The 243,793-nt window shown below is 45.4% G+C and overlaps 3 protein-coding genes, 1 non-coding gene and 2 pseudogenes across 7 annotated transcripts; 4 read left to right on the top strand and 2 right to left on the bottom strand.

Annotated features, from left to right (window-relative positions):
• Positions 1–15,963: 15,963 nt before the first annotated feature.
• On the bottom strand, positions 15,964–22,259 carry RPS24 (ribosomal protein S24). Of its 4 annotated transcripts, XM_054572493.1 has the most exons (7): positions 22,127–22,259; positions 20,575–20,640; positions 20,060–20,269; positions 18,916–19,026; positions 18,269–18,286; positions 16,443–16,463; positions 15,964–16,066 (listed from the first exon to the last, which is right to left on the bottom strand). In XM_054572493.1, the coding sequence occupies exons 1-5, from the start codon at positions 22,127–22,129 to the stop codon at positions 18,281–18,283; spliced, it is 396 nt and encodes a 131-aa protein (XP_054428468.1). In that variant the 5' UTR covers positions 22,130–22,259; the 3' UTR covers positions 15,964–16,066; positions 16,443–16,463; positions 18,269–18,280. The 4 variants fall into 4 exon arrangements, with proteins under 4 accessions (XP_054428468.1, XP_054428469.1, XP_054428467.1 ...); XM_054572494.1 differs by lacking the exon at positions 18,269–18,286; XM_054572492.1 differs by lacking the exons at positions 16,443–16,463; positions 18,269–18,286.
• Positions 22,260–24,484: 2,225 nt separating this feature from the next.
• On the top strand, positions 24,485–76,464 carry POLR3A (RNA polymerase III subunit A). Its single transcript, XM_054572495.1, has 31 exons — positions 24,485–24,664; positions 27,190–27,325; positions 27,601–27,738; positions 28,207–28,378; positions 28,645–28,799; positions 35,841–36,080; positions 36,198–36,360; positions 36,533–36,669; positions 41,020–41,123; positions 41,540–41,681; positions 44,319–44,459; positions 47,831–47,900; positions 48,318–48,445; positions 48,626–48,764; positions 50,159–50,323; positions 52,634–52,806; positions 54,154–54,265; positions 55,308–55,426; positions 57,083–57,220; positions 59,039–59,209; positions 60,441–60,554; positions 66,063–66,149; positions 66,240–66,322; positions 66,902–67,072; positions 68,126–68,219; positions 68,412–68,504; positions 69,589–69,753; positions 70,286–70,450; positions 70,696–70,827; positions 72,870–73,002; positions 75,003–76,464. Exons 1-31 carry the CDS (start codon positions 24,621–24,623, stop codon positions 75,149–75,151), a joined length of 4,173 nt encoding a protein of 1,390 aa, XP_054428470.1. The 5' UTR covers positions 24,485–24,620; the 3' UTR covers positions 75,152–76,464.
• On the top strand, positions 39,840–40,345 carry LOC129069846 (40S ribosomal protein S15a-like; annotated as a pseudogene).
• A 10,185-nt stretch (positions 76,465–86,649) lies between the features above and the next one.
• Positions 86,650–87,844, bottom strand: LOC129069763 (delta(3,5)-Delta(2,4)-dienoyl-CoA isomerase, mitochondrial-like; annotated as a pseudogene).
• A 25,094-nt stretch (positions 87,845–112,938) lies between these two features.
• On the top strand, positions 112,939–238,788 carry DLG5 (discs large MAGUK scaffold protein 5). The gene is made up of 32 exons (XM_054572497.1): positions 112,939–113,468; positions 165,597–165,665; positions 173,526–173,688; positions 175,565–175,708; positions 176,488–176,671; positions 190,816–191,075; positions 192,244–192,556; positions 196,684–196,868; positions 198,475–198,600; positions 201,029–201,161; positions 201,620–201,747; positions 202,403–202,578; positions 202,959–203,062; positions 205,811–205,903; positions 207,345–208,364; positions 209,134–209,257; positions 209,589–209,733; positions 211,143–211,255; positions 211,909–211,998; positions 212,300–212,450; positions 214,230–214,392; positions 214,524–214,657; positions 215,373–215,519; positions 216,653–216,836; positions 217,484–217,632; positions 218,502–218,672; positions 219,551–219,747; positions 232,898–233,041; positions 233,278–233,405; positions 234,656–234,765; positions 235,506–235,615; positions 237,087–238,788. Exons 1-32 carry the CDS (start codon positions 113,165–113,167, stop codon positions 237,188–237,190), a joined length of 5,766 nt encoding a protein of 1,921 aa, XP_054428472.1. The 5' UTR covers positions 112,939–113,164; the 3' UTR covers positions 237,191–238,788.
• LOC129070068 (small nucleolar RNA SNORA29) lies at positions 139,301–139,440 on the top strand. Its single transcript, XR_008529083.1, has one exon. It is a non-coding gene; the product is annotated as a small nucleolar RNA SNORA29 (small nucleolar RNA).
• Positions 238,789–243,793: the final 5,005 nt, after the last annotated feature.

The raw sequence follows: 243,793 nt of genomic DNA on the forward strand, positions 1-243,793 counted from the left end.
AAATGTGGGGATTGAACCAGAGAAGCTGAGGAGGTGGTAAGAAGTGGTCGTATTCTTGATATATGAGGATATTTTGAAGTACCAAAAGATCTGTAGATGGATTGGATATGGTAGTGAGAGACAGAATTGAGGCCATTTACAGGGCCTTCAGTGCCAGCAAATGGAGTTCAAAGTTGCCATCCATGGCTGGGGAAGGCCAGCAAGGGAAAAGAAAAAGCAGGGAAGGAATGCTCAGTTCCTGGCCAATGCCCTTTGTAAAAGGTGAATCTGATAGCATCATTCCTCTGCTTAAAATCTTCCAGTGGCTTCCCCACTGCCCCCCAGGTAAAGTCTGACCTCGAAATACCTGCTACGGTCCCTACAAGATCTGGCCCCCCCACCCTTCCAGCCACAGTTCTATACACTCCCAGATCCTGGTTCTTCTACCATCCAGGAACCCACCTGCTTTCTCTTGTTTCCCGGTCTTGGCACTGCTCTTCTCTCTTCCTAGAAAATTTCTCCCTGTGCTTGCTATTCTGAGCCCAATTCCCTCATCTGCAAAAGAGAGGAGAGTATAGTACCAGATGATTTTCAAGGGACCTTCCATCTACAACAGACTGAAGTCTGTGCCCTGCCACCTTGCCTGGTGTTGGGGAAGACCAGCAACTGTCCGAGTCCAGCCAAGAGTGCCCCACTACAGGCTGGAGCATTCTCCAAGGGCTAGCCTGAAAAACAAATGCCAAGGCCTGAAGGCAAAGAGCTTGGGAGGGATAAAGAAGCTAGGTGCCCATGAGAATCTGAGTAGAGGCAGGAGTGACAAACATGGCTGAAGGAGACAAATACCCCAAAGCCAGTCTGCCTTTGCCCAAGCAGAGTCCTCCATCTGGGCTACCTTCCATTCCATTTGGGCTCACCCTTCACAGAGATTCCAGCAGCCTCTTCCCCGAGCTAGTTCACAGTCCTGCCTCTGCATGCCCTGGCTCTCGGGCCATCTGTGCAACAACACTTAGCTCATAAGCTTAGAATCTTAAAGAACCCTCTCCTGGGGATAGTGAGCCAGGGGGACAACAATCTTGCCCACATTACATGCCTAGGAGGCAGGAAAGCCAGACCCAATCTCTGAGCTCCAGGTTGCAGTGCCAAGCCCAGGGTTCTCTCCAGGACTCTCCAAACTTAACTCAAACTCCCTCTCCCTGAGGAAGCCCTCCTGCTGTCTCTGGACCTTCACATCTGCAAATCCCCCTCTGCAAGCCAGTTAGTGGTAGACACGTTGGTCTTTCCCTTCACCTTGAGGCTCAGACTTTTCCTCACCTCCATGCCCACCTACTCTCACTCCTGACAGAGTCAACCAGGAGCCTTATGCACAGATGTGTCTGAAACTTTTTATGGAATCAAATGACCAGTACACAGTATTGTGCCCAAGACGTGAGCTTCCAGCTGAGATATGCATGCCCTACCAAATGGACAACCTGTATTTTGGTGGGGGAGGTGGACGGGGGTGGAGCAGCAAGTCCAAGGGGCTGTGATCTAGGCCACTCCCCTAGCTTGCTCCTAATCCAGCCATCTCCTCTCACCTTCAGGATGTGAAGAACCCAGAGAGAGATTCCTTCTCCTCTCTCTTCCTCCCTCACCTTCCATCCAGGGATGTGTTATGAGAATTAATAGGATAACAGATGAAGTGCCTCCAAGGAAACAGGCTACATAAATCCAAAGTGTTGTTATTAAATTCCAAATTTAGCCCTCAGGATCAGTGAGGCCTGACAGATCTGTGCTGGGAGCAATCCCAGCTGCATGCACAGGATGTCCCTGTAAAACCAGAAGCATGACGTTCAGACTTTGGGGGTCAAAGGAAACCATAAAAAATCCTCCAGGCCTACATTTCACAGAAGGCCCAAGATCTTCTCCAGCAATCTCACAAGGTAAGCAGCTAGACTCTGCTTGTACACCACCAGTGACAGGATGCTCAATACTCCCCAAAGCAGCCCCCGCCTTCTTCCATTAGCTCTGATTTTTAAAAACTTACTCCTGTCCAACCAATCCATTTCACCATACTTTCTACACTCAGAGACAAACCTTACCCTTTTCCTGTATAACCCTTAACCAACAGCCCCTATGTTCACTGCCAGCTAAATATATCCAGTCCTTTCAAACAGGCCTCACAAGACATCATCTGAAGGTAGATCACCATCTTGATCCTCTTTTCTGAATGGGCTCCAAAAATAACATAACCTTCAGCAGCGGTCCAACAGGACAGTGCAGAACAAGACCCACCATTCCTTTATTCCTGGTGCCCACTTCCTACGAAGGCAACTGGAGGCAACAATTTGCTTTTTTTTAACATTCAAATCACACTATGAAATCATATAATTTACATTTACACTTCAGACCATAACCCCTGCCACACATGTATCTGGCTAGTCATGACTCCAAAGAACTCTAGAAATCATGCCCAAGGTCCCCTGGGAGCAGAGGACCACAACAAAGGAACAAGCCCAGACCTTGGAACCACACTGATTGAAGTTCAAGGCCCAGCCATGACACCTACTGAACAACCCTCAGCAAATGGCTAAAATCCTGACTTTGAATTTGCTTATCTCTGCACTGAGGACAAAAATACTTGTTGCCAGCCCTGACCACTGTGGCTTAGTTGGCTGGGCATCGTTCTGCAAAGCAAAAGGTTGACAGTTCAATTCCTAGTCAGGGCACATGCCTAAGTTGCAGGTGTGGTCCCAGTAGGGGCACATATGAGAGGCAACCCATCAGTGTTTCTCTCCCATATGGATGTTTCTTTCCCTTTCTCCCCTCCGCCCCCTCTCTCTAAAAACTAAATAAAGTTTTAAAAATATACCTGTTGACCCTTGCATAAATTCTGAGGACAAAAGAGAATACAAGGTCTATCCAGAAAGTATCCAGCCACATACTATGAAAAATAGAAACATTTATTGAAGATACAAGATACGAGAAAAATTGTACATAAGACAATAATGCCTCAGTCCCCTTCAAGGTAGGCACCTTGGGACCTCACACAGGTCTCCCAATTGCTATCGGCTGCCCTATCATATTTTCCTGAATCTTATGGATGGTCTAAAACCTCTTCCCTCTCAAAGGTGATTTTAGTCTTAGGAAAAGTAAGTTGCAGGGCGCCAAATCTGGGCTATAGGGGGTGTTGAGTCCCCTGGGTGATCTGATGTTTTGCCAAAAAATTCTGCATGAGACATGATGCATGAGTGGGCATCTTGTCATGATAAAGCTGCCAATCACCAGTTGCCCATAGTTGTGGTCTTCTGAATCATCCGAAAAGTTTCCATGGAGGAATGTTCAAGCTTAACACTTGATGCAGATTCATTGCTTTACTCATTCAGTCACTGTGAATGTGACAGCCACACAGTACACATGCTCACTCAACAGCATCTACCACCCCCACTGACTAGTACAGTGAAGTTGTAATTGTTCACACATACACATTCCACTCCACTCTCCTTGGCTGCTAGGTTACATCAGTCATGCAAACTGTTCTCATTACATTAACAATGGCTGGATTTTTCCGGACAGAACTGATATATATAGTGTGTCTAGCATAAGTTTAGTAGGTGCTTAATAAAAGGAAATAATTATTGGTATAGTCAAAGTCTCATGGGAGCCCTGACAGCAATTTCAAGGACAGAAAACCCAAGGAGTGGCAACACAGTCCACCAATTTTCCACAAGGGTGCCTATACAATTCAGTGGGGAAGAACAGTCTTTTCAACAAATATTGTTACGACAAGTGAGTAGCCAGATGCAAAAGAATGAAGTCAGATGTCTTTCTCCCACCATACAAAAATTAACTCAAAATGAATCATAGCCTGAAATATAAGAGTTAAAACTATAAAACTCATAAAATAAAACATAGGTATCTTTGTGACTTTGAGTTAGGCAATAGTTTCTTACATAAAACATCAAAACCATAGCTCTGGCTGGTATGGCTCATTCGACTGAGTGCCAGCCTGTGAACCAAAGGGTCACCAGTTTGATTCCCAGTCAGGGCACATGTCTGGATTATGGGCCAGGTCCCCGATAGGGGACATATGAGAGGCACTCACACACTGATGTTTCTCTCCCTCTCTCCATCCCTTCCCCTCTCTCTAAAAGTAAATAAAGTCTTTTTAAAAAATCAAAAGCATAAGTGACAAAAGGAAGATAATGTGGAATTCATCAAAATTTTAAACTTCTGCTTTTTAAAGAACACCATCAAGAAAGTGAAAAGATAGAATGGGACAAAACATCTGCAAACCAGATATCTGCCAAGAGATTAATCTCTAAAAAATATGAAGAACACTTACAACTCAATAAAAAGACAAATAACCCAACTTTAAAAGAACGAAAGTCTTAAGTAGACATTTTTCTAAAGACATAACAGCCAATATGCATATGAAAAGATGTTCAATACCATTAGTTACTATGAAAAACAAATCAAAAACCGCAATGAGATACCACTTTACGCCCACTTGGATGGCTAAAATCGAAGTAGAGATAATAACAAGTGTTGACAAAGACGTGGAGAAATTGAAACCCTCATCCATTGCTGATGGAAACATAAAATGGTGCTACCTCTGTATAAAACAGTTTGGCAATACTTCAAAATGTTAAACAAAGTTATCATTATGATCTAGTAATTCCTTTCCTAGGTGTATATCCAAGAGAAATGAAAACATATGTCTACACAAAAACTTGCCCACACATTTTAATAGCAGAATTACTTTTTTGTTCTCTATATGGTTTTTGTTTTTTCTTTTTATATTCAATATTATTTTGTATTAGTTTCAGGTGTACAGTATAGCGGTTAGACAGTCATACTTTACAAAGTGTTCCCCTAATATTCCCAGTACCCACCTGGCATCATGCATAGTTATTACAATATTATTCACTGTATTCTCTGTGCTGTACTTTAATCCCTATGACTATTCTGTAACTACCAATCTGTACTTCTCAATCCCTTCACCTTTTTCACCCAGTCCGGCAACTTCCCTCTCCTCTGGCAACCATCAGTCTATTCTATCTATGAGTCTGCTTGTGTTTTGTTTGTTTATTTATATTATTCTTAGGTTCCACACGTAAGTGAAATCACGTTTTTCTTTCTGTGACTGGTTTCACCTAGCATAATACCTACTCTCTAGTTCCACCCAGGCTGTCACAAATGGTTAAGATTTCATTCTTCTTTATGGCTGAGTAATAGTCTATTTTATATATGTGCCCCAGCTTTTTTATCCCCTTGTCTATATTGATGGGCACTTGGGTTGCTTCCATATCTTGGCTGTTACAAATAACGCATAGTATCAGAATTTTTTTACAAGTTTCGTAAGAGTTTATTTGAGCCAAACTGATAACATATGCTGGGGAGCAAGATTTCAAATGTACCCCAGAATTATTTTTAATAGCCAAAAAGTCCAACAATTGATGAATGGATAAATATGGTATAACCATATAATGGAACAATATTTGACAATCAAGAAAATGAGGTATTATAGTTTACCACAAAATGGATGAACCTGGAAAACATTACTATGCTAAGTGAAAGAAGCCAGGCACAAAATCATACACATACTGTTCCATTTATATAAAATGTCTGGAAAAGGCTAATCCATATAGACTTTAAAGCAGATTAATGGTTGTCAGGGGCTGAGAAGAGAGAGAATAAGGAGAAACTGCTAATAATTAAGAGGTTACTTTTTTGGAGTGATGAAAATGTTCTTAGATACTGGCAACTGTTGCACAACTCTGTGAATATACTAGAAACAACTGAGTTGTATACATTATAGGGTGAATATTATGGTATGTGAATTATATCTCGATATAGCTGCATTTTTAAAAATAAAGTACTGATACATTCTATACTATGAATGAAACTTGAAAATAGCATGTTAAGTGAAAGAATCCAGTCACAATTATATAAAATGGATTTGTCTAGAATAGGCAAATGTATAGGGACAGAAAGTAGATGAGTGGCTGCCCAGTTTAGGGGATAGAGGTTGGAAGAAATGTGGAGTGACTGCTTAAAAGGGTTTCTTTTGGTGTGAAAAAAATGTTCAAAACTAGGTGGTGGTGATGGTTGCACAACCCTACAAATACAATAAAGCCCACTGAATTGTGTACTTTGAAAGGATGAATATTTGTGAATCATATTTTAATAAAGCTTTTTTTTTAATGAAGTTTTTAAAATATGGTTGTTTTTTCTTAAGTGGCAACTTGGTATGGTCTGGGAGTCAGAGGGGAGAAGCAGAAGTCAACAACATGAGGGATGGCTGCCATGGCCACATTAGCAATCTCCTCTGTCCTTTCTTCTCAACAAGTGCTCCCTCAGCTATAGATAACTGGAAAGTGGTATTCATGAGGTGGCAGGACCAGGAAGGGACCCCTCTTCTGGGCCAGGCCAGTAGACATTTCATTCCTGTGAAATGACAAGTAGGATTCAGGATCTAATTATGTTGTTGGATGCTTGCAACAGGAAGTAATGGGAAACCTGGTGTAATGGCCGTGGATAGAAAAGCAAAAAAGAGCTGGTCTGAAAACAGAATGTGGAGTAGCCTCAAAGATGGGGAAGGAGGAAGAAGAAAATGCCGATTTACCCTGGTATACTTTCCACTCCCGACCTCAAGGAACCACCAGCATTGCCTGTATGTATTTTGGTTGGTTGACATCTCCCAGCTTTCCAATAAATTCCCCATTTTGCTTGAGACTTTTGTTCAAAGGGTCCCTGTGAAGTATCCATTAACTTCTTCCTACCATGGCAAAGATTTGTAGTTGTCCCTCAGTACCATGCTCCTCACCTTTGTCTGGGCTAGAGCTAGCCTACATTTTCCAGGCCCTCTCCCGACCCCCTGCAGGTAGGTGTGCAAAGAGACTAAGCTGCAGCCAATGCAATAGGAACAGAAGTGGTAAGGGTGCACTTATGGTCAGGCCTTTGTGAAGAACTGGGAAGAAAGCTTCCTACTGACTATGACTACCTTGCCTTGGACTATTAGAAGAGTTAAAAATAAATTTGTATTGTGTTTATGCACATCCCATTGTGGGACCTATTTGTTACAGGTTAGCCTGCTGTAAGTAAAACAAGGCAGGAAGGCAGTCTCTCTCACCAACAAGAAGGAGGGCACAGTTAGCCCCAGGGCCAGGACTAAGTAGAGGAAATCTTGAGGTCATGAAAATGCTAACCTTCACTTGTACCACCAAATGAACACCTCCTTAGATTTCATGTTCCAGGCACCTCATTGTTTCATCCAAGCCCAGTTAGCCGCCACTGTAAATGGGGCCAACACTGTTAGTTGCAAAGCAGAGAGAAAATGTCTAGGTTCTGATGACATTAAACTGCTGCATTAATCAACCCTGAAGTCCTCTCTGCATCTAGACAGTTTCTTACATAAGGAAACAAATGTCCTCATTGCTGAGTTCTCAGTGACTTGCAGCTGAAGGTCTCCTACTTAACACACAATACAGGGTATCCAACCCAACCTGCAGCCCAGGATGGCTATGAATGCAGCCCAACAAAGAATCATAAATTACTTAAAACCTTTTTTTTGCTATCAGTTTTCATTAGTGTTTGTGTATTTAATGTGTAGCCCAGAGACACCAAAAGGTTGGATATCCATAGACAAAGCCAGATCAGAGAACACCAACTGTAGACATTTCAGCACTCAGCCTCCAAGGGAACAGTTCTGTACCGACGACACTTTGTGAGACAGCACAGAGCAATGAGCTGAACAACATGGAAAAGTACCCTAGACAACACTGCAGGGCTTTGTAACCTTACAAATAGAAAGAAAATGGCATTGGGAAAGCTGGACGGCCACATGCAAAAGAATAAAACTGGGCCACTATTTTATACCATACTCAAAAGTCAACTAGATAAATTAAAGACTTGAATGTAAGATCTGAAACCAGAAAGCTCCTAGAAGACGACATAGGCAGTAAGCTCCCCGACATCAGTTTTGGCAGGGTTTTTTGGATCTGACACCAAAAGTGAAGGCAACAAAAGCAAAAATAAATATGTGGGACCCCATGAAACTAAAAAGCTTTGCACAGCAAAGGAAACCATCAACAAAATGAAAAGGCAACCTACTAAACAGGAGAAAATATTTGCAAACAATATATTAGGTAAGCGGTTAATGTCTAAAATATATAAAGAACTCATACAACTCAATGGCAAAATAACAAAAATCTGATTTTAAAAATAGCAGAAAAGTTGGGGGACTGGGTGACAAAGATGAAAGGATTAAAAAATACAAATTGGTAGTTAAAATATAGTCACAGGGATGTAAAGTATAGCATAGGAAATGGTCAATATTATTATGATAACTATGTATGGGACCAGGTGGGTACTGGAAACATTGGGGGGTTAACTTTGTAAAGTATATGATTATCTAACCACTATGCTGTACACCTGAAACTAATGCAAAATAATATTAAATATAAACTGTAATTGAAAAATAAAAGTTTAAAAAATGTTTTAAAACAGGGAGAGGAACTGAACAGTTTTTCAAAGAACATACAGATGGCCAACAGGTACATGAAAAGGTGCTCAACATTACTAATCATCATGGAGACCCAAATCAAAACCACAATAAGCTATCACCTTATATCTGTTATTATGGCCATTATCAAAAACACAAGAGGTAACAAGTGTCGGCAAGGATATGAAGAAAAGGGAACCCTTATGCACTCTTGGTTGGAAAGTACTAGTGCAACCACTATGAAATACAGTATGAAGTTTCTTCCAAAAATTAAAACTACCACATAAACCAGTAATTCCACTCCTGGGTATATATGTGAGGGAAATGAAATTACTAAAAGATATCCACACTCGCATGTTTGTTACAGCATTATATACAATAATCAATCTAGGTGCCCACGAAAGGAGAAATGGATAAAGAAAACATATGCACACGCACACACACACACACACACACACATTATTCAACCATAAAAATGAAGAAAATCCTGCCACTTATGACATGGATGGACCTTGAAGGCATTATGCTAAGTAAAATAAGTCAGAGAGAAAAAGACAAATATTGCATGACCTCACTTACATGGGAAATCTTAAAAAAAAAAAACCCAAAAAACCTCAAACAGAAGACAGATTGTGGTTGCCAAATGCAGTGCTGGGGGGACAAGAAGGGTGGAAGGTGGGTAAATGAATGGAAGGGGTCAAAAGGAACAAACAGTTATTAAGGAAGTTCTGGGAATGTAATGTACAGAGTGATGACGATAGTTAGCAATACTGTATTGTACATTTGAAAGCTGCTAAGAAAATAGACCTTAAAAGTTATCACAAAAAAAAAGAAAATTTGTTTCTATGAGAGGTGGTGGATATTAACTAAACTTATTATGGTAATCATTTCACAATATATGCATATATCAAATCATTTATGCTACTAAACACCTTAAACTAATCCTGTATCAATTGTATCTCAATGAAATGAAAAAAAAACAAAACACCTAAGGGTAGAACTTTAAAAAAAAAAAAAGTAAATGGCACCGAATAGCAAATGGCTCACCCACTGTGAGGAGGGAAGCCAGTTCAAAGTGAAATGGTTTAATGCTCAGTCCTCTCCCTACTGATAAGCTGAGAGAATTGGGGAAAGTCGCCTGACCTGTGCCTCAGTGGTCTCATTCACAAGCAGAAAAAAATGCCGTGTTACCTGCACACAAAACGAAGATACCAGATCAACTGAGAGCTTCCTTTCCTTCTGTGAGGCCTGAAGGAAAGAGGCATCCTGTTTCATGTTTTCTCCACCAAGGAGGTTTGTAACTTAGTGTTTGCCTACAGGTTGGGCAATTCTCACCAAACTCCCTGAATATCATCGTTGACAGTAGGAGCCAGCAGAGGGCTGGCCCAGGCCTTCTCTTAAATCCCCTCTGGCTCTGTGATGCGCATTATCTACAGCTTTCTGAAAACGTAATTCCACAGACTGCCTGTCCAGGCAGAGCAGCTCAGCTGGGTGAGCGGTCACTGTGAGGTGCGGGGAGCCAATCCCTGGATTAATGAGGTGAATGCTTAAGCCCCCACACTGTCACAGCCCCTCCGAAGCAATGTATTTTCGAAAGAAATATACACTGCAGCTAAGCAGAGAACAGGGTGTAAATCTTTCCCTCCTCCAAGCAATGCAGAATAGAAATCTATAGAGGCAAATGCTTGATGTCCAAAGATGTGGACTTTTTTAAGAATCCAATTTGATAGGTTCCACCTTACTGCCTTGCACCAAGTCCCTGCCAAGGCTTATTTAAAGGGATATAGGAGATGGATTTGGTGCATCAAGGCTTACAGCTGCCTTGCAATCCAAGTTTCTTGAGTAGGACAAGACTGTCTCCTCCTCAGCTCACAAGGGCAGGTTTTTCTATGTGCAGAGAAAGTGCTGAAAGCCACGTTCTCAGTTCCATTCCTTTATCTTAGAGTAGGAAACAGAGGCCCAGAGAAGAAAGTGGACTTGCCTGAGATCACTAAGTATGGTTGGGCACCGGTAAGGCTTGAAGACAGCCCTTGTACCCAGCACTCTGGCCCTCTACCCAAAATGTCAAAAGAATGTGACAGAGACATCATAATGTGGGAACACTGAACCAGAATTGAGCCTCTGGGGTTCTAGCATTCTTCCTCCCAAAGAAACTGCAGGCCCCTTGGCTGGGGAGCTACAAGAGGAAAGCGGGCTACACAGGATCTGCAATAGACATTGCATGCAGCACGGATGGATAGACATTGCCATGCACACGTGAACAGCAGAAAGCCCTGCAGGTTCAGCTTCCCTGCAAGGGCCGAATCCCGTAAACAAGATTACCACCCCCATCAGACCTTCTCTGAGAAGAAAGAGTGACCTCTCCAGTTGATGTGGCATCAGGTTTTCTTTTGACGCTTGCACAAGGATAGCAGCCGCGACAACAAAGCAGGCAGCATCCAAGCCTGTGCCCACAGTGCCCCCTCGTGGGAATCTGTGGCTCATCAGACCTCTTTATTCCACCAAAGAGAGTCAGTGATGGAGCAGTCTGTAGTACTGCCCTTCCTAGTCTCCACAACTGTCCCCTCTGGAATGTCTTTCCCTCCATGCCCTTAGCTCAGTGTTGCTCAAACTTCAACCAGCATCAGAATGGCCGGGAGGACTTAAAACACAGGCTGCTGGGCCCTATCCTCAGTTTGTTTGACTAGTTCTGGGGTTGGGCCTGAAAATTTGCATTTCTATCCAACAAGTTCCCAGTTGCTGATGCTGCCTGTTCAGAATCACTTTGGGAGAGCCACTGCTTTAGCTACTCTCTCTGCATCCATCATCTAGCTCCTTAGTGAGAAACTCCACAAGTGTCCCCAAACATGTCACAGAATGTCAAGGCTGCGTAATTCTGACCCAGTTCCTTAACGTCTTTGAGCCTCAGTCTCTTCATCTGTAAAATGGAGACAATAGTACCTCCCTCATAGAATAGTTATAAAAAATGAGATAATTCATCCAACAGGCTTACTACGTACCTTACAAGTGGGAAACTGTTCTGCTGTCATTAACTATTTTATTAGCAGAATAGTAGTATCACTTTTCATATGCCAGCTTCTTGAGGGCAGAGACCATGTCCTACACAAACACACAGTTCTCAGAGACAGAAAGAGCTTCAGAGACTCTAGTGTTTTCCTAACCTAGCTGATCAGGAGCATCACCTGGAAATTGTTCAAAATTCAAATGCATGGGTGCCAGGAAGAACTACTAAGTCTGGAAACTTGGACCAGAAGCCTTGGGCATTTGTATTTTGAGCAATTCCCCACATACCAGGCTTGGGAACCACTTATTTAGCCTTATTCCTCACCTGGACAGAGGACTGAAGGCCCAGAAAAGGGAAGTCCCTTGTCATTCCATGGCCCCAGCTGCCTGGAGGATGGGTGAAGATCAGAAAGGTCTCCAGATTCGTCTAGTCCTTCCCCAAGCGAAACTGTTTGAATGCTTTCTCATCAATCTCGAACCATCCCGTACAAATCCTCTCTCCTACAGACATGATGAACAGTCCAACAGCTTAAGTATTTCCCATGCAGATAAATTCGGCATGTGTCAAGGACCCTCAATCCACTGCTGAACATCTAATTTTCCACCATATTCATTCAACCAAAATGTCAGAGAAATCCTTAGCCTGGCATACAAAGTCCTCCTTGACCTGTTCCTTAAGTCTCATTTCCCACCAGAACCTCACTCATATTGTAACTCCTAACCAGACCACACAGTTTGTTACTGGCGGGGGGGGGGGGGGGTGCCGGGGGGGGGGGGCGGTGAGGGAGGGTGCCTCACTTCCACAACTCTAGCATACGTTAAGTTTAAGGGTGACAGGATGTGGAAGGACATATGAGAAGTGCTGAGGTTGTTCACTCAGACCCGTACTACAGAGCTCTAGGACTCAGAAAAGCTCCTCTGCTGTCAGCATATGAATCATCCATGATACCTCTGTATTCTTGCAACCACCCTGAAGTTTTTGAAATGGAATTTCTATCAAATGCATAGTGCAAAATTGCTGGAAGCCACCAGTCACCCTTTGGTCTTCCAGCTCACTGATAAGACAATGCTTACCTGCCCACTCTGCTCCCACCCTCCCCACCCTGATTCCCTCTTCCCCCAACAGAGTGACTGGTACTACACCATACCACAGCTGCCTGCTCTTCCCACCTGTGTTCCTCTCCCTTTCATGGCCCCATGAAAGGCCCCTTGAGCCCAGTTCCTGTGTGTCTAGATCGGATTGTCTTGCCTCTGTTGGTGTTCTCTCAAGAATCAGCCAATACCCGGCTCCCCTACACAAATCCTCTTGCCTCTAGGTCCCTATAACATAATTTAACACAATTACATACTGTGTTGCTTCATGGTAGACAGAAGGTAGGTCATGACACTGGTTAAGTTGCTAAACCCACTCTGAGCTTTGAGCGAAAGGACTGCTTCTTGATCCAGCTCCCAGAACACATAGCTAGGTAAACGGGGTATTCATCTGACCATCTAATAACTTGTTCAGTAATTCCCTGGCAAGACATCTTGCTGAGAACATAGTAGGTATATGAATCATGAGTTTTATACATTATTTTGTCCTGCAGAAAACAGCTACTCAATATTTGAGTGAATGAATAAATGCACAATTAAGACTCAAGTCATACAACTGCAGTCCAATCTCAGCCCTATCACTTGGTTGGGTTATTTAACTGCTCTAAACCCTCTCCAACATGGATCGTTAAGATCTCTTAGGATTGTTGCGCAGATTAGAGTATGATGTAGAGTATTTAACATGTTGCTTTTAAGGAGCACCTGAAATAAATTGCCAGGGAAGAGAGCAGACGATTATTAAAAGCTGCCTGGGCATTCAGCTGCAAAAATTCAGGAGGGTAGTTCTACAGCAGGCTGTAAAACACTCCAGTATTCAGTGGGCTCTTTAAAACTGCCCGTTTCAGAACTACCTCTAGCTTCTCTTCTTGCCACTCACCAAAGATCCTTGCTACCTCTCCCTGAGACTCAGCCCCCAATACCAAGTTCTGGGAATGGATGTGCTCTCCCTGTTGACTCCCATTAGTAAAGTCAACCTTGCATTTTTTAAGGAGGCTCTTTCAAAGTCCGTTGACAGCAGCGGTGTGGTATGATTACTGTCAGGACCAACAGTGCTGAATCTCTAAGAACCCAGAAGTTCTATAGCACAATTGTCCACCACTTAGATAATTCCTTCAGGTCCCTACTTTCTGTCAGGTGCTTAGCATTTGTTTTCAAACTGTTCTCAAAGACATATCATCATGAGCTTCAAGAGCAAGTAACCTTGGGAGCCCCAATTTTAAGAGAAGTTAGCTTGAGCTGGGACCAAGTGACTTACCTACACTCAGCTGGGCTGGATGGAAGGAACATGCAGAAGTGACACATGACCAACAAGCAGGTAGATGAGGGTGCAAGGAAGCTGTAAACACCTATCCTGAGGCTCACAGCCAGACCTCTAAACCTTACCAACTGTCATTGTGCAGGAAGGCAGGCCAGATGTTCCTTCCTCGGATATTGAAGACACTAAAAATCTGGACCTCTATGTAAAATTTGTCATTTCAAAATACTCTGCCTAACAAAGCCTACAGATGAAGACCGCCAGTTTGTGATTTCCATAACACCCCAGCCCAAGCAGCTCCCCTGGAAAAACAGGCTCACCAGAGTTAATCATGATTCCTTTCTCTAGAAACTAAGGCTACAAACTGTCCTCCCTGGACACATCCCAATTTAAAAATAAAAGACTTTACATCTTAAGACTAAGATTTACTTTCAGAGAGGGGAAAGGAGGGAGAAACATCTATCCATTTCATCTCACATGACCCCAGCAGACCTGGCCCACAAGCCAGGCATGTGCTCTGACCTGGAATTGAAGCAGCGACTTTAGTTTTGTAGGACAATTCCCAACCCACTGAGCCAAGCCAGTCTGGGTTCCATCTTGACTCTGATGCCAACCTTCACCTCCATTCAGTCTCCATGCAGCTGTGCCCTCTTATCTTCGTTATCAGTCCTTGATCTATCACTCCCATGAGACCTGCTCCTTTTTGACCAACAACTCCTGGGACCAGACCTCTCCCACCCTTGCTTCCCGCTTCACCTCCTGCCCTATACCTGGCCAGCCCAAATATAACCTCCCAACCTCTTCCAGTTTTGCCCCTGCATTCTTCTCACAGTAAACTGCATCCCCTACTGCAACATTTGCTATCACGGATGATCTGTATGTACTCCATGCACTGCTCCTTTAAAAATGCCACTCACTTCAAATCCCCTACTCCTTGCCCATTAGGTCATGTGGATGAATACTGAAGCTTACAGGCTTAAAGTCTCAACTCCTCCACTCTCCCTACTAACCATTTGCTATCTCCTGGTCCTAGCAGGGGAGCAAAAAGCAGGCTTCTTAGCAAGGGAACCCAACAGGCCACAGGTCCCACAAACCCAAGTATGCAATCTAGCATAACCACAAATGGAGCAACTATATCCACCCCATCCCCCAGTCTAGCTATCTTCAGTCAAGATTTCTCCCCATTCCCTCCTGTAAACGTGATATGCCTTCTGTCATGATTCTTCCTTTCTTCCTGGATCCCCACTGTACCCAACCAACCAGGTCTTTCAAGTCCTCTACTACTTCCTAAGGTTTCTCTGGAGATTTTGATCCACTGTCATCATTCCTAACAGCACCTAATGACTTCCAAATGGACCCACCCAAAGTGCAAGCCTATCATATGGAAAAAATAAAATGGCAACCCAAACCCCTGAACCGTTAACACCTCTTCTCCCCTCACACCCTCTCATTTTCTATCCTCTCGAAAGGCATCTCAACCCACACAGTAACCCTAAAACAACCCCTCCTCAAATCTCCCAACCCCACACAACTAACCAATAACCCAAAGTTCAGGACCACAACCCTGGTGTCTGAAAAAGCCATGAGAATTAGCAGCATCTGGCAAAAAAAGTAGCACTAGATAACCTCAATGTTTCATAAAAATCATGTGCCATCAGACTGAACGAGCAGTCACACACTACACCCAAATTTTCATTACACAAGAGCATCTTTCAAATTCCCCACTTATAATAAACTACTCATTTATCCCAAACATAAACCTACAACACACAAAAACCAGTACTAATAGGTCCTATTCAGGATAAATGAAAAAGTGACCTACTGGTTTGATTTTTTTTGAGGCCAGCAAATAATCTTTCAGTAACAAGAACTAAGTGGGGTTCTAGGACAACCAAAATGGAATTTTAAGTGTCTCTTTCAGAGACAAAGTACACTGATGGCAAATATTAACATGAGCACTCCAGACTGGCTCTATATGCTCCCATGTTACCCATATTCTACACTTGACATCTTTGTGTTATTAAAAGGAAGGATAAACACCACTCCATCATATCAAGTTTTCAGTAAATGCTTAATGGAACATGTGAACTTGGACAGCAATCTAAGTCTGCCAAAACAGCAGACTAATTACACTCCCAGTAAACTTCAAATATATTTCAAAGAACCAGACACATAAAAATTCTTAGTTTATTAATCCTCTCATGAAAAATCTGCATTATCACCACAGATAAGTCACTGAAGAATCCTTACTCCTTCTGTGAATCAAAGAAAAAAAAAATTAGTTAGCAATTTAGGAACTAAACTTTAAAAATTAAAGTTCAAAGTCTTAAACTCCAAAATTAATGGCACCCATGCAGAACAAATATTAGTAACCTACAATTATGTTAGGTTTATATGATCATAACACAATGTAAGCATCAACAAATAAAGCATTCAAGTTATGAATAAAACAAAAGAGTTAAATATTACTAAATGTTAAAAACAAAACTATGTCACTATTAGTATTTAATAGGCTACAACTCTTGAGAGCATTTGTAAATCTACTTCCTAATCTATTTCACGTGCTCTACTTTTAAATTACTGTGTCAGTAAACCAAGTCTAGTGATCTAAATGAAAAGCTTCAATTATACCTGTTGTCAATCTCCAGCTCACTGAATCAGTGGCAGGGAAAGGAGAAGGGGAAAGGGAAAAAAACATTCATTATCAGTCCCTTTTTAAACTCCAAAATAATCTGCATTTAAGTGCATGCAATCAGGTACCTTAAAGATGATCATTCTGTTCTTTGCAACTGTATAAAGAACACTCCTTAGACATACTCATTGATTTTATTACTCCCAACTTTGAGAGTATCTTGCCTGATTACTACGGTTCTTATGCAAACAAGGTGGCTGGCCTGATGCGTCTGAAATGAAGGCAGGTCAGTATAATGGTAATGGCAATCCAAGCTGCCACTGTCTACTTCTAGATGAGGCAGGCATACCTAAGCCTTGGGCCCCCTGACTCTGCCCGGCAACACTGTGCTGGGCACATTGGCACCATCGACAGACTTGGTAGTCATTCCAGACTAAAGTCAAATTTAACCACAATGAGAGAGCTCTAATGATCAAACAAACCTTTTAAAACTTGTCTTGGTTCAGTACTTTAAAAGCCACCATTCACAGCCAACAAAGTAGTGCAAATTAGTATTCAAAGAGAATTTAGCTAAATTAAAAATGCTTCAAATGTTCTTTCAATGTCAGATTATTTATTCCTTAATTTTAAATAACTCCTATTGCACCCAAAAGGTAAAAGCAAATACCAATTCCAACATCTGAACAAAACTGAAAATGAACACTAATATGCCTGACTTTTTCTTAGCCATAAAATACATGAGCTCATCTATGCATTCATTTTGCAATTGACTTTTCAGAGCAGTGCTAGTGAAATCCACCAGTGCAACTTTAAGTAGGAACAGTGATGGCTCAGGTACCCTCAGGTCCCCTCTCTGTACCTGTCACCACTGAACAGTTAACACATGAGACTCAGGCTGAATGAAAAAAAAGAATGTGTTAAGTATCCTTCAGCTACAGATCAGAAGACAAATATTGACTGATTCTTTTCTGCAACCTCCACAACTTCTGTAAATAAGTATAAAGCCTCACAAATAGGGAGTGGCTCTAAGCAGCAAGCAGTTCCTCTGGCAGTTTGTTACTATTAACTTCATGACAATGAGAACTCAATGGGATCTGAATTCTGAGCAGGCAGAATAGGTTTACTGCCTGGCCTGGCAGGGAGTCATTAAGCAAGCACACAGGGTCAGTGACCACTACCGCTTCAAAACCCTACTATCCCCAAGCCAGGCTCAGTCCACATTATACACTTACAGAAAACACGTTTATCGACAGCTTTAATGTGAATATACAATTATACTGGAAATTTTTCAATTAAAAAAACACATCAGATGAAAAACTGGGTATCAGTAAAAACCAATGGAATGGTAAAGAAGGTAAAAGCCAGCTCTGAGTGGATGATTCCAGGACAGAGGCTTTGTTGTATTTCCTGGACTAGTTTATTACCAGAGCTGGCAGAGCGTGGAGCAATCTCCAGGCCCCACAGAAAAGACTTCTCATAACTGGATGAGAGGACCCTTCCCAAGCCCTGTGTTAACTAAAGCCATTTCCTGAGTATGTAACCTTCTGGAACACAGCTTCCCAAGTATAAGTTAAAAGGCCTACTTAGCAGGATATCCACCTTCGTCCACTGGGTCACTTCACAATCTAACATGCATTTTTGAGTTTCCAAAGTAAGTGTGATTAAAAGTTTTTGTCTTTTGTTCACAAAATGCTATTTTAAAACATAGCAGTAGTGTTGTAATAAACCATACTATAAAACTGTCGTTCAAAAGCCAACATGCAAAGCATCAAAGCAAACTCAGTGAAGATGATGCATCCCCACACCGTGCTCACAATCTCAGTACCTGCCAGACACTTCATTTCTGATGAACAAGAAATCCAAGAAAGGAGAGGGAAAAGGCAAAAAAAAAGTTCACAGAACACTTGATTATTTGTTAATTTAACAACCCAACACTTAATTCAACTGTTTACAGTTAGCTAGGCAAAGCTGGTAAAAAGCTGCGTATCATTAAAATCATTTACGTGTTGGCTAACTGGAGAGGTAAGCAACTGAGATTTCAATTGCCTCCCCAGCACGCCAGGGAAACACGGGCCACATTGATTCGACTCCTCCTTCAACCCGTTCGTCCATTTTAAAATTAGTCTCAGAAAACTACATCTGCTCCCGCAGTAAGTCTATGCCAATTAGCAGTAAAACGAAAAATTTCTGATTGGGCTTGCAAGTCACCCACCAACATGGTCACTGAACCAATGTGGCCCTCGTATTGTGCTAATCTGTGAGCTGTAGCGAAGCTACTGTGGGAGAAGCTACTCTACTGAGGTGGTGTTAAGATACTACATTATGTAGCTTCTCAAAATACATTACCTTCTGTAATCCAGAAGAAGTGGAAGGGAAGAAACATTAAGAAAGATTATTAAAACAATAAAATCCCTTTTCTATAAAATAAAGACCTAGAGTTGACACTTCTGCAATTTTGCTGAGGAACTATACCTTTTTGCCAGCACCAACATTGGCCTTTGCAGTCCCCCTGACTTTCTTCATTCTGTTCTTGCGTTCCTTTCTCTGTTTTCTTGAGGTCTTCTTCTTCTCATATAGGCCATGCTAAAGGAAAAAGGAATATATATATACAGGATACTTGCAAAACATTACCTACTAATCTGGTAGGGAAACAGACCAGCCTGGAGTTCTATAAATGCAGCTCCCCAAATTGAAAGTTTTCAAGTACATGTAGTACTTGAACAGAAAGGGTCATTAAATTAAGGAACAGTGTACAAAGAACAAATGCCCACTCAACACTCCCTGCATTAAGTTTGAGGAACTTAGCTATTGTTGGCCAGACTTGAACCTACAGCTTCCAGGGTCACCGCGGTTTGACCTCTCTTCAAGGGTCTCCTGCATTTCATCTCCAGATTTATTCCTCTCAGCTAACAGAGGAGCCTATACCAAGAGCTCTATCCACTCTGCACAGACTGCTATCATCTAGTTACCCATGTTCACTCTGCCCACTTTTATACTTGCTGGTCCTGCTGCCTGTAAAACTGCTTCATCATCTCTAGAAGGATCTCCACTTTAATGCCAACTCCTCAATGCACCCCAGACCACCCAATTAGAGTGCAGCACCTATCCATCACACCCCAGTGATTTCCCTCCCAGCTCTTCTACAGAAAAATTTAACAGCAGGGAGGAACACGGCTAAAGAGATAAGTAACAATCCATTTGCTAGTTTAGTTTACTATCTAGAATGTAAACTTGGAAGCTTGCCCAGCCTACTACTGCAGTTTACTATAGTTCAGTGCCTGGCACTCAGGAAATTATCAAAAAACCTTTGTGGTTCCTGGCTACCTGTGGGAGTTAAGTCCAAAAGACCTTTGGTAACAAGGATCTCACTTTATTTGGTGCAACCTACGTTTCCAAACTTGTCCCTATTTCCAGTTCTAATCTCCTGGAATACTACTTTACCTGCTCTTCTAGACTCAGCTCAAATGCTGCTGGCCCCACCTCTTGGGGTTCCTATATCAAAGAACGTTTTCTCTTAATCCCTTAAGAGTTCTTTAGGTCTTTATGTTGTCACTTCCCGATGCAATGCCATTGAAAAATGTCTTCAATAGCTCTTGAACAAAACGAGGATACCTACCCTTGCGAGTCTGTGCTTGGGTTCATTTTTCTTTGCATAATCCAAGGAATCATAAATCATGCCAAAGCCAGTTGTCTTGCCACCACCAAAATGGGTTCTGAATCCAAATACAAAGATGACATCTGGTGTGGTCTTATACATTTTGGCTAGTTTTTCCCGAATTTCTGTCTTGGGTACTGTTGCCTTGCCAGGGTGAAGAACATCAATGACCTAAAAGGAAATATGAAGTTTGTTACTTATTACAATGAAACACATCTTTAAAAGTAAAGAACGATTGCCTGGGCCAGTGTGCCTCCATTGGCTGGAGCCTTGTGTAGTGGGTTCAATTCTAGGTCACGGCACATAGCCAGGTTGTGGTCCGAACCACATTGGGGTGCATGTGAGAAAGAAGCCAATCCCAATCAATGTTTCCTTTTCTCCCTCCCTCGCTCTTTAAAAAAAGGCGGGGGGGGGAATGAAAACACACACGCAAAGTGATGAACAAGTAAGCAAACTCTGATGTGCCCCTTCTTTACCATTTGTTTCCGCTGAAGCAGTCTGTTGGTCATGAACTTCCTGGTCCGGATAGTCACTGTGTCATTCTGCAAACATAACATACCAGTTAATAAAACTACTCAACCTTTTCTTGGCCTTGCTATGATTTTCCAAGTCCTAGAACTGCACTGTCCAAATCAGTAACCACTAACCACATGTGGATAATAAAAATTAAATGTTTAAAATGGAATTCCTCAGCCACAGGAACCACATTTCAAATGTTGAAGAGCTACATGGACTAGTAGCAGGGAAAGTGCAATACACAGAAAAGCACAAATTCCCATCTCCCCCTAACCCACTTACAGCGCCTAACTCAGAGGGCACACCTCACACACACAAGCTAAGTATCAAGAAAATGCAGTCAACAACTTTGTATGACTCTCTCTTACTTCACTTTATAAAGGGACTCACCCTGGAGTACATTATGTCAACCTCAACACTATTGGTATTTTCATCGAGACTTGCCCTAAGTGTTTTAAGATGTTTAGTTGCCTCTAATCACTAGATGCCAGCAGCAAACCCACTTTCCAGTTGTACCCAAGTGTTTCCAGACTTTGTCCCCGTTGGGGCAAAGTCACCCCCAGTTAGGAACAGCCTTTCTGGAGTAATACGAGTGTTAAAGAGTCACAGTCCGGTGTTTATTAGCATCCTGCACTAATCTGACAAAAACGCTGCCCTGACCTGCATGTAAACTACCCTTCCTGAATGACCAACTCTACAGCCCATAAAGCCAGACTCCCTTCTGAATGGCCCAACAGCTCTTTTCCACAATAACTACCAAGGCAGGTTGATATTTAGCATGTTTACACTAAAAGAATGTTTACAATAGAAGAAAATTTTACCAAAAAGATGGAGAGGCTTCCCATGCCAAGGTCTGATCGCTAGCTTTGTTTAAAAAAGCACACCAAAATAGTTTGTTCACTTCAATAGTACTTAATTACGAATGTAAAGGGTCTGGGGAAAAGTGGCAGGTAAAGTGGACCTAAAAACTGGTGATGAACCTTTCGAATGACGGGCCTCGGTGGTCACAACTTAAGGATGATGGATTCTTTTTCCAGAGCATCCGTTTCCCCAAGGGATAAGAAAAGGACCCAATCAGTTGACAGTATTCTGGCTTACACATGACAACGGCTGCACCCGCTGGAACTCGCCGGGGGTCTGCCGGCACCCTCTTCATTTCTGCCCTGCCATCCCCAGCAAACGGCTTATCCATCCCAAATTGCGACTGCATGAGCAATGCCTTTCACCGCCCCCCGCCCCCCCGTCCCGCCACCAAGCTCTACGAAGCCGACAAACTCAGCAGCCGTTTCCACGTTCCCCAGGCCTTCAGTTCTGACGGCCGGCACGTTGGGTCGGCAGCGCAGCCTGGAAACCCAAGCCGGCGGCGCCAGAGCCCTCGGCAACCGGCCTCCGTCAGAAGAGGCCAGGGAAAAGCTACCAGGTTTCGGGGGACAGTAGCGCAGACGGGGAAAGCGAGGGACCAAAGATGGCTCAGATACACAACGGATGACGGCACAGGTACGGGAGACTCACCATGATGGCTACCGATCTTTAAGCAGCAAGGGAAGAAAAGAGAACTACTTGACACCGGCCAATCGTATCGACGCATACGGAAGGACCCCAAGCGCTGCCGGCGTGGGGCGTAGCCAGACAGCGCGGTGGACCAAGGCAGTGCCGGATTGAAAATTCCTAAAGCCCCGCCTCACCCATTTTTGGCCACGCCCCAGGATCCTGGACTGGCCAATCCGGAGACGGAAGAGTTAGGGTCTGACTAGGTTACGTAAGCACTTGTATTTGAGTTCAGTTCAGTGCGTTATCTAATTTGTCACTCCTTAAAGTTTCTGTAAACCGAGTTATAATTTAACTCCAGCCAAAGACAAACACTGTATGATTTCACTTATATGTGGAATTTAAAGAACAAAATAAACCAGCAATATCGATTTGAAAGAGACTCACAGACACAGAGAACAGACTGGTCCAGGTTGCCAGAAGGGAGCACATTGGCAGGATAGGTTAAAAAGGTGAAGGGATTAAGAAGTACATTTTGGTTACAAAAAAATCACAGGGATGTAAAGTTCAGCATAGGGAATAGAGTCAATAACACTGTAATAACTTATGTATGGTGCTAGGTACGTAATTTAATTATCAGGGGGATCACTTTACAGTTGCATCATTGTTAACCACTATGCTGTACACCTGAAATAAAAGATTGAATGTCAACTGTAATTGAAAAATGAAGTTAAAAAAATTAAAAAGAAAAAGTTACCTCCAACTTAGAAATTGGTAAAGCTGGAACACCTGGTAGGAGTCCCTATTGATCAGCCTTCTCATTTGACAACTAAAGAAACTGCAAACTGTACTTGAACAACAATAAAAAAAAAAGAAAGAAAAGAAAGTGCAGGAACCCTGACTCAAAACCTTTGTTATTTCAAGTGCACAAACTGTTTTTGATTTATTGCTAATGAGTATTTTTCTGAGATTCTCTGGTGATTTTTCTGACTAGAAATGAGTATTTTTTATCTTTTTGTGCAAATCTTAGTTCTTACAAAAATTGAGCTTTTAATAAGCCCTTGTTTGATCCAAAAATTTAGTTGTTCACAGTGAAAGAAACATGTCAAGATAAAGAATAAGAGTGTTCATGTTCAAAGAGAACATTAGGAAAGAACTTCCCAAAGGTTAGTGTGGACCAGGACACCAGGGTGCAGGCTTTGAGGGTAGCTTTTCAATATGGTTCAGAATAATAAGAAGAGTTAATACTCACTGAGTGATTGCTATGTACCTGTTACGTTATAATTACTTTCACCTTCATTATCTTCATTATGCCGTTTGACCTTCCAAACTCTGAGAAATAGCGTACCTATTATTTAACCCTTTTATAGATGGGAAAGGAGCTAAGATACGATAAGGTCAAAAAACTTCACCAAAATCACAGAACTTGGAGTCACTGTAGTTAAAGAACCTTTGCTCTTAACCTGTAGTCATTCATCAAGTCTTGTTGTTATACAATTGTCAGCATTACCGCCAAGGTACAATAGTGATTAACTGCTGAAATAGGTTAGGGAAATCCGTTTTGCTTTGCTTTTTGTCTGTGACATTATTGTTTTTACTAGTGAGAATTCATGGAGTCTGAAAATTAAATAGCATGCCTTTATAAAATTCAAAGGTTGTTGATCCACATTGTTGTGTTCTGTTTAGAGTTTCTCACAAACAGTAAAGAAATTTCAGGTTCTGTAGTGCTGAGTCCTATGTGGTGTGGTTTACTTGCTAGTCTCATTAGAATCACCTTCCACAGGTTGTCACAGAGTCTAAGCAAGCAATTTATTTCAATACATAAATTATCTCCCCTTCCTGTTCTCCCCTCATCTTGTTTCCAGAGCTAATCGTCATTCACTTTTCATTCTGAACTGACATTTTCAGCTTCCGTTTTTGTAATCAAGAATATGGGTTTACTTTTTTTTTCCAAAATAACTCTGTGAACTGGAAGAGCATGTATGGCCGTGTTTTCTGCCCTGTTTACTTCTTTTGTTGGTGGTCCAGATGGTGCCCTCTGTTCCTTGGAAGGATTCATTTTAGCCTCCAACTGTCCTTAGACAATTAGAGACCTTTATTAAGTTGGGATTAATGTTGATAATGACTATTTTTCATTCTTAGCAATTTTTGACTTTCTGGTTGTCTAAAAAAACCTGAGGCAATGGGTTGTAGTTACTCTGCAGGTGTCAGATGACCTGGAGAAGTGGAGCCAAAATGGGACTTTGAAAATACAAAATCTTCTGTAGTTTCAAGGAGGTACCGCAAGATGGCAGCGTAGATAGAACTAGAAAAATCGGCGTGCCCGAAGCCTCTCTTGACAGAGGCGCCGGGGAAGTAGCAGAAGCGGAAATGACCACGTGAGGGGCTTTACGGCGGCCGAGAGGATGCCGTGTTTGTGTCAGTAACGAGTCAAGAAGCACTCCCTGGAGGTGTAGGGACCTTCGTTTTTCTAAACCAAATCCCCGGGTCTCGAGGAGGTGCCCAGGCAGACGTCATCATGGTGAAGGAGCAGTTCCGGGAGACGGATGTGGCCAAGAAAATGTAAGATGGAGCAACACTGGCCAAAGGGCGGAGTAGTGAGGGGAGAGGGGTCCGAGGTCCGAGGTCCCGGTTTTCTAAGGGTTTGAGGTGAAGGCCAATTGGAAAGGGCGGGCCGGGAATAAGCCAAACGTGTGAGTATAGATCAGAACTACCAGAGAAGGTCAAAGAATATTGGTCAGGCAGAGAGCATTTCAGCATCTAGGGGACTGCAGGCTGGGGTGGTCCTGGGGTTGAGCAGGATGTGGCGTGAGCCTAGATAGTGGGTTCACCATGGGCCGAAGCTCGAGTTCTCACGAGGTTAAACGATAATCCCTTTCTTTATAGAAATCTTTCGCCGCTGCAGCGTGCGGAGCATTCTAGGGCAGGGACTACCTAATCCTGGTTTTGCTATAGAGCACATGATTGGGAGGCAGTATTGCTGATCGAAAGGATAGACTTGTCAAGTAGAGAACTGTACCACCGGCGATGGATAGCAGTCTCAGAAGTGACTTTACTATTCTGGGCCTTCTCCCTCAAAGCTTATTTATTAGGCCACCGCTCTCCTTAGAGTCTTGTAGAAAAATGAAAATCACTCGTTCTGGCAGTACCTATTTTACTGAGGAAGGTACTGTATGCTACACCCAGTGGTAGACCTTAGGCACAGGACACGAGTGAGGACCTTACTGCCTAGTCTAGTTGGAGAAGAGAAAGTAGACAAGCCACCTTGGTTATGACAAGTGCAAGGACAGGAATAGGCATAGAGGGTTCTGAGAGCACCGAGTGGGAAAGGGGTTCAGGCCGAAGAAAACAGACTATACAGCCTTCTTCACTAAGTGTACTGGGGGGAGAAAGCGTGGGTGATGATAAGGAAGCAGGAGATTTTAAGATGCGTTCAGGAGTCATCTTGCAAACAGTAGGGGACCTTTCAAGAGTTTTAATTAGGCAGGGGAGTGGCTTGATAAGTTATTTCCTTTTTTTTTAAGATGTCTTCATTAAAGAGGGACAGAATAAAAGGGAGACCTCGGAAGCCACTGCAGGGATCCAGGCAGCAGGTGATGATGGCCTGCCCTGGAGTAGGAGAGTCATTGGAGAGAAGTGGATTCAAAAGAGATTTAGGGTATAAAATTGGTAGTGAGGTAAGGGAGAAATGAGATTGACACACAGAGTTTCTTGCTTGGGCAGCTGTGTGAATGGTTGCCATTAACTAGAATGGGGAACGTGTGCCTTACCAGGCTGTCTCTCCAAAGCTACTCTGGCCTCTCACACCCTCCCCAACCCTTTCTATATATAATCTGTTCTCACAAAGCAACGCAAGAGACTGTTATGGTGCAAATTACATCCCTGACACTGCGGTTTAGAATCTTCCACCGGTTTCCGTTACACTAACATTTAAATTCTCTACCATTGCTTGCAAGCCCTACAGGACCTGGCCCCTACTCACCTCACTGACTTAATCTTGTACAGTTCGCTTTTGTGTGCTGTAGTATACAGCTTTCATTTGGTTCCTTGAAAATACCAAGCTCGCTCCAGTCCTAGGGCCCTTGCCATATTTACACTCTTATTTCAAAGTCTCAACCAGTGTATCATCTTATTGCTGGTTCCTTCTTATTCAAAATTCAGCTTAAAAGTCAATTTTATAGAGAGGCTTCCTGACCACACAACATAACGTAGACTCCTCACACTCTCTTTAACCGTTCCCATCATTTTAATTCTCTGTATTTATTCACTTTTGTGTATCAGTTTATGATGTATCTTGCCCACCCTGAACTGCGAGCTCCAAGGTTGTCAGGAACCTTCTCTTATCTGTATTTTCAGTCCCTGAGGATGGTGCCTGGCACATTGTAAATCCACAGTTTGGGGGGGAAATGAATGAAGCAACAGATTTGGGAGAGAAAGTATTGGGTCCTGTTTTAGATGTTCAAGTTTAAGGCGCCTATAGTATATGCAAATGTAGCTGCCCAGAAGAGGTGTCTATATGGTCTCCAGCTGCGTAAAAGTAGTAGCTGGCCTACAGATAATTAGACATCAACATGTGATCAAGTGACATGATTACTCAGGAGAAATACGTAGAATGAAAAGAGAATGAGGATTATAACCCTAGGTAGGGAGAGATGCCAGCATTTAAGGAATGGCAGTAGAAGGAGATATCACAAAAGCAACAGCCAGAGAAGGGAGGAAAACTCAGATTACATGGTGTCACCAAAGCCTTAAGAAGCCAGTATTTTCAAGATGAGGGGAGAGGAAGGCATTGACTGCTAATGCTACAGCTAAGTAAAGTGAAAATGTTCTTATTAGATTTAGCAACAAGCAGGTGGACGCGGTGACCTTGGTGAGCGTCATCTCATTTAATAGAGTGGGAACGATTCCAGCAGGATGAAGGGGTGCTTCCCAAGGAAAAATGGGAGAGGTTTGAATATACAACAATGGGGGAGCAGAGCCCGTAAAGAGTTGGAAGGATATGGTTGGTTATGGTGGGTCACATATGTAATGGCCATTTTGGGTAAGTGGTCTCGATGTAATTGGTCCTCTGTTTCTTTTCATTCCAGAAGCCACATCTGTTTTGGAATGAAGTCACCTGAGGAGATGCGCCAGCAGGCGCACATCCAGGTTGTGAGTAAGAACCTGTACAGCCAGGACAACAACCATGCCCCCTTGCTGTATGGGGTGCTTGACCACAGGATGGTAAGACCCGTGCCACTTCCCAGTTCCATGTGTTGTTTTGACTTGCTGATAAAACTGGTCACTTACCAGACTGGTAGAAACAAGGACTTCTTTCCATCCACCTTATTCCCCTGCACATCTGAGACTCCAACTGCAGCATTCAGTCAGTTGTATGGGAGTACACTTTAACTTCCCAGGTGATTCTGATGCTGAGTCACCTTGCCACCTGTTCGTACTGGTTCCCACTTTGCTGTCCAGTAGTCTTCATTGATTATTGGGTGTGCTTTTATCCAAAGGGTACGAGTGAGAAGGACCGCCCATGTGAAACGTGTGGTAAAAACTTGGCTGACTGTCTGGGCCACTACGGATACATTGACTTGGAACTGCCATGTTTTCATGTGGGGTACTTCAGAGCAGTTATAGGCATCTTACAGGTAAGCGTTTATGTGTTCATATCCCCGGCATGAACTTGGGAATTATCAATTAGGGACATTGCAGTGAGCTTAGGAATTGTGAGTGGTGGGAGACACATTTGGGAAAGTTTTTATACTAAACACATAATATTTTATCTCCAGTCCATTAAATTTCTTAAGAATTCTTTATTCCTTGAATTTCCTTTAGTAGGTGGTAGATATATATTGTAAAAAATGATAGTAAAATAATAATTTAAGTAATACAGAATAGCACAGAGTACAAAAAGAAGTTAAAAATCCTACCAACCAGCTACAACTATGACTAGCATTCTCACAAAAATGGGCTGCCTCTCTGTGCCTATTTTCATGTAGATCCAAGCATGTGGTCACTCAGTTAAATGTCTTGGGCAAGGGGTGGGGGTGCCATTTTTAAAAGATAAAGACTTTTCATCCTCTTATCCTTTATCTGTTTTGTTTAATTTTCAAAAGATGATCTGCAAAACCTGCTGCCATATCATGCTGTCCCAGGAGGAGAAGAAGCAGTTTCTAGATTATCTAAAGAGGCCTGGCCTGACCTACCTCCAAAAGCGAGGGCTGAAGAAGAAAATCTCTGATAAATGCCGAAAGAAAAACATCTGTCATCACTGTGGCGCTTTTAATGGTGAGCAGAATGCAGGAAAGGCTTAGCAATAACCCTTTCCATTAATTCTCTTCTGTTTAGCTTATTAGCTTTAGTCAGTGTGTCCCAGTCAACTTTTTACTTACAAATTTGGTTTTAGAGCCTAGTAACTGATGCACTGTTAAGAAATGCACCTCTCATCATTCATTGCTGTAGCAATTTCAATAACTTCATTAACTAGGCTGCAAACTCAGGCCAACCTAATCAAGAACCTGATTTATTTAACCTTGGTAAATAAATTCTTATAGGTACTGTAAAGAAATGTGGATTACTGAAGATAATTCATGAGAAATACAAGACTAACAAAAAAGTGGTAGATCCTATCGTATCAAATTTCCTTCAGTCTTTTGAAACCGCCATCGAACATAACAAAGAAGTGGAGCCCCTCCTGGGGAGGGCACAGGTGAGCCTGATATGCATGCCTGCCCTCTTCCTGCCTCCCCTCCTGCCCCTAGGTCTTAACACACACATTCCATCCCTCCACCATATTCCAAAATAAAACATTCAAATTAAGTTAGATGTCCAAGAATACTTCATGAGACAGTTGTTTAGCATTGAGTTTAATGTGGCCTGGCCACATAACCAAAATTTTCCATTGTCCAGGTAACATGTTACATTTTTATTGTGAAAGATTGTAGAACTATAGCCATATAGAGCATAAACTGAAAGATCCTGTTACTCACTTGGATAATGAAGCATAAGTAATTGCCGGTAATTTTCATTACTTTAGTTAGCACAAACTTAACCAGTAGAATTTTATGAAGTGTCTTGTTTTGACCTCGCTCTGAGTTTGATTAGTTCTTAATTCACATAGGACTGTCTAGAATACTGTGTGAAACTAACAAATTAGTTGAGTGGCTACTGAGTACCAGACTCTGTCCGACCTGAGAGGGAGCATCAGGCACTGGGTCTGCTCTTAAAGGTCCCACAGTTTAGGTGTGTCAGTAGCCATTAACCTGTGAGAAGATAACTAATATGATAACTAATAGGCTTCAGTGCTGACTGTCACAAGAATGGCAATGGCAGTAAGTTCAGTGGGAAATCAGGAGGAAAACTTCACTTTGGACTTGGTTAGGGAGGGTTCTGTGGAAAGATGTTGTTTGAGTTGCTTCTTAAATGTCAATAGGGTTTAAAGAATCTAGGGCAGTCAGCTCAGAGTGTCCAGGTGACAGGGTCTAGGCTCATTCTGAAGCTGAGGTCCTGTTTGAAAAACTGAAGAGTTATATAACTAAAAGCATCCCACATTTAGTGACTGCTGTTACTCTCAGTCATTGTTCCAAGTTTTTTAGCTGGATTACCTCATACAGGGTGGGGCAAAAGGAGGTTTATAGTTGTGAATACACAAACAAAGTTTATTCTTGTATTATTATTTATTAACTGTCATATTATTAATCATACGAACAACTGTAAACCTCCTTTTGCCTCACCTTGTATTTAATCCTCACAACTACCTTATAAAACAGCATTGCCCAAGATGACAGTGAGTGATAGAGCAAGAATTCTTGCCAAGGCAGTTGGCATGCAGGCCCCAAACAATGAGACCACTTTGTAGAGGGCAACCTGCTCTGGGGAGTGTGGAGCCATCAAAAGTTTTGGACAGGGAAGGGACCTGATGAATAAATGGTGGAATTTAAGAGCCTGACTGCTCTTCAGAAGACCACTGTGAAACATCACTGGGAGAAACCAGTCACAATTCATAAATCTGACAGGGGACTCTCATAGCCAGAACATAGGAAACAGTTTTTACAAATCATTAAGGAAAAAAAATCTGATTTTAAAAGATGGGAGACTTCCAGCCAAGGTGGAGGCTTAGGTAGATATACTTTGCCTCCTCACACAACCAAAAGAAGGACAACAAATTTAAAAACAAAAAATATCCAGGACTGCCAGAAAGTCGAACTGCATGGAAGTCCGACAACCAAGGAGTTAAAGAAGAAACATTCATCCAGACCAGTAGGAGGAGCAGAGACGGGCAGCCGGGGCAGAGAAGACGCGTGGCAAGGCGCTGGCTGGCAAACTGGGAGGTCCCACACTTGTGTGCAGATAAACCAAAGGAACAGCTGGGGAGTGAGACAGACCACGCAGTCCAGGGTTCCAGTGTGGGAAGAGAAAGCCTCTAAACCTCTGGAGGTAAAAACCTGTGAGGGTTATGGTGGCAGGAGAAACTCCCAGCCTCACAGGAGAGTCCGTTGGAGAGACCCACAGGGTCCTAGCACATACACAAACCCACCCACCTGAGAATCAGGCCTAGAAGGACCCAATTTGCTTGTGGGTAGCATGGGAAGTGACTGAAAGCCAGCTGAGAGCCAAGCAAGAGACATTGTTCCCTCTCGGACCCCTCCCACACACACAGCATCACTACTCAGTGACCTGGGTTTCCCCATCCTGGTGAATACCTAAGGCTCCACCCCTTCCAACTTAACAGGCAAGCTCAGACAAAGAAATATGTGCCAATGAAAGAAGATCAAAGCTCCAAAAATAGAACTAAGCAATGAACAGGTAGCCAACCTATCAAATGCACAGTTCAAAATACTGGGGATCTGGATGCTCACTGAATTGGTTGAGTATGGTTGCACAAGGGAGGAAAAAGTGAAGGCTACACAAAATGAAACAAAGAAAAATATACAGAGAACCAACAGGAAAGGGAAGGACACCATGACTCAAATCAACAATTGGGAGCAGAAGGAAGAGACAAACATTCAACCAGAACAGAATGAAGAAATAAGAATTCAAAAACATGAGGAGAGGCTTAGGAACCTCTGGGACACCTTTAAACGCTCCAACATCAGAATCATAGGGGTGCCAGAAGGAGAAGAGAAAGAGCAAGAAATTGAAAACTTATCTGAAAAAATAATGAAGGAGAATTTCCCCAATCTGGTGAAGGAAATAGACTTCCAGGAGATCAAGGAAGCTCACAGAGTCCCAAAGAAGTTGGACCCAAGGAAGCACACACCAAGGCACATCATAATTAAGTTAGCCACAATTAAGGATAAGGCGAGAATCTTAAAAGCAGCAAGAGAAAAGGACACAGTTACCTACAAAGCAGTTCCCATAAGACTATCAGCTGATTTCTCAAAAGAAACCTTGCAGACAAAAAGGGGCTGGCAAGAAGTTTCCAAAGTCATGAAAAGCAAGGACCTATATTCAAGGTTACTCTATCCAGCAATGCTATCATTTAGAATGGAAGGGCAGATAAAGTGCTTCCCAGATAAGCTCAAGTTAAAGGAGTTCATCATCACCAAGCCCTTATTACATGAAATGTTAAAGGGACTTATCTAATGAACAGAAGATCAAAAACTATGAACAGTAAAACAGAGGGGAGGGGAAGGAATGGGGGGAAAGGTACAGGGAATAAGCAGCATAAATAATAGGTACAAAATAGGCAGGGGAAGGTTAAGAATAGTATAAGAAATGAAGAAGCCAAAGAACTTACGTATACAACCCAGGGACATGAACTAAGGGAGAAGGGGTGCTGGGGGGAGGGGCAGTGCAGAGAGGAGGGGAATAAAAGGGAAAAAAAAATGGGACACTTGTAATAGCATAATCAATAAAATATATATTATTTTTAAAAGTGGGAGCAAGACTTGAATTGACCCTTCATAAAAGCATATGTTCAAATGGCCAATAAATAAATGGAACATTGCTAAATGTTATTGGTCATCAAGAAAAGCTAATTAAAACTATACACACCCCTTCCCAGAAAAATTAAAATGTAAAAAAAAAAAAAAAAAAAAAAAAAACAAGCATAGGGAAGGATCTCTAGCAACTGGCTACAGATCCTATGGTTCCACCATCAACACTCACTCGTGTTTGGCAATTTCTTTAAACTCACACATACCATATGATCTAGCAGTTTCACCTTTTGGTATATACTAAAAAGAAATGAGTGGATATGTCCACAAAAACATTCATACAAAAATATTTATTGCAGCTCTATTAGTAAAAGCCAAAATTGGAAACATCCCACATGCCTGTCAACAGGAGGATAAATATATTGTTATAGATCCACACAATGGAATATCCTGCAGTGAAAGAAATGAAGTCCTGACATACAACCTGGCTGAATCTCAGAATCCTGCTGAGAGAAAGAAGCTATATACAAGAGTACATAATGTGGAATTCCATTTAGATCAATTCCAAGAACAGGTTGGACTGATCTGTGGTAATAGATGTCAGGAGAGCCATTGCCCCTGGGATAAGAGCTTGGTACTGACTTGAAAAGGAACGTCACAGTACTTTTTGGAAAGGTGGAAATACTCTATCTTGAATTGAATGGTGATATACATATGTATACAAGGGTATACATGTAAAGGTTTAAAAATCTCTTTAAAATTAGGACAACTTACTATGATAAATTATGCTTCGAACCGATAAAGAAAAATAGAAAACCAACCCTGAGCCTGGGTAGTGATAGTGGAGTCAGAAGCTAGAGTCATTGTGCACAGTAAGAATGGATAGGAATTGGTGACCAACCACGGTGGAGAAGGGTGTGAGAGGGAGTGATGAGAGGTGAGGCAGTACCGGAGTGTGGGCATCAGGGAAATAATTCTGGAAACAGGGAGGTGGGCAGCAATGATTCATTCATTCAAGTAGAGATGTCTTCATGGTAGTTAAAATGAAGCTACTGCAGAGGAAGTTGAGGTGAAGGCCGAGGAAGTTGATCATGTCTTTCTACAGCATGAAAGGCCGGTGCTCTCCAGGCTGTGGCCTTGTAGAAAGCTGTCAGAAGCCTGACAAGCATACTCGGTCAGTGTGCATGAGAGCACCTGGGCTTTCTTGGGTGAATCCTTACTTGGAGTTCCCCCGTAGTCACTCTGTTGTTTTCAGATTAGCCTCCCTGACATCCTACCAGCATTTTCCCCTGCTGGCTCCCTGAACCTGCAGTCACTGTCCTTGCTTGTCAAGGCACTCTCCCCAGTAGTGATATCCCTCCAGGACCAAGAGGCCTTTTGTTTGGACAAGTCTCCCACATGACTTAGCCTGGGAGGTAACCCCCTCCCATTTAAGAATCACTTATGTAGAGCATTAAGCTGGGCTCTTGGGACATTCCCCCACTGCCACCACTTCCCTGGGCCCCTTCCACCCGTCTTTACCCATGGTGACACCTTAGAGGTGGTTGAGGGTAATAGTTAAGAGCTTTGGCTTTGGGGTCAAGATAGACCTGAGATTAGAGACCAGTTTTGCCGCTTTCCTGTGGTATGACCTTGGACACATGACCAATCTGGACCTCAGTTTCCTCAACTATAAAACAGGGATTACAAGATTGTCTGCTTTAGGGCTTTTGTGAGGATTAGGAGATGAATTCCAGATCAAGTACTGAGCACAGTGCCTGGCACATAGCAAGTGCTTAGAGCATGTTACCCAGTTGCAGTAGTAGTTATCACTGCTACTAACATTCCTATATATAACAATCATGATAAGACAGATAAGGTTTCCTCCCACCTGTGCTCTGTGCTCAGACTCTTAGTGTCCATTCAACTTAATGAAGCCTTTCTTCCCTCCTCCCCTCCATCCGCAGAATCCCCATACCTTGGTTGCTTCCATGCAGCCTCCTCTGCTGTCTGGACCCGCTTTGAGACCTGTCTTCTCTCAACCATGTGTACATTTTCTGTGCCTTGTATAACACTTGTACTCTGTCTTGTATTTTTGGTGGTTTCTTCCTTGGTCGGTAACAAGATCCATTTTTCTGATGTCTTGTTTGATTCTTCAAGCATGGCAGGACCTTGGAGTTCATCAGCTTGTCCTCCATTCCTGTTCATTTAATTTTCAGGAATGTGGAACCCCATGCCTTTATGGGCAGCACAGCGTGACTGAGTTGGAAGAGACCCTAGTGCAGTGGTACTTGACTTTCCCTGGGTTACACACTCATTTAGAAATTCAACAGAACCTCTGGAGTCCATTCCTGGAAGACTAATGTATATCCACTCCCAATTTTAATACAAATCCAGGGGTTGGTGGACCTGCAGACAAAAGTCACTCCATCGATATTACCAGTTTTGTCTTTCCACCAGGTAAAAATGTCACAATGTGCCTAGCAGACTGAGTGATGGGCTGCCCTGGCTGACAACCTTTCAGCCATATTCCCTCACTACCAGCCAAAACAGTGTACACTTCATCTCTGAAGAGGTATAGGTGTTAGGATGTTCTGCCCTATACAAAATGTAGTCCTTGTCTACTATCTTTGCATGGGTCCCAGATTTCTGCTTCCTAGTGCGTAACAGAGTAAGTCACCAGCCTCTTCCACCTACCTTTTAGATGGAAGTTGTTATATCACTCTTGGAGTAGCTGTTCTTGCAAAGAAATGGTTTCCAGACTCTTGCCAGTCCTTCTGCCCTCCTGGACAGCCTTCAGTCCCTTGGCATTCTCATCTAGTATCGACTGGTACTGCAGGTGATATCTGGCCTTCATCTTTTTCCTAGAATTCTGTCAACAGTTTAGATACCCTCCCTAACTGCTTCAGGTGGTAATGAGGTGCCCATTGCTAGGAGACAGGAAAACCGAGGAAGGGAATTCTCTGGGCAAGGATGTGGATTGGAAAAGCCTCTCTCTCCCCCAACTTCACTGCCATTTTTCAGGATAGGACCACAATTACTTTCTTTTACAGAGCTGTTCTAAGGGCAGTAGCTGTTCAGTCATTTCTTTAGTTTTAACTTTGTTCCCTTTTTTCATTAAGTTATACATAACAAGTTCTGCTTGTAGCATGTATTCTCAGTCGCACAATCTTTGATCCTAAGAAAAATTAATCAGCAGCAGTAAAACACAAGCTGATCATCCTTACCTTTGATCTTTGAATATCTCTGACAGTTTTCTTAGTTCTTATGAGTAAGTTCTTACAGGATGACAATTCTATTTAGTGAAGTTCATGCAGACCAATATAAGTTTACTACAGAAAATTTAAATGTAAAAATAAAAGCAAAATGATTATAATTCTACTCACTGAAAGACAGCACTGTTAAACCTTGGCACTCCTCCATTTCCTCTTTTCTGTATAGATGTAAATGCTAAATGAGATCATGTTGTACCCATGATTATTTCATTTACCAATATTTTGTGAACACCTTTGGTGGCAATAGCTACATTTCTGTAGTGTCTTTTTCTTTTTAATGGCTTCATAGCTTTCAATGTATGAGTATCTCATGATTGTATCTAGTAACCTATCAGACTATTTCCAACTTCACTGTTAAGAACAGCTTTGGTGAACAGCCTTGTAGCTTTGTGTTAATTTTTTAAATCATACCTTTTGGAATCATTATGAGATATGGAATTATTGGTTTAAATAATTGGAATAAAAGGCATGCATATTTTAAGACCTCTCACAAAATAGCATATTAACAGAAATCTCTGTCATCATTTACACTTCTAAGTGGTGAGTAGGCTAGAGAACATGGAGAAATAAGCCTTGCCCAAGCTATGGGAAATTAACATCTCCCTTTCCTTCCCACAGGAAAACTTGAATCCCTTAGTAGTTCTGAATTTGTTTAAGCAAATCCCAGCTGAAGATGTCCCTCTTCTTCTGATGAACCCAGAAGCTGGAAAGCCTTCTGATCTGATTCTCACGCGACTTTTAGTGCCCCCCTTGTGTATCAGACCCTCTGTTGTGAGCGATTTGAAGTCTGGCACCAATGAAGATGATCTGACAATGAAATTGACAGAAATCATTTTCCTAAATGATGTCATTAAAAAGGTCAGTGCTTGCCATTAGCATTTGCCCTAAATTTTAGAATATATCTATGTAAACATTTCTGATGAAGAAAGTCAAATTGACAAAGCTGGTTTCGGTTCATACTCTGCTCATTTTTAGCATCGGATATCAGGAGCTAAGACCCAGATGATCATGGAAGACTGGGACTTCTTGCAGCTACAGTGTGCCCTCTACATCAATAGTGAGCTCTCAGGCATTCCCCTTAACATGGCGCCCAAGAAATGGACCAGGGGCTTTGTCCAGCGCCTGAAGGGAAAACAGGGTATGTTGCTAACAAAATGTGCAGGACACAGACTACTGCATTTGCTTTTTGTTTGCTTGCATGTCCAGTTTATCTAAGTGGAGATCACAACTTTTCTTTTTTTCTGCTCATATTAACCTCAAATGGCACACTTTATACTGTGGAGACCCATGACACATTTTTATTTATCTAGGTCGATTTAGAGGCAATCTCTCAGGAAAGAGGGTGGATTTTTCTGGCAGAACAGTCATCTCACCTGACCCCAACCTCCGAATTGATGAGGTAGCTGTGCCAGTTCATGTGGCCAAAATTCTAACTTTTCCTGAAAAAGTAAGTTCCATTCAGCTACTTGATTCTTTGTTTTGAATCCAGTCTTTTACATTGTATTTTAAGATTCCAAACAACAGACAGTAGAAAATCCACAGTAACCCACGCAGCCCACAGTTTGGTGTGCATTAGCAAGCATATCTTTCCAGTTTGTTTCATGTTTTATATGTGTATCACCATGTGTATTATCTACAGCATATACACCCACAACTGTATGCACCTTTTTTCCCCAAATAATATCATCTTTGACATCTTTCTATGTTGCTTCATACCTTATTTTATAACATTTTATTGATCGTGCTATTATAGTCCCATTTTTTCCCCTTATGTCGCCCCCTCGCAGCACCCCCCACTCCCCTAAGGCAATACCCCCACCTTTGTTCATGCCTATGGGTCATGCATATAAGTTCTTTGGCTACTCCATTTCCTATGTTATACTTTACATCCACATGGCTATTCTGCGACTGCCAATTTGTATTTCTTAATCCCCTCACCTTTTCACCCATTTCCCCCAAACACGCCTCCCATCTGGTTATCATCAAAACGTTTTCCATAATCGAGATTCTGACTCTGTTCTTCTTTATTTAGTTTGTTAAGATTCAATTTTTGATATATATGTACTTATTGCTATTTTATTGTTCATAGTTTTGATCTTTTTTTTTTCCATTAAGATTTTATTTATTTATTTTTACAGAGGGGAAGGGAAGGGGAAAGAGAGGGAGAGAAACATCAATGTGTGGTTGCCTCTCGCGCGCCCCCTACTGGGGACCTGACCCACATCCCAGGCATGTGCCCTGACTGGGGCTCGAACCAGTGACCCTTTGGTTCGGAGGCTGGCACTCAGTCCACCAAGCCACACCGGCTGGAATTGATCTTTTTCTTAAATAAGTTCCTTTAACATTTCTTAGAAAAATGGTTTGGTGATAAATTCCGTTAGTTCTTTCCTGTTTGGGAAGCTCTTTGTCTGCCCTTCAATTCTAAATGATAGCTTTGCTGGGTAGAGCAATCTTGGCTATAGGTCCCTGCTTTTCATGACTTTGAATATGTCTTGCTAATCCCTTCTAGCCTGCAAAGTGTCTTTTGAGAAATCAGCTGACAGTCTTACGGTGACTCCCCTGTGGGTAACTAACTGTTTCTTTTGCTGCTTTTAGGATTCTCTATCTTTAACCTTTGGCATTTTAATTATGATGTATCTTAGAGTGGACCTCTTTGCCTCTTCTTGTTTGGGACTCTGTGTGCTTCCTGGATTTGCATGTCTGTCTTCCTTCGCCAAAGTAGAGAAGTTTTCTTTCATTATTTTTTCAAACAGATTTCCAGTATCTTGCTCTTTTTCTTCTTTTTCTGGCACCCCATGATACCCATGTTGGTTCACTTGAAGTTGTCCCAGAGGCTGTTTGTACTCTCCTAAATTCTTTTTTTTTTTTATTCTTTTTTCTTTGTGTTCTGCTTAGTTGTTTTTTGTTTCCTTATGTTCCATATCATTAATTTGATTCTCAGCTTCATCCGCTCTACTGTTGATTCTCTGTAAATTGTTCATTTCCATTAGTATATCTTTCACTTCTGCCTGGCTCTTTTTTATGCTGTTGAGGTCCTCACTAAATTCCTTGAGAATCCTTATAGCCAGTGTTTTTAAGTTCTGTATCTGATAGGTTGCTTGTCTCCATGTTGTTTAGTTCTTTTTCTGGAGTTTTGATCTGTTCTTTCATTTGGGCCTTGTTTCTTTGTCTCCTCATTTTGGCAGCCTCCCTGTGTTTCTTTCTGTGTATTGGGTAGAGCCGCTGTGACTCCCTTTCTTGGTAGCATGGCCTGTAGAGTCCAGTGGCACTGCCTTCCCTGTCACCCAAACTGGGTACTCAAGGTGCACCTCAGCATGGGCTGAGTACTCCCTCCTCTTGTAGTTTGACGATTGGTTGTTGTTGGCAGGTCTATGGGAGGAATTATTCAGGCCGGTCTGCTGCAAGGACTGGCTGTGACCAGTGACCATCAATCTCCACCCTCCGTGGGAGATCAGCTATGCCAGAGCAGAGTGGTGGTGCTCTGATGTGGTCTGTAGCTGTCTACTAGGTTCACAGGCTCTGGCGTTTCCCTGGTAGTGCAGATCAGGGTCAGCCACAACCTATTTTCTGCCCCAGGGCCACCCTGCATGAGCTACAAAGTAATGTGCAGCTGGCTGCTACTTGTGCTGGGCTTGGAGGTTCCAGATGGAGCCAAATTGTGATCCAAAGCTGGCTGCTGCCGTTGCTGGGCCTGGAGCAATTTAGCGAGAGGTGTGGAGCTGGGGTTGCCCTTAAGTTGGGTGGTGTAGAGCCTCAGCTAAATACCAAGGTAGGACAAGCAGTGTAAGCCAGATTGAAGAGGTCTCAGACATGGCTCCGACCTGCCTGTTCTGTGGCTCTGTGAGGGGAGAGCTCAGAAAAGTCACAATGGCCTCTGCTCAACTTTCTGCCTAGGAGAGAGCTGTCCCCCAGCTCTTGCCCTGATGCCAGACACTTCAGTTCCTCTCCATGTGCCACTGGTGCCTCTCAGGCTGCTACCCCAGTGGTGCTAGAGATCAGAGGGAACGCATCTGCGTAAGTTCAGCACAGGCCCTTTAAAAGGAACTGCAGTGGGTCCAGGAGTTTTTTTCATGCACTCCAATCCCACTGGTTTTTACAGCCAGGAATTATGGGGGCTTCTCTTCCTGACACTGGTACCCTGGGCTGAGGGTTCTCATGTGGGGCTGGGACTCCTCACTTCCAAGATACCCCTCCCAAATTTTTATCCACCACAAGTGGGTATGGGGCCCACCCATTCTGTGCCCCCATGTCTCCCACCCTTCTGTATTGATGTGGTTTCTTTGGTTCCACAGTTGTCAGATTTCCATTCAGCTAGATTTCTGAGAGTTCTGAGTGATCTTTGGTCTGTAGTTTAGTTGTGATTTTGATGTGGGTGTGTGAGGAGGTGAGCCATGTTTACGTATGCCTCCGTCTTGACCGGGTTTCATACCTCATGTTTTAAAGTAACTAAATGATAAACATGACACAGTTATTTTCTTGGGATGGAGTTTTATTTTTAAAACCTTAGAATTAAATGCTATGGGGAGCAGACTTACAGGGCACGGTGCTGGCAGGAACTGGAGCTTTCAAGTACCCAGAAAGACGGTAGTCCTGGCTCTGTCGGCAGCACTAAGATCTCCTCATAGTGACCGTAATGGTGTGCATTAACATCCTGACTGATGCTCTCAAAAATACCAACAATGTTGAAAAGAGAAACAAATACCAGATTCTTATCAGATGGTGCTTCTAAGTCATCATCTGGTTCCTAACTGTGATGATGAAGCATGGTTACTTTGGTGAATTTGAAATTATTGATGACCACAGAGCTGGAAAATTGTTGTGAATCTCAAGGGCAGGTTGAACAAGTGTGGAGTAATCAGCCTCAGATTTGATGTGCAACTCAAAGATCTAGAAAAATGGCAGAACAACCTGCTTCTGTCCTGTCAGTTTGGTTTCATTGTGCTAACAACCTCAGCGGGCATCACAGACCATGAAGAAGCAAGGCAAAAACACACAAGAGGGAAAATCCTGGGATTCTTTTTCTAGGGATATAATACATATGTGTAAATGTGACCAAAAAGAAAACAAAAACCTTAGAATCACTGAGTCAAGGCTTTGAATGTCTTAAGGCTATTGATGCATAACCAGAAAGGCTGCACCACTTTACACTTCACACTCATCATGAGTGCAAAATATGCAGCACTTTTTTTTTAATTGATGTATAGAAGGTCTAATAACAGGAGGATATTAATAGGCTTTGCCATTGAGATTTATAATTAGCCCAGATCATAGATGGCTCTGGTAAAGCTTGAGTGAAGTGTCCTCAGCTGAGTTACTAATGATCTAGAGTTGCTTGCTCTGAGATAGTGTCCCAGGAGACTGGTGTCCAAGAGGTTGTAGGACACAACGACACAGACCAGGGCTTGGTGCCTGTATCACAGCTTTGAAACCTTAGAAGCCCATGGTGAATTATTGCAGATGAAGTTACCAGCAGTTTTCAGGATCACATGTGTGCTGGAACATCCATACAGATCAGTTCAGCCCACTTATTTTACTGATGGGATACCAAAGGCCAGCGAAGGACTTGGCCGTGTCATCCAGTGAGTGAGTCACCAAGGGCAGACTGGAAGCTGAGCTCCGCGTGCCAGCCCACCGTCACTACACTCAAGACCGGTGGCAGCAGGATGCCCAGGGAGCTGCTGCCCTTTCTTCTAGAACCACAAAAAGAAAGTAAAGATTGAGACGCAATTCAGTATAGCGTACAACTGGTAGAAGTGTAAGAAGTGTAATCTAATAGTATCTCATTGTGGTCTTACAGGTAAACAAAGCAAACATTAATTTTTTGAGGAAGCTGGTTCAAAATGGACCTGAAGTTCACCCAGGAGCCAATTTCATTCAGCAGAGACACACACAGATGAAAAGGTAATGTTTTCCCAATCTAGTTGGATGTAACTACCTCCCATGACCAACTTCACTGTTGTCATACTCGGCCACAGAATGCAGTTCAGAGTACAGTTTTGGGGACATTTTAGCTTATAGAAAATATGTATTTAAGTTGCAGTGAGCCCAGATATGTCATTTGCCCCGTTTGATGAGTGAATATACATGAAGTGTTCATTTGTTCCCTAGCATTTAGTGTTATTGGATCTAATGGACAAAACACATTGGGATAAATTAAGCTATATCTTACAATCAATTTGTCATAGTTTAATTCATGGCCTCTGGAGGCACCTTAGATTCAACGAAATATCGTTAGAAATTGAATCTTGATGTGAAGAGGGAGAAACTTGGTGAGGGAACCTTGTTCTCACAAGTCATGTTTATTATTGTATGTAAAGGTTTTTGAAATATGGAAATAGGGAAAAGATGGCTCAGGAGCTCAAGTATGGGGACATCGTAGAGAGACACCTCATAGATGGGGATGTGGTGCTTTTCAATCGGCAGCCCTCACTGCACAAATTGAGCATTATGGCGCATTTGGTGAGTATGAGCTTTCTCGTTTTACTTTTCTGTGGGCTAGAAATAATGCTGTGTATGCAATGCTAAATTCCAGACTTCTGAAATTAAAATTGCCAGTAATCTCAGATTTTTGTAACTTTTGGTTTAATTGAGTGAAACTTTTAAATTTCAAGCTCCTTGTCAATGTTTTTAATATTTATAATGTAATATTCATACATAGTAAAATAGAGGAACTAATTGAAAATTAGCGTGAAAGTGACTAGCATGATTTCACTTGCAAACGAAAGTGTATACATATATGTGTGCACAAACTTATGTAAAATAGATATGGCAGAGAACTGACTTGATTTAACTTAGCATATTAACTAAGGAACTAAAATGCTTAAAAGATTTTCCTTTGCAGTAGTCCTCCAACTAAGGCCCTAAACCATATTTTTTTGGTGATTTAGTTTCGCAACAGCAGCAGTTTCTTTTTTGGGGAAATTTAAAATGGAAATGAGATGCAACTTTAATTTGTTAAATATTCATCGATTCTTCTATCTTCAAAGCCATTAAATCCATGAGTATTTGTAAACAGTATTTAAACAGGCTTCTAAAGTAGTGTTTTTATAGATTCAGTTTTTCAATAGTTTGTGAACACATTACATCAGTCTTTTTACCTAACAGTGGAAATACCAAAGCAGTAGTTTATGAGGTTATGACTATGGAATCGAGAGAGGAATAAAAGCCTTCCTTTTCTAGAAACTTCTGCTTGGCTCTGGAGCAGTTTTTTAAATAGAAATTTTTTTTGTTTGAGTATTTTCAAATATACACAAAAGCAGAAAGAATACTATAATGAACTCACATATTCCCATCCTCTTTATTCAATAGTTTTTTTGATTTTGCCTCACTTGTTTTATGTCTTCCTTTTTTCTTTGATAAACTGAGATACCACGTCCTTTTTACCATGCTTAATTCAGTTTACTTCTGTAAGACACGTAATAACCACAGTGCCATTATCACACCTCCCAAAATGAACAGTCATTCTTGGGTAGTGTCTAGTACTCGGTCCACAGTCATATTTCCCCAAGAGTCTCAAAAATGTTTTTGCAGCTAGTTTGTTTGAATCAGGATGCAAAGTGTACACATAATATTTAGTCGGTACATGTCTTAGGTCTCTATTGATCTAGAAGAGTCCTCTCTCCTTTTTTAAATTTTAATTTCATTGCTGGAAAAAACAGGTTATCTGTCTTCAAGAACATCCCATGTTCTTAGTTTGTATTTATATAGCATTAACTGTTTCTTCATTTTTCCTTTTATTCCTGTAAACTGGAAATGAGTTCTCAAGACATGTCAGATTCAGGTTCAACTTTTTGACGAGAATAACTGTGGGTGGTGCTGGATACTCCCAGGAGGGCTTGTTTGAAGAGTCAGGAGTTACCCGTATACTTCCTTCTTACTTAGGCTAAAAACATTAGGGATTCACCTGATGTCTTTCTTTTTGAAAGCTCCCTTACTCATCAACCTTTTTTCTAATATTTCATCCATTTATGATCATTGCTTACATTATTTCATTAGGGCTACAAATGGTGAATCTCTAATTTATCATTTCTTCCACATTTAATACATAAGATTCTTGTACTGAAAAACTAAGGCTATTTGCTTACCTAGAAATACAATTCGTAAAGGAAAAGCAGACCAAATACCTAATTCTTTTTCCTTTATTTCATCAATTTCAGAAGTAAGAAGTTAGTGTTCAGTTACTTCTAACTCTGTTTTTTTAGTTTGTTTGTTTGTTTTGCCTTTCCCTTTCTTTAATGTCATTATAAATTCATGGATTTTTATGTATTGAGTTGGCCAAAAAGTCCATTTAGTTTTTTTCTGTAAAATAAAAACATTTTTCATTTTCACCAATACATTATTTGTATATTTTGAGTATGTTGGCTATCCCTCTCATAGTATAACATTAATTGTTCTCAATTAATGTATCGATTTGATCACTGTCAACTTCAATTGGTCTACCTGACCATGGAGCATTGTCCAGCAAGAAATTTCCAGTACAGAAATTCACAAACCACTTGATACGTTCGATCAGTCATAGCACCTTCTCCATCCACTGCACAAATCTTTTTTTGAGTTTCAGTTGCATTTTTACCTTTCTTGAAATAATAAAGCCTTAATATGCAGAAAATGTTGCATATTTTCTTCCATCTTCAGTATTAAAATGGCTACACAAAAATTCATCAGTTTGTTAGGTCTTTTTTTGAATGCATACAATACAATGTAACAAAATTGTTTCCAATGAAGTTAAAGACAACTAAGCACTACTAGAGCCATAGTTCAGAAAAAACCAAACATTCTTTTGCCAACCGGATAGTCGATGTGTTTTAATCAGCTTCTACCATAAATCTTTTTTAATGTCAAACTGTGATGTCATTGGCCAGTGGGAGCCCCTTCACGTGGCTCTAATGTTAGTGTTTGCCTCACAGTATTAAAACAAGTTCACTGCATTGGCGTTGATGAGTCTACAAATAACATACCTCACTTGACAGAACATACTAGAAATTTATTTCCTTATTCTAAATTTCCTGGTTTTCCAGAAAGCCATTTTTTAATGTTTTGAAATTAAGAAGCTTTTGGATAAATGACTAAGCCCTCCTCTTGTTTTGTGTTCCACAGGCCAGAGTCAAGCCCCACCGAACCTTCAGATTTAACGAGTGTGTGTGTACTCCCTACAATGCAGATTTTGATGGTGATGAAATGAATCTTCATCTTCCTCAAACAGAAGAAGCTAAAGCAGAAGCCCTTGTTTTAATGGGCGTAAGTAGGGTGGTGCAGCAAACTTTGTAGCTCTGTAAAAGGAGGGAAAGGGAATCGTGCTCTGTTGGAAAACACACTATAGCATATATAAGTGCGTTAGTGTCTGTAATAGGTGCTTACTTGGGGGGAGTTGATATTTTCTGACCTGTAACGTGGGCTCCTGAGAAAAAAATGTATACATGAGTACCAGTTATTAAAAAATGAGACAAGAGTGTAGCAATATATTAACCCTTGGGTATGATGGGAAAAAGTATTTCACATAAGTAGACTTTCCAGTAGCTAAAGATTCTTAGCACCAGTATGTCTTACTGAACATTCTGACTGAAAGCTTTCCTAAAGTATATTATATGCTTCTTTGTCTTCTCAAGGGCGCACTAAACACAGTCATTTTTGTAATGGCTTTTATCACCATTTTATTTTATTAACAGGTAAGGAGTGCCATTAGATATTAGAGTTGTTGCGTGATGAGTGAGGCAGATGCCTGTCCTTGAGTTTACAACTAGGCTCTAACTGTTCTAACTAGTCACTTCGGAACACAGCCATAGCACAGCAGCATGTGGTACCTGCTGTGTAGGGCTCTTCCCTCCTAAACTTAATGGCTCCAACCTACTGAGATTTTAGAACTTAGAGGTCTTTCTTTTTCCAGTATTCTAGTTTTTTATATTATGAACTGATGTTTCTTCTGGTTGTAAGAGCTGCTTCCTCCAAAAACATTAGCATTTCTGATATGATACTTCTAAACTATTTTGATTTAGGGCGTTAGTATCAATTCTAGAGTAAAGGTAATTAAAGTCCATGAGGATTTGGTGGGAATGCGGGGGAGGAGGCTGCATTTGTGGCCCTTCCCAGGATTCTTCGTGGCAGGAGTTGACATATCTTTTCTGATAAATGAAGTATTTCATGTAGCATGTATTGTATATGCATGTTTAAGTTATCCTTTAAAGAATTTAATAATTCTAAGAAATGTGCTAAAATAGACTGAGATCTTCAACATTTTAAAACATTGATTCTTATTTACTCAAACGTTCTAGCATAATAATGAAGTTATTTAAATAAGGTAAAGTTTCTACACATTACAGCTTTCTTTATTGCCACGTCTTTAAGTAGTTTGTTCCTTATCCATGAATTTAGATGGCCGTAGTCATGGTTTGAATAGCCTCTTTTTCTTTTTTTCTGCTTAACATGTTATACTCAATTTGCTGTAGAATCTTCATGACTGATTTTAATAGCTTTGCAGTATTTCACCAAGTTAACACACCATGATTCATCTACCCTCTGTTGTTGAAAATTTAAGGTGTTTTTCTTGTTTTGCTTTGAAAATTAATCCCTCAAGGGCCATCTTTGTGCATTTAGAATCTTCTTTTGAATTACTCCTTTATACTCTTTGGCATTTTGAAATGAGTTGATGCTTATTGAGCACTACTGTGTGCCACGTACTCTTCTCGGAACGTAGCAGTGAATAAGAAAGTCAAACTCTAGATTTTATTCCTATTCAAGTGGGGAGAGATGGAGAATAAACAAATATAAAATATATGTCAGGTGGTTATAAGTGCTAGGGGGAAAAGAACCAAGCAGGAAAAGGAAGCCAGAGAATGAAAAAGATTCTGTTTTACATTAAGATAGTCCGGGAGGGCCACTAGAAAGGTAACACATGAGCCAAGTTCTGAAAGCAGTGGGAGAATATTCAATGGGACTGTCAACAAAAGAATAATTCAGGCAGAGGATCAGCAGGTGCAAACGCCCTGTGGTACAATCACACTTGGGGAAACAAGAACTAGCCTGTTTCCTTGAAAGCCTCCATGTCTGTAGCAGTGATGATGAGTGCCGTATTGGGAACTGGTGGAAGATAGAGAGGACAAGGTGGTTGATGGAGGATGGATAACCATGACTGAGTCCTTGTTCTGCACTCCTGTAGTCAAAGAGTGACTATATATCAATACGGTCATTCTTCCTGACTTGCACACTCATTTCTAGTTAAGCTCTCCAGAGGAAATAATAAGAGTTGGAAAATTACTTGCAATAATAGAACACAGGCAGTGTCCACCAGTAAGAAACTGGTTAAATGAATTATGTCACAGCCATACAATGAAACCCTTTGAGACTTTAAAATGATGACATAGGTGTATACACAGTTGATTGATAAATAGATGCTTATATGTTTGTAAAAATGTTCATAGCAAAAAATTGACGTGGTTATATACCAAAACCTTAAAACAGTAGTTCTTTTTATTTGGCAGTTTAACACAGCATTTTGGTATTTTTATGGTCTCTGTTTTTAGATTTTTTTTTTTCTGTAATGGATATATATTATTTTTGTAGTTAAAAAGTAATGTTTAGAATGTTACTAGTGATAACAGCTGTGAGCCTACAGCCAGTTAGACTTTGCCATTGAATTTGCTATCATAGATCCATTTTGTTAGACATTTCGTTATAGCAACATACTTCATTTATTAAAAGTGAAAACAATAAAACTTGAAGGATGTCGGGTTGGAAGACTCCATAGTTACTATCTAGACAAATCCCCTCAATTTTATGTGAGATCATCTACTGTACCAACGCAGCAGTCCTGTCTCAGTGGACCAGGGTAGACTCTTGCTTGAATGTAGCCCGCATTGCCCAGGAAAGTTTTCCAAAATGTGCACATCTCAGTCTCACACACTTTGTTCCCATCCCAGACTACTTGTTACCCCACCCCAGAGAAATTCTCTGAATCACAAGTGAACATCTGTCTGCTGCCCAGCTGAGTAGTGGGTCAGAAGGCAGGAGCAGGTCTCTCCTTGGAAGGCCCTTCACTCTGGGTGAGGAGGCCCAGAATACCCACAAGTGCACGTGAGCATCAAGAGCTGAGCAGATGCACTCCTACATGCAGAACCTCCTTTAAATTTTCATATGCATTGAACAACTAGCATCCTTTCCTACCCAGTGTGACACTCATTAAATTTTAGTTAAATACTATTGTTGAATTATTCGTTGTTAGAACTTAATGTCTGTCTTACAAAAAATGTAACAGTTCTGACATCATTGTGGAGAACTGTGGAATTGATTCGCTTAAAAGATAACAGTACTGTTCATTCATAGAAGTAAATTGTTTTAGGAGAAATGCATTTATTAATAACAGTAAAGTCTCAGATGGTTGAGCTCTTTACACGAATCCAAAAGAGCTTCAGTCAGTATTTTTAGTGCTAGTAGGAACCTCTCAAGTCTGTCTTGCTGGTATTTCTTCCCTCCCCTCAACAGATAAAGGAACTGGAAATTAGTCACAAAGCTGGGATTAGGCCTTTGGCTTCCATTTCCCAGTCTTGGTGTGCAGATCTTTGGAGTGCATCATGCCTCCAAGAATGGTTAACTTACTGTATTCATTTTTCCTTTAGACTAAAGCAAATCTTGTAACTCCAAGGAATGGAGAACCACTGATTGCTGCTATTCAGGATTTTCTAACAGGTGGGTTTGTGAAATTCACTTGAAAGGAGACTGTGGAACACTGAGTCTCATTCACAGTGGTTTTATGTGAAAACTTGAAAAGCTATTTAATTACCTGTGTTTAATTCTGTTGTTTGTTTACTAAGTTTAACTGTGAACTTACTGGAGATCTTTTGTATTGGATGACTCATAGATTCAACAAGTGTTTATGGAGCTTCTACCATAGACCAGACCTTTTTTTAAGCACTAGGGATACAGCAAGTGAGTAAATCAAAGCCCTTTTTCTTGTGGAGCTTAGATTCTAGTTGGAGGAGAGAGCCAATAAGAAGCTGTATGTTTTGTCACTTTTTTAGTAATCTTGCATATTTATTTTAAAATTAAAATGTGATTTTCTCACAGTTTCATTCTTTTTATGTATGTGTTTCTTAACATTTTTAGGTGCCTATCTCCTCACTCTTAAGGACACTTTCTTTGACCGAGCCAAGGCTTGCCAAATCATTGCTTCAATATTGGTTGGCAAGGATGAGAAAATTAAAGTTCGCCTCCCACATCCTACAATATTAAAGGTTTGTGCAGGAACTGCATGTGCATGTATGTGTGCATGTCCATGTGTCCATCCCTGTATGCCCTTATGGATGTACCCATAGAGTGCTGGGCTTGCATGTGATTGCTGTAGTCTTGCCTTATTTGTGTGAAAGGTGGTTGGTCTTAGCCAGTTGATGCTCTGGCTTCCTGTCCTTTTTCAGCCTGTCACCCTGTGGACAGGAAAGCAGATCTTCAGTGTCATCCTCAGACCTAGTGATAACAGTCCAGTGAGGGCCAACCTTCGAACCAAGGGCAAGCAGTACTGTGGCAAAGGAGAGGATCTCTGTGTCAATGATTCCTGTAAGTTAAAGCAATGGGAGAGGGGAAGGGGGTCAGAAAAGCAAGTGAACAATAACTTACATTTGCTAACAAGCAAATTCAACTTACATTCGCCTAATAAGCAAATTCAATGTTTCTCTAAGGTCTCCGCCTTAGGCAGGAAGTTTGTTCTTCAGGGAGATGTAGCTGGTATTTCTCCTCTCAGATGTGATTTTCCATTTCTCTAAAAGGTAGAGATCCTGTAGACATATGATCTAGTGATTAGAATGTTCTTCACGTGTGGTGTATTAAGCGATTAGATTCTGCCTTTTTTTTTATTTTGTTTTTTAATTAAATGTATTGGGGTGACATTGGTTTTGTTTCTGTTATTTAATGCAATTTCTTTTATTCTATCTTTTGTGTTTTGGGGGGAATTTTTTTTTCCAATCAACATGGGTCTCATTATTTAAAGCATATAATTTATTATTTTATGTCCAAAAATGCATTCATTGACTAAAAGTATAACTAAAAATTATAACAAAAAAGACTGATTGTTCTTATCTGCCTCACCTGGTCAGTGAATTTTCTGACAACATGAAGATCAGGTGTAACAGAATATTTAAGTGCAAGCCAACTGAGTCATCTCAGCTAATTCAACCCAAAGTGTGGTCCACAGAATGAGGCAGGCTCTTTTTTTTGGAATGAGAGCAATGCCATTGAGCCGCATTGACTTTCTGGCACGAGCTCCTTAGTTCATTTCAGATTGCTAACAAGAATGGTCTTTGCTGGCAAGGCCTTATGACAAGAAATAGATCTCTAGGACTTTACACTGAAGAACTAAACCATAGTCTCCCTGAAGGCTAAGATTTCTGCTATCTTGTAATGAAGATGAAGTATTTGAAGAACACTGATTTTCTCATTTGTAACCATTCATTTGAAAATATACCCCCTGGATTTTTAGATACTTTGATTTGTTGTTTTAAATTGTGTTTTGTTTCTTTGAAAAATATTTCATTTTTTTTGTTGTTGAATAGACTCTTTATGATGGTGCCACTGTTAGTTTTCTATATCATAGTGCTTTACACTTTGGTTACAAAGCACTTTGCTGTGCATGATTTCATTGATGCCCAAAATATCCCCATGACATAAAGATGGCAAGTGCTTGATATTGTCATTCACAGTTCACAAATGAAGAGAAAGAGGGTCAAATAGTATATTTCAGAGTTAGGACTGTTAGGTAACTAACTGGGCTTTTCGTGCTTTTCTAAAGTCACTAGATCCCTGCTACTACCACCAGCAAAGGAAAATTTAAGGAGAATATCTGTTTGTTTTAACTTTCAATGTGGGAACAAACTTTCTCAACTACGTCCAATTCTTTTTGGAATAAGGCAAAGCATATTGTTTGTTTAAATGCATAACCATTATTATCCTTCCAGACGTTACTATCCAAAACAGTGAGTTGATGAGTGGAAGCATGGACAAAGGAACCCTGGGATCAGGATCTAAGAACAATATTTTCTACATTTTGCTGCGAGACTGGGGGCAGAACGAAGCTGCTGATGCCATGTCACGGCTTGCCAGACTGGCTCCTGTCTACCTCTGTGAGTAGCTCAGCATCCTTGTGTTACTGCTGTATTTATTGTGGTTTTAGGGATTTCTTCTGCTGTTGTTTCATCCCCTTCTTCTCATCCCACACACATACACACACAGAGAAAAGGATACTTATTCCAAACTAAACATTTATGCTTTTCTTAATGAAATTAATGTGATACTGACTGATTTGGCTGCAGATTTGAATTTGCTTTTCAGTCTTCTCAAAATCTATAGTGGCTCCCTGTTGCCTACCTGATAGGGTTGTATTACATGAAGGGCCTTTCATGGGCTGCTTCCAAGGTTCCACTCACAGTAGCCCTCTGGACCTTCCATGATTCAGCCATACCAGACACAATACCTTCCTACTATTCTGCATTATTATATTTCCTTTGTTTTCTGATATTTTGAGCGTACCATGGGTCAAGCAATTTTTGCAGCTCAAAAAACATCTTTAGTCTACTCTTACACTTGATTATTTGGCTGGATATAGAATTTTCAGTTAAAATTAGTTTCCCTCATATTTCTGAAGTTATTGCTCTACTCTAGCTTTCAGGGTTGTTATTAAAGTGTATTTCCATTCGTATCCAAATTTTGATACTCCATTTGTTAAGAATCCTCTGTTTTTGACATTCTGAAAGTTCACAGTGGTACATCTGGCATGAGTGTTTTATCATTCATTGTGCTGAGCACTTTGTAAACTCTCTTAATCTGTAACTATGTGTCCTTCACTTCTGGGAATTTTCTTGTATTATTTTTCTGATAATTTTCTCTCCTTTATTTCCTTTGTTCTGTCTTTTTGGCATTTCTGTTAGTTGCCTACCAGAGCTCCTAGATTGATTCTGATTTTATCTTCTGTTCCTATTCCTTTTTTTTTTTTTTTTTTTGATTATATATTTAGTTTCCACCTACTATTCTTATCAACAGCTAGTGCATTTCTTCATTTTCCTTTTTTTTTTTTTTTTAAGACTTCCTATTCTTGCTCCCCAGGCATATCTTCTCTATCATTCTGAGAGGATATTATTCAGTTTTGTTTTATTTGCTTCTTTAATAGTCTCTCAGGTTTTTTTTTCTGTGTGTCTTTGTCTTCTGTCTTTCATGGTAAAAACTTTCCTCAAATAATCTGGTTCCCTGGTTGTCATTCATATTTTATGAGTAAGGCACTAAAACACTGATTGGAAATGGAGCTGATTAGCTGATGGGCCTCTTGGTTTCTTAATTGAGCTGGAAACCATATTTTTGATTGAGGACCTACCTAACATCCCTATTAGTAATGTTTGTCTCCAGAGACATCTTTCAATCTCAACCTCCTTCCCAAGGATAGAGACCTGGCTGCTGGGGTTCTGGGAGCTGGACAGGGAAAGGGCGAAGGAATCTCAGCCATGGACTGTGAAGACTTGCCCTCAGTGCCTGAATTTCAGTCATCCCCGTCTGTCTGCACCTACTACCCCCAATCCAGAGTCTCTTCTTCCATCTTTGGGGTAGTAAGCTCTCATCTCCTACAGGGGTAAGGGCCGGAGGCCTGTATTTTATGCAGACTTTACACTGGGTTTTTCTGTGTCCAGCACATACACTATCTCTAGCATCTGCAGAGACTGGTGATCTAGTTTCTAAGCCTTTCTCTTGGTCCTCAGTTCCATAGCTACTTTAGGCATGTTATTCCCCACCTCTCATCTATTCACTTTTACATACATTAGGGTTCAGGTTATTGATGATGCATACTTCTGTCGAAGTGGAGTTTGCATTTGTTTCTTATTGTTTGTGTTTTGGAATGAGTTCTGAAAAGAGAAACCAGGATTTGGGGGTGTAGGGCAGAATCTTGGCCCCTATGCTGCTGTCTTAGAACCAGATGTCAGGTGGTTAATTTTCCATAGCTAGCTTTCTCAGGTTGCTCTCCAGTATTTAAGGGAAGTCTGCTTTTATATTATAGTTAGTTAGGACATCACCGTGCTTCCCACTAAGTTATACGGTCTCTAAGAGGAGTTAGTGCATGTTAGTCATGGTTGTGTAACTCCCTAGGGACTGATATAATAAGTTTTTTGGTTCTTTTTTTTAATTGAGAGAGGAAGAAACATCGATTTGTTGTTCTACCCATCCATGGAAACATTTGTCAGTTCTTGTATGTGCCCAGACCAGGGATTGAATCTGCAACCTTGGTGCAATGAGATGACACTCCAACCAACTGAGCTACCAGGCCAGGGCTAAGTTTTAATTTAATTGAATTAGGACAGATTCTCTGAAGTTACAAACTTATTCCCCATAGTAGGTTGACTGACATCCATGACTCTCTCTTCCTGCTTTACCTGCCAACTCTTCTATAGCAAACCGTGGATTCTCAATTGGGATTGGTGACGTCACACCTGGTCAAGGGCTGCTAAAGGCCAAGTATGAGTTGCTGAATGCTGGCTACAAAAAATGTGATGAGTACATTGAAGCCCTAAACACAGGCAAGCTGCAGCAGCAGCCTGGTTGCACTGCTGAGGAGACTTTGGAGGTGAGTTGAGCTCTTTGGGTCGGTCACTTCAACCACATCATGCTCACAGGGTGAAGAGAAGATAGCAGAGGGGAGTGAGAAGTAAAGGCAGTGGCTTTGGCCTCATCTTGTCCTGGTACTGCTTGTACGTGTTATCATTTGCTTAATGAGGAGGTGACCTTCAATCAGGTCCCTTAAATCCCTTTCACCACATTTTAGATGGTGAAAACCCAGCCCTATCTGTTCATTTGGCCACATGGGGTTGCTCTTGTTCCAGCATCATGCTTGGGTCCCTTCTGGAGCTGAAACCTAGCCCTTCTGCCCTTTTTATTTCCAACATCCTTCAACTAGAGGCTAGCTCTGCAGCTGTTAAATGGACGGTCTTTGAAAGAGACTTGGATACAGAAGATGGAAAATTCATGTCGAGACTCATATACCACCAAGCTACTGTCATCCCCCTGCCCCCCACCTTGTGAAATCAGGTTAGCTGACAACTGGACCAGCACATGTCAGAATCAGAATCGCCACCATCCTCTGAGAGCCTTGCATTTTCTCTGAAGCAGCTGGTGTCAGCAGTCTGACTACACCAGGTTTGCCTGGCTCCCTTTGCCTCCCCTGTAGCCTGGGCTCAGGGCTTTAACTTGCTGCAGAATGGAAAAAAGGATGTTTAAGCTGTAAGAAATTTTCTGATGAACTCAAGTTTTTAAAAAGAGTTGTGTGAGGTATTCACCCTTATTAGCTCAGTCTTCATCTCATTTAGGTGTTAGAGAGAGAGAGGGAAAGAAATGAATGTTTCTCACCTAGACAATTACTTGAGGCTCAGCAGCACTCATTTTTAATGGAGCCATGACTCCTAAGTGATTCAGCATCCTAAGTTGTGAGTTGAGGGATAACAATCTGGATGAGCTCATGGACTAGAGTATTCCTATAGCATCGCACAGTTAACTCATGGGACTTCAGATGTGTTCTTTACAAGAAAAAGTAGACAAATTTTATAAATAGTACAGGTATTATCTTATACTTTATACACTTATTTAGGCATGTGTGTTTATACACAGTAATATAGATGCAGATATTTTAATGTATAGGTAGGGTTCCTGTACACAAAGCCATGTACATTCTATTTTATTGCTATTTAAAGGCTTGTTCAAGGTTTTGTAACTAACCAGTTTGACCTTACACACTGATTTTGGAACCTTGTCTGTATATATCGAGCTTCCTGATCTTCCAAGGCTCTGAAACCTCTCTCTTTTAGAAATCTCACATCCTTCTTAAATTTTTCAAATTTCCTTAAATGTCAGATCATGCATTGGTGATCGGCAGAGCCAGTGAGGGCGGCTCACCACACATCTCCCTTTCTCCCACCAGGCTCTGATCCTGAAGGAGCTGTCAGTGATCCGTGATCATGCTGGCAGCGCCTGCCTCCGGGAGCTGGACAAGAGCAACAGCCCCCTGACCATGGCTCTGTGCGGTTCCAAAGGTGAGTGTGCTCTCTGACCACGGCCCTCATTGTATTCTCCGTGTGGGCTGGCTGGTTTTGTTCTGGGAAATGTAAGAATCCTAACTTCAAACAGAACTTCTGTTTATAAATGCATATCTTTTTAAGTCATTTACAGATAACCCTTGACCACCACAGGTTTAAATTGCATGGGTTCACTCATATAATGATTTTTTTTAATGAACTGTATTTTTGATCCATAGTTGGGAATCCACATCTGTGGAGGGCTGACTTAAGTTACACGTGGATTTTTGTGCAGGTGGCCAGTGCCCCTCACCCTCACGTTGTTCAAGGGTCAGCTGTGCATAAAAAACAGAATTATTTGCATTTTGAGGAGTTTAACTCTTCTAGAGGAACTTGCTGGTAACGTGCGTGGGTTCTGAGTTTCAAGATGTTTTGACCACTTTAAGTCAACTTTTTTTTCTATTTATAATAACACATTTATTGTCTCTACCACATCATTGCAGATATAAAACTTTTTTTTAAAAGCTAGAGAATTTTAAATATACAGTATTTAGTGATGAGGCAAAATGCTTTAATTTCATATTCACCTTAAAGCATTAGGTTTCATGATACTGTGCTTAAATTCAAAACCGTATCCTTCTCTTATTTCTTTACATGTTTTACAGATGAAGTCTAGCCCCTTACTTTTTCTGCCTTTCAGCCCAGTATTCTACTTTTGCTCCTGATACATACCCCACACTCACTCATTCCTGTCTTTGCTTCCCACGCTCCCACACACTCTGGAATACCCCCGCCACCCCTTTTTGTGTCTCAGTCACAGTGTCCTCCAAAAGTCTAATGGTTGCTTCTTGAAGATGCACCCGGAAGTCTTTCCTCTAGCCCTGAATTGCTGGCCTGCTCTGCCTTTCTTGTGTTACTGATAGCTCTACCCTAGATTATGAAATTATCGAGGATAAGGACTGTGCTGCGTTGTGATCCTGTTTTATCCCACAGATCTGCTTGCACTTCAGTTAATGTTATTTGAGTGAATGAATGTTACATTCCTGACCTCCTTCCCTAGGTTCCTTTATTAACATATCACAAATGATTGCCTGTGTGGGACAGCAAGCCATCAGTGGCTCCCGAGTGCCAGATGGCTTTGAAAACAGGTCCTTGCCTCATTTTGAAAAACACTCAAAGGTAAGCAGTAGTGGACCAGGCAGAACTTTGAAGGACAACCATCAGCAATGCAGAAGAGCGTAATTGGAGCTCTGTGGCTGCCAACCAAGCGACTCCTCCAGGAGGTGTTGTGCAAGGGTAGACGCAGCTCAGGATTATTCCCTCTTCATTCCAAACTGAGTCGTGTACAAGGAGCCTTGCTAAACCCAGCTATAAAACTTGGACAATGCCCCCTTGTATATTTCCTCTCTGAGGGGGAAGATTTCAGTTTCCCATCCAACTTAAGTAATCAAGCAAGTACTTACCTTATATATACATTCAATCAGTTATGCTTGCTTTGGGGGCACTTATATAAAAGTATAAGGATTTTAAAATAGTGATAGTATAAACCACTCTAACCCAACCAGGAAATTTCAGTTCTCCTCTCTGGAATTTTCAAACTCAGCTTGAAAATGACTTCTGAATTCTATTAACCTTTGTGGTTTGGGCACTAGTGTAAGCAGGAGACAAAGCTGTGCCAAGGTTGTTCTGGGATTCAGGAACAGATGAGTATTAAATCTGTAGGTAAGGAACTTAAAGTAGATTTGGTCACTCAATAATTCTGGCTTTGGAGTCAGCTGTTGTTCCCGTTAAGGCGTAAGTGTTCCAGCTGCTCCTGCTCCATGGAACTGCAGTATTTCTGTTCATCCCCTCCCAGATATATCGATAGTCTCTGTATCAGGTAGCGCCGAGAACAATTCAGATCCTCTGCCCAAGATGAGATTTCCCTAGAAGTCAGGCAGATTAAGTGATCACTGGAATGGTACCTGCCTGTGCTTGTCAGGCTCACAGTTGTAAGTCAGCTTGACTCCCCTAGAGGAGAGGCCAGGGGCATCCAGACTTCTTAGTTCCTAGACCAGTGCTAGATTAGACTTCAGGAAATCTGTGCTTGCCTAGAAATATCTGAGTATAGCAGCTGCCTCTTAAAATAAGGAAACAGGTTATTCTGTTCATCCAGATTGTTCTCTAAGGGAAAAAGACCTATCCAGATCGAAGGCCGATTGGCCATTTTACATGGTGTTTTATATATGTATGTATTTTTTACAGTGTTATTAAAATACATTTTATATGTCATAGTCACCCATTCAAAGTGTATCCATTCAGTGACTTAGTATATTCACACAGTTGTACGATCATTGCCATAATCTAATTTTAGAACATTTGCAGCACCCCACAATGAAACCCCATGATAATTAGCAACATGGGATTGTGTTTTGGAGGTACACAACACAGGCCTGGCCCACAGGAAGGCTGTCTGTAGAAGAGTCATTATTTCCCAGGGAATGGGCCAGCTGCTGCAGTCAGGCAATGCCCTTTGGAGGCCTTGACCGCCTGCCTGCTCTATCAGTCACAACCCAGGCTTTGGTTGCTCTCCCCTGAGCCACTTGTCTGCCACTGGCACCAGCACCAGCACCGGCCCTGGCTGGACCTCACCTTCCTTGTCTGTGGTAAGGCTGGGTTGTGCCAAATTATTTTTCCTTTAGGGAGAGCATATCTAAAGCCTGCCACTTCATGAAAGTGCATTGCTGAGGTATTTATAGCTTAAAGGTGTGGCATTTTGTGATTTAAATGAGTTTTGGAATGGTGGACCTTGAACTTTTTGTTGTTTGATTTTTCTTTTTTTCTACCTCTCTTTAGCTTCCAGCTGCCAAAGGCTTTGTAGCTAATAGCTTTTATTCTGGTTTGACACCAACCGAGTTTTTCTTCCACACAATGGCTGGCCGGGAAGGTCTAGTCGACACAGCCGTAAAGACAGCTGAAACAGGATACATGCAGGTAATTTAAAGGAATGTAGGCCATTAGCAACAGAGTAGGACAGGTCGTGTGTGGATTTTGACTGCTGAGTGTTTATATATTTCGTGCATGAGCTAAAATTGATCCTGACTTGGTATTTAAAAGTAAAACTTAAAAAACATAGGTGCCCTAGAAATAAATAACAAAAAAGGGTAGTGTTAACATTCCGGATCTTATGTACCTTGAATGATCAAGACCACACCAGAACCACACATACAAAGGCTCTGTTAGAGGAGCACATGACTGGAGGTACATCCTGGGACACACCATTGAACCTCACTGAGCCTCCGTTTCCTAATGCAGGAGGCGTGACAGTGCATGCCTCCTGTTTATTGAGAGGACTCTGCTTCTCACTTCGCAACTGTTTATGTAACTCATTATTAGTGTCATTCTAGTTGACTCCAAGAACCTATTCTGGTGCCTGCCTACATGAGGAAGGCTCTCCACTGTACATACAGTGCTAGAATAATAGGCTCAGGAGGACAGGGCTAAACTAGAGGGTTTCCTGTTACTGTGCTACTCGGGCTTCCACAAAGGTACCCCTAATGGCAGAGCAGTGGAAACACATTCCTACTTTGTTCTTCCATAAGATCACAAGCAGAGGATTTCTTTTCAGCCTAATTTTTAGTTCTACTCTGTGTACTCCATAATATGGGTGTTTTTTTATAAATTACATTAATATTTTTTAATAACATTAATATTTTTGCCTACTTACAGTACTGAATAAAGTTAACACTTCAACTTGCTGGGCCATGAACTTGTTGTAGCTTTGTATCCCCTCTCTCCCCACTGGGGATCCCAGTTTGAGAAGCACAGCCCTTTGCAAAATGGGAAACCAGGTTTGGTAGTTGAGAGGTGTAATCGAGTGGGCCAGAACAAACAAGGCTGATGAGGGTGAAAATGGACACAGATCAGTAGACACCGGTTTCTGTAACCTCTTCTGTTCCTCGTGTGTCATTACTGATACTTACTTTTAATCATCATCTGATGGGAAATTCCCCTTCAGTTTTGGAGTGTACTGCCTTTGTCAAAAACCCAACAGACTGAAATCCTTTTCCCACTGTTGCCAGACTATCTTTTGACTTAATTTTTTGTCTTTATCTTTTAGAGTAGAGTATGACTTTCCCAGAGCAGTGTGTTAACCTAGAACAAATTAGTTCTGGCATAAGGGATTTTTGTTTTGAAGTTGCCTGGAAGAAGCTTTCTTTCTCTTTAATTCACTGAGCCACTGTCACATTGCCCTGCTGGAGTGTGTTCTGCTGGTGGAAGGTTTTCCCTAAGCAGATTTGAGAAATGGCTGCTGCCTGCTGGTTCAAGCACAATGCCTTCCCTGTTCTCTCTTCTTTCCCCTGTGTCCCAGAAGAGGGTCTGCACCTGATCCTCTGTAATTCATATTGAAGTCCACAGGGGTCCTAGATTAAGTTGTGTTTAGAAATGCAAAACTATTGCATTAATTTGTACCTTAGGGAAAAAGAGAGGGAAGGCAGAGCAGGCTAGGAAAACAGTGTGTTTGCATGTGCCATTGGGGTTGATGGGGTTTAAATTGCATGAATTCTAAAACACACTAAAGCGCTGGAGGTGGGGCATATTTTAAATCCCTCTGGACCAGCTAGTGAGGCACTCTTGGCCTTGTTCTTAAGGTCAAGGGAATCTTTTTTAAGGAATTCCTTATAAATGTTTTTATCTGATTAACAGGCTAGTAACTTTAAAACTTAAAGAGTTGCAAATCTCATTCTCTGCACATGTGACTAGTCTTCTCAAAGCAGGTGACTTTTGTTTCCTCTGTTTCTTTCCCTTTAGAGAAGGCTTGTAAAGTCCCTTGAAGATCTTTGTTCACAGTATGATTTGACGGTCCGAAGCTCTACAGGTGACATTATACAGTTCATTTACGGGGGAGATGGCTTAGATCCTGCAGCTATGGAAGGAAAAGATGAGCCCTTGGAGTTTAAAAGGGTTCTGGACAACATCAAAGTAAGACTTAGTAGTATATCTGGGGTTAGAGTGTTTTTGAGGACATTTCTTTAGAATAGAGGTATCCTTTAGAAAATCACACAGTTAATGTTCAATCGTATCTACCCAACTACTGGCTTAGTATTTTTCTTTTTGTGTTACTCTGCATAATATTCTCAAGTATTTAAGGAAAGATATTTTCTCAGAATCAAAACCTAGTATCCAGATGCCAGTAGGAGAGACCTTTGGTTCTTGTGTAATAGTGGCCACTGTTATAAGTCATGGGTGTTGGAAAGCAGGCATGTATCACATGTTTTAACTGGGGGTATAACTGAGAACAACCATTTTGGAAGGTAATTTGACATTACTGATCTGAATTTAAATGTGGGTGCGTTTTGACCCCATAGTTCCACTTACAGGAATCTGCCCTACAAAAATGATCTAAGTATGCCAAGAGTGTTTTCCCAGCATTGTTTAGAGTAGAGAGGCAAACCATCAGTGTAGGAGAGCTCAAATACATAGTGGTCTGCCTGTGCATTAGGATGCCATGTAGCCGTTAAAACTTCGGGGAAATTCCATGAGAGAATATTTTCACTCTTAAAATATTTGGGTTTTTTTTTTTTTTTTTGAACAACAATTTGTATTTTTTTAAATTTAATCTTTATTGTATTTTTTTCCATTACCATTTAGTCCCCTTATACCCTCTTCCCCCCAACAATTTGATTGTTTGTTTTTAAGGTTTATTTATTTATTTATTTTTAGAGAGATGGAAGGGAGGGGGAGAGAGATGGAGAGAAACATCAATGTGCAAAGAGTTACATCAACTGGTTGCCTCTCACGGCCCCCAACTGGGGATCTGGCCCACAACCCAGGCTTGTGCCCTGACTGGGAATTCAACCAGCAGCCCTTTGGTTCACAGACCAGCACTCAGTCCACTGAGCCACACCAGCCAGGGCAACGATTTGTATTTTTAATGCAAATCTGGGTTGGGGATGAAGTTTAGGGAATAATGGAACAATATCCACTGACTAGCCCAGAAGTCTTTGTGTAAGGTGGAATATCAGTTTACCCTGTTTTTCACCTTTATATTAAAGATAAAGTCTAAAATATATTTTGAAGAGTGAAAAACATCATAGGTTGCTAAAAGATCCCTCTGAGTAAGGTTGTTCTGTCTCATGTAAATTCTTACATTTAATGCTGTTGCTTTCTCAATTGCCCTCACACACCACACTGTTTCCTTTTAATACTTGAGGCAGTCTTCCCGTGTCAGAGCGAGCCTGCTCTCAGTAAAAACGAGCTGATCCTGACCACTGAGTCAATCATGAAGAAGAACGAGTTCCTCTGTTGCCAGGACAGCTTCCTGCAGGTAAGCTTCCCGGTGCTGATCACACTGACGTGGCCATCACGAGATTGTTTGCCAAGAAGCAGCAGGTGGACTTAATAAATTAGGTGTTTTACGTAAGAGTGTTCCTTTGTTAAAAAATTCAAGAATGGCCTCAGCAAAATCTAAGCAGCCAACATGAAGAATTTATCTTATGTCTTTCTTAGTGTATGGGTTTTATACAAGTGTTTTTGTATTAGAATAAAAAAATGCTTTAGCTAGAGAACTTTGTTTTTTTTAACCCTACCCTTATCAACACCCTACAATCATTTTCTTATCCTGTAGACTAGCTCTTCCCTCCGTCATTCTGAATCCCAATAATTTTTTTTTAGTAGTAGTGTTGTTTCAGTACCTTTTATTTTAAGTTGTTCTTTCTCCTACTGCGGTGTGGATTAGAAATCCCTGGAGTCTACCTTCCTTTTCCTTCTGGGGAGCTGTTACCTTGATATCCCCTTAAGGTTTTATTTGTTTTTGTTTGTAACGCCATTGGCCCACTCAAGCAGCTCCTTTCTATTTTTATTTGTGGTTATAATCAAAAGCAAAGGAATACAGAAATAAGTGTGGTTTCTTTCGTGTACTGATTGGTGATTCAAATGCAGCAAAAAATCAGCAAGAATGAATCCCTTTCAGTATATCAAAAATAAAAACCACAAAGTGAAACTTTAAGAATGCTCTTAGTTAAGGAAACTCTGAAGCTCTTCACTACCTTTCATATGTTGAGGACGTGAAAGATCAAAAAGAGAATCTTGCAGATTTTAACATGTTTAAAATCAAGAGTATGTCTAGGCTGGGTGCCTTTGATTTCTTTCCACAGGTTTTTTTTTTTTTTAACAAATTAGAATTGTAATTTTGTTTTTCTACATAATTATATTTACTTACTTATTTCTCTGTTTATCCTTGAAGACCTTAACTGAGACAGGCTATGAGAAATATAACGAGGTAATGCACTTAGCATGCTGACTGCTGAGCATAAAGGAGTGAACTCTAGCAGCGCCCCAGCTGTTTGCCAGCACCAGAGACAACAGATTTCCATCCCAGTGCTGGCAAACACGGCTTCCCTGTTCATCACTTTGGACTGGTGCCTTTCTTGCCTTTGACAAGGTTTAACGGGTGACCTTCTGACCTGCAATGTTTATTTAGTCAGCAGGCACTCGTTCAGCCATCACTATGTCACACACTGTGCAGATCCTGGGGACACAAAAGATAACTAAACATGTCCTTGCCCTTCGGTAAGCTCACAATCTGATAAACTCAGTTTTGCCAAGAGGGTTCAAAATCCACTGGCCAGACTGATTTGTCTGAGCCTTGGAAGTGTTCTCTGGCTCTACTCCGTGCCAGCGCTGAGGCAGCGGAGGCAGCTCCTAAGTGGCGTTGAGCCCTGGCCCTGCCAGAGGTTGTGCCTGTGCTCACAGACTGCTACGGCCTGGGTGTGAGAATTTAACTGCTGGTTAATCGTGTGATTAATTGCCTGCCATTTGCCATGTTATTAGTTCCCTGTAGTATGCATGGGTTTATGCAGCTGAATTCTTAGTGGTTTATTTCAGTTTTCATTTCTGCAAAATGAGCTTTGTTGTTACTTATTTAACCTCCAGAATATCTAACTTTTGTGTAAGGACAGTCATTTCTTTCAGCAAAACCACTGGAAGCGGGTCCCTGTGGGTGGCAGGTGAAAGATCTCATGTCTAGCGCCTGAGCTGGGGGATGGTTTTAGGTGTGTCCTCTCTACTCCTATGTGTGCAAAGCTCCTCGCAGATGAAAATCCCCTGGGTCTGCTCAGCCGTAGGCTCTCATTCCGGTTTCCCTGCGCCAACAGGTGGGGCAGCCTTTAACACCTGGAGATCAAATGGCAGCATCTGAGCCAAGAGGGCTTTCAGGAGCTTGCCCAGAAGGATACGACAACATCTAGACAAGCAGGCCAGGGGAGGAAATGAGCAATATGAAAGAGTCTCTTTACACTGAGTAACATATAGAAAAAAATGAAGCAGCAAAGGGTATTCCTGCCTTTGAATATTCCCACTGAGGCACAGTCACTCCTCCAAGAGAGATTGCTCCACTGACCTTTTCAGCTCTAATTTCCTTCTCTGGTTTTCAATAACTGACTGTATCTGAAATGCAGTCTCAAACGTGTAATTAATAAGTAAGCCTAGAGAATTTCTCTTTAAAAAGAGTCCCTTGAGAATTTTCAAGTTCTTGCAAATTAATAAAAGTCCTTTATATGTACAATGATGGCTGAGTATCTCCACACTTTCTCAATGAGAGGAAGGCAACTTGGCCATGAAAAGGCTGTGTCGTTGAACAAGGGATGGCCAAGAATTGAACTCCACAGGTAGCCCCTTGGTCACCTGGGCTCCCAGGATACAGACTGAAATTCAGGTGGGCAAAGATGACATTGCAGAAACCCCTGCCCTAAGAGCAGACTTTGGAGAAAGCATTTGACTTCGTGGAGTGGCCTGTTGCCTTGGCCAAGCACCTGGCTGCCTTCAGCCCCTCAGTGCCCTCTGCTCTGGAGTGCTGGGGCCAATGCCACGTCCCCTCAGACAGAGGGCTCACTGAGCTGTGCAGTAGCTGCCTGAGAAGGGCCGTGAGCCATGGACTAGTTTACTTTCAGAAAAGGCAGTAACAAATTGCTAGGTAGTCGAGTGGAGACTAAAGAGATTTATTTTTGCAGTGTTAAGATGGAACTGGGTTAGTCAGTGTTAAGCTCTCTTACAGGGTTTATTTTTGTGAAAGTGAACTTCTGGTTCAGTGTTTTCTGCTAAGCTTCTTTTAATCAAGGGAGCAAGACAGTAGCAAAGTTCAACCTCTCTGTCAACTGCCCCCTCCCAGCCATCTTACCATCACTGAGAAAAGCCTGGTTCAATCAAAACATCAAATACTATTTTCTGTTATATACCCATTTCTCCTTACCTGCTTTCAAGGGAAAACAAGCATCAATACCAATACCCAGAGTAAAATCAAACAGCCTGGATAGGATAGATATAAATTCCAGCTCCCAGTAAAGCATGATTTTCTTTTTTCTTTTTGGAAAAATATCTTTTATTAAGAACACCTGAAGTTGCTCCACTAACTACAGTAAAATTCCTAATGCATTGCCTTGGACTGAGCAGTCCCTTTTACATGAAGAATGCTGCTGTCAAAAAGTACTTGATATAAGCAGGGAAAAAAGGAAACGATGTAGTGCAAGGTTTTCCTATTGGACACCCAGCAACTTAATTTTAATGGGATTGGGAACAGAATAGTCATCTAATGCCCTTTGGTATCATTTAGCCAGGCTGTTCAAGGGTGCTGCAAAGTAGCTTTTAGGAAACCTGTTTACCTCCTCATGCGGGTACCTTCAAGTCACAGTTAGAGGGGCAACTACTTCCTGACCTGGGGCATGTAACTCCAAAGGGCTATTGCATTTCCAGATTGAGACTGGCCACCAGCCAACATGGCTCTTCAGAAAGTGTCCTGAGCCCTAAGGATACCCCCCAACAATCCCACCCCCGAGTACCATTCCACAAAGATTAAACAAACGCACAGATTCCGATCTCAAGGACCATCTCGGCGCCCTGGTAGTATGAGCAGTTCAGGGACAGCCAACTGGGGATGCCAAGGAAGGTGTGATAGCAGCTGCCACCAAGCTTCAGCAGCATCTCCGTTCACCAAAGGCATCTACACCATCCTGCTTACCTGGATACCCCAGCACTGCCCAAAGAGGCAAAGCCAAGGCCCCATCTCACCCTAGGCTCAAATTAGTGAGGGAGGCAAACCAGCGCTGTAGGACTCCAAAGACACCTGGCTGTACTCCTTTCTCCTCAAGTCTGCTTTTTAAAACTTTTGTTTCAGACAAAACTAGGCATTTTCAGCTCTGTGATATTAACTAAGGAGACTTGGGGAAAGACATGCCAGTCTTCGTGAGGGCCCCTCATCCAACCTCAAAATCCAGAAACAAGACTTCAAAGCTTGTAGCCGGAATTTGCAGTCCGTCCTTGGGCCAGCTCACTCACTGGTCTGTTCATGCAGCTGGGTGCCTACAGTTGGCCAGAGTGCCATCCATGCTCATCTCACCATGATTTATCCAAAGTCATTGAGGGAAATCGTATTTCCCAGAGGGCTGCTGAGGGGAAATTCAATCTGTCCACTCTCTCCATATCCTCAAAAGTGCCCCTGGATCACAACAGCAGCTAATTCCTGGTCCCCGGGACTGCATTACAATGACTTCTAAAGGACTGCTGCTACTGCATGGTGTGTGCCATCAGCTCATCTGAGAAGCACTCTTAAGAGTCATTCGTTCCCTGGCCAGGTAGCTTGGTTGAAGCATCAGCCAATGCGCCCACGTTACAGGTTCAGTCCCTGGTCAGGGCACATACAAGAAGCAACCAATAAATGCATGAATAAGTGGAACAACAAATCAGTGTTTCTCTTCTCTCTCAAATCAATACTTTAAAATTAAAATTTAAAAAAAAAAAAAGAGTCCTATTGTGCCTAAAGTGTGACCCCTTCTGTATGCACTCCCTGAGAGGAGGTATTGGCTGATTTCTGCTTCTAGGAGTGACCATGAGGCTGGGTTTATTTCACAGACACACTATCATTTGTAAACAGATGGGCTTTTTCCTCTTTGAGCAGTTGCCAGAGAACATTGAGCCAGGTCCTTAGTCTCTAGCTCTGCCCTATGTAACCCCCATAGGATGTACTTCTTGCCTTCCTTGCTCCATTTAGTCACTATCCTGGGGCTTAGAGAACTGTTCTTTCCATCCTTTTTCTTTTTTTTTCCTGAACTTTTTTTTTATCTTTTAGAGTACTGTTCTTAAATGTAGCAGGAATAGCAAATATACTGAAGTTTCTTTTCTTGCTTTGAGAGTGGTTTCCAGGAATCCTTCCAAAGTTCTGTGTGTGGGAAGGGAGCATGAGACTGAGGGAGTGATGCAGAGGTGACAGTCAGAAGGAGAAGCTGGATTTGGGAGTGTTGCCTTTGCAGTGAAGGCAAGCTCAAAGCATGTGTTGGAGATGTATATAATGTCTGTGAAGCTATGCTTTAGCTTGTAAGTATTTAAACTGATCATAAGAAGTTCAAAAATTAATCTAGAGACTAAAAGTATAAATAGTACACTTCTACCTCTCTGAACTATGTGAACATAATAAGCACTGTGGTATGCCAAGTTGCAGAAGAGAAAGTGGCAGGTACAGAAGCCGATCCTGGTGCTATGGAAGGGTGGCATAGCAGAGCCAGGAGAGCAGCTGGAGCATGCCATTGCTGAAGCCTCAGTGGAGTAAAAAGGCCTTAGAAACACCTAAACCAATGAGTGATATGTCTAGGCTGTGGATGATTTTGTATATTCTTTAGAAAACATTTTGTAATAGAAATGTGATCCATAGTGTATCCTTACAATATATATTTAGCGATCACTAAAATATGATGGGCTCATCATATTCCTGAAGTTTATAAAACACATCATAACCATCTGAATTACTGAGAAATACACAGTTGATGTTTGCTATGTAATCTTTCAGGAAATAAAAAAATTCATTAAGGGGGTTTCTGAGAAGATCAAGAAAACCAGAGATAAATATGGCATCAATGATAACGGCACAACCGAGGTAAACAGCCTTCCCTGATATGTGGGAGGGACACTAAGGTATTTCCAGGTGCTTCCAGCGCTAACTCCGCACTTGATTTTGTTCCTCCAGCCCCGTGTGCTATACCAGTTGGACCGGATCACCCCGACCCAAATAGAAAAGTTTCTGGAGACCTGTAGGGACAAGTACATGAGGTACGGATGCTAATTGTCTTAGACTGTCAGGCAGTCACATGGCTCTCTCATATCCTTCCTGTTTCCCCAGGGAAATAAAATTCTGCACCAGCACCACTTTTTGACTGCTAGTATTGAGCAGGTTCTCTTACCTCTTACCTAGAGATTCCAGTGGGTAGATAGACTAGACCAAGTTGTGGAAATGACACAAAGAAATTTCCAAGTGTTTTCTCCCCACAGAGAAACTACCGACATATTTGGCAGGTGCTACCTGCTGTCTCCACCTTCAGTAGCACTTGTTACCAGGCTCTTATATGTTCTTCAGGCAACAGACATTTGGGCCCATGCATTGCACGTTGACCACAAGTAGCCACACATTATTCACTTTCATTATCGGACCCCTCTGCGCATCGTGTCTCCCTTTCTGCACCTGTTAAGTGTGCTGTGCCAGATTCTTCCTCTCTCACAAGCACAGCCTGGCTCATTGTGAGTTCCTTTCTGACCCTAAAGGCACCTGCGTTTTTTCTGTGGAAGGGACATAACCAAAAGCCTCTCCCCAGAAGTTTTACTGGACTTTTCATTCATATCTTTTCCTTCTAGGGCACAGATGGAACCAGGTTCTGCAGTAGGTGCACTCTGTGCCCAGAGCATTGGAGAACCAGGCACCCAGATGACCCTGAAGACTTTCCACTTTGCAGGCGTGGCCTCCATGAATATCACCCTGGGTGTGCCCCGGATCAAAGAGATTATCAACGCTTCCAAGGCCATCAGGTGCCCGCCTTCATTTCCCTTCTGTTCCCATACTGCCTGTCATGTTTTCTGAGAAACAGTGATACTCTTGTCAGATACGCTATTTAAATGAGCAGTATCTCAAACTTCAGTGGCATGTTTGTGTTAATCATATTGTAGTTTTTTAAAAAACCCACTCGAGAAAAAGTAAGTTGAAACTAGATAAAGTCAGAATTGGAAAAGTGGTTCTTAATGGCCACGGGTCACATGAGAGAAACATTAAAAAAAAAAATACTACTGGAGAAATGATAGCAACATGTCACAGTAGATTTCAAACTTTTGATGTCATATTCCCAGCCTAACCAGACCGTGACTGCTGTGTCTACCACTTGGGCTGTGGCCATATTCTGTGACTCCTGCACGATTTCAGGATAGGATTTGTAGGTGATCTGAGACTAGAAAAGATAGAAGTGTATTGCAACGCATTTGATGACAAAATTATGAATCACTTATGATCTGAATCTAAAAAAATGACAAACAGCATTAAATCAAAGAATTGCATTTGGCGCTAGAACAGCAACTATAGACAACCAAGGTGTCAGGAACTCTGCCTGCCTCCTCTGGGCTGGTGACGCCTCCCCAGGAGTGTATGTTCAGGGGACGCCATCCAGGACATTGAGGATGGAAGCTGATAAGTAGTGGTTGGAGGAGCTGGAGGTGGCCCAGAGAGCAGGTAATGGGGTTGGGAGAAAGGGATGGAGGAAGCTGTAATACACAAAGGGCCAATTTACTCAGGGAACAGAACTAAATTAACTACTTACGAGGACCAAAGAGGAAGAGGTAGGTTCCCCTGGTCAGAGGAATTTTCTGAAAGTCATTTCATTCACTGGTAGAGTGGTTTGCCTCATGAACTCCAAAAATAGTAAATCTAAATGAGAATGTCTGAAGGAGCATGCTTGACACACAGTGAATGCTCAATAAATTGCAGTTGCTCTTAACGTCATGATTCTCAGTAGTACTCGGATTTAGCAAAGCAGCAGTCTTCAAGCAGGCTTACTCCTTGTGCTGCAATTGTTTATCCATTGCTTCTCACAGCACTCCAATCATCACGGCACAGCTGGACAAGGATGACGATGCGGATTACGCTCGCCTTGTGAAAGGGAGGATTGAGAAAACCCTCTTGGGAGAGGTAAGGAGAAATCCCTCTTAATAATAAGAAAACTAAATCAGCAGTGTTGCAAGGAAGTAAAAAACCAGTTGCAGTGGATATACCAGTTAGTGTGTTCACACTATTCCGTGTCCTTAAAAAAAGAGCAAGCAGTGAATCTTCTTGAGAAAGGGGAAGGTGACTGATTAACATTCTGATCTTCTGACACTACAGATTTCAGAATATATTGAAGAAGTGTTTCTTCCTGATGATTGCTTTATTCTCGTCAAGCTCTCCCTGGAACGGATTAGACTTCTGAGACTGGAAGTGAGTCACATAGTTAAATGTGTAGAGGAAACCATCCTTTCTTAGTCCCAAGCTAGGCACCGATAAACTAGGGCAGGGGTGAAGCGAGACATATGAAGCATTACAGAGGCTTTCCTTTGGTTCTGTGTGAGTCTGTTGTATCTTCACATTCTGTCTTTCTAAACCTAACTCTGACAGACGTTACCTTCTAAAGACATAAGGGAGATTAGGTGAAATTTTATGCAAGCCACAATACCCATTCACTGTGACAAAGTATTACAGTAATTGGTTTCCTTATCCATATTCCCATTGTTTGGAAGGACCATAGGCTTTCTCTGTCTTACACATCTATGGCCCCCAGCACCAGCACAGTGCCTGCCTAGCTTGGTACATGTTTTTAGATGGGTGGGTTAACCTTGCTTATTAACTGGCAATTACATAGAGGTAACAGTTGCAAGATTATCAGCCTTTCTCAGGGTGCAAACTGAGTAACTTCCTGCACTTTCCTCTTTCTCTAATGTAGTTAAAATCTGTACTAGTCTTCGTACATCCTGTATTCCATTTTCTCAAGTGCCAAGTTCATGTGTTGTCCATATGAAAGATGGCCCAAATGGAGTAGCCAGTTCTCCAGGTTGGGGTCTGTAGCCTGGCTCCGGCCGCCTGCCTTGTGGCCCTTTTACCAGAAGGGTGGGACAGCATTAAGGAACGTAGCAGTTATGGCAAGGCCACTAGAGGGGAGGCTTCATGAGTGCTTTTAGATTGTCCTGGCCACCAACCTCCAGCCTCCCTGGACCTCCCCGGGATCCCATGCATGCTGCCATGACTGATGTTAGGGTGCATTTTCAGTGGGTTGGGGGCTATAAAAAAACTTTGTGCTCTTTTTATGAATAAAGCACAAATATTCATACAGTATACAAACAAATACATAGTATATCTCTGGTATAAAAATTTCATGGTGGGGAGAGAGATTAGAGGGAAAAAAATGCCTGGAAAGGCTTCTTAAAGGCACAGTGATGAAAATAGGCTGAGAAGCACTGGAAACAAAGGCTCCAAACCCCTGTCAGTAATGTCCTGGGCATCTGCACCATGCCTGGCCACCTTGCAGGTGAATGCTGAGACGGTGCGGTATTCCATCTGCATGTCCAAGCTTCGCGTGAAGCCGGGCGACGTGGCTGTTCACGGTGAGGCTGTGGTGTGTGTCACTCCCCGAGAGAACAGCAAGAGCTCCATGTACTACGTGCTGCAGTTCCTGAAAGAGGATCTCCCCAAGGTGAGACAACAGTCACCCTTCAGGGCCCTACCCAGCTGAGTGCCAGGAGATTTGCAAAGGGAGAGACCACATGTACCTCTAACAAGAATATTGAGGTGCCAGTGAAGGATGCTGCCACTACTGAGACTGAAGGTGGCACCCTATTGCTTCCTATCTTCTTTGCCACATTCCTAAGGAATCAGGCCGGTTGTTTTTCCTTCTTAGTACTGTCACGCCAACTGTGTCTGTTAGATTTCTTTCTGTTTTCTCATAAAGCTGATGGTCCAAAAGGACATGGTTCCCTGAATTTCTGCTTTTCTTCCTAATCCACGAAACACTGGACAGTCACGTTTAGGTTTGGTGTGTTACTGATACTCACCACTGAGAAACGGGGATGATCCAGGGAGCAACCCCAGGGCTTGGCGTTCCCCAGTGAGTTCCCCTAGTGAGTTCTCAGTCCTTTGGGTCTCACTGCCGCTGTGGTTTCTGAAGCTACTTGCTTGGGGGCCATGGGCACTGCAGTGTCCCAAACTTTCCATGTCTCTGAGTCCAGGTGGTGGTACAGGGCATCCCAGAGGTGTCCAGAGCTGTCATCCACATCGACGAGCAGAGTGGAAAGGAGAAGTATAAGCTCCTGGTCGAGGGTGATAACCTGCGAGCAGTCATGGCCACCCATGGTGTGAAGGGCACCCGAACCACCTCCAATAATACGTATGAGGTACTACTCACACCCAGGGTCCCCTTACAATCGTCCTGTCTCCCTTGGTGCCCCCCTCCAGGCCCTCAGCTGACTCCTGGCACACTCCTCAGACCTTTGCTATTTGCTCTGGGTCTACAGTGAAACATCTATTTCTGGGAAAGGGCGTGGTGCTTGCGGTGAACCTGCAGGGCAGAGGAGTACTTAGAGAGAAGTCGGGTGGCACCCCGGAAGTGGCCGCTTCCACTGATCCTGGCTCTCTGTAGGTGGAGAAGACTCTGGGCATTGAAGCTGCCCGGACCACTATCATCAACGAGATCCAGTACACAATGGTCAACCACGGCATGAGCATCGACAGGAGGCACGTGATGCTGCTCTCCGACCTGATGACCTACAAGGTGTGTGGGAGGGACCAGTCTCAGGAGAAGGAGGCTGTTGTGCTTCTAAGACATGGAGAATACATGGTTCTGTGACCATTGAGAGAAAATAAGATGGCGCCATCCCCCAAAAAGCAAAGCATGGTGGTCAGGCTGGCTGTTCTGGTAAAATTCCAGAACAAAAGTTGCAACCTCATGGTTTGAGGTAGAGCATGGTTTTTTGTTCTTACTAGAAATTTTGTCCTAAAGCAAAGCTAGCCATTGACAAAAAGGCAGAGATTTCCTGGCAATCTGAGGTGTTTATTCCCTATTAAACCCATCCATCACACTTCTCCTGTAGCCATTTCCAGAAAAAGAATAAGTTTAACATGATCTTCGGGCATGGGGGGGTGAGGTTGGTTGGTTATATTTTCTTTCTTTCCCCAAAAATGTCTTCCCTCTAGCAGTGCTGTACGACAACAGGTTTCCATGACCCTTCCCAATCAAACCTGTACTGCACTGCAAAATGTTCAGAAACTAGTGGGAGAAATGGCCCATTCCTACCACCTAAGTAAGGCTGTCTACATGCATATATTATGTTACTGTGGTTTCAGTAAATAGTGGGTGCCAGTTTTTATCCTGATGCTTTTATTTAACATTGTATTTCCCATGTTGTTTCATAGTTTTTTTTATTTTTTTATTGTTCAGATACATTTGTCTCCATTTTTCCCCCACCACTTTCCCCTGCCCCACCCTCAATCATTCCCTGTTTTGGCTTTGTCTGTGGGTCCTTTATACATGTTCTTTGACTTAACCCTTCCCCTTTTTTCCCCATTATCCTCCTTCCCCCTCCTCTCTGGTCACTGTCAGTTTGTTCTTTGCTTCCTATCTCTGGTTCTGTTTTGCTTGCTTGTTTGTTTTGTTGAGTAGGTTCCACTTATAGGTGAGATCATGTGGTATTTGCCTTTCGCTGCCTGGCTTATTTCACTTAGCATAACGCTCTCCAGTGCCATCCATGCTGTCAAGAAGGGTAGTAGCTCTATCTTTCTTTCTGCTGCATCGTATTCCATTGTGGAAATGTACCATGATTTTTTGATCCACTCATTTGCTGATGGGCACTTAGGCTGTTTCCAGCACTTGGATATTGTAAATTGTGCTGCTATGAACATTGGGGTGCATAGGTTCTTTTGAATTGGTGTTTTGGGATTCTTAGGGTATAATCCCAGCTGTGGAATTGCCAGGTCAAAATGCAGTTCCATTTTTAGCTTTTCGAGGAAATTCCAAACTGTTTTCCACAGTGGCTGCACCAGTCTGCATTCCCACCAACAGTGTACGAGGGTTCCCTTTTCTCCACAACCTCACCAGCACTTGTTTGTTGATTTGTTTGTGATGGCCATTCTGACAAGTGTGAAGTGGTATCTCATTGTGGTTTTAATTTGCATCTCTCTGATGGCTAGTGATGCTGAGCATCCTTTCCTATGTCTCCGGGCCTTCTGAATGTCCTCCTTGGAGAAGTGTCTGTTCAGGTCCTTTGCGCATTTTTTAATTGGATTGTTTATCTTCCTGGTGTGGAGTTGTGTGAGTTCTTTATATATTCTGGAGATCAAACCCTTGTCCAGGGTATCATTTTGGCAAATGTGTTTTCCCATGTGTTTTTTAAATACACTTTTTTAATGATGTCCCTATAGTCCTTGGAGTGAAAACACCTAAATGTACTTAACTCTGTCCCACCTTTGAGGTTTTTAAGTTGAGTTTTGAGCTCTTTAAGCCATAAGAAGCATCTTCAGAAGTACTCTTTTTTCCTAAAGTTAGAGTCTTAACTCTAGTTCTCAGTCCTTCATTCTTTGTTCCAATGGCCTGTGCTTAATAAGGATCCATGTTGTCCGTGATTGATAGCCTCAGTGAGACACAGGTGGGCCATTAGCTGTTAGGATCCTGTTCCAGCCTGAGGTTGTGACCTGAACAACTACTGTATTTGGCTGATTTTTGCTTACTCTGTAGAGGGGATGCTATGGATGTGGTTTGGTTTTGAGCTTTTATAAGTGGCATCAGTACCACTCTGACACGTTTGTCCCTTGATGCAGGGTGAAGTCCTGGGCATTACTAGGTTTGGCCTGGCCAAGATGAAGGAGAGTGTGCTGATGCTGGCCTCCTTTGAGAAGACAGCCGACCACCTCTTTGACGCTGCCTACTTTGGGCAGAAGGACTCCGTGTGTGGTAGGTTTGGTGTTTCTAAAAGCGTAACCAGGGGCTTTGGTTGTTTGCCACTTGTACCCTGGCTGGGGCTTCTTGGGAAGTAAAGAAAATGAATAGGCAGAACTTTTATTTTTTATGAATGAAGTTACAGGTCATAGAAATGGAACCAAGGAATCTTTTATTTCTAAAGCTTGACCAGAGCATCCTGCATCCTCCCATCTATTAAAAGGCTTCTCTGTCAGTACAGCCAATTTTTGGCCCAAGAAGAGAAAGATCGACCTTGGGTGTGTAGGAACTTTTCCAGCCCATGTCATGCCAAGGCTGGCAGGAGAGAGGCAGTGCCATGTGTCTCTGTTGTCCTTTTTGCCTGGGAAGGGCAGCCAGCTGGTTGCCTGGTGCCAGACACCTTAAATGCCCATATCTCAGCACCTCCCAGAGGTATTAAACCCTTTCACAAGTGAGAAGAACGAAGAAACTCAACTTGCTATCAAGCCTGACTGCAGAATCTCACCCTGCCCTGGCCTTGTCCCCTGACTGCGCTGTGCATCTCTGATGGGGGCCTGGGAGAGAGGGAGTGTAAGCGTGAACTGTCACAATGGTGCCTGCTGCCCACCTGGCTCTTCCCCGAGTCCGTTACAGGAGCCCGCTTTACTGCAGCCTTTCTCATGCCAGGACCCTGCGGGCCCGAGTGGGAGCTCATGAGGGGTTGGTGGTTGGAGGATCAGTAGCCTCCCAAAGTCACAAACTCATCAGCCCATGTAGGAGCCCAAGCCTGGCTGCTGTCCCTGCCTCCAGATCTCTGTGTCCTAGTGGCCATTTCCCATCTCACCGACTCTTGTGTGGATTTGCCAAACAGGTGATGGTCTGGTGGGGCCCCAATCAGTATATGCCTAAGATAAAGGCCTTTCAAAAGGGGCATAAGTTGCAGATGAAAGGAAAGAGAAATTGCATAATTCTTTAAGATAATAAAGGGTGGAAAGAAGGAAAGGGAAACAGAGATTGGGGCAGGAGAAGGCCAAAGCCGAGGTAAAACTAAGAGCAAGTCTGCTTGATAAGGGTACTAAGACCCAGCACGCCAGCCTTGCCCCCAGGGCATAGAGCCCCGAGCCTGTGCTGCAGCCCTGCTGCCCTCCTGTGGCCCTGCCCACTGTCCCCTCTCTCCCCTTCCAACCCTTGTGGGCACCTGGCACAGCCACCTCACCCCCACTTTGAAATCATCCCTTTCCTCCTGGTCATTTACACATTGTAACATAGTGTCAGTCCTCACTATTTTGGTTTTTAGTTTGGTTGGTTGCCTCTGGTTTCCCAGTAGCACAAAGCCCAGAATGTAGCAGGCACACACTTGCTTGTAGAGCCAGAAACCTGATGCAGAGCCAAGCATTTCAATCTTAGAAAGCTGAAATGGAGCTTTGGAAAGAATCTGCACCACCTCCTTATTTCTGTCTCTCTACAGGGAGGCCTGCCTGCCTTCTAAGTGTTTCCTGTTAGAGCTCTGGATCTCCCAAGGCCCAGGGTGCCATTAAGCCTGGCCTGGCCCTGACCCCTGAGTACAGGGAACACCTTGCTGTTGCTCTTTCCGAGGGGATTGTCGCCTGATCATATCATCCTGTTTGCTTTTCTTCTAGGCCCTAAGATAGGAAACACTGGGTGGCAAACTTGGGATTCCCTGAGCATCATTAACTAGCCTTGCTGGCTAAGTTTGGTGCTACAGAGTCTTTGGCTCAGATGGAGAGGGCTGCTGAGCCGTCAATCTCTGGCCAGCAGCCGGGCCGTGAGAGGGCACTGCCCTTCCCCCAAGTATAAGAACTCTCTCCACCATCTAGAAGCACAGTGTCCGGCCTGTGCTTCACAGCCATCTCCCTGTCACAGATGAGTACAATGACCAGCCCTAGTTCAACCAGTTGATGTGCAGTGGAGCTGGGACTCAAATCCCAGTTTCTGGCTCCTCAGCAGTAGTCTTTCTGTCTCAACAACCCACCCTTGTGTTGAGAAGCTCTCATCTTCTTTCTGGTTGGTTTCAGGGGTGTCTGAATGCATCATCATGGGGATCCCCATGAACATTGGAACCGGGCTCTTCAAGCTGCTCCACAAGGCTGACAAGGACCCGAGCCCTCCCAGAAGGCCCCTGATCTTCGACACAAACGAATTCCACATCCCCCTGGTCACATAGTCCAGGGAAGAGGGGATCATGCTTGACCTTGGCTCCTTGTCCTATCGAGGAGGGGGCTCCAGACCAACAGCTGCCTCGGCTCTGTGCTCCCTGGGACAGAGGCCCTGGTTCCCACACCGTGTCAGCAGCCGGAGAAGGCCCCCTGCACCCCTGGAAGCAGCTCACCCGCTAACTGACCGCACCGCCTGGTCAGGGCCAGGCGTTTTCTGAGTTGTCTGTCTTTCATTTGAAACCTAATCTATGAATGGCTCCACGCCTCCCACCCACCCATCTCTCTGATTTACCATGAGGCCCCACCAGGCATCCTCATTCGTTCCCACCTCACTCGTGTACCCTTCGGCGCCCAGGGCTCTCACACCTGCCCAGGGGCGAGGGCGCTGAGCCCCAGGGCCAGGGCACGGTCCCAGCTTTCCTGTTCCTCAGTCATGGTGGAATCTCAGTGCTATGTACCCATGTGTATGTTGTTGCCATTATTTATTCAGTTTGAAAATGTTGGGATTTTTGTTATTTGGTTTTACTTTTGAAACCAAGAAAGCCAACATTGAAGTGTCACTGGAAAAACTGGTTAAGCAAATGAGACAGTCTAGGATTTGTAATTGAGCCGAGACTGTCATGAGGCCCAAGCTGCTCTGAAATGCCTTTCACAGGTGTCCTGGCCACCCTGTTGTTTTCGTCTACCTCCAATCCCACAGGTTGTGGCACTGCCCTGTCACTACCTTGTGACAGAGTCAAGCCCCTTCTTCATGGCCTTTGGGCCCTGCTGAGGTGGGGGCCATCAGGATACATGGAGATGATGAGGCCGGTCCAGGCTGCCCGCGCTACCTGGGTGCTGTCCACACTCCTCCTGAAGTAACTGCCAGTGTGCGTACCAGGCAGGTGCACACCGGTGGCCTAAAAAGTGCCCCAGGGGGAAGTGGCAGCAGGTGCCAGCTATAAGAGGTGAAAGGGTCACCCAGACAGGAATGGAGGAGGCCCACACAGGTGTGCATAAGCTGGAGCTGGGGACTTGCCCCACTTGGCAACAGCAGTCTCCTCAAAGGAAAGCTATGGTGACAATAGAAAGCATGTGTCCAACAGTGAGGAGAGAATCAACAGAGTATCCCAGAAAGACCTGCATTTATCCCTGCCTGGTGTGGCTCAGTGGGATGGGCATCATCCTGCAAACCAAAAGGTCACCAGTTTGATTCTCCATCAAGGTACATGCCTGGGTTGCGGGCCAGGTACCCCCTTGGGGGCGAGCAAGAGGCAACTGGTCATGTTTTCTCTCTTCCTCTCCTCCCCTCTCTGAAAATAAATAAAGTATTTTGAAAAAAGAAAAAGAGACCTGCATTTTAGTCTGCTCAAGCTTCTGCCAGTGAGTGTGCCCTTGCTGGTGGGTTCTTCAAGGCCCCCGAGGGGGATTTCTGCAACATAGGAAAGAAACTATGTGCTAGAGAGCAGAAAGGGCTCGCTCCTGGAGACTGCTTTCTCTGTGTTGAACATGCGTGCCCCTTAGGACTGGCCCAGGGCCATGGGGGGGAAATGGTGATGGCTGCAGCCCCTCCCCCTCTGGGGAACGCGCTGTGAAACCTGGCCCCACTGTCCTGACTCTTGTTCCTCCTCAGTGGGGCCTTGCAAGATCAAGGCAGCTCTGTTGGGAGGGAGGTGATAGCGCAAAAATAAATAAATAAATAAATAAGGTTTTGACACTAACTCTGGCTTCATACACTTAAAGTCTACTTATAAAACAACTCAGCCAATTTAACTCATTCTGTAAAGCCACTGAAAAAAGCCCAAACCAAAGAGGTGGGAGTTCATTGTTGAGTGGGAAGATGGTTTGAATGATTAAAGAGATGGATGTAGTGAAAGAAAAAGTAGGGGAGGCTCAAAGAATTTAAGTGGTATTTTATAGACTTGCTTTTCCCATGTACTGAATTAATGCTCCTGAGGTACTTAGTACAACCACTGGTCCTTGGGTCTGTGTTAGAATGGGTGCTTTTCTCTCCCCCATACTGATGTGGTTCTGAACTAGGAATTCTTGACCTGAGCTATTTTTGGCCAAGACTCAGATTTAGAATTCAGATAGAATTTGTAGCTTGGCCCTGTGGTCCCCCTACACCCCAGAGACTCACCTATGAACTTTCCATAGGGTGTGAGTGATGTGAAAAAGCCGCCATTTTTCTTCATGTTCAGCACCCCCTGGATCTTGGAACTGAGCTAGCCTGGTTCAGGATAAAGGAATAGGTCTGTGAACACACCCAGCGTTGCCACTGGGGGCCTCACCACCAGCCGTGCTGCTCACAACCTGCCAGGAACCCCAAAGCTGCAAAGCTGCTTGCTTTGCCTGGGAAGGAAGCCTCAGGCCTGATTGGATCCAGGACTGCTGGGAATGTGTGCTAGGGCCAGGGAGGGTGGACTCGGATAGCAGGAGGGAACACAGAGCCCACTTTCCCCTGGGCGACACATACTTGAGGTAGGGAAGGAAGATTGTGCCAGTCGTGTGCTTCTGTGAGTAGTAAAGACGCATCACCAGGAGCCCTGTCCTGCCTGAGTGAGTGCCCTCTGGGTGCTGATGAGTTCGTGTGAGATGGGATTGCGATGGGTGCAGATGAGGGCTTGGGTTTCGATCAGCATATGTATCAGAACAGAAGGGTTATGCGAGGGCACTCACCACACAGTGAGAAGTGACGGGGTACTGCCAGCCCCGCTGGGGCCACTGGATCAGCAGCGTTGACTCTGCACGGTGTGCGCCATGGGTGGGTAGTAAACTTTTCCCTAATGTGATCATTTTCTCTGACTTTGGCATTTGGCGCTATAGCAAGCACACAGCTTGAAGGCCAGATAGCAGTATAGCCTCAGGAGTGAGCTCGATAGGTTAGTATTGTACTCTGGGCCCGTTTGGAAGAAAAGAGAAAAACATTTAAATTCCATCTCATCCATTAACAGATACATATTTCTAACAAGTAATCTGTCTAGTCCCTTTCCCTTTTTGTATCTTTTGTACAAAGGGATTAAAATGGCTATTGACTCAGTTACAACCCCCTGCTTTGTTCAGCACTTTCAAAGTAGGAGAAACATTCAGTAGTCTCAGTGTTTGTCAGTTAAATTATGGTGTGTTTCTATTTAAGAGTTCATCCATGTGTATTCACATTGATTCTTGTCTGATGGAACCTGACACTGTATAATGACTTTTCTTAAATTTTTGCTCTCTTGGCAAAGTTCTGTATTTCTACCAAAATTCGAAAGAGGGAAAACCTGCTATACATAACACTGCAGTAATTCATCCTTGTAGGCCAGCGATTTTCAACATGTGTGCTGCAAGAATTTTTAAAACTTAATTCCTATTTAGTCAGGCTACTGACTTCTTTTCCCTTAGATTGTCCAACACAGCAACAGCCATCTGGTGTGAATGAATCAAAATTACACCTATTTTTTTGGGTCGGATGGGCCAAAAATATATTTTTTGGTGTGACACAGAATTTTAGTAATTAGTTTGTGTGTGCCATGAGATGAAAAAGGTTGAAAACCTCTGCCGTAGGTTGTGAAACAGGATGATTGGGATCCATGTGGGTTCTGACTCATAAAATAATGTTCCCTGCAGCAAATCCACTCTCAGGTGCTGGAGGTCAACATTAAATGCCTGACCTCACCACTCTGATGTAGCTCATTCAAACCCAGTGGGAGACATGGCAATGTCCCCTAAGTCTGGGTACTAGAGGTGCCACCTGGGCAGGATCAGGTGTCTAGTTTAAATGTTCATTCAACAAATAAAGTCCTCCTGCCCTGACTGGTGTGGCTCAGTGGGTCGAGTGTCATCCCAAAAACCGAAACATTTCAGTTTCAATTCCAGTCATGACTCGGGCCTGGGTTGTGGGCCAGCACCGAGTTGGGGGTGTGCGAGAGGCAACCGAACAATGTTTCTGTTGAACGCTGATGTTTCTCTCTCCCTCTTCCTCCCTCCCTTCCCCGCTCTCTATAAATAAATAAATAAAATCTTTTAAAAAATGGCTAAAATGGTATTTTTTAAAGTGGCCTATTATGCCCATGGCGCTGTTCTAGGTATTAGAAGTACCGAAATATAACAGGTAAATTAGATACTAACATTTTAAAATAATTCAGCAAGAGGGGGTGAAGAAAAAAGATTCTGCATGAAACTTGGTAAAAAATGTCCAGCACAATCTAGGGCCTGTTCCTGCAGGCAGGCTCAGCACGTCAGGCCTCACCAGGGCAAAGAGAAAGGTCCCTCTTAGCCAAAGCCTCCCCCTGCCCACCAGGTTCCAAATTTCAGGTCCCCAGTTTGGCATCCTCCCTTTGGGCCTGTGCGCTAGATGGTGGGTCCTGAGCAGGGGACAGCCTGCAGTCACTGGGAAAACATGCTCCCATCCTCTTCCCCAACCCCGACATATTGCAGCGTTGCCAGGTGGATATTCAAACCCATGAATATTTGTTAATCTGCTCTGTACCCATCAGTGTGCTGGGCCCTTAGGGAAGGTCCTGCATATATGGGACTTATTCCTCTGCATGCAGTCATCTTGTGGTTAAAACCTGGGTTCTGCCCTGGCAGGGTAGCCCCGCTGATTAGAGTATCCTCCCAATACACCAAGGTTGCAGGTTCCATCCCCTCAGGGCACGTGCAAGAATCAACCAATGAATGTGTCAATGACTGCAACAACAAATCTCTCTCCCTACCCCTCAAATTAATGAATAAAGTAATTTTTTTTAATTCCTGGGTTTTATGAAGGTTCTATGATCGAACTATTGGAACTTAAATCCCAATCCACTTTCTATCTGGTGATCTTGAACTTAACCTAGCTTTGCCTCACTCATTTATAAGATAAGAATGCTTTTTAGCGGGACCTCACTCAGGGTCATAGTGAAGTTTCAATATGATTGTGCTTTAAGGTCTTAGTGCCTGGCACAGAGTAGCCACTCTAAGTATGTTTGCAATTACATGACTATCATGATTTTTTACTGAAAAACATGGTCTGATAATTCACAACTAAAACCCAATCCTCTAATCCTTTTTAATTCACACAGATGGAGCTGTCCTTTGTGGTCAGCCTAGACCTAACTCCTGTTCCGCTTCTGCTCAGTCAGTAGATTGAGTCCATGTTTCATACCCCATAGGAAGAAAGCTAGGGAAGTGGGCTGACATTTCGCAGTCATGTAACTAAGGGCTTGAACATTTAAATCTGAGCCATAAAGTAAATGTGATCTCAAATTAAGAATTATTGACAGTAAGACCAAAATGACTCAGATTTTTTTGTAACTATTGAGAGTTACAAAATTGGTATATTTATTTATGTAGGTTTATTACATAGTAGGCTGTCCCATGATGTGGAACTTTTTTTCTCTCCCTCTTTAAAGGAAAGGTTGCTGCTCTGGTGGGTCAATTGGTTAGGCATTGTCCTACAAACCGGAAGGTCACCAGTTCAATTCCTGGTGGAGGTACATACCTGGGTTGAAAGTTTGGAAGGCAACCAGTTGATGTTTACCACTCACATCAATGTTTCTCTTCCTCTCTTTGTCCCTTCTTTCCCCTCTCTCTAAAATAAAAAAATAAAATATATTTTAAAACAAGGAAAGGTTCCCATTTAAAAGTCATCAGCAAAGAATATATTAAGAAATTGCTAATAATGGTTGCCTCTGGGGACAGAAACCAGATAACTAAAGTATAGGGGTGGAGGTAACTTTTTTTTTACTCTGTGTTCTATTTTACCTTTAATTCTGTATCTTGTGAGGGTAATGCCATTTTTTTAATTTTTTAAAAATATGTTTATTGATTTTAGAGAGGAAGAGAGAGAGAAACATCAACGTGAGAGTGAAACATCGATTCTCGCATTGCTTCCCATACATGCCCCAACCAGAGATTGGACCTGCAACCTCGGCATGGGCCCTGACCTGGAATCGAACCCACAACCTTTCAGTTATGGGACAATGCTACACCAACTGAACCACACAGGCCAGAGCACCATTTTTTTTAAAATCCACATATGATGATAAAGAAATCAAGTCATGGCCCTGGCTGGTGTTGCTCAGTGGGTTGAGTGCCGGCTTGTGAACTGAAAGGTCACCAGTTTGATTCCCAATCAGGGCACATGCCTGGGTTGCAGGCCAGGCTCCCAGTTGGAGCATGCAAGAGGCAGCCAATTGATGTTTCTCTCACACATTGATGTTTCTTTCCCTCTCTTTCTCTCTCCATTCCCCTCCCTCTAAAAATAAATAGTTAAAATCTAAAAAAAAAAAAAAAAGCCATCAAGTCACCTCGGAACTGGCTTTGTTCTGGCAAGTACTTCAGTGTTCTGTTCTGAAAGTAGTTGAGTGGTACCTTCCAGTTATAGAAATATAAAGCAAGTAGACACCAGTTATTCAGGGGGAACAATATTGTTATCAGAATAAGGTGACAAAAAAATCATAACACAGTCTTAAATACCTAAGATTTTCTTTCTGACATAAAGCCAATAGGGAGCATTCGGGGATGATATGGCAGTTTTACAAAGCTGTCAGGGACCAGGTCCCTCTCAGCCTCACCTTGGCACCATCCCAAAGGTGTGGCCCAGTCCTCATTCCTCATGGTCCAAGGACGCTGATGGAGCCCCAGGCACTCCAGCCAAAAGAAGGAGGGAAAGAAAGCCATAACTTTTGAAAACTTACCCAAAAGTTACTTGACATTCTTATTTACATCCTCTCAGCCAGAACTAACCACAAACTCCAAGGGAGGCTGAAAAATGTCATTTGATCCCTGGCTGGTGTGGCTCAGTGGATTGAGCAGCAGCCTGTGTACCAAAGAGTCACTGGTTCGATTTCTGGTCAGGACAGATGCCTGGGTTGCAGGCCAGGTCCCTAGTAGGGGGCGCTTGAGAAACAACCACACATTGATGTTTCTCTCCCTTTCTTTCTCTCTCCCTTCCCCTCTAAAAATAAATAAATAAAATCTTTAAAAAAAATTTTTTTTTAATGTCATTTGGGTTCTAGGCAGCCATGTGCTTAGCTAAAAGTAGAGGCTTCTGTTATCAAAGAAAAATAGAGGAACAGGCAGTGGGAAACAATTGTGTCTCAGCCTCTGGTGTATCAGGATTTTTTAATTTTTTTTTTTTTAAAAAGCTCAGAATATCTTCCTACACCTCTTGGAACCAGAATGTTGCTGGGGTGGGCAGGACCAAGAAATCTTCCTCTTCAGAAGAAAGAGACTGAGACCTTGACACCTTCGCTCTCTCTTTGTTTCTGTTTCTTCCAAATTTTATGCCTGAGTTGGGTTTTCAGTAAACTGCTTTTAAATTAGGTCACATTCCCTTAGAAGACTATCATGAATATATTTGGGCTGATGAAAAATGTAACTGTCAAGTTTATTCAATAAATTACACTATTTATTGCTCACCTACTCTGTCCTGGCCCCATACTAGGTGCCAGGTATAGAGTGATTAACAGTTTCTATGACTCTTTCTTTACAGAATTAATCTAGTCACAGCACTGTCCAACAAATACAATACAAGCCACATGTGTAATTTTACATTTTCTAGTACCCTCATTAAAAATGAACTGGTGAGCCCTGGCCAGTGTGGCTCGGTTGGATGGAGCATCGTCCCATAGACCAATGCGTGTGGGTTCGATTCCCCATCAGGGCATGTGTGAGAAAGCAGCCAATCAATGCTTCTCTCTCACATCGATGTCTCTCTCTCTCTCTCCCTCTCCCCGCCTTCCTCTGTTTCTACAAGTAATGAAAAAAGATGCCCTCGGTTGAGGACCAAGAAAAAAAAAACAACAAAACTGGTGAACTTAATTTGAACATGTTTTATTTAACTCAACATATCCAAAATATTTCAACGTATAATATAAAAATTATGAATGAGCTATTTTACACTCTACATATTAAGTGTTCAAAATCCAGAGTATATGGTACATTTAACAGCACATCTCAAGTTTCAAGTACTCTATAGCCACATGTGACTAGTTGTATTGTATTCAGATTGGAAAGCACAGGATAGTGCAAGAGAAAGCAAACAAATATGTAGTTACAGACTACTCAGAGCTAAAGAAGAAACAGCTACAGTGAAAGAGAAGAAATGCGGAGACCTACTTCGATTGGATGGTCTGAGAAGGCCTGTGTGAGGAGGTGACGTTGAAGCTGATACCTGAAGGAAGAGAAGGGCAAGGGGAAGGGTGTGCTCAAGGCAGAGGGGTTAGTGCGCAGGAAGCTCCTGTGGACCCTCCAAGGGCCAAGAGCCACCAGCAGGAGACCAATCACATCCCCTCCAGAAACTAAACTGGTATCTGAGCTGAGCCCAGGCCCCCGAGTATCATGGCCTCCTGCGCTCCCTGAAGCTGGATGCTCAGCTCATCCACTCACTGTCCGAGGACCTTTCCAGTGTACACCTCTTGGGCTTAAACTGTCCAGAAATCATTTTTTGTTGCCTGCTAACCTGGCCCCAAACCCAAGGCCTATTTGAAGGTAGGTGATCCACTCTCAGAAAAGGCAGAGCGAACCTAGTGTAGAAAGATCTGAGTCTCACCGCCCTGTTAGGAAGCTTTGGCCAGAGTCCACGCTGAGTCCATTGTGTGCCTTCGACCATGTTTCCAACCTTCTCCCTTTCCTGGGGGAGGTATCGTCTCCCAGGGAAGCCAAGGGTTAGACGAATCATGCGCTTTGGTCTGTTCCAACACCAAAGACTGAGCATGACCAATTCATCACGTACAAGTCAGGGCAGCATATCATAACCATTTGAAGTTGACATTAGGAATAAAATAAACCAGACTCCTCCCCAGCGCGCGCGCGCACACACACACACACACACCACACCAGTCTTCCAGTTATACAACACAAGTGATTTATTCAGCCTTCTATAACAATGCTTGGGGTAGATATGAATTTTCAGACTTGGTGATAAGTCCATTGGTCTGGCAGAAATGGTCCTGGACTAAGATATTCAAGATGCAAGTCTGGTCGTTATTCTCAAGTTCTGCCATTAGCCGCATTGCCACCAGCATGCTGCCTCCCTTCCTCTGCTCTCAGTTTCCCAGTCTGTAAAAGAGAGATTAAATTCAGCCGTGCCTGTCTACTTCAATGTGTCTTGTGAGGAGTCCAAGAAGCTGGAAGCCTGAAAATTGCCTGGCCGTTGCCAGAACTCATGAAGGAGCAGGGTGCTGCAGACGGAGTCCTCTCCCTCACACCTCCCCTGCCTCCCTTCCAGGGAGCCCCTCTGACAGCGTGTGCTGCAGCTCATCCTGGCAGTCCCTTGCTCCTTTCTTAACACTGAAACCACCATCCGGCCTATGCATTTTATTGTTTATTGTGCTAATTGTATCTCCCCCAGAAGAATGTAAGCTCCATGAGGACCGTATTTTTGTTTCATTCACTGCTGTATCCTCATTGCTCAGTTCAATACCTGACATGTAGTAGTGCTTTAAAAATGTTGGTGGAGCCCTGGCCAGTGTGGCTCAGTTGGTTGGAACAACATCCCGTAACATTTTGGTTACAAGTTTGATTCCCAGTCAAGGCACATACCTGGGTTGCAGGTTCAACCCCTGGTCCGGGCTTATATAGGCAGCAACTAATCAATGCTTCTCTCTCACATTGATGTTCCACTCTCTCCTTTTCTCTTTCCTTTCTTCTCTCTCTAAAGCAATGAAAAAATGTCCTTGGGTGAGGATAAATATCTATCTTTCTATAAGTATGTATATACATAGATAGATACAAATATAGATATAGATAGATATCTAGATAGATATAGACATCTATATCTATAGATATAGAAATGAAGGAGTGGATTAAATCTTAAATTTCCTCTCAGCTTTTGGCATCCAGCAGTGAGGGCCTTGGAGCCCAGCAATCCTGGTTTGAATACCTGCTCAGTCACTTTGCAACTTCCTCGTTGTTGACCTTCGTCCTGAGCCCGCAGTCCTATTAAGGGTGTCCTCCTTGCTGCAGGATCTATTCAAAGACTGCACAAGCCTGACTGCTTGTCCTGGCACCACTTCCCAAAAGGTTCAATTCCGCCTTTGCCCAGAGAGGGTCCCTCTCAGCACTAGAACCAAGGGCAACAGGCCCTGACAACCGCCTCCCCTCCTCCTCCCATTTCTGCCTGGGGCCTGGGCCCCAACCCTGGCCCTGAACATAAGAGTCAGAGCCAAATGCTTCTAGCATATACCACCATGGGTGATTTATTTAAGGGTCTCCAAATAATCACTTAAGTGTCACCATGGCAACCCAAAGAGTTACCATGGAGATTGGAGCAGGAAACGTCCCCATGGAGACCCCTGGGAGACTCTCTAGGAAATCATTACCAGGTGGAGGGGACTTAGGAAGGGGGAGCTGGACAAATAAGGGAGCCCCATGGTTCTGTGTACTGGTGGGAGGAGGTAGGTAAAGGGGCAGAGTGGGGAAGACCAGCTTAGAAAGGCAGGCAAGTTTAATGATCTCCACCAACTGTAAGGTCCAACGTGATAAATAACTTCTATTGTGTGCACAGAATATATCTGAAGGGAAACTAGACAGGAAACTAGTAATAGTGGTGGCCCCCAAGAAGGGGGAGGAGGAACTTATTTTTCATTGCATGCTTCTTTGTATACTGTATGAATTTCTTTTATTATAGGTATGTAAATAGTAATTATTCCAAAATTAAAATTAAATAAGTTATTTACACAGTACTTACTGTGTTGTTTATATCCTCACAACAACCCCATAAGGTAGGTAGATAATATCCCCATCACACAGGTGGGGGAGCTGCACTTCAGAAAGTGGCCCACTGTCATAGGCGGGGCGCCTTTAGGTAGCTGTCTCCCCTCTGAACCTCAACTGCCTCACCGGTAAAGTAGTTGGGCCATTAGGACTGGCTGAATGCAAACGTCCCACTAGCTCTGAGAGCCTGTGACTGAGGCTCTTCAGAAGGATTTCTGAGGGCTGGTATCCAACTCCTCCTCCTCCTTTCCTCTCCCTCACACACTCCCTAATCCCCATCCACAGGAGGGGGTCTTCAGGGTTCTAAAGGCAACACTTATAGGGACCCTTAAAGAACCTCTAGATTCTGTATTAGCAGAGGAGGAGGATGTGGCCTAAGAGGGGGAAGGTGAGCCACCAGGGAAATGCAAACCAAAACCATGAGGTCCCTTTGCACATGCATTAGGATGGCTAAAATCAAAAAGTTGAGCCATGACAAGAGTTTGAGAAGATGCTGAGAAACGGGAACCTTCATACACTGCTGATGGGGATGCAAAAGGGAGCAGTCATGTCATAGCTAAGACAAAATTCCATAGATTGGGTGGCTTAAATAACAGACATTTTTTCCTCACAGTTTTGGACGCCAGGAAGTCCAAGATCAAGGTGCTGGCAGATTTAGTTCTTTGCAGAGGGCCCTCCTCCTGGCCTGCAGATGGCTGGCTGCCTTCTTACTATATCTTTATAGGCTGGAGAGAGGAAGTTCTGGCATCTTTTTCCCTTCTTATAAGGGAACTGATCCCATCACGGGCACACTCCACCCACATGTTCTGATATAAATCTAATTACTTATCAAAGGCCCTACCTCTTTTTTTTTTTTCTCTTGACTTTGTTTTATTGTTCATGGGGTAAGGATATAGCCCTAGATGAAGAAATCAGGGTGATAAGGTTAATAAACTGGATGAGAAGGCAGCAAGGAGAACATCTTCACTAATCCTCCCTCTCTGTACATGAGGGAACATAGGCACGAGGGGGAACAAGGCCAGATCCTGGGCCAGGGCCTCAGACGTGGGGCCTCTCAGAGCTTGGAGAAAGTGATGCTCTTCAGTTCCTTCTTCTCCACCGCTGCCTGAACAGACTGAACAATGTCCTGGGTTTGAAGCATGCTCATGTTCCAGGATGCCATATAGTTGAGGCCCTCGGCCACCAAATGGTCATGGGAGTAGAGCAGGTTGACTTTTGTGCCCTAAACTGCCACAGGGCTCTTGGTGGAAATCTCAGCTGCCAGGCGAAGGCCACGTTGAGCATGGCCTCCTTGTCTGGGAATACTCGGCTGACCAGCCCACTGCCTAGGGCCTCGTCAGCCATCATCTTGCGGGTGGTGAAGGCCAGCTCATTGACCAGGCTCTGGTTCCCAATGACTCTGGGCAGATGCTGCAGCGTTCCCATATCAGCTGCCAAACTCACATCTACCTCCTTCACCTGAAAGAAAGCATCCTGGGCACAGTACCGGATGTCACAGGCGGTGATGAGGTCCACACCTCCACCAATGCAGCCCCCGTGGATGGCAGCAATCACAGGTTTAGGGCACTTCTCGATGACGTTGATGGTCTCTTGGTATCTGGTGATGAGGCTACGGAGGTATCAGCTTATGAGGGCCACATCATCTCCTTGAGGCTGAAGGAGGTCTGAGGCCACATCCATGAGCTCAATACCTGCAGTGAACATTTTTCCTGCACCAGAGATCACCACAGCCCGAGAGTCAGTGTCTTGCGCTATCTTGTTGAAGCACTCCACCATCTCGCTCCAGAAAACCTTGTTCATGGCATTCCTCTTCTCTGGCCGGTTTAGCTGTACGTGCAGAATGTGTCTCTGGGCAGCTGTCACCTGAAGGGACTCGTAGTTGTAGTGTCGGGTTTCACTGGGGGCTGCTCTGGAGGCCTCATCTTGTGCAGAGGAGCCCGTGGGGTGAAGGGTAAGGTTGAGACCCCGATGGGTGGGGGCTGTCAGTCGCCACATAGGAGGTCACGGAGTCTGCGAGAAGCCGCCATTGCCACCGCCATTGCTACTGAATTGCTGGAGTCTCAAAGGCCCTACCTCTTAATACCATCACATGGGGGGAGCGGTTAGGGCTTCAACATATGAATTGGGCTGGGAGAACACAAACATTCAATTCATGACAAGCCACTTTGGAAAACAATCTGGCTGTTGTCAAAAGGTTGAAGGTATTTACCACACGACCCAGTAATTCCATGCCTAGGCATATCCCCCAAAGAATTCAAAACATCTGTTAACACAAAAACTTGTACATGAATGTTTAGAGCAGCATTATCCATAATAGTAAGTCATAAACAATCAAAATGTCCATCAATGGACAGATGGATAAACAAAATATGGTACATCTACACAATGGAATATTATTAAGCCATAAGAAGGAATGAAGTACTAGACACATGATACAATGTGGATGATCCTCAAAAACATTCTGCTATGCCTTGGCCAATGGGGCTAATTTGATTGGGCATCATCCCACAAGCAAAAGATCGCTGGTTTGATTCGAGGTCAGTGCACATGCCTAGGCTGCAGGTTCAGTCCTTGGTTGGGGTGTGTATGAGGAGCAAGCCAATCCACGTTTGTCTCTCACATCGATGTTTCTCTCCCTCTCTTTTCCCCTCCCTTCCCCTAACCCTCAAAAAAGAAAAAAAACACCACATTATGCTAAGTGAAAGAAGCCACTCACAAAGGGCCATATATAAAGTAATTCTATTTACATGAAATGTCCAGACTAGGTAAATCTATAAAGACAGAAAGTAGATGAATGGTCACCTATGGCTGGGGTATGGGAAGATTGGGTATGAGGTTTCTTTTCTGGGATGACAAAAATGTTCTAAAGTTGATTTTGGTGATAGATGCATTCTGAATATTCTAAAAAGCCACTGAATCGCATCCTTTAAATAGATAAACTGTATGGTATGCGAATGACATCCCAAAAAAGCTGTTTCAAAAAGAGAGTGAGAGGGAACGCACTAACCCAAGATCACCCCAGCACCGAGTGGCTGCTCTGGGGCTTGCCCCCTGACTGGCCTCCTCTCACAGCTTCGCTCTCTCCAAGGGGGCCAGCAGGGCCTCTAAGCCTGCTTCTGTAATGAGCAGGTGCCCAGAAGCAGGGCTTCACACCGTGCCCTCCTCCCATGCCCCTCTGCCAGAGCAGCATTCCTTAACAAATGGGCCTGCGTCAAGAGCTCATTAGGAGAAAGGGGTCCACTTTCAAAAATTTGAAAGCCACTGAGAAAATAGGAAGGAAGGACGAGAAAAAGATTAAGAACCTGGGCATTGGCCTTGTAGGAAGCATGCCTTTTTATTCTGATACTTTGACAACTGGGGCCTTGCTGGCTCTGGAGAGACTGCCCCCCACCCCCACAACTAGGCAATTTCTAGAGACAGTAAAGGACTCTCCTGTGAGGGCACCTTTCGTATGTAAACCAACCAATTGGAACCCGCACCCCAAACACCTTTTTATCTGGCTCTCACACTTTGGGTCACTATGCTTCTGCCCTAGGCACTGCAGCAAGTCTAAGTACCAGACAGCTAGGGACAGCTCTTGCACCCTAGAGCCCACTGAAATTATTCAGACTAGCCCATCCTACACCTACTTACAAGGGGGAACCCCCAAAACCCGGAATTTATTTATAAAAGGCTGTACTTATTCTTACATGTTTAAACTTCAATCACCTTCAAAGTACTCTCCATTTTATACAATACACCTATCGACACGTTTTTTCCCACTGCTCAAAACAGTTTTGAAACTCGTCAATTCTGATGCCTTTTAGTGCTTCTGCTGTATTTTGTTTCACCTCTTCCCCATAGACAAAATGTTTCCCTTTGAGGACACTTTTCATACATGGAAACAAACAAACAAAGTGGTTCGGGGCAAGATCGGGTGAATAGGGAGGGTGGGACATGGGGGCCATGCCGTTCTTGGTCAAAAACTGATGGACACTCAGCACGGTGTGGGCAGGTGCACTCGTGAGTCACCCCTCATGAAATGGGCAAGTGCGTTGAAAGAGTCCTCAAAAAAAAAATTCACTGAAGCCAAATGCAGCCTCTCACAACAATGCCCGTTGATACACTGATACAGATGGGTTCCTAGAACACTCACCTTGAGGGGGAAGCCTGTACTACAAGGACCTGCCCTTCAGAAGATAATTTCAGGTTTGGGAGGGGTTCCCTCCTCATATACTGCCTGGCTCGTCCTTCCTGCAAAACCCACAATAAAGGCTCTTACCCACATTTTCCCTCTTTCTTTCAGCTTCCTGACTGCTTACCAGTGTGGCACTATACCTAAATAAAAATCAGGTCTACATATTAAAAACAACCCTCATTCTGCCTGGGCTCCAAACTTGCCTTGGCCCTGTGTAACCTCAGGCAAACTCCTTCATCGAGGTGCCTCTACTAGCTGCCCTCATCCATAAACCTGGGTTACTAGCTGTGCCTCAGGGCCCTCATATACAATTATTGTATTGTGTAAACAATTAGTGTGGCTTGCACAGGGGGGCTGTGCCAAGGACCCGAGCAGGGACTCTGGTCTGGACCCCACTGTGCTTTCCAAACTGTGGATCTGTTAGAAGGAACAAGCATCTTTGTCTAATTTATGAAAAGACCTAAACGGGACAGGAGTGGTCCTCACCCTGCTCCTGGGATGGTCAACAGGGCTAAAAGAGGTAAGGTTTATGGAGCACATCGTGTAGCACCTAGCACTCCAGAGACAGTGTCATCGTGATCTCCAAAGGACAGGAGGGAGCTCTTCGATGCTGTGATCATGTCAAGGAAGGCTTCCATTCTCGTTGTGCACAGGGATGGGGGGCAGTAGGTGTACTTCAAGCTGATTTTATTTAAGTCTCAAAGGAAGATGATCTAGGCAGACACCCAGGCTGCAAACAAACAGGTCGTTACACACCCACATTCATAACGGCACTATTCACAATAGCCAACAGGTAAAGGCAACCCAAATTCAACCTGTGGATAAGTGAGTAAACAAATATGGTATAGATATACATGCAATGGAATAGTATTCAGCCTGAAAAAGGAAGGAAATTCTGACACATGCTACAATGTGGATGAACCTTGAGTACATTTTATTAGACACAATAAGACCAATTCTGTATGATTCCACTTATAAGAGATATCTGAATAGTCAGAAAGACAAAGAAAGTAGAAGGGTGGTTGCCATGGGTTGCGGGTAGGGGGAAATACTGAGTTATTGTTTAATGGTTATAGAGTCATGAAGTGGTTTTGCAAGATGAAAAAGTTTTGGATATTGGTTGCACAACAATATAAAATGTACTGAATACCACTGAACTGTACACTTAAAAAAGGTTAAAGTGATAAATTTTATACTATGCATATTTTACCACATTTTTTTAAAAAGGCACAGCCAATTTGCTTTTTTCCGTTCAATTCCCATGCCCCCACACCCTCCTCTTTGGCAACCATCAGCTTGTTCTCCGTATCTATGGGTCTGTTTCTGTTTTGTTTATTTTTTAAGATGTAAGTGAGGTCATATGGTACTTGTCTTTCTCTGTCTGACTTATTTCACTTAGCATAATAGCCTCTGGGTCCATGCATGTTGTCACAAATGGCAATATTTCATCTTTTTTTGTTGAGTAATATTCTATTGTGTGTATGTACATGATATGTATCACATCTTTTTTATCCACTCATCTACTGATGGACATCTAGGTTGCATCCATGTATTGGCTATGTAAATAATGCTGCAGTGAACAAACAGGCACAGCCAAGTCGTGCTTCTCAGCAAATCCATGCACCTGGGAGTAATTACTGTCGCCCCTCTTGTCCTGTAAAAACAATAAAAACTGTTCAAGGTGGTGGGAAGCAGTCTTTAAAGTGCTTCTCCACTAGTGAGGTTGAGACCCTTGTTTAGACTACACTGGGACTGGCTGAGGCTGACACTCTGTGACATGGGTGGGACACTTGGCTCCCCTGCCCGCACCAGCTAGTCTAATGTAATTAAGCACACACACACACACACACACACATATGTACATGTGACATTTGCTAATGTGATAGGGGAAAATGCTGTCTACGCAGGTTCAATTTTTTTGTTGACTGTGTGTTTTCACTTTTCACAAGCAGCCTGTTTTTAACCGAGCAACCAGGACAGCAATGTGTTCCCTTTGTTTCCTGGTCCCACTGCTTTTTCAAAAGTCATCCCTCTGTTTTGATAACTTGCTTTGCCTGGAATCAGGTGTATTAATCAGAGTTCCTGGTAACAAGAAATAGAAACTAAATCTGGCTAATGACGAGGAAAACTTTTGTTGCTTTGTTTTTGGAAACAGGCAGCTCACAGACTCATCATGAAGGCTGGAAACCCATGATGAGAAAATGGGCAAAATCCAAGGGCAAGCTGCAGCAGACAACCAGTTCGGTCACACCCCAGCAGCGGTCTGGTTAGGACCCAGGGCACCGTGTCAGTAGTCCTGGTGCTGCCTTAGCCCCACTGCCAAAATTAGGCTCTCTATTCTTACTTTGTGGGGGCATCCAATTGACCATGCTGGCCACCAGGGGCCAGGGAACAGGGAGGCAAAGGAAGGCCTTCACGCAGTGGAAGAAGAGGGGATTCAAACGCTGGACTGTCCAAAAGATAATGTCTACCAAATTTTTGAAGTACTTAATAGGGTACACAGCATCCTCTCTGTCATTGACTCTTAAAATGGTCTTCTGAGCTTGGCATTGCTTTCCCTGTTTTATAAATGGGAAAACCAAGCACCAGAGTGATTCTAGCACTTTCCCCCAGCACACAGTAAATGTCAGAATCAAAATGCAAACCCAGCTCCACCGAACACTGAAGTAACCAGCCTCCCCAAGTGACATTGTGATGTCATTGACTGTGTTCCTCTTCATCTTTTTCTCTCATCCCCCTGTCCCTTCCCTTCTGGTAGCCACCCCTTTGGTCTCTGTTTCTATAAGTCTGTGTTTGTTTTATTTTGTTTGTTTGTTTGTTTGTTTTATTTCAAAAAGATATTTTTAAATTTCTGGCTCCAGGTATGATGGAGTAGCTGGTATCACATTTATGCTTCCCTGATCCCTGTGTCAACTGCAGCAGCTGGACAAAACATATTAAACAACACTTCGCACACATGCGACACCAGCTAGTGCAGGGCTATGATCATTAAAGTTTACCACAGCATTCACCTTGAGGACATGTTTCTAAACTATGGAAAATACTGTCTAAGGCAGCCATTAATTGGGGGTGTGGGAGAGAGATGCCAGGGAGCCAAAAATCTACATAAAAATCCCCCATGAGGGCACAAGGATGGTTTCTGAGGTGATGAAAATGTTCCATATTTTGCTTGTAGTAATGATTACATGCCTGTTTACATTTGTCAAAAGCCATTGTTCCCTCTCTTTCTCCCTCCCTCCTCTCTAAAAATAAATAAAAATAAAATCTTTTTTAAAAAGTCATTGAATTGTACTCTTAAAATGATTCAATGTTCCTATAAGTAAATCAATGTATTGTATTTAAAATCTATAGTCAATCACTTAAAAATTCCCCCTGAGGCCTGGCCGACTCCTAAACCACCCATGGAGAGGGCAAGACTCAGGAACAGAGCAGAGAACAGGCTCTGCAATAGGACAGCTGAGGCCAGGTTTCCAAGGCTGTCCACTGAGTGAAAGCTGGAGTTTGGCCCCAGCCAGAGTGGGCAGACTGAGGTGAAGAGGCTTTCGGCTGAGGCTCCTGAAAGGTCCTATGCATGCAAAAGGGGCCATGCCTTGGGTATGGGAATGGAGTCAACAATACAACAGGAACCACACAACTTTGGAGGCTAGAAAATAAATCAGTGGCAGCTAATTTAGTGGATTCAAGACAGCTGAATCCTAAATTGGCAGGAAAGGAAGAGAAAAGCAAGTAGATTTACTACATGGAATCTCCAAAAAGCTCACAAATTGGCAGCATTAGAATTAGGGCTGAAGGTGGGGCGTAAGAACAAGAGAAGTGTTGAAAAATTTAGGAAGAAATTAGACGCCTTTCATATTCTACCATCTAGATGATCAGTGGAAGACTGAAAGTTTTTTCTCAGGGGAAAATAAACCAGAGGCTCTCTGGATTTGGGGATACTGGCTAAGCTGTAATGGGGCTTGTAATTAGAGCATGGGATTAGGCAAACATTTACAGGTGTAGTATGGAGCCCTAGTCTTTTTCATGCATTCAGCACCCAGGACACTGTAACTCCAGGCAATGGGTGGAAGTGTGCCTTGGGGGATCTGACTAGCTGCCTCCCCCACAACAAAGACGTAAGGATGCTAGTAGCAGATTCACAAATGAAAGGGTGAACCTGGACCTTTTTGACCCAGCCAGTCAAAAAGGTCTAGCTTTGTGCTCGGAGTTTCCAATCAGCTTTTCAGTGCTCTCATTTATAAAAACCACATCATTAGACACCTTACAAAAATACCTATCATGAAAGTCAGACATTAAAAAAAAAATTGGAGGAAATGGCTTAGTCAAGGGAAAAGAAAAATATTTTAAAACAAAACAGAAATGTATCATTTATATCCTTAGGGCAATTTTACAAATATAATGCATCACTAAAATAGAAACACAACACTATTAAATAATATATAATTCATATATGGGTATATTTTTATATGGACATTATGTACATGTCATGCAAACCTGAAATAAGAACACAATATTATGTTCAAGAACACACTGACCATTGTGGCTCAGTTGGTTGGGTGTCATCCTGCAAAGCGAAAGGTCATCAGTTTGATTCCCAGTCAGGGTTCATGTCTAGGTGGTGGGTTCAGTCCCCAGATGGAGTGTGTACAAGAGGTGACCGATTGATGTTTCCCTCTTGCATTGCTGTTTCTCTCCCTCTCTTTTTCCCTCCCTTTCCCTCTCTCTCTCAAACACATACACACAAAACTCCCACAATATTATTGTTTTTTAACAAGGGAACATTCAAAAGGCAAAGGGACAGCATGGATGGAAATGGAGAGTATTATGCTAAGTGAAATAAGCCAGGCAATGAAAGGCAAATATGATATGATCTCACCTGTAAGTGGAACCTAATCAACAAAACAAACAAGAACAAACAAGAGCAAAATAGAACCAGAGACATGGAAATAAAGAACAAACTGACAGTGACCAGAGTGGGAGGAGGGCGATAATGGGGGAAAGAAGGGAAAGGGTCAAGGAACTTGTATAAAGGACCCATGGACAAAGACAATGGGGTAGGGGGGAGGATTGAGTGTGGAAGGTGGGGGGTGGGTAGGGCAGGGGAGAGTAGTGGAGGAAAAATGGGGACAACTGGAATTGAACAACGATAAAAAAATATAAATCATCTTTGTATAGTGAAATATAAATGCAAATATAGTCTTTATTCAAAAAAAGAAAAAACTAATACTATTATAGAAAATAATACAGATATAATGTAGTTAAAATCAATAAAGCAAAAAAAAGGAGCTCAAAAATTAAAAACATCAAAAAATATCTCAATAGAAGTATTAGAAGAGAAAATTAAGGAAATGTGCCAGAAAGTAGTGCAAAAACACAGGCACGGAAAATTGAATAGAATAAGTAAGAAAATTAGAGGACTAATCCAGGAGGCCCGCCTTCTAGATAATAGAAGTTCCAGGAAAAAAACAAAACAAAACAGAGAAAATGGAGTGGAGGAAATGATCAAAGAAGTATATGAAGAAAATTTTCCAAAACTGAAAGACAGATTAAAAGGGTCCATTGAGTGTCTGACAGTATTGATGAAAATAGACACATATCGAGACAAAGTATTGTAATTCAGAACACTGCAAACAAAGAGAAGGTTCTATATGTTTCCAAAGGGATTGGGGATCAGGTCAGAAATTAGAATGGCTGGAATGCTGCAACAGAAGCACTGGAAGTTAGAAGACCCTTAGCAATGTTTTCAAAATTCTGAAGGATAATTATCCCCAACTTCAAAATTTATACCCAACCAAACTATCAATCAAGCTTGCAAGTGGAAAAAGATATTTTCAGTCATTTAAGATGAAATTTTTTTTTTACGTACTGAGGAGGATGTATTTCACCAAAATAAGGTAGTAAACCAAGAAAACAACAGACAACAGACATAGGAATCTGACACAGGAGAGAGGTGCAGAGAATCCCCCAGGATGTCAGTAAAGAGATATTGCAGGTTGAACACACAATGCAACAAGTCTGGAGGGCAGCCAGCCTAAATCAAGTGAGGTCAGGAAGCTCCAGGAGACATGTCTTCAAGAAAATAAAATTGGTAGAATATCATCTGAATATATTGAGGGGAGATTTCAATAACTGGAAGAGTTTGGCATTGAGTACAAAGAAAACAAAGTGAATGGGGTAGGGAGGATAATTATTAACTCCAGGGGAAATAAAAAGTCGTGCATGAAAAGAGAAGTAATCACAGTCTATCCTAGGGCTTATTGAGTAAACACACATAAAAATAGTGTTCACCTAGCGGTAATAATGTAAACACTGACTGTTGCTCTAACCAAATTATGGTATAGCTATATTGGGAGGATGGGGGTCAGGAACGGTGAGTGGGTTATTGGGGTGGGAAAGACAATAACTAGAGCCTAACACTGAAAAATCATAAACAAATAATAAAACTCCATTATTTAGGAGATTGTGGTAAATACCGAGAGTCATAAAAATCGAAGGGCTATATCTCTGATGAGGAAGAGGGCTCTTTTTCTCAAGTCTTTTTTTAAAAAAGATTTTATTTATTTACTCTTGGAGAGAAGGGAAAGCAGGGAGAAAGAGAAGGAGAGAAATTGGCTGCCTCTCACGTGCCCCTGAATGGGGACCCAGCCTGCAACCCAGGCATGTACCCTGACTAGAAATCAACCGGAGGAGACCCTTCAGTTCTCAGGCCGGTGCTCAATGTACTGAGCCACACCAGCCAAGGCTCTTTTTCCTAAGTCTTATTCCACTATTTGACTCTCAGCTATATGAATGAATACCTTTTATTAAAAATTTAAACTTTGTCTTGATTTCTATCTTAGCATGTAGAAGCTGAGGCAGGCAGATACAGAATGCGATCCTAAGGAGAGAGATGAAGCATACAGGATCCTAAAAGAAAGGTTTAGCTATAGACAGGGAAGGAAAGAGCAGACGAGAGGAATAGTGGTACTTCCACAAATAGGCAGGCCCAGGCTAGTAGAAAAATGGGCACACATAACATAACCTTTAAATTTGACCTTCAGGATGCAGTCCTGTTCCCCCCAGGGGTGGCTGGGGAGAGCTTCCACAGGGAAGGTGGCATGGGATGGAAGTGCCTGGAATCCGAAGCAGCCACCGTCCTGCCACCCCCCCACGCTTGTCCTCTGCTCCATCGTCCACCAGCCTCAGGACTTCTGCCCAGAGGTGATGACTTGTGCGCAGGCTTGCAGAGATCAAGCTGGCCGAGAGGATTAGGTTGCAGTACAGACTTAGCAGACAAACCTGGCTTTAATTTTGCCCTCACTTTCACCCCCCACATCCTCTACCCCAGTCATAGTCAGGTCTGTAATATCTGGGCAGACAGCTCAGCCAACCCACCTGCTCAGCTTCACCAGACATTCCGCACCCAGACAGTGGTGCCAGACAGTAAAGCTGCAGAGAAAGGGAAGGTATTAGGGGAGAATTAAGGTGAGGAAGTGAGTCAGCCCAGCACAAGCCTGCAGGCATCTGGAGGAGTTCTCAGGCAGCAGTGGCAGTCACTTGTTTCATCTTTCAAGTCAGCCTGAGAGTGTTGTTGCTGAATCGCCTCGCTCTGCCCCACTGAGCACCGGGGTGGGATGGGGAGCTGGCTGGGCTCCTTTCTCCTCCTCAGCCCCCCAGAGCATCCCTGGTGGGCTGGGGAGGCTGAGGGTCCTTGAATTTTGCAAGCCAGTGGGTTTCTTTTTCCTGGATTTGTTTGCCTTGCCCCAGATGGAACCAGACTGGAGAGATGACTAGAGAAGAGCTGCCTACCATTCCCTGCCCCCAACCCCAAGGATCTGTTTACCAAGAGGACTGAAGATGGGCCTTGGGGGCCTGGCAGGCAGGAACAAATCCCTTGGGGCTCAGAGGAAAGCTTCCGTCATGTACAGAGTTTGTGGTTTTGCAGTTCAAATTCAGGCTGTTGACCTTGGACAAGACACTGGCCTGTTGGAGACCATTTCTTCATAGGTCATATCCTTTAAACCAAAACTATGTCATCCATTTGTGGTCAAATTCATTCATTCATTCATTCATTCATTCATTCCATAAACACTCTGATATGACAGAGTCTGGGCTTACTTAGCAAGAATTTTAAAAAAGTAAAATACCACATACTCATTAGAATGGCTACTATAAAAACAAAAACAAAAAAATACAAAAAAACAAAAACAAAACTTGTTAACCAGAAAATAACAAATGTTGGTGAGGATATGGAGACATGGGAACCCTCATGCACTGTTTGTGGGGACATAAAATGGTTCAGACACTGTGGAAAACAGTATGAGGTTTCTTACAGCTAGAATGACCATAGATCAGCTTATACTCTTATGTTTCTGGTCATATACCCAAAAGAAGTGAAAGTAGGGTCTTGAAGAGATATTTGTACACCCATGTTCATAGTATTATTATTACATGTTCATAGCAGCATTATTACAATAGCCAAGAGGCAGAAACAACTCAATGTGTCCACCGATAGATGAATAGATAAATAAAATGTGGTCTGTACATACAATGAACTATTATTCAGCCTGAAAAATGAAGGGAATCCCGTTACATGCTATAACAACACGTAAACCTTGAGAAATTTATGAAATAACTCAGTCACAAGAAAGACAAATATGATATGATTCCACTTACATGATGTACTTAGAGCAGTCAAATTCATAGAGACAGAAAGTAGAAGAGTAGTTGCCAGGAGCTGGGGGAAGGGGGAATGAGGATTTGTTCTTTAATGGGTATAGTTTCAGTTTTACAAAATGAAAGAGTTCTGGAGACTGGCTGAACAACAATGTGAATATACTTAACACTACTGAACTATACACAAAAATGGTTATAATGGTTAAAATTTTATGTTATGAATATTTTAGAACAATTGAAATAATATACATGTATATTTTAAAGAGAGACTCAAAGCCTTCCACCAACATACCCAGGTCTAGCTGGGCAGAAAGACAGGAACATAGCCACATACTCTAACACATGGTACATAATAAGCATCCAGTGATACACTGTTGAGTACTTGCTGGAGAGTGCTATAAACAGAATGAACATGGTACAGGAGACCACAGAGGAGGAAGCATTTCATTTTGCTTAGGAGCCAGGGAGTAGGTTGTGGAGGAGAGGACATTTGAACTGCACTCTTGAAGGAGAGAAGGGTTTAACCATATCAGAGAATTCTAATATCACACCAGTTTTAGGACTTTGGGAAAATTCCATGATATCTTTGAGCCTCAGTTTCCTCAACTGTAAAATGGCAGAAATGCCAATATTGTAAGGGTCAAGTGAGGATTAAATGAAAGAAATGTATGCCAATAGCTTAACACAGGAGATGGAACATACTATAGACTAATTTAATGGTAACTTCCAGTATTGTTGTTATCATCATCATCATCATCATCATCATCATCATCATTTTGTAAAAGATTTTACTTCTTTACTTTTAGAGAGAGGGAAAGGATGGGAGAGAAACATTGATGTGAGAAACACCAGTTGCCTTTCATACATGCCCCAACAAGGGGTTGAACCCACAACCCGGGCGTGTGCCCTGACCAGAAATCAAAGCAGCTCTGCAGGATCACACCCAGCTGACCGAGCCACACCGGCTAGGGCACCATCATCATCATTATCATTATTATTTTATTTTGGTCTGAGTTGGACAGCAGTTATAGCTAAAAAGGTGCGTTGAGTCAGATTACAAAGGGCCTTGAAACAACCCTGGTCATGTTTTTCTAGCAGTTAGGGAGCTTTTGAGGTAGAGAATTATTGGAATGTTAGAAATAGACTTGTTTGCAGTTAAGTTTATATATTTACTGTATATTTACCTGTGCTGGATGTGTGAGCTTCTAAGATACCCCCTGTGGTTTCAGTGCTGTGTTTATGTACCAAAGGGACTTTAATTACCAGTTCCTTAGGAGAGGCTCCGGGGGAAAAGCCCCAGACTTAAAAAAATCAGGAGTAGAGAACTCAGAGAGAAGGATGCCAAGACTATAACTGGGGAGAAAACATCCTTTCTTATTTAACATTGGCCATGTGGGCACCACAGTTTCCTAGGTGAACAGACAGTGTAGCTTGCAACGTTTAAGGATGTGGTTTGTTAATTATGTATTTTACTCCCCAACATTTTGTGTCATGAGATGTGTACGTGTGTGTGTTTGTGTGGTGAGAGTATTAGGCAGAACTGCTTGGAAATTCTCTTTTGAGCAAGGACATCTATGGCAGACAGTGCTCATTATCCTGCAAACCCATTTTCTCTTATTTAAATGATAGAACTCCCAGCTTTTAGGTGATCATAAGGGCACCAAGAATGAAGACTATATTTCCAGGATCGCATGCAGTTAGTTGTGTCCATAAGATTAAGTCTGGCCACTGGGATATAGAAGGAAGTGCCTTGCGTAATTTTCTCACAGTGTATTAAAAAAAAGTGATGAAACTTTCTTTTCCTTTTCCCTTTTTTGTTAGCTGAAATAGAGATGTGATGGCTGGAGCTCAAGCAACCTTATGGGAGTTTAAGCAGCTCAAGCATGTGCAGAGGAGAGTGGAACAAGATGGAAGGAACCTGTACCACGGAGAACTGTAACCACCTGGGTAGCAGACCTGTGCCATGTATTAGGAGTCACATAGAGTGGCACTGTTAGTGATCACCAAAGATTGGACACAATTCCAATAACCATCAACAGGAAAACTGCTACATAAATCGGGGGGTGTTTTCAAAATAGAATCAAATGAGCAGCATTGAGCATCTACATGGGCAACACTCCAAAAAAAATCACGTTGCACAAAAGAAACACGTCACAGAAGGTAATGTGCAGTCATAGAAAATTCAAAACCGGGCAACTCTGGACCGTGTGTTATCTACTGATACATACATTCATGGCCAATCTATTAAAAAAAGCAAGACAATGTTCACACCAGATTCAGGACAGAGGTTGGAGGAGGGGAAGCGAGGGGCGATAGGCTGTCGCCGAAGAGAATGCAGGAGGCTTCTGGGGTTGTAGGAAGATTCTGTTGCCTACCCTCGGCGTCAAAGAGGGGGTGACTATATGGGTGTTTGTCTGGAACTATTCTTTAAACTCCATACATGCACATTCTGCTTTCTTCTGAATGTGCGGGGGACAGGAAGGGAGGAAGAGTTAAGAGTCTGTTTTGACAGTGCAGGGGAGAGAGGATGAATGCCTTTTCCTTCTTCCTTCCCTGTCAGCAATAATGACTCATTCTGCCACCATTTAGCACTTACTCCATTCTGCTTGAATTACTGTTAGCTGTTAACACGTCTGTCTCCCTCTGCCATTACTTTATTCATTCAGCTGACAGTTACTGAAAGTCCCAAAGTGTCAGAAGGAGGGAGGGGGTGGCAGGAGGGAGTTAACCAACAAAAATGAACAAACCTGGCCTTTTTCCTCCTGCAGCTCAAAGTCTAGAGGGGGACAGACCAGTCCCCAACAACTGGCCTCATTTGGCCCTGTGCCATCAGGGCCTGGATTCTAATAGAGGTGGCAGCACCAGAGGTTAAAGAGTGATCTACCTGCGGGCCCAGGGGGACCTTCCTGAAGCTCTGCTCCCTTCCCACCTAGTATTGCAGTGGGGATTGTTGGTTCAGGCCCCTGTGCAAGTCGGAGTGAAGTTCTCCAAGTTTAAAATACAGGCTGCACAGACTGTCCCTAGAAAGGGATTTTGTAGAGTTCCAGTTTGGAGTTCGCTGTTTCCCAGACTATTGATTAGATTCATCTGGGGTACAGGTTCTCCAGCCTCGGCCTTGGAGGATGTGCCCTTGTAGGTCTGGGCTGGGGCCAAGAATCTGGATGTCAAATTCACCCCTCTGGTGTCACATGTATTATCTTGTGGTATGTACATTCTGCTTTTTTCTGAACGTAAGACACATTTCACCATTTGGGAGGCCCCGAAGTCATTGTGGGAAGATTAGCAGGGTGGCCTCCTCATTCCCAGAAAAGTGCTTGATCTGAGGTGGAGAAGGCCTTCTTCATTTCTCTCCTCACGGCTTCTCTCCGTGCTTAGTGAATATTTGTGGAAACAAAATGAACTAAGAATGAATCCGGTAGAAACCAGCATTTTTCTGAGATGTCAATAAATCTTGCTCCCAACTTTGAAACACCCCCCGAAGATACTTCTGTTAGTTTTTGTGTTAATTTGAAAACATTGGAGGCGGTACGGTGAGGCAGTCAAGAGTTCATCTCTGGATGCAGTTTTTCATCACTGTTCTTCTTGTTCATTGTGTGACCTTGGGCATATTATTTGACTTCTGTGTGACTTCTTCATTTTTGAAGTGGATATGCTAATAATGGTACATACTTTGGAGGGTTGTTCTGAGGATTAAGAGTTGATACATGTGAAGCTATTAAAATAGTGTATGGCATGGTGCTTAAAAGAATGGTGACTACTACTCTATGCTCTTGCTTTTTTGCCTTTCAATGAAAAGGTGGGGCCAGCCTTGGGTGAGGCTGACCTCAGGAAAGGAGAAGGGACTTCTCTGGAGCCAGGCAGCCCTCCTGAATAAAAGAAGGTTAGAGAGGCTGGGTGAGCTGCCCTGACACCAAGGAGGGAGAGTCCCTGCAGAGGGCAGAGCTCTGTGTGCGGGCCACAGCTGGCCTCCCCTGGGGGTGGGGGGTGGGGGTGGGAGGATGGGAGATGCTTCTGTGGCTCCGGGTAATTCACTCCTGGGTACATCGTTGCTCTCTTTAGCCTGCTTTGGTTTCACCATAAGCATATGGTGGTGACATCTGTGAAGTTCCTGAAAAGGCTCATGTACTTGCTTTTGGAGTTTGGGAGCAAGTTGGGGAGAGACTGGAGAATCAGGCTAGTTTCTTGGAGGCCTCCATAGGCACTTTTCCTTCCTGGGCTTCAGGTTCCTTGTCTTGAGCACAATCAAGGAACTGGACTTGTGGATATATCCAGGTGTGCTAAGAACAAAAGGAAGTAGGTTATGTGGCAGCTGAATTGAGATCAGAGGTGACCTAGGGACAGGGGTAGTATCAGGAGGTTCCTCTAAAATCCAAGGCAGTTTCCTCCCCAAAGATTTTTGCCCAGAATTATTATCCCATTTCACAGGTAAGAAAAACTGAGTCACAAAGCAATTAGACAATTAGGAAGTGAAGAAATAAATGAAGATCACCCAAATGAGAATAAGCAAAGGCTCTCTGTTCTGAGTTTGTTCTAGCAAAGGCACCAGCCACTATCACTTGCATTTGGTGGGTAGCTGAGTGGTGGAAAAAGGGAGGACTTTTGCGCTCTGATTGGAGGCTGTTGGCATGGGGAAGCTGGAGGCGGATTAACTACTGGGCATTCTATTCTAGGGGAGCATATGTGGCTTTCTCCAGTTGGTCCTAAGCTGCAAGTGGATGTAGAAATTAGGGAAGCTGTCAGTTATCAAGTCCTCGCTGTTTGGGCTAATTGCTACTGGAGTTGATTTTTGGTTTCCTGGACTGGTTGCTGTAGACAGTGGACTGGTTTTCTGAACTGGTTGCTTCAGACTGTGGGTCAGAGTTCTAATTTTTATATATGGTCTCGCCATTGTCCATTTGTATATTCAGTCTTTCAGCTTGCACTCAAGCAGCGACCTCTGCTGTAGCCTGATACAGGAACACCTCACGGGACCACGTTAACCTAAACCAGGCCTCCCATGGCAGGGCTTTCCCACCAAGGAACAATCCAGGAAAGCTGATGGTTCAGCTGGAAACTCGAGGCCAGCGTTTTATAGCAGCTGTTTCTCCAGCTGCTGTTTCTGCACAAAGGTGATTTTGTTAGAGGGAGCAGCCATGCTTGATACCTGGGAGAGTTGCTCCTAAGGCTGTTGATGCTAATTCTGATTCCATCACTTCCCATTTTCAAGGGCCTGAGCCGGCTGCTTCTCTGAGCATCCATATGGATGTGAGGCATCGTTATCACCACTCTGTGGAGCGGAGAGACAATTGAGGAGCGGGGAGACAATTGAGAGACTGTGTTAAGTGACTTTCGAATGCCCTGAAAGGGTTGGGGTTCAGGTGGGTTTCTGATTTACCCAAGCCAGAGCTCCCAAAATGTACTGTCCCTTCTAACATGCTGTTTTGGCTTCAGGGCATTCTCACACCTCCAAGAATCTGACCAGGCCCCCAGGGACATAGGCATCTACTTTACATCTGTCTACACAGACAGGACCACTATTGATTTCTGGCTTACTCTCCAGCAGCTGGATTTCATTCCTTTGAAGGCAGGGGTAGTTTTGATGCATTTTCAAAAACATTTCTAAGTCTTTCTAAGTCTCCACTCCCTGCGCAAGAGATTCTCTCCCCTGCAAATGGGGGACACATACAACTAGTAGGGCTTGGAGGGGTAGGAATATTGAGCCTCAGGTCACTTGTCTGTAAAATAGAGTGGATCAGGGTACCTACTACCTCTAGGTGTGGTGGAGAGTAACTAGAAGCTGTGGGGGAAGCATTCAGTACAGTGCCTGGCATGTATTTAATACTCAGGAAAAGGGAACTGTCAATTTGCTCTGTGGCTGGGGTTGTAGTAGTCCCTAAGGTACTGGTCCTTCCAGGCTCGGGTTTGGTCTAGACTAGAAGTGCTCCCTTAGGGAGTCCCTGAGTGCAATTATAGGTACCAGAAGTAAATAATCTCCTCTCTTTCTCTAATTTGTTCTTTCAACAAATAGTTTTGAGACCATCGTTCATCAGATTAGATGCTGGGGATACAGATGTGAACTGGATAGGTGTTCAGTGGAGTTTATAGTCAGTGGAAGACAGTCACTAAACACAGAGTCACATAAAAAATAAAAAAAAATGAATATGTGATGAGTGCCAGGAAGAAAAATTACTGTTCAAAGGGAAGAGAACCCAATTTTGATAATTTGAGGAAGTGCCAGGATAGGTGGGCTTCTGAAGAAGAGACCTTTGAACTGAGATCTAACAGCTGCTAGCTCTGCATTGATTCACTTTCCTTTGCTATGGTTCTTTCAACCTTAAAGTTTTTCTGAAGCACCTACTCTAGGTCTTTGCTATCCTAGGCCATATTTTGAGGGATCCAAGAAAAATAACAATACTAGGTAACTGACCCCAGTGTGTTTGGGTGGTGAAATACATCCAAGGAAAACTCATGAACAATGTGAAGAAATAGATAATAGCAACGGGAGAGAGTGATTCAAGGTGTAAGCACATCTGGAGTTCTGAGGAGGGACAGGTGAAGCGAGTAGGAGGGTTTCCTGGCCCTGAAGAATGAAAGGGGAGTTGTACAGGTAAAGAGGAGCCAGAAAGAGTGACTCCTAAGGGGAGGACAGAGCGGGTAGGTCACTGGAGCACGGGAGGAGGTGAAAAGATAAGGTTAGAAGGCAGCAGGGTTTGGATGTCTATCTAAGGTGCTTCATGTTGTTCCATAGGTAACGGGGAGCTAGTGCAGACTCTTGAGGAAGTGAGGGGGGAGCATAGGAGTCTGAAGAATGGATGGAGCATGGATGAAGACTATGCTGGCCAGTCCTGACGCAGCAGGGTTCACCCAGGCAGCTGCTCAGACCTGAGGTTCAGCATCGTTGTTGTCAAACTACCAATCTTTTGACAGAAGTAACCAGGAAGTTATCAATTAGTTTCAGATCCTTTCTAAATGTGACTTCAAGCTGGTTTCTGTAGAAGAGACATACCTTGGGAGTGTTTTAATGGAAGGGAGAGATAAAGGGTGAGGAACTGGGGCATAAGCCTTACAGTTGCTGCGGACAGGGTGGTATCCAGGACTGAAAACTGAAGCTGAGGACCCCAAAGGATGGCATGGGCTTGGGTACAAAGAGCAACAAATTTGGGTGATGAACTAAATTTCCGCCCAAGTCCTGACAGTAACTGACTCTGTGGTTTTGGACAGGCGACTTCCTGGCTCTTCATTTGCAAAAGGAGGCAGGTGGCCTTTGGGCTTAGCCTGGTGCCTAGTCCACAGTAGGTACTCAATAAATAGTTAATTGTTTATTTATTAATCATTAATTAATCCTCTGTAGGTCTTTCAAATGCTCTGAATATTTGATCTCAGTATTTTGCCCTGTTCCGGTCCTGTGGGTAGGATTCATTATGAGACATGAGCCTGTTTCAGATTTCCTGTTTTATAATCTTAGGGCATTTGCCTCTGGGCTATTCCTGAACTAAGAACAAAAGTAGTCTGGAAGAAAAATATCTTCATGATTTAAGAAGCTACCAATAGCCAAGCGTAAACTAATTTTTTTCTAAACAGGCACAGTTCATTTCTAAAAAGTTGTGTGAAGAAACATGGCATTTTCAGAAATAAATTTCATTTTCAGTATCGTGGGGCAGTTCATTGTTTTAAGGAATTCTTCAAGGAAATCCTTTTATTTTATTTTTATTGTTTTACTTTTTAAAAGGTGAGTTTATTGATGGTGACATTGGTTAAAAAAAAAAAACATACAGGTTTCAAGTGTACAACTCAACAAAACATCAACTGCCCACTGCATGATGCACCCGTCACCCAAAGTCAACTCTCTTTCCATCCCCATGTCCCCAGTTATCCCCCTTCTGCCCTCTTCCACCTCCCCGACCCCCTTTCCCTCATTTTTTTCTTTTTTTTACAGCCAAGTAGTATTCCATTGTGTAAATGTGCAACTCCTCCTAAGTCAACAAACAGCAAGTGTTGGCGAGGATGTGGAGGAAAGGGAACATTCATGCACTCTTGGTGGGAATGCCAATGGGTGCAGCCACTGTGGAAAACAGTATAGAGTTTTCTCAAAAAACTAAAAATGGAACTACCTTATGACCCAGGGATTCCACTTCTGGGAATATATCTGAAAAAACACAAAACACTAATTTGAAACAATATAGGTACCCTTATGTTCACTGTAGCATTATTTACTATAGCCAAGATTTGGAAGCAGCTCAAGTGACCATCAGGAGATGAGGAGATAAAAAAGGAAATCCTTTTAAATACCACATCTTGGATGTTGGGCCACCTGCAATTTCCAGGGTGGGACGGGGAACCATCCTAGAAATTATTGCTTCTTCACTCACACACATCCAGGTGTTCATAAGTGGCACAACTTGTACTCATAGACAGCCACACCGACACTGAAACAGTCCCACTCCTGCCTACAACGCCCTCACACTGTCGTGGTGCACATGCATGCTCACACATGCACACACATGCTCTCCCATGCACTGACTCTTGCAGAATGTTTTGTTTACTGTCAAAGGAAATGCACATGTGGAGCAGAGCACAAGGACCTATTTTTCCAGGGGACAACCGTTGCTTATCCATTAGAACATAAGATCCAGGATCAGAGGCCCCTGGGGCCCCAGTTCACTCAGCCAACAGAGAAGGCCCAGTTTCTTAGGTGTCTTCATCTGAAAACTTTTCCTTTAATCGCTAGTGGAAAACTGGATTCTGTTTTTCAAAAATGCTGTAAGTAATTACCCCCAAAACAATTCCTGGTGGAAGAGTAGATTCCTATTCATTCATCCAACAGCGTTGCTGGAGTGCCTGCTAAATGGCAGACACTGTGGTTGGTACTCAGGGTTTGACAATGGACCAGTTAATATTGCTCCTGTCCCTGCAGAGCTCATAGTCTTTGGGGATTGTTAGTCTTCTCTTCCTGCCCCAACAAAATTTCCATAAACTTAGAGCTTTAAAACAATCTACATTTAGTACCTCATAGCTCTGTGGGTTAGAGGTAGTTTGGCTGGACTGGTTTCCCTGCTCAGGGTCTCACAAGGCTAAAATCAAGGTATTGGCCAGGTGGTCTCTAATTGGAGGGCTGAGGGAAGAATGTACTTCCAGGCTTGTTAATGTTTGTTTACATCATCCAGTTCCTTGCTGTTGTAGGACTGAAGTCTCTGTTTCCTTTCTGGCAGTTAGCTGAGGACTGCCCTTTGTTCCTGAGCCTCTCTCTGGTCCTTGCATGTGGGCCCCTACCTCTCAGAGCCAGAAATGACAAGTCAAATCCTTTTCTCTGGCTTTCCCTTCTACTGCCTCCGGCCTGAGAAATTCTCTGCTTTTAGGGGCTCATGTGATTATATGGGGTCCACCTGGATAACCCAGGTTACTCTCCCTATTTCAGTCTGCAACTTTAATCAGATATGCATAGTCCCTTTAGTCATGTAATTTAACATATTTCATATTGACAGATTATGGGGACTAGGGTATGGATATCTTTGAGGGGAGCATTCTGTCTGCTACACGGCTATAGGGAAGTAAACTATTTTAACAATACACACTGAATTATGTTAATAAAGGGGAGGTAAAAGTTGCACTGAGAGCAAGGAGCAGAGACATCTAAACCTTTAGAGTGGAGGCTGTTAAGGCATGCCTGGTTTCCTAAAACAGGTGACATCTAAGTTGAAATGTGAAGAAAGGGCTCTGAATCAAAGGTTTAACTCTTCCAGGCAGGACTGTGCTTGTAGAAGCCTGGAAGGGGTTGTGCCCTAGGACTACATTCACTTTCGTACCTTCAGCTCAGCATGGATTTCTGCCCAGGGGCATCTTACTAGGGTCTGATGGACCAAGCGTATAGTCAGGGCAAGGCAGGAGAGGGGAGAGGTTGTACTTAGCCCCCAGGAGGCAGGGGCTTTGTAGTGGGCAGGGTTGGGGTACACCATTGAGCTCCCAACCTGCACCAAACATCCTGGAGCACCTGAGGGAGTCTGTGAACCTCTGCCTTTGCTTATGATGCCTCTCCTTTTTCAGGTGTCCTCCTTCCCCATCTTTCCACTTCTAGCAGATACACTTTTGAGAAGGGGCCTCAATGCAAAATTCTTTAGTTCATTAATTCATATGTTCACTTATTAATCACAAAATATCTGTTGAACACCTAACACATGCCAAGTGACTGCTAGGAGAATACAGCAGAGGACAAGGTAGAAGAGGCCCCACTCACCATCTAAATGCAAGCAAAATGTAACTCTCATTCAGGAACTTGGAAACCTCTGTTCAAAACTGTTGCTACAGGCTGTGGACAGTCTTTCCTCTCAGACAAATGAGAGTGGAAGCCACAAGAGAATGACACCTACCACTGGGCATTAACCACTTTGTTACTATCATTAATATCCCTATTTTAAAGATGAGAAAACTGAAGCACAGGCAGGTTTCACCAACATTACCCGGATGATAGGTCACAAAGCTAGTATTTAAATCAGGCATTCTGACTGCAGGAGTTGCTGGCTCCAGCGCTTCATTGGGGGTCTACACTATACAACTGCCAGAGACCAGGCATTGTGTTAGGGCTTTGTGTATGTCCTGGCATTGGATTCTCCTAATAACCCTCCACTCCCAATTTAGAGATGCAGTAATATAGGCCCAGGAAAATTCAGCAGCTAGCCTCGGGATACAAAGCCAGTGAGTGTCAGCATTGGGATCTGAGTGCCTATCTGTCCAGCTCCAAAGTGATTTCCCATTAGGATGTGAAGAGAGAAGAAGAATGAAGAGTCAGCTGTGGGGAGAAAGGAGTCAGTGGGGAAGGAGGAGGAAGAGAGAGAAAGAGGTCTTCTTAGTGTGGGGTGACACAGAGTAGAGCTGAGGCTGGAGGAGGGGTGAAAGAGAGGCCCTGTGGTGGCAGCAAGGGATTAATGGGAAGAGAGCAGTTTTCTGTGCAGAGCTATTCTCAGAAGCTGGACTGTAAAGCTCCAACTGAGGAGTGAGTGCTCTGTGAACATCAGAGGTCCCTGTGTCAGGCGGTGGAGAGGGAAGGGGGCCTTTGAGCCTGTTTGCTAACAAAGAGGAGGGAGGCATAAGTCAGAGCAGAGGGAGACCATGTGTAAATGTGTGTGTGGAGGGTGCAGGGATTGTATCTAGATCATGGGAAGGCTGTTCTCAAGGAGGAGGGACCCTGTTTTTCTAAGACCAGAAGAAAGCAGGAGAGGTGGGTAAATCTATACAGAAATTCTTAGATGGTAAAAGAGTAGTGGGACAGTATCATTTGTAAAATGGGATGCCCATCTTTGTCCTTCCTATCCACCCCATTGTGATGAGACTGCATTCATTTTGTGGATCTTCCATGAGCAGTTACCACAACCTGGGGGGCTTAAATCAGCAGAAACGTACTTTCACGGTTCTGGAGGCCAAAAGTCCAAAATGCAGATGTCGCAGGGTCGGTACCTTCTGGAGGCTCTGAGGGAGAATCTGTTCCAGGCCTCTCTCCTAGCTTCTTGTGGTTACCAGCATTCCTTGGTGGTCCTGAGCTTGTAGACACATCACTCCAACCTCTGCCTCTGTCTCCATGTGGTGCTCTCTTCTGTGTTTGTGTGCCTGAGTCCAAATTCCCCTCTTCTTATAAGAACACCAGTCATTGGATTAAGGCCTACCATAATCTATGACCTCATTTTAACTTGATTACATCTGCAAAGGTTTTGTTTCCAAATAAGGTCAAATTCACAGGTACTAGGAGTTAGGATCTGAACATATCTTTATTTATTTATTTATTTTTTGAAGCAGGGGTTGGGGGAGGAAGCACAATTCAACCCAGAACAGGGCACAAAGGATTTAGTGTGCAGGAAGGTGCCCCGAAGGGTATAAATGCTACAGGAATTCAAAGTTATACCAAAATCACTGGTTCAAGGAACTTTAAAGTTGAATGTATTTCTAAAGTAAACTATTTCTTCCAGAATTTATGTTTTGCATAAAACCCCAGCGTTTCCAATAAAGGGTTTGTTGAAAGTAGTGTCCATCACTGTACAGCCCCTGGGAGAAAATACTCTTAGCAAATGGACTTCCTCACTGCTTGCTTCCTGGGAAGGCTTCCAGGGACGAAATACACATGCTCCCCACCTTCCTTTTAGGGGTTACTGGGAGGCTGTGCCTTCCTTCTGCCTCCTCCTGAGCCATGCACCCTTTGTCTTTGAATGGAGACTTACTATTGGTTCTAACCATAAACCAAATTAGTCTCAACTTCTTCCCCCTCCCTATCCCCACCTTTTCACCCTCCTCCTACCCGCTAGATTTCTAGTTAATCCAACCAAGAACAGAGGTCCAGGTGTGTCTTGGAAGGGTGGGTGCCTCTGGGGATGATTTAGGCTTTGCAGTTGCTGTAAGGGAAGTGGTGGCCAGAAGGGGGAACCATCTCTCAGGGGCAGGAGGGGGAGGCTGGCGCTGGGTAGCCTGCCTGGACCAGGCACTGTGCAAGAGCCAGCCTTCCCCTCTCCTAGAAACTTGCTTAGCCATAGAAGCCCAGACTCTCTGAGCTGGGAGTTTTGTTCTGCCCATTTGGGGTCAGGGAAACCTTAGAGAGCTCAATCAAAGCTATGGACCTCTATCCTAAAAATATACATAAATATCCACAGAAAAGTTCAGATAACCTCCAAAGCTTCACCGACACCTTCAAACTTGTTCATGAACCCAAGGCTAATAACCCCTGATTTAACACACTCTCTACACCCTGTTTTCCTGAGGAGAACACTGAATTCAGCCAGGGTAATTGAATTGCTTCCATGTTGTGCATCAACCTAAAGGGAAATCTAAAACTGAAGTACAAATTCTGGTACTCCTGTTCTGACCACAATATAGAGTTTGTTTCCATTAAATGAAAGCGACTCCTTCCCTTTGAAGAAGATAATCTGAAGGAGAACTTTGCTTTTGTTGGAATGAGAGTGATGGGAGTGCGAGTGACAGCCGTAAGCAGGGAAAGCTTGCCTCGCTCCCAGCGTCCGTATATGAGATTCACCCATTGCAACACAGACACACCTTTGCGGTGGCTCTGGGATCCCACCCCGCACGAGTGTAATGGCGTTACTGAGAGCAATCAGGTGAGACTCCAGCTTTTAAGGACCTTGTCCTCTCTGAAGGTTAAGTGGTGTGTGTTCATAAAGGACTGTGATGGAAGGCAGAAGACATACTTGAGACAGGACCTTAGATCCTCATTGAGGGCATCACAGAAGCAAGGTTTCTCTTTCTCTAGTCCATTGATTCACCTCTCCCAGAGACAAGCTAGAATCTGGGGGTGACCTCTAGCAAGGAGAGCAGGTCTGTTGCCCAGAAGATTAATGGCTCTACAGTAGACGCCCACCACTTTCTTCTGCATCCGGGAACACACCTGCGTCTCTTCCAAACATCTAAACCCCTTTAGATTCTGGGGACTAACCCATCTCAAATGGGGGTGAGGGGATAGATCCTGATTAACCAAAATTCAGATTATACTCGGAAGGTCCGTACAAGAGCTCCTTGGAGGTGAGGAACTCTCACAGATTCCGGGGAGGTCTTAATTTGGAGATGTCCAAGTTTAGGGGGACCCATTCGCCCTCAGCTGTCTCCAGGTTTTATTTTGGAGTTCTCAGATTAGGAGACCCTGGATGGGGTCCGGGTTTTTTGTTTGGGAGGTCTGCGATTGTTTGAGGGCTGGCCGTGTGCCTGGCCGAAGGGGCTAGGGGTTCCGGCGTCTTCCCGCGGGGCCCCTAAATCCACGTTCCTCATCTTGGGCGGCGACTGGGCCTTGGGGACTGGGAAAGCAATCGAGGGCTGAACCCCCACCTCCCGGGCGGCTGGGGGCGGGGGGGGGGGAAGACCCCTCCCTTCGTTCTTTCCCTCGGGGCCGGCCGTCCCGGCGCTCGGAGGGACGCCCGGGGAAGGACGGTAGACGGTGGACGACCTGGCGGGCAACCCCTAAGCTCGGGCCGTGGCGGAGCTGGCGGGGGCGGTGGGGTCCCTGTGAGCCGGGCCAGGACGCACGGGCAGGGCCGGACCGGGCCGAGGCTGAGCCGTCGGGGGCCTGGCGGACGCGGCCCGGGCTCCTTTCCTCTTGCAGTTGGGATCTGGTTTGGGGAGCGGCGCAGGGGCCAGGGTGTCGGGGCGAGTTTTCTCGCGGGGCCCGGAGAGAGCGACGGGCGGCGCGCGCAGAGGGGGAGGGGGTGTATGCCCGGCTGGAGCCCGGCCTCGGGGCGCGCCCCGGCCGCCGTCCCCACCTCCGCCTCCTCCTCCGTCCCCTCCTCCTCCTCCTCCTCCTCCTCCTCCTCCAGTCCCGCCGCCGCCGCCGCCGCTGCCGCCGCCGCCGCAGCCAACATGGCTGCGCTCCTGAGCCCGGGAGGCGGCCGCTGCTGAGCGCCGCCCGCCGCTCGGGCCACCAGCCCGTCCAGGTCCCCCGGCCCATGGCCCCCGCCGCCTCACGGCTCCCGGCGCGCTAGGGCTGCAGCCAGGCGCTCGCCGCCCCGAGGCGCCGCGGGGCCCCTCGGGAGCCCGGGAGCCGTCCGGCGGGGCGGGGCGGCCCGCCACCATGGAGCCCCAGCGCCGGGAGCTGCTAGCCCAGTGTCAGCAGAGTCTGGCCCAGGCCATGACGGAGGTGGAGGCCGTACTCGGACTGCTCGAGGCTGCGGGAGCGCTGAGCCCCGGCGAGCGGCGGCAGCTGGACGAGGAGGCGGGAGGCACCAAGGCGGAGCTGCTGCTCAAGCTGCTCCTGACCAAGGAGCGGGACCACTTCCAGGACCTGCGCGCGGCGCTGGAGAAGACGCAGCCTCACCTGCTGCCCATTCTCTACCTGAACGGCGTCGTCGGCCCGCCGCAGTCCGCCGAGGGCGCCGGTGAGTGTCGGACCCCCGCCCGGCCTCTCAGACCTGCCTCTCACGACTTCTCTCTCCTGCTCGCGGAGGGGGAACTCGGGAGGGCCACTCCTCTCTCTGGTGCTGGCCACGGGGACAGCCTTCCCTCCTTTAGCTCGCTTGGGAAGTGGGGGGCGATGCGCGGACCTCTACTTCACACCTCCTCGCCCTGCCCCGCCGCCGCTGTGAACAATGCCGGGCACTGCAGGCCTTGACTCTCTGGTACCAGGTCCAGCCAGGTCCAGCCTCCGGGGGACCGCTGAGGGATGTCTGTCAGCCCCATTTCTAAGGCTCTTCACCACCCACCAGCTCTTTGAGAGCCTCTGTTAGCCTTTAATCAATGGTACTGTATAGAAGCATGAAACCTGGCCCAGGACCTGTACTCCTGAATTTTGGTCCCTGCCATCTGGTTTCAGGACCACGGGTGCCTTTTTACTTTCTGGCTCTCCCGGGTCCCTCTGCCCAGAGCTCAGTCTGTTCGCTAGCCCACACTGGTGGTTGATTATGCACAATGCCTTCTAGGTTTCTTTGGAAACTGTGGGCCCGGAAAAGTTGGGGAAGTTGCATTGCACCATGGGAAAATCCTAGTAGTAGCTGCTGGGGCTCAGATCCCTCCCTGACGGTGCTGAGCTGTGTGAGGAGGGAAGACTGGTGGCTGGTTCCTTGGGGTGGGGGGTGGGGTGACGGATTTGTGAGTTTTCATGTGTGGAGGTTAGGCTGGGAGTTTGTGACAAGTGGTAGGCTTGGACTGGCCTGGTTGGGGAAGTGTAGAAGGCCAGTCTTTCAGACAAGGAAGCTCCTGGAAGAAGGTGTAGCATTGAGGAAGGAAGAGAATGAGCATTTATTAGGCACCTCCTGTTGTGGCAGGCGTTCTGATTTATCACATTTAATTGTTACTACTCTGTGAACTATTGTTCTTACCTTGCCAGAGAGAAAACTCAGGCTTGAAATGGTTAAAATGCTCAAAGTATTGGACACCAGTTTTCAATTATGACCTACTGTTTTATTTAACACGTTCGGAGCCAGGAAGCAGCAAGTGCCACTGTTTCTATGTCTTGTCTTTATTTTAAGAGTGAACCGAGAGGGCTGACAAATTGTCTTTAGCAACTTGTAGGCCAAAGGCTGACGAGAGCTGTTTATATGGCTATTAAAAGCCTCACTTATTAAGGGGATGATTTTATAAGCTGTTCTTGCTTACACCTTCGATGTATATTGGCCTTCTCCACCTCACTTTTCATAGTGGAGGAACCTTTCATACAGAGAGACTAAATTGCTCGCTACTCAGCACATCATTTTATTTGGTGGCCCTTTTGTCTTCACTTTGGGTTTGTGACTCTCTAGCATTTACACCCCTCAATCCTATGTTCTGTCCCCACAGTTATGATCATATCTGAGTTTCTGAGAAAATCAAGTCTTTTCTTGGGATGGTGCTTTTGAAGATACAAAGATGGATAAGGACAGAGGGAAATCATATCAGGGTTATTTATTTTTTTTTCCGTTTTAACTGCTTTTGTCTTTCTGCCTGTCTGTCCGTTTGTCTGTCCTTGAAGGACGAGGTTTATCAAGGAAGCACAGAAGTTAAGAGTGCAGACTGAAGTCCTGTTGGGATGTATTTGAGTTAGCACTAGCTTTAACCTCTGGAATAGGTGGATGAATTGCCATTAAATAGGTCCTCCTCCTTTTCTTACCTGGTGGAGAAGATGGCGCCTCGCAGGACCAACGTTCTAGGAGCTGGTCCTGACCTCTGAGGAAGGAATGGAATAGAGTTTGGATTTTACCCCCAAAGGTATTGATTTCAGACCCTCATTTTACTACAGTAGTTCTATAGCCTTGCAGAGCGTCATGACATTCTCAGAAAAACAGTTTTCAAGGGGAATTTAAGTTTATTGTAGTTAATACTTCAGAAAAAAATATAGGGTAGCATTTGTTGTGGCAAGATGCCATCTAGAGCTTCTGGGGGAGAAGTGACATGATGTGCAAGTAAACAAGAGAATGTTGAGATCTTTGTAATGGATGACTTACTGTGTGGTGATTTTCCAACTTTTTTTTTTCTTTTAGCCGGAGAGTCCTTCTTATGGGGCAAAGTTCAGTGCATAAAAGGGCTGCTGTGGTTGAAGGGATGGACGTACCTGTCTCATTTTCAAGGATCCAAAGTCAGGGAAATCCAGTACTGTGTCTTGCCTCCTAGCTCTCCCAGCAGTTTGCACATTGCATGCAAGTCCACAGCTTTGCCCATAAGTTGGACTTAGTGCAAGGCCCTTGTGGGATCCTGTGAGAGGATCCAGTTGGCTTTATACGGATCCAAAGCATCAATGGGAGGTCCCTTTATTACCATCTCTACATTGGAGGTGCTGCCATCACCCAGTTGTGGGCTTCCTTGGTGGATTCCACACCCTGTATGGGTCAGAATGCTCATCCACTGCCTGGCACTTGCATGCTGTGGGAGTTTGCTGTGTTGCAGGCAAATGATGTTTGGCAGCCCCTCACACGGGGCCCGGAACTAAGAGGAAGTTGGCCTAGGTGGTACTGGACAGGTGAACACATCAAGCCCATCGTTTCTGCTCATGCTCAGTTAGAGCCCTGGACATTTCTAACCCACCAAGTTTAGGCCTGGAGTATGAAGGTGCCTAAGAGAATAGGGTTGTTTTATTTTGCGGGGCAGGGGGACTCCCGCGTCTGGATTGACAGTACAGTGCTATTCAGCATAACACTGTATCTTACCGCATGTGTCACCATCTCACTTCATTCTCTGGCAACCCCAGTGAAATGAGTGATGTCTTCCCTGCGTTATCCTGGGTTTTGTGACCTTATCTGTGAGGTATGAAGACGGGCCAGAGGTTGCAGGGCACAGAGGAGCTGGAGTCAAGATGCAGCACAGTACTCCTGATACTGTGTGGGGGACACTTTTTCCTATCACCTGATTAGGCCCTCCTGCTCTAACTTCAGGACACTTCCTGCATCGGGGAACTCTGTGGAGTTATATAGCCTTTCCTTGTCCCTATACATGGATCTGTAAGGAGTAAGTGATCATCTCTGCCCCCACTGTGGGTAGAGATAGGAGAGAACTGTTGTTTTCCTCTGAGTGGCTCAGGTCTCTAGGGTTTTTTTACACAGTTGTACCAGGATTTGTTTGTTTGCTCGGAACCCACACAGTCCTTTGTTTTTTTTTCTCTTAGATTCAGTTACTAACATCTGGATTTTTTTACTGGAAGAACCTCGGCTGTCTGCACCGGGAGTGAGGGCCCCTTCCTGGCTGTGAGCCTCAGTGTTTTCATCTGTGAGATGGGGCTAAGGGGGCTGCGCTGCCTGCCTCAGCCCGTGGGAGGGCAGAATGTACTCGGGGAGGACTGAAGTGCCTGGTTCTGTGCTCAGTCCAGGTGGGGCCGGGGTGCATACAGAGACAGGGGTGCGTAGGATGTAATTCCAGCCTGCAGCTTGCTGCCTAGGGGGGGAATGGAACACTCGGGAGAGTGACAGTATGAGACAGATCAATTGAGTGATACACTACCAGCAGGCTTTTTCCTCCTTTTAAAGCTCTGTATACTACATGCTTTTCCCAAATACTCTCACCCACCTCTAGGGGCCTTAATTACCATCTAAATGTGAAAGGGCTCCCCAAACCATTTTATGTCAGGCCTCTCTTGCGGGGCAAAAGTGGCAGAGCTTGGTGAGTGCCCGCTGGCCCCTCTCGTGTGCTCAGAGCTGAATGTTTTCTTCTCATTCCCTCTGTGTCCCCTCTTTAGTTTCCTAGTGAGCTGGCTGACTCGCGTCACCAGAGTTAAGAGAATGGAGACAGCAGCATCTGCTGGAGAAGTTGAGGGAGGCTTCCTTGGAGGGACTGGAGCTTGAGCTGGGTGTTGAAGGGGGCATTTTGAAAATGCACAGGGAAAGGAGGAGGACGTTCTGGGCAGTAGGTGTAGCCATGAGAGGAGCAGTATGTGTTCAGGTGGCAGAATTAGGCCAGCCCGAGTAGAGCAGGGGATTGGCATTGGCTTACGTGGATGGCGATGCCAAGGTAATCTGGAGGGCCACGATGGCTAGCTGAGCGAGGGGTTTGGATATCTCTTGGAATTTAAGCAATGTGCACTTGTCAGAAGTTAAAGCTGGGGGAATTTTTTTTTAAAAAGGAATAACCCTGCCAGGTTTTTCCAGTAGGACGAGTGCAGGTGGCTGCTGATTGTCAGGTGTGGATTATTTATTATTCATTAGAGGTTACCTGGGCCTTTTGTTCTCGTCCTACTCTCTTAGGCACTAGCCTCTATTTCTTCATCTACTTTGTCCTGGAGGGTCAGCAGGGACAGTGACATAAGTAAAAGTTTCAACCATTGTAGTTTTTCTTTTCATTGTGTTGTTTGAGAGGAAGGGGTGGAGGAACTTGGAAGTAATAATTGAGAAGAGTTTTCTAAAAGAAAGGCAGATTATTGCAAGTGACAGAAATGTAGCCTAAACTATATTAGTCAGAAAAGAGAAATTTATTATATGATATTCCAAAGCCTTGGGATGGATTGGGGAAACTGGCCTTTGGCTGGTTGATCCCGAATGTTGCACTCTTTTCCTGTGGGCCTGGAACATGGTCTCCAGCCTCTGGGCTTCCATCTTCACAGCTGCTGACTAGGGAATAAAGGGAGCTCAATCTATGTAGTCCAGGCAGAAAAATCTCAGGGAAGGATTTCGATTGGCCTGATTAGGCTCATTGTGTCCATGTGAGGCCCAATCATTGTGGCCAGAGGCAGAGGACTGTGATTGGCCCAGCAGTGGACTCAGCCAATAGGGTTGGGTAATGGGAGGCTGTGATTGGAGTCCCATACCAGGACCATATGGTTTTTTAGAGTGGGAAGAAGCAGTTCTCCAAAGGAAGAAGAGTGGGAAAGATGTTGTACCAGTAAAACAGCTGGTGAATTTTCATGATATGTGGCCTCATCTTTGTGTGATGATGCAGTTAGCAGGTGAAATCATTGCTCGAGTGGGGTGATGGGGAGAGGTAGGGCGACTTCACCGGGTTTTAGACTTCGAGCAAGCCATTTAACCTTTCTGAGTTTATCTCCTACTCTGCAAAATAATTAAAACAATAACTACTTCACTATGTTATTATTTCACAATCAGTGGTAAGAAAAAAGGAGGAGCATTTGTTAGTGTGGTGAGCAGTACAGCCTGGAACCAGCCTTAGAACCAGAAACCTGGGATTCTCCTGATATTTCCGAGGGTTATGTGGGAGCTCCTTGTAACCTGTGCTGAAGAGATGTCAGGGTTGCCTTTAGTGTGGCTGTGGATCACCAAGAGTAGAATGTGATCTCTATGAGCGGAATTTGCTGTTGTATTTCTAAAGCGTAGAATAGAGCCTGGCCCAAGATAGGTGTTCAGTAAATTTCTGTAGAGTGGGATAACTAGTCAGCTGTGTGTAGAATAAGTGGTGTGACCCTGTGTAAGTCCGAGTCCTCTTCAGAAATATGTGCAGATTTCTTTCCGCTTTTATTTTTAAATTGAGTTTATTGGGGTGACATTGGTTAATAAAATTATATAGGTTTCAGGTATACAGTTCTATAACATATCATCTGTATATTATATTGTGTGTTCACCACTCCAAGTCAAGTTTCCTTCCATCACTATTTAGCCCCCTTCTCCTCTCCTACCTCCCCCCGCCCCCCTGGCCGGCCCCACCATGTGCAGGTTTCTTAAGTGGTGACTTCACAGTGACAGAGGACTGTGGGAGTGCAGGAAGGCTAGAGTGAGTCCCAGATGCACACACAGATGTCACCACCCACAGTATGTCTGTGATGGAAGCAGGTGGTGTGACATTGCTGTCTGAAGTTCCCAAGGTCACCCATCAGGTATTGGCATTGAGGGGCTAGCTGCCAGGAGCCATATGGAGCACCCACATTGCCTTTTGTAGGACTGGAGAGCTCTTCCCTTTCTGCGCTTAGAATTTGAATGTCAGTTGGTGTCCTCGAAAGAGTCTTGGCGGCTCTCTGCTCCTAACTGTAATATCTTGACATTGGATGAGCTTCTCAACTACCTGGGGTTTATTTGGTTGTTTCTTTGGTTTCTAGTACAACAGTAAAACTAGCAGAAGTTTAGCAGTGACTGAGAATGTGCTCAGTCCTATGGGATCCTGAGCACTTCTAAGGTGGCATTAGGTCCAAGGAGGCTTGGTGGTAGGGTTGGACTAGATTTTGGAAGCTTCTTTTAGTTCTTTACCGTGATTACTATTTTCTCAGTGTTAGTGCTGAGTGACTTTTGACACTCTGGCTTTCTATTTCCTGAATAAGTAAGTAGTGGAGGAGAAATATTTTGTCTTAGGATGTTTTTTTCCACCTCATTCCACCCACCTATACATTTTGCAGGCCAGCATGAGGGTGCTCTTCAGTAATTTCCTGTAATCTTGGGGAGACATGCGCCATGAGCCGCAGGAATAGTGGATGTAGAGTGAGAGAGCTGCGCTGCCTATCAAGTCTGTGCAGCAGGGATGCTGGGCGAGTTCAGCAGGAAAAACTTTTAAGTAGGATTGGGGCGGGGGGAGGCGGGTGGTGGTGTGGATACTGCAACTTTTTAAATCTTTAACCTGGGGCAGATTGCTTATCTCTAAATTGTGTCTCTGTTGATCTTTTTGAGACAGAGTTCCATGAAAGTGCTACAGAAACCTTTTAAACTGAATAGGGATGTTTGGAATGTTTCATGTTAGCTGTCCAGATATAAACCCTTAGTGGGTAATTGGGGGGGGGGGGTGACTGTTGATTTTGATGTTTATTTCACATAAAGGGTCATACTCTATTTGCTTTTTAAAAAAATATAGTAAAATATACATAGTATAACATTTACTATTTGAGCCATTTTTCCCTATTTTAAAAAATTATGACAAAATATACATTAATGTGAAATTTTCTCTTAATCATTTTTAAGTGTTCAGTGTTAAGTATATTCACATTGTTGTAACTATTACTACCATCCATCACTAGAACCTTTTCATCTTGTAAAACTGAAACTCTAATAAGCAGTAACTCTCTACACATTAAACAGTAACTCTCTATTCTCCTCTTCTCCCAGCCATGAGCAGCCATCGTTCTTCTTTCTGTCTCTGAATTTGACTACGTATCTCATGTGAGTGGAATCATACAGTATTTGTCATCTTGTGACTGGCTTTTTTTATTTAGCATAATATCTTCAGGCTTCATCCATGTTGTATTGTATGTCAGAATTTCCTTCATATTCTTTGTTTTTAATTGTACTAACACGCACATAACAAAAAAAATTACCTTCTTAACCATTTTTAAGTGTACAGTTCAATAGTACTAAGTACATTCACATTATTGTGCAACCAGTCTCCAGAACTCTTTCATCTTGCAAAACTGAAACTATACCCGTTAAAGAACAAATCCTCATTCCCCCTTCCCCCAGCTCCTGGCAGCCACTCTTCTACTTTCTGTCTCTCTGAATTTGACTGCTCCAGGTACATCACGTAAGTGGAATCATACAGTATTTGGCTTTCGGTGACTAGCATATTTCACATACCACAGTGTCCTCAAGGTTCATCCATATTGAAGCATGTGACATGATTTCCTTCCTTTTTAAAGCTGAATAGTATTCCATTGTATGTATATCTCTTTAAGGCCCTGCTTTCAGTTCTTTTGGTTATGTATCCAGGAGTGAATTATGGATGATGAGGCAGCTCAGTGGTAAATTTTTGGAGGAACTGAACTGCTGTACTGTTTGTTTTCAGTTCGAACTCCATACTGTCCACAACACCTTGACTTGGAGGTGATTGGCCTGGCTAGAGTCTTAGTTCTGACATTTTTTTCCCCTTTTTCTTCTAAAAATTGTTTATTTTTTTCCAGGCCTATTTTGGAAAGTCTCAGGACAGTTCCTTTGGGCTTTAAAGAAAGATTTAGTTTCAGTAGTTGTCTATGACTCTTTTGAGGCCACAAGTTACTAACCATTGAATCCCAGCAGCATTCATATCTGGCAGCCAAGGGATGTTCACACATTTCCTTTGGGTTTCCAGTACTAAAATCTCTGTCCCCAAAGGCCTTGAAGTATGTTAGTTATTTCTGCTTTGTAGACGCTTCCTTCTTATCCCATTCAGGGTTGGTTTGGTTTTTTAGTCTAGGATCCAGGGTAACTGGCTATCAAGATTTTCTTTCTTTCTTTCTTTCTTTCTTTCTTTCTTTCTTTCTTTCTTTCTTTCTTTCTTTCTTTCTTTCTAGCACAGTCTTTAAAAAAAATATATATATTTATTTTTTAATCCTCACCTGAGGACATTTTTATGTTTTTTTTTAAAGAGAGAGAAGCATGGATGAGAGAGAGAAGCATCAGTTGGTTGCCTTCTGCACACGCCCCTCCTGAGGATCGAACCCACAACCTAGGCATGTGCCCTGACCAGGAATCGAACCCACAACCTTTCAGCTATGGGACAGCGCTCCAACCAACTGAGCCACACTGGCCAGGGCAAGATTTTCTTTCAAAAGGCTTAGATCAGCATATCCCGAGGAAACATCTAAATACTAGTTTGGTGGGATGTCAGTGGCATTGCTCGATTCAAGAGTTCTGTGGTCAAATGCATTTGACCAGTGCTGGTTTCAAGCAGGTTGCAGGGGCCCCCTACTGGGAGCCTCTTGAGGACACTAATAAGCCAGTGTGCTCGGAGACTTCCCTGGAGTGGGTTTCCTATACAGTGTTTCCCAGACTGATTTGACCACAAAATCCTTTTCATTGAGCATTTTGCGACATCAGTGTTCTGAGAAATGCACTTTTGGGAAACTTCAACATTAGTGCACGAAACTGGAACATTAATATATACCACTGTTTTTCAAACTTTCCCTCAGCTCTCTCACTTGGGGAACCAAAACCCTAAACTTTCCCATTCTGTTAAATTCTGATACCAGTTTAAGTGGGCATGTGTGATTCGGGGGCCAGTAGATTTTTTTGGTTGTGTCATCTTACGTAAGGTGTGTGATCTCTCTGGGCCTCAGTTTCTCAAGTGTGGCTTGACAAGAATGAAGTCTGGTTTGTAACACTTATTCTTTGAGATGGTTAAACCTCTAGGGGTCTGTAGGAGTGGACTTTGATCCTAGAAAGCTGAACAGGGGCTGACTGGTAGAAGACACTGGAAGGTTGAATTGAGCTGAACTTAAGCGGAGGCCTTCCTTTCTTCCTCCCTTCTTTCCTTTTAAGCTTTATAGCATAACATTTTCAAACATTCCAGTTCACACGCCCGGTGCTCAGTCCGCTGAGCCACACCAGCCAAGACCCATGGACAAAGACAAGGATGGGGGAGGATTGAATGTTGGGGATGGGGGGTGGGTAGGGCAGGGGAGAGTAATGGGGGGAAAATGGGGACAACTGTAATTGAACAACAATTAAAAAAATTCAAACATATGCAGAGATGGAAAGGACAATATAACACCCAGCTTTCCCAACAAGTTTTGTTGTCTGTAGTATTTTAAAAGAAATAGTAGACACCATATCACATCTCTCAAAAATACTTAAGAAGTGTCTCTAAGACATAAGGCCTTTAAAAAAAATTGCCAGAATACCAGTTTTACAAAAAACAGTATTAATCGTTACTTAATGTCATCTCAAAGCCAGTTGATACTCAGTTTCCCTTGTCTCAGAAATGTCTTTTTTTAAATGGTTTGTTCAAATCAGGATTTTAATAAGGTCCACATGTGGTATTTAGTTGACCTCTCCCTCTGAGCCTTTTTTATAAACCCTAATACTCCTGTTCCCTGGGCCTTTTTTATGAACCCTAATACTCCTGTTCCCTGGGCCTTTTGTTTAAGGAAGAACTTGTTTTGATGGTCAGTGCCATCCAGCTATGGAGCGGACTGTTCTGGGCTGTGACATTCCCTCTCTAGAGTCTACATAGACATGGGGTGAGCACAGGGTGGCTTCTCAGCAAATGGGCTGTGAAGTCTGACCAAAAGCCTGTTCAGCCTCAGTTTTCTCACGGGGCTGTTGTGAACAATTAAATGAAATAATGTGTGAAGTGTAAATATCCTTTATGATTGGACCCTTTTCCCTCACTGGCCTCTTACAGGAGAGCCAGACGTGTGAAATAGACGAAGAGGTGCTGTGGAGATCAGGTGTGGAGTCCAGGAGCTCGCCCCTTTTCTTTGTGGCCTCCCTGGTGCTCTTCCACAGGGCTCCCCAGGGTTCTCCAGGGCTCTGCAGAACATAGTTTTAAAACCACTGGCTTGGATGCCTTTAATATGCTCTGCATGCCGAGAGAGACAAGAGCCAACCTCCCCCGCCCTCCACCCCCGAGCCTCACCTTCCTTTGCCTGAGCTGGGTTGGTGAGTCTCAGGTGGACACAGAGACTGCAATTGGTGGCAGCTGTGTTTTCATCCGATACCCTTGTCTCCATATGCTTCCTCTGTTTACCTTTGTAGGTTTCCTTTCGGGATGAACCGTGCTTTTAAAAATGACAAATGACCACAATGTGACTAATAAATTAAAAAAACAACAACCCACTTTCTGCCTCCCAAGACTGATATGGGAAGGAGGAGAGTGAAACCCTGTGAGATGGCCCTTGCAGTGGGACGTGGTTACCTTTTTTGAAAAATTGTTGTTTTAAAAAATATATATGATCACTAGCTGGCCCTACACCTCCATTGCATAAGAGAACTGTTAGCCATTGATACATAAATAAGCCCCTGCCCACATGCATCCTTCAGTGGGGGAGGTAGAGCTGCCTGTGTGGGAAGCTGTGCCATCAGAGATAGTCGCCTGCGACTCCCGGCTGCTGCCTTGTTGCCCTCTCAAGCCAGGGTGTGTTTCCTGTGCCCACAGTGTTTTCCCAGGTGCGGCCTGTCTCTCAGGTGGCTTTCAGGCCTCTTCTGAGTCAACGTTAAGTTACTTGTCTGAACGGTATCTGCCTGACGCCTTAAAGTGGCCTGGGACCCCCAAACAAATCTCGCATATCATTTGACCATTGTAAATCTGCTGATCAAAAGGGATGAAAATCTGTCCCACCAGCAGTGAGTGATGTGATAACAAAACAAATGGGAAAGAACTGGATTTTTATATTTTGATGTCAGAAGTCATACTTTAAAAGAAGTTTAATAACTTTTTCAATACTCATGAGAACCTCTGTTCTTCTTAGTCAGGGTAGCCTCTTTTTCTTTCTTCTGGCCAGCAGTGTTTTCATTTCCTGTTTATGTTTCTTAAGCATTTTAAGGCTTGTGTATCACAGCTGGAAGGGGTCTTAGAGACCATTTTGCCCAAACTGCATCCAGAGACACAAAAAACTCCACTGGGATCTCATAGCGTGCCCCTGGCAGAGCTGGACACAGGTCCACGTTTCTTCCCATGCTGGGGTTCCTTCCAAGGCATCTTTGCCAACCCCAGGCTGGGCGGAGAGTCTCCAGAGCCTTGGCTGATTTTTGCTTATCTGGGCCTGGCTTTTGCAGGCACCAGCCTTTCTTTCCAGTGAGGGTGAGCAAGTAACAGGGCATTGTAATTCGTGGAGTTATGCAAAGCTTCTCATTCCTGACCATTGAAATAAATCTTGTCAGTAATTGGTACTTACGTCCTACAGATGGGCAAACTAGGCCAAGAGAGATTCGTCAGCTTGCTTGGGGCCACCAGCTGCTCAGAGACTGGGCAGGTTTTGGTGTCCTTGTCAGTTTCTTTATCAAGATTGCATTTGTTCTGTGCTCTGGGCCAGCTGGTGAAGGTCACTGTTGAGATGCCTGTATCCTGAGCCTTGGGCCCCTCTCCCTTTCTCATCACAGCATTCATTCATTCAGCAGATGTTTTCTGAGAACCTGTCACACAGCTGGGACTGTTTGGATATAGACACAGGTTGTGACATCTGAATTTAAGTGCTGAGTCAGATAATGGGCCTGATGTTGGCAGGAGGTACCTCCTCGTCTTGTTTATGACGCAGCAAAAAACTTCCAGGGCTGACTGCTGTGGCTTCTTATTGCTTAGTCACAGGACAGAGTTCAGGCAGGAAAATGACGCCACTGAGTCTCTTGCCCCAGAGGAAAAAGTCTTGAATAAAAGATAAGAGGGTAAAGGCCCCAGGACACGGAGTTGGGGCCCACCCCCATGGCCAACCTCAGTGGGAACTGGATCCAGGAAAAAGCGAAGCAAACAAAACCAAAATGTGCTGGTTCTGGGGTGTTTTCCTTATAATTTTTTAATATAAAAATTTAAAAATTACATTTTTATATAAAATATAAAAAAATAATATCTCATACAAAAATATTGCTGAACCTCAAGCAGCTTAGAATATAGGGGCAGTGTGTGAGAGCACATAAATACCTGTATATTCTCCTCATTTTTGATAGAAAATGGCAGACCCCCATTATAAGTCCTGTTGTACTTTCTCCCCCATTTTATGAGCCCAGGGAGAGGGAGTGAAACAGTGACTGGCTGTTCTTGCTTTCTGTGGAGTTTTGCTTTGTGGAATTTCATGTTAGCTTGTTCTGCTCTCAGTCTCCCTTGTAAGAAGGCTTGTCCTGAAATTTCAGTGGAGCTGGTCACAGTATCTTCTTGCATGAGATCACACAGCCTCATGCTGTGGGTTCCGTCTATTTGTCTGTCCACCCATCCATCATGTATCTAGCATATACCTTGGTCCATGCCTCTGCTAAGTGCTGAGTATGTAGAGATGAAAAAGACATTAGCATCACCCATGATCATACCATAGACCCATACCAAGTACTCTGGCTTTGATTTGTTCTTTTAGGTGGAATTATGTATCCTGTTGTTCATCAAAGCTTTTCATTTTGGGTTGCTCTATTTTGTCTCTCTATTCTGCCTTTACTGTCAGAAGTAATCAGCCTAGCTTATTGACTTTCTGTTCCTCACCTTCCATTTTTTGGTTTATAGCAAATGGCAAGCCTTTTTGTTTGAAAAAATCTGTAATATTCTCAAAAGGGCCAAAAGAAGATGGTTCTTGCCCCCCTTGGAGTTTATTGTCTTATTGGAAAGCCCATGTGTGAAGGAGTAGGTGTGCGGCTGTACAGATCATGCAGAGCAGGTGAGCTGCCCAGAGGAGAGTGTACGGTGGTGAGCTGGGTGAAGGCAGACAACTGGAAGGCTGGGTGGGTGCTGGAGAAGGAGCCAGAGGAAGGCAGGCCTGGCAAAGGCTATGTGCAGAACAAGGGAGGAGATGTGGGAGAAAATCCATTCTCTGAACAGTGGGTCTTTGTGGTAGGTACAGGCTTCCTCTGGAGACAAGCATTCAGCAAGCACTGGGAAAACGAGTCCAGCCTAACCAACTTGTGGAGGACATAGGGCAGGCCTGGCTGCTGCTTCCAGTCATTCTCCCTGCCATCGGGTCTCTGTGAGGCTGCTTGGGCCTGGTGCTGGAGAGTGGAGCCGCAGAGTTGGCATGGAGTAGGAGGGTGGCCTGTGGAATGTGGGGGCGGGTGCTGTGGCCAGAGGAAGGTGGGGTGAGGGAGATAGGCTGACCTGCCTTTGCAGAAGCCCTAGAGGTGTCTGATTGGCTTTCATGAGTTATTAGATGGCTTGGAAAGACATCTTTCTTTTTCCTAACTTTCAGGTCTAAGAATTACAGCTGGGCTTTTTAGAAACCAGAATCCATGAGTCCTCTGGGGAACTTGAGACCAGTTCCCATCTGTTGGCCTTCTCTTTGTGGAGGAGAAAAGGGTGGTTGAGAAATAAAGTGGCTGATGGGGAATGAGTGAGTCTAGTTGTGTCCCCATGACCACCTCACATAGTCTCTCTCAGCCTTATCCTTATCTCTCTGGTGGGGGCCGTGACCCTACCTCCTTCCCAGAACTTGTGTGAAAGTAGGTGGGTGGTGTAGAAAGATGGTCACATGCATTAGACGATTGTGTGTTGTGTAGATGGTGTTTTTATTGCACAGGATGCTTTGTCTTTATTTTTGTATTTAATTTTTCATTTGATCTTATTGGCAACTCTTTGGGGGTCCTTATTCCACCTTACAAATGAGGGAACAGGTTGGGGAGGCCAGGTCATGAGGGAGTCAGTTTAGTAGAGTGGTTAGGGTCTGTATCTAAGCTAGGTATTGGGTTCAAATCCTAGATCTGCTACTTATTGTGACGCTGGGCAAGTTATTTTTCCTCTCAGTTTCCTCATCTGTGAAATGAGGGTAATAATAGGGACTTGCATGATATGATTAAAGGAGTCACTATTTGTAAAGTGTTTAGAGCAGTGCCTGGCAGAGAGTAAACACTGTGTAAGCATAAGGTGTTATTGGTACTGTTTTTAGAGCCCCAGTCCCATGGCCATTTAAATGCCACAGTAAACTGTGATTTTTAGGAGAGGTTGGTTGGTTTGTTTCCATACTCTATCCCACACTCGGGGGATGTAAGTCTGCAGATCTGGGTTGGTCTCTAGCTCTTGGTTTCTGTACTGTGATGAATTTGGCACAAAAGATTTAAGAGTAAGTGTTTAGCAACTTCTAGATCAATTTGACCTTGCTGGGACTCATTGAACAGGTATAGACTGCTTCAGGTGCTGTCAGATCACATGGCAGTCACGTGTGGTATGTGCTGTGCGTAATAGTCATCGGGTAGTAGGACCGTGTGATCGCAAATAAAAGCGGAGTGGCATGAGAGCTCCACTGTGTTGCCGCCTACCTGAACAGTCGGCTCCCTTGGGAGGAGCCTCTGCCGACCAGAACAGGCGGGATCTGTGGCATTGTGCAAGCCAGCGCGTGATGTTTGTGCTCCAGCAGTCTGTGACAACTCAGGGCAGTGAGGTCTCCCTGCGAAGATTCTTACTTGTTTTTTTTAAGAATTTATTTATTTATTTTTAGAGAGAGGGGAAGGGAGGGGAAAAGGGAAGGGAGAGAAACATTGAGGTGAGAAACAGTCAATCAGTTGCCTCCCATGCCCCCAACTGGGGACCTGGCACCCTCAACTATGCATGTGCGCTGACCAGGAATCGAACTGGTGACTTTTGGTTTGTGTGACAATGCCCAACCCACTGAGCCACACCAGTCAGGCCGAAGATTCTTATTGATGAGCAGTTGTTTACGTTCAGCTCAGTTTATTGTGGCAAATGCCTCTCTTGCTGTTCTAGCAGGCGTGGTTCTGGCAGGTTTGGTAAGAATCCACAATGCACTCTATTTCTTTCTGCTTCTTAGGCTGGGAGGAAACTAGAAAGCAGGATGATGTCCATGGACAGTGGTGTGTGGGGATTCACACACTCCCCTCTGCTTGTGCAGCTGTGCTGAAGCCTTTGTCAGAGCTCCTGCACAGCCCTGACCCTGTGTGAGAGCCTGATCCCCAGCCCCTGCAGGCTCTCACCCAGGTCCCTGAGGGGACAGGTCCCTGGAGGTGCCTGCAGGGTGGTGTCCATCCCTGGGAGAACTGATGGGTGTTGTGGTAGACACGGCCGGCTGTCCCCTGAAGCAGTCCCTAGTGACTGATGAGGAACACATGGCAGTGGCATGGATCATAGAGTATAGTGCTCCATGAAAAGGTTAAGGAGGAGAGTGAGGTTGGTGGTGCAGTGCTGGTATGTAAATAATACAAAAAAATCTCTGCTTTGCAAGAATACAAAGAAAAAGATTATACAAAAGAATGGTCACCTGTGGGCTGGAGGAGGGGAATGGGAATAAAAGGAAATACATAAAACGAGGGAGGAAAGAAACATCAGTTTTTTGCCCTGCTGCTTTCTTTGGGGGAAGGCCTTTTGTGTCTGGGCTGAAATTGATCCCTCAGCTTCTAGTAGTGTGGCATCTGTGTGTCAGTGGAGGCGGCAGCTTTGAGCAGGTTGTTCACCTGAAGATGGCCTTTGTGAAGATGGCCAGTGGGGTGGAACAGCTGGCCGTGGAACAACTGGCCATGGAACAGTGAACGCAGTAGGGACACAGGTGTTTTTAATAATCATATCAGTGATTGTGGAGAGCAAGCCGTGGACCACAGTTGACTTAAACATGGCATTGTGAATGGGCGCCAGCCATGCTTGCAAAACCCCATAGTTTCATCTTGGCCATTTTGGGAAAGTATGGGTGCTCATTCTTTAAGTCATTTAATTAAAAACAACAACAACAAAAAACAGTCCTGTTCCTTGTGTTTGTTCAGCTTGTGATGCCATGTACTGCCACCTGTATTAAGGAGATGGGAGATTTTTCACTTCACGAAGGCCAAATCCTGTTCAGGATAGGGAACAACTGTTTCGCTGCCAGACATTGTCCTAGGAAAGGGAATGGGCTGCTGCTGACTGCAGAAAGCATTCAGGTGCAACTTCAGGCAGGCGGGGAAGGAGTTCTGGCATCTTCAGGGGTGGCATGGTTGCCCTGTGCAATCCCTTCCATTCTCTCTGAACTACTGGGCTTCAAATTTTAGGTCTGAGGCTGGTAATTCAAGCAAAAAAGTTACTTGGTTTTAAAAATATTATGTTATTAGCCATGCTAATAGTGGAGAATCAAAAGGAAAATAAGTTGACGGTAATATAACTAATTGGAGATAACCACTACAGATTTTTTTTTTTTTAAAGAGTGAACAAGGAATTATTTTTAGTGGGTGCACAGTATTGTCCTAGCAAGATATATGTCACAAGTTCCCTTTTATGGTGATTTAGAGATTTCCCATTTTTCAGTATAAATCATGCCACAGTGAACATCCTTATGCATAGATCTTTGTGCACATCTTTATTTCCTCAGGATAAATTCCTGGAAGTGGAGCTTTTGGGTCAAAGGGTGTGGACATTTTGAAGGCTGTTGATACCAATTGCCAGGCTGATGGCATGAGTCACTCCTAGATTTCTCCAGGTGTGGTGTTCAGACTGGCTTCTTCAGAATCACCTAGAAGTTTCTTAAAGTGACGACTGCTGGGCCCACCCTGGGTCTCCTGAAGCAGCTGCATTCTTCACCAGCACCCAGGGTCCTTATGTTCAGTGCAGTTCATTTCTTCAGTGTCTGAGCCTGCCCAGGGAGGGAAGCAGAGAATAGTGTTCGTTCAGTCTCCTCTGAGGGAGAACTGTGATGTTCATGGGGTTGGGGAGACAGTAGAGCGGGAAGAGCATAGTTCAGGGACCCACTTCTGGGTGCCGTTTTCCTTATCTATAAAGTGGGAGCCTCAGGCTGGTTGTGATGAGTTGAAAGTGCACCTTATATTTATACGTATGTAATTGTTTCCCTTACTGATGTCACAGGTGAGAGGGATCTCACTGGGCTGGGCCAGCTCTGGGAAGGGAGCTCTGGGAAAAGTGGGTCAGGACGGAGATCTCATCTTTCTGCCTCTTCCCCACGGGGACCTGGGGCTGATAAACTGTGGGAGCAGGGTGCAGTTCGCCAAGGCCCTTGCAGGCCCTGGCGTCTTTCTGTCCAGGTCAGTGGAGAGGAGCTGCTGCTTGTGTCCTGGAGTGAGAATACCAGGAAGCCTGGAGGCTGAGCCCAAAGAAGGCTTCTCTGCCAGAGCCCGGACGGGGTGGAGAAGGCCCAGAGGTCCCTCCTCAGCAGTGCGGCTCCCAGGAGTCACTGGTGCTGCCTTTACCACAGCTTTACCATGTGGATGTGCAACTTCCTAGCATTGGAGTTGATAAAGCTGATGGGGTTGCTCACGTGCACCCAGCTAAGGATAAACTGTTTGCCAGAAGGCTACTCTAGACCTGCTGTTTACCAATTTTCCCTGCAAAGGTCAGATCCACTTCTGACTGTGCTTTGTTTTCTGGTCTGTAAGTCTAGCGGGGAGGTCATGCACTCACTTATTCAAGCCAACATAGTGAGCTGTGGTGGTGACAAGATGAATGATCTACATTAGGGAGTAGACAGCAACGCCGTTGGCTCGGGGCCTGGTAAGTTGTGCCCTAGTGTGCATCCATGGAAGGGATTGATTCTGTGGAGGGGGGAGTACTTGGGCTGAGGGTCAGTCTCATGGAGAAGATAACCAGAGACCTGGACTTGGGAGGCTGAGTAGAAGTTGTCAGGTGATGGGTAGCTGCATCCCGGCCATGGGGAGAGAAGCCTGAGGAAGGGCAGTGAGGCAGGAAGGGGCTAGGCATGCTGGGTGATCATGGGCGCTGTGGTGACTGGACAACGGCCTGGTCCTGGAGGGGCTGGAGGGGACAATCTGGGAAAGGAGGCAGAGGTGGGGTTGTGGATAGACCTCCAAGTCTGGTTCTGATGATCCTGAGCTATGTGGCTTAAGCAAAGTGCTTAATATTTTGGAGCCTCAACTTCTTCTCCCTCTAAGATGCGGTAATAAGACCAACTTTAGGGGGAGTTATTATATGTGCAATACATATAAAGTATGTAGCTGAGAACTTGGCACAAAATGAGATGTTCAATGAGTGTTTGTTTCCTTCCTTTTAGGGCTGGGGTGAGACTTTTTGACTTTGTCCTGACAGGTCAAAGAGAGCCATGGAAAATTGTAGAGAATGGATTAATAAGATTATATCTACTTGCTTGAGTGTTTGTGTTTTTGGTGGTCTGGTGGAGGATACTTTTGGAGTCTAGGGTGGTAATGCTAGAGACATGGGCCATAGGCCAGGAGGGAATAGAATCCTCCCCTGTCATGGTCCCCTGTTGCATTTCTTGTCCGCCGGCTGTGGTGGCTGCTGGAATGGCCTGCCTGAGCTTTGGGCAGAGGTTTTAGGGAGAGAGACTAGAGTTGGAAATGTGTCTTCTGTAAGCCAGCTACCCCTAAGGGAGGCTGCAGAATTGGACACTTGCCAAGCACTAGTCTGGCTGTGAGAAAGTGGGCTGTGTGTCAGGCAAGGGTCAGGAGGCTGGGCCAGAGCCTGTGGCAGCAGAGCATGATAGCAGTGGTTTGGTGTGACGTAGACAGTTATGACCCTTACAGTGGGTGCCTGGGAATTTATACGGATGTCTATGGGTCATCCCAGAAACCCCAAAATGAGGGGCTGCTGTCCCCGTTGTACAGATGAGGGAACGGAAGCACAGAGAGGGGAAGTTATTTGCCCAGAGTCCCAAGCCAGTGAGTCAGGATTTCACCCTCGTCAGTTGGAATCCAGACGCACACCATGAACTTGTCAGCGTTCATGGAAGGGTGGCAGGTCTGGGGCAGTACCGTTTTCTTTCCTCACCAATCAGTCAAGCTGCTCTTGCCTGCTAAGCCTGCCCAGGGCCACAGAATTTCTCTTGTCCAGAATCCCAGGCAGCCCACCACAGCCTGTTGATAGCAGCTGTTCTTGAGCTGCAAACCTCTTTGCCACATCTGGGTAGAAGGCAAATCCTGGTGTGATGCCAGCCTGCTCAGTGACCTTGGGCCAGTGCCTTCCCTTCTCGGGCCTTTGCATTTGGCATTTGGGGACCCTGCATAGCACAGCAGCTTCCTCCACTCCCTCACCTACTCACTCGCTGTCCCAGGCGTGCACAGGCCTGTCGAGGAGTAGGCCTTGGAGGAACAGGGGCCCTCACTTCCTCAGGAGCACGGGCAAGCCCTGGCCTGAAGAGGAGACCCAGGGCCCCTTGTGACATGTGTGCCCTCCGGAGCCATCTTGTGCTGCTGCCACATGGTGTCATCTGGGGGTTGGGTTAAAAGATAACTCTGTTGGCAGAAGAAGCAGCCCGTTCCTGGCTTTAGTAACCAGGCCTCTTGGGCTCTGTGCGGGCTCTCTCAGCCCCTGCCCCTGGGTGTCTTTGCCTCTTTTCTCAGTCCCCGCCAGCTGCCAGGACAGCCTTCCTCAGGTGGTGCTGCCACTTTTGTTGCCTTCATCTTGTTACCAAGCTCCTCTCTGTGGACAGTTTAATAATTCTGATGAGCAAGTTAGGAGGATTTTTTCCCTTTTCTCCACGCCCCCCGCTCCGAGAAAATCAAAGTCTCCAGGAATTACAGTGTAAGCGAGGGGAGGTAAGATAGAGATGAGGAAACTGAGGGGGCCGCCTCAGCTTAAGCATGGGGCATCTCTGGGAACCATGTGTCCTTGTCGCTGGTGGAGGAGGCTGGGCTGGCGCATGGAGGAAGGTGCTGCTCAAGCTGGTGTCATCGTGAGCAGCCTTGGGTGGACCCACACTCCGGGACCCTGAGCAGACAGTCTCAAGGCTCTCGAGGGTCTGGAGAGGCTCGCAGTGCTGTGGGCAGTGGAGATGGAGGGGAGAGGCCTGCCTGGAAATTCCACCACAGTCATCAGGTGACCCACAGGCAAACGGACCAGAATGTTCTTGTAGACTATTTTCAAACTGCTCCCCACTGTGGGTCCTGTCTTTGCATAGGCCCTCATTTTGAAAAATTCATTGTACCACTAAGAAATGATACAGTAGACTTTCGAAAACTGTAGTGTTTTTTATTTGCTTGTACATTGGTTTATTAAGAGAAAAAATTTCTCTTAGGGTATTTTCCTTCTTGGGTAGATAAAACATGGCTGGACACACATAGCGTTACTCATCTATTTTTATTTATTTATGTATTTATTTTTAACATTACAGTTCTCCATTACAATTTACATCCAATATTTTTGTTAGCTTCAGATGTAGAGTACAGTGGTTAGACAATCATATACTTTACAAAGTTATCCCTCCAGCATTTCAGGTACCCACCTGGCACCATACATAGTTATTACTCCCAAATGTTAAGTATTATTGACTGTATCTCCTATACTGTTCTTTATATCCTCCTAGCTATGACTACCAATCTGTCCTTCTTAATCTCTTCATCTTTTCATCTAAGCCTCCCACCTCCCATTACTCACCTATTTTTTTAAAAATATTTTTAAAGAGTTTATTTATTTTTTTTTAGAGAGAGGAGAAGACCCAGGCATGTGCCCTGACTGAGAATCAAACCAGTGACCTTTTGATTCACAGGCTGGCGCTCAGCCCACTGAGCCACACCGGCCAGGGCCCTCACCTATTTTTAAATTCACAGTTATCTTGCAACAGTTTAAAAGAATTATGTAGGTGCTGGCAAGGTAGCTCTGTTGGTTAGAGTGTCATCCCATCTCAGTACACCAAGGTTGCAGGTTCAGTCCCCAGTTAGGGCACATATGAGAATCAACCAATGAATGCATAAATAAGTGGAATAACAAATCAGTGTTTTATTTCTCTTTCTTTCCGCCTCTCTCACCTTTCGTCTCCCTCTCTCTCTGTAACAAATAATAAAACAAATAATAAAATTTAAAAAAATAAAAGAATTATAGGCAATGGCATTATGAGCCATTTTATTTAAAAATTTTTTTTTCCTGTTTTAAACAGATTTCTAATAGTACTATATTTTTTTCTCTGATATTTTGTTTTGTAAGTTTTCAGGTCCACCGAAAAGTTGCAAGAATAGTACAATAGATATGTGTATGGTCTTCACCTAGATTCACCAATGAGTAACAGCCTGCATATTTGCTTCTTGATTCTGTCACTCTCTCCATATATGTTCACATACAATTTTTCTCCTGATTCATTTAGAAAAAAGTAGACCTCAGGACACTTTACCCCTAAACACTTAAGCGTGCATCACTTGTGAACCAGGATGTGCTCCTACTTAACATACCACCATTATCACATCCTAGGAATTTGGTGCTGATGCAATACCATTATCTACTGCGCAGTCCATTTTAAGTCTCCCTAATTGTCCTAAACATGTTTTTTGCAGACTTTTAAAAATCTGGGCTCTAATAAACATGTATTTGGTTATTATGCTAATGTTATTTCAGCTTGATTATCAGCAATTGACCTATCTTTGTTAGAACCTATTGTTATAATACACACATGTGTATATGTGCTATACTGATAGATATCCCCCAGACAATCTTAGAGTTCTTGAAACTTGACAAGGGGGACTAGGAAGTCTGCTCTCTTTACAGAATCTGTGGTTTGAACAGTTAAGAGACCTTTCCAGTGTCCCAGCGTTGTGGTTTGCATATGTGTTCTGAATTTCTTCCATTTATGAAATCTGACACCTCCAAGTCTGGACATTTTAAACTGTTCTGCTAAATTCTTTTAAGTATGCAGGGCTCAAATGTACCGTTGCCTGGAGTGTTAGAGGTCATTTGACATAAAACAGAGAAAAACCAGTAGTATCTGCTACAAAGCTCAAGATCTCCTCCTCCCCTTCCTCCTTTTAGTGCGGGGTCACTGGCTTCCTTAGCTGTGGACACCCTCAGAAGGGCTGAGGGCAGCTGTGGAGCCACTGAGGACCAAAGCCCAGCTGGGGAGGAGGGAAGTCCTGGAGAGGGAGGAGGAGGGATGTGAGAAGCGAACCGGAGGTGGAAGGGAGAGAGCAGAGGGAGCGGTGCCACCTTGGCCAGTGCAGTTCCGCCCTGTGGAGTCAGGCCACCTAGTTGGCTCTAGGGCTTGTTAGCTGAGGGCCTGTCCGGCAAGCCTCCCTTGGGCAAGCAGTGTTGGGAACGAGTCCTGGATTAGAATTAGTCAGACTGGCTTTAAGTCCAGTTGTGAGACTGGCTCTTCTCTTCCCTGAATCTCTCCTCCACCCATAGGGTTGTATGTAGTGAAAGTCCAAGAAGAGAATTGGGGCAAGTGCCTTGAAATTACAGAGGAAGGAGGTGGCCTTGCCCTCAGGACTATCTGTTGCGGTGTTGGTAAGGTTATCACATCTGGACATGTCAGACACGGGTGCAAGACGGGCTTGCTCTGGGGTGGGCACACATCAGATAGGGAGGGCAGGGGTCCGGAAAAATGGTATTCCCAAGGACGGAGGTTGCAGTGTGGGCCCCCAGGGAGGTCTTCCTAGAGGAGGCCCAGGAGGCCAAGCACCAGTCTTACTGGAGTGGCAGGAGTGGAGAAGAAGGGATCAGGTGGCTGAAAAAAGGAGGGGCTGCCCTGGACAGTAGTGCTCCTTGCCCTAAAGGGGATTCCTGAAAATACAACGGCAGTGCGAGGGCTGCTTGAGCGCTGCGTGTTTGGAGGAAAGGGCTCCTTGGGATTCTGAGTTGTTCCTCCTACGCCATCTCAAAAAAATAAACATAAAGCTTTATTCTTTGCTAACAATAAAGCATGCACATTTCATGTAGAAAATTTAATTAATAAAGAAGGAAAAAGAAAAGCGTACAATATCCCAGAGGCAACCATATTAATATTGTGCTGGGGGAAAATGGAGCTTTTATTGTATGCCAAGCATTGTGCCAAATGTTATCTCACTTGAGGCTCACAAAAACCTTGGGAGGCGTGTACTTTATTACCTGTTTTAGCTATGAGGAGAGTGAGGCACAGAAAGGTTCAGGAAGGTGCCCTACTCACACAGAACATGCATGAGCTGGGCTTCCCGGCAGGCAGGCCGGCCGGCTTCAGAGCCCACACTGGTAACCCCTCCAGGATACTGACCGCCCCTGCAGATCCCTGACAGTTTTTGTGTGTGCGCACTGGTCCTTATACATACATTGGCTAGGATTCAGATTTTAAGTCAGTGGCAGAGGCTCTTAACCAGCAGGCAGTGGCTACAGTAGACACGGAAGTTTGCACCGTCTTCCACCCCACAGCTCCCTGTGTGAAAGCCTTCGGGCAGTGTGGCCTGGGGTTTAGAAACAGAGGTTTGTGTACTTGCTGTGATTGCTGAGGGATAGAGGTCACCCATCTGTGGGAAGGTCCCAAGATGGTTACGTTAGGAAGAGGAGAGAGTGGGGAGTGGAGGAGGGGATGTCCAGCTTAAGTCCAGGGAACAGGTGGGGTCTAAAACTGCCTTCCTCTTCCTCCCATCTGCTGTCAATAATGTTTACTCAAAGAAAATTGGAAAACCCGGCAATAGTGTCTTTGTTGACTTCTAGGCTATAAGGTGTGGTTATTTTTTACTTGGCTATCTGAGCTTCCTTGGACTTCTGTCCTTCTGCCCCAAGGCATGGGCCCATCCACAACTGGTGCTTCCCTGTGGCATCCAGGGATTGGTTATAGGCTTGGCAGATCACAGCCAGGAATTGCTGCCCAGAGGGACATGGGATTGGCAGGTGTTTCTGTCTGGGGGGACAGGCACTCCTGGAACCCTTCCCTCTCCCTCCAGCCCCATGGCCTGCGTCGATTGTTAGAGCAGGAGTGAGCACCAGGGTGTCCAGGGGCACTGCAGGCACTGGCGTGGCATCTGGGGCCTTGTTTTCCCATCTGTACAGTGGGGCTGCTGGTGTCCCTTCTCCCTACTTACCAGGGAGCTGGTGGATGAGGAAGAGGCGGTGTTACTGGGGAGTTCAGTTCCACTCGTGTTGTCCTCGGGGCACGTGCATATTCCTCTTATCCCTCCTTGCTCTGATGCTGGCAGGTAGGCAAGATGAGGTTCATTTATCCTCCAGTTGAGAACAGAAGAAATTGGGGTTTAGAGAGAGCTCATGTGGTGACAGTGGCCCGCATGCCAGTGTTAGAGGCACGGCCAGAGGCCAGGCCGTGCCCTACCCTGCAGCTTACTGGTCTTGTCATTCTGAGGTTTGTGTTCCTTCCCCCAGTCATCCCGCACCTGCTGCATTCAGTCTAAGAAGAGAGCAAAAACAAAAACAAAAACAAAAGAAGAAGAGAGCAAGAAGCAGGTGACACAGGAACCTGGGGCTCCAGAGTCAGCTTTGCCTCTGAGTCTGTGGCTTTGGGATGCTTCTGTGGGCCACTTGTTTGTTCAACAGTTGTTTATTGAGCACCTGTGGTGCATGACCCTGTGAGAGATGCTTGAGCTGCAGAAATCAAAGAGGTGACACTCCAGTGTCAAAAACTCACATTTTGGTGGGGGCATCATCTTGTAAAACAGTCAGTGCTCTTACAGTGCACAGTGTAGCATCCAAATGGAACATGGTGGGGCTTGAGGAGCCCAAAGGTTGGCAATCTTGACCTGCTGGAATCTCAGTTTCCCCATCTGTCAGTGGGTGCATGGGATCGCTTTGATTTCGGGGGTCCCTCTGTCTTTTACATTCTGTGACTCTTCATGAAGACAGTGTTAGGTTGAGGGTTAAACACACCTGGAGTCAACCAAGATTTTATGTTGAAAGTGCTTCCAAGTCAGATGGAGAGAGAGCAGTCTACTGTGCTCTATATATTTATCTCTTCACAAACAATTACTTCTGCAGTGGGCCAAATACATTTGTTTTGCATGGCCAGGGAGTGTTTTTCATGCAAGTTGGTTTGGCTTATGGCTGTGAGCCGGTGCCAGGAGGTTGCTTATGGGTCACGGGGTAGGGAGGGATTGAGGGCGTATTTCAGATGTGCTGCTGCGGGTCTGAGCCAGGGTTGAGTCTGATCCCGTTAGCAGGGTGTCCCAGGGAAGCGGCTGCCATCCCTAGTTCTTAAGGCTATGTCTGGCCTGTGGACGTGTCTGTCCTCCTGAGTTTGGGCCTTGTGGCCACTGCAGGTGTGGACTGTGAGAGCAGAGTGAGGTAGTCACTGTGAGCCCGAGTCGCTTGAGCCGGGCTGCAGGTAGGGTCAGGGCTGGGACCAGGTCTCACGGAGGGGCAGGGTGTGGGAAAGGCTGGCCCCTGATGGTCCTCGCTTTCCAGGCCTCAAGCCAGGAGACTTGATCGAGGTTGTTTAGCCAGCAAGTGGCAGAGCTGGGATTACTCCTGAGTCGGTGTTCCTGTATTCTAAAGCTCTGCAGAGAGTGGGCTTTACAGCAACCAGTGTGTCATTAAGTTGAAGCACTGGAGGACCTGCATTTTAATTAGTGCCCAACAGCCTTTTTCTTGGTGCCCTGGGGAATGAATGATGTGTAGTGGGGACCAGAGGGGGATGTGGGTATAGGGAATGACTTGAGGTGAATTGCTGCTCTCTGTTCTGCTCTGGGTCTGTGCATTTATGTAGGAGGGAGGGAGAAAGGTGGGTGGCTGGAGGTGGCAGGGACCTTTATTAACTGCTCACATAGAGCAGAGACACCTGGACCTTCACCTCCTTTTCTCCTGCTTTGAATCCGTACTATGTAACAGGCTGTGTGCTGTGCGCTGTGGGGAATGCAGAGATAAACCAAAGCCTCTTCCTTGAGAAGTCCTCAGCAGAACTGAATATGGAATATGTGTTTGACTGCCACATTCTCTCCTAATAGTAGGTTTTAGTGGCTGTGCTTATGGGATAGAGTAAAATTGCCATGATCTGAGGGGGGAGGGTCTGTTCATGCCCTCCCCCTGTATGAAATGGCTGAACAGGGAAAAACAAAACAAAACAAACAAAAAAACCAAAAAGGAATATGTGGCCCACTGCAAAGGGAAAATGTGGGGCCCCTTGCTCATAAATCATTAAGAATTTTGAGGTGGTAACAATGGAATGTGAAGCCAGGTGTGGGGCCTTGTGAGACTGCACAGCTTGTGTGTCCAGGATGCCTGGTCCCATCTCGTAGGTGAAGCCAGGCCTGGTAGACATTGGTTAGAACCATAGGGAAGAACAGGCAGGGCGATAGTAACAGATCACTTCCAGGTGGAAGGATCTGGGATGCTACTTAGAGAGCCTCCATTTAACGCTGGGCCTGGAGGGATGGGTAGGACCTCGGTAGAAGTGGCGGTGATGGTGGAGGTGGGAACAAGCGAGCATGGGCAGGGAGTGTGGAACACATGGCACTTTGACCTGGCCAGAGGCCTGCGTGGGGATAGGAAGGACACGGAGGGTGCAGACAGGCTGGGCCCAGCCCCGGGGTCATAAAGACCCTCACGTGCCCGCCTAAAGGTAGGCTTTACTGCGTAACCAGGGACTTTTGGGCACTTGGGGATGGTATGAAGCTAGGCTCTGGGGGGGCACTCTTGGGAGGTGGGGCTCAGTGACAATCTGGTAGCTGGAAGGACTGATGTTGAGATACTTGACATTTGTTATTCACTTAATCTGCTGAGCCGTTGTAGATGAGGAGATGGAGGTGGAGAGAGGTGTTCTGTACTATGCCCACGGTAGTAGGTGGCTGAGCCCATAGCCGAGAGACTGAGCAGAATTGGGAGGTGGATGAAACAGTTGAGCTGTGAGAGATCTTACTGGGATGGTTGCCATAGAGAGAAGTGACAAGTATGAGAAGGTGTGGATGTAGGTTAGGTGGACACAGGCATCTGAGTGGGTTGCATAGTCAAGAGTTCCCACAGCTGAAGACGTCCTGCGGCCTGGGGGTGGCCGTCCTGCTGCAGCGCAGAGACAGCCGTGGTGGGGCACCCGCCTTGCCTTTCTCACCAGTAAACCCTGCCAGTTGTTAGCTCTTGGTGTTTTTTTTTTTTTTACCTTAATCTATTTCTACCTTTCCCCTCTTTCCCACCATCACCCTTTGGGCATGTAAAGGCAGGAGTCTGTTCTCCAGACCTTTTATTTTTTCCTTTTTGCAACTCTTGGTTCTTTAACTCCCACATTTGTTGTGGTTTTATGCTGGATGTGGTGCTTCAGGCATGGTTAGAACAGCTGGGAGAGATGGAACTGACTGCATGCATGTCTCAGCGGATGTCCTTGGGTTTTAGATATTTCTGTGCTTTGAAGATGGTCCTTACCTTTGGCCCACCCCCGCCAGTAGTGCCCCTCCCCATCATATGTCCACGGAGCCATGTCCCCACACATTCCTTCCTCGGAGGATTAGTTCCCATACTCTGTACCCCAAGACCTGGCCAGGTTACTCATGTGACAAGTTCCAGACTCATTCACGTGGACTGCCTTTCTTCTCCTGTCCCCAAGTGTCAGAGGATACAATACTTAGTGTAAAGGGTTGAAATAGCCAGCAAATGGCCCTGCCTGACCCCTTTCTGGGTCTGAAAGGTGAATCCTACACAGTCTCCCAGCCTGGCAGGTGACCTGCGGAGCTTAGTAACTCGACACTGCTTTGCTAATTGTCTGCTGAGGTCACAGATAGCCCTTGTCACTGGCCATCCACCGGGACCACAGTCCCCCAACTGGGCTAACTGGTTGAGCCACTGTTCTGGGCACTCATGGGAAACAAGTGGCCTTTGTGGTGAGCCGGAGGACAGAGTGGCCGTCAGCATGGGCGAGGTGGCTGCACAGACAGGGCCTCCAGGCTGGACAGAGCCCAGGGAGCTGAAGCTGGGAGGCCCACAGCAGCCCCCACTTTTTGTGGTGCTGTGGGGCACAGAGTTGCAGGGACTGCACCGCTCCCCTTTTGGTTGCTATATAAGACAGTGTTTCCTACTGTTTTTACAGTGCCTGTGTCAAGAAGCTTCGCTGGTGCCCTGCTTGGCCTAGGCCTGGGAGGTTCCAGTGGACTGTGGCACTTCTGCAGGGCCGGTGTTTTACCACGTCTCCCTGAGATGCAAAACTAAGGGACAGTGACACTTCAGGAGATGTGAATGTTTCTGTTTTGGCAATTCTTCCTTAGATATCTTGAGGGAATCTTTGCAGCACTCCCCCAAAACACAAACCCCAAATGTACGTCATAAAAGACCACACAACTTAAAGGAACTGGGTAAATATTAGGTGACTTGGTTTAATTAAGTTTAACACATGAAACTTAAGAAGGTAACTTAGTAGCAGGGGCTGAGATGGTCCTAAGTGTCTTTGACTCAGATTTTTATTTGCTTGACACACTTTAATGGTGTAAAGGGGTATTTGAGACCATTTTAAGAGGCTCCAGTGAATGATCTTGAAAAAGTGACTGGCCCTTTAAAATGATTGAAGAAAAATTGGTATCATTAACTAGAACTATGTTTAACAGCTTTGCCTGGTGAATATTAGTAGTACTTTTAGCCCTCTCATCTAATCCTTTCATACGGGAATTCTTTCCTCTGTTATCATAGTTTTGTTGCTTGTACCCCCTACCCCCCTGCAACAGTTTTTGGCAACTCTTGGTTCTTTTTGACCTCCCACATTTGCTGTGGGTTTATACTAAGTATGGTGGTTCAGGCATGGGTAGAACTGCTGCGAGAGATGGATCTGGGGGCACGCATATTCTTTCATACCATTTCCTTCTCCAGGACCTTGCAGGTCATCTGGAGGGAAGGTGTGCTAACTCAGCCTGCGGCGGCGTCTGTGCAGGAGCTGCAGAAGGTGGGAGCAATCTCTTCCTACGTGGGCCCTTTTGAGGTCATTTCTCTGAGATTGGCCCTGCAGGGTGCAATAGAGAGGCTCCTGCTGCATTTTGCCTCCTAGGTATTCAGTCCCTAACCTTTGTATTTGCTCTGTTCTCTGGTGCTCCCTATGGCCCTCCCCACCCACGTCTCTCATCTTTGATGTAGTGGCTGTGGACTAAAAGCTCAAAATGAAAGAACAAGTTGTAGACTCAGAATGTTTGCCCCCAAGGAAAGCGCATGTTTGCACAAAATCCTGTCTGACAGTTTCCATTTAAACAAGGAAGTTGGGGGCCCAGCAGGGCCTAGGAAATATGAAAATTGGTGCTTTGTTGGGCTGCAGGCTCATGGTAGCTCTGTGTCTGAGTCTGTCTGTCAATAGAGATCTGAATTTTCAGATGAAAATCACTGAGTAGCCATGAGTGACTCTCTCCCCTGCCGCTGCAAACGTGCCTGCTGCATGTCACTTCAGAGTCTGCTCATCTGTCTCCCAAGGTCTCCTCTTGGATTTTCTGAAATGTGATGAAATGGAATGTGCTTTTAAAAATTATATATTTTCTGGAGATAGCCTGACTGGGATCGTTGGCCACCACGGCCTTATTTCTGTCCCCATAAGTCTCTTATCTCATAACAGGTGATGAGCCCCTCTTAAGAGCTGCTTGTATTTTTTTTTTTTAAATCTTAATAGTCTTTCCAAATACATTCCCTCAATCGCTTATTTATTTGCACACAGGCTGAAGATTTGATAGAATTCTTTAACCGTGTTAACTTTTCTTAAGAATAATTCTTTTTCATAATTATCAAAGTAGTATTCATTTAAAAAAAAAAAAGAAAGGAAAAGATTACAGAACTATACATGATAGAAATCCTGAGTTCTCTTAAGTATCTGCCAGGGGCCTGAGGCTAGGGAAGAAGGCACAGTGGTCATGGGGAGGCGGGGCCATCCTGGGGCTCACACTGTGGCTGCTGAGGGGGTAAGGGATGGGCAAGGTTTGGCTTCAAGGCAGCTCAGAAGTAGTTAAAGGTGCAGGGTACATCTGATTTCAAGTCTCGCTGATTGATGTAGGGCAAGTTCCTTAACCTGTCTGAACTTCAGGATCATTGTAAATTGGGTCTAATAGCAGTACCTCTTTCCTGAAGGTTGAGAGTTTTAAGTAAGATAATATGTTCATTTGATGATTTTTCAAGGGCTGCATAGAGCCTAGCTCTCTAGCAACTGTATTAGAGTGATAAGGATGCTGCAACAAAGTACCGCGCACTGGGTGGGGGTACAGGGTGGAGGTGGGGGCTCTCAGACAGCAGCCATTTACTGTCTCTCAGTCCTGGCGGCTAAAAGTCAGAGGTCAAGATGTCATCAGGGGGGGTTTCTTCAGAGGCCTCCCTCCTTCACTTGTAGATGGTTGTCGTTTCTCTGTGTCCTCACATGGTCTTTCCTCTGCGTCCACACATTTTTATATGTCTGAATTTCCTCTTCTCGTAAGGATCACGGCCAACCCTACTGACCTCGTATTAACTTAATCAACTCTTTTAAGACCCTCTCTCCAAAATAATCACATGCTGAAGTACTGGGAGTTAGGACTTCAACATAGGAATTTTGGAGGGGACACAATTCAGCGCTTCACAGAAATTATTTCTAGTATGCATGGTTCTGTAGTGGTGAGGGGTGCCTTTCGTACTCTCTCCAGCTCGTGGTGTGGCTTGCTCAGTTGTGCCTCCCCTAGACACCTGCAGAATGTCAGGGCTGGGCTGTATAGGCGTCCCCTTAATCTTGGAGGAAGCTGAAGTGTAACTGGAAAACATGGAGCCAACATCTACTCTTCAGGCTTTAACTAAGTTGGGTGTGGGGATAGCCAGCACAATGGTGCAGGCTTGGGGTTTCCCATCCACTGGGAGGAGATGGAGCATATTTGCTGTAGGACTCCTGCAGATGGCAAGAGGACCAGGAATTAGGAGGAAACTGGGACCTTTTGGGGTCTGGAGTGATTTCATTTGCTCCACTCTGTGGTTGTGGATGTGAATTTTGGTATTTTATCCTTGCACAAAATAATAAAATATTTTTCTCCTGTTACTTAAGATCAACTCTCTCTCCTCAGGGCTGCCTCTGGGTGAAAGATACCTACTCCCCTTTGTACATTTAAAATACTTCGCTTATTTCTTCCCCTATTTCTTGGAGTTGACTTGGGGCAATTCGAAGACATTATATTGACCAGATTTTGCCTATGGCGGGGGAGCTCTTTTCTCTGCATTAGAGGAAGGAATGACCAATGAGCTTGTTTTCTGAGCATTGTCATATAATTGTTTATGCACTCAGCTAAAGATAAATGTGAGCAGTGGATTTGCTGAAATACTAGGTGTGGAAGTGGAGCATCATAGAAAACTTCGTTACCTGTTTTAGCAAGAAGGATGCTCAAGGTCTTTCACCTTTATTTGGTGAGGGGTGAGGGCGGCTGCAAAAGGAATATTCACTGCCTGAGTGCATTGGTTCAGTGGGTCTTTAGCCCAGAGTCTTGTTTAGAAACTCCTCAACCTGTTCTGGGTGTGACGAAGGTGAACATTTGATACCTAAGAGGATTTCTGCAGGTGAGGACATGCAACTCTCTTCTTTGTAAAACACATGTAGAATGGACTCTTTCCACCCACTTCTGAAGGTCACCTTTTCAAAAGCCACACAAAATGCTGTGTAAATAAGGGGTGAACCCTCCTAGATCGTGTCGCCTTATGCAAGAGCAAGGTCTGTAAAGCATCCTGTAGCTCATCTTATATGAGAAAATCATCTGCTTTGATCTGGGCTTTCCACAGACCCCTGCAAGGACCAGACCCTTTACACTCTGTTTCTCAGGGCCTCAAAAGAATAGACGGGAAGAGAAGAGATCATCATCCTTTTATTTTTTTCTTGAGGGCCCTTTCAGACCTGGAATCATGTAAAGAATGTCGAGAAGCAGATTGGATTTTGGAATTAATTCTAGTCATTAATTCATTATGGTAAACTTGCTAAGAACTCACCACCATGAAGTAGTGTTTCTGTGGGGGGACCACCCTTAGAAACCCCCCTACGAGGAGTTATGCACCCCTCCGTCCTGCCCTTGGCAGTCACCACTCATCCATCCATCCATCCATCCATCCATCCATCCATCCATCCAGGGGACCACATCTTAAAGAGCCAGGTGTGGCGCACATTCTTTTAGCACTGTACTTACTACTTCTGTCAGTTATGAAGTATGGTGGTCTTTTAATGATGAATCTCTCACCTTTTCTGGTCTAATCCAAGCCGTTCAATGCTGATGGAGAAACCAAAGCTTATCAATTGCTTTATGTTGACCAAATCAACTGTTTCTTTCCATTCTGTGTCCTACCCTAGCATTTGGTGTGGCAGACCGGGCCTTCCAACCACTCTCTATTCCCATTGCCTTCTAGAAGATTTCATTCTCTCATTCCTCCTGTCCCCCTGAGTGGTCTTTCTGTGTCTATTATTTGTCTTTCCCAGAAATTCTTCTTCCTTCTCTGTCCTCACAGGTCACATGTCCCAGGATTTTGTCATGTATATGCCTAGAACAATACTTTCTTCATGGGTGCTGTTCAGAAGTCCTAGCTCTGGCCCTCCCCCTTCCCTCAGTTTTTTCTTACCAAAGGGCTTCAGATTACCATTTAGTGGCCCTGGGCTTGTCACTCACATCCTCCAGACTGTGTGGGGTGACTTGCAGGTGGACCGCGTAGCCCGAAACTTTCTCCCTAGCTCCAAGACCATCAGCAGGCCGTGTGCACAGGGATTTTCTTCAGCAAGTTCAACCTGAGTGTTTTTTGTTGTTTTTTCCTTTTGTGTCTGGTTTATCTCATTTAAACTGAGTTTTAATCTCATTATCCCTCTCAACTAGTCTTCTTAAGTTCTCTTCCTCTGTTTGCTGTAATACCTTCCCAGATACCCTAACTGAAACCCCCAGCGTCTTCCTCCACTCCTCCCACCCGTGGTCCCCTTATCCCATCCTCCTCACCTCTGCACAGTCTTTTGAGTCCCCTCCCACCCTTCGCTCCTTAACCAGTGCTTCAGGTGAGCTCTTGCAGGAGTATCCTAATTGTTTTCTTTACTTGCAGACTTTCCTCTTTCCATCTTTCCTGTTCATAGTTGCTGTGACTGTTTCCTGAAGTTCATCCCTGCTCTCTTTAGTCCTGTGCTTAAAACCCTGGGCCTTCCTGAGTCCCAGGGCTGAGGACCTGGAGCTTTTACTTCTAGGGACCAAAGTCATTACAGGTTTGTGTGAAGTGAGACGGGGTTTGGAGTGCCCCGAAAGGTCCAGAGATTTTGGATAATAACTCTAATGGAGAGGGTGGGAGTTAAAGTCCTTCTCCCCCCCCCCCATTGTTGGATTTTTGAGTGCCAATCTTCTTCTTCTTTTTTTTTTTTTGGTGGTAAGATACACATAACATAACATTTACCATCTTTACCATTTTTAAATATATAGTTCAGTGGTATTAAATACTTGCATAATGTGCTACCATCACCACTATCCATCTCCAGAACTCTTTTCATCTTGCGAAACAAACTGTATCCATTAAACTATAACTCCCCATCTCCCTCTCCCCGCCCAGCCTCTGGCAGCCACCATTCATTCTACTCTCTGTATCTATGATTTTGACTACTCCAAGTACTTCATATAAATGGAGTCAAACAGTATCTTTTTGTGACTGATTTATTTTACTTAGTATAATGTTCAAAATGTATCCATGTTGTAGAATATGTCCAAATTTCCTACATTGTTAAGGCTGACTAGTATTCCATTGTATGTATAAAACCACATTTTGCTTATCCATTCATCTGTCAGTGTGAACTTGTGTTGCTTACACATTTTGGGTATTGTGAATAATGCTGCTGTGAACATTGTTATAGGAATGTCTGTTTAAGACACCACTTTTAATTTTGGGGGGTAAATCCCCAGAAGTAGATTTATTGGATTATATGGTAATACTATTTTTAATTTTTTGAGAAACCATCACATTAGTTTTCAGAGTGGCTATTCTGTTTTACATTCTTACCAATAGTGCACAAGAGTTTGAATTTCTTCATATAATCACCACCTTTTTTTTTTTTTTTTGATAGTCATTCTAAGAAGCGTGAGGTAGTATCTCATTGTGGTTTTGATTTCCATTTACCTAATGACTAGTGATGTTGAGCATCTTTTCATGTGCTTATTGGCTGTTTGTATATCTTCTCTGGGGAAATAAATATAATTTATTCAAGTCATTTGCCTATATTTGAATCAGGTTTGTTTTTCTATTGTTGAGTTTTAGGAGTTCTTTCTATATTCTGATATTAACCCCTTATCAATTTGTGATTTAAATATTTTTTCCTATTCTGTGTATTGCCTTCTTACTGTTGATGGTGTCTTTTGAAGCCCAAATTTAAAAATTTTAATGAAGCCCAATATGTGTATCTTTTCTTTTGTTGTCTGTGCCTTTGGTGTCAAACCCAAGAAATCATTGCTAAGTGAAACGCATGAAGCTTTTGCCCTGTATTTTCTTCTGAGAGTTTTATAGTTTTAGCTCTTATCTTTGAGACTTTGATTCACTTTGGGTTAATTTTGGACACATATCGGTCGATTAAGTGTCCAAATTCCTTCTTTTGCATGTAGATATCCAGTTTTCCCAGCATCATTTCTTAAAAAGACTTCTTTCCTCATTGAATGGTCTTAGAACTTTACAAAAATCATTTGACCATCTACGCAAACACTTATTTCTGGTCTCTTTATTCTGTTTCATTGGTTGCTATGTCTGTCTTTATATCATAGTGTTTTGATTACTGTAGCTTTGTAGTCAGTTTTGAAATTGAGAGTAATTGACTTTAATTCTTCTTACACAAATTGTTTTGGCTCTTTGAGATTCCTTGGGCTTCCCTATTAAAATTAGGATGGGTTTTTCTATTACTGCAAAATATGTCATTGGAATCTTGATAGGGATTGCATTGAGTCTGTAGATCACTTTGTGTAATATGGGAATCTTAACAAAGTCCTTGCTTTTTTATTCATTTCCTTGTATTTGTTGTTTCTGTTTGTGTTTTGAATAAGAATAGAAAAAAAGGAGGTAGAATTTCTGGGAGAGAAGAGGCTAGCAGTAAAGAGTGGAGGAATGAAGGACACCAGGAAAGATTAACAATGGAGTCAGGGACGGTGAGACTTGGGTCTCCTGAGCATGTTAGAACATGTTTGTGAGCAGTTACTTTACAGGTAAAAAGCACATTCAACATCTGTTATTTTATGTGCTTGGCACAACAGTCTGTGGACTACAGATAAATACTTTTTATAGCCCTAGTGTACAGATGTGGAAACTGAGGCTCAGAAAAATTAATTGCCCCTGGCCACCTGTTAACAGTTGGCTAAATCCAGGGAGAGCCCAGATTCATCCAGCTCCTGGCCCTGTGCCCTGTGCAGATCACTTTGTCCCTTCCGCCCCTGTGTCAGGGGTCTTCTTGGTGTATTCAAACTCAGCAGCAATATTGTGGGGACAGGGGCAGGGGGAAGCAAGCACTTCTCCATGACCTCAGAGCCCTGGAGACCCAGGCTGAGTTGCCTTGGCGATCAGTACTTTTCAAGGCACCACACAAAGCAGATGAGGGGCATGGCGTTGCTGCTGCTGGAGGAAGAGGGAGCAGAAACAGCTTGTTGCTGATGAAGACAAGACCTTCCTTTGCAGTTCCCCTCTTTGGCCTTTGTGGACTAATTGTCCCTGACCTGTACAGCCCATGTTGTCATCTTGTACATTTTCAAGCTTATGCCATGAGACTTGGGCTGTTCCTGAGCCGTCATTTCCTCTGGCTGACTCCTCAGCTTACCCTGATTCTGAGATGAATGAAAAATGGCCATTTTGGGGGATGATGTGGCATTAAAGGGGCCAGTCGGAGAGAGACATCTTTTCGAGTTCTTTGCATTCAGTCTGATCATCAGAATCATGATCGGGTTCCTCAAACCCCATTGATCATTCTATTTCCTGCTGCCTTCTAAGCCAGGATGGAAACATTTATCCAGTTTGTTCCAGAGGTTGTACTGGTCTCCCCAGGGTGGACCAGGGTTAGCAGATGGCTGGAGGAGTGACAAGGTTGGAGGGGTCAAAACTAGGAGCAGAGGACAAGGCTGGCAGCTGAGGTGCAGCAGAGTTGATGAGAACCCACTTTTCTTCCCTTTCTTCCTTTTAACTGCTGGAAAAGTTAAGCTTGGCCCCAGTGCAGAACACTGGCCCATAAGCCACTTCCTGGTGTGGCTGCTTATCAGAGTTACTGACCCATCAGTTGTGACTCCCAGATGCCTCTCACCTGAACCATTGCTGTTGAGCGAGGGGATGGCTGCTCACATCCTCTGCTGTTCATTGGGACAAGGAATTTGTGAGTTTCATTTTTTTAGATCTTGTTAGAAAGGAGGTAGTATACAGTTAGTGGGTAAGAGTTGTGTTTAAATCTGGACCCACCATTGACTAGCTTTGTGATTTTGGGCAAGTTACTTGGCCTCTCTGAGCTTGTATTTTGCCACCTAGAAAATGAGTTGTCAATAGTGTGTTTTTCATAGGGTTGTTAGGAGAGTTAAATGAAAAAAATCTTTCTAAATAGTACCTTTCCTGTGACAAGTACTCAATAGATGTTAGCTGCTGTGAGTAGTCAGAGTGTGGTAGTACGTTCAATAAACCTTGAGCCAAAACATGCAAGATACTTACTGTATGTGGATAGCTGTCCCCGACACTCCCTGAATCATTTCCGTGAGCCTCTTTGATACCCAGGAAAGTTCAGGGAGTAGGAGAAATGCAGGTACAATTTAGTCAGAAGTCAAGAGGGTTGTGTGTCCATCTTACTTTCACCATTAAGCATCCCGGGCATATCAGCCCATCTCTCTAAGTCCCTATCCCACGCCTTTGTGTTCATTCTTTTACTCCGCCCCTTGGCTCCCCTTCTACCTACTGCCTGCACCTCCTTTATTGTCTTTGTTGATTTCTCTTTTCATCCTCAGCCCCAAATGCTCAGGGTTTGTTCCATAGACCGCTTCACTGCCCTCCCTGTCCACACTCCCTCCTCGGGTTATCCCATCAGGTTCCATTGCTTTAAATACTGAGTGTATGCTGACAGTTCCCAACTGATAGATGTAGCCCCAGCCCCACCCTGAACTTAAGACCACATATCCAACTGCTTGTATGACATCTTTCCTTGGGTGTCTGTATTTATCTCAAATATACGCATAACTTGGCCCAACATAAACTCATGATTTCCCACCTCCCTCCCGCAACTCTCCCTCCTACAGGCTTTCCCATCTCTGCTACTAACCAACTCCATCCTTCCATTTCCAGGCCAAGAAGCTTGGAGTCATTCTTAACATCTCTTTTCTAATCCACATTTAGTCTGTCAGTACCTACTTTCAGCTTTCCCTCTGAAATATTTCCCAAATTCAGCCACTTCTCCCCAGGTGCACTCTTACCACCCTCCTCCTAGCCACCAGCATAACTCCCTGGATTGTTGCATTTGCTGTCTGACTGGCTTCCCTGCTTCCACCCTTCTCTGCCTGTGGACAGTGTTTAATACAGCAGCCAGTGATCCTGTTAAAATGTAAGTCTGACCATGTCTCTACTCTACTCAAAACCTTCTAGGGGTTTTCCATCTCACTCAGTAAAATTCAGTGCCCTCTTTACAGCCCACAAAGTCCCTTCTGAGTCCTTCTCAACCCCGACACAGGTTTTACTCACATACCTCAGAGTTGCCTGGGAAATGGACACCCATTCACCAACCCCATTCATGTTAAAGGATGGACTACTGGTCCTTATAATGACCACAAAAAGTGGGGAATAAGCATCATTACTATAATATTTTAGGAAGTTCATTATTCTTGCCCCCAAAATTTGTGGAAGATACTGCAACTATACTTCGTTAGGGAGAACTAATATTAACTTACAACCTTATACTTTAGGGGGTGGACTGTGCATACTAGAGGGTCAATCTTGGTCTGGCTCAAAGGTAACCAATGTTACCAGCCTCCCTGTGCCTCTCAGGGAGAAGGTGAATTTTCTGCCCTGAGCCAGGTACGTAGGGTGCACGAAGCAGGACTTCCTTGAGGGATGCCACAGCCTCTGTGGCTGCTCCATTCCAGGGCCACAGTCGCCCATACCTCCCTGATATGTTGGGGTTTGTCAGCCTCCAAGCCTGGGTCTCAGTGTCCACAGCCTTGGGCCATGTTTTTAAAGGGAAGGAGGCTGAGGCTGTACAGTGGTGTGTGGCTGCCCTGGATCCTGGTTCTGTGAGAGGGCTTCTTCACAGCCAAAGGGACCCATCCTCCCCGCACTTCTGCAGGTCCTCTCGAGTCAGGGTGACCACTCTATGGGGCTAGTCTCTGCACCCGGCATGGACATGGGCATCGGGGTGGGCAGGAAGCAACAGCACATATCGGTGCCATGAAGCCGTGGCTCCTTGCCCCCTCTTTTTTCCCCACATATAGTCCCTGTGCTCAGCTCAGCTCACAGTGCCCGTTGAGTGTCCTGGTGCAGGGAGAAGGGCAGGGAGGGGACAAGCTCACTCTGGGGAATCCAGGCTGGGAAGCCCAGTTCTGAGACTTCTCGCTTGTGCAGGGTGACAGGTTTTGCTTTTTTGTCCTCCAGGCTGATCTGGCTTCTCAAGGTGATTCTCCAAGTCCACTGTCCCCCAGGGCTAGGTCCAGACCCCTTCCTCCATGAAGTTTCCCCTGCCTGCTCTTCCACCTTTCGAGCCGGTCAACACCGTTGTGTAGAGGGATCAGGAGTGTAGGCTTTGGTCCAGACTGCCAGGGCTTGTATCCTGTTTGCCCCCTCCGTAGCTCTACCACGACCTTAAGCAAGTGACTTAATTTTTCTAACCCTTAGTTTCCTCCTCTGTGAAGTGGGGCTGATGACATCTTCAGGGTTGACATGGGGATTAACTGAGACAATGCTTACAGAGTGCTTACGCATCCCGGCACTTAATGGCGCTCTGTGCCTATTAGCTGCTATTACTTTTGTTAGTGATGTCCATACAGTCCAGCAGTTTGTCATGGTGCACTGGGCGACCCTGTCACCCTAGTGCAGCGTTCAATTTAGGTAATCAAGGGATTGAGGACAGGTTGGAGGGTCTGGTTTGACCGTAATAGCAGCAGCTTACACTTAGAGTGCTGGCTGTGCAGGTGTTGTTACAAGCCCTTTCCCATTAACTCAGTTGATCTTCTATGAGGTAAGTATTCTTATTATCCCATTTTACAGATAAGCATATGGAGGCAGGTGGAGGCTGAGTGACTTACCTGAGGGCACAGAGCTGCTAAGTAGCAGAGCTGGTAGTTGAACCAAGGCTGGCTGGCGCCCCATTGGTATTCTAGTTATCACTCCCTTGACTTACAGATGAGGGCTCTGGGCTCAGAGAGGGGAAAGGACTTCTGCAGAGGATTCCAGCAGGTGAGCAGCCTCCTTAGCCCCATCTTCTCTTCTTTCTTCCAAAACTGGCCCAGTGCCTTGCAGGGCTCAGGCACTCATCAGGAACCTGGTGAACGCATGAATCATTTGTGTGCTGGCTGTGATTCCTCAGGTGTGAGCTAGGATACCAGGGAGAGGCAGGTGGCCTGGTGGGGACCCTCACCCTGAGACCAGGCAGCACCTCCCCACTCTTTCACAGAGCCCTGAGGGGGTGGTAGCTTGCCTTCTCCCTCTCTTCTTAGGTGCTTTGGAGAGGGGTGGTGCACATCCCAGCTGTGACCAGAGCTGTCTCAGGTCCGCTTGGCGGGCCAGCCTCTGTTTACTGTCCGGAAGCTCGGGGAGGACGTGTGCTGCTGGCTCAAGGCTTGGAACAGGTCTCTCAGTGCAGTGTTGCAGGTTTCACAGGGGGAAAGTGTGAGTCACCGGGACCTTGATAAGCTGCAGGTGAATGGAGGGCTGTGTTTGGGACAAATTTCTGTCTCTCTTGGGCCCTACGGGCTGGTTATAGCTCAGGTGATTTTACTGGAAGTTCTTTTCAAGTGATCTCCATGACCTGGTGGGGCTGAGTCACATAGTAAACACAGTTGGTAGGGCCTGCAGTGCTCTTGGGAAGGACGCAGCAATGTGTGGCCCAGGCCTGTCCCGGAGTTTGCCACCTCTCTTCCAGGCTTCTGCCTTGGCTTCCGTTTGCATTCCCCCTGCTGACTAAGGTCAGCCTTGGTACCCTGCATCCGTTCCATCTGTGGGCCAGTGCCCTGGGGGCTTGTTAGAAATGCAGAGTTTCACTCCCACCCTAATCTGCCCACTTAGAACCTGCACTTCGACCAGGCCCCGAGGTAATTCCTATGGCAGTAAAGAACCCTCTCTTGTCCACATGCCATGAAAACTTGGGCTCAGGCTCTGCTCTCCTTTGCTGGAAATGTTTCCAAATCATCCAGCTTTCCCTGGATCCTTTCCAGCCTCTCACAGGCGTGCACGAGGTGATGGGGAGCGTCCTGAGTGGCAGTGCGTGCTGTTCCGTGGGCGTGAGGTAGGTGGATGGCAAGGGAGTGGGGGCAGTTCAGTGGGGCAGCTCGTTGGTCTGAGCTTCTCCGAGAGGTGGACCGTGTGCCTTAGGTTTCAGAGTAGATGGGATGGAGGTGCCTTCAGGGGGCCCCTGGGGAGACTGTCTTCAATAGGGCTGAGAGCGAGGGCCTGTGAGGGGCAGAGATGTGTGCCTGTGTGACAGGACTCCTATTGGCCTCCAGATTCGATTGTGAAACCCCAGAGGTAGATGACACCCGCCCCTCAGAGGCACTGGCTTTGAAAGAACACCTCGTGACTTTGGAGGAAAGCGACCCCTTTGCCTTTTCCCGAAAGTCTTGACCACACAGGCTTTTAAAGACCACAATAGCCACAAAGACAAAGCATGACCAAGACAATGTCGTCTTCAGGCCTTTTTCCCCCTTCTGAATGACGTCTAAGGCCCTGGGAACATTGTAAAAGCTGGGCCCTGTCCAATTTTAATCACTCCTGCCAGCCCCCACCTCTGGCTCCCAGAAGCCTTGCCAACTGACTTGGGGGGGTGGTGATGCCCAGAGATGTCAGACCATCCCTGGGTCAGGCCCCAGAGCTCTGGCAGAACTTTGGGGACAGGGAGGAGGAACAGAATGTGTTGGTTGGCCCGTCGACTCCCACAGCTAGGGCGGGAGATAGAAGGAGAGAGAGAAGGGTGTCTGCCAAGTTTAATTAACAGTGGAAACTCACCGTGGGGGAGGAGATAAACGATTTGAAGTGGAGGGGCGGTTTACTGGAAGAAGGGGTGCTGCTGAAGCCAGTAATGAGAAAGAAGCAAGGGGTTCCTGAAGGGAGCGTCTCCCAGAGCACAGGCCATGGTGTCCACAGTGTGGCAAGCAGGATTGGGTTGAACTCAGGTCTTGGGGGTGTGAGCGGGAGAGTTTGTTTACGCCTGCTTTCTGAGTTGGCATCTTTGGAAAACAATCCACCAATATACCAGCCGGGTAGCCTTCCTTGACTTCATAAACGAAAGAACTAATTAAGAAAATGAAGATTGAGTTTAAAAAATAGACATGATGTTCCATTCTTGTTCTTTGAAGACATAAATGGATTGCCTGAATTGTACCTAACTTTATTTCATGGATCTTTACACAACACTTAACATTTATGATCTGGGAAGAGAGGTGATTTGAGAAATTTGTGATATTCATTGTTTAGGACAAAAATGCAGAAACGTTGAATGGACAGTAAAATGAATAGTGTGGGTTGAACTTGAAATACAGGTAGTATTTCAGTGAATGTTGCTATTCATTTTTTAGTAGGAATTTCAGGGCTAAATGGGGTTTTCTGGTTCTGTCTCCCTTCTGATGCTGTGCAAATCCCCCTGTTATATCCCTGCCAGGTGTACTTGGGGCAGCACAGACAGTTTGGCCATCCTGACCTGCAGTTTTCTCTGCGTTTACCTGCTGTTTCTAGCTCTATTGCCAGAGGCCATAGCGAACAAATTGAATCCCTTCTGATAGTCCTGTTTAAAGACAAAATACCTGCCCACTCCCCAAATCATCCTCTTCAGTTCATGTGAAATACCTGCAGGCTCTTCAGAAATTCTCAGAAAATGTGATAATGAGGTCATTGGTCATTCCTGGCTACTGTCCTAGTTTTTGCCATTACCAAAGTGCCTTTTTTTCTTCTCTTTTTTCTCTTTCATCTCTTCTTCATGTGAGCACACCTGCTAGCTCACCAGCACAGTTCCGCCCCAGTTGTCCATATCTCTGCCCTCCCTGTATGGTCTTTATCTCCTCCCCCCAAATCTTTACCCTCCCCTGGGGCCTCTCCTCTCCCATGAGTGTGCCCCCTCCTCTCCCTCTTCTCTGTCCACTGCCATCTCTCTTTCCTTTCTCTTCTGAGGATGTACATGTATAGGGTGGCTAGTCAAGGGTTGAGATGGGAGAGAACCCCTTAAATTTTGCCCCCACGTTTCTGGTCCTAGAGCCTAAGATCCCATTAGTTCTTGGCCATTTCCTGACATAAAGTGCTAAGCCTTATTAAAAGGCTTTATTACTAAAAATCCTGTCTCGGTCTCACCCACTATGCATAGTATACACACTTCTTCATTGTATAGTTCTTTCAGTTCCCAGAACAAAACATTGCATTCCTCCCGTTATCTTGATTTAATGACCTACCATCTTTGCATGTTGTACTTTTTTAAACTCCCAATTTAGTTTCTGAGTCTGTTTGCCCTCTTAATTTTGTGTCATCTCTAGTTTTGGTAAGCAAAGCACTCCTTCTGTTTCCATTATCAGTAGAGAATACGATCACTGGAATGGGACAGGGGAAAGGACCTCATAAGTCATCTGGTCGAACCCTTCCTCTTACAGACCAGAAAATAGTGTTTCAGAAAACTGAAGTGATTTGCTTAGCATCACCCAGCTATTCGTATATGGACAAGAGCTATGTTCAGAAACTGGGTTTCCTGACCCAGGGGCATTTCCTGATGCCAGGTGGTTACCATCCTGTCTTTGAAAATATATTAATTCAACCAAACCATCATGGTTGTGTCTGTAACCAGGAGTTGGCAACATTGTGTCAACAAACAACAACAACAAAAATGTGCTACTCCCTGGCTTTCATGACAGTGTAATTGCTCATAATTTGATATTTAATTTTTAATAAGAGGGTAGACCCTGACTAAATTATTAAGGACTGAGCTTGAATACTGTTAGAACCTAAGAACAGAATAGTCAGGCAAAAAAAAAACAAACAAACTCACAAACAAACCCCAAATAGTTCATAGACGTTTAATTTATGCTGTTACGCTCTGCATGGAAGCCAGAATCATATTGATAGAAATTTGTAGGGAATCCCAGACTCTTTTTTTTTTAAGTATATTTTATTGATTTTGCTATTACAATTGTCCCATTTTTTTCTCCCTTTTATCCCCCTCCACCCTGCAACCCTCCTGTGCTTTAGTTCATATCCATGGGTCATATATAATAAGTTCTTTGGCTTCTCTATTTCCTACACTGTTCTTAACAACCCCCTGTCTATTTTGCACATACCAGTTACGCTTCTGATTCCCTGTACCTTTCCCCCCATTCTCCCCCTTCCCCTCCCTGCTGATAACCCTCCATGTGATCTCCATTTCTGTGATTCTGTTCCTGTTCTAGTTCTTTGCTTAGTTGGTTTTTGTTTTTGTTTTTTTAGGTTCAGTTCTTGATAGTTGTGAGTTTGTTATCATTTTGCTGTTCATAGTTTTGATCATCTTTTTCTTAGATAAGTCCCTTTAACATTTCACATAATAAAGGCTTGGTGATGATGAACTCCTTTAACTTGACCTTATCTGTGAAGCACTTTATCTGCCCTTCCATTCTAAATGGTAGCTTTGCTGGATAGAGTAATCTTCGATGTAGGTCCTTGTCTTTCATGACTTTGAATACTTCTTTTCAACCCCTTCTTGCCTGTAAGGTTTCTTTTGAGAAATCATCTGACCGTTTTATAAGAACTCCTTTGTAGGTAACTGTCTCCTTTTCTCTTGCTGCTTTTAAGATTCCTTGTCTTTAATCTTGGGTTATTTAATTATGTTGTGTCTTGGTGTGTTCTTCCTTGGGTCCAACTTCTTTGGGACTCTCCGAGTTCCTGGATCTCCTGGAAGTCTGTTTCCTTGGCCAGATTGGGGAAGTTCACCTTCATTGTTTTTTCCAACAAGTTTTCAATTTCCTGGCCTTCCTCTTCTCTTTCTGGTACCCCTGTGATTTGGATGTTGAAATGTTTAAAGTTGTTGCAGACATTCCTAAGCCTCTTCTCATTTTTTTTGAATTCTTGTTTCTTCATTCTGTTCTGGTTGAATGTTTATTTCTTCCTTGTGTTCCAGGTCATTGATTTGAGTCCCAATTTCCTTCCCTTCACTGTTGGTTCCCTGTGTATTTTTCTTTGTTTCACTTTGTATAGCTTTTACATCTTCCTCTATTTTGTAACCATATTCAATCAATTCTTTGAGCACCCTGACTAGCAGTGTTTTGAACTCTGCATCTGATAGTTTGGCAATCTCCTCATTGCTTAGTTCTTGTCCTGGAGTTTTGATCTATTCTTTCATTTGGGCCATATTTCTTTGTCTTGGCGCACCTGTTATGTTGTAAGGGTTGGAGCCTTAGGTGTTCGCCAGGGCGGGGCAACCCACGTCTCTGTGTTGGTGGGGCTGCATGTGTGGGAGGGGTCCGAGAGGGAACAACTCCACTTGCTTGGCTCTCCGTTTGCTTTCAGTCACTTCCCCCACTAACCACAAGCAAATTGGGTCCTCATGGTGCTGATTTCCAGGTCTGTGGGCGTGTGTACATTCTAGGACTCTGTGGGTCTCTCCAACAAACTCTCCTGTGAGGCTGAGGGTTTCTCCCACCACTACAGTCCCCACAGGTTTTTACAGTGCCTTGCAGCCTGTCAAGGCCAGGCATGTTCACTCAAGACTCTGTCAGATGGAAGAAAATCCACGGAGCCTTGGGGATACTTGATAGGCCTTTATTCAAGGGTGGGCGAATCTATGCATGCTGCAAGCTGCACATGTTAGCAAGGAGCCCCTATGCCCTAATATACTGGAAACAGACAAAGCTGGCAGGGAGCCAACAGGTTGTATAACATAGTGGCTCCCTATGCAGACCTACTCAATGTTATGGGAACTGTTTATCGGACCCATACTCAAGGCCATGGGAATACTTATTGGGCCCCGTCTCAAGGCTATGAGAACACAGCTATTTTTTAAAAAAATTTTATTTTTAAATCATGTTTATTCTATTACAGTTGTCTCAGTTTTTCCCCCTTTACCCTCCTCCACCCATCCCACCCCGCCCCCCGCTCCCACAGTCAATTCCCACTCTGTTGTCCATGTCCATGGGTCATTCATACATGTTCCTTGTTTAGTCCCTTCTCCTCCTTTCCACCATTGTCCTCCTTCCCCATCCCCTCTGGTCACTTTCAGTCTGCTCCATGTTTACTTGCCTGTGGTTTATTTTGTTTGTTAGTTTATTTGGTTGAATAGATTCCACTTATAGGTGAGATCATATGGTATTTGTCTTTCACCGACTGGCTTATTTCACCTAGCATAATATTCTCTGTTTCCATCCATGTTGTCACAAAAGGTAGGAGTCCCTTCCTTCTTTTTTTTTTTTTTAAGTGCAGATTGATTTTATTTATTTGTTTTTTAAATGTCAAGGTCCATTATAAAATATTAAAAAATTCAAATTCATTAGAAAGAAGAACACAGCTTATCTTTGTTCCCCAGACGTCTGGGTGAGGAAGCCAGATTACCTCTATTTACCCTATAATCCACCCCTTCTGGGTTCCTCACTATACAGTCTATGTGAGGATATCTTCTGCATAGGTCCCTTGGCGAGGGGGGCAGAGCCTTGTACCCATAAACCACAACAGCACTACAGACTACAGCAATAAGCAAAACACAGGCACCGCTGCCCAAGACAGCAAGGACCTGCCATTCAGTGATTGGGGATGCCCACCATTTCTGCAAGCGATTGCCTGTCAGGTGTTGAATGGCATGGGTCTCAGAAGTTAATGCCCATAAAGCTTTACAGCCCACCCATTATCCTGTGCCTCCCAGAAATGCTTTCGAGTCTGAGTCTCACATAGACCTGTCAGAGTCCAGCCCATCTGGGCTTGACCTTCGGGGTTCTCAATGCAAAGGGGAGCTGGTCCAGCCAGTTCCACGGCTTCAGCTGTGAGCCATCCTGAGCCATCCCATACGGAGTAGCTGTTTAATGGCCAGAGCCATTCGTGCCACCGCTCTGCCCCAGTGTAGATGTTAGTCCAGGTTGCATTCCACAAGGGATGTCCAGTGTTCCACTGGTTCTGGAGCCAAGTCCAATTTGAGACAGAAGCAGGAGAGATGCGTCATGGGAGGCCAGCAGACATGCTCAGTGGGGTTTCTGGGCAGACCCAGCACACTGATTGGTTATCCACTGAGGCATAGGTATGAACCCAGTCCACTAAAGTGTTATTTTGTGCACTGAGAGCAAAAAGACAGAGCAGCTATGGGTACCAGAAAGGGAAAGTGATGACCTTCAGGCAATATACAAATGAGCTTCTGTTCAGCCGCTAAGACAGTGGCTGGCAGAGGGGGCCTTCCTGGGCATGAATACCGGACCTTCTCTGCCTCAACTGGGGGTTCAGCACCTACATGCAACAACAGAGGAAGAACTCATGATGGACCATAGGGAAATTACAAAGGTGCAGTGAAGAAGCATTTCATGGTCTGCTGACCCTGGATATGTCATCTTTAGGATTGGGGGCCAGAGCACTTTTTGCAAGTTTCTCTCTACCCCTTGACGAGGGGCAACAAGAGCCACCCAATGCATGTAGAGGGCATTTATTTCCCAAGGCCACATCCAGGTGGCTGTTTGTCCTCTCTCCAGATTCTCTGGAGTGGGCAAGAGAATGTTTCCCTGTTTCCCCATGCCTGGTTTCAGCAGAGCATCCTTAGTCTGCACTTGCAGCTGAATTGGAGCTGCATTCAGGTGGAGCAAGGCTTCTACTGGGGCTGGGCCCCTCCTCCAAACTCCTCTCATTTAGAGTCCAGAGGACAGTCCATAAGCATTTTGTCCAATCCCCCAGTGTGGGAGTGGCAGCCACAGCTCGCAGGCCCTGCCTTAAGAGACCATTGTATCATTCAATCATCCCAGCAGCTTGGGGATGATAGGCCACATGGAATTTCCAGTCAATCTGCAAATCTTGAGCGCACTGTTGTACCAAGGCTCCAGTAATATGTGTCCCTTGATCACTTTCAATGATCAAGGGCTGCCGAGAAGCAGCACATAACCATTCCAGTGCAGTAATTACTGCTCTCTGATCTGGGTGTGGTGTGGGATAAACAGCTAAGGGTCCAGTAGCTGTGTCCACACAGTTAATAGCATACTTGTATCCCTCTATGTAGGGGCTCGATTACATCCACCTGCCACTGGGTTAGCGGTACCTGTCCCCACACCACCTGTCTAGTAGGTCCCACAGGCCTTCAGGGATACTTTTGCGAGCAGACAACACAGGTCCCACAAGCTTCTTGTACTTCTGCTAAGGTGACAGATAATCCCCAAGTCTTTATAATGGACCACATAGTCCTTTTCCTAGCACGTAGGAGACGATGGTGTAGGCACTGAGCTACTTCCCTCCCTGAGGGACTGGTAGGTACTGTTTCTAGCCACTGCGCCTTCGCTAAAGTGTCAGCCTCATCATTCTCAGGGGAAGCAAGAGGTGCATGTGCAGTAACATGATATACAGTGATTTGTTTCTGGTGGCCTAACTCCCATAGGTCTTGCCACAAAGCCTGTCCCCACAATGGCCTGTGCATAACCATCCATTTATTTGTATACCATGTAGAAATCCACAATGTTAGCCCCCTGTACACTGCCCAACTATCTGTGCAAATAGGGGTGGTGCCTCATCAGCAGCCACAAGCCACATGGCTCGTAGTTCAGTCCACTGGCTACTCTGAGCCACGCCAGTGTCAAACTAGATTGTGTCTGTTTGTGGTTGAGCTGCCACGGCAGTCCATACAGGGGGGTGGCCCCTGCTGGACTCGTTGGTGTACCAAGCATCTGAGAGAGTAGTTGCCTGCCCTTCCAGGAAGGGGACTGGCTCCCATTTCTTCTATAGGGACAGGAACAGTAGATTTTTTCATCTACATACGTAACAGGGCCAAGCACTTCCCACAGCTCAGACAGTAAGGGGCTAGTTGACAGAGTACTCCTTTGTTGCAGATAAGCCCCCCCACTTAGCGCATGTGGGTATTTGAACTGTCCCACTGCAAGGCTTGGCCACCCAGTTCTGGACCCACCCTGCAATGGGATACATGGTCCTTACTGTCACAGGGACAGTTCTTGTTAGAGCCTCTGTGGCTAACAGGTCAGGAGAGACTGCAGCCAGCTGCTTTTCTATCAAGGAGTACCGCACCTCTGCTCCCTTCCATAGTTGGGACCAGAAACCCAAGGGCTGACGTAGCCATTCTGTTCGCTGCCACAAACCCCACCCGAACCCTTCTTGTGTCACATGCACATGTAGCTCACATGGTCTAGCAGGATCCAGCGCATGCAAGGCCTGGGCATGCTTAGTGATACACCTCACTCCTTGGAACACTTGTTCCGATGTTGGGATCCAGTCCCAATTCACTCCCTTTTTCACCAAAGAATAAATACAAGGGACGAACAACCTGTGCAAGATGGGGCACAAATGCTCTCCAGTACCCCAACAGGCCCAGAAATGTCTGGAGCTGTTTCACAGTGGTAGGGGTTGGATACGCCTGAATTTTATCTGTGACTGCATCAGGGATGACTTTTGTCTTACCCAACCAGACAGCCCCCAAGAATTTAACAGATAATCCAGGCCCTTTTGGCTTGCTTTCATTGACTGCCCAGCCATATAACTTCAGGTGGGACAGCACTTGCTGCACTGCTTTCTGTAATTCTGCAAGAGAACCACTGGTTAGCAAAATGTCATCAACATAGTGGAACAGACACATTTCTGCAGTCTGTGGCTGCTTAGCCAGGTCCTCTGCCACAAGCTGGTGACAGATAGTTGGGCTGTGCAAGTGCCCTTGAGGGAACCCTGTTAAAGTCTGTTCCCAGTCCTCCCATGTGAAGGCAAACTGATCTTGACTCTCCAGAGGAATGCCAATGGAGAAAAAGGCATTTTACTAGATCAGCTACAAAGTAGTAAGTTCCCAGCTCATTAGTTAACTGCTCCATCAAGTCCACAGAAGGGACTGCTCCATATCATTGAGGAATGACCTTACTGAGCTTCCGGTGATCAACTCTCATTCTCCATGTGCCATCTGGCTTTTTCACTGGCCACAGAGGGGAGTTAAAAGGACTGTGGGCAGCCCTAATTGTCCCTACCTTTTCCAACTCTCCTGTAGTTGCTGTAATTTCCTTATGTTCCCCATGCGTCTGGTATTTTTTCACTGCCATTACCTGTTGTGGGGATGGCAACTCCAAGGGGGATGGTCAGCATGTCCCCGAAGAATGGCATTTACCACTCACACCTGCAGGTGAAACTCCTGCAGTCGTGTGTAGCCACAATCCCTGGAGCTCATCAATACCCATGATAGTCTCAGGAATGGGGGACACATAAACTGTATTCACAGTGGGGCAAACGCCCGATGCCCAAAGAGAGCTGTACAGCCTTCACTCTCACACTCTGTCCCCCATAACCATCAGTAGTGACCTCAGGTCCCAGAAACTTCTTAGGGTTTCCATGTAAGAGGGTACATTCGGCTCCCATATCCACAGAGCCAAAACCCGCTGGACATTTTCAGAGGACAAATGAATAGCCAATTTGACATGCGGCCTCCAGTTCCTGCTCATTCCCTGTAGATGGGTTCCTCAGCCTGCCCCCTATTCAGATGTCTAAAGGATATCCCCTCCCTCCCCTGGGAGGTTGGCGCAGCCAGGTGGTCTTCCAGCTGGACTGGATGAGCCTCTCTGTTCATGCCCCTGGGCTTCTTCGGTGCCGCCTTCTTCTTCTGGAGGCGTTGGTCAGCTCACAGCTGCTTCCAGAGTTCTAGCAGGTAAGCATTCGACTTCCTGTCAGTCTTAGTGTGATTGACTCCAGCCCCTACAAGGGCTGACCACATCTGTGTTCTGGTCACCTGCACGGGGGTGCTGTTTGAGTGGGAAACAGGAACTTTGAGTTGCTGCCCAAGCAATTTTTTGTTGGTGGTGAGCCTCTGCCTCTCCCAGGCTGGCCACCACTGTTGTGATGTCATTTATGCGACGTTCAGCGTAAGGCACCAGAATGGCCATTAGCAACCCAAAGGAGGTAGGGGGAGTGTGCTGGAGCACAAGATATGGCATTCCAGCTGTAAAATATTCATCATCAGGGCCCAGGTATTGGGATTGAACATAGGCTGAGCCATGCCCAACTCCCGCAGGATTCACACTAAGTCTGTGAAGGACTGCCGTTTCCTCACTGTGTTTGGCACATCTGCATTCGCCCAGACCCTACGAACAGATGCCATTACCCATTCCAATAATGAGTGTGAGCCCTGCCCCTTTCTATGCCGCTGGCTGTTCTGTAGCCATTTTCGTAGAGAGGGGTGGGTCATGATGGAAGCTAGCTTTTCCAATTCATTATCGGTGCGCATGATGCTATCCACCCCTAAACCCCACAGGCGTAAAAGACACACGCGAAGGGCTCCCCAGGTCGTCGGTGAAACTGATTCGCGAGATTGACCAGTTCAGCCTGCGTATAGAGATCTTCCGCTATCTGGGCGGGACCTGCTGGGTCTTCCCCCTGCGCGCCACAGGGTGTTGGGATTTCATTTCCTGTAACAGAACAGGGTGGGTCTTCCGGGTACTCGATTCCGCCTCTCCGTCTTCCTCCTCTTCTGCTTCTGACTGGTCCGCCATGGCTGGGGCACGGAATTTTCGCCATTCTGCCACTCTCGGCCCTTCTCCTCGGGCACCGATCCTGGATTGCAAGGCCTTCTCTTGTTCTTGGACTTTGCGTAGTTTCGCTGTGTCCGGAAGCACAGTCTCCGTCTCAGCCCGCAAAGCTGAAAGAAGAACCCTGCTCATGGCCCCAGCGGCCGCACAGGCACTGGGCTGCTCCAGGATCTCCCCAACCACCCTCAGGGCTTTATCTACTCTGTCAGGTGAGACACTGACATTGGGCTAGTCCCTGGGTGGGGCCCATGATGCCAGGAGGTGTGCCACCGGGTGCCACACCCCGGTATCAGGCCACCCATCCAGGCTGCCCTTGTGAGACCCCTAGTGTAGTCGGTGCGAGGCCCACTGACTACACTAATTGTCTTGCAGCCTGTCAAGGCCAGGCAGGTTCACTGGAGACTTGGGCAGACGGAAGAAAAGCCGCAGAGCTGTGGGGATGCTTGACATGCCTTTATTCAGGGGTGGGCGAATCTACGCATGCTGCAAGCTGCATGTGTTAGCGAGGAGCCCCTATGTCCTAATATACTGGAAACAGACAAAGCTGGCAGGGGGCCAACAGGTTGTATAACAGTGAGATTCTGCGCATGCAGGCCTACTCCATGTTACGGGAACTGTTTATAGTACCCATACGCAAGGCTATGGGAGTACTTACTGGGCCCCATCTCAAGGCTATAAGAACACAGCTTATCTTAGTTCCCCAGACATCTGGGTGAGAAAGCCAGACTGCCTCCATTTACCCTGCATACAGCCAGAGGTTTTGAGGCTTTAGTTTCCCGCAGCGGAACCCTGGGTTGCGCGGTTTGTCTTGCTCCCCCGTTGTTCCTCCCAGCTTATTGCCCACGTGAATGTGGGACTGCCCCGCCCAGTCTGCCAGCTGCCACCTCACCCACCAGGTCCGCCGCCTTGCCACGTGTCCTGTCCACCCCAGCAGCCATTCTCCGCCCCTCCTACCAGCCTGGAGGAATGTTTCTTCTTTAGCTCCTTGGTTGTCTGACTTCCATACGGTTTGATTTTCTGGCAGTTCTGGTTGTTTTTTGTTTTTAAATTTGTTGTTCTTCTTTTGGTTGTGCGAGGAAGCATAGTGTATCTACCTACGCCTCCATCTTGGCCAGAAGTCCTCCGGACTCCATTTTAACCTGGGGCCTGTTGCTTCCTGGCATATTACTCTCCCCAGATGTCTCAATAGGAAGCCAACTGACTGATTCCCGGTTCCACTCTGCCCATACATAGATAAGTCTCCACAGCTGGAGGGTGGTGGAAGGTGAGGCAGAAACACCGAAGATTAGTCCCGCCTGACTGTACCTCCCCTGTCTGGCCCCTTTGATTCAATTTCTGGTCCCTGGTGCAGCTGGGTTCTCAGCTTGATGATGACTGAAGATCAGTTAGTCTAACAGTGCTTTGAGGTATAAACAATATACCCCTTTGGGGTTAGTAACAAATGGTCTCCCTTTCTGTCCCCAGGCTCCACCTACAGCGTCTTATCCATCATGCCCTCAGACTCAGAAAGCAGCAGCTCTCTCAGCAGTGTGGGTGAGTACCGCTTTCCGGGGCACCCCTCCTTCCTGGAGATCATCGAGTGGGCCAGGGTCTGGGTGCGAGCCAGGGCAACCCTGGGTTCATGGAATGGGAAGTTGGCCCTCACCCTTCATATTACTCATGGGGTCCTATTACTCAGTATGATTCTATTCACATTTTCTTTCATCACCAATACATCATCTTCGTGGAGGAGGGCAGAAATCTGGCTCTGATGGTAGAAGGGAGGTAGGTGCTGGGAAAGGCATAGGACCTCTTAGTGAGCCCCACCCCCACCCCCCTGCCCATGCCAAGGCTGCTTGTCTGCCCATGCCGAGGCCGCACGTCCATGAGACTGGCCCCTTTTGGGACTATGCTTTGAAAGCAGAAATAGCCCACTGAAGTTGTTGCCTTGGTGACAGGAGTAGCCAGTCCATGCTGACATGAATGCGTTCCCGGAAGACTGTAGTGAGGCCAGCCCTGCTTTCACTTCACTGAAGATGTCCCCGCAGGAAAATCGTCATAGTCTCCCAGATTTCCTATACCTCAGTGTCCTCTATTTAACACCCCAGTGCAGTTTCTGATGTCATGATCTTTTATTTTTATTTTTTATTTTAGACAGAGTGGAAAGGAGGGAGAAAGAGAGGGAAACATCAATGTGTGGTTGCCTCTCATGCGCCCCCTGCTGGGGACCTGGCCCACACTCCAGGCATGTGCTCTGACTGGGAATCGAACCTGCGACCTTTTGGTTTGCAGGCTGGCACTTAATCCACTGAGCCACACCAGCCAGGGCTGATGTCCTGATCTGTCTTGATGGGTGGATACAACTTCAGTGGTGAGTCCTGGAGTTTTTGAGTTGGAAGGCCCCACAGAGATCATCTGGTCCATTTATTTGGTTTTCCTTCATATAGACAGATGGGGAAATTGCCACTCAGGGAGGGGAGTCTCATGCCAAAGATTCCTGAACTAGCCAGGGACAGATCTTTCATGTGTTAATTGACTAACACTATAGACCGCCTCCAGTGTGACAGAAGTAGGCTTGGAATATAGTGGTGAGAAGGCAGGTGTGCTGCCTCTGCTTGTGGACCTTAGGGTCTATGGGGAAGACAGTTAAATGAGTCAATACAAAAAGTGAGGTCAGGGTGATCAGAAGGGAAGATAGGTACTGTAGGGTACTGTATTCATTGGTCAGAACTCCCATAGTAAGGACCACAAACTGAGTGGCTCATGTAACAAAGATATTCTCTCACGGACCTGGAGGCTAGAAGTCTAAGATCAAAGTATTGTGTTGGCAGGACTACGCCCCTTCTGAAGACTCTAGGGGAGGGTCTGTTCCTGGCTTCTGGTGGTTGCCGGCAATCTTTGATGTTCCCTAGCTTGTAGATACATCACCTAGTCTGTCGGAGCCTTCATCTTCACCTGATGTTCTCTCTGTGTCAGTCTCTCCAAATTTCTCCTGAAAACGGGCTCTAGTAATATTGGTTTAGGGACCCTCCCTACTCCTCCAGTATGACCTCATCTTAACTTGATCATCTGTAAAGGCTGTTATTCCAAATAAGGTCACATTCACATTTACTAGGGATTAGGATTGAGCATCTTTTTTGGAAGACACAATGCAGCCCCTCACAGTCTTCCTCATCCTGTGTAGTGTTTAGGAAGGACTCTTCTGGGACCATGGTTCAGAGCTGCTGAGTATCACTTTGTTCTTCCTATTTTGGACATGTTGATTGAATGACGGGATTGTCAGAATTTTGAATTTAGGACTGGCTCTCAGGTAGCACATGGGGTGGTACAGTCAGGATTAGGAGAGCAATACAGTGGGGCTTTTGTAAGACAGTGAACTGATTGAGTTTTGAGTATGTACATTTTGCCTCTCTCATCCTTCACCCTTTTCTGGCTCCCTGTTCCCTTGGGAACAAGGTACAATGATCTAACTAATTTGTGTCACATTGACACTTTAAGTTAACCCAGTACCATTTCTAGTAGCATTTGCCTTTTAAAAGGGGGCTCCAGAGAGAGAGGTCTTAAGCCACAGCAAGTATTGTTAATGGTGGAATTTCAGACCCGAGCAGGAGGTGTTTTTTTGCAGTGAACCTTTGCATGCCCTGGGAGAAGCCCCATGTCAGTGACCCACCGTTTGGTTCTCCACACACTTAGTGGCCCGTGGGATGGAGGGGTCAGCAGTGTCCTTGGATACTTGTTAACAGGCAGGCAGAGAGCACCGCTGTCTGTGTCCAGATCTTCAATGCTGCAAGACCGGGTTGCATCCCTCCAGATGAAACAAACCCACTTGAGTTCACCTGAACCAGGTTTTGTTGCTCTCGCTCTTCTGCATGCTTCTGATGTTGTCCCTGGGGTGTGGAGCTCCGTTTTTTCACGGCTGACTTGAATGTCCTCATGGCTGCAACAATAGGGATTACCTATGCACACTGCCTTAAACAGTAAGGAAACGAGACCTCACACAATAAGAAGTGCCACTGGGCCGAGCATGTCAGGATGTGGCTCAGTGATCCCCTCTGTGTTGTCTGCCCCCTCAGGCTGATGGCTGGGGTGCTGGAGCAGCAGTTCCAGCCATTACGTCCTGACAGTGTTCCGGGCTCTGATGTCCATTATGGGAGCCCCAGGCGGCTTTTTAAATTTAAAGTAATTAAAATGAAATCAAATGTCTAGTTTCAGTGGTCACACTAGCCACATTTCAAGTGCTCTCTGGCCACCTGTGGCTAGTGGCTACCATGTTGGGCAGAACAGATAAAAGAACATCTCCATGGTTACAAACAGCCTGGAGGAGGAGGAGGGTTATCTCCTCTAGTGTCTCCTTATGAGTAAAGAAGCCTTCCCCGGAAGCCCCTCGGCACAGTCTCTTCTCGCTGACCACAAGCAAGTCGCTTGTCTGCGTCTAAACGGGTGGCTCACCCAGTGTCGTCGCTGGGCCAGCAGCACTCAGGCACATGTTAGAATGCAGGCTCCAGAACTTCTTGTCCTGCTTGCTCCATCAGAAGCTCTGAGTGTGGGGCCCAGCATTCATATGCAATAGCTCTCCTGTTTGAGATGGGCTGGCCTCACCCAAACCCTGGCGAGAGAACTGGAGTGTCTGTGCCTGGCTTGGACCAGCTGCTTGGTATGGAGTGAATAGTGGGGTCAGCCATAGGACCACTGCAGCGCCTCCCAGAGAATTCCGCCTTGCTTAGCCTTCACCCAGTGACAGGCAGAGCTCTTCCTTTCCCAGCCTTCACAGGCGCACCGCTGCCGTGACAGAAGGGGGCGCTGGTAAGTCGGGTGGAGACTGGCTGTTTTTGTTTGTTCCTGTCTTTCTCCCTGAACCTAAGGAAAGGCAAGAGCAGGGTCTTAGAATAAAAATATCCCTTCTACTCTTCCATGTATATCTCCCTAACAAAGGACATTTGGGAAAAGAATGGCACGTTATATTCAGCATAAGAGAAATTGGTAGATGAAGTGTGGAGTATATAGCATTTTCTTAGTGACTGCTTGTGGCTGGTCAGCTCCCCTGGTGAGTGTTAGATCCATAGGTGGTGTCTGTTCTGTTTCACCTCTCAGGCTTGACCCTCCAGACAGTTCACCCTGCCTTTGCCATCTAATGGTCTTAAAGGTTGCAGTGTCTTTCTATTGAGGCCTTTCCAGGCAGTTTTCATCCACTGAGGGTGAGTGGCTTCTTCGATGCCTTCCCCCATCCCATGGAGCCCTTTACTAAGTAACCCGCCCCGTGGGTAGTCCCTGTGTATTGCATACTCATTTTGGGCAGTCTAGGCTTCATCTACCAATTTCTCTTACGCTGAATATAACCTGCCATTCTTTTCCCAAATGTTCTTTGTTAGGGAGATATACATGGAAGAGTAGAAGGGATATATTTTCCTTCCCATTCATCTTTTTTTAAGAAAAGATTTTATTTATGTTTAACTTTTAAAAAGACTTTACTTATTTATTTTTAGAGAGAGGGGAAGGGAGGGAGAGAAGCATCGATTGTCTGTCGTCCCAGCTGAGGAGTGGCCCGTAATCCTGATGTGTGCCTTGACCGGGAATCAAACCAGTGACCTTCCACTTTTGTGGGACGATGCTTAGCTCACTTGGGCCATTCTGATCAGGGCTCCTCTCCATTCATCTTGATCTAATTTCTCTGGTGTCTTTATTTCTCATCGTGAATTACTGGGAAAGTTTTAAGAAGAGACATTCTTGGTTGGCATTTAGAAAACGGGACTTCAATTTTATGCAAATTGAAGTAACAAGAGAGATTTCTTATTAAACAGACAGTTCTCCTGGCTTGCTGGCAGGACAGGGAGCTGGCAAGTTTCCTTCATATCTCAGCAAAGATTTCTTGAGAGCACAACTTCTGCTTGACAAGGAAGGTAGAGACAGGGCTGTTAGAGGGCGATTCCTTGTGCCCTCTAACCCTTCCCTAGTCATTTGGGTTCAGGGACATGTTTTCTCCAGTTCATCAGATTAATGGGAGCATCTCTCCTCTTGGACATGTGTTCAGTTCTTGTAGGGATCACGGAGGGGCCTGGCCCCTGATCTTTGAGTCCAGCCAGTTGTCTCAGTCCATCAGGCTGCTATGATAGCATGGATAGCTTAGAAACAAACATTTCTTTCTTACACTTCTGGAGCCTGGGAGGCCCAAGACCAGGCATTAAGGCAGATTCAGTGTCTGATGGGGCCCATTTGCTGGTTCAGTGATGATGCCTTCCTGCTGTCACCTCAGAAGTCAGGAGAGAGATCTCCAGGTGGGCTTCCTTTATGACGCATTAATCTTATTCATGAGGGCTCCAACCTCATGACTTGATCAGCACCACCCGCCCAAGGCCCCACCTCCTAATTCTGCACCTCAGGGTTCAGATTTCAATATAGAAATTTGGTGTGTGTGTGTGGGGAGGGGAACACAGACATTCAGACCACAGTAGCCGAGAGGTAAGCTACTGGCCGTTCTGCCCTGTGTAAAACAGAAACAAATAGCTCAGGGGAAGGAGCAGTTGTTTCTGATGAAGCCATCAGCATAAATTTGAGGAAAGAGGGGGCCCTTGAGTTGGGCCTTCTAGGAAATGGTAATCTGGATCCAGGAGCAGCTAGGAAGCAATAGGCCATCTCCCTGTGTCTTTGAGTTTAGGATTCGAGAACGAAGAGCTTATCTGGGAGGCTATCTGGGAGCTGGGCAGGGCTGCAGCTGCTGCGTTGGAATCTAACCTCCTAGCACTCTAAGGCCTTGGAGGAGCTGAGCTGTGGGCTGGCACTGACCAGGGAGGGAGTCTCCCTGGGCTTCCATAGTTAGGGAAGGGGCCTCGCCTGCGTTTCATCAGTGGGTGATGCCTGTAAGTGCAGTGGCTACTGGATAGCCAATAAAAAAAGAAAAAAGGAAAAGCCACTCTGGCCAGAAAATGCAACTTTGGTCCAGATAAGAGGTTCTCTAACTTTATCAGACATCAGAATCTCCTAGAAGGGATCACTCCCAGGGTTTCTGATTCAGTAAGTCTGGGTGAGGCCTGAAATGTGCATTTCTACCAAGTTCTCTCCTGAAGTTAAGGTGCTTTTAGAAGCTCTGGCTGAGGGTGTGAGACTGTTTTCCCCATGGCTCTGGCTCTCCTGGGCTGGAGGTGAGGTTGGCTTGTCTTTGGTCCCTGCTCCCTGCGATGACTGCGTTCTGCTGCTCCTTTGTTTCTCCCCTGACTGCCAGGGCCTGGAGGTGGCCGGAAAATTTACCTGGGCATCCTTACTCCGCCTGACCGCTTTTGGCCAGTGCCAGCTTTCTCCTTGGGTTCTGGCACCATGGACCCACAGGGTTCTGAAGCAGAGTTGCAACCTGTCCAGCTGTAAATAAGCCTGAGGGGATTGCCTTTGGGGCCGGCTGCAGCATGGTGATGAGGGAGCCAAGGACAAAGGGGCTTATGGCCAAGAAGACCACCCAGCTGCCAGGCTGCTCACTGAGCCTCCTGGTCGGTGGGGGGAGGCCAGACCAGCAAGGGTGACCTGGAGGAGGAGCCAGGCTTCTTGTGATGGTGGGAGGGGCTCTCCTACCCCTGCCCCCTCTGGCCCTGCTGCTGCTCTCCCTCTCACACCAAGGCCCAGGTGAGTGAAGGCTCTTGTCCAGATTCCAGAGCCTGTGCCAGTTCTCATGGCATCTTCCAACCCATTCCCCCCTTTTTGGGGCCATTTTTAGTGCGATCCAAACCCCTTACCCCCTGAATCCCATCTTGGACATCAAAAGGGAAAAGAAAATCTCCCTTCTCAAGTGGGTTCCAGATTTGGAAAGATGAAGAAGAGAAACAGGGGGAGTGGACCATTTTGTACTTGAACTCGAAAGAACAACTGTACTGGACAGGAGACACAAAAGGGCGTTGGACATTTTTTGGACAACTTACTTGAAGCTAGTTTTCTTTTGGTTGTTATTTAAAATGTTTGTCATAACCACAGTGACTGGTGAGGGGGTGACAATCCACGGCTCTTCGCCTGTCACACCACTCCTGGGATGATGGCCTCAGTTTAGGGTACCACGCGTTTTTTGTTTGTTTTTTGTTTAACATTTTAAGCCATTTTTATTGAGGTGTAAATTTACCCTTTCTAGGATATAGTTCGATGGATTGTGACATCCATTTAACCACTATCACAATTAAGACACAGAACAATTCCTTTACCCTGAAAAATTTCCTTCTGTGGCTTTGTGGCTTGCCTTTCTTCCTTCCACCCTAATGCCTGGCCACCACTGATCTTGTTTTGACTCTATAGTTTTATCTTTTCCTGAATATCATAAATGGAGTCACATAGTATATAGCCTTTTGAGTCTGGCTTCTTTCACTTGGCATAGCAGGTATTTGCCATTCCCCCTCCACTCCCCTGGCTCTGGCTGAGAACCCTGGGAACCTCTGCTCTTCCAGCCCAGCTGTGACACCTCCAGGATAAAACTGTTTGGGCCCGAATCCTTGCACCCTTGCGCAGTCTGGAAACACCGGCTCTCACCCACCCCGGGCATCCCCCACCCCAGGCATGGAGGGGCCGGTCCGAGCCCTGAACACTTATGTGTGTTAGTAGTTCGTATCAGTAGTCCATTCCTTTTTATTGCTGAGTAGTATTCCATTATAGGGATGTAATTCTGTTTTTATCCATTCACCAGCTACTCTAAACAGTTGTGTGCTGGTTTTGTGTGAACATAAATTTTCATTTCTCTTGTGTAAATAATTCAAGGGGGATCACTGAGTAGTATGGTAAATGCCTGTTTAACTTTATAAAAGACTGCCAAAGTGTTTTCTAAAGTGGATGTGTCACTGTGTATTCTGACCAGCAGTGTTTGAGAATTCCAGTTTCTCTGCATCCTTGCCAGCATGGGAAAGAGGGAGCTGTATGAGGTATCCAGCCCTGGTCAGGGGAGGATGGGGACACAGCCCTGGGACCCACTTTGGAGCCAGCCACCTTCGCTTTCAGGATCTTTGCTAGGTTCCACCTGGGTCTTCCTTCTCAGGCTATGTCTCCTGCCCTGTTCAGGGCTCGGACCGGCCCCTCCATGCCTGGGGTGGGGGATGCCCGGGGTGGGTGATAGCCGGTGTTTCCAGACTGCGCAAGGGTGCAAGGATTCGGGCCCAAACAGTTTTATCCTGGAGGTGTCGCAGCTGGGCTGGAAGAGCGGAGGTCCCCAGGATTCTCAGCCAGGGCCAGGAGAGTGGAGGGTAAGTGCATGGACACGGGCCAGACTGCCTGACCTTAGGTCTTTGTTTCACCTCTTAATCTTTGACTTGATGTTGTCATCTGTGAAAGGGGCATGCTAATAGGGTACACCTGGTAGGGCTGTGGGGCGTAACTGATGCCAGAAGCCAGAACGGTGCCAGGCACCTGGTGACGTTCTCCTAATGCCGGTTCACTTGTTTATATTCCTCCTGCCAGGAACCACCGGGAAGGCACCATCCCCGCCGCCTCTCCTCACTGACCGCCAAGTGAATGAGAAGGTGGAGAACCTCTCCATTCAGCTGCGGCTGATGACCCGAGAGAGGAATGAACTGCGGAAGCGCCTGGCCTTTGCGACCCATGGGACGACCTTTGACAAGAGGTAGTGATCGGCCAGTTCCCTGCCCAACACATTCACCAGCTTGCCAATGGGCAAGGGTTATTATCCTGATGCCATCACCATCTCCTCCCCTCCAAGGGTGGCAGTCTTTAGCTCCTGGAGGGAGGGGTACAGCCTTGTTTTGCTCCCTCCAAATTAAAATTGGAGCCCATGGCCTGCATCACACTACTCAAGAATCGAAAGGTATGGGTGTGTGTCTAATATAAATCTGGCCCCTGATAGTGGTGTGCGTGTGCGTGTGTGTGTGTGTGTGTGTGTGTGTGGCTCAGTAGAGCCTGGCATTTGCCTCCTAGCCTTTCTACTGGCCTTGCGGATGATTGTTCAGTGGCAGCAGCTATAAGGGCCTGGTTCTACCTTGGTACCTCCTCACTGGTTGGTTGGAAGGCCTTGAGTTCATCACTACCCCCCTCTAGGCCTCTGCCTTCCAGCCCCAAGACAGTATGCTTCCCTCTTTATCCCCTGCTGCTACTGTGTGCAGCCCGTGACCTATTAGAGTTAGCCATCCCATTGCTGAGCCCCAGGAGGGCCACCCTTCTGTGTGTGCATGTGCCGCTGTCTCCCAGAAGACCCCAGCCTGCCACCTGTTGGGTGGATCTTTATGTGGTTTGTAAACACATTAACTGTATCCTGCCATACATGTGTTTTAGGAAGGGTATATTCCACCTGGCTTCTTTGTTTTGAAGAAAATCTTTGATTACTTCTTTTGCCAGGGAAGGGCGGTCTAGCAGGTGGGCAAAGGGAGTCTTCACCCACCTGCATGATCCAGGGGAGTTTTGTGGAGGAGGAGAAGGAGGAGGAGGAAGAGGAAGAGGGAGTGCAGAGTGGTTTATCCCTCCAGGAGATGCTGGAGGGGTCCTGAGTGATTTAATCTCTTCCTTTTAGGAGCCTCGGGGTGCACCTCGCTCCGAGGAAGGTTCCTCTGGGGGAAGTGTCAGGGCTGCAAAGCCTGCTGCCTGAGATTGCTCTGACGAGATTATGCCCCAATCAGATGGCACAGAAGGCAGGGCCTGTGAAGACAGGGTGCACTGGCATGCATGTTGTCCACCACTGCTCTCATGCTACCAAGGCAGAGCGTGTGGTTGTACAGCAGCCATATGGCCAGCAAAGTCTAAAGTATTTATGCTGTGCCCTTTACAGGAAAGGGTTGCTGATGCCTGCCTTAGGGCAGGGGTTCTCAAACTTGAGCATGCAGTGGCATCACCCGAAGGCCTTATTGTTAAAGCATAGATTGCTAGTTAGTCTGCCCTCCCACCCTCCATAATGTCTGATTCAGGACGTCTGGGGCTGGCCTGACAATTTGCATTTCTACCAAGTTCCCAGGTGATACCAGTGCTGCAGGTCCCAGAACCCCACTTTGAGAACCACTGCTCCTAGCTACTGTTCTCAGCTTTGGCTGCACATTGAAATTCCCTGGGGAGCTTAAAAAAAAAAAACTACCTGATGTCTTAGTCCTGTTCCACGGGTGCTGATGTAATTGGCCTGGCGATTTTATTGTATGCCCAACAGAGAGAATCACTGGTCTAAAGAGTGAAGAAACTTTATCACAGGTTTCTGTGTACCCACTATGTGTGTAGGCCTGTTGCAAGGTCTCCCAGAAGCTGTTAGATGGTACTTTGACAACTCTCCAGGACCATGCAGGGAGCACAGGCAACTGAGGGTCCCTCCATCCTGAGGATTCTGATTCTGTTGGCCTGGATGCAGCTGGGACATCTAAGCTTTTAACAAGCATCCAGGTGCTTGTGGTGCATAGGAGACCAGCATTTGGTAATCACTGGGCTGCAGTGACTGAGGACATGGCTTCGGGGGGAGAGACATTGCTTGTCAGTGCGTTCACAGTGCTGCTTGCTGTCTGGGCCAGGCCCTATCACAGGCTGAATCCTGACTACGAGAGGCTGAAGATTCAGTGTGTGCGGGCCATGTCGGACTTGCAGAGCCTGCAGAACCAGCATACCAATGCCTTGAAGAGGTGTGAGGAGGTAGCCAAGGAGACCGACTTCTACCAGTGAGTGGGGCCTGCCTGGCAAGGGCCCGAGTATCCCCGAATGGCTGCCTCTTTCCCTTCCCTATTTTTGGACTTGGAGCCAGGCCTTCTGGTCCTAGTCCTGCCTCTGCCACGTAGCAAGCAGTGTGCCTTCAGCAAGGGGGTTTGTGTCCTTGGGCCTCAGTTTTCCCAAGTACAAAGCGGGGCCATTAACCCTTCATGCCATCGAGTGCCGCCCTCAGATGCATGGCAGGTTGGAGAGTGACTGAAAACATGAGACAGTGGGCCAGGCAGACCCCTGGGCTTCTGGGTCACTGTCCGGGGACTTTGCTGCAGCTCCTGCCACAGGAGAGACAGGCGGGACATGTTCCCTTTTGGTCTCCTGGCATCTCTCTGAGGGTATTTGCCTGCCTTCCTGCTGGTGTACTCAGGCCTAGTACCTCAGTATTTGGAGGCGCCAGGTCTGTACCAGGTAGGGGAATCTCTCTCACGTGTGCGCACGCGTGCATGCGCACGCGCGCGCGCTCTCTCTCTCTCTCTTGCTCTCACTCTCGCTCTAGCTCTCTCTATCTCTATCTTGTATATGTACCCATTTTTGTGTCAGGTTTTCCACAAGTGGTTTGGGTCCTTTGGGCATCTGGCTGACAGTGGGCTGTGGCCTGCCCCTGAGTGCTAGTTGGGCTCTGCTGCTGTTGCTCCCTAGCTGGCGTATTGGGAGTATTGGGCTCTGGAGGGGCTGGTGATGCCTCGGGGTGGGGGCGTAGGCTGTCTGGGGCTCACTGTGTGTGTGGGGATTGCAGCACGCTCCACAGCCGGCTCCTGAGTGACCAGACCCAGCTGAAGGACGACGTGGACATGCTGAGGCGGGAGAACGGGCAGCTGCTGCGGGAGCGTAACCTGCTGCAGCAGTCGTGGGAGGACATGAAGCGGCTCCATGAGGAGGACCAGAAGGAGATTGGTGACCTCCGGGCCCAGCAGCAGCAGGTAGAGCTGGGCCAGGTGGCTGGGGACAGGCCAAGGTCGGTCACCCATCCACCCACACATCCACTCACCTATCTACACATCCACCCCACACATTCACCCATCTACCCATCTGATCTTTTAGCTAGTATTTCTAGAGCATCCACTGAATGTTGAGGCATTGGGGTATCTGTGAGCAAACACTCAGCCCTTGCTCTCATGCAGTCCAATAGGGACTCTGTAGTCCAATAGGGAGACAAATGTTAGTCAAGTAATCACACATATCTTTAATTACGAATGTTGCAGTGCTACTAAGGAGCAGGTGCTATGCAGTGTGTAACAGGAATTAGGTTTCCTTGGGGGCTTGAGGGTCCAGTGGTCTGGAGCTTTTTTCCTTCATACGGATCACATGAGATTACAGATGGAGAGACTTGGAAATTTTAAAGCCCTGTGCAGATAAGAGATGGAAGAGTTATCATCGTTATTTTGGGTGGGAGTGTGGCCTATGGCTACTGCTGCTCTCTGCATTCCAAGTTAGTTACTTTACTGTGCCCAACTCTTGTTTCATGTTGATAAAGCCACAAGCAGCAGACCAGTCAGAAGCCCTGGCTTGTGGTGAGTAAAGCTGGTCCCTTCTCCTCTTGGAACTACCAGGGCTGCCCAGGGATGTGGCAGGGCTGGTGGCCTGCTCTGTGTCCACAGATGGTTGGATGTTCTGGTTATATTTTGTTTCCTTGGTGTTGGGTTGGAAGGCGGTCCCAGGAAGAGGAAGTGTGTTTTCTGAGCTCTGAAGCATAACTCTGTTTAGGTAGAGAGCTCCTTCCCCCTTATAGTCATTTATGGTTCCCTGAATTAAAGCAGGACTTTTGGGGCTTGCTCGACACAGTTTGGAACAATCTGAACTTACCTAATAATTTAGCGTGACATTATCTGACTTCATTGCATTTTCATTTATAATTAAAAATTTTTAAATTGCTAAACTGTTGCTAACTTACAGAAGAGTTTTTGGTACAGTGTAGAGAATTTTTCTCCCTTATTCAACAGTAAGTTGCCAACCTGAGGCCCTATCACCCCTCAACACGCTAATGTGTACCTCTCACAAACAAGGATATCCTATATATTAGCAATATAAACATCATCAGGAAGTTAATGTACATACTATCAACTAGTCAGTCATAAGAGTACTGTTCATGTTTTGCTAGTTGTTTTAATAGTGTTTTTAATAGGAAAAGAATCCTGTCCAAAATAAAGTGTTGCATTCAGTTGTCGCATCTCTGTGGTCTTTTTAAATCGGGATCGGTTCTTCTGACTTCGACCTGCATGACCTTGATGCCTTGGAAGATTACAGGCCAGGCTATTCATTTTGTAGGCTGTCTCTCATCCTGGATTTGGATGAGTCTCACTGTTTGATACCCTTTATGCATCGTAGGCAAAGAGAAGAGAGTGTCTTCTCTTTGCATCCTATTCGTTGGGACTTGGCTTGATATGAGCCATTACTGATGATGTTCACTTTGATCACTTGAGGTGTCTCTAGGCTTCTCTACTGTATAAACTTGCTTGTTTTCCTGTGGTTTACCTACCTCCCTACCTGTTTACTTACGGTTTCTGGTTTTTATTCAGTGGGTCTTAATCCACTGTGGCCTCTTGAAGCTTTCTTCTCCATCTTTTTGTCGTGTCCTTCTTACTCTTTGAGTGCTTCCTTGCCCTTTGGAACAAGACGTTCCAAACTCATTTTATAATTTCCCTGCCCTTGCCCTGGAAAATCAGCCATTTCTCCGAAGAGTCCTTCTTCTTTTTAGTGGAGAATGGTATTTAGCAGCCATAGCTGGGTATACTCATAGCTACTGCGACGCCTGTCACGGCTCCCAGGCCCTCTAAATGGACAGAGTAGGGAACATCTGAGTATGCCTCTGCACCCCCACACTTACACCTCAAGATTCATCTCTCTCCCTCCCCCTTATATATATCTATCTTCAATATGTAATATACATCAAAAACCATGAGTTTATTCACACTAACATTTTCAGTTTTTTTAATATGTATTTTATTGGTTATACTATTACAGTTGTCCCATTTTTTTTCTCCCCTTTATTCCCCTCCATCCTGCACCGCCCCTCCATTCAGCATTACCCCCCCTCCCTTAGTTCATGTCCATGGGTTGTACATACAAATTCTTTGCCTTCTCCATTTCCAGTACTATTCTTACCCTCCCCCTGCCTACTTTGTACCTATTATTTATACTGCTTATTCCCTGTACCTTTTCCTCCATTCTTCCCCCTCCCCCTCCCCTCTGATCTCCATTTCTATGATTCTATTTCTGTTCTATTTGTTTGCTTAGTTTGTTTTTGTTTTTGTTTTTTTAGGTTCAGTTCTTGATAGTTGTGAGTTAGTTGTCATTTACTGTTCATAGTTTTTAATCTTACTCTTGTTCTTAGGTAAGTCCCTTTAGCATTTCACATAATAAGGGCTTGGTGATGGTGAACTCCTTTAACTTGAGCTTACCTGGGAAGCACTTTATCTTCCCTTCCATCCTAAATGATAGCTTTGCTGGATAGAGTAATCTTGGATGTAGGTCCTTGTCTTTCATGACTTGGAATCCTTCTTGCCAGCCCCTTCTTGCCTGCAAGGTTTCTTTTGAGAAATCAGCTGGTATTCTTATGGGAACTCCTTTGTAGGTAACTGTGTCCCTTTCTCTTGCTGTCTTTAAGATTCTCTCCTTATCTTTAATCTTGGGTAATGTCACTGTGCTGTGCCTTGGTGTGTGCTTCCTTAGGTCCAACATCTTTGAGACTCTCTGAGCTTCCTGGATGTCTTGGAAGTCTTTCCTTGGTCAGATTAGGAATGTTCTCCTTCATTATGTTTTCCAGTAAGTTTTTAATTTCTTGCTCTTCCTCTTCTCCTTCTGGCACCCTTATATAGGAACATTCAAAGTTGTCCTAGAGGTTCCTAAGCCTCTCTTCATGTTTTTGAATTCTTCTTCATTCTCTTCTGGTTGAATGTTTAGCTCTTTCTTCTGCTCCCAGTTGTTGATCTGAGTCCCCGTTTCCTTCCCTTTGCTGTCAGTTCCCTGTATATTTTTCTTTGTTTCACTTTGCATAGTCTTCACTTTTTCCTCCATTTTGTGACCATACTCGGCCAATCCAATGAGCATCCAGATCACCAGTGTTTTGAACTGTGTACCTGATAGGTTGGCTCTCTGTTCATTGCTTAGTTCTATTTTTGGAGCTTTGATCTTTTCTTTCATTTGGGCCATATTTCTTTGTCTCAGCTTGCCTGTTAAATTGAAAGGGGCAGACCCTTAGGTATTCACCAGGGCCGGCAACCCAGGTCCCTGTGTTGTGATGCTCTCTGTGGGCAGGGGTATAAGAGGGAACAGTGTGGCTTACTCGGCTCTCGGCCGGCTTTCAGTCACTTTCCCCACTACCCACAAGCAAATTGGGCTCTTCCAGTGCTGATTCATAGGTGGGTGGGTTTGTGTATGTTCCAGGACCCTGTGAGTCTCTGCAACAGACTTTCCTGTGAGGCTGGGAGTTTCTCCTGCTGCCGCAACCCCGACAGATTTTTACCTCCAGAGGTTTTAAGGATTTCTTTTCTGACACGGGAACCCGGGCATGTGTGGTCTGTCTCGCTCCCCAGCTGTTCCTCCTGGTTTATCCACATGCAAATGTGGGACCACCCTGTCCTCCAGCCACTGCCTTGCTGCGCATCCTTTCTGCCCCGGTTGCCCTCTCCGACCTTCCTACTGGTCTGGATGAATGTTTCTTTAGCTCCTTGGTTGTTGGACTTCCATACAGTTTGATTTTCTGACAGTTCTGGTTATATTTTGTTTTTAAATTTGTTGTTGTCCTTCTTTTGGTTGTGCGAGGAGGCACAGTGCATCTACCTACGCCTTCATCTTGGCTGGAAGACACATTTTCAGTTTTAATACAATACTACAGTGCCACAGGATCCATTCTAGTTTTCTCTTTCGATTTTTGTAACTCCCTTTTATAGCAGTGTGAAAAATGGTTCCTATTCTTTTTTTTTTTTTAAACTGATTTTAGAGAGAGAGAGGAAGGGGGCAGAAAGAGAGAGACAGAGATTTATGTATGTATTCATTGGTTGATTCTGGTATGTGGGGATCCAGCCGGCATTGGGATGATGCGATAGCCCAGTGGTCCCCAGCCTTTTTTGGCACCAGGGACTGGTTTCATGGAAGACAGTTTTTCCATGGACTGGGGTAGGAGGATGGTTCCGGGATGGTTCAAGTGCATCGCATTCAAGCTCACCTCCTGCTGTGCGGTCCAGTTCCTAACAGGCCCAGACTGGTACCAGTCTATGGCCCAGAGGTTGGGGACTCCTGCTCTAACCCACTGAGCAACCCAGCCAGGGCCTGGTTCCTATTATTCTTAACCTGTTTGCTTACTTGGTCAGCGCCACTGTGTATTCTCCTCCCATCTCCTCCATTGCCCCCTTCCCACCCATTTGAACCCTCGTGCTTCATGCATTCCCTCCCCCAGGCCTCAGTAACCTCCCCATGGCCCCTCATCCTGTGAAGGCTCTGCTGCCCACGCTGGGGAGCCACGAGAGGCACACACCAACCGGCGGCCCCTGTCCTGCTCTGCTTTACTCTTGGCTGTCAGGTTAGATTGTTCAGAAAGGGGAAGGGCAGGCCTTTTCAATTTTTGTAACATAATAAAAGAACCCAACAATACAGACATTTTAAAAATAAAAAGTAGAATTCTTTCATTTCTCTCACTCCTAAGAAATAACCACCCTGAGTGCACTACCAGTGAAAAGTTCAAGATATTTTATATGTGCCATAGAACCCTTATATCTTGTTAATTTATTTCACAAAATGGAAGCATACATTGTTTGCTTTGTTGCTAACACTTTTTTTAAAAATATATATTGGTACATCTTTCTGTTTCAGTACAAATTTTATTTCTGTGTTTCTAACTGTTGCAGAGTATTGAGTTACAGAGAAGCACCATGATTTAACCAGTCTCCTGTTGACTGACTCTTGTGCTGTTTTCAGTATTTTCCCATTACAAACTGTATTTTATTGGAAAAATTGGCCTCTGTCATTTGTTTTCTCTTATCTTTGTTGAAGTCTTAGGTGGAATACCCAGGGCAGACTCAGTGAGGGACCCTCAGGTGATGCACTGGGACTTCTTAGACGTCTTCTTTGTGAGCCCTCCAGTTATGGGACTTGGTTGTGTGTGGTCAGGTCTGGGGGTGGGAGTCGGTAGGCCCTGATGGAGACTCGGTGATGAAGAGGTTTGTGGAAGGGGAGGTAGGTGCAGGGCCAGGGCAGCAGGGGCCAACTGTAGTCTCCCTTCTGCACCGAGGGGATGCCACTGCCCACCTGCTTCCTGATCTCACAGACGCTTCTTCAACACACTCCACTTCCCTTTCATCCCGTTAACAGTCCCAGGCCTGGGGTTGGGTGGTGCTGGGGGAGCACTGCTCTAAGGATGAAATGAGGTACCAAGGAGAAGGTGCTGCACCAGCCTACGGTTGGTACCACGTTGAGTGCTCTGAACTTCCCCGCAGAGACCCTCCTTCCTGTATGTCCACGGAGCTTCCTGAAGCAAAGGGTTAAGACTGGGGTTTTGATTGTGTAGAGGCAAACCACTTCTACCGCAGAAGAACTCCTCTGCAGAAATGCAGTGCGTGAGGCGGGTGAGGATGAGCGGCTGCGGTGAGTCAGGGCAGAGGCAGGCTGCCCAGGGGCAGGGATGCCCAGGATGGCCCTGCTGAGGGTCTGTGTCCCTCTCTAGGCTTGAGTGCTGGCCACCCTATCTGAAGGCAGATCGCCTCGTCTTCACCTTCACCCCACTTTCTTTTCTTGCTCACTTGTTTGCTGACATTTTTCACCCTGGTCTGAACTTGGCTCAGTTCACCTTTTGCCTTTGGGTTTAGTTTGGATTTTAGTTTTGGTCAATTCATGCTTTCAAATCAGTTTGTGGCTCTGTCTTAGTCTGAAGGCAGTCCCACAGCCTCGCTACCAAGTGCAGAGCAGGGCTTTGTCAGTGTAGCTGAGTTGGTTTTCTCTGGTAAAAGATACCACAGATAAAAAGCAGTGATACTCTGTGCCTGCCTGTGTGAGGCACACAATAAATGTTTGCTGTTATTGTTTTTATTCTAGTGCTATCAAGGCTGGGTTGAAATCTGCCCTCATTGATGGTGGGGAGTAGCCATAGCCCTCAGACAGTGTTGGGAATGTACAATGATGCAGTCACTTCGGAAAACTGTGGCAGTTCCTTAAACATAGATCGTTAAACAGTCCCAGATGACCCAGCAATTTCACTTCAACGTATAGACCCAAGAAAATTAAAAACAAATGTCCACACCAAAACTTGTCCGGTCAGTGTTCAGCGTATTATTCATAATAGCCAAAAAAGCAGGAAAAACCCAAATGTCCATTGACTAATGAAAGGATAAATAAAAGGTGGTATTTTCCATACAATGGAATATTATTCAGCACAAAAGGGAATTATGTACTGGTACCTGCCACAATGTAGATGAACCTCAAAAACATGTTAAATGAAAGAAGCCAGGCACAAGGGTCCATACCTTACTTGATTCCATTCATATGAAATGTTCAGAACAGGGCACTCTATAGAGACAAAGTGAATGAGTGGGTGCCTCGGGCTGTGGGGACAGGAGGAGGGGGAGTGACTGCTTGTGGGGGCTGGTTTCTTTCTGGGGTGATGAAAATCTTCTGGAATTAAATAGTAGCAGTTGCTTCACAACCTTGTGACTATACCAAAAACCACTGAATCATGCACCTTAAAGGGTGAATTGTATGGTACGTGAATTATATCTCAAAATAAAAAATGACTCTAGTTATTACCTTGTCATAAAAAAAAAAAAACTGCCCTCGCGAGGCATAAAACTTCATTGCCTCCCCCTCTCTGTCTTCCCTTGGGCCTCTCACAGCTTGCACAAACAGACTGGGATTACCCCCCCACCCCCACTTTTCCTGATCTTCCCACAAATGACAGGGGCAGGTTTTCTCCCCACCCCTCCATCCCGCTCCTTGTTCTCCTTTCTTTTCCTACAGCTGTGACGCTTGGAGGGGACTAGTTTATTATAGTGGTCAGTGAGTTTCCCCAACTCTGTTCAGCTGGACCAGTGCCCCTTACTGTGTACCTGCTACCTTGGGACGCCCCCCAGAAGAGGAGTCACAGCTGCCTATGGGGTGACGTGGGGGCGGGGGCGGATATCTGAGCTGCCAGGGCCACTGCTGTCCCTGGCCTGGGCCTTCTCACCTTAACCAGGTCAGGGGTGGGTGCCTAGGCTGAGCCGAGCTCAGGCCTTGGGTGGGTCAGCAGCAGAGGAAGCAGGGAACATGGGGGTGGCCACAGGTTTCCTCCCCACAGGCCTAGGGGCAAAGGTTGACCTTGCTGGACAAGGCCGGTTTTGTTGCCTGGTTCCTCCCACGCCTTGTTAACTTAAAGAGGCCCTTGCGGGGTAAACTGGTGCTGTTTGACTTGCATGTTTGCCTGAGGGATTTGTGGGGCTCCCCAGCCCTCGGCATGATTTATCTCTGAGGAAATGAGGCAGCCCTGAGTGGGGAGGGGGGTGCAGCACTGCAGGCCAGGGGCCTGGGCCGTTTCCCACCAGAGAGCAGCAGACAGGTGGTCTTCCGTGTGTGGGGGGGGGTGGGCCACAGCATGGCGATTCCATCTCCAGGGCTCCTCAGTCAGAATGCGCCATTTGAATTGTTCTGGTTTGCATCAGAAGTGTCCAAGAGATCTTGGGCAGAGATTGCCAAACTTGGTTGGGGGTGCAATGTATAGGATATTTTTGCATCATCTTTCTTTAATATGGGAATTCATATTCTTTGGTGAAAAAAGAAGAAAACTTCAAACAACAGCAAAGTCCCCACCGCCTTCCCTGCCGCCCAGTGTCACCCCCTAGTGATGACTAACCTCTCTGAACCACTCTGGATATATCCCTGTAAACACTGTCCATGTCATACTAAACACACAAAATTTTGTTTTTATTTTCTGCCACTTTTTTTTTTTTTTTACCCTATCACAGGTCTCCTTATATTTTCTGTAAATTTGGAATATCCAAGAACGTATTTCATAGTTTAGTTGTTCATCATTTATTAACCCCCTTCTGTGTGCGCTGAGAATCTTGGTTATCCACACTTTTTCCTATTGTAAGTGATTTTTTTGGTGGCCAGACTTACCTATGTCCTTATGTCCCTTTGTACGTGTTTTGCCAAGTTTGATTCTTGGAGGTAAAATCGCAGAGTCCAGAGCCTTGCTTTTCTTTTTTAATAGATTCTGCCAATTTATTTAGGAAACTTGTAAGGCCCCAGGCGTCTTCTCTCTTCCTCCTGACTGCAGCCCCTACTTGAAATACACTTTTTTCTTTGGTAATTCATGAAAGGTAACTTTTCCCGATATCCAGATACACCTCTGAAGGGCATGCCTCACAGAGAAGCCCCAAGAGAGTGCGGGTTTCTGACCTGTGTAGGGACGAGGCGAGGTGGGGACAGCTCAGGCTGTGGCTGCCCTGCTGTGGATGGAACCAGGCCCTGGCTCTGTGCCTCCCTTGTGCCACTTCTATCCCCTCCTCACAGGCCCCTTCCTCACAGTCTGGAGGGGAGTCATCTCTAAAGATGGCTGTCTGCCTGAGACGAGATCATCTGAGGATTCTGGGCCAAGTTTAAATATTCCCTCTCTCACTTGGACTTCCATTATAACCTGAGCTGAGAAGCTAAACATTCTATTGTTGTGTGCCTCCTGCATGTGTGGAACTTCCTACTGAGAACATAATCTAAGAATAAAAAGGGAAGAAATTCTAGACTCATAGGATAGTTTTTCAAATTCTCTGGACTTAACGTTAGCTGTGATTTCCCCAGATTTCTTCAGATGCTTTTGATTACCTTAGCAGAGGCATGAATCTGAGCCTTGCTTGTAGAGAAAAGTTGAGATGTGTTTGTGGGCCCTGGGAGCCTCTTTGAATATGTGGATGCTGTTCTGTGGGAAAAAGGGTTATTCTATGTGACTCCAGGGCTAGCTGAGAACAAGAGGTTAGAAGCTGGGGAAGGTCGTCGATTTCATCTCACAGTAGGTAAGACCTTGTACGGTGTCTACTTGTGGGGCTGGGGGAGCCATGGCCCAAACAGCAAGGAGTATCAGCCTGATCTCCCCTGGGTCCCTTCTGTTCCTGGATCCCACCATGTGAGCACCGGTGGGCGATGCATCAGGAAGGATCCCTGAGCCTGCTCTGGGACTTTCCCTGACCAACGCTATCTCACTGGGAACTTGTGACCCATCTGCCCTGGATTGTCATGCTGGTGCTGATCCAAACTCCTCATGGTTAGGGCTTTTGGGGAATATTTTCCCACAAAGAAAGATCAAGCCATGGTATAGAATCCAGATTCTGTCATGGAGGTGGGGGTAGGCTCTGCTGGGCCAAAGCCCCCAACAGGATCTTTCTTTGTGTCATTTCAAGGCCACCTTTAAAATTACTTTGTTTTTTAAGGAAGCTTAGACTGCGGAGCATTCAGCTAGTCTACCCAGGGCTGCCACCTTGTGGGGAGCTGCAGGAATGGTGGCAGTGCCTTTGCTCTGCAGCAAACCACTTAACTCCTTTGGAGACACTGGGCGTCTCACCTGGCTGAGGGGATGATTAGAGAATAAAAAGTTTGAAGTGATTTTTATTGAAATGTTTGAGGCACTGCCCACAAGTCAGGGCAGTCCTTTCTAGAAGTGGGACCTATTCCAGATGTGAGTAGAAGGCACTGATTGACTCAAAGGTCAGGAGAACTCTCCACTGGCTCTGTGCTCTGGGCGTGTGTGGGTGCATCCTTGTGGGACGCCCTTCTCATCTCTCAGTGGTGGACACGGTGTCAGGTGTGTCCTCACTGTCCTCCATCTGTTACTGCCTGCACGGAGGCAAATTCAGGTGTCCTTACTTTGTCCTGGACCCAAGGGCCCAGTTCTCATTTGTCTGGTGATTTATTGAAAAGAATGTTATATTTCCATTTCATCCCATGCACAGAAATATATTCCAAGTTGTTTTAAAGATATAAATGTAAAATGTAAACTAATACTTTCTAAGAAAAAAAAATAGAATATCTTCATAATCTCAAGGTAGGAAGGAAAGAACTTTTGAAATAAAACTACCAAAGCACCAACCATAAAGGAAATGATTGATAGGTTTTACAGTATTAAAATGTGAAAGTTTAGTATAGCAAAGACACTACAGGAAAATTTAAAAGCCACAAATTGGGAAAAGATATTTGTAATATACCTAGGGAAGGGTTAGTACCTAGAATTTAAAAAGAAAGTTACAAAAAAAGGAAGAGAGAGGTAGAGAAAAATGTGTATAGTTAATAGACATTAGGAGAGTCGCTCTTTTTAGTAATAAGAAAGCAAGTTAAAAAAATATTATTTTTTTATCCGTGATATCGGCAATACCTTTAGAATATCTGACTCTTTCACACTAACCAAGAGGTAGAAACAACCCAAGAATCCTTCATCAAATGAATGGATAAACAAATGCAGTACATACATGAAATGGAATATGATTCATCTTTAAAAAAGAAAGAAATTCTTTCACATACTTCAACATGGATAAACCTTGAGGACATTATGCTAAATGAGTAAGTCAGTCACAAAAAGATTAATAGTGTATGATTTAATTTCTATGAGGTACCTAAAGTAGCCAGGTGCATAGAAGCAGAAAGTAGAATGGTGGTTTCCAGGGGCTGAGGGGAAAGGATGAAATGGGGAGTTGTTTTTCAACAGAGACAGAGTTTCAGTTTTGCAAGATGAAAAAGTTGTGGAAAGTGGTTGCACAATGATGTGAATATATATAACACTACTGAAATGTACACTTAAAAATGTGAGGCCCTGGCAGGGTGGTTTAGTTGGTTAGAGCATTGTCCTGATATGCCAAGGTTGCAGGTTTGATCTCCAGTCAGGGCACATGCAAGAATCAACCAATGAATGCATGAATAAGTGGAACAACAAATCAATCAATCTCTCTCTCTCTCTCTCTCTCTCTTTCTCTCCCCTTCTCTCTTTCTGTCTCTTCCTCTCTCTAAAATCAATACGTAGAAAAAAATGTTACAAATGGTTAAGACAGTTTGTTATTTGTATTTTATTACAATTAAAAATTAAAGAAGAATCTGACTGTATGAAATCTTGGTGAGGATGTGTTGAGGATAGTAACTCTCAGCACTCACCCACAGCTGGCAGATCATACATTGGTAGGTCAGTTTGATATTGTCCAGAAAGTATGCACAAGTCCACATCCTGACTCTTGGCCACTCTACTTCTAGAGTGAGATCTCACATACAACAATGTTCATGGCAGTATTATTTATAATAGCCAGAAAGGTTGGGGGGAGACAATGTAAATGTTCATCAGATAGGAAAAGGAGAATATGTGATGTGTTCAAACAATGAATTACTGCCTGCATCACTTGGCTAAATATCAAAAGCATCATTAAGTAAAAAGAAGCACACATAGTGTGATACCATTAAAAGTGTATGAATACATAAGTAATATAAATAAAATGCTGTGCATGGAGATGACTGACAGCAAATGTAGGGGAGTGATTAATTCTGAAGGGGAAGAGCGGGGTATAGGATAAGAAGGGTGCATTGGGGCATTAGCAAAACCAGTAATATTGTATTTTTTTGAAAAACAATTGGACACACATGATAAGATGTTTAGAGCTAAGTGGTGGGTACTTAAGATTTTGTTACTTGCTATGCTTTTCTGTATGTTTGGAAGATACTTGGTTTTTTGTTTTGTTTTTTAATTTTTAAAAAAGATTTTATTTTTTTTAGAGAGAGGGGAAGGGAGGGAGAAAGAGAGGGAGAGAAACATCGATGTGAGAGAGAAGCATTGACTGGTTGCCTCTTGTATGCACCCTGACCAGGGACTGAGCCCACAACCCAGGCATGTGCTCTGACCAGGAATAGAACTGGAGACCTTTCACTTTGTGGGAAGATGCCCAACCAACTGGGCCACACTGGTCAGGGTGGTACTTTCTCTTTTTTTTTAAAGACGAAATGATAGAGTGGGGCGCAGTCAGTTTTTTCTATTTCTCAGCGTACAGTCTTATCTGCAGCATGAAGCATTTTTACAAAACACTGAAGGTTTTAACTGCCCAAGGAACCGATGTAGTGTAGGAGTTTTGTATTTTGGTGTCTTTGTAAGCGTTCCTTTGAAGGAAAGAGCTTTGCTTTTTTAAAAAAAGGAAAAAGAGCCCCAAGTGAGCTGATTTCTGAGAGTTCTTTCTCTTCATTAGTCTGCAGTCCTATGAACTAATGCTTTAGAAGAACAAGCTCCTCTTCCTTCTCTCTGACTCTGATTGCTAAATCAGCTCTCCCTGGGCATTTCATGCTAACTGTATTTACTGAGGACTAATCCTCCCCAAAAAACAGAATACAAGCAGACCTTGGAGATGTCCAAGCCATCCCAATACAATGAGCTGTAATCTCTCTGCTGCTTGGGGGTCCTTGTCTTCAGTTTCTAAGAAAACACAACAGCTGTGAAGCACAGTAAAGTGAAGTGCAATAAAACAAGGCCTGCCTGTATGTGGTAGTTCCAGGTTCTGGTTCTCTGGGCTGCAAAGATCTGATAACTCGGGGTCCACGCTGAATAAGCCAGGCAACTCCTGGACTGTTGGAGCTTGCCCCAGCAAGCAGGCTTTTCTGGTTCAGTCCTATCATTTGAGGAATAAGGAAACTGAACGCCAAAGAAGTGGAGTGACCTGCCAGCGGGCACAGATCCCCCGTGGTGCTTAGCAAAAGTCACCAGGCCCCTGACAACCTCTTGAGTCATCTTGTTTTTTATTCTCTGGAACAGTGCCCCGAGTGAACCTGTAATTTGCTCTCTTGCTTAAAAATCTCCCAGAGTTCCCATCGTTCCCATCTCCCTTAGGACACAGTTTTGGCTTTGTCTGTGAGCCTTGAAGCTGAGCCCACTACTTCAGCCTCCTCTTCAAACCACTGCTCCTTGTTCACTGGGCTCCAGTCACTGTGTCCTGCCCTTCTCTTTGTGTCTAGAACACTCTGGTCATTCCTGCCTCAGGGTCTCTGTACTTGCTTTCCCCTCTGCCAGGTGTGCTCTTGGCTGCTGTTCTTCATTTGCATCCAAGCTTAGAAGTCGCCTTCTTAGAGAGACCACCTCAGGCCTTAGCCTCTCTTATACCCTCTGCTCTCCTGCTCAAAAGTCTCTGCAGCTCATTATCCTACCTTATTTTTTATTTTCTTAAGGGCTTTTATTATGCCCAGAAGTTAGTTATTTGGTCTTTCTTCCTAACTACCTGCCTATCTCTGTCTGTCCATCTTTGTGTTCACAACCTCCCACAAGCCACAGCCTGTATGAGCCCTGTCTGGCACCACCAGCATCTAGAACATCACTAGAACACATCAGGTACTTGTGTTGGGGGTTCTCAACGCCACCTGAAGGTTAGGTGATTGTTGGGAAGACTCACAAGATTCAGTGTATAATCGCCCTCATGGCTAAAATTTATTTCAGCAAAAGGACACAAAGCAAAATCAACAAAGGGAAGAGGTTTGTGGGGCGAAGTCCAGAGGAAAACAGGTACAAATTCCAACAGTCCTCTCTGTGGAGTGACCCAGGGCATGCTCAGTTCCCTCAGTAGTGAAGCGTGACAGCACATGCGAAGTGTTGTCAGGGAAGCCCGTGAGATACTCCCTGCCCAGGGCTTTTCCTGGGGGCTGGCCCTGTAGGCACTGCTGTCTAGCAGGTACTGAGATTTCAGACTCCCAGGAGAAAGCAGTGCTCAGTCGAAGCCACACTGTTCCTCTCGTCCAGGCACTGGGAGACCCTCTTATCACTTGGGGCAAGTTTTATATTGGTGTAGGGAACTGTTTACCACTCAAGTTCCCAAGCACCAGCCAAGGGTGAGCTCACAAGCAGGCCTTTCTAAGGAGAGATGTTTTGGGCCTGCTTGGGTAACACTCTTCTGCACACTGCTCAAGAAATATTTATGAGCAAATGGATCACCCAGTGTGACTGAGAGCCTGTGGAATCCGAGCTCGGCCTCCGAAGGCCAGAGGCTGTGACCTCCCCTCCCTGATCAGCAGTTCTACCCTTAGACACAGGGAGGTGAGAGTGGTCAGTCTGTCCCTCCTCCTGCCCCCAGATCTTTGCTAAGTGTGACTCTCTGGTCCCCAGGTGTTGAAACACAATGGGTCATCAGAGATTCTCAACAAGCTGTATGACACGGCCATGGACAAGCTGGAGGTGGTTAAGAAGGACTATGATGCCCTGCGGAAGAGGTACAGTGAGAAAGTTGCAATTCACAACTCGGACCTGAGCCGGCTGGAGCAGCTGGAGGAGGAGAACCAGCGCCTGCTGAAGCAGACGGAAATGCTCACCCAGCAGAGGGACACAGCCATCCAGCTGCAGCACCAGTGTGCCCTCTCCCTGAGGAGGTGGGAGCTGGGGGCCACTGAGGGCCACAGGGATCTTCTTTACTTGGGGGCACTCTTCTCTGCAGGCTTGTGGTTATCTGCAAGGCTCCCAGACGCTTCCAGGGAGTAAAACAGCACAGCGATTGTACTTTTTCAATCAAAAAATGCTTATTTCCAGGAAACATTTTGTTGATACTCACTGGGTCTTGGGAGATGTTGTTCTCTGAACAACGTTGGTGTGTTCTGACTGTCCCAGTTCCTATGGCTCCCAGAAGCTTCCCCTTTCTCTCAGTCACCCACCTAGCACATAGCAACATTAATTGCCCTAGGTACTGTGTCTTCCAAAATTCCATTTTTATATTAAGGTATATAATCTGTAGGGATGTGAACCCTAGCCTCAAGTAGTATTTCATAAAGTACATTCCTGCAGAATACTAGTTCCCTGGAGTGTTCATTGGTTTCATATGGGAAGTGTTCTCTGGCTATGAAAAAGTTTGGGAATTGCCAAGTTGCACAGGGGCAGGTATTTGGAATGCAGGACTTCTCAGAGGCTTCAGCCTGGTACTGAGCACTAGACTGTCCAAGAGAGGGGCACAGAGTGCAGTGTTTCCCAAACATAAGCCATCAAAGAACATACTTTTTTCTTTTTTTTTTTAATGGAGAGACATGCAGGATTGATAATTCTAAAGAACACATTTTCCAGAATGTTACTCTAGACTCTAGAGCCTTAGGCTCTTAATTTGCAGGGTTCCCTGCATGGAAGGTACCTCCTGGCCTGGAGGACTGAGCTGTGCTCTTATACTAACCTGGTGACTATGGGCAAGCCAACTACATCTCCTTTTCTGTATTTGTGAAATGAGGTGGGTGGATTAAATGACCGTTAAATTCCCTTTTATCTCTCATATGCTGAGATTCTAGCATTTAAAAAAAAAAATGTAGCTTGACGGGGGGGAGAAATTTGCTGTTGTTTCTAGTAGAGCAGAGGGCATGAAGTCCTTAGTTTAACTTTTGGTTTTGTAAAGGCTGAGAAAAATCCCAGGTCCAGGGGCACTGGTACTCCGTGACTGTTCTCTCTTAGGGGTGTGCAGAATGACCTCCCTTGGAACTTCATGCTTGACTGTCCAGCATGGTAGAGCTGACTGGGCCAGTCTCCACCACCCGCCACGTCCTGACTGCCTTTCTTCCCCAGGTTCGAGGCGATCCACCATGAGCTGAACAAGGCCACAGCCCAGAACAAGGACCTGCAGTGGGAGATGGAGCTGCTGCAGTCAGAGCTGACAGAGCTGAGGACCACACAGGCGAAAACCGCCAAGGAGTCGGAGAAGTATAAGGAGGAGCGGGATGCAGTGTACAGCGAGTACAAGCTCATCATGAGCGAGCGTGACCAGGTCATCTCCGAGCTGGACAAGCTGCAGACCGAGGTGGAGCTGGCCGAGTCCAAGCTCAAAAGTAGCACGTCGGAGAAGAAAGCAGCCAGTGAGGAGATGGAAGCACTGCGCCAGGTAGGTGGCTATGCAGCTGGCCTCCCAGACCCTGGGAAAGAGCCGAGGAAGGAGGGGCTGTGATGTGCACAGTGTCCGACCAGCAGCCTGCTCCTGAGTCAGAGTGCAGAACTGGGTTACTGGACACTGCCCAGGATATTGCTGAGCTCACTACGCTCAGTGCTCAGCTCAAGTCTGGGCTATAAGGATGCAAGGGGAGGTCTGGCTATGGTCTCAGGCCTCCACAGCTTATATTGTAGGAAGAAAGTCAGGCGACACACCCAGATATGCATGTGCTCCATGCACAGACACACTCAAACCCATGGGTGAGTAATTGTTGATCAGTCTTGTGCTGAGAGTCCGTGGTATCTAAAGGACTTGCTCATTAAGAGGCAAGATCTCAAGGCCAACTTCCCAAAGCCATAGATACTTTTGGCTCTGTGAGTGGGGAAGAGCACCCTTAGTGCTCTTTTCCGAGCATCTGAGGGTTCTGCTCTTTAAAGAGCAGCCTGACTCTTGCTGGGAAATAGTACACTAGGCTGTGCCAGAGGCCCTCCTACAGTCTTGTTTCCTAGGGGACATGCCTCCAGGGTTCGGGCATAGGGTTCCTTAGCATTAGAGTTAGGCCACTTAGTTTGCCTCCTAAGGGATCATTGTGGATTATTTGCATCTTTCCTCCTGGGCTCTGGGCCTCATCTCTCACAGCCCTCACCCCCAAGTGCAGATGTGCCCTACTGGCTCCCTGGTTTGAGGGTCCCTACCCATCCTGTTGGTCAGTGTTGTGGCCCTATTTAGAGCTGTTGAACTTGCTCATAGCAGACCTTTTTCCCCATTGAAATGCCTTTCCATTCTATTTTTCTATGCTGGTCATTGAGATTGCATCTTTTAAAAATGGTCTGTGAGAATTGAAAAGCAAAGTGTTAAAGGTTGGGCAAATTGGCAGGGGATGGCAGGCATTGGATTGTTGGAGCCAAGAGCCTCCTGGACCCAAAACAAGGCAGGGCCGACGCCTCAGGGGTGGTCGGGTCCTATGTGGCTTTCTTAGACAGTGACACCTCCTTATGCCCAGGTGGTGCTAGGGGCCACGGATGCAAGGGGCATGGGCCCTGTGCTGGGAGAGCAGGCCTTCTCAATCATGTGACCGCTTATCTTTCTGGATCTCTGTTTCCTCATCTACAAATGGAAATGATAATAAATAGCATCTGCCTCATGGGTGCTTATGTTGATCACATGATTTAATATTGAAAACATACTTGGAATAGTGCCTGCACAAAGTAGGCATGACTTGAATCTTTATTACTAAGATGATTATTGGCTCCTCTCTTAGGAACCCTATGAAAATGTTCTTGTAGGCAAAAAATGGGCCAACTGACGGCAATTTCATATCAAGGGAGTGAGACTTTTCCAGACCATCAAGGTGAAAGCCATTGTGAAAATGAGAATTTTACTTTGATGAAATTTATAAAAGATCACGAGAAGTACTTTTTAATAAGCAAATACACGGTTTTAGGACTTGGTAATTGTCCTAGAAAAACCGTCAACTCATTTTCACACTCTGACATCTGAGAGCTTAATGGTTGGTAAAATGTTACTCAACAAGGAAAGCAAAACGATAGAGTAAAACTTTGAAAATGACTGAGTCAGTCTCTAAACTAAAAGGTCAAGGACGAGGTATCAAGCACATAAGTGAGCCCACGTGGAGGGGTTTTTGGAATTTTGAGGTTAACCGTGCCCTTTGTAGGAAGGTGGAAAGCACTGTGAGGGATGAAGAACCACCGACTTCCTGAGGCGCTAGCATCTGGTGGCAGCCTGTCGCCCCACGCCCAGCATTCATGCGTGCCCTTCAGCCTGGAGCCTGGTTCCCGGCCTTCGCAGGGGGCATTGGCTGGGTGTCAAGTCTGCCTGTCAGCTGAGGCAGGAATCTTTTCTAGGCACTGATCCGAGTCAGCAGGCAGGAGAGGAGAGCGTCCCCTCCAAGTCCCCCCTCCCCCAGCAGCTTCCAGAACTGAAACCCTCAGCTCTTCCTCTCCTTTGCCTGGCTGCCTCCCACAGGACCACTCCCCCACTCCTCCAGAATAGGCCAGGTTTGTGGCCTGGGCCATTTTGGCTCTGAGATATGGGCGGGAGGGCCTGAATCTCCTTGTGGCCTGACAAGACCCCCTGGTGTGGGCTTTTTCCCTGCTGGCAGCTGAGTTGCAGTCCCTGGGCCTTTCCCCTGGCCTCATGCCTGGGCAGGGTGAGAGTCTGGTGAAAACCAGCCCATCTCTTCCTTAGCCTGTGGCCCCGAGGTCTCCCAGGGTGGCAGAAGGAGGTCATGGGTGGTGCTTCTGCAGACAGATCTGCTTGGTGTGGAGGAAGAAGCATAGGAGCCAGAGTCCGGGAGACCTGGGATCTGGGCTCAGCTCCCCAAGCTGGGACCTCTGGGGCAGTCACTTCCTGGACCCTGAGGTTCCTCATTGGTGTAATCAGGGGCCCAGACAAAAGGGTCTTAGCTCCCCAATTCTCCTGTCCTTTTTAATTAAGAGGCCATATTCCTTCTGTTCTCACCAGATAAAACTAGGTATTATGCTTACAGTGTTTCTCATAAGGAAACTGTTTTGGGGCTGTTCTTACTTAGAGACTAACAATGATGGAGGCCCAGTGGAAGGAATGGGAGTGGGGAGAGGGTAGGCTCTGCCTAATTCCCTGGCGTTGGCCCCTTTTTGTCTTTACCTCTGGCCTTTAGCTTGAGATGATTATCCAGGGCCAAATAGAAAGACCTTTCATTGAAACCACATGTAACACAGTTCAAGTAGAAAACTATATTTCTGTAAAATACTGAGTGAAATATAAATTTAAGAAAATGGTATTGTTAAACCTATTAGTCCTCTAAGTTCTTGATAGAATTAACAAAAATAATTGTTTTCTAAAAATTATCAAACTAGAACACTCAACACTGCATAAAAATGGGAAAAAAATAAAAACTGAAATAATTTGACTTGCTCTTGGGAACTGTGAGTTCTCAGTGGAGCGTGGCACTCTCCCTCTCTCACGGTAAGGTTTTATTTTTTTGTGCAGATTTTTTCCAGCTCTTTCTGACTCTGCGTGAGAGACAAGGGGGAGTTATAAGCCGACTGCATACATTTTCCTGTCTCCCTCATATTTGTCTCTTGGCTGAACTTCTGAGATCTTTCTGAATGTGTTTTAGCAGCAGCTGCGTTGCTGTCTGCTGCAGAGTTAGTGGAAGCGTTCTCGATATGTGTGCCTTCCTTATTCTTACCACTCAGAAGAGGCGATTCCCAGGGCAGAGACAGTAGTATCTGTTCTTCTCCAGTCTTGTTTGTGTTTTGCTTCTTCAGAAAGCCTTTGAGCTAGGGTAGGAGTTACTCTTGCAGTAGACACTTGCTTGTCATTTTCCCTGTTTTCTAAGGATATAGGGGCACAGAGGGAGCTTTCTATATGAGTGCTTCTAAGAGTTTGATTTGGAATTTTAATGGAGTATGTAATGCTTTGAGGACATGTCAAGAAGCAAATGCTTCAGATTTCAGCTTTTAAAACAAAACTGAGATACACAGGACTTCACCAGCAAAAATACTTTGGTTGGTTTTTTTTTTTCCAGATTTAAAAATAACTCTGTATGTTAGATTACAAAAACCAGAATATAGAAACTAGTATTGCAGAAACAGAGAGTTGTGACTTACGACCAGTGTCTGTACCCTTCACTGTAGTCAGGCCTTGCGTCACTGTGTTGTGTCATGGGCGCACTTTAGAGAGATGTGGTGACTCTCTGTAGGTACAAACCACGCAAGTGGCAGGGTGGAGCCTGCAACAAGCCCTCCAGGGGAGGCATTCCACCTGGGCCAGTGAGACCTTGGCTGAGGAGGGGCTAGAGTTCTAGTCAGGCTCTGTGTGGGGTTGTGAGAGTTTGGACTAGATTTCAGCCTAACATCACTGGGGGTTTGAGCATGGCTGTGGAGCATGTGATCATTGGTGGGGGCTGGGGTACAGGCACAGTAGGGTGGTATTGGGACGGGCTGTGGCTGGGATCCCTGTGTTTCCCTCCATCCAGCTCCTGAGAGTTCAGCCCCAGCCCCTGCGTCTGTTGGTTGGTACTTCTGAGCCAGAAGGCCCAGTAACCTCCTCCTCTGCTTGCCCCTCGTCCCTACCAGATCAAAGACACGGTAACAATGGATGCTGGGAGAGCAAACAAGGAGGCTGAGATTCTTCGAAAGCAGTGCAAGGCTCTCTGCCAGGAGCTGAAGGAGGCCCTCCAGGAGGCAGATGTGGCCAAGTGCCGGCGGGACTGGGCCTTCCAGGAGCGGGACAAGATCGTGGCAGAGCGGGACAGCATCCGGTACGGTGCCCCTGGGCTGGCTGGGCTCAGGTCTCCCCATGACAAATGGGGTCTGTGGGGAGGGCCGCAATCATTTGCCGCATGTCCAGGTAAGTTGAGAGTTACTAGGTTCTTCCCTTCTCACTCTAGACGATGCCCCCACTTCGCCTCAGAGCATTGGTATTTTCCATTATGTCTTTACATCCCATTCGCCTTCACCCTAGGTGTCCAAGCATGCACTGTCAAGTGGCACAGGACCACGTTTTATTCTTAGGGGGCTCCTGACCATCAGAACTTCATTCTCTCAGTCAGTATTCATTGCACACCTACTGTGTGCCAGGATCTTAGGTCCCTTGAGCAAAGAGACCCTGAGAGAGAGCCTCCAAGGCTCCCAGGTGATTGTGATGACTGTAGGGGGCTGGCACTGTGGGGCTGCAGGCCACTTTGTCAGACAGCGCAGTGGGGAAGGAAGATATATGAACAGGGAATTCTAGGGCCACAATCAAAGTGGTGATGGGGGCATGCTGGGCACTGCACGGGGCAGGGCAGATGGAGGGGCCTCCCCAGAGAGCATGGTATTTGAGCTAGAACTTAAGCGTGAGTGGGATTTTTCCAGATGGAGAGGGGGAAGGGCACTGCAACCTGAGAGAACCTCATGAGCAAAGGTGTGGTGCGCTCAGGACAGGGCAGGGACATGGGTGTGACTGGAGCATGTCTTGCACTTGGAGAGTCACAGAACAGCTCGCCGACAGTGCTCCTGAGCACGGGTTGTAAGGGCTTTAAAAGGGAAGCCCGGGAATGCAGTCTGGACCCTTGGTTGGTAGCGCCAGGAGAGATCGTGGGGGTGGGGTGTCGGTAGTGAGCAAGGACTTGGTAATGAGTTTCTGAAAGATCCCTGGTGGCCTTTTGAAGGAGAGACTTATGTCCACCCAGGCTGGTCAGGAGATGAGGGTTGAGGATTGGGAGGAACTGGGGCCAAGGAGAAGGGGGCACAGCTCTCAGGGTCCATCCAGTAATAGGATGCAGTTCTGGGGGTGGCACAGAGCACAGACTCTCCTGCTGCCAGGTCCCCTGTCCCCGCATCCTCTCTGAATGGCTGAGGTGGTCCTGAGGTCCCAGAAGCCATATGTCCTTTAGCAGAGCATTGTCAAGCCTGCCCTTTGCACCTGAACAGAGCTCAGGGCTACAGAGGTGCGTATGGGATGATTCCTGCCTGACTGGGGGGCTCAGTCTGGTTGAGGGCTGGGAGGCGGCTCTGGAAAGGTCTGCGTGTGGGTAGTTATGAGGCATTTGGTCAGTGCTGGAGCACAAGGGCCTGCTGGGTGGACTGGGGTGAGAGTGATCATTGGCCCAGGCACATTGAGGGTGAAACACTGGGGTGAGCACTGGATGTTTGGAACCCAGCTGTTGCCTGGTAACCGGGGGGTAGGGGAGGATGTCTCTTCTCCTGGGTCCTCAGCCTTACCTTTGTCCCTCAATGATGTTGGCCTTGATGGCCTTACTTCTAAACTTGCAAACATTCCTGTGCATTTGGGGGCAAGGCAGGAGCCTGGGGTGTTCATTGCAAGCCATGAGTCCTCCATCCCTTACCTCTCCTGGTGACCTTGCCCTTTGTCCCCTCTGCCAGGACGCTCTGCGACAATTTGAGGCGGGAGCGAGACAGGGCAGTGACAGAGCTGGCGGAGGCCCTGCGCAGCCTGGATGACACTCGCAAACAGAAGAACGACGTCAGCCGGGAGCTTAAGGAGCTCAAGTACGCTGGGGTGGGCGCCTTCCTGGGCTGTGCTTGTACCTGGGAACTAAGTGCCCTCCTCTCCTCTCGAGACAAGGCCTGGCCATCGGTCCCTTCTCTCTGCCTTACTCTGTCAATCTGTAGAATGGGTCCAGATGCTGGCTCCATGTGGAGAGTTAATTAGAAACTCCTGGACCAGCAGAGAAGATGACAGTGGCCCTTTGAGCACATGGAGGTGTGCACCATGTGCAAAGGCATATAGGAAGGAAGGTCCCTGCTTCCAGGCAGGCCGTTTGGGACCAGACAAGCATGCATTGCCCACTCATTCATTTCCCCCTTCCCTCATTCATTCATCAACTCGGCAAAGATTTACTGCATGCCTGCTCTGTATGGGTCAGGCCTGTGGGAGGCAGAGGGAACACGGCTGAGCAGGCCGACCACGTCCCGGCCCTGTGGGGCTCACAGCACACAAGAGGCAGACCCCAGCCAGCTCCGTCAGAGAGATGAGTGCATAAAGGAACAAAGCAACAACAAATTGTGGTGCAGTTTTGCAGGTGATTGTGGCCACCACTCAGCAGTCTGTCCTACTGTGTTACGGATGCCCATCTGGAAGAGGCTGGGATGTCAGACAACCCCCCTCAGTGACAGCACTGCTCCCAGGAGTGTCATTTAAGACATGGTGACTCTAAGCAGTGGATTAAAAATACAAAGATGAAAGTTTAAAAGAGAAATTGGCAGAGCCCAGTAGCCATTACTAAAGGCTAAAACCAGATTCTAGTTGAGGAGCAGTGGCTCTTCATCTGTTCCAGGAGCTTCCCAAGCTGATAGAGTGGGGAAGGACGGTGAGAAGCTTGTGAGTGTGAGTATGCAGGCCTTGCTCAATTGAGCTGCGCCTTTCAGAAGGGAGTACATCTTCCCTCCCTTCCCATTCAGTAACATCTTACATAAGATGAGCAGTTTCATTTATTAAATAAAAACCTAGAACCTCTGGGACTTGAGTGCTCTAAAGAAAATCTCAGAGGCTGAGGCAAAGCTACAGTCTCTCTAGGGACCCACCTTGGATCTAGCAAGTAATGGAATCAAATTACATTGCAGCCTAGACCCTCCAGGGCTTCAGCATGGGAGGAGATTTCCATTTTAATTGTGCTAGAGTTGCCTAGACCATCTAAGAAAGTCATCTTCTTTGTATTTGCATCTCCTTCCTGAGTTCTCTCACCCGCGGATGCTGTGGTGCAGCCTGTGCTGCTGCACAGCAAGCCCCCGTCTGCAGAAGCGACACAGGTGCCCCAGTGGGAATGAGATGGGTACAGTCAGCATTAAATGAAGAGCTCCAGACTGCGCAGGAGGGCTCGGGGTGGGGCCCAGGGGGAGGCTTTGGAGCTATGCCCAGGAGGCTGGGTAGCATTCTAGAACGGGCCAGTGAGAACACAGCCCAGCCAGAGGTGGGAACCTGGGAGCATGTTCTTTTGGGTAGGAAACAAAAGTAGGTCACAAGTATGCCAAGAGCCCAGTGGGAAGGGCTGATATATTGGGAAGGTGGTCTAGGCCCAGGTTTTAGGAAGAAGGGTATTATATGCAAGTGATTGCAGGATAGGACAAGGTTTCCAAGTCTTTTTTCATCTTCTTAAGCTTCTGAGAGCTTAAGCTTTTATTTTGATCAAGTCCAGTTTATTGATTTTTTATTTGTAATTTTCAATGGTTATGAGAAACATTTGTCTAAAAACCCTTAACCTAGCCCTAGATTTCAAAGATTTTTCTCCTGTATTTTCCTTCTAAAAGTTACACAGTATTACTTTGTACATTTAAATCTGCAATATATTTTGAATTAGTTTTTAATAAGGCGTTTAATGGTGTTTAAGTTGAGGTTCATTTTTTTTTTTTTTTTTTTTTGCTGTGTATGCACAGCTGCTCCAGCATTACTAGTTGAAGACTGTCCTATTCAATTACTTCTGCACCTTTTGTACTTTGTGAGGCTATTTCTGAATTCTTTATTCTTTTTCCATTGATCTCTGTGTCTATCTTCCTGGCAGTTCCATTCAGTCTTGAGTACTATAGATGTATAAAAAGTTTTAAAATCAAGTGGAGTGACTCCTTCCAACTTAATTCTTCATTTTCAAAGTTGATGTAGCTGTTCTACATTTTTTGCCTTTCCCTGTAAATTTTAGAGTAGTCTTGTCTGTACCTATGAAAATGTTTCGTAGGCATTTCCTTAGGAATTGCATTAAAGCTCTGGATAAATATGAGAAGAATTTCCAAGTCTTAAAAAAAAAACAGTATAAAAACCCATTGATACCCAAGAAGCCTTGACCTGATGCTCCATACTTATTGGGAAGTATATGGTGAAAGCCCCATAGAGCTTTCATGAGTGGTCCACCTGGTTTCCATGCTGAGACTGGGGGGGATGCGTCACCTCCCATAGGGCCATGGCCACGGCTCCTTCTCTTCACAGGGAGCAGATGGAATCCCAGTTGGAAAAGGAGGCCCGGTTCCGGCAGCTGATGGCCCACAGCTCCCACGACTCAGCCATCGACACAGATTCCATGGAGTGGGAAACAGAAGTTGTAGAGTTTGAAAGGGAGACAGTAAGCTTTCTTCATGTCTTTTCTTCCTCTTCTCCCGACATGAAGACTTTGGATGGTGGAGGAAGAGGAGGGCCCTCTTGTTGTGTCCCTCAGTGTCGCAATTGCTAGTTTGGAGGTTCACCTTTTCCTTCCAGGGTGCAAATGCATCATTTCCTTGCACTTGTTCAAGCTGGGTTATAGCAGGTTGGTTTTCTGTGTCATGTGGCAGGTGCTGACACAGCACGTGGATCACAGAGGGAAGAGCAGAGTCCCCAGGGGTGATGTGGGTGGGGACGCGTGTCTGCAGTGGCTGAGAGGGGAAAACTGTAGCTGCTCATAGGCTGTACCTTGGGGACTAAAGTGTCCTGTCAGTCATGGTGAAGAGAGAGCCCCCACATTAGAGTGGTTTGGGATTTAAGAGCCACCTGTTTCTCATCACTGCTTTGTAAAGTGTGCTGCTGCTGCTGCTGTTTTGACAGGAGGACATTGATTTGAAGGCACTGGGGTTTGATATGGCGGAAGGTGTGAATGAACCTTGTTTGCCTGGGGACTGTGGCATATTTGTCACTAAGGTGGACAAAGGAAGCATTGCTGATGGCCGCTTACGGTAAGAGTTGAGGAAGCCCAGGTTCTGGAGGGACGGTGGGGCCCTCTGACCCAATGAAAGGACCTGGAGAGCCTGGTGATAGTTAAATTAATGCATCCCAGGGTCTGAGGGACTCGGTCTGAGGCCTGCAGGCTCTGCTCTTAACATTGTTCTTAAAGGATACCCTCCGACTCACAATTGCCTTCAGATCTGACCTTTTTCCAGTCACCAGCTGCTGCCTTTTGCATCTCTGGGTAGAAAAGTGCTCAGGCAGTATGTGTGAGAGCATAGAATGTGCATCACATGCTCATTCCATGAAATATCTGTGATGATAAAAGAGTGCTTACCATATGCTCAGTACTAGTTTAAGTGCTTTATATAATTAATCTTAACAGTCCTTTGAGGTAGGTGCCATCCCATTTTACCGCTGAAGACACTGACACCCTGGGGGGTTAGGTCACTCAGATAGTAAGTGGTTGAGCCAGGATTTGAACCCAGGCAGTCTAACTCCAATATATGTCAGTTTAACCATTTGACCATCCTGGAAGGAGAACTCTCCCTGAATGTATATGTGGGGTACCTACTTTCTGGCATTCGGCTCTCCAGTGGGAACAGTTGGGCTGCCCCCTGGTCCCAAAACCTGCATGGATACTTACCCAGTTGTGCCCCTCCTCAGGGTTAATGACTGGCTGCTGAGAATCAATGACGTGGACCTTATTAACAAGGATAAGAAGCAGGCCATCAAGGCTCTCCTCAATGGGGAGGGGGCCATCAACATGGTCGTGCGGCGGAGGAAGTCCCTGGGCGGGAAGGTGGTCACGCCACTGCACATCAACCTGAGTGGACAGAAAGGTAGCGGCCCACAGAAGTGGGCAGAGTGCGTCAGATGGCAGGGTGGCCCTTTCTTGTGTTGAGGGATGTGTGTATTTTCAGGCGCACCCTTTGCCAGGGTTGAAGTGTTGATGCTGCTTGAATGCAGCCCATGTGCTTCCCTGACATGGGACCATCTGGGTCCTGGGTCTTCGGTCTTGCTTGTCTCTGAGAGAGTCACTAGACCAGATGTGGCCGAGCCCCTGGGTGGTCTGGCTCCAGTGGGGTGCTGGGATGGACAGGTCACAATCTGCCAACTTTGTAAGTGTCTCCCAAAGATGAGGTGGGAGAATCAGAGGACCGTGAGACCTGGGAAGGGTTTATAACTGGGGACCACGTGTGGTCCGCCCTGTGGTTCACAGACAGCGGCATCAGTCTGGAGAACGGAGTGTATGCTGCTGCGGTGGTGCCCGGAAGCCCAGCTGCCAAGGAGGGGTCCCTTGCCGTGGGAGACAGGATTGTGGCGGTAAGTCTCTAGGAGCTGGGCTGCCTGCTCCACGCAGACAGGTAGATTACAAATTTGGGAGCTGTGAACAAGACGTAATGAACACAGTTTTTATATTTGCCTTGTTCTTTAAATGTGAACCTTTAAACGTGATTTTTTTTTTCTTCTGATAGTGTGTTTCTATTTACTATAGAAAATTAGGAAGTACAGAAGTTTAGGAAGGCAGTAAGAGTTAGTCTTATTGCTACCACCTATAGATAACCTTTGTTAACATTTTTACTGTATTTCTCTACAATCTTTATTCTATATATGAATGTAAACTAGGTCAGTTTTTGAAAGATAGATACGTATATGTGATTTTTTAAAAATCTTTTTTACTAAATATTTTATCCATATATTTTTAAATTTCTTTTTTATTACCAACGTTAGACTCATTTGCTGTAAAATATTCAAGCAATAAAAAAATGTATAAAGTGGTACTCCCCTCTTTTCCCTTCAGTCTCACTCCAAGAGGTAAGCTCTACCCCCATTGGGAAGATGTGCTCCCAACCAGACCATAATTGTATATAGAGATGGAGGTTTATGGTTATGGTTTTTGTTTGCTTTTTAAAATACAGTAATGGAATCACCCTATATTACTCTGCAATTTGCATTCTATTCTACATTGTGGATATCTTCACAAATCTATTGTTATTATGTTTGTCTACCTCATGGTGTTCTGTTGTTTGATTATCTGTAGTTTAAATCATTCTGTGATTGATGGACATGTAAGTTGTTTCCAGTTTCTGCAATTGCAAACAGCCCTGCTGCGGACTTACTTGTGTGCAGTAGCCGCTTTGGGGACACTTAACAGCATCCCTGGTGACCACATCCCTGCAGTGCTGTGAGAGGTCATAGGGCATGCACATTTAATACTTTTAAGTTACTTTTTAAAATTGAAGGCATACACTTTTTCATGACACACACCCAGAATTCCAGTCATTCAACAGGCTCAGTGATAGTAACCCCTCTCTAGTTCTGCGCACACCATCTACCAGTCCCGACCCCAATGGCAATTATTGTTAAGAACAAACATTTCTTCCAGAAATATTTAAAACATGTGGATCTCCCACATTTTGGGGGGAGGGGGAAGAAGCAGGTGGGATCATAATGAACTCAGCTGCTAACCTTGTTTGTGTTGTTAACAGCATGACCTGCGGTTCTTCCTAAGTGTGTCTGGGTCATTTCAGTAGCTGCATGTTCCTCCGTGGCAGCAGCACAAGCTGTTAGGCAATCACCTGCCCCCAGTGGACACTCAGGACATCTTTGCCTGTAAAAGTGGAGCTGTGTGGCCACTGCTGCATCCCTGCCCGGGACCCACGGGGGCCGTGAGAGCGGGCCACTGGGGCAGTTATTCCTGAGCTGGGGAATTGCTGGATCAGACGAGCATTTAACATTTGATATGATCTTCCCCTGTGCCCCTAAAAAGGTCATGGCCTTTTTAATCCCACCGGCAGTGTGTAGGGGAGCTCATTGCTTCACACCTTTGCCAATGTTTTCTAGACTTCTAAGGTGCCAGACTTTAAAAGCAACATGGCCATTGTGAAAAATTTCAAGATGTGGAAAAGTTATAAAGGAAAAACAACCAAATTAATCTGCCACTCTAAAATAATCCCTCTGCATATATTTTTTCAACTTTTGACCTTGAAATAATTACATAAATAATTATAATTCAGTTATTATAAATAAGTAATATTAAAAATAAAGTTGCAAAGATAATATAGGGAGGTTCTATATACTCTTCATCCAGTTTCCCCTAACAATTACATCTTACATAACTTAACTAATATTATAACTAATGTTAAAACCAGGCAGTTGACAGTGGTACAGTGTGTGCATTTAGTTCTATGTCATTTGATCACATTTAGGTAAACAACAAAAAAGACACAGAACTGTTCTACTACCATGATCTCCCTCATGTTACCTTGTGTTACTCCTTTATACTAACACCCACGTCCTGCTCCCCCCATTCAGAAACCGTGGCAACTAATTTGTTCTCCATTTCTGTAATTTCATCATCTCATGAACACTATATAATAAGTAGAATTGTATAGTGTGTGACCTTTTGATTGGCTTTTCTGCTCAGCATGGTGCTGTGAGAAGGAAACGTGGTTGGGTGTATGGATAATGCCTTCCTTCTCACTGCTGGTTGTAGTGTTCCATGGTGTGGATGCAGCCTGGGCTAACCATTCAGCTATTGCACATGCGCTTTTTCGAAGATTGGAGCACATCTGAGAGGGATGTGGGCAGAAATTCAAGCATAAGAGGTTGCGGTGTGTCTTTGTGAACAGTGACAATACTTCATCTCATGTGGTTTTTTTTCTAGTTTACAAAGGCCTTTCACACCATGATCTTGTTTTTTGGTTTCCTCCCACCCCTGGGCGGCACACATGTTTATCTTCCATTTTCTATGTGTGAAGGAGTTTTAAATCAAGGTCCAACATTATATAGCAGGAAGTAGCAGAGCCAGGCTGTTCCCCCAGGACCCATGGTGTTCTGGGCCCACTCAGATAAGCACCTTTCTGTAGAGTGATTTTAAGGCTGTGTGTTTAATTTGCTTCAGAAGCCCTTTAACTGGATTCCTCAGGCCTTATTGGGGTGGGGCTTTCTTTCCCTTGCCATCTTCAGACTTGGACACCTTACAGAATTAGGCCCACTGCCCAACATGGGCTGGTGGGGGGAGAGCCCTGTCCTGGCAGCAGGCCTGACAGGCTCTCTGTCTGGCCCTAGATCAATGGCATTGCACTGGACAACAAATCTCTGACTGAGTGTGAATCTCTGCTGCGTAGCTGCCAGGACTCCCTGACCCTCTCCCTCCTGAAGGTAAGGGCCCCGCCCATCCCATCCCTGCTCTTGCTGTCTGTGGGCCGGGCAAAGCTCCGTTTGCCTGAGCCACTTCTCTGCGTCCCTGGGGTCCTTGAAAAGGGAGTATTGACTTACAAAGTGCAGGGTATGCATGAACCCTGACCGGGATCTGGTTTTAAAACAACCCCCCCCAGACCCCAAAATACCCCCCAGCTTTGAAAGAGCATTTTGGAGAGAGTGGCATGCTTTTGAATCTGGATTGAATAATTAGTTGATCTTAGGGGAGTGTTAATTTTTCTGAGTATAATGACAGTAATGGGATTACAGAGGAGAATGGCCTTCTTTTGGGGAAGTACATGATAAAATTGTTAAGGATGGAATGTCATATTTTTAACATACTCTGAAATGTTCTGCAATATTGACGGATATAGACAATTTTAAAAAATATTGTTGAATCTAAATGGTGGGTTTATGGCTGTTCATTGTACCTTTCTACCAACTTTCCTACATAGTTGAAAAGATTAATAATAGAAAGTTGGGAAAAATAGACCCATCCACTTTACTAAGCAAAGTTTTAAAAAATTAATTACTTTAAAATTAATAGATTTTGGGGGAGCAGTTTTAGATTTACAGAAAAGTTGAACTAATATAGAGAATTCTCACATTCTACCCTCTGCTTTCCCTTTTATTAATGTCTTGGATTAATGGAGTTCATTTTTCTCAATGTTAAACATTAGTATTAACTGAAGTCCATAATTTACATGAAGATTTACTCTGTGAGGTGTACATTGTATGGGTTTGGACAAGTGTGCAAATGACAAGTATCTACCATTGCAGTATCGCACAGCATAGTTTCACTGTAATAAAAATCCTCTGTGTTTCACCTATTCATCCCTTTCTCTCTCACCCCCATCCCTGGAAATCATTTACTGACCTTTTTACTGTTTCGATAGTTTTGTCTTTTCTAGAACGTCTTATAGTTTGAATAATACAATATGTAGCCTTTTCAGATCAGCTTCTTTCACTTAATAATATGCATGTACGTTTCCTATGTGTTTCTTCATGGCTTGATAGCTCATTTCATTTTACTGCTGAATAATATTCCATTATGTGACTATACTATAAGGTATGTATTTTTAATAATGAACCTTTTTTATTTAATAATTTTAAAAAGTATGCAGGACATTACACAGGTGATATCAGAAAGTGCTCAAAGTCAAGAGCACTTTATGGCTGTCCTGTGCGTTCACAGTGACCAGGGCCATGAGAAAGCCTCCCCTGTCAGGGAGAGGTATGTATGTGTGTCTGTGCGTGTGTGTTCATGTGTGTATGCCTACCATTTGGAGGGCTCCGTGGCCCATTCCTGACCATAGCTCTATGTGCAGGGGCATTTTCAGGGGCAGCGCCAGGTTCTGTGGTCTTTTCCTCTCTTTCTCACTCCTCTGCAATTCCTACTCAGGTGTTCCCTCAGAGTTCCTCATGGAGTGGCCAGAACATCTTTGAAAACATCAAGGACTCTGATAAGATGTTGAGTTTCCGAGCCCATGGCCCAGAGGTCCAGGCTCAGAATAAACGGAACTTGATGCAGCACAATAACTCCACCCAGACGGACATCTTCTACACAGACAGGCTGGAGGACAGGAAAGAGCCGGGCCCCCCAGGAGGTAGCAGCTCCTTCCTGCACAAGCCATTCCCTGGGGGACCCTTCCCAGTCTCCCCCGAGACATGTCCCAGCGCCTCTGAGCGTAGTCTGAGCTCCTTTCGCTCAGATGCCTCTGGGGAGCGTGGCTATGGGCTGATGGATATGCGTAGCCGGCGGCCACTGCTGCCCTTCGAGACTGAGGCTGGTTCCTGTGGGGCGACGGAGGCTCCCCTGGATAAGGCCGAGCCGGAGAGCTCCAACAGCGGTGGGACCTGGCCTAAGGCTGTGCTCAGCTCCACGGCGGGGCCCGAGAAGCTCTCTGTTTACAAGAAGCCAAAGCAAAGAAAGTCTATCTTTGACCCAAACACTTTCAAACGCCCCCAGACACCCCCAAAAATAGACTACCTGCTCCCCGGCCCTGGGCCTGCTCATTCCCCCCAGCCCTCCAAGAGGGTGGGGCCTCTGACACCCCCAAAACCTCCCAGGAGGAGTGACTCCATTAAATTCCAGCACAGGTTAGAAACCAGCTCCGAGTCTGAGGCCACCCTGGTGGGCAGCTCCCCATCCACCAGCCCCCCGAGTGCCCTGCCCCCTGACGTGGACCCTGGGGAACCCATGCACTCCTCGCCCCCTCGCAAGGCCAGGGTCCGCATTGCTTCCAGCTACTACCCTGAAGCAGACGGGGACTCCTCCTACCTGCCTGCCAAGAAGTCTTGTGACGAGGACCTCACCTCCCAGAAAACAGATGAGCTGGGACACAAGCGTCGCCGGCCAAAGTCTGCTCCCAGCTTCCGGCCAAAGCTTGCACCAGTGGTGATTCCTGCTCAGTTCCTGGAGGTAGAGCCAACGCTGGGCAGGGGGTTGGGGTCCGAAAGGGTAGTTGGCCGTGGGAATGCCCCAGGTGGCCTGCATCTGCATCAGCAGGTTTGTGCTTGGCCCTGGCTCTTTTGCTCTGAGCATCTACCCGAGGGAGAGGAAGGAGTGGCCGGTGCATGCCAGTGGGAAGCAGCCCTCCTTAGGAGACTGGAGAGTAGTGTGGGATGTGCACAGTACTGGGGCTATGATACCAAAAGAGAAACACGTTCTCGGATGTAGCATTTAATTCGCTTATTCAACAAGAAGCTCATGAAATTGTACAACAAAACCAGGTGACATAGACCTACCTAGAAGGGTTTAGGGAGAGAAGATAGCGCTTGTGAATCCGTTAGCCAGCAGCAGGACAGGCTGGCTTGTTGCTGTGGTTAGATAGTCATTTCCAGAAGGGAGGGTGCTGTGAGCAGGAGAACAAAGTTATGCTCCTCTCTGCAGACAGAGCTCCACACAGCTCTGATACATACAGAGCCCACCTTCCCCCCCCCTCACACACACACCCCCTTTTTTTTATTGGAAAGAACAGATTCTTTCTCTGTAGTTTTTCTGAGTATTTTTGAGGAAGTTCTTCCAGGCGTGTAAGGCAACTTGTGAATGAGCAATGACATCTCCCGACTGTCATTTCATGTCCAAATGGGAGGAGCTAGTATATAAGGGACAGAATTGTAGAATTGCTTGTAAACACCTTTACAATTTCCCTGTTTCCAGCCACTCCCTCTTGCCTTTGGTTCTGCAGGAGCAGAAGTGCGTCTCAGCCAGTGGTGAGCTCTCTCCAGAGCTCCAGGACTGGTCCCCTTACTCTCCAGGGCACTCCAGCCGGCACAGCAACCCCCCACTCTACCCCAGCAAGGCATCTGTGGGTGAGTTAGCTGGGCAGGGCAGGGAGGAGGAGGGTCTTTGTGGGCCCACAGGGCCACCCAGTGGAGGCAGTTGTTTCAGGGAGCAGCTGTGTCACTTCAGCCCAGAGGTCCAAAGAGCTAGCAATTGCTGCCCTGTCTGGGGTCATGTTTAGTCTTGTGTCAGTGACATCTCTTAGCTTTTCAGAGTGCTTTCTCCCCATAGCAGCCTGGGAAATAGGAAGGATCAAAGAGAGCTCTCCCGTTTTACAGATGGAGAGAGGCCAGAGGCTTGCACAGTTCTGGGGCTGGCTGGGTGCTTTGGGGTGATTGTTCTGACCCAGCCCATTTCTAGGCACTGTTCCCCGGAGCATGACCCCGAGCACCACTGTGAGCTCCATCCTGAGGAACCCCATCTACACCGTGCGTAGCCACAGGGTTGGCCCTTGCAGCTCTCCACCCGTCCCCAGAGAGATTGGCCCCCAGGTTTTGCATCCCAGGTATGTGAAGTCACCCCACACCTCCTGCACCACAGCCATCCAAGCCTACTTGGACATAAATCCCCTGGTGCGTAAAGAGGCTCGTGGACAGAGAAGCTTCCTTGCCTGGCTGGGAGGGGGCTGGTTTGAGCAGCTCTGGGACCCCAGGTAAAGTGGACTTTAAGGATGCTCTCTTCGTTCACCAACGTGAAATTTGAAAAGGTATTTTAAGGAAAGATGATAGTGATGGTAGCCAGTGCTTCATTGCTCATGTGCCAGGCATTGTGCTGAGACCTTTGTAAATACCATCCCGTTGAATTGTTACAGCCCCTCTAGGCTCTAAGGACTGTTGTTTCTCTTTCATATAGGTGCGGAAAGTGATCCTTAAAAAGTGAGGAGACTGACTCAAGCTCACTTTCATTCATTGTTCATTCCATTGTTTTACAAGTTTTTATTTCGCACTTACTAAGTGCCAGACTGTTCTAGTTCCAAAGAGACGCAGTAGAGAATTAAATAGACAAGTTTCTTCTCATGTGGCATTTGTGTTCAGGTGTGGGAGGCAGATAGGAAAAGGTGAACAGAGTGATACCAGATGGTGCTGAGTAGCTCTGAAACGCATAAAACACAGTGACAAGCTAGGCTGACTTGAAAGAGGGTTAGGTGGGTTCCTTGATTGGGGGGAGGCTGCTGTGACTACGAGGCTGAGAAGAGGCCAGCTGCACAAGACCTGGGGCAGAGTCCCCAGGAAGGAGGGCTGTTGGAGCTGCAGCCCAGGCACCTGACAACAGTGTGATGGGCTCTTGGGACAGATTAGGGGAGCTTGACAAAGGCATGGTAAGTCAGGAGGGGAGCCCAGGACATAGGGCACAAATCCTGCAGAGGCTGCAGCCATGATACAGAGTTTGGGTTTTATTCAGAGCACAGTGGGACCCCAGGAAGATTTTCGGCAGGAAGAGATGTAGTCTCGTTATGCAGTTAGAAAAGGACATAATTGGGCCTGACTACAGGCCAGCTGGTGGGGGTGTCGCCTCGGCTCTCTGCTCTCTGGTTTCCTAGGTTTGTTCTCCTGACTGAAGCTCACAGGCCCTTCTCCAAGGCCCTCTGCATATCTAGCCTCTCCCTGCTCACCCCTCAGGAGAGGCTTCCCCTCCGAGGGCCCACCCAGGAATCAGAGCCTCTGTTTTCCCTGTAGAAGCCCTTCCTGCAGTGAGCCCGGCCCTGGCTGAGGCTGAAGTGGCTGTGCTGATCCTGCTCCATTTGTGTGGCCTTTTTTACCACGTGCAGGATGCTGTCGTCAGCTAACAGCCAGTGGCTTCTGGGGCTCCCTTCTGCTGGCCCAGGGAGGGAGGCCTTGCCCAGGCCTGTCACTTGCGGTACTCCCCAGAGGCTGCATCTGGCCCCGGCCCCTCACCTGTCTGGTTCTCTCGCAGCGTTCAGCACCAGGGACGCCTGAGTCTGGACCTGAGCCACAGGACTTGCAGCGACTACTCTGAGATGAGAGCCTCCCACGGGTCCAACTCATTGCCCTCCAGCGCCCGCCTTGGTAACTGCACTGCTAGAACCTTCTCACTGTAGTAGGTCACTGACCTTTTTCATCTCCATCTGCATCATCTTGCCTGACCTGGTGGCCTGCCCACATGGTTCCTCCCCTTCTGGAGATGAGATCAGCTTCTCACTGCATGTTTCCTTTGCCCTTCTATTGTGTCTCCACGCTTTCCCTAGAGGCAATGTATTGTTTGTTCCTGGTGACCCCTTGGCCCAGGAGCCCTGCTCCCTGTCTCTGAGCTCGTTGGTCATTCTGGGGCATTCTGTATTACTATTAACTTACGGGATGTGCAGCCCAGAGCAAAGTCTAGCACTCACCCCATAATGAGACTCTGGTGGTGGTGCTTCAGCCTCGTGAGAGAAGGTAGGTAGCCACCTCTTTCACTTGGGTCAGTGTCCCTGTTCCAAGGCAAACAATGAGATTGGTGTGATTCTGTTCTGGAGCAGGCTGGGCCTGCACAGGTTATTCAAATACTGGGCATTAAGTGTCTGCTTTTCATGCCTTTTCCACATTTAGGTCCCCTTGGGGGTAAATGGCAGGGCCCTTCTTCACATTTTGTCATGACTTGAGTGTCTTCCCTGACCACTAGAAGGGGCGAGAGGTGGTGTTTACTCACAGACCTAAAATTTTGTCCCCTTATGGAACCATAGGATCTTCAAGCAACTTGCAGTTCAAGGCAGAACGCATTAAAATCCCATCTACGCCAAGATATCCCCGGTCTGTTGTGGGCTCTGAAAGAGGTGAGAACTCAGCACTCCCTCCTCAGCCTGCTGTTTCACACTGTCCTCCTGGTGGAGTGTCTGGGCATTGCTTATAGCTGCCTCATCATTTCAGCCAGTCTGTAAAAACTGATTGAGTCCAGCCTCAGGCCTAGTGGGGGGAATAGAAAGGCCATATGGAGTCCAGCACCTGAATTCAAGGACTTGTGATGTGGCCGAGGTGTGGGGCCGTGTGTCTGAATCATATCTCCCTCTGGATCTTTGCTGCTGGAGAATGAGATGCAAGATCGAGGCCCACATTACCCCACACCTTTTTTGGCAGGTTCGTTGTCGCATTCTGAATGCAGCACACCTCCGCAATCACCCCTCAACATTGACACCCTGTCCTCCTGTAGCCAGTCCCAGACCTCAGCCTCCACGTTGCCTAGAATTGCAGTCAACCCCGTGGCCCTCGGGGAACGGAGAAAGGACAGGTGAGCATGACCTGGGCATCTGTGCCGGACACAGTGATGGACAGTACATCCCTGCCAGCAGGCCAGGGCTCAGTCAAGGGGAGGTGCCTGTTGGTAGGAGCAGCGTGGGTTGGAGAGTTCCAACTGAATTGATCCTAGGGCAGGGCCACCCTTGTTTGGGTCACCTAGCATTCACTGACGTGTTGCCCAAGCAACCTGTCTTGTCTTAGCCACAGCATGTCCTGGATGTCATTATGTGTCAGTCAATCTTGATATCATTTGTAACGGCTTCATGGCGTCTATTGTATGGCTATTACAATTCAGCTACCTGTTCTTTTTTAAGATAGCTGTGTTGTTTGGAGGTGGAATAGAGGAAAGGGTATTCAGTGAGTGGCCCCAGACCAGAAACCACCTCTGCTGCGTCTGCAGGCTGGCCTGGGCAGGCGACCTGCTCCCAGCTCTGGGCCTCAATAACATTGTCCTGGGCCGGGGCGTGAGGATGGTGTTGGGGTGGTTGCTCACTAAGGGTACTTATAACTCTAAACTGCCTAGCACTCTAATATATGTTGAACCTTGAAGTAATAGAGGGTGCAGGCCAGGGACTGATGATGCATCTGAGCTGGAGGGTCAAGGAAAGCATTGCAGAGCAGGTGAGTTTGGGAAGGGGAGAATGCTTTGGGGGGTGGGATAGGAGAAGTGACAAGTCAAGAAAGATTTTCATCTCAGCATCTAAGAGGACTAGGCCCTGAGCAATGAGGATGCAGCCTGAGTCTCACAGAGCTTGAGAGATGGCTGTGCCTCTGGGTTGCAGGGGTGGATGGCTCAGGGTCCAGCCCTCCTCCTGTCCTTCTATCCTTTACCACGTGGATCCACATGGATCCACCCCACCCATGTGCTCTGGAGGGCAGCCCAAGGAGATGGCTCTCCTACTGGTTCTAACCAGACCTTTAGCCATGATTTTTTCCTGAAAGGAAGAGCTCAGGGCAGCGTTAAGTGCAGTCACTTGGCTGTCTTTCTGTCTGTTATGTTCCAGGAGTCTGGGATTGTCTTCCTTCTCCAAGCATCCCTCTGTTTCTAACCTTTCGCACCTTCCAGATGTCTTCACCACCACAGATCCCTCCTGAGACTGCCCAAGGCTGCCAGGCCCAGGTCCTCCTCCCTGAGGAGTCTGAGGTTGGCCTGACTTGAGGCCCCCACTCAAGCCCCCTTGTGCCCCTGGCACGTGGTCCTCTGCCCCTAGGCCAGCAAGTGCATGGTCGCTGCCTTACTCTGAGCCTCCCTGCTCCCTTTCTGATGGCTTGGGTTTGCTTTAGCTTAATTTCCATGATCATTTTACATCACCCTGTGTACAGGTAAATATAAAACCGATACATTATATTGTCTCTTCTTGGGTGAATGTCATCCCAGAAGCCATTTCTTTTCATCTGAGACCATCTTTAGACCCCACTGGGGGTGTGTAAATTGCACACTTAAAGGAGCTCTTCTCATATTATGAAAACCTTTGTGCATTTCCCCTGCTTATATTAGTACTTGTAGTTCAATTGGACAATTCTTTGTGTCTTTGGAGCTGGGTGCTTCGTGTCCATTTGGGGTCGTTGTGTTTGTGTAGCATGAGGTTGCAGGAATGTGTATCACTGTCATACAAGGTGGGGTCATCATGTTCCCATGCAGCTGTGTCATCATAGGAGCTTCTGGTGCTCCCTGGCCCTTTCTGCATAGCTGATTGCATGCCTTGCCTCAAATCTTGCCCAAATCTTTTTGTTGGGTCTGAGTCCCCAAAATTGATGTCTCTTTTCCAAGGCCCTACGTGGAGGAGCCACGCCATGTCAAGCTGCAGAAGGGCTCAGAGCCACTGGGCATCTCCATCGTGAGTGGAGAGAAGGGCGGTGTCTACGTCTCCAAGGTGACAGGGGGCAGCATCGCCCACCAGGCTGGCCTTGAGTATGGGGATCAGTTACTTGAGGTAAGTGGCTGCCTGTCTGCACTACTTCCTTCCCTCCTTCCTCTCCTCTTTGCTTCCCTTCCATGGAAAAGTGGTGCTCCCCACATTCCCCGCCCTGCCATATCACTGGACCCACTATGGGTGTTTCCTAGTTCAATGGCATAAACCTGCGGAGTGCCACGGAGCAGCAGGCCCGGCTCATCATTGGGCAGCAGTGTGACACCATCACCATCCTGGCCCAGTACAACCCCCACATGCACCAGCTCAGCAGCCACTCCCGGTCCAGGTGAGGGCCTGGGCCTCTGAAAGGCCGACTGGGCTGGGGGAGGTGAGATGAGTGTGGCAGGTGCATGGCTCACCACAGGGAGACCCAGGGTGCCAGCTGCAAGTTCTGGGCATTCTGTTGCTGTAAGAGGAGAGTTGACTAGCCCTGGGTTTTAGAGAAAGGACATATTAGAGAGCAGGTGTCTCCTTTTGAAATAGGGTATGGAAACAGATGGCTGGGTCCCCGTGTGCTGCAGGAGGCCCTGCAGCTGTCGGTGTAATAGCCAGGAGCTGAGGCACCGGGGCGGGATTCACACGGAGCCCCTGTCCACAAGCAGACACTGCCCGTATTTGCCCTTAAGCCGTGGGTTACAGGGCGGAAGAGAGGAGGGGAGAACGTGACCCTGCCATGTAGCACTGCACAGCTCAGTCCCGGGGGTGAAGTGAGATGCGCAGAGGAAGAGGGACACGAATTTGCGTGTCCCCCAGGCTGACACCTTTGCAGCAGGTCCCAAGTTGAGGACTGATGATGAGGGCAGGACAGGCAGGTTCTCTAGGGGGGGGTGACCTGAGTTCAAGCCCCTAGGGCATCTGCTCTTCTCAGGGCTCAGGGTGCATTGTCCTGTAACCTGGTCCCTGTTCACTGCCTAGCCCTGGTCATCCGGAGAGAGCACATGGCTCTTTTGGGCGCTCAAGGCTGTGTGCTGCTCCTTATTCTTCCTGTCCTGTATCCCCAGCTCCCATCTGGACCCTGCTAGCACCCACTCCACACTCCAGGGCAGTGGTGCTACCACCCCAGAGCATCCCTCTGTCATTGACCCGCTGATGGAGCAGGACGAGGGCCCTGGCACCCCTCCACCCAAGCAGAGCGGCCCCACCTCCAGGTCAGCAAATGCATGCTGTGAGCTTTCTTCCTGTGTGCCTCAGTGGATGGGTGGGCCAGGCGGGCGTCATTGTCACAGCATAAGCACATCCTCTGAAAGGTGTGGGTACTGAATGGCGGTGTCACCCTGTGCAGCTGACCACACAGCAGGCTCTTTCCCTTCCTCCCTCCTGTCCTTTCTTGCTTGCTTTTTTTCTCATGTACTTGCTAGGAGGGGCAGTACAGGCCACGATGGAGTAGTCAGGAGTGTGTCAGGGAGTGATGAAAGCTAAGTCAAAACATTCAGGATGAGCAGGGGTTAGGTATGCAAAGGGTAGATGTGGAGAGCAGTCAGGAAGCGTGATTAGGTTTCCTGTGGGCAGGTGGCTGCAGAGCACATGTGGGAGCTTGTGCAGGAGATGGGGAGAACGCCAAGCAGGCCAGGGCATGCAGTCCTGCACGGAGCTGTTTCCCTGTTGTGGGGGGACCTTAACCAAGCCCCTGCCTCACTCAGAATGAGGCCAGCTCTGTGTCCTTTGCACTAGAGTCTGTCACAGTGAAACTTACCTGCAGCACATTGTAATTGCCAGCTGGTATCTCCCCTGAGTCCCCTTTCATAAAGCTCCGTCCTTGTACCTTTTCCTTCACTCAGTCTGTTGCTTGCTTTAGTCTCCCTCACTGCATTTTGAGTTCCTTGATGGCAATGGGTCCCTCTTTGTGGTTTAGCACAGTACCTGGGCCTTAGAAGCTGCTCAGTAAACACTTGCCAAATGAGCTGTGTTCTGGTCAGTGGGACCAGGAGTTTCCATAGGCAGAATAAGGTTAGGAAAACAAGTACAATCCAGGTGGGAGAGATGCACAGCCTAAGGCACATGGTTGACAGCTGGGCTAGAAAGCAGATGCTTTGATTTCCGCTCTGTTCCCAACTGGCTTTGTGACCTGGGGCCCATGTTGTCATCTCGGCCAAACCTCAGCGTCCTGCCTATATGCTAAATCACTAGAACTGGGACCACCTTTCAGCTCCCCATGGTTCTGAGGCCTCATGAGACACGGGAGCAAGCAGAAGCAGTTAAGGTCTTGGCCACTGTTTTGTCTTTTCCGTGTCCTCCTCCCTCCCTGTGCATGATTAAGGAACTCCATTTTCTTTCCTGAAAGGATGGTGGGAGATGCAAACAAGAAGAGCCCAGAGCCACGAGTCGTCTTCATCCGAAAGTCCCAGCTGGAGCTTGGAGTGCATTTATGTGGGGGGAACCTGCACGGGGTGTTTGTAGCTGAGGTGGAGGATGACAGTCCTGCCAAGGGCCCCGATGGCCTTGTGCCGGGGGACCTCATCCTTGAGGTGAGTTCTGAGCTGCTGAGCAGCAGGCCAGGCCCCTCTCTGCTCTTCTGGCTTCCTGCATTCTCAGGTGGCATAGGAGATGGAGGAGTACAGCCTCTCACCTGGCACCGCTTGTCGGTGTTGAATGCTGCCAAGACCCTCGGGGCAGATCACAGGGAAGTGGGCAGGGGCCTGGCTTGGGCACTGGCATCCGGAGGGAAGGTGCTCTGGTCTTGTCAGCAGCAGGACTGATGTGATAGAGAGTGTCATCTGCTTCTCGCCGGCTCTCCTGTTGGGTGGCGGAGCTGGGTTGCAGGCATTGAGAAATACAAGTAGCATAAACAAGATGAAGTGCAGCATTACTTTTTGGGGGACAGAACAGGGTTTCTTCTGGACCACAAAAAGAATAAAAACACTGATCACCTGTGTTTTGTGAGGTATGGATTCCTGTCTCTAGGGCCCCCTCCTGGTGGGGGGTGACATGCTTCTATCCTGCTGTGGAGCACAGCGGACAGCAGATGACTTCGCTCTCCCTGTGAAGGGGGGACAGGCAGGTTCTCTGTGAGGGGTATGTTGGATCTGCACCTTATCCCACAATCTGCCTCTCACGGGTACCCAAGCTGCCGCTGGCTTCTGCCCCCTGACCCTGGTTCCTTGTCCCTGGGCAGTACGGCAATCTGGACGTGCGCAGCAAGACGGTAGAGGAGGTCTATGTGGAGATGCTAAAGCCCAAGGATGGTGTCCGCCTGAAGGTGCAGTACCGCCCAGAGGAGTTTGCCAAGGTCAAGGGCCTGCCTGGCGACAGCTTCTACATCAGGTGCCAGTGGCTATGGGTTCCAGGGATTTGGGGCCAGGGAAGAGGCTTTTGATGAAGACTGTTTGTAGTAAATGTCTGCATTCTGGCCCCAAAGTGTGAGGCCTGTGATCATTACTTGGGCCCCAAACTGCAAGCTGATGGTGAGACACTTGTGACTTAGAAAATCCCACAAGGGCTTGTGGGGCCATAGCTTCCACTTTAGGGTTTGGGCCTGGGGGGATTTTGACGCTTCAGAGCCCATTTTCCTGTGTGCTGCCCTCCTTTCCCAGCTTTCCCCTGACCCAGCTCTGCCGATCCCTCTGCAGTGTGTCCACAGGGCCCTGACTGACTGTATGAAATGTGTGTTGGGGGGACAGGCACCTGGTGGTTTCTAGGGGGTGCTCATAGCTTCCTTCATACTACCTAAGATTTGAGCCCACAAAAAGAATCAAAACACTGATCAGTTGTGTATTATGAGGTATGGGACCCTGTCCATAGGATCCCCTCCCTGGTTGGGGATGACATGCTTTCATCGTAGAGAGTTTCTAATCTGTAGGAACCATTAACCTTAAGTCGAGGAAGAGGGCAAGTGGGAAAGGCTCACATGGATGAGTAGATGCAGCCTTGGTCCTTGGCAGTAAGTTCTTTATCTGACTGGAATGAGGCAGCCCTTGTCTCCAGGGAGCCTCTGATCTCAGGGAAGAAAGGTAGGTTCTTTGTCTTGTTGTGTAAAGTCTGGGCTCCCTTCTTTGGGAACCACCACCAGGATGAGGGGAGATAGCAGGTTCTGATCATGATCTGGGAGAGCTTAGACCAGGAGAGCAGACCTAGGAGTGCGGCTGCCAAGGCATATGGCCTTCTGATCCTCTTCCCTTTGTCACCTGGTCCAGGGCTCTGTATGACCGGCTGGCAGAGGTGGAGCATGAGCTGAGCTTTAAGAAAGATGACATCCTCTATGTCGATGACACTTTGCCCCAGGGCACATTTGGGTCCTGGATGGCATGGCAGCTGGATGAGAATGCCCAGAAGATCCAGCGTGGGCAGATCCCCAGCAAATATGTGTAAGTGTTTTGTGTGCGGGGCTTGGGGTCTGGTCGGGCAGCACCTGTGGCGCTATCCGACAGGATGGAGGATTCATTCTGCTATTAATCTCGGCTTCTGGTCTATTTGTCGTGCCCAAATTGCCCATCTAAAAAGCTACTTCTAGCCTAAGTCAATGCTGGACATAAGTCAGAGCTATACAGAAGCACAGTGGCAACTTAGGAGACACACCTTTTCTTATTTTTAACAAACTTACTGAGATGTAATTCACATATACAGTTTACTCGAAGTGTACAATTCATGGCTTTTTAGTATATTCACAGATATGTGCAACCCTCACCACAGTCAATTTTAGAACATCCTGTTCATCTAAGAAATCATATACCATTTAGCTATCCCCCTTTGTCCTTCTCTCTTCCCTGCCGCTTTCTCTAACTGTAGGCAACCATGAATATTTCCATGTTTGTAGTTTTCCCTGTTCTGGACTTTAATGTGGATGCAGTCATATAGCCTGTGATCTTTTGTGGCTGTTTCTTTGACTTGGTATAACCTGTCTAAGGTCTGTCCATGTTCAGTGTGTATCCGTGCTTCATACCTCTTATGGCAGGAAGCATTACTTGTAATACCACCAGGTGAAGCCTTAGTTGCTTTTGACATCCATCTGAATACAGAAATTGGCCCACTCTGAGAGCTTGCTCCCAGCACTGGTGTTCGTGTAGCCCCCGCAGCAGTGGTTCCAAGGGTCCTCAGTGGCATGGGTGGGTGGGTGGCATGGGTGGGTGACACAGACCTGCAGAAGAATGTTAGAGGAGCTTTGACTCCCAGCTCTCGTTTTTCTCATGGGCAAATGGGGTGGGAAATGGTCCCTTCCCAGAACTGCCACTCCCTGTGACTGCAGGATGGACCAAGAATTCTCCAGGAGGCTCAGCATGTCTGAAGTCAAAGATGACAACAACGCCTCAAAGACACTGTCAGCAGCTGCACGCAGATCCTTCTTTCGAAGAAAACATAAGCACAAACGCAGCGGGTCCAAAGATGGGAAAGACCTCCTCGCCTTGGACACCTTTTCCAATGATTCCATTCCACTCTTTGAAGGCAAGTGACTGAGCTTGTTTTTCCAACGAGCTCTCAGGATTGGGTTTGCTGTTGAGCACAGAATCCATACAACAATGATTTAAACAAGGTAGAGGTTTACTTTGCTTTTGCACTGAAGTAGTCTAGAGTTAGATGTCTGGGTTGGAATGGTGGTGCTACTGTCTTCAGTCAACTCTCTGTAGGATATGGCTTTCTTTGCAGCTCTAGCCATCACATCCATGTTCCAGCAGCAGGAAGAAGGAAGGGGCAAGGCAAAATGTGCCTTAGCTGAGTATGCCTCTTTACATAGCTCACTCAGAAGCCCCACCCCTCCGACTTCTACTTGCATTCCATTGGCAACTCACATGTGCAAGAAAGTTGAAAAGGCACATTGCTAGCCTGCAATACAGGTTCTGTTAGTAGGGAAGGACAGGCATTAAGTGGGCAAAATACTCAATGCACTGCTTCTAGTTCATTTTGGCCATATTATAGGCTACTCAGTGGTGACCAAGGACTACTAGTCTCTGTAGATCTTTGCCCTTTTCTCACCTTTGTATCTGTTAATAATTTCTACAAGATCTTCCCAGGCCTGGGTGCTCATCCAGGCCTGGAGTTGCATATTAGGGAGTTGGACATCCCCTGGCAGATGGCCCTATAAAGCAGGAGGTGGCTTCTGAAAGTTGCTCCTCAGACTCTGATATGTGATCACGGTCCTAGAACGTGGACCTTTCTGAGTGTGGAGGTGGCAATGAGTGGCATAAGGTAGGACAGCCTGTTTTCTTCTTCCCTCTCTTCCTCCCTTCCTTCCTTATTTTTTTATTTTTATTAAAGATTTTATTTATTTTTAGAGCGAAGGGAAGGAAGGGAGAAAGACAGGGAGAGAAACATCAATGTGCGAGAGACATCAATCAGTTGCCTCTCGCACACCCTGAACCAGGGACTTGGCCCACAACCCAGGCATGTGGGAATTGAACCAGTGATTTTTCGGTTTGTAGGCCGGCACTCAATCCACTAAGCCATACCAACCAGGGCTTCTTCCTTGTTTTTAAAATTAAGGTCTTTGGCACAGTGAATTGAGTGAATCCTACCTTTTTCATGGCTCACTGTCATCTGAGTCAGGACAGGTGTTGACATAGCACAGCCCATGGACCAAATGTGGCCCACTGACTGTTTTTAAAGATTTTATTTATTTTTTTAGAGAGAGGGGAAAGGAAGGAGAAAGAGAGGGAGAGAAACATCGATTGTGAGAGAGAAACATTGATCGACTGCCTCGAGCAGTGCCCAGACTGAGGACCAGACCTGCAACCCCAGCATGTGCCCTGACCAGAAATCGAACTGGTGACCTTTGAATTTGTGGAACAATGCCTAACCAACTGAGCCAACAAGGCCCACTGACTGGTTCCCTATGGACTGTGTGCTGAGAATGAGTTCCTACATTGTAAAATGTAAAAATGGCAGCCTTTTGGCAATAATAATTACTTGATTTTGCCTCTTGGCCTTTTAAACCTAAAATATTTACTAACTTGTCCTTTGCAGATGAAGTCTGCTAACCTCTTGATTATGGCAAGTTTACTCGATTATTTAATTTTTATTTCTTTGACCTCCACTTTCATATTCCCCCTTCCCTTTTCTCCCATAGACACCATCTCTGGTACATTTGTTATATGTTCAATGGATATATTAGTATCTTTGAAAAATAACCATTTGTCTTATTCTCCTTTTTAGTTTGTCAGTTTTTTGAAATTGTCTTTAGGTGCATGTATCTTTGAATTATTATATCTTCCAGTAAATTGACCTCTTATCATAGTGAAATGTACTTCTTTATCTCTAGAAACGTTTCTTGCATTAAAGTCTACTTTGTCTGATATTTTTTTACCCATTTTATTTTGATTAGTGTTTGTACAGCTCATCTTTTTCTATCCTTTTACTTTAAACTGTCCTGTAACTATATTTAAATGTGTCTTACAAGGAGCATATGGTTGGTTGTTTGTTTTTTAACCCATGGTGACTAACTTTTTTTTTTCATTTTTTTTTTTTATGAAAAATAGACACATTTATTGAACATACAAGAAATATTGTCCATAGGACAATGATGCCTCAGTTTTTTTTCATTTTATCGAAGTATACGATAGGTATGGTAAAGTGCGCATATATTTACAATTTGGGAAGTGCCTGACCATTGTTTCCTTAGAACTACTTCTGTGCTCTTCTTTCCTCTCTTTCTATATCTTTCTTACTTCTTTGACCATGTCCCACATGTGTCTCCCCCCCCTCCCGCCACCCCCGCCCCCCGCCATTTTCCATCTTTTTTTCTCCATGCTTCAGCCTGGATGTTTTCTGCCAACCCTTTACTTGTTCATCAGTGCTTCTTCTCTTGTGTCCAGTATGTTCTTATTTTGGAAAATGCATATTTTAGTTTTAGTATTCATTTGATATTTTTGTGGTAAAAACATGTATCATTAAATCTACCATCTTAACTATTTTTAAGTATCCAGTTCAGTAGTGTTAAGTGTATTTTTGCATTGTTGTGCAACAGATCTCTAGAACTTTTTCTTGCAAAACTGCAACTTTATACCCACTAAACACTAATTACCCTCGTGTCTCCCCACCACTCTTGACAACCATGCCACCTTTTTTCTATTTCTATCATTTTGACTACTTCAGATACTTCATATGAATGGAATAATACAGTGCTTGTCCTTTTGTGATAGGCTTACTTAGCTTGCAAAATTTTCTTGAGGTCCATCCATGTTGTAGCATGTGACAGGATTTCCTTCATTTTTTAAGACTGCATAGTAGTCCATTGGATCTTTCTACCATATTTTCTTTACCCAGTCATCTCTCAATGGACATTTAGACTGCTTCTGCCTCTTGGCCGCTGTGAATAATGCTGTATGAACATGAGTGTGCAAAAAACTCTTTGAGATCCTGCTTTGAATTCTTTTGTCTATATACCTGGAAGTGGGATGGCTGGATCATTTGATGATCCTGTTTTTAATTTTTTTTGAGGAAACACTATACTGTTTTCCATAGTAGCTATACCATTTTACTTTACCATAGCAGTACACAAGGGTTCCACTTTACATTCTTGCTAATACTTGTTCTTTTTCATTCTTTAGGTAGAGGCCATCCTAATGGGTGTAAGGTGGTATATCGATGTAGTTTTGGTTTGTATTTCTCTTATTTAGTGACATTGATTTTTTTTGAAGTATTTAGATCACTTTTATTTTTTTTAATTTATAAATCATGTTTATCCTATTACAGTTGTCTCAATTTTTACCCCTTTACCCCCCTCACCCACCCTACCCCCCTCTCCCACTCCCACAGTCAATTCCAACTCTGTTGTCTATGTCCATGTGTCATTCATACATGTTCTTTGTCTAGTCCCTTCCCCTTATTTCCACCATTGTCCTCTTTCCCCCCTCCCTTCTGGTCACTTTGTCTGCTCCATGTTTCCATGCCTATGCTTTATTTTGTTCGTTAGTTTATTTTGTTGAATAGAGTCCACTTATAGGTGAGATCATATGGTATTTGTCTTTCATCAGCTGGCTTATTTCACTTAGCTTAATATTCTCCAGTTCCATCCATGTTGTCACAAAAGGTAGGAGTTCCATCTCTCTCTTTTTCTTAAATGCAGACTGATTTTATTTATTTTTTTAAATGTCAAAGTTAATTATAAAATATTAAAAAATTTTTAAACCATTATAAAGTCTCAGCAATTAAACCAGCGTGACACCAGCACAGACATAATCAAGTAGATCAATGAAATATAATGAACATTCTAGAGACAAACATATATCTGATTAATATATGTATGATTAAGTTGATATTTCAAATAATGGATAAAATAAGGCTTACTCAACAAATAAGGTGCATGGGCCACTATTACTTGACATAAAACAAATATAGAGCCCTATTTCACACATTATACAAGAAATATTCAGGTGAGTTGAAAATCAATATGTAGAATCTAAGGAGTTTTTGAAGAAAATACAAACTAATATTTTTCATGACCTGAAGTAAACTATTCAACCCCAGAAGCTATAAAGTAAATATTGACAATATGACTATATTAAATATTTAACTATATAGTAATATACATATAAAAAAAGTTAAAGGACCAGGAATAGAATAGAAAAGTATTTGCAACACATCTAAAACATGGTTAATAGGTTTTCTGTTTTTGTTTTTCTTTTTTTAGGGAAAAAAGTTCTACAAACCTTTAACCAATAAATGGCTAAAGAATACCAAATAGTCATTTAAAGCTTTTTAAAAAAAATAATAGAAATACACTAAAATAGGTTTCATTCCAAAAAATAGTAAAGGAACAATTAAAATAACATCATTGTCACAATCCGATTAATGAGTATTAAAAATATTGGTAATATCAAGTATTGGTAACTCTGAAAGGAACTGAGTATTCATAGACCCTTTTTCTTCACTTTAAAGCAGTCCCTTTAGCATATTTTGCAGTGCTGGTTTGGTGGAGGTGTATTCTTTTAGCCTTCTTTTCTCTGGAAAACTCCTTATTTTGCCTTTCATTTAAATTGAGAGCCTTGCTGGGTAGAGCAGTCTTGGTTGCAGGCCTTTGCTTTTCAATACTTGGAATACTTCTTGCCATTCCCTTCTGGCTTGCAGTGTTTCTGTTGAGAAGTCAGCTGCTAGCCGTATTGGAGCTCCCTTATATGTTACTACCTCTTTCTCCCTTGCTTCCTTTAGGATTCTCTGTTTGTCTTTGATATTTGCCATTTTAATGATGATGTGCCTTGGAGTGGGCCTCATTGGACTCCTCTCAAATGGAACCCTCCTTGTTTCCTGGGCTTGTGTGCCTTTTTCTCTCCTCCAATTGGGGAAGTTTTCCATCATGACTTTTTCAAACAGGTTCTCTATCCCTTCCTCATCCTCTTCTCCTTCTGGTATCCCTATTATACGGATATTATTATGTTTCAGGTTGTCCTGCATTTCCCTAAATGTCTCTTCATTCTTTTTGAGTCTTTTTTCATTTTCTTGCTCTTTCTGGGAGCTTTTTTCTACCTTGTCCTCCAACTCGATAATTCAGTCCTCAGCTTCATCTAGCCTGCTTTGGATTCCTTCTACTGTGTTATTCAATTCATAAATTGTATTCTTCATTTCCTCTTGTCTCTTATTGATAGTTTCTATGTCCTTTTTCATGCTGATAGAGTATGCGATATGGTCCTTGTAGTTTCCCTGTAGTTTTTGGAAATTCTCTCTGAGTTCTCTGAGCTCACCGAGCTTCCTTAGAACCATTGTTTGGAACTCAATATCTGATAGTTTACTTGCCTCTATTTCATTTAATTCTCTTTGTGGCGATTCCTCCTTTCCCTTCTAGGGGGGCATATTTCTTTTTCTTCCCATTATTTGTGAGACTCTTCTCTTTTGCTTCTGCTTCTTAAGTTGATCTGTCTTGATTTCCTGATTTTGTGGTGTGAACTTCTGTGGTTGGAGACCGCTGTTTTTACTTTCTGGATCTGCCTCTGATGATGTCAGATGTTGACCCTGTCTGACCTTAGGCAGTCTGTTCGAGACTTCCAGTAATCTACTGTTTGTGGCTCTCTCCTTCAGCTGTTAATCTATTCACTCTGCACTCAGCAGGGTGTCTTAGCTCAGGTCAGGGGGGAGTCCCTCCTGGGGGCGGGGTTATTGGGTCTTCTCACACTGCTGCTGTATAGGGGAGGAGTCCACACTGGGATCCCGCTGGCTACTCTCTCTGTTCTCTCCCCAAAGCCTCCATCCCCAGTCTCTCAAGTGTCTCCAGACCTCTCTGCGCCCCCCTTTAGCCAGGGATCCATTGTCTGTGGCTGCCACTCTGCACTCAGCAGGCTGCTTAGACAGCACAGGGCGGGGTGGAATCCCACCTGGGGGCGGGGCTACTGGGTCCTCTGACGCTGGTGCCGCTCAGGGACAGTAGTCTCTGCCTGAGCAAGATGGCTGCTGCTGCATGGGGTATGAGTCAGCACTGAGATCCTCCCAGCTACTCTCTCAGTTTTTTCCCCAAAGCCTCCTTCCCCAGTCTCTCCTCAGGTGTCTCTAGCCCACTCTGCCTCCATGTTTGACGGAGACCAGTGTAAGAGGCTGCAAATAAAAATTTTGCGTTGGCCCTTTAGAAGGCTCTTTGTGTCTTCAGCCGCCTGTCTCTGGCAGAGAGCAACCCTGCCGCTTTTCGCAGCTGGCTGTTTTCTGTGTGCTTTTTGGGCTCTGGTGCTGTGGGCTAGAGATCCCCGCTTTTGGTTTAGACCCTGTTCTTCTCAGGGGAATCCAGCTGGCCATTTCAATATCCTGATGCTGCTGCCCGTGGGCGCCCTGCCCGCCTTCTCAGGTCTGTACCGCACTCCTTACCAGTTGGATTGCGCTAAAGCCCATTCTCCTGTCTCCAGGGTTACAAGGCTCCTCTCTCGCTATTGTTCAGTTGTTTGTTCCAGGTGGTTTCTCCACAGTTTAGTTGTAATTCCAGGTTGGTCCTGGGAGGAGGTCAGTGTGACTTTCACTCACTCCTCCGCCATCTTGATCTCCCTGATTATCTTTTTTATATGCTTTTTGGCCATTTGTATGTCTTTTTGGAGAATTGTCTACTGAAATCTTTCACCCATTTTTATTTTTAAAAAATATTTTATTTATTTTTAGACAGAGGGGAAAGGAGGGAGAAAGAGAGGGAGAGAAATATCAATGTGTGGTTGCCTCCAGTGCGCCCTGCACTGGGGACCTGGCCTGCAACCCAGGTATGTGCCCTGACTCAGAATCAACCGGAGACCCTTTGGTTGGCAAGCCAGCGCTCTGTCCACTGAGCCAGACCAACCAGGGCTCCTTCACCCATTTTTAATTGAGTTATTTGTCTTTTTGTTGTTGAGTTCTAGAAGTGTCTTGCAAATTTTGGATATTAACCCCTATTAGATATGTATGCAGATATTTTCTCCTATTTTAATAGATTGTTTTTTCATTCTGTTGATTGTTTAACACACAAAAAAGGTTTTAAATTTGATGTAGTCTCATTTATCTATTTTATTTTGTTGCTTGTGCTTTTGGTGTCATATCCAAGAAATCATTGCCCATAGCAATGTCATAAAGCTTTTCCTCTATGTTTTCTTCCATTTAGGTATTTAATCCATTTGGGGTTAATTTTTGTATATGGTGTATGATAAAGGTACAGTTTTATTCTTTTGCATGTAGATACCAGAGTCTTCATTTCCCCATTGGTGTGGTCTTGGCACCCTTAGCAAAACTCACTTGGCCAGATATGCAAGAGTTTATTTCTGGGTTCTTTATGCTCTTCCATTGATCCATATATATGTTTTTATGCCATTATCTCACTGTCTTTGATTACTGTTGCTTTGTACAGTGGACCCTTAGAAATTACAGTTTTGAACTGTATGGGTCCACTTACATGCAGATTTTCTTCATAAACATAGAGTTGGCCCTCCATATACCCAGGTTTCGTATCCATGGGTTCAACCAACCATGGATCAAAGAGAGTATTTTCAATCTGCAGTTGGAATATTCAGTGCCATTTTATATATGGCACTTGAACATATGTAGATTTTGGTATCTGTAGGGGGTCTTAGAGACAATCCCCCACAGAGACTGAGGGACAACTGTAGTTAAGTTTTGGGTGAGTCAAAGTTACATGTGGATTTTTAATTGTGTGTCTGTGGGGGGAGGGGTTAGCACCCCTAACCTCAGTGTTATTCAAAGGTCAACTGTAGTATGTTTTGAAATCAGGAAGTATGAGACCTTCAGCTTTGTTCTTTTTAAGATTGTTTTGATTATTAAGGGTCCCTTGAGAATCCATATAAATTTTTGGGTTTTTTATAATATTTCTGAAAAAAAATAGGGATTTTGATAGGGATTGCATGAATCTGTAGATTGATTTGGGTAGTATGAACAGTTTAACAATATTGAATCTTCCACACCAAAAGCATAAAATCTCTTCCCATTTATTTGTATCTTCTTTGATTTCTTTTTGCAACATTTTGTAGTTTTTAGTACAGGTCTTTCACTTCATTAGTTAGGTTTATTCCTAAATATTTTGGTTTTTAATGCTATAGTAAATAGGATTGTTTTCTTAATTTCTTTTTCAGATTGAGCATTGTTACTTACAGAAATGCAACTGATTTTTGTATGTTGATTTTTTATACTGAAACTTTTAGCAAATTTTTATTAGTTTTAACAGTTTTATAATGCACTCTTTATGGTGTTCAACATAAAAGATCATATCCTCTGCAAACAGATAATTTTATTTCTTGGTTTCTAATTTGGATGTCCTTTATTTCTTTTTCTTATCTATTGCTTTGGCTAAGATTTCCAGTACTATGTTGGAAATCTTAGTGGTGATAGTGAGCATCCCTACCTTGTTCCTTTTCTTAGAAGGAAAGCTCTCAGTCTCATGCCATTGACTATACTGTTTGCTGTGGGTTTTTCATACGTGGTTTTTATTATATTGAGGTAGTTTCCTTATATTCCTAGTTTGTTGAATGTTTTTTGTTGTAAAAGGGTATGGAATTTTGACAGATTTTTTTGCATCAATTGAGATGATAATGTGGGTTTTGTCTTTCATTATGTTAATGTGTTGTATTACATTGATAGGTTTTGTGTATTGAACCATCCTTGCATTCCAGGTGTAAGTCCCATGTGGTCATGGTGTATAATCCTTTTAATATACCATTGAATTAAGTTTGCTAGTATTTTGTTGGGGTTTTTGCATCAATTTCATCTGGGATATTGGTCTGCGGTTTCCTTTTCTTGTGTCTTTGTCTCTTTTAGCTCTCAGAGTAATCAGAGTAAACACATAGAATGAGTTTGGAAGTTTTCCTTCCTCTTCAGTTCTTTGGAAAAGTTTGAAGAGATTGGTGTTAATTCTTCCTTAAATGTTTGGTAGAATTCTGTGATAAAACCATCTGGAACTGGGCTTTTCTTTGTTGGGAAGTTTTTTGATTACCATTCCTATCTTGTTACAAGTTTGTTCAGGTATTTTATTTATTCATGATTCAGCCTTGATAGGGTGTATGTTTTTAGGAATTTTTCATGATTTCTAGGTTATTCAGTTTGTTGACATATAATTCCTCATAGTATAATAGCTTCTTTTAATCTTTTTTAATTATTTGAAATCTGTTGTAATGTCCCCGCTTTTATTTTTAATTTTAGTTATTTATGTCTTCTTTTTCTTCATTTGTCTAGCTATGAGTTTGTCAGTTTTGTTGATCTTTCCAAAGAGTTAACTCTTGGTTTCATTGATTTTTTTTTCTAATTGTTTCTCTATTCTCTATTTAATTTATCTCTGCTCTTCATTATTTCATTCTTTCAGCTAACTTTGGGTTTAGTGGGTTCTTTTCCTGGCTCCTTAAAGGGTATAAAGTTAGTTTGTTGATTTGAGATCTTCTTTTTCAATGTTAGCATTTATTGCTATAAACTTTCTCTCTTAGTACTGCTTTTGCTGCAAAATTTTGGGTATATATGCTTTGTTTTCAGTTTCATTTGTCTCCAGATGTTTTTTAAGTTTCCTTGTGATTTTTTTCTTTAAGCCATTGGTTGTTAAAGAGAGAATTGTTTAATTTCCATGTTTGCAAATTTTGTTTCTGCTGTTGATTTCTAGTTTCATCTCACTGTGGTCAGAGAAGGTACTTTTTATGATTTCATTCTTAAATTTGTTTACTTGTTTTGTGACCTAACGTGATCTATCTGGGAGAATGTTCTATATGCACTTGAAAAGAATGTGTATTCTGTTCTTGGGTAAAGTGTTTTGTATATGTCTGTTAAGTCCATTTGGTGTACGTGTTGTTCAAGAGCTCTGCTTCCTTAATGACCTGCTGTCTGGCTCTATTCATAAGTGAGAGTAGGGTACTGAAGTTCCTATTACTGTGTTGCTATTTCTCCCTTTGGTTCTGTTTTGATGGTGGGGCAAAGGTATAATGGATACCATAACTAGAAGGTTTCTTAAGACTAAAGGATGATGCAGGTAACTCCATAGACTATAGTAGAATTTATTATAGTGTAATTTATTTACCAGAATGTAGGATCAGAGCAGACAGATAACCCAGCAATCTATGCAGGTCATTCTCCATTAATAGAGACAGTCCTTTTTTTATAGTGTAACTCAGATACTAGTGATTGACAAGACAAAGGGACAAAGAATGCAGTACAGGGCAGGGCCATACCTCATGGTGGTCTTGTGGCCAATGATTGTTTATAATTGATGTTATTACCAGTTTGATACCCATCTGTTCACAGCCACACCTGTAGTTTTGTGAATATTTGCTTCCCATATTTGGGGGCGCTAATATCAAGTGCATATATACTTAAAATTGTTTTATCTTTCTGGAGAATTGACTCTTTTATCATTATGTAATGTCCTCCTTGGACTCTGGTGATAGTTTTAATCTTAAGGTCTATTTTGTTTGCTCTAACTATGCTCCCCACCCCCCGGCCCCAGCTGCTGTCTTTAGGTTCTAATTTGCAGGAAATGCCTTTTTTCTATCTTTTTACTTTTAGCCTATGTATATTCTTTGATCTATAGTGGATCTTTTGTAGACAAAACACAGTTGGGTCTTGTCTTTTAATCCTTTCAGTCAATTTATTTCTTTTAATTAGAGCATTTAATCCATTTACATTTAAACTAATTACTGATGGAAGGACTTACTCTTGCCATTTTGTTGTTTTCTGTATGTCTTGGAGCTTTCTGTTCATCTTTTCCTTATTTGCTGCTTTTTTGTGTTTTCATTAATTTTTTTGTAGTATGTTTTAGTTTGCATCTCAGTTCCCTTCATGTATATTTTATAAATATTTTCTTTGTGGTTACCATTGCAGTTCTATAAAAACATCAAAGTTACAGCAATTCATTTTAAACTGATAATAACTTGATTTCAATCTTGTATAAAAACTGCTTTACATCTCTGCCCCACCTACTTTATGTTATTGATACCGATTACCTCTTTTTATACTGTGCATTCATTAGTATAGATTTATAATTACTTTTAAGCCTTGGTTTTTAATATCTGTACTAGATTTAAGAATGATTTTTGCATCGCTACAGGTTCTCTGTTTGTCTGTATATTTGCCGTGACCGGGGAGTTTTATATTTCCTCTGGGCTTCTAATTCTGGTTGGATTCAGTGACTAGTGAGATGCTCTCCAGACCTCTGGTTCTGTAATTATGAGGACTTCTGATGAGGCTGATTATCCAGGGAGGAATAGGAGTCTTCTAAATTGGTTACTTGCCATGTGGAATGTTAGTAGTCGTCACTTGATCCTTGTTCAAGTCAATTGAAGGAATAGTGACTTAACTTTTATAAACAGGGAAATGCATACATAGATGTGATGTATCCGTGAGCAGAATGTTCAGAGGAATAAAGGGGGTCAATGTGAATCAACACAGATGCATTCCAGAAACAACAGCGAGTAAGAAAGGGAGTTGCAGAGTGCCTATGAGCGGGTCCAGGGGGTGCCATTTTTGTTGAATACATACACACACACACAAATTTTCTGGTGTTTTTGAGCATATAAATTACCAACATGTAAGAATAACAAACATTTGGAAGGGTGTACTGCCAGCTTTTAATCATGCTTGCTTCTGAGGAAGTGGTGGGGACCAGTCCCAGAGAAGAGGTGTCAGAGAGCATGTTTGGCTTTGTCTCTTGTATTTTAGTTTCTGAAAAGGGATGTGTTCATCCCTCCTGGAGAAAGTTCTTGGTCTCAGGCATCCTTGGACCCCTTAGTTAGAATGCACAGGCATTCCTGGGCAGTGAATGTGGCCACCCAGCCCTCCCCGGCCTTGCTGGCAGCAGGTCAGGTCACCAGGTTGAAAAGTACTGTACTGAAAGCCATCTAGATGTGCATGAATAATCATTAGTCCTAAAAACCACATGCATGGGTACAGTGAGGGATGAGGAGACATGGCTCACGTCCCCACAATTCTGCCCACGAGCTCAGACTTTATGGAACTGAGGCTGCATATCGTACTGTGCTGTGTTCACTTAAGCCACGCTTCTGACTCCTCTTTCCTCGTCTCCTAGTCACACGTTGCTGTACAGCTGGGTCCACACGTTCCAGGCTGAACCTCTCCTTGACCCTTCCTCACAAACCCCTCTTAGACTCCCCCCAACCTCAGCTCTGCCCCTGCCCATTGCTGTCTCCCACTGTCCCGCCATACTCTGCCTGAGGAACTGCTCCCATCCCACCTCCCTCCTGGGCCTTCCTCGTCTCTTTATCGTCTGATCCAACACAGTGTTTGTTTAATCCCTTCCCATCCCTGGGATCGCTTGTTCTGTTGCCTGGAGTTGTTGGGCAGCTCTTGTGCGGCTATCTTTTCACATGGTGCTGTGTTATGACACTAGTTAGAGTATGAGCTTAGTAATGGCAAAGACTGTGCTTTATATACTTTTAAAAGTGTTTCTGAGAAGCCAACACTGTGACTGATGCTGGGAGGTGCCTGCAAGTATTTGTGTGCTGGTTCTTAGGCCATGACCTCCTGCAAGGACTGAATTATTCTGTGTGTATCAGGATATTCATTTGACTGCTGTGTTTGAGACCAAACAACAGTGTCTGAGGCATGATAGGGAGCTGATTTCTCTGCCATGTACATGTCTGAGCTGGTGGGTGGTCCCAGGGAGACAACCCTGTTCTGGGGGTTATCCAGGAACCCAAGTCCCTTGTCTTGTGCTCTGCCATTTCCTGAGGGTTGTCCTCATCCTCAGGGTGAGAGCTGGCTCACAGCACCTGGTTCTGTTCGTTTTGGCCCATGGGGAGGGGGCCAAGGAAGTGGGACTTTCACCTCTGTGCATTGTACTGGGCAGGTCTGGGTCACGTGACCACCAATCTGTAGGGGAGGCCATACCTGCTGAGCTCTGAGGGGTCACCTCTCTAGGGAGCAGAGAGTTGGTACTGGGGGTAGTGTGAGCAGGCATAAGACAGAAGGACGTTTCAGCATAAGGAAGTTTGAAATCATTCCAGAGTGATGCCCAGGATGTGGGACTCTCAGTGCTAAAACTGGGCAACTCCCAGGCAAACTGGGGTGAGTGGGTCATTCCTCCTGGCTCTGGATTTGTGGAGTGAAGGGGGCGGGCCTGCCCGGAGTATAAAAGGCCAGGGGAGCGGTGTGTCCCTAGCCACTGTCGCTCCCTTATTCCAAGTGGGTTCCCATGACACTGCCCCTCTCTCTCCCTCAGATGCGGTGAGCCTTGCCTATCAGCGGGTCCAGAAAGTAGACTGCACCTCCCTGAGGCCCGTCCTGATTCTGGGGCCTTTATTGGACGTGGTGAAGGAAATGCTGGTGAACGAGGCGCCCGGCAAGTTCTGCAGATGCCCCCTTGGTAAGAGGGCCCCTCTGTGCTGTGTCCATGTCCACTGTCTCTGGGGGCCGGATCCCGCGGTGTTTCAGAGCCCTCCTAACTTGGGTCAAGTGAGTAGCTAAGTGAGTAGCATCTGGTTCTTTCTCTGGAAGACAGGACAGTGGGACTGGGGTTCCTGATGGCACTTCTGCACAGTGTTCTTCCCCAGAACATGCCGAGTGCTGGGGTGTCCTAATTCCTGTGTCTGTGCTTTGCAGAAGTGATGAAGGCCTCCCAGCAGGCCATCGAGCGAGGTGTCAAAGACTGCCTGTTTGTGGACTACAAGCGGAGGAGTGGCCATTTTGATGTGACCACAGTGGCTTCCATAAAGGAGATCACAGAAAAGGTACCTGTTGCTTCAGGCAGAGGGTTCGGTGCCTGTCTGAGCATTGGACTTGGACTACCCTGTGCCTTTGTCCCCTGCCCCGTGCAGCTCTCAGACCATCACTGAGCTCCCCTGTGTCCTTTAGTCTTGGTGAAGCTGTTTGGGACTTGCCCCCAGTGCTTCTGTGTGCTTCCACTTTCACAAAGAGGAGGGGAGGAGTCCATGTGTGCGGGTCTCCTCTACCCCTCTGATGAGAGCTTTGAACTCTAAGAAGGGCCTCTCCCAGGGAATTGTACAGCAGGGTCCCAGCTGTATCTGCTGAGCTTGTGCGCAGAGCTTTCTGTGTACCTTATTCTGGGGACAAGGCACAAGGCTTCTCTCAGGGCCCCTGCCCCTGAGAGGGCCAAGAGCTGTCGCTGTGCGTCTTTAGGCCCTCAAACGTTATGGAGTCTATTTGCCAGGTAACATGAGGAGAAGTGGGGACATCCACAAGGCGTGTTGGAAAGGCTGCCCTTGAGGGTATGGGCACTTCTTGGCTCCATCCTTCTCGGTTGTCCATTGGGCTCTGCTCTCCTCCCCTTAAATGAAGGAGCTGTGAGTGTAGTTGGGGAGCATGAGCTCCAGTCAGTGGTGCCCAGGAAGTTAGCCTGCTGGTGGTTGGGCCTCTCCCTGGAGCAATGGGAGACTAGGGAGAGCCACAGACATGGTGCCCGTGGTCTTCCTTTGGCTCACACTCTTCCTGAGGGCTCAGAGGACCCCAGAGTACATTTTGTCACAGCCCTGCAAAGACAGATTCGCCCTTCCTCACATCCTCATAGGCACTGGGGAGGTTCTCGAGTTTTCATTTGGTCTGGCAAAAGTGAGGCTTCTGAAGATGGGCTGGGGTAGTGCTTTATGAAGTTCCCCATATTCGGGCAAAGGCAGGAAAGGAAGTTTGCAGTTGGCCATTCAAACTCCACTCAGCTCTGGCTGAGTCTTGACCCCATCAGAGCTGACAGTTTGTGGGGAGAGAATTTACAGGGTAAACTTTCCCCACTGTTTGTCGTGTGTGGTCTTAATAAAAGAAGGTCTTGCTTCCTTGTTCATGGGTAGAACTTTGTTTTTATTTATGGAGTCAGGTAGAGTAGTGTGAGGTGAGAGGTGGGACCCGGTGGTAGCGGAGAAAGGTAGATGGTGTCCCCAGAAGGGCTCCCGTGTTTCCGAGGCCTGGTCCCCCAGGCCTGGTCCCCCAGGCTTGGCCCTGGCTCTCACTCTCCACCATTTCCCCTCAGAACCGGCACTGTCTGCTGGACATCGCTCCCCACGCCATCGAGCGGCTACACCACATGCACATCTACCCCATCGTCATCTTCATTCACTACAAGAGCGCCAAGCACATTAAGTAGGTGGCTGGCTCCTTGGGGGTCAACCTGGGGCCTGGCTGGGGCTGCTGGCTCAAACAGCCGGGGTGGCAAGGGTGGGGGGTTGGGTTGCGGGAGAGAATGAAATGGACCTATTGGCTTTGAAACAGGCAGCACATGTGGGAACGACCCTTCCACCTCAAGCCACTGTCTCACATTGAGAGTCAGGCTGTGTTAGCCTAGCTCAGCCTGTCCCTCCCTACCATCCTTCTGCCGTTTGGGTGTTGGCACAGTTCTGAGCATGTCCGGCTTTGTCTGCAAAGTTCTCTCCATCCCCCCGCCCCCGCCCTTTCCCATTCCTGCCTCTCAGCTTGGTGCTTGCAAGGACACAGGAACTTTGTGGCCTGGGTTAGGTCTAGCGCTGCCCCGAGCAGGCTTGTGACTTGGATGACTTTGCTCTCACTGACTCTCAGTTTCACTAATGGCTGGGCTAACAGCTCATCGAGGCTTCCCTCTATTTTGCCTTTTCATGCTTCCAAGATTCCAGTACATGTTCTTGGGAGCACTGGGGTGTCTGCTTGCTATGTGCATGCACTGGGGTGCCCACCTCCCACCTCGGCCCAGAGCTCCTCATGAGTCTTCAAACTACTGCTGTGCTTTATGAGGGGAGCACACGGGGTCCCTGAGGCAATGGAAATCCCTGTTACTCTCGACACAGGGAGGGAGAGAAGGGCCTCGGGGAAGCAAGAGACTTAGCTTGGTTCCCTGAATGTCCCTACAGGGAGCAGAGAGATCCCTTGTACCTGAAGGACAAGGTGACTCAGAGGCATTCCAAGGAGCAGTTTGAGACGGCTCAGAAGATTGAACAGGAGTACAGTAGGTACTTCACAGGTAGGTGTGCACCTGGCTCGGAGAGGAGCAGCAGGCAGCGGGGATGGAATCAGGTGTCCCAAAGACATTCTTCTTAGAAGTGGTAACAGCCCATGCTCTCTGGATGCCTGCAGATGCTGAGTAAGCACTGGCATTACAGGTGTTCTGATTGTAGGCACAGGGCAATGCCAGAAATGTTATAGGTTGAAAGGTACAAAGTTTGCTCATTTGGCCTCGGGTCATGGTCTGGCTGGCGTTGTCCACCCAGAGTCTTTTGCATGTGCAGTCGCAGGTCTGTCTAACCGCCCTGTAAAATAGCCTCAGTGTTCCGAGGCAGCAGCACAGTGGTGGTGGCTGTGACTCTTGTCCCCCGCACCCTCCAGGGCAGGTCAGTTGTGCCATGAGGTTTGGTGAACAAAAGGTGCCTTTTTACCATCTCTGGTAAGGATGCAAACCAAAACAAGCATGGCTCCATTTCTGGGCTGTCCTTTGACTCTGTGGCTTTCAGCCTGTTCCATAAACATTAACCACTTTGTAGGGGGGTTAATAACATTGTGGTCACAGAGAGGTGGAGACAGTCATTTTAATTAACGTGTAGAGGGTGTTGTGATCTAGATTGGTACTTCTTGTGCAACAGTTGCTCTCAAAACCAACCTTGGTGCTTCTGTCTGTCTATGTGTGTATGTGTTTTAATTTCCAGTCCATCACAGATCAATATTTTAGTCACCAGAGAAATGAACATTGAAAACTCCAAAACTTATAAAATACAAGCTTTGCCTTTTTGTTTGTTCAGCAGGCATACCATTACTCTGTCACATTTCTATAGCAATTTGTAAACACTCCCAGCCATTCCCATACACGTACCTCGTGGCAAGCAGCTGGGATGCGTTTTGTCTGCTGGCGCTGTTGCGTGGAGCACACTGAGCGCCTTGGTCTTGTGTCTGTAGGACTTGAGATGTTGAAAGCCTCCTTCAAGGGCTGGGCCATACATGGAAGCACGCCATTTTCTTTGCTGGGAATCATCTGTGGTCCATGGGCTGTCCAGCTGCTGACCCACCTGTTTCCTGTAGAATTCTCCTGCCGGTTAGACCATCATAACACACCCCCAAACAGCTTTCCAATGCACAGGCCTCCCCATGGCAAGACTAGGCATACTGGCATGTCACACCAGTGGTTAAATCCTGGTTACTGCCCTATAGGGGCTGGGGAAGCCTGACAAAATTTGGCACCAGCTTTCATTTAAGCCCACATTTTCAACATCCTACTGAACAGTGGGCCAGGGAGACAGAAAAAAAAGCCAAAGGGATTTGTGTTTAATTCTTCATTTTTTTTTTTTCTTCCCCAATTTCCTGCTGATGGAAGAGAGTGGGACAGAAATGAGGCACTGGCTCAAAACAGGCAGGGAAACAGGAAGAGTAAAGGGTGTATTTGATTGCCTCAAACCTGGGGTCTTCCTCTGAGTTCAATGTGTGTGTTTGGGACTCTTTTGCAGGGGTCGTCCAGGGAGGAGCCCTGTCAAGCATTTGCACTCAGATCTTGGCATTGGTCAATCAAGAACAAAATAAAGTCCTGTGGATTCCAGCCTGTCCGCTGTAGGAGAATGCTGCGCTGGAAATGACTGTGGCTTGTCTGCCAGTGTCAATACCTGGCTCAGCTCCTTAGTGATTAAAAATAGAGTCTGTCTGTATATAAGCACGAAGGGGAAGGATCCATGAACGAGGACTCCAGAAGCGCCTCCCTTGAGACAGAGGGCCACAGACGAATGGGATCCAGGCCCAGCCCAGCAGCCTGTCCTCCTCTCACACGTGTGCTTTAAGACAAAACAAAAACACAAAAGACTTTAGAGAGGTTCAACACCAACCTTTCTTTAGCCAGCTGATCAGAAATGCTGCAAAGAGACCCTTTCATATCACAAGTTTACAAGCCTTTTCTAAGTATTTGGTTGTTGATGTTTACTTGAATGGCCCATGTTGTCGGTGCCCAGCCCCTGCCCCTCTGTTGATCCCGTGTTGCTTGGTTTTGGTTTCGTTCCTGTTTTCAGCAAAAACAACTCTGGAACCTCATTGGGGCTGCTTTGCTTTGGAAGGTTCCTGTTGGTGGGACCAGAGCTCTGAAAAACTTTCTGCTCCTCAGTGTCATCTCTTCTGGAAGGACATTGCGACTGCAGATGCCGAGCCATCTGCAGTGGCAGAACAGTGCCTTTGTGGGGCCGACTCGCCAGCGGCAGGGAAGCCGACATTGGCAGTCTTACAAACTTGTCTCTCAGACTTTCCCTCCTGCCTTCCACGCCCTCTCATTTCTTCTCCATCTGTGTTTACCATTTCAGCATTCTGTCTGGTCCATCGCAGCCTCTTGGGTTCAGGATGACAACTAATTCTGGGCAGGATGTTAAGCTGATGCATGCCTTTGGGTCCTCTTTTGATTCTGTAAATAGTGACAGCCCTTATCAGTGCAGTGTTGGCAGGGTACTTCTTAAGCTCTGTAGAGTGGGGCAGACACAGCAGCTTTTTTGGATGTGAAAAATGTTTGAAGCTTTGAATTGAGAGTCATCGGGGAAGCCTGATGATTAGTGTTGTCATTTTCAAAAATCTAAAAAGAGTGGGATCTTTTAGTCTTGGCTACAGCACTCACGACATGAACAAGAAGTACTCCATGAGGATGTCTTCGTTCGGGATTTGTTTGGGTTTTTGTTGTTGTTGTTTTTTTTTGTTTGTTTTTTTTTTTGTTTTTTTTTTTTTTTTTGCACTTCTGATGCTGGATGTCTCTGGCTGAAGATTTGATGTGGTTCCTCCCTGAACTGTGCGTCCTGTTAGTAATAGGTACTGTACCAGGCTCCATGTATGTGTCACTGGGGTGGGACCTATATTTTAATACTGTTCCTAACATTTCATTTTACTAGCAAGAAATCTTTGATTTCATTTTATTCTTTGTAATTCTAGACACTAGATTGTAGTTTAGCTGTACTGACATTTTTTAAAAAGGGATATATTTTCTTGCACAGTTGTTCAAAAAGAGACACGTTTCAGTCCTCAATGCTGCCCTTTGTTTTACAGGTACAAGTTTTCTAGCTCAGACAACTAAGACAAACTGTAGGCTGTCTCGAGGTCTTACTCGCATGCGCTCTGGCTCTTGCTCTGAGCTGCAGGCAGTGGGACTATGATGGTACAGTGTGCACAGGTACTGTTCTGACAGACTGGGATTTTCTGTACTGAAACCTTACTTTGTATCAAAAGTTAAACAGACTTTAGTACAATAAATAAAGGTCAATTTCTGTAACTTGTTGTGATAAAGATTCCTGTATGTCACTTGTTTCCCATCTTTTCCCGCTCCCTCGGCTTTCCTTTATTCCTAAATTCAAGATGACTTTCCTCCCCGGCGGCATATAACTGGAACTGGCTGATGGGTGAGGTTCTTTCCAGCTCTGGTGACAATCAGAAGCCCCTTTGACCTGCTGCATCAGCCTCTCTCGGACCTCTCCTCCCGTCCCCTGTGACTGTCTGCACATCCTTCCACCTGACCGTCACTCCAGCAGAGTGTGGGTCATGGCTGCAACCAGACAGCTGGTTTGTGTAAGACTCAGACCCTGCCCTCAGATGCTCACATTCAGTTCTGCAGGTTTGGGTTGGGCCATGAAAAGCAAAGGGGACAGGATCCCGTATTGTTCTCAGGGCCTCATCTTGCAAGGGGGAAAGGCCCTGCCCAGGCCCATGGAGAGGAGGGCCAGCCTGGCAGTGGGGCTGTGTTGTGATACCACTGAGCATTGCAGGACCCCCTGGAGTGGCCTGCCTGGGCCTGGAAGCCAGTGTTCCGGGGGGTGGGGGAAATGGGGAAAGTAGTCAGGAGGCCAGGGCTGGCCTCATTAAATGCTCTGTGGCCTGGGTCCCAGGAGAGCCCTCCTTTTCTGTTCCTTTTATTTGGAGAAGCTTGAGGAAAATGTTCTGGAAAAGCCTCTTGCTGCTTGTGGTGGCCCAACCAATGGGATCAGACTTACTGTTGGTGTCTCCCTGGTCATTTACTGCAGGTTCCACTGTGGGCCTGCTCTCGTCCTCACCTGTAGCCCATGGAGTCAGAGAGCTGTGTGGGGCCTGTGTGGGGCCTGTGCATCTGGCTGGGACACAGGACACAGCCCTCTACTCGTATGCACCCAGCCACAGAATTGCGCACGCACACCTCCTTGACAACCCAGACTGAGTGCTATTCTCAGAGTGGGCAGCGGCTGAATCCATTTTATCACCTATGAAGTAAATGGGTGGGGGGACATCGTTTGTTTTGGAAATGGTTTCTTTTAAAGAGCTCAGTTATGTTGTCCAAACCTTAAGAGTTTGCACTTGCAGCGTTATGATTAATTTTTTAAAAATATTTCTGTATTTTCCAAGTTTTCGATGGGAAACTTCATTTTATAATTACAAGGAAAAATCCACTACACCTTCTAAAAATGGAAGGCCAGTTAAGTTGCTGAGATCATAAACTTTCTGGATGCACTGAGGCCTTGCGGAGCAGCCCCCCGGATATACTGCCAAGCAACACTAAGGGAATTCATGCTTGCCTCTGAACCAAGCCGAGATGAGTGGGGATTGGGGTGGGGGGCGCTGCCACCTGAGTCTTTGGCCCACGTTGGTGACTGTCTCATGCAGGCTCAGATCATTCTGGAAAGGCAGAGCTGACTTTTACTTCCAGCCAGGGGGCCTTGGACAGATTGCTGTCTCTTGGCCTCCGCGTCGGGGCTTCCAAAGACCGCAAAGACTAGATGATCTGTAAGGACCCTTCCTGCCCACATCAGTGCTGGCTTCACTCCTGGCCTTGCAGAAGCTGAGCAAAACCCCAGCTCTGGGAGCCTTGACACCTGGGACTTTTCAGGAGGCTGGAGGAGAGCTTGACACCTAATTCTTAGAAGCAGAAACTGAAGGAGTCTGGATTAGGAGCCAAGTGCTGGCCCAAAGCCTCGGGCCTGTGGCTCTGAGACAAAGCTTGAGGCTGAGCAGAGTGGTTGGCCAACAGCAGTTTGGTGCTAGGAAGTTGAGCAGCCGCCTGCATTAGGTTGACAGGGCAGAGGGTCACCTGGGTCATGGATGCCAACTAAGGAATCACACACAGGGTGGGGCACAGAGCAAGCATAACGCACATTGGGAAGCTTGGCTGGCATTGGAATGATGGTCCTCTCATAGCGGATAGGGCTCCAAGTCTGAGCCTTGGGCAGGTGGCCTTCTTTATAGCTCCCTTCTACTAGTGTTCCAGCATGTGAGCTTCCTGGGTCTTCTTGTTTCAGCCCATGCTCTTTCATACCTTCCAGAATGTAGTCCCTGATCTCTTGATGGTTCAACTTCAATTCTTGCTATTTATTATAACTTTATATGTTTTTTTCAACTGTGAAATGTGTCATGTGTTCAAATGAACATATATAAAGGTATGGTCCAAAGAATAATAAAATGGATGGTGTATTGTCTTGAAGGAGCAGAACACTACCACTACCTTAGAAGCCACCTTAGGCCCAACCCAGATGAATTCGCCACATTTTCTACTAAAGTAATTTAATTTTCTTTTAATTTTCTTTATTTATTTATAGAGAGCGGAGAGGAGAGGAAGTAGGGGAGTGGAGAGAGAAACACCAATTTGTTCTTCCACTTATTTATGCATTTGATTCTTATGTGTGTTCTGACCAGAGATCCCACCCACAACCTTGACGTATCAGGTCAACACTTTGAACCAACTGAGCTACCTGGCCAGGGCCTGATTTGTTTAATCATTTCTTTGCTTTCCTGTTTTTACCCCCACCGGAGATATCTTGAAACAATATAGTGTTTAGTTTTGAAAACACTGGGCATCAAGAACAAATTTAGCTGTGTGGGGAAAGAACTACATTGCCACTGTTAGATGAAGTTGGCCAGAAAAGGGAGTGTGTTCTGTTGGTCAGAGTGAACCTCAGCTTCCCTAAGAAGTTCCAAGAGCCCCTCTGAGGAGGTCCGAGAGCAGGGACCTGAAGGATCCTGGAACCAGTGGGTCAGCACAGTCAGTTCAGGTGGTGGCACTCTCCGCAGACGGGGGCCTCACTGTCTGGCAGAAGTAAAAGGGTCAGTGGCTTGGGCTGCGGCTTTCTCTTTTCATGCTTACCTGTAACCTGGAGAGCTCGTGTCAAGACAAGCCTAGTAGAAATCACAGTCTGGGCCAAGGTCATTTTGGCTTTTTGTTGTTTTTTTTTTAGAGAAAACTATAGGTAATTTTAATAAAATCACTTCAAGAATACAATTTAGGTGTTAAACCCAATATTATGTACTCTGAAATTTTTTTGAATTAAATAAGTTCATCTGTAAATCCTGTAACAAGTTTATATTCACAAAGTCTGAACAAAAAGCAAACACAATTTTTCATTTCTGACTCAGGGTAATTCAAAAGTTCACTTTGAAGAGGACTGAGTTTTGGGTTTAATTTTACTTTCAATACCAAGCATAATTATATAATTAATTCAGAATTTGATGTTACTTGTTAACAAAAAAATGCTGCTCTGAAATAAATCTCATTAGTCAGAATGACAATGTTTTTAAAAAGGCCATGAAAATGCAAGCTTCACTTTTAAAAGTTTATAACCATTTAAATTCTGATTGTATTTATACATTTACAATTCTTTACACTTAAGATTTTTTAAGAAACTATTTTATAGACAGACAATCCAGCACATTAACTATATTTTGGTGAAGTTTTCACTGATATATGTAGAAATATGGTTTACCAACAGCCAAATAGCATCGTTTCTGTATCAAAGATAAATGGCACTATCTAGAAATAAAGATAATCAACAATTTAACTTTGCTAAGTAAAAGTACTTCCAAGGAGCTAAATGTACACTTTTATTCACTTCTAGTTAGAGTAACCAACTGTAAAATCGTTATTTCCAGCTTAACCAATTGACATTTCTCAAACGTTTTCAATCCTGATCTTTATTTTTTAAAACATATTTACTATGGCTTGCTGTTTTACAATAGGTGTCATCATGAGAATAACCAAAATTAGATAAATGTGACAAAAGGTTGACAAAGGGTTTAACACCATTGAGTAATTCCAAATCAAGAATGGGAGAAAAGTGTTGCAAAAGAAGACTGCAGTAATGCTATTTACATTCTTGCAGTAAAAGCAGTAATGTATCTGTTTCAAGAGTTAGCGTTTCAGTTCCAATTTCTTCCCCTAAAAACAGTTTGAATGTCTCGGACATCCAAAGTCTCATAGGTGAGTAAAACTTCTGCTAGATTCTTATGTTCTTTTGCATGAGTCTTAAAGAAGATATGCTTTGCTCATTCATGCAAGTCCCTAGATTGCTGCTCTGAGGAGACTTTAGATCTCCTCTATATACAGAAATTAGTTGGTTAAAAGAAAAGCCACTAAGAAAAGCATATTTTTCTGAGGTCCATCCATAGTTATCTTGAGAACAAGACATCAATATCTTGCTGAAGAAGAAGCCTGACTATATTTGTGGATTCATCATTTACAGCAAGCATGGGGGCTATTCTTTTTCATCTTGTCAACTGCATGTATATTTGCATCTCTATTTTCTAAAAATTCCACCATTTGCTGTTTGTTTTCACTTACAGCAAGTATAAGTGGTGTGGGATCATCCTTGCTTCTTGCTTCAGTATTCGCTTTGTATAAAAGCAGCTTTGCTGCTACAGCTGTATTCTGACCAACAGCAGCACAGTGGAGGGCAGTGATGCCATCGATGTCCATTACATTTGGATCAGCACTGTGGTCTAGCAGAGTAACTGCACGTTCCTCTTCCTGGCATTGCAAGGCCTTAATCAGAGCTGTTCCATTTTCATCGTCACAGAGGTTAAACTGACATTTTCCGTCTGCTAGGAGAGTTACCTCCCACAGGCCAAATACGGAGCAGTCCTGTTTATCTTGTCTTCATCATTTGTGGACCCCGAGAAAGAAGATACCTGCTAAGAAGGGTTCCTGGTGGCTAACAGGGCTCAAATTTTTAAAAAACAGCCTAGCAGTCATTTCTGCACAGGAGCCTCTCGTGCAAACTACACTCCACCAAGAAACTGGCGCTGAAAGCATGTTTCTGCACTGAACTGCCTGCCTGCACTGTTCTTGCCTTCTGAGTCAGTCCTTAACAAAGGAGTTCCTGAAATCCTATTTCAAACAATAGGACTGAGGCTTTCCCCATCCAATCAGAGCTGCACAGCTATATCCCCATCAGCTTCTTCA

Source organism: Pteronotus mesoamericanus, unplaced genomic scaffold, assembly GCF_021234165.1.
Source record: "Pteronotus mesoamericanus isolate MK-2021 breed Mesoamerican mustached bat unplaced genomic scaffold, CSHL_Meso_final contig_24, whole genome shotgun sequence".
In the NCBI taxonomy this organism is placed as follows: domain Eukaryota; kingdom Metazoa; phylum Chordata; class Mammalia; order Chiroptera; family Mormoopidae; genus Pteronotus; species Pteronotus mesoamericanus.

What these genes read in the sequence shown, in the direction of transcription:
- POLR3A (XM_054572495.1), top strand. Translation starts at nt 24,621, where the DNA reads ATGGTGAAGGAGCAGTTCCGGGAGACGGATGTGGCCAAGAAAAT. An exon ending in GCGCCTGAAGGGAAAACAGG is followed by an intron (nt 36,361 to 36,532) that starts GTATGTTGCTAA and finishes TTATTTATCTAG; the next exon opens with GTCGATTTAGAGGCAATCTC. An exon ending in GGGTTCTGGACAACATCAAA is followed by an intron (nt 59,210 to 60,440) that starts GTAAGACTTAGT and finishes TTAATACTTGAG; the next exon opens with GCAGTCTTCCCGTGTCAGAG.
- RPS24 (XM_054572491.1), bottom strand. An exon ending in TGCTTCAGCGGAAACAAATG is followed by an intron (nt 20,270 to 20,574) that starts GTAAAGAAGGGG and finishes ATTTCCTTTTAG; the next exon opens with GTCATTGATGTTCTTCACCC. An exon ending in ATGTTGGTGCTGGCAAAAAG is followed by an intron (nt 18,793 to 18,915) that starts GTATAGTTCCTC and finishes TCTGGATTACAG; the next exon opens with AAGGTAATGTATTTTGAGAA.
- DLG5 (XM_054572497.1), top strand. Translation starts at nt 113,165, where the DNA reads ATGGAGCCCCAGCGCCGGGAGCTGCTAGCCCAGTGTCAGCAGAGTCTG. An exon ending in CCCCAGGTTTTGCATCCCAG is followed by an intron (nt 209,734 to 211,142) that starts GTATGTGAAGTC and finishes GTTCTCTCGCAG; the next exon opens with CGTTCAGCACCAGGGACGCC. An exon ending in AGCAGCCACTCCCGGTCCAG is followed by an intron (nt 214,658 to 215,372) that starts GTGAGGGCCTGG and finishes CTGTATCCCCAG; the next exon opens with CTCCCATCTGGACCCTGCTA.